General features: G+C 38.4%; 1 non-coding gene across 1 annotated transcript; it reads right to left on the reverse strand.

The window, feature by feature from the left end:
- Nucleotides 1–58,851: 58,851 nt before the first annotated feature.
- On the reverse strand, nt 58,852–58,984 carry LOC142449589 (small nucleolar RNA SNORA72). The gene has a single exon (XR_012784728.1). It is a non-coding gene; the product is annotated as a small nucleolar RNA SNORA72 (small nucleolar RNA).
- Between the last annotated feature and the right edge of the window lie 229,374 nt (nt 58,985–288,358).

The following is a 288,358-nucleotide window of genomic DNA, read 5'->3' on the forward strand; positions in this document are numbered from 1 at the left end:
AGGAAATTGTTCATCTTCCAATTGTTTAGCCATGTTTTATTCACTGTCCTTCTGCTAGTTTCCAGCTTTATGGCGCAATGATAAGAGAGAGATATCTGTATAACCTCTATTTGCTTGAATTTACTCAAGTTCAATTTGTGCCCCAGCATGTGGTCTATTTTCAAATATGTGCCATGTGGGCTTGAAAAGAATGTGAATTTATTGCATGTGGTGGGAAAGCTCTGAAAATATCTATCAAGTCTTCCAATTGTGCTATTTAGACCTGTAGCCTCCTTGTTGAGTTTCTTTTCCAATTATCTGTCTTTTTCATAGAGTCGTGTATTAAAGTCACCAACTATAATTGTTGAGCCTGTGATTTCTTTTCTTATCTTTTGGAGTGTTTGATTTATGAATTTCGCAGGTCTCTCCTTAGGTGCCTGTATGTTCATTATGCTCATTGGTTCTTGGTCTATTGTTCCCTTGAGCATTATTTAGTGCCACTCCTTGTCTCTTGCTATAACCTGTATCTTGAGGTCAATTTGGTTAGATATTAAGGCCACTACCCCTGCTTTTTTGGCATTACCATTTGCTTGGTATATATTTCTCCAGCCTTTAATTCTCAACCTGATTTTGTCTGTGAACTTGATATGAGACTTCTGGAGGGAGTAGATCAATGGGTTATGTTTCCAGAGCTAATCTGTGAGTCTCTGCCTTTTAATGCCTGAGTTCAGGCCATTGATATTCAGTGTTAGTATATCCATCTGTGGAATCTGTGATGTCATCTTGTACATCTTCTGTTAGATATTTTCCTATCTACCTATCTATCTGCTTGTTTTGTGTGTGTGGTTTATGTTTGCCTTCTTTCAACTATTGAGCTGATACTATCCTGGGGGCTGTTTCCACTTTGTCGCCCTATGGGTGGAGTTGTTCTATGTGATGGTCTCTTATTTGCCCTCGGTAGATGTTGATCTTCTGCCCATACTAGATCGGCAAGGATCATTTTTGGGCTGGGTTTTTCTTATGTATTCATTGAGGTTGTCCCTGTCTGGGAAGACCCTTACTTCTCCATCTAAATAGATAATTTGGCTGGGTAAAGTATTCTTGGGTTTTTGTTGTTTTCTTTAATTTTTGGAAATATTACTCTATTCCCTCCTCTTCTTCACCGTTTCTGCTGATAGACCTGAAAATACTCTTATTGGGTTGTCTTTATACGTGACTGCTTTTCCCTAGGTGCTTTCATGATCTTCTCCTTTTCCTCATAGTTGGATAATTTGACAATTATGTGTCTTGGTGACTTCTTCTAGGGATTTAGTCTGGCTGGTGTTCTTTCAGCCTCTTGAATGTTTGCCAGATTTTCATTTATTAAGCTGGGGAAGTTTTTTTTCCCTAAGAATTCCCTTGCTACTTTTGATGTTGACTTCTTTGTTGTACCTTTTCTGGAAGTCCAATTATTCTAATATTGTTCTTTTTCATATTGTCAGGCATGGCTCTCAGGTTTTCTTCCGCTTCTTTGATTGTCTTATTTACTGGTTTTCCCGTTTGCTAAGGTCTGTTGGTTGTCCTCCAGGTCACTGGTATGATTCTCTGCCTGCTCAAGCCTATTGGCAAGGTTTGTCAATTTGTCACTGGAGTTTGTTATTTCATACTTAACTCTTGTATTTCCCTTTGGTGCGTTGTCTTTATCTCCTCTATCATTTCTTCTTTTTTCTTCATTGCTTCCCTCATATCCTTTTTGACTTCAAGCATCATTTTGAAAATTTCTTTTTGTGGCAGGTCAATATCTGCTTGTTCTATGCCCATCATTATTTTCATGACTTCTTCCAATATTGAGTTCTGTTTCTCCTGATTTTTTGTTGAAGCTGTTAGAACTGGTTGCTGTTTATGTGTTGTTTTAGAGGAGCCTGGAGCCATCTTCCTGAGTCAAAGGGCCCTGGGATCTCTGTTGGGGGTTCGTATGAGTACTACTATGAACTATGTTCCACTAGCTGTACTGAGGGATCAGGATATCACTATGCTTTCCCTTTGGTTTCACTTTTATCCTAGCCGCCCAGTATTCCGTTACTTGGAATGTGTGCTAGATATTCCTCTCATGTGACACTGGTAGGGGTTTTGTGGGCCTGCGAGGGCATTGGTTCACTGGCCAATCTCTAAGTATGTTTCACAGTTCTTGGAACACCTCGACTGACCTGTGGTGTTTTTCTCTGCAACTGTCATGCTGAGGAGGGCATGCGGGTATTCCCTGCTTGGTGTAGAGCTCTGTAGCTGGCAGAGGAATTACCGTAGACAGAGAGATCACCTTGAAAGTTGGGTCGATGTTCCCACAGTAGCGTGGAGCTCCATAAGTGGTGTTCAGGTGTTTTCCCCAGTCACTTGTAGGGCCTTAGGGTTTAGACTGGCCATACCCCCACTCTTTGTAGGGGAGAACCCCTGCTGCTTGGTAAGTCGAAGAGAGCTGGTGTGAATTCTCTAGCTGCTGGCCAAGCCAATAAGTGTGGGTGATAGCTCCCGTATTGGGACTTTAGAGCTTCCCTAGGCAGAGATAAGTTCCTGGGGTCCCTAGTGGCTTGTGACAGGAAAGAGAGTGAAAGGATAAAACAGAGAGAAAGAGGAAGACACAGACTGGAGCAGTAATGCCAAGCAAACTGACATCTACTTGTACACACACAACTAAAATGTACAGGGTAAACAAAAGTGAAAACAATAAAAAAGGATAGAAAACAACTAAAAAGGAGAGCTAAGTCTGCTGAGGCTGTGGTAGGAAATATAGAAGAGCTAGAAGAGGAGAAAAGAAGAAAACGTGAAAAAGAACACAAAGAAAGAAAAAAGAGAAGAGAAAAGGAAGGAGACGGAGAGAGAATTTAAAAAATATTTAAAGAAATAGCTGACCCCGTGCTGTGCTGTGTGTAGCACTGACTCACCCTGTATGCAGCACTATCTTTAAGGGTCAGTCTGCCCACCGGGAGGACACGGTTGCCCTAGGTAGAGTGTAGGGGTCTGGGAACCAACAGCCTGTGAAATGAATGAGAGGCAGCAGAGAGAATCATACAAAGAGAGAAGCTAAGCGAACAAAGACAGAAAGAGGAAATAAAGAAAGAAAGAAAGAAAGAAAGAATACAGAGAAAGAAGGGGGGAAAGTTCTATTGTGTTCACTACTATTTGCTGTGATGGAAAAGGGAGGAATGAGTGAAGGAGGAAATAAAGAATAGAGATGGGTGATCCCTGTTTTCTTGTATGTGGGGCCAGGTGGGTTTAGATCCTGACTCACAATGGCAGGTTGGTGTGTCCTTTTAATGCTGGGACACAGTGGTGTTGTGCAGAATTGCCCCAGTTGATAAAATCGACTTAGAGGTCTGATGGACAGTTTCATTAGCGTGCACTGCAGTGTAGATGTTTGTCCCAGCTGCCTTATGTGGTGTACAGCACTCCCACTGAGGGCAGGCTAGAGTTCCTCCTGCTATTTGGGTTGATTTTCCCTAAGAGGAGGATAGTGACCAGTAGTGGCATATCATAGGAGAGAGTGGAGAGAAGAGGAGAAAGAGGGAAAAAGCAAAAAAAAGAGGGAAAAAGAAGAAAGAGAGAAAAAACTTCAATGCAAACAAGAGCTTGTTGAGACTGTGGTGGGAAAGATAGAACGACTAGTGAATAGAGTGAGCAGAAGTACAGTAGTAGGTAAGGAGATAAATGAGACTTGATCACCTGTCCATGAGGCTGGAGGAGTTCCAACTCTTCCTCAAGGTAGTGGGGTAGTGTACCCATTTGATGTAGAGTTCCACAGATGCTGTGTGGGATTATTTCAAAGGCAAGATTGAACCTGTGTCCAGGAGTCAGTTGAGTGCTGGAGTTCGCTGGTGTACCTGCCTTGTGCTGTATGTAGCACTTCAGCAGTGGAGGCTGGGGTGTTCCCACAGCCCCATCTAGGGCCCCAGGACAGGCAGGGCCTCCCCAGCTATGTGTAGAATCAATGAGAGGGAAGCTGGGCTTATTGTCCCATCTACTCTGCTGGTGTTTACTAGGACAGGGGGTTTACATATATATTTTTAGGGGTGCTGTTTCTTTCTTGGCCAATTGGAACTAAATTTGATCCCTGGGCTCCACTATCCACCTTTTTTCTCCCACACATTGCAATCTACCTGGGGTAAATATCTACTTTTTCTTCTACTTCAAATTATGGCTAACCTGACACCGCCACTCCCCTGGCCGTGAACTCAAGGCAGCGGAGAGCTCTGGCGTGCGGTTCCCCTTGTGTCTGGGATTTTGCCCCCTCTCAGGAGTCAGCCTGGAGAAATTGCTGCTCCTGGCAAGGGCGCAGCAAATGCCTATGAGCTCGCCAAAGCTAGAGTGCTTTACCGCGTTCTTGGTTTGCTTTGTGAGTGGAAATCCCACACAAAAAGAGGTTCAGGAGATACTCTGGTATCCTAGTTCTAATTTCAGGACTTCACCTACCCATTTCCTTCACCTTATCTCCCAATTATCTGGTCTGGCATCAGGAGCTACGGAAGTGTGAGTTCTATCGGGTAGCCATTTCCCCCAAACTCTAGTTTGATCTCTTGACTGCTACTTCTATAATCAGGAATTGTAGATCCAAGCAAGATCAAATGCTTAACAGTGTGGATTTTTTCTTCTTTTATCATTATGTTACCTCTTGGTCCAGTTGGGAAGATTTTGATTTTCTATACATTGAGTTGTAATTCATAATGAAGGCTGCAATCCTTGATCTTCATTAGCAAGTGTTTCAAGTTCTCAGCTTCTGCTAGCAAGGTTGTATCATATCCCTATATCAGTTTTAAGATAAACATTTCTGAAATTCTGATGTCTTATTATTTTTTAGATGTCTCTCTTCTTGGATTATTTGCTCAATATATGATTTGAGTATGTATGGTGAGAGGATCCACCCTGACACACACCTTTCCTGACTTTAAACCAGACAGTATTCTCTTATTATGTTATCACAACTCTGTCTTGATCAGGTTCTGTATGTGCACAATTCTGTGTCCATAATTCACACTTTTTAATGTTATTGATAGGTAATTATCCACACAATTGAATGCCATTGAAAAAATCAATGAAACACAAGTAAACATTTTTCCGGTATTCCTTGCTCTAAACCAAGATCGATTTGATATCAGCAATGATATCCCTTGCTTCACTTTTGCTTCTGAATTTGGCTTGGATTTCTGGAAGCTCCCTGTCAATATACCGTCTGCAAATTGTTGTTGAATGATCTTCAGAAAAATTTTGCTTGCATGTGATATTAATGATATTGTTTTATGATTTGTGCATTTTTCAGATTACCTATTTTAGGAGGGGAACAAAAGTAGCATTCTTCTAAATTTCTTAGCATTGTAAGTGCTTCCACTGCTTCATCAGTTTCTTATTACACCAAGATTCATTAAAATTTCCCACCTACTGTCTGTACACAAAATTTTTATTAGGAACATAACTCAAGTTATGTGATATGCGAGTGCAAGACAGTTGTGTTTCGGAGTAACCAAAATCGAAGTAGTAGAAGTATAGTTTGACATTTAGAAACAGTTATAACAAAAATACTGAAATATGGTTATGGCTCAGCTGGTAACTACTATACCACATAATAAATATATACCAATTATTAATTTAAATTTTGCTGTTATTTTCATCTCTATTTTACAGATGAGAAAATCAAATCTGTAGAGAATGAATAATTTAACTAAGGCTTTATATTAATAAATAATGTGGTGGATTTTAAAGGCATTTCTTAATTGAAATACTACTCTAAAATCAAAATTACTTAATTTATTTGAGACTTGGGTTTTGTTTTGTTTTATTTTTTATCTACTAAATGAGTAATATGAATTGTCCTGTCCTAAGATTCAAGTTTTTAAGGTAACCGATCCTTGAAAATGTTCTTTCCTCTCTTTTACTTCATCATTTCTCTGACTAAGTTTGGTTGTTTTCCATTCAAGGGCACATTTCAGAGTCATTTCTGATATTCACTTTTTTCTTTCTTCCTTTCTTCCTTTCTTTCCTTCCTGTCTTTAATAATCACTTGCTTTCTTCATGTATGGTGTTCTTAATATTATTCTGTAGCTCATCAGGTCTTCTGTCACTAGTGTTCCACACATTAAATCTATTCTTGAAATGTTCTTGAAATTCAGGTGGAATATATTCAAGATTGTATTTTGGCTCTCTTGACTTGTGTTAATTTCCTTCATCTTCAACTTGAACCTATATATGAATAATTGATGATCTGTAACACAGTCACCATGACCTAATTTTGGATGATTATATTCAATTTTTCCATGCTCTTTTCCCATATATGTAGTCAATTTGATTTCTGTGTATTCCATCTGGAGAAATCTTCATCATTTATGTTGTTGAAGAAAGGCATTTTTGATGAAGCTCATCATCTTGCAAAATTCCATTAAGCAATCTCCAGCTTCATTTCTATCACCAACACCATGATTTTTAACTATTGCTTCTTCCTATTTTTCCCTCAACTTTTGAATCGCAATCGTCAATAATTATCAATGCACCTAGATTATATGTTTGATCAATTTCAGACTGAAGACTGGTAGAAATCTCCAATTTGTGTTTGGTGTGTAAATTTGAATAATAGTTGACTATCTGACTATCACAAACAACCTTGTATTTCAAGATCGAGCTTGAACTGTCCTTTTTTGATCATTAATGCAACACCATTCTTCTTGAATTTGTCATTCCTGGCTTATTCAACTATATGTTTGTTGTGGTGGAGTGAAATTTCTTAATACTGCTCTTCCACCCACCCAAATCACTTTAACTCCCATCAAATAATTGGGTGGGATTCTGCATAGAGTGTGTGTGTAGTACTAATAGAAGAGATTGATCAGATTTCATTATCACTCACCTGTCTGTAAGGATGGACCATCTTTGAAGCAGTAGAGGAGAGAAATCCAGAGGGCCTAGGAAGAATGGGTTCAAGATCACTGTCAGAAGTGGTTGCTACCTCTAAGATCAGATGCCATATTGACTATTACACGGACACTTAGTGCCTAGACACAAAGGATAAGTGACCAGTCAACGGGATGCCTTCTCAGTATCTGGCTTAGAGACTACAAAACAGAGCTGTGTGGAACAGAAAAGAGCTGTGTGAAACAGAAAAGAGTGGTCCTGTCTTCCTGGCCCATGGAGGCAAAGGCCAAGGGACTCTGTGGCAGAGAGGCTGAGATCTAGAGAGGACCTTTGGTGTTGACTGAAGAGATCAATGACTGTATCATTATTGTTTGCTGATTCAGACTTGTAAACAATTAACTTCCTGAATCACCCCCATTATTCTGAGTATGAGGATTAGTTTCTATGTTCTGAATGAGAGGATTAGCTCCTGTAGTCTGTGAGCTCTGTGTAACCATTGTACTAATTATTCTAATCCAGCATAGATTTAGCATGACATGGGAGGAACAGTTGGTAATGAAGGATGGAGTAGGGATGCCTGTCTGAGCCGTGCCTGCCTGGTGGCAATAAGGAAACCACAGGAGGTCAAATGTGGCCCTCATTGCTATTTGCTTCAATTATCTAATTAAAAATAGCTAACACCAGCCCATTTCAGCCACTCACTAATGTCAAGAATATTGATCTTTATGAAATGAATTTTTGACAACCTCAAAATTTTCTAGTTTTCTAGTTCAAACATCCTAAGTTTCAATTATTAATGGATGCTTGGAGTGCTATTTCTTCATATTTTGAGTTATTCCACATCAGCAAGTGAAGGTCTTGAAATCTTCAATCAACTCATGTCATATGGCTGACTCTACTTTGAGAAAGTTGTTTTTCCTCAGCAATATCTTGAGTATCTTCTAACCTGAGGGCTCATCTTCTGGCACTAAATCAACAGTGATCTGCTGCACTTCATGTACCTGACATGAATTCCCAAGACATGGACAACCATTACGTCATTGTAGTCTGCTCTTAATCTGGAAGCTCTGCTAAAACGTCTTCACCTTGGGTAACCCTACTGGTGTTTGAAATACCAGTGATGTGGTTTAGAGCATATCAACAATGTGCAAACCATCAGTGTAATACAAACAGACACATGGGGGAATCCAGATCATACTGACTCCAAATGTCATTTTCTAGTTCACAGACAAGGTACTTTGTAATTATCTCTATTTCAGATGATTATGGTTATAATTTTCTCCAATATCAATTTGGTCAAAATAAAATACTTAAATTTGAACTTACGTGCCCGTCATGGGACTGTGTTGGTTACATTAAAAATTGAATCTTAGTACAGGAAAATTCATATATCTAATTTTCATATATCTGATTTGGTAGATGAAAAAAATAAAACAAAAACCAAAGTCTCAAATATATTAGGTAATTTGGATTATAGAATAGTATTTGGATTAAATGTCTTCAAAATCTCCCACAGAGTTTATCATTTTAAGGTCTTAGCTAAATTGTTCATACTCTATACATTTGATTTTCTCATCTGTAAGATAGAGATTAAAGATAACACCAAAATTTAAATTAATAATTCGTATATATTTATTATCTGGCATAGCAGTTGGCACCTGAACCCATGCCGTATATCAGCATTTTCTTATTACTATTACTCTGAAACACAACTGTCTTGCACTCATATATCACCTAATCCGAGTTATGTTCCTAATAAAAACTTCATTTACAGACAGTGCGTGGGATATTTTAATGGATCTTGGTAATAAGAAATTGGCCAACCCATCAGTTGTTACTTCTCTCTTCATTTTTCCCCTTCTCTTTGCTTTCTAAAGCTAACATTAACTTAATTTCAGAAACAACATATTTAAGGTACCCTGTTTATTGCTTTATATCCTGTTAATACATGTATTCAGGAAGTGATCCTCCATAAATATTGAGACATTCTCTTAGGGTAGGAAATCTCTTCCTGCTACATATTAAAGACAGGGATAATGCATGAACACAAGCCTCTACGCTGAAGATTTAGAGGTTTGAATTGTGGCTTCATCATTACTGATTTCTGAGCAAAGAGCTCAGAATATTTATTATACAGAAAGGGGAAAAACACAGGGAGGGAAGGAGTAAAGAAGAAGTTTAATTCTAAAGATTTTTAATATCATATTGGGTAAAAATAATCACTAACTCTATTTCTCTAGTATATACTCCTTTTACACTATTTCATTTATTTATTTAATCAGAGCTTATGGATCAGCTATTTGTTCACACCTATCTCTGTGCTCGCGAGGATTATGTGTAACCTAGATATAGATTCAGGAGGGTGTGTGTGTGTGTGTGTTGAGTATTCAGAAGCAAGTATACCCATATGTTTGATCACATATAATATTTATTGTTCTTTATAAACAATTATAATCTTCTGGATCAGTGGATGTGAGTTGATATTCTAATTCTATATCAAAACACTATTATTGGTTAATAATCATATGATGAGCTATAACTGTATTAATTAAATATTTATTGAAAATTGTTATTTTCAAACATATTATGTGGTTTTTTTTCCCCCAGAAATAAGAAGAATCCTTATTTCTTCACATCTGGTCTTGGGGACTTCCAATAAGTTCTCTGATCCACACACTATTTGCCTTTGGCATATCTCTGTTCTTTAGATCATGCACTTAGTACTAACACAACTGTATATGTTCTAAATTCATAGTGATTTAGTAATGATATTATGTAGTCTATATAATATAAAGGTATGCGCTAGCTACATAGTTTCATGTCAACTTGATAAAAATAGTGAAAGGGTGGCGTTTAGCCTGTCAATCAGGTCACAGACTGATGATGACTCCTGGTGGGTCATCATCATGATGATTCTGGGAACTTCTTCCCTTTCTCCCTGGAGGAGCACCATATTCTCTGCTTCACCTCCCTGTTGAGGAGACACGAGGAGAAACTTGTCACCCCTGAGATGCGTCTATTGCCACTGGATCCACAAGAGTAATCACCAACAAGCGTGTGATCTTCCTGCATTCAGAAGCACACATGGCAGGTGCTGCATGGGACTGAAGAAAAATACATAGACTAGTATCTGAAATATGGGCTAATATCAGATTGATGGACCGGGCTGGGGTGTTTTCTCAATATGCAATTGTTCTATGATAGAAATCTCTCTCTTACACATACATGAGTATCTCTGAATTTGTTTCTCTAGTCAACACGGGCTAACACAAGGTGCGTCAAGAAATTTATGAAAAGATAGAATAAAAAGATAATGAATAATCATCCATTTAAGGTCAAAATAGCAATTCAGATGGTTATAAAAATGATTAGAAACAGAAAATATGGGGAGGAAGTAGGATAAGTGATGCTCCACTGAGGGGATTGCAACGGTTCAGTTGAAACCAATGTGTGTTAATTGTTGAACATAAAACTAATGATGTGTCCTGTAAAATTCAACCTAAATAAGAATAAAGGCTAAAATATTGACTTTCTTCACAGACTTTTTTGAAACTCCCTTGCATTTGTTGTTTTTGGGTAATGTCAAGTTGATTTTCAATTCATGGCAAGCACATGGGACAGAGTGTCACTGCCCCATACCATTTTTTGGCAGCAGATCTTATAGTTTTAGATTGACAGAGCTTTCTTCCAGGGAGTTATTTCAGGCACCAGCTTTTGGGTTAGCAATAAAACAGTGATCCGTTGCTTCAATATGTCTCCCCAAATAATATATATTCCACTGAAATGAATTCATAGATTGGATCTTTCTCTATCAGTGATTGACAAAGCATTCACTCTCATGTGTCAGTTTGGGTACTGGGTATTTGTGCTATTTAGCTCTCAAGAGCATTCATACTGATTATCATTATTAATAATGATTGTTAGTCTGAGAGTCCATATATATTATTTAAAAGCCGAGTTTTCCCTTTTGAACACCTAGTGAATTTTCTTTAGAACCAAGGTTTTGAGTTGTTTTCAGGCTGGATTTTGGGGAACTCCTTATGTTCCCAGATTTGCTGCTAGTGGTGACTCAGGCTCTTTGAATACGATGGTACTTAGTTTATTAATTTTATTATATCCTAGGTAAAAAATCATTAGTTGAGCTATACAATAATTCTTAACATTTACTTTTGATTATTTTAGGTGCTAAAGAAAATTGGTGTGTTCGATAACATCAATTGTGTCCAATGAAAAAATTATTCTGCCAATCTTCACAGCCTCCCTCATTTCAGAAAGCAGACACTTTTGATGATAGTTTCAGTTTTTACCATCATGATTATATCTATATACACACACACACACAAGTTTAAACTTCTATCTATAAAACTGACACAGACATTTTTATTTTCCTCTGTTACCTACAACCCTGTAACTTCAAATCTGATGAATGAAATGATCACACTATAAAGTCTGAGAGATCATGTTTTCTAAATCAATTATATATGTAACCACCCATAATCATATCCAATTTGCAATAGATTGTTCAAACTGCATCATGGAACCAAGAGCATTTTAAGATTGCAATTGAATACCTACTCATTTATTTAAAAACAAAACAAAACAACAAAATACTTGTAGTCAGAATTATCCCTATAACTAAAACTCATTTTCTAGAAATAGCCATTTTTATTTTCCTGAATGAACTGTCTGGAAACACACACATCTCAATAATTGTTAAAAGGAAAAAGGAGAGAGAGAAAGAAGAGGAAAGGATAGGATAGACTTCTACCAGAAAGCTGGTTTCCAAAATACACACACACACACACACACACATTTGTATTGTTGAAGCATATGTACCATTACTGAACTTCACAGAATTAAAAAAACGACTTTAAATGTATATTAAACCTAATGCAACGATGTTTTGTCATTTCTAATTTTTATACTTGTGTGTCTGGATCTTAGCGAGTCTCAGTTCACCAGCACACTGAGCTGGGCAGTGGGTGTCATGGGAATCAAAGCACCAAGACAAACAAGTCAAACGCGATGACAAAGGAAATCACTACAAAGGTGGACTCACTACGGTGTCTTGGCAGTTCTCCACGCAGAGGCCCAGCAGCTTCATCAAAGATCCCAGAGATGGAAAAGTCCCATTAGGTCATCAAAACCGGCCCCTCCCCAAAGAAAGAAAATGAATTCAGGCAACCCTCTCTGCTGGCTTCAAACCAAATTCCCGATAGAAAGACCCTGCTGCTGCTCTTAATACGTTATTTCATGACACTGGATGCCATTTACACAAAAAAACTGAAATGAATTGTCTGCCACCAGCAGCCGAGGATCATAGCATCGCCTGTGTGGGCTGGAGGGGACCTGAGCCCAGCCCCCTCATTTTGCAGAGAGGACCGGAGGCCACAGAGGTTAACTGACTCGCTCAAATCCACAAAGCCACTCACAGCTGGACTCACCCTAAAACCAAAATATCCTGCAATAACTAAACCAGTACTTCTAGTGAATAATTCTTTAAAAAAAATAGCCTCAGCCACATTTTACACTCTGCATTAGTTCGAACACATTTAGAATCTAATACCTTTCAGTGACTCAGTTTTTAAACTTCTGGGTTTCATGTGGTCCTTATCTAGGTTTCTATTCCCAAAATACCAATGGCCACAGTTGATCAAAAACAAAACAAAACAAAACAAACCCAGACTCACTGCCATCTAGTCCATGATGATGCATGTTGAGCCTGCTGTGGGTTTCTGAGACTGTAACTGTCAGAGTAGAAAGCCCAATTCCTGACAGAGCTGTTACTGGTTTCAAACTACCAGCCATGCTGTTAGCAGTCCAATGTGTAACCACAGCCACCAAGGCTCCTTTTTGTCACACTTGAAATTAATTCCAATATCAGACTTATAGATGCACACTGATTCTCTGCTCTATGGTAAGTCCAAAATAATAAGCAATATACATCTTGTTGCCTGGCTGAGTATACATATGATGGGAATGAGATAAAATAAATTGAACTATGAATCCATACATTATTGCCCCCAGCCCACCCCCATAAAGTCCAGGATATTAAAAAATAATAATAATTAGTTAATAAAGGGATGTTATTGGCGGCCTGATAGGAGAATTGACATTTACTGAGGATTGCAGGGCCAGGCTTGCTTTCAGATGAAAAACAACATTGATGGAGTGTCCAGCCAGGTATCATGATTGAGGTCAGCTGAGCTAGGGCCAATCAAACACAGATCCCACCACAGAGGAGCTGCTGTTCAGCCCTAAAGCAGGAATGGTTCGTGATAATACAGGCCAATGTGCCAGGCTTTCATTTCTTTTGTAAAGCTGAAATTTCTAATTTTTATGAAAATGTCCTGGTTTTAGAACACCATTCAGGTTAAATAAAGTAGTTTATTTATATGCATTTTATGTATTACATTGCATAATTCTAAAGTCGAATGGACCCATTGGGAGCAACAATGGGCTGAAATATAAGAACAATTGTGAGGATGGAATGGGCTCGGGCAGTGATTCATTCTGTTGTATGCAGATTCAGAATTGAGCCAATGACACTCAACAAAAACAACAATTACTGAAATACTTCATAAAAGAAAACAAAGAAACCCATCCTCTAAGAGTCTAGGTACTATGACCATGAAATTGATTAAAGCAAAGTAAAAATAATCTCAGGTTTACTTAAAGCAATTTGGGTACCACGCTGCCTGCGTCTCATGCAAAATCTAAGACAAATATCAGCAATTGATCCACATTTTAACATCTTATTTCTTCATAATGTAATTAGTCTTCCATCTTTATCTCAAAAATATATTGTCAGCATAAATATGTTAATGTTTTGAAGATTAGAGCTAGGTGTTTTAGCTACTACCTTTAAAATTTCTTGAATTAAAAAAATCTCATAAAAGGATTCAGAGTTAGATTGATGTTATCTTAATATTATTATTATTGATTAATTCCAGTACTCTGTTCATTCAAAGTCTGTGTTTTCAGTATTTTAGAACTTACAAATTTCTTCATGAGGGACTGTCTTATGTTTGGGATATTAGACTCATAATAAAAATGATTGATGTGGTGGTGAGTGTACAATTTCCTGTTATATAATTGAATGAACTGCTATCTAATTGTTTGATATGTAAATCACGTGCCAATAAAACTGTTGAAAACAAATGGCTGGTGGCACAATGAGAAAGCACTTGACTGCTAACCCCAAAGGCAGTCATTTGGGCCCAATCTACCAACTGCCGTGCAAGAAAAAGGAAATGGCCTTCTAGTTCTATGCAGAGTTACAGTCTAGGAAGTCTTCTGGTCCAGTTATAATTCGGCATAAAGGATGGTTATGATGAATGAAAATATAAGGAGCTCTATGGGGCAGTGATTATGTGCTCACCCGATAGTGCAGGCGTTGGGGATCTGAACCTCCCAACTCGCCTGTGTGTAAGAAGTTACTATTGGGGGGAGAAAAAGTGAACTCCACCTTCGCTACAATTATAGACACATATTTGTTAAGTCTTACATAGGATCAAGATAAGATGGGGTGAAGACACATCTCCCAGATGAGGGAGACCCTCAGCAAGAGATCACCTTGGTGCCCAAGGGTTTATAAAAACCTGGCCACTTACAAAGGACATGGAGTATAGGGGAAACTCCCCAAAGCATGATGGTCGGTGAATCAAAATACTACAGTTGTTGAGGGCACTCTAGAAGCAGGAAAAGGACCATTGTGGGAGTGTTTACACTATTTTAGGTAGAAAAATATCCAAGGTTGGTTCAAGACTCCCAGGTCTTGGGCTGGCTAAGAAGTTCTAGAAATCCACATTCTAACATATTCTGCCTGAGGACAAAGCTATTCACCTCACTAGTTGATGGTTTTAGCCCTAATCTGATACTAGAGTTTCTTTGAGGTGTGATCCATACCTCACCTTCTATTTTATAGGACATAAAAGGCGGAAGACATAGGCAGAAATAGAGAAACTTCAGATCTACCAAGAAAGCAGAGTGGAAGTGGAGCATGTTCTGTGGACCAGGGTTCCTGAGTTGAGAGAATACTAGAGTAGGGAAAAATTGATGCTACGGGACATGGTAATCTCCCAGGGACACTGGACCCACATATTGAAAGGAGACCAAGATCTTCCAGAGCTGACTGAAAAACTTCCCTTAGAAAGGCACTCTGAATTGGGCCTTCAAACCTCTTAAACTGAGATGGCTTTCGGTTTGCTGAAACTCTGTACTTGTGGAATTTCTGCTGCAGCAGCTCTAGAGAACTGGGGCAAGTACCAGTAAACACACCCGGTTTCTACTTCTTCTCTGAGTTCCGTTGCGTGACTGGCAGATATCTCAGTTTACTTTCCAGTCAGTGCAGCCACAGAATAATCTTATTTTTCAGAAAGCATTCTTTGAAAAGAGTCCTTTATCACACCATTGTGCACTATCATAAAAGCCCTTACCCACCAGTTTATAAAATTGCTGATTTGATCTCTTAATTGCTAATAGGTTTCCACTTCATACATGGACCATTCTTTCTAAACCAAACGTGTCTTCACATGTTTCCATGGTGGATGCTGGCTGTAGAAAAGAGATACTTTTGTTGTGATCTCATTAAGGTATGTATAAGAAAATGGGTTTAATCAAAACAGTGGCTTCTGAGAGGGACTTCTAAGCCAGTTTAATTTAAGTTAATAGGCAATATTTAAGTTAATATTTAAATAAACTTTAACCTTCTGTGCCAGATGATATGGCCACTGATTGGGTGCATCTCAAAGGGGTGATCTTGATATAGATTTTAAGAGGACACAAGGCAATGATAAGGCTTTTTAACAAGAAATTTTAAGGAAATATCCAACTGCTTTGATGAGAAAAAGACCAGGAAAATTGTACGGAGGATTTTTTTTTCTCCATCAAGACAATGCATTTGCTTTTTCTTCAGAGACAGCAAGGACTGTCCTCCTACACTTTCTTGGGGTGACTTTAGGCTGTCCCCTGTGCAGTGCTGATCTTGCCCCTTCAGAGTTCTTTTGAGCCCCAAACTCAAAGAGCCTTCAAAGGAGGATGGTTGGCATCCCTCGAGGATGCCGGAGCTGGGGTTGTGACATAGTGTCAATGGCAGAGTGCGGAGCACTTTGATGCCACGTGAGACACGGAAACACTACCATGAGCAGTGTAGACCTGGAGGGGAGCAGATCAGTTGAGAAACAATTGCTCTCATTTCGATATCTTTATTTCATAAAGTTTGCTCTACATACTTTTATAGCAGTGCATTTTTACTTACATGTGTGTACATACATATATGAGTTCTCAGAAAAATGGAATGCAAAGTTAATGCAATTTATTCTTTCGCTTCTTGAAGTCACTTCATATCTATCTATGTGCATGTATGTATGTATCACATATATGGTGCAAATTTGTGGGTGAATTCATAATCTTTGCATTCCATTTTTCCTAGACCTTTCTGAAGCCCCCTGTGTATGTCTTGAGGGTCTGTGCTTTTTTTCTGCCTCCTTTCATTATTTATTTCTTCAGCATTTTTTTCTTCTTATAAATATTACTGGAACTCTATGTTTACACAAGAATTAGAGAAAAAATATTGCCTTTTGGTCGATGAGTGTATTTATTCTGTCACATGATTGTTTTAGTGTTGTTTGAAGCACTATTTTGGAGCCAGACATAATCACATTATACAGTTCCTCACCTTATTAACTGACAGAGGACTGTTTCTATTAGACAATTGATCCTGGGCAGATGAAGCCATTAAAAACAGTACTAATTAGCTGAAGAGAGGAGACAGTAATGCAGACTGCCGTACTTCCTTTTATGCTTCGGGAAGTTGATGTTCCCGACAAATCATAATTGATATGCAGTCTGCCTTAATTGTGGTGGGGAACAGCCAGTATTATAACGACAGGCTGACAATTCCTGTCTAGCCTATTGTATGTTTATTTCAGATGCCAAGCACCACTGGGCCATTTTTTTGGTTAACCTGAACTTCACAGAACACATTTTGTAATGTCCCTGAAATCAAAACTTTACAGCTAAAGTAAGCTTATGACTTATTTGGTGTATGGATCCAGGTGTCAGATGTTTATCCTGGGAGAGCGTGATGCCCAAACTATGCGGATTTATGGCTGGGTGGGAGGAATCAATTTCACTCTTTTACTCACTCACTCACTCACTCACTTGCTCACTCACTCCTTCATTCCCTCCCTCACTCCCTCCCTCACTCGCTCACTTGCTCACGCACACACATCCACGCTTTGATTTTCCAAGCAGATGTTCAACTCTAAACTCTCATTTGATTCTCTCCATTGTACTGCAATGTTGTCTGAAGCCACGTATCAGTAAAAAGTACTTACATTTTTCATTCATGATTCTAACAAGTTTTGGATACATTTCATAAATATATGTAGGAAAACTGATTTTTTCCTGTTTGGTTTAAGACATTTCTTCTCTTCGGAAATATAGCATTAGGTTAATTGTCTTAGGAGTATTTACTGGACAGGTGTGTCTCAGCGTGAAATTGCTAACATAAGAATAACAGGGTAATTCCGCACCACCTCCTCTGAAGTTCCCGTGTCCTCTTTAAAGTGCATTCTTTACCTTTCCAGAAGGGGGGCTCAGAAAAAGGATACACTGTGTATGCCACGATGAAGTCCATGAAGACGACGGCCAGCATAAGTGACTTGCCCAGACAATTTGCCTTGTGTGTGTTCACAAGTGCCGAGGGAATCAGCCTTGGCTGCCACTGCCGCTTTCCTTGCAGTGGCATACTGGCTGACAATCGCTGAGTTGGAATGTGTTCTGGAAATCAGTGGTGCTGACTTGATCACCAGATTATTCCACCACCAACCAACACCAACCAACAAGGCACACACAAACGCATTTCTCTTACAAGCCATTGTAGGCTTTTTATGGTCTCATTTTTGTCCAGAGAAAATAGCAACTTAGTTCTCTGTTCTGCAATAAAATTTACTCACTACTACAAAGATATTTCTGTCCCCTAAGTCTACTTTCCTTGCCTTTTATGTCTTATGAAACCCATTTTCCTTATTAGCAAATTGGAGATTGCTAATTGCAAATTGGAGATTTCCTCTTTAAATAAAATAAAAAGGTTTTACTGTGTTTTCTGACTAAAGCAGGCTGTGTGTGTATCTGAAGCGGACAGGTAGGTGGTGATAATATTAAAGTCAACATGATGTTATATTCATTTTACCAACACTGGCAGGAATATATCATTTTCTTGCTTTTTTATTATCGTAAGTGTGTGTCCATGTTAATAACTTTATTATTTTTAGATTTAGATTTATAGAAAAGATGACAAGACAGTACAATAAATTCCCAGGTACCCAACACCACATTTCCTCTATTATTATTATATCTTACACTAATATGGTAAATAAGTTACTAATAATAAATAAAAATTTATCATTATAACTAAGTATAGTACTAGATTCATTGAGATTACCTCAGTTTTCTTTAGTCTTCTACTATTTCAGGAGTCAATGAATGATACCATATATATATGTATTTTAATCATTTTATTGGGGCTTCTATAGCTCTTCTCATAATACATACATAAATCCATTGTGTCAAGCACATTTGTACATTTGTTCTCATCATCATTTTCAAAACATTTTCTTTCTACTGGAGCCCTTGGAATCAGCTCCTCCTTTTCCCCTCCCCCCTCTCACCCTGCCATAATCATGAACCCTTGAAAATGTATAAATTATTTTTATTATTTCATATCTTGCACTAACCAATATCTCTCTTCGTCTATTTTTCTGTTGTCCACCCCCCAGGGAGAGGGTTCTATGTAGATTATTGTGATCAGCCCCCCTTTATCCCCACACCTTCCTTTTCTGGTATCGCTCTTCTCATCGTTGGTCCTGAGGGATTTATCTGTCCTGGATTTCCTGTGTTCCCAGCTCCTATCTGTACCTGTGTACATGCTCTGGTCTTACTGAATCTGTAAGGTAGAATTCGGATCATGATAGTGGGGGGAAGGAAGCATTAAAGAACAAAAGACAAGCTGTATGTTTCATCAGTGCTATACTGCACCCTGACTGGCTCATCTCTTCCCGGTGACCCTTCTGTAAGGGGATGTCCAACTGTCTACAGATGGGCATTAGGTCTCCACTCTGCTCTTCCCCTGATTTACATTGATTCTATTTTTTTTGTTCTGGGTCTTTGATGCCTGGCACCTAAGCTCATCAATACCACACAATCACACAGGCTGGTTTGCTCCTTTCATGTAGACTTTGTTGCTTCTCAGCTAGAGGGCTGCTTGTTTATCTTCAAGCCTTTAAGACCCCAGACACTATATCTTTGGCGGGCACTATCAGCTTTCTTCACCACATTTGCTATGCATCCATTTTGTCTTCAGCGATTGTGTTGGGAAGGTGATCATCATGAAATGCCAGATTATTAGAACAAAGTGTACTTGTGTTGAGGGAGTTCTTGAGTAGATGCCCAATGTCTGTCTGCTACCTTGATACTTAACATATACATATATGTATATAAATCTACATCACTATCATTTGTGTGTGTATATATATATATATTTACATATATACATGCTTGTATTTAGACCTCTATAAATGCTCTCTGCCTCCTAGTTCTTTCCTCTATTTCCTTTTACTTTCCTCTTGTCCCACTATGTTGTTTGGTCTTCATTCGAGTTTCAATAATTCCTCTCTGTAACATTGCCCTTGATCAAGTCATGCCAGACATCCTACACCCTCCTCACCATCGGTTTTAGAGAATGATTCCATATTGCATTTAGTTGTCCTTAGTCTTTTGAGTCCTCTTAATCTAACTTTTTCTCAGACTTGTTTTTGAGGACCTTGGCAGTTTTGAAGAGTACTGGACAGACACTTTGTAGAATATTCTTTAAGACCTGTCTGATATTTTCCCCATAATTAGTCTGGAGTTATTGGTATGCCAAAGAGTTAAAGTTTCATCTTTAGCCTATCAAAGCTATATTCTGTCCATGTGATTTATCATGGTTTATGCTGACCTTACCACCAGTCTTGAGGTGTTTTGGTCGGATCTCTTCACTGTGAAGTTACCTTTGTCCATCATTCCATACTATAGTCTTTGGAAAGAAGTTACTGTGTAGTTCACCTACAACGAGTGGCTAGCTCTGCTCCCCCTCTCTATCTGTCACTGCCATAGAGTCAATGCTGACTCAGTGCCCCCCTATCGACACCCTGTAGGTTTCTGAGATTGACACTATTTATGGGTGTATGAAACCCAGTCTTTCTCCATGGAGCTGCTGGTTGTTTTGAACTGCTGACCACGAGGCTCACAGTCCAAGGTGTTCCAACCAGGGCTCCAAGGTAACATAATATACAAAAACCACCTGGAACCCTTCCACAGGAGCTGTTTGTCTAATCACCTCTGTTTATTTAGTTAGCCATCATTTGTTTATATCACTCACATTTATATCTACACATGTGGATGCTTATTTTATACTTTGAGGTATATTTCAATACTATTTAATTTTGTTGCTCAAATTGTCCCAGCTCTGCCCATAGGCTCCTTTGTCTCTTTGACATCCCTCTATCTTTTGATTTTTGTCTTTTTTGAGTCTACTGTCTTACATTTGGGACTGTAACATGATGCTGGGTCCTTTTTGCTTATTTGCTGCACCAGATTTAGATCTACTATTTCTCTGAGGATCACCGATTCCTTTTCTCGGAGAATGGTGTTAACAAACAATGTCGGGGCACCACGTGTGCTTGAGCTTGCCAGACTCTTGTTCCTTTAGGCTCTTTTAACTGACAGAAGAACAAACAAATATTGTTCGTATGCATCCTAACTTCAGCTTCTAACTGAAAAGTTGCCAGGCAATTCTAAAGTGCTACCTGTCAATCTGCTGCCATAGGGGGTATAGCCTTGAATACCCTACAGGACAGTTCTACATTGTCCTATAGTGCCACTATGAGTCATTACAGACCTCATATCAACCGACTTAAAAAAATAAATATATTTGAAAATAAATACCAACGTAAAATATATGTATTAAAATAAATTTACAACTCTGCATTAAATTTACATGAGTTCATAATAATGTTTCTACTGTCCACTAAAGAGTAAAATAGCACAAGTTTTGACCCTAGATCAAACCTTTCCCCAAAGAGTTAATGAATCGAAGTATAGAGCAAAGTCTAGTTCTCATCTCACTCGCCCGCTGGCTTTTAAATCATTGTTTCCCCTCTGTAGAGAGTTATCTCACTTTTTCTAACATAAATTTCTGTTCATTTAACTTGGTTTTCCAGAATCCCTCAGTGGACCTGTGACATTTCCTCTATGCACCTGTGTTGTTGTTGTTTTTGTTGTTGTTGCAAATGAACTCAAATGTCCAGTGAGTTTAAGGGAATTGGGGGATGATTAAGAAAAAAAGAGATGCCACTGAGATGCCCCCATTGGACAGCAAGTTCTTTCTCGGGGTTGATACTTTGCCACTGTAACACAGAAGAGAAAAACAGGATAAGGAGAGTCTTCAGGAACCTGAGTGTCCCAGTTGTTAGGCATTGGGCTGCTAACTGGAAGATTAGAAGTTCAAATCCAACAGCCCTCCTCCAGATAAAGATGGGGTTTTCGACTCTCTTAAGTAGTTACCATCTTAGAAACTCACAGGGGGCAGATCTACCTTGTGCTATAGGGTTGCTATGAGTTGATGTAGACTCAATAGCAGTGAGTTAGTTTAATTGAAATACATGCAAGGATTCATGGGAGGAATTTTAGCAGCATGTAGGAAACTGATATGGGGATTTGCCTAAACTCAGGACAACTGCCCACCCTTTGGGTTTGCAGGGGATTGTTAGGTTTCTATGATTGGTATATTCAATAGAATCACATGGTATCGATGATAAACACTTTTCTAAAAGAAAAATGATGAGTCACCTCAAACTGAATGAAGAAATCAAACTCACCGTTGGTTTAGCATCATTTCTTGACACTCCCATACAGAATTACTTCTTTTTAGACATGATTATTTTGGATATTTCATTCCTTCAGTTAAAAAGGTCAGTGCCACCATGTGTCAGATGACAAAAGCAATGGTGGCCTAGCACTCAGTGGGAGGAAGATGGGGCTTTCTACTCCCATAATAAGTCACAGTCTCAGAAACGGACAGGAGCAGTTCTTCCCTGTCCTATAGAGTCACCATATGAGTCAGAACTGACTCGGTGGCAGGGAGTTCCGTGTGGTTTGGTTTGATGTGTCAGGTAGGCACTAGGTACATAGTAGGGAAGCAAATGCATATGGTCTTTGTTGTACTCCAGCCGATAGTCTTTGGTGTTCCGTGTTCACTCTTCTTTTAAAGTAGATACAGAGGCTTAAACTCTTTTTGTCCCAGTGGCTAATAGTGAGTGATGCATAGACATGAAAATTATTTATGCTTTTATTTAATAAATAAAGAGATATTATCTCATGAAAGTAAAAGCAAATCTACAAATCATTTTAAATACACAAACACACAAACAAACTCAATGTCATCAAGTGGAATATCACTCATAGTTTACACTGTAGGACAGAGCAGAACTGCCACTGCGGGTTTCCAAGACTGTAAATTTTTCTGGGAGTAGAAAGCCTGGCCTTTCTCCTGTTGAGCAGCTTGTGGTTTGAAATTGTTGACTGGCATACTGACGTGTAAAGATTTCATTGGCAGTAAAATAAATGAGATATCATTAGGTATAGGTATTATCATTATCTATTCACTTTTTCTGAGTTCTAGGAGCCCTGGTGACACAGTGGGTTATACGTGGGGCTGCTACACTCAATGTCAGCAGCTGGAAAACACAAGCGGTTCTTTACTCCGGTGAGGAGTTAAAGTGTCAGAAACTCACAGGGCCAGGTCACTCTGAGCCAGGGTGAATTTGATGGCAGTGAGCCTGTTTTTTGGTTTCTGAGTCCAGTTATATAAGACCCAAAAGAATATTACTATTTTGTTTTTAATTTCCCCCTATAGATCTATTAAAAATACTCAGATCTAGTTTTGCATCTTTGAAAGCAGTAACAATGAATGATTGTTATTTGCTTGATCAATATACACCAAAAATAATCAATGTCCAGTAATAGGTTGTTAAATAAATAATGAAGTGGACATGTCTAATGATATTGATTACTTGAGTAGATAATTGCCCCTGAGATTCAATATATCTAAACATATTATCAAAGAAAGTAAATGATCACACGTATACACATATACATATACACCAAAGAAAACAAAGTAAAAGCTATATTACAGGCTTTATGTAAGGAATTTCTATATTTTGGAAACAGAAAAGTCATTGCAATAACCACATTGAAATATAAGAAAATCATTGCAGAATTTATTTTAAATAGTTTAATTAACATATAATACACTTTAATCATTATATCATCTTGATTTGTGCAATCATCACAGCAATTTCAGAACATTTATTTCTTGTACTCCTTTTTTGTTAGCTCCACATCCGCCCCCCTCCATACTCCCATCACCCCTGCCAGGCCTCTAAGTAATTATCAATCCAGTTACTGTCCCTATGAATCTGATTGTGGGTTTCATATGCAGAAAGCCGTACAAAATACAACCAGGAAGCAAGCAAGCAAACATCGCCAATAACAATGATAAAACATAGAAAGACCTCCATCCAAAATATTAAAACTGAAGGAAATTTAATTTGGGTCAAAAGGGAGAGCTAATGATCTCATATTTTCACCTAACTCTATCTGCCATCAAGTACTTTGCAATGCTCTCTGTGAACATGCCTGGACTGTGTTTAGAGAGGATTCACCAGGGACGGACTCTGTGGGGCTCTGCAGATGTATTTTGAAGTTTCACTGTTATCCACAGCCTTCTGCAAACTGGGTGCTCACAGCTTAAACGCTGAGACCATTCTCTCCTTTGGATTTGGAGTTTATTACTTACAGTCCTTGAATCACACTGGCTGTTGTGCTTTTTCTGTGTGGACTTAGTTGACACCTCACTTAGATGCTTGTTTGAAGACAATCCTTTAAGAGCCCAGATGCTATTTTTTTCTGATAGCTGGACACCATGTGGTTTCTTTACTATAGCAGCCGTATATTCAGTGATCTTTTCTTGAAGGCAAGCATCAAGCAGGGCCATGTTTAAGAATTAGTTGTTTTTAGATTTAGGGCTAGAATCAAATGTGAGTTCCAGATGTATTAATATATTGATGTTTTATATATGTGTCTGGTTCACTTTAGAAATATCACTATCAAAGGGTCAAAATATTTAATATAAATATTGATGTGAAAGAGGGGGGTTGAAATGGAGACCCAGGGTCCATCTGTAGACAAGTGGACATCCCCCAACAGTAGAGTTACAAGGAAGGGACGATTCAACCAGGGTGCAGTATAACACCGATGAAACACCCATCATTTGTCTAGATCCTGAATGCTTCCTCATCCCCACTACATGGCTTAGTTCTACCTCACAAATCTGGTCAGACCAGAATACATGCATTGGTACAGATAAGAGCTTTCAACACATGGAATTCAGGACAGATAAAACCTACAGGAACATTAGTGGGAGTAGTGACATCATGAGGGTGTGGGGCTGTGCCAGGTGGGGGCAGGAGGAGTTGGAGGAGGAGAAAGGGGGGGGCCCATTACAAGTTTGGATATATCGACCCTCCCCCAGATGGATGAATAACAGAAATATGGGTAAAGGCAGACATCAGACAGTGTAAGACATGAAATAACAAAAATAATATATAATTGATCAAAGATTCATGAGAGTTGGAAGGTGGGGGATGGAGGAAATAAAAAGAGGAGTTGATACCTGGGGCACAAGTAGAAAGAAACTTTTTTGAAAATGTTGATGGCAACATATGTACAAGTGTGCTTAATAAAATGACTAATTTAAAATATAGACACTAACAAAAACTACATATATATATTTTTTTCAAAGCAAGGCAAAATAAAACACAACACATTTAACCACAAAAAGATAGTCTGTCTAACACACAGTATTGGTAACTGGATATCTACTTGAAGAAAAATTTAATAAGAATCACATTTCACACCATACACAAAAACAAACTGAGGATGAATAAAATCTTCAATGTGAAATCTATAACTCTAAACTGAAGATCTTTCATGATAAAACAGGAACAAACAGTGGCTGATACATGGAATATATATAATCTCAAACACAGCTGAAACCACGAAAGTTGAAGACTAAGACCTCCTAAAATTAGAAATTTGTGCACATCAAAAGAGTTCACATCAAGATAGCAAAGAGAAACCACACAAAGGGAACAATTGGAAATAGCCTATTGAACAAGGGATTGTTCTATAAACTTACAGAAAATTTCAGTAACTCCATATGAAAATGACCAATCATTCCGATTTTAAATATTGGCAGAGGATATGAAAAGGCATTTCACCAACAGAGGCATTCAACAGGCGAGCAAACATAAGAAGAAGCGCTCACAGTCATTCGCTACTGGTGTGGTTAGGTGACGTCGACTTATTTGAGACCCATTACAATCTACACACAACAGCTGAAAACACTGCCTGGCCCTGCACCATGCTCATCAGTTTTCCGATGCTTGAGCCCATTTTTTGCTGTCACTGTTTCAATCCATCTTATTGAGAGCCTTCTTTTACTGCTCCTCCACTTACTGTACTTATTCCCATTAGCTCCTCATCACTAGCCACCACCCCCTGTAACATAGTCTTTCCTCTTTCTTTTTAAAAGTAGTTCCATTGGTATGTCACAGTCCAAAAGTTTAATCATTCGATCATATCGAAAAGAATTTTACAATCATCACCACAATCAGTTTGTATCAGCACATTTTCTTCCCATACATGTTTGCTCCTCATTTCCTCCCAACCTACCTTATCATGCTCCTAGATAATGTTGAATTCAGTTAGTGTATCTGTAGATTTGCCTTAGATTTCATACGCAGAAAAGCATATAAAACACAAACAGGAAGCAAGAAAACAAAACTGTCAATGACTAGACAAAACAAAAAAAACCCTCACTTGAAAAGCAAGCAAATGGTTTGCTCATGGGGATGTTTACTGGAGAATTGGGCATTTGCGTTTACCTAGTTCATGGTGGCCAGGAGTTGGAGTTGATGAGATGGCAGTGAGTGTGTGTTTCCTTTTCTCGTGGTGGAATAGAGACTTATTTGTTGGGCCGCTCACCATAAGGCTTACAGTTCAAAACCACCACTAGTCCCATGTGCACTTCTCAACCTTCCTCACGCCTAGACCCTTTAACACAGTTCCTCATGTGTGATGACCTCCCAACCATAACATTATTTTTGTTGAAACTTCATCATTGAAATTTTGCTACTGTTATCAATCAGGTGACCCTTGTGAAAGAGTCCTTTGACCCTCAAAGGGGTCGCGACGCACAGGTTGAGAACCACTGTACTAAGAAAAAAAGATAAGGCGTCCTATTACTATAAAACGTTCCACTGTCAAAGTCCCACAGGGGCAGCTCCACCCCATCCTACAGGAATCCTGAGCAAGAATTGATTAGAGGGCTTTGAGTTTGCTTGCTTCTTTGAGAGGAGCCTCAGAAGAGCCTGGTGGTTCATGTCTAAATTCCAGCCATGGAAAACTCTGTGGAGCACAGGTCTCCTCTGATACCATGGCGTTGTCATGAATAGCAGTTGGTGAACCAACAACTGTTACTGTGTGGGGACATCAATCCCAGGGGTATGATTGGCCATCTTGTTGTATAGTTTATTAAAAAATATATATGCATATATATACTATATATATACCTTTTGTGTATAAAGGAATATTTTAAGGAGATTTTTTTCATGAGAAAACAAGAGATCTGTTTAATCTAATTTAAATCTTTTACCTTGACTTATTTCTGAAGTAATTAATAACATTTGAATTGCCTTTTCCCTACAAGGCTTTGCTTTATTTAAATGAGATCCTCAACTGTTAAAGCAGAGAATACAAATTATACTGTAGTCATTTGTTTCCAGTAATCTGTGTAGGAAATAAAGGGACTTATTAGATATATTAACAGTATTCTGTTTGCTATGCCTTGATTTATTCAAATACATTTAATTATAAATATAAATTATATACACAGTTTAGAAATAAAGCATTTAATAATTTAAGAATTAACTGTAAGTTAAAATAATTTGTTTAGTCTAGCATAATAATTTAATTGCAAGTTGTTCAGAGGAGTATACACAACACACAATAAATATTTATTATGTGATGAAAGAGACAAAGAATTTAAGAGTTAGGCAAACATTTGGGCATGCAAAGCTTTTACTATTTACTTAGATGTGGCGTCACTTTAAGGAGAAACAATTAAAGCCTAACCCCATCTCCAGGGGCCCTGATGGTGTAGTGGTTATGTGTTGGGCTCTGATCTGCAAGGTCAGCAGTCTCAAACCACTAGCGGCTCTGAGGGAGAAAAGATGAGGCTTTCTCCGCCTGCAAACAGGTAGAGTCTCAGAAATCTGCAGTGGGTCACTATGATTCAGCAATGTTTGAATGCAAGTTTGAGTTTGAACACAATCTCTATTTCTGAGCTTGTGTTTTAAATGTTAGTGTTACTTTTATCCTGAACTGTAGTATGGTATAAAAAAATTCAAATATATATACATATTTCCTCCACACATACAATGGACTACTCATTTTTAGAAGACACATTCCTGTGTTTCTAATCAGTTTTAGAAAGTCTTTCTAAAGTTAAACCTATTAGCACTAACTGTCTGGGCATTATTTGACCTTTTAAATGGTGGTCTCCTGACTCACTGACCTTCCATTCGGATTCTAAGTAAATGTCTAAAATATTAGGCCAAGGGTGTTACTGTGTAAACCTTGAGAAGTTTTCTCTTAGAATCCATCATGGCATACTCACTATTTGTGTTATTTGTGCTCTTGCAGGTAATTTTAATTATCTATCTATCTATTTATTTATTTATTAAGATAGTGTTATTGGGGACTCTTAACAGCTCTTATAACAATCCATACATCAATTGTATCAAGCATATTTGTACATATGTTGCCAGTATTATTTTCTAAATATTTACATTTTATTTGAGTCCTTCGTATCAGCTCCTCTTGTTATTCTCTCCTCCCCTCCCACCCTCATGAATGCTTGATAAATTATAAATTATTATTAATTTTTATAATTAACACCAAACCCTGTCTCCCTTCCCTCATGGTTTCTCACCCCAACCCCAAACTTCCCCCTACCCTCTTGATAATGCTACTCCCATTTCTGTTCCTGAGAGGTTTATCTGACCTGGATTCAATGTGTCCTGGGTCTTCTGATACCTGTAACCTGATCCCATCAACACCTCATGATCGCATAGGTTAGTTTACTTCATCTCTGTGGGCTTTTTGCTTCTCTGCTAGATGGCCGCTTGGTTACCTTCAAGACTTTAAAACCCCAGATGCTATATCTTTTGATAGCTGGGCACCATCAGCTTTCTTCACCATATTTGTTTGTGCTCCAATTTTGTCCTCATTGATCCTGCCAGGATGGTGAGCATCACAGAACACCAGGTTTTTAGTGCAAAGTATTCTTGTATTGAGGGAGGGGTTGAGCAGGGGCCCAAAAGTCCATTCACGTCCTCAATGTATCGCCATAAAATATATGTATATATGCCAATACCTCTGGTTTTATGAATTAATATATTTAGATGAGTGCACACCTATGCTTATACCTCTATCCATAGCTTTGCTTCCTCCATCTTTTCCCTGTTTCCTTTTACCTTTCACCTGCCCATCCTCATGCTCGTCCTTCTGCCTCTTAGTAATTACTCTCAGCTAGGTTGCTGTTGCTCCAACACCCCCAGGATCTCTACATTCTCCTCGTTGTTGATTTTCATTTCTGGTTGTAATCCTGTCTGTGGCGTTCTTTGCTCACTGCTCCCTTCCTCAACTCCTCCTCCCCCCCCAAGTCCCTCCAGAACCTTCCATTCTATTGTTTTCTCCTCAGGCTTTCTTCCAATGTCTATTTCTTAATTTTCAGGTCTAGTAACAGGTGCTCCAGGCAGGGATTCTACTTGAATACACCTTGACTCTGAATACTTGCAGTTAAGTACATTTCTGAGTCCCACTATCTGCATAATTAACCTCACAGAAATAGTAACAGAGTTGCAGGTAATTTTAAATAGAATATTTCTGAATCCAACTCTGTTTCTATTTCTGTGAGGTTAATTATCTATATATGAAAGACCTTTGTGCTTTACTGATGTCTGTGGTACTGTGTTAATTACATATTCTGGTGTTAATTTGAGACTATTAAGAGTGAAGGGGTGAGACTAACGGGTCAATCAGGATGCAGCCTGATGACTTCATTTTGAGGCTATCCAGAGATAAATAGATCTCTAGAGGTGGTTTACAGGTATACTCCTTGAGAGATATTCCTGTTGACAAGCCACATAGAGACACACTGATGGAGCCAGAGCCCTGGAACTGGAAGAGCTACATGGAGACCCAGGCCAGTGCCGAGCTTCTTCCATTGCCACTGGATCTACAAGACTTTCCGCTCACAGTCCTGTGGTCTTCCTACCTTTTGGATTATTACGTGGCTCAGTGAGTCTAAAGAGGAAATTATGGACTAGTATTGGACATATGGACTAATATTGGACTTATGGACTTTATCTGGACTGGGATGTTTCTCAATATATAAATACTCTTACATGAAACTCTTGTACACATATGAGTGTCAATGAATTTGTTTCTCTTGTCAAACCCAGACTAGCTTAAGCCAAAATGCTTACTAGGAAACTTCTCTTCAAATCACTCATGCAAAATGTATATATTCCATGTTTTCCAGGCAATCTTTAGTTTCATCCTTGTTTGGTATATTTTACAATACGGCTTATATTATGTTTGGAGATAAATTACTAGAAAAGCAATTATCCTATGATAGGGTTGAGACTTTTGATTAAGATGATTATAAAACTTGACATTTAGGAAATTTTACTTAATACTTTGTCATCAGTAAAGAATTAAAGGACTTATTAAATGAGTATGTCAACACTTGCTATTATCATATTTAGTGGTTTTATGTTTAATAAAGGATAAAAATAACTGTTAACTGAGTAATTTTAATGTCCTTATGATCAGCATAGATGGCTCTTACATTTATATATTTATTATGTTTGCTGGAGATTTATATTTCATTTTTTTCATCAATTATTTGATTCTACATTCTCCTTATATAAAAATGTTTGATTTATTTTTGTATATTCAGAAGAATGCTCCATATTCATTACTTCATTAATAAACACATAACTTATATTATTTTCTCAGGATAATACTTCACTTATCATTTAATTGTGGTAATTTCTATATTACAGTAAAGGTGTTTTCAAGCTGTGTACATAATAGTCATTCATTATTTTCCTATAGTACTTTTTGGTTTTATAATTTTTGATATTAAAGTACTAATTTATAGAATGTCAAGAAAATTAGTTACTTTAGTAAAATCATCTATGCTATAATCTATCCTTTTCTTTTTTCCTGCCCTCTGGTTATCATTTCATATCTAATCTCTTGCCTTTCTCTGACTTTGAAGAGCATATTTTATGGAAGAATACCACAATAATCAGTTTTTGATTCTTGCATTGCCTGTACTCTACAAATCCAACCCAACAACCTATCTCTGAATTTCCCTAATTCGTGGTATCATCTGTTCCCACCATCATCAAAATCAGCAACATTATTTACCCAGATGTTCCAATAGCCTCTTAAATCTTTCCGGTATGGTTTCCCTTAAGCCCTTTTACATTCAGAACTCAACTTCTTTTTATTCTAAATCATTTTCTGCCTTGCTGTTCAATGATGTATGTACTTATTGTCTTTATAAATCTTAGTTTCCACAACTCAGATTAAATAATACCTCCCTCAGAAGAGCTGTTTGGCCACATCCTACTGAGGAATACATTATCCACACTCCACTCTTTAATCAGCTGTTGCTTTATTTATTTTATATCACTTATTATGGTAGCTGCAACAGTGTATCCATTTCATTGCTTTATTGTTTTACAGTTATACATTTCATAAAACCAAAGGTTTGGTGATCTCAGGTCACTGGATTGTCTTTAAAGATAGGATAATCAATGAAAATTTCAGAGGAAATCGGCATAGAATCTTGCCCTAAGCATAAATGATCTTTTAATGAAAAATATATTTTTTACCTTTTGTTCCTAATATTCAAGTAGTCAGCAATTCCTGTCAACTGTTCCCTAAAAACAGATTCAGATGCCAATCTCTCCCTGACATCAACTACATCTCTATTTTAGACCACCAAGCTATCTTAGCAATATCATTAAAATAATTTTAAAAGCTCTTTTTGATTGCATATTGCCCTCTTAAAATAAGTCTTCAACACACCAACCAAGGGATAATTTTAAAATGTCAATCGTATCTGCTACACTGAATTCATGTTAAAAAGATTCCTCTTGTATGGTTCCTTTTCTTTCAGTTTGCTACCGTAGAGTGCCCGATATGACGACATTGTGCAATTCATCCTGCTTAGGGCAGCACCGTCATATTATTGGACTTGGCAAATGGAATGCAAGTGCAAGTGGCTTCAGAAAACTAAGGAATGATTGCATGATTTCATCACCTCTCGCTGTCATTCACAACACAATGAAACTGTCCAGGAGAAGTACTGGCTTTTCATTTGGATACTGAAGAAAACATGAGGAGAATGACCGCTAACAGGCAACTGGCACAGACTGGCCAAAGACCAACTTTATTGTAAAAGATGTCCTGAGATGTTAGGTTTGTATGTTAAAGAAATATTATGTATAAAAATGTATAGACATAGATATTAACAGTAGAAGTGGATTAGTGCTGTAACAGCAAAATTATTTGGATTTGTTCTTGAGGGAATGCTACGAAAAATCTGTTCACTCACTCGCTGCCATCAAGTCAATTCTGATCCATGGTGACCCTATAAGACAGAGTAGAACTGCCTCCCTGGGTTTCAGAAACTCTGCCTCCCTACAGAAGCAGAAGGCTCCTCTTTCTCCCTCAGAGCAGCTGGGGATTTCTAGCGGTTGACCATGTGTGCAGCAGCCCGCTAGGCTGTTGGGGCGCTCCTTAAGAGGTTGGAAAATTTGCAAGGCATGATCTGTAGTAGAGAAATAGTGTCAACTGTCAGAACTAGTAACCCAAATAACGAACCAAGCGAGTTTATTGTCCTAGATGAAGAGGTTCGGAAACAGAATGCTTGGTATTCTTTAGTTGAAATTGACTGCATTTGTCCACACTATAAAAGATAGTGGTGAACCAAGGTACAAAGTAGGAGTGGACTGGTGTTGCAGCAGGGATTTAAATAGAACACAGGTAGCACTCGAATTGAAGCCATTCAGAACTGGAGGATGCAAAAATGTCCAACTAGTAAAAATAATAAAAATAAATCAATCAAATTAAAAGAAAAATTTTAAATGACTTTGGGGCAATTACTTTAGAGAACACAATTAGCCATTTTTGATTTGTCTCCAAGAAGAGACTAAGGAATACATTGTCAAAAAGAATCACAAATTTTGAAAGCTAAACATTAAAGCTAGAGATTGAGGCTGTTTCTTCATAAGTAGCATAATTCTGCTTTTAAGACAATCATATGGATAAAAAGCCAACTAGAGTTTTAAGACAATTTTACTTTTAAATTTGACATAAATGTAAGTTCTATTTTTCTCTATGGAGATAAATGATATTGAAGAGGATATAATGTTGTAAACAATAATTTAACGCTAAAAATGACAAGTCAGTCTCTTCCCACCCTCCCCTCCCACACACCCTACATTAGAAAATAGGACATTCAAGAGTTTGGTTCATGAGAGAAGAGATGGAAAGCACAGAAAGCCTCACCTTTGAGCTTCCTACCTCGGGCCATTTCCTGAGTCTAGTGCCATGATGGCTGAACTGAGATGAAGAGCCCCAAGGTAGTGTTTGGGGCTACTACAGTGTCAGAACACGCATAGCAGAGTACCCAGGAGGAAGAGAAGACAGAAGAGTCCATTCCTATGGATATAAAATTTGCATTCTAGAGGTCTTTGGATAAGGGCTGAACTTTATGTTTGCAGAGTGTGACAGTGTTTTTGTCAACTAGACACTCGTGGGTGGAGCCTAACCTGTCATGTCACAACCTGTTGACAGCTCTTTAGGGTGCGGCCTTTTTTATGAGAGAGATCCTAAGAGGATCCCAGTTCACTCTGGCCCCTTCAGGTTTCCTGGAGCTAGAGTCCTGTCTCTCATTTGTAGATCTCTGTGTCACCTGCTGATCCCAGGGGTCCTCAGCAGATTCATTTACCTCTGAATTTACCATCCTGCCCCTCCTGCTCATAGCTTTCAAAGCTACAGTGGTGATATATAAACTTTCAGGTTATATCTGACTAATGGACTTGAATCTGACTGAAATTATTTTCTTCCACACTGTGTAAGCCATATATATATATGGCTTATTTTCTTCCACACTCTGTATGTATATGTGTGTGTACACACACACACACACACACATCATAGGGTTTGCTTCGCTAGAGAAACCTAAGACACTGAGTAAAACTGAATCCTGATGTAGAACAACTACTACCAAAGTCCCAAGTGAGAACTGAAGAGAGACGAGATAAGCTTCCTTAGAGAGTAGAGGGCTTTTGTTGACTATTTTGGGAATGTAGTTGAGCCTATACCATGCTTTAGGAATTAAAAAAAAACCATGTCCTAGGATTATGTGTAAAATCAACATAGACCCACAAATTCAAAGAGCAAAATTAAACACGACAAGAACTCAATATTCATTAACAATTTAATTTTATATCAACATAAAATCAATATACTTTAAGGGAAGACAACATAATTCACATTCCCTTCAATATGCCATACAAAATTTATAACATGCAATCAAATATTAGTAGATATTTAGAGTGCAAGAAAATGGGATCTATAGTAAAGAAGAAAACTTTTAAAAATTCAACTAGAACATGTTTTAAAATTATCAAGGTGTTAATAGCAGACAATGATTTTAAAATAACTTGTATAAACCTGTTGAGGTTCTTAAAGAAAAGGGTGGACATTTAAATAAGATGGGGATCCTCAGTATAAAAATTAAAATTATTAGAAGGATCCAAAGAAATGTTGGGGTTGAAAACTATAACATGTGAATTGAGAAATTCCTGGGATGACTTTACCACCAGGCTGCTTTCTGAGGGAGGAAGGGTTTCCAGACTTAAGAGAGACCATTAGATGTATCTAACCTGAGGAACATGGAGAATATCTTGGTAAAATAAATCTTAAAGAGCCTGAGTGGACTGTAGTACGGTCTCCATGGGTTTAATATTTGTATAATTGGAGTTTCAGAAAGATATGCAAGAGAATGATGGGAAAATATACTTGCAGAAATAATGATAGAAATCCTGCGACTTAAAAATTTTTAAAATCTCTCCAAACATCAGCCTATAGAGAAAAGAATCTCAAAATTGTGCAGGCGGGATAACTTCAAAGAGAATAAAAATTAAGCATATCAAAATTATCAGATGAAATTTAAACAAAGTTAAAGAGTAAATATGTCAAATAGCCATGGGGGCCAACCACATATCGCACAATAGAATGATAACATCAGTGACAACTACTGTCCTGATGGAGTGACAGTTTCTAAATTGTGGGAAGGAAAAGAGTGATCCTAGAATTCTATCTTAGGAGCTAATACCTTTCCAAAATGTGAGTAAAATAAGAACATCTTTAGATAAATGAATACTGAGATAATTTAGTGTCAACAAATCTGCCTCACAGAAAATACACAGAGAAATTCTTTGGGCTGAAGAATTGAGGCTTTGAAGATTGTGACAATATCTGTCATTTAATTCCACCTGTGGTTATCTCTTATCTCTCATCACCAGCGCGTTCTTCAGATTCATCATACCTTCCCCAGAGAGCACATTCTAGAGCTCCTTCCGATGTTCCTTTTCTTTTTTGGTTTTCCCAAAAGCAGTGCCTTAGTCAAAGATTTGGAGAAAGCTCAGGTGGGAGTTAATTTTCAGCAACCAGGAAAGAGATAGGTGAGAATATACCATAGCAAATGCGTAAAAGCCAGTAGAATATATGCTATTTTTGACCAGTGGCTAATGGGTCAAACAGAGGCTCATTTCAACAGTGACCCTGTAAAGAACCACGAATCATCTTTGTGAAGAACAAGGGGTTGGCGCTTCATTCATTGCTCTTTCTCATCCATTATTTGGGGCTTGTGCTGTTAAGTGTCACTGAGTCAGTTCCAACTCAGAGTGGTCCTCCTCCATCCTCCCAACTGCTCTTATGTTTGAGCCCAGGGTGGCAGCCACTGTGTCAATCCACCTCATCCAGGATCTTCTATTTCTTTTGGCCCCACTTTACCAAGCATCATATCCTTTTCCAGGGACTGACCTTTCCTGATAACATGCTCAAGGTATAGGATAGGTAGTCATGCCATCCTTGCCTCTAGGGAGCATTCTTAATGTACTTCCAAGATAAATTTATTTGTAGTTTTGGTAGTCCATGGTACTTTCAATATTCTTCACCAACACCATAGTTCAAGTACATCATTGCCTCGTTGTTCTTCTTTATTCAATGTCCAGCTTCCACATCTGTATGAAAATACTACCATTCGTGTCAGGCACACCTTGGTACTCAAAGCAGCATCCTTGATTTTCAACCCTCAAAAGAGGTCTTGTGCAGCAGATTTACTCTACGTGTAGTGTTTTTTGATCTTCTTTTTCTGTGGGGTGGAAGTCTTGTGGATCCAGTGAAGTTGTAGGCATCTCAGTGCTGGTAGGGGTCTTCATGTGGTTCCTTCAGCTCTGAAACTCTGACTGCCTCAGGGTAGTTTCATGTGACTTCTCCTCAAAGATGTCTTTCAGAGATTGAGGCTTGTCAGTAGGAAGTCATCAATGGACTGAGCAAAGAGGAAGACTGTCTCCTACCTCCAAGGAGGAAATACAGGAATTCCCAGAATCCTCAGGGGATGGCCATGCCCACACAGAGACCTGATTGACTATAACCCAATTGACAGACTAGACTCTACCCCTTCACTCTTAATCCTCTCAAATCCCAAATTGACACCGGATGATGGAACTACCACAGGATGGGGGCAGTGGCTGCAAGAATGGGCTCAAGCAGAACAGTTGTGAAGCTGGCATAGGACTTGGCAGCATTTCACTCTGTTGTGCACAGGGTTGCCTTGTATCAGAACTATCTCCAGGGCACCCAGCAGCAGCATGATGGATCCTGATACAGAGGGACTCACTGAGAGCTTATCTATCACTAGGCAAAGTTGCCTTCCCACCTCCTTTATCTGTATCACACACACCTGAACATCCACTTCTTCCTCTGTCCTCAGGTGCCTTATAGATGCTCATAACTTAAAAAAATAATTTTATTGGGGGCTTGTACAACTCTTATCACAATCCATTCATCCATGCATTGTGCCAAGCACATTTATACATTTGTTGCCATCATCATTCTCAAAACATTGGCTTTCTACTTGAGCCAGCTAGACCAGAGGATGTACGGTGGTGTAGACAGGAACTGGAAAGACAGGGAATCCAGGGCGAATGATCCCTTCAGGACCAGTGGGGAGAGTGCCGATACCGGAAGGGTGGAGAGAAGGTCGGGTAGAAGTGGGAACCGATTATAAGGATCTACATATAACCTCCTCCCTGGGGGACAGACAACAGAAAAGTGGGTGAAGGGAGACATTGGAAAGTATAAGATATGACAAGATAATAATAAATTATAATTTATCAAGGGTTGGAAGGGAGGGGGGGAAATGAGGAGCTGATATCCTTTGATATTCTGGCTAGTGCTTCCATGAGCATTTACTGTGCAACCAAGGAAGAGGAAATCCTTGTCAACCTCAATCTTTTCTCCGCTTTTCGTGATGTTACCTACTTGTCTAGCTGTGAGAATTTTTGTTTTCTTTACCATGAGTTGGAATCCATACTGAAGACTGCAATCTTGGACCTTCATCAAAAAGTGCTTCAGTATACCTCACCTCCAGCTAGCAAAATTGTGTTAGCCGCATATCCCGGGTTGTTAATAAACTTTCTTCTAATTCTGATGCTGCATTCTTTTTGTGAATTGAGTTCTATGAATAAATGTGAAGGAGAGGATATAATCCTGATGAACAAGTTTACTGATTTAAAACTTCACAGTATTCCCTCGTTCTGTTCACACAATGCTTCTTGATCCATGTATAGGTACCACATAAGCACAATGAAGTATTCTGAAATTCCCATTCTTATCAAGAGTTTTCATAGTTTGTTATGATCTATACAGTTGAATGCCTTTTCAAGGTCAATGAAACACAAGTAATAAACTTTGTGGGATTCATTGTTTTCCATCAACATCCACCTGACACCAGCAATTATATCCTTTTTTCTATGTCCTTTTGTGAATCCAACTTCTGGCACCTCCTGACAATGTACTGCTATAACCATTGTTGGATGATCTTCAGCAAAATTTTACTTGGATGTGATATCAATGATATTCTTCTATCATCTGGGCATGTCGTCACCTTTCTTTGGAATGGGTACAAATACGGATCTCTTCCAGTCAGATGGCAAAGGAGCTGTCTTCTGAATTTTGGGGGATAGACAAGTGTGTGCTTACCGTCTCCATCCGCTTATTGAATGATTTCAAGGGTATCCCATCAATTCCTGGAGCCTTGTTTTTAGCTATTGCCTTCAGTGAAGTTTAGACTTTTCCTTCAGAATCATTGGTTCTTCTTTATATGCTACTTCTTGAAATGGTTGACTGTTGACTGTTTCTTTTGTACAGTGACTCTGTGTGTGCTTTTCATCTTCTTCTGATGAAGCATTCAATATTTTGCCCATAGAATTGTTCAATGTTGCAACTTGAGGCTTGAATATTTTCTTAGGTTTTTTCAGTTATACTGAGCATGTTCTTCCCCACCCCTTTCTATTTTTTTCTATTCTAGGTCTTTGCACACTTCATTATAATATTTGACTTTGTCTTCTTGAGCTGCTCTTTGAATAATCTGTTCAGCTCTTTGATTTCATCATCTCTTTCATTTGCCTTAGCCACTCTATGATCAAGAGAAGCTTTCAGAGTCTCTTCTGGCATCCACTTTGACCTTGTCTTTCTTTCCTGTCTTTTTAATGACCCTTTGCTTTTTTCATTGTGCTAAGTTGTGTTCCCTAGAGAAGTAAAACCAGCAACAGTTCTATGTGTTATATACAGAGAAAGATTTATATCAAGAAACAGCTTACACAGTTGTAGAAATACGTAATCAGAAGGTTCAAGCCTAGCTTCTTATAGTTTCTCCCGACTCATGGAAACTGATGAACAGAGAGCAGGTTGATGAAGCAAAGACAGCAAGGGGCACAGGCTGGTGGATGCTGAAGCCTGAAGTCAGGTGAATGAATTCACTGTTGGTAGTCTGCTAAAAGCTCTTGGGATTGGCAGGTGGTGCAATAGAAGATTGAGGAATCAGACACATGATCGACTCTAAGCAGAGACAAAAGCCAAAGTAAATTCCATTCTGCTGGGGCTCTCTCTTTTATTCAATGACTTATGACTCAAAGGAGGTGTCATCAGGCTGTGACATATTTGATATGTTGAGCCCTGCCTTACATTACCCAGGAGTGTCTAGTTGACATAATCCCCAATCACCACATTCATATATGATGTTCTTAATGTCATCCACAGCTCATTAGATCTTCTGTCATTAGTACTTAATACTTCAAATCTATCCTTGACATGTTTTTAAAATTTGGGTAGGATAGACTCAAGGATATGTTTTTCCTCCCATGGTTTGTTTAAATATTCTTTAGTTTTCAACATGATCTTATACATGAACAATTGATGGTCTATTCCCCAGAAGGACCCATAACCTAATATTAGCTGCTGATGCTGAGGTTCTTTGTCCTCTCTTCCCACAGATGTAGTCAATTTTATTTCTGTGTAATCCATCTGGAGAAGTACATGTGTTGTTTGTATTGAAGATAGGTGTTTGAGATGAGTCATTGGTTTTGCAATATTCTTTCATGTGACCTCCAACTTCGTTTCTATTCCCATGATCATGTTTTCCAGCTACTGTTCTATCCTCCTCGTTTCCAACTTTTGCATTTCAATCACCAATGATTTTCAATGCATCATGGTTGCATGTTTGATCACTTTCCGACTGCAGATATTGGTAGAATTCTTCAATTTCTTCATCTCTAGCTTTCATGATTGGTAAATAATTTGAGAAATACTTGTACTGAGTGGATTTACTTGTATGCAGATCCAAAATTCATTGCACAGAGTTGATGCTGACACATAGCAACTATATTATACAGGGTAGAACTGCCCCTGTGAGTTTCTAAGACTGTAGCTATTTACGGGAGTAGAAAACCCCATCTTTCTCCTGGAGAGAGGGTGGTGTTTGTAACTGTGGACCTTGGGGATTGCAACCTAACACATAACCACCAGGGCTTATCACAGATAGCATTGTACTTCAAGATGTATCTTGAAATGTCCTTTTTGTAGCTTGTGATAGACCAAAAATGTTTATAGCCTAGTCCCTAAAACTTGTGAATCCATGAGGCTATGTGACCAAAGAGAAAAATGATCACAGATTGAATTAAAGTTGCTAGTAAACGTGTGTTAAAATAAGGTGATATATTGGCTTACCCATGTGGACACGATAGAGCAACAAATTCAATGTGGAAAGGACAAAGGTTGTCTGAGTCACGCACTGTGAGAACGGCTTGACAATCCTGGCTGGCTAGAATTCAGACAGTCTCTCGAATTTTATAAGAGCAGGCAACGTATTTTCTTGCGGGTCCAGAAGAACCATAGCCCTACCCACTCTTTGATATTAATCCAGTGTTCTGGAAAACAGAAACAAAGCAAAGGAATGATTTTTTGCAAATACTGAAGTTTTTCCAGTCACATTTTCGACAGCTAGAAGTCTGAATTCAGGGTGACAGCCACACAGGAAGTCAGTCTTTCTCTGCCAGCTCTGGGGAAAGGTCTTTGCCACTAATCTTCCACTGGTCCAGGATTTGGTGCTACAGTGCTCTTGGCTCCCAAGGATTTGCTTTCATTCTGGCTTTTCTTTATTTGTGGAGGTGTGCCCCTCCTCTGCTTACTTGATTCAGAGATTCACTCAGAACATGACCTAATCCTGTGTATTCCATCCTGCCCAGAATTTAACATCACTGCCGCTCATTCTGCCTCATTAACATATAGAGGTAAGGCTGTGTAACACATAATATAATTATATCAGATCACAAAAGGGAGGATGATTGCATAATACTGAGACGCAGGCTCAAGTCCAGCTGACACATATTTTTGAGAAGTACTATTGGATTAATGACACCCAGTGACAAGCATTTCATACTTTGGACCTTCAGAACTCTAATAAAATAAATATCTCAAACATGATGCTTGAGATAAGTTGATTCAGCAGCAATACTGAACAAATATAAGGGTTGATTTCTGATATGCCTTGTTTTCCAACTAAGTAGCTATTCATGATTTTAGAGGAAGCCCAGAGGTAGAAAGGTAGAGAAGAGTATACTCACTTGTATTAAGATACCCTGAGAGTACATGGGAATTTCTCACCACCTCCTTTGGTGTGACACACGGCACCAAAATAGGCTGACACAACTTTATATTTTCTTTACTGTGGATGAGGAGACGCTGCCTCATTTATCACTCATAAATATTTTTTAGTGACAGAGAAGCAGAAATAACTTAATGAATTAATGTAGTTTTAAAACCAGTAGAAGGAAATTCTGCATAGCATTATTTTTTCCCACTAGTACTCCATTTATAAACTAAATGCATATGTAAAATTTCCAGAAATTCTAACAAGAAACAATTGAATGTCCTTTTGCCTATATAAGAATTAGAATTTCATAAGAGATGATATAATGATCGACTTAAAGCAATTCTAACTACTACGCTAGAGACAACAGATATTTGAGAATATGAGTAGGATATTTACTTGACTTGTTTTCTCAGAGTTCATTAACATGCCTTTTAAAACAAGATACCATGACCAAAAAATTTGATGGAATTTGCTATTAAAAATTATTTCTAGTTTGTCCATGAGTCATAAGGAATACTAAGGAATAAATTATTATATGAAAAATAGGGGAACTGTTAAACAAAATTGATTACTATATTTGATAATATAAAATATTTTCAACACATCAGTGGAAATGAGAAAAATGCAGAAGGGAACACATATAAAAATGATTAATGTTTGATGCTATTGACTCAACTCTTACTTAAGGCAGCCACGTGTGTGAGGAGTAAAACTATTTCAGATAGTTTTATAAAACTATTATTGCTTGAAAGCAGACATCCAGGTCTGTCTCTGAAAACTTCTCTGGGAGGATTCAAACTGCCAATCAGTTGGCTAGTAGTCAAAATGTCACCAAGAGACACCAGAAGAACTATATAAGGGGAAAAAAGAGGAAAACACTCAGCTTCATTACTAGTCAGTCAAAGAAAGGAAAATTAATATAAAAATAAAAAATGTAATAATCTGTAACTTTATGTATCAAAACAATTGATAATAGCTAGTATTAAAGAGGTTCAAGGAAATGGACATTCTTATAATTCTATACTAGGACTATAGATTAGGAGCCCTGGTGGCACAGTGGTTGTGTGTTGGGCTGTGACCTGTAAGGTCATCAGGTCAGGACCACCAGGTGCTGCATGGTAAAGACATAGCTTTTTTTCCCCAGTAGGAGAGCATCCTGTAACTCACTCTGACTTAGTGCACCCAGTGACATCGCCCGGGAAGGTTCTCTCTGGCCACTGGATTTTTTTGTAGAAGCAGTTTCACTTGAACATCACGACAATGCACTTGCTTACGCAGACATTTTGGGTCACTAGCTTCTGGCAAAAAGCATATTCTTCTCTTGCCCACACATCTTAATCACCTGACCTTACTCCATGTGACTTCTTTTTGTTTCTGTGAATGCAGAGGGACAGGAAAGGACACCTTTTTGAAGACCTAGAGGAGGTGAAGAAAAAAAACGAGGGAAGTCTGTCAGCCATCCAAACAGATGACTTTGCAAAACGCTTCCAAGAATGAAATCGCAGATTTAACAAGTGTATTCAGTGTAATGGAGAGTACTTTGAGGGTGATAGGTTGTTATGTAAAAGAGATTTAAATACATAGCTTTGAAAAACATTTCCTTTTTTTTTGAAGGGGTACCCCCATGTACATCCTGGCTATCAAATTTTGGGAGGAAAAGTAATTAAAATATCTAATACAGTGAGGTGTGTGAAATGGTTAACCATGAAACAAAGAACCAAGACAATCTAAGAGGTTGAAAGTTACTGTTAATTCAGATAAAATCAGGACTAGTTTGATGGGAGTAGCGTACCTGAGACAGAGATGCTCAAGAAAGCTAAAAGTCTCCATTGCGATGTAATGAAAACTGTTGAGGTAGTGAGTGCTGAGCATCCTGAGGAGCTCCAAGCCAACCAAGGTTGGTTTGAAAAACTAAAAAAGAGATCAGGCATACACATGTAGAGAGGCACGGGGGAAGGGGTGAGTGAACATAAAGAGGAAGCCAATAAATTTATAGCTGAATTTACTGAATATGTAGAGGCTGAGGGGTTCATTCCCAGCAAGTGTTCAATTTTGATGAAATGAGACTTTTGGTGGGGCAAAAGCCTAATTGGGCCTTCATGACTAAAGAGTAAAGGGCATTGGCCAGGCAACAAGTCTATGAAAGACAGGCTCACTCTGATGTTGTGTAGAAATGCAAGTGGGGGTTTTAAAGTGACGTGCAAGTTAGCATAACATTCTGAAAACCCAAGGGTTTTAAACAACAATAAATATTGAAAATAAGTTATTTTTATTTTGATATTTTAATTATTATGTTTATTGTGTTTAGATGTTTTGGGGGTATTTACACAATGTAGGGCTGTTAGCTTTGTGATAAAGCCCTGGGAAAATGAATTTTTATGTGTAATTTTTTGGCTTCAGAACCTATTATTCAGTTTCCATTATTTCTTCGGGAAATATGCTCAGTTCTTGAAGATTTTGATGTTCAAACATGAATTTTGAATGCATTGACTTTGACAGCTGATGTATCACTGCATATGTACAACTATATTCATTACTGTATTATTTATAGCAGAGATATTTGGAGTCAATCTAAATATGTATTAATAAATAATTTCATAAATGCCAAATGAGTACTTTCACACATAGCATAATAAGTACTACATATGTTGTACAAATGTATTTATATATATGCTTACATATGTAATTAAGTTATTATATTCTATACAATAAATTATCATATTGTGTATTATTAATATAATTATATATAATATATTATACAATTTAATTACATAATGCATTTATAATATTGTTATATTACATATAGCATAATCATTTTTATATGTATAAGTCTGGGTAGACTAGAGAAACAAATTTACAAACATGGATATGTGTATAAGAAAGAGCTTAATATACAAGAGCAATTGAATATTGAGAAAACATCCCAGCCCAGTCCAGATCAAGTCCATAAGTCCAATATTAGCCCATATGTACAATACCAATCTATAAATTCCTCTTCAGCCTCATGCAACGCATGCAATGACTCTGAATGAAGGAAGACCACAGGCCAGTGGGTGGAAAGTCTTATGGATCAAGTGGCAGTGGAAGCACCTCAGTGATGTCAGGGTCTCTAGGTGGCCCCTGCCACTTCAGGGCTCTAGCACAGCTCTATATGTCTTCTCAACAAGAATGTCTCACAGGGATTTAATGTCTCACCTTCAGCAAGCTATTTATCTTCTTAGCACCTCCAAATGAGGTCATCAAGTTGCAATTTGATTGACAGGTTAACCTCCACCCCTTAACTCTTAAGTCTCAAATCGACAACAGATTATGTTATAATTACACATTACATTATAAATAATATATAATATAGTATATATTATAGATATAAACATATAGATAAATAAATAGAGATTTCCCTGACCTGACTATGACCTTTCAGAGAAAATTAACAGTGATTTGGGCAGTGTAATTATATATCGTATGATGAGGTGAAGCCTTCTCAGGTAAATATATATATATATATGTCATTATTAAAATAGTTACTACCTTTTGAGAATAAACAAACTGTTTTCTGTGGGTGTATTTCAAGAGGGCAAGCTTGCAATTCTCTCAAACAAGAGAGAATAAGTCTTTAAATTTGGAAATGATTCTTTCATTATATGGTGTTTTTGAGCTGCACAGTGACCTGTGAACCCCTGACAGATGATGAGCGTGGAAAGAGGCCTAACTTCGCCAATGTCAGAAAACTCTCATTGAACCATTGCGGTGGAAAGAAGGCACACAAAGGCAGAGGCCTGAGTTGGGGGAAATGAGAATAAATACTGACTTTGACAAATTAGGAAATGATTAATTTACTTCTAAAATGCAAAGTCACTTACAAATTCAGCAATAAAAACTCAGAATAAATTCTTCAGATCCAAACTGTTGAAAACAACTGGAAACTGGCAACATAAAGTAATGTATGAGTATACCTATGATTAATAATTATTTAAGTCTTCACTTCAGTTTTTCCTTAACTTTTTAACTCAGATGTTTATATAGATCACTGGCATGCTGACTCACAATGACCCAATCAGACAAGGTAGAACTGCCCCTGTGAGTTTCTGAGACTGTAATTCTTTGTTTGTTTGTTTTTCACTTAGAACACCTGGTGGTTTCGAAAGGTTGACCTTTCAGATCAAAGTCCAGTTGGTCACCACTGTGCCATCAAGGCTCCTAGATATTTATACATTTATCAATTAATTAGAAATGAAGACAATTATACTTACTCTGTTTTCAAGTGAACATGGTCTCAAACTTGCTCGAGAGAGGGGTTAGAGCTGATGGGCTGAAGGTTCAAGGTTATGAATTTGACCCACTAATTGTGAGCAATTTGAGCCTTAAGTTTCTTCTAGGGTTCAAAATGAAATGTTAATAGGGTTATTCTGGCCTATAGTGTTATTTTCATGATTAAATTAGATATTATATGTATAGGATTCTTAGGGAAGAAGCTCCTGTGGTGCTATTGAGCTGCTAGGGGAAGGGTGCCGGTTCAAACTCACCAGCTGCTCCATGGAAGAAAGTTGATGCTGTCTGCTCCCCTCTAGAGTTACCTGTCTATACATCGCTGTAAGTCAGAACCCATTTTATAACATGAATTTTTTAAAGAGAGCCTTGACATTGATTTTCAGCAACTGGGAGGTGATCTCTTAGACCCTAGTGTGTCCTAGCTGATAGGAATGTCTTTGTTTGTGTCAAGCTGAATAGTCTAACAATGGACATTAAAGTCATCCTCAGCTTTGGCGTAGATTCGGACTCATGGTGACCCTATAGGACAGATTAGAACTTCCCTGTGAGCTTCCAAGGCTGTAACTGCCGGAGTCGAGCACCTTGGCTTTCTCCCGAGGAGCAAATGCTGACTTTGTGGTTTGCTGCCCAACTATGCCAACAATGGACATGGGACAGTCTAACCATGTTACCTATGGTGCATGTAAAAATATGTTGATTTGATAAATAAATAAGTGATTTATGATGGGGCACATTGTATCATTTCAAATTTTGATGGAACAGGGGACTAAAGGTCTTTAGCTCCACTTCAGGGCGGTATTGGAAACTAAAGGTCAGCGACAGGTGTAGCAGATGGTCCAAGCCCCATAAATATGCTGGACAGCAAAGGTGGGATTGAACTTCTTGGGTGGACACCTCTCTGTGCCTGTTGTCACATGTCATAGGTGGTAGACGATAATGCCACCAGGACTCCACAGGGAGGATGACCTCCATCAGATGCTGTCTTCGTCATCTATCCTTTTGATCAATTTTAAACGTTCACTTTTTAAAAAAAATAGCCCACAAGGATATATGCCCTTTGGGAATCCCTTATATTTGCAATTGGTTTCAGAAACAAAGGTGGTGTTTACTGACTCTTCTCTTCAATGGGTGTTCACCTTGGAAAGTTATTGTGCAAGTACCTTGTATAGAATGACTGGGGTAAATGAGAACTTCTGAGATCATCTCTTTTTGGTTCTTATAATGACTTGCAACCGTCTCTACAAACCTGTTGCCCTAGTAACCCAGGGCTGCCATTACCCAAGTGTAGAGATTTAAAGGAAACCATTTTATTTTCTCACATTTGGGATACTCCTTCACCAATATAGCTTCCATCTCTGCTAGCAATGCTTAGCAGTCTTGGGCTGTTACACGCAGAGGTTGAAGACATCTCCTCTGCCTGCTGTGTGTGTGTGTGTGTGTCCTTTTTTTCGTTGTTGTTATAGCTCAGAGGTTAGGTTTAGGACCCACCTTATTTGGGTTCACCTAATGATAGAACCAAAGATATCTTGTTTCCCAGTACACATCCACGAAAGCCAAAAGTGTGCTATGGTGGCAATCATCCCATGACACACAGCTCTTGCAATCCAGGTCTACTCCGATTTCACAGCATTGGCCACGACTGGACCAGTGCCAAGTGATCAGAAGCTTTTACAAGAATGCATGTGTAATTCTGACCCATTTGGTCTGTAGCTGTGTTCAGAAATCAATGGTTTATGAAACTGGAGAGCTGATTGACATGTTAGGTGTGAGAACTATTCTTCTAAATTAAAATATTTATTTGTATACAACTTTTAAAAATATTGAAATCCCTTTGTAAAATTACTTTTTATCTTCATTGTCCTTGAATGTCTTCCACTATTTGTAGCATTAAGTATGTTTCTATAATCGCTTTAAATCTTTGAAGCTACCACCTGAGTTTAAAGCGCTTACTTCTCCTAACTTGGGCACCCATTTTATCCCTTCAACAAGTGCACTAAGATCACAACAACCACAACAACTGATGGCAAACATGCTGATTCTACTTTAGGATCACGGTGTGTATTACCGAGTAGAACTGCTGCCTGAAGCTTTTTGACTGGATCCTTCATCAAGGCAGATGGCCAGAACTTTCTGCCACTGTCCCGCTAGACGGGTTGGGCTGCGAGTGCAAACCTTTTGTGCTGGCCGTGCACTTAGTCCCACCAGCATCCTTCAAATCCCAAACCCACCCCTTTCGATGTGATTCTGATTCATAATGACCATATAGAACAGAGTAAAACTGCCATAGAGGTTTCTAGTTTGTGATATTTAAAGAAGCAGATTGCTAGGGATTTCCCTACGAGTCTCTGATGGATTTCAACCACCGAGCTTTCAGTGAGCAGTGGGTTGCTTAAGCACTGTGCCACTGGAATGTCTACACCTCACTACTGAATTGAACATTTCCATTTATTCCATGGGCTGTTCTCATGCTTGTGTTTTGTCTCTAGAATCAGCAATTTCTCTCTGTTGTCATGCTTTCTATTTTGCTTTTTGACTTTAGTTTCGATGGAGAAGACTGGACCTCACTGATTATGGCAAATACAAATTTATATGACTTACTAGAAGTTGAGCCCTTGGTTTTTCTTGTCCATTCTGATGCATTGTTATTGCTCCTTATTGAATTCTCCACTGGCCCTGTTTGAAAATTTCTTGATTATCTCAAAATCCTAGGAGGCACTTGACCTTAGTTGATGAACTCAGCACTTCCTTTACGAAGACAAAAAGTAATCTACTGAGAGATTTTTTAATGTGTCTTCTCTCTACCTCAATATTTCTCCTTATTGTTAGTCTGTATTTCCTTTTCAGTCCTGATTTTATGGGAAAACCTACTCCTTTTCTTTACTAGGCGGACCCTAGGTAGGTGTTCTTCATCTCGCTTGCCTGTCTTGGCCCACATTGCACGAATGATTTTCCTGGGAAGCATCTTTAATCTTGTGCCCTCTATTATATTCCTTCCCTCTGCCTTCACATGTTGTTTGGGCTTCCTATCCTTGCATAAAGAGCTTGCTCCATAAATATTTAACAAAGCCATATGGAATTGAATTGAACTTAATTTCTGAAGCTTTCTGAGTTCTTAGTGGCAGATCCAAAAATTAAGACTCAAGATGCTGGAATTCAGTTCAATATATTTCTCAAAATATTTTTAATGCTGTGCTTTCGATATAACATCTTCCATATTCAAATTTAGTAACTATACAAAAATTCATATTTGTTGAGGTGTAAATATTTAATACACTAAATACAATACTGTTTGTCTACTCATCAGTAAATGCCATTGATCCTAATACAATGTGATATTTGTTCATTAAAATCTCATGTTATACATTATACATATAGATAATTAGGTACAGAATTGGAAACATATTAGTCATGTATGATAGATAAACTAATTTGGTGGACTTATTTTATTATATCATTTAAATGCTGTTACAGGTTAATTTAATACAAAAGACTTTTTATTTATTACTAAATTGATTATTACTTAATAGCTTACCATGTTTATCTCTTGAGATGCTTGAGAAACAGTCACTATTAATTCAAAATCAATTATAGCAGTTGAATAAAGAACCATTATCCTTTTTCCTTGTCTAGAAAATAAAGTCCAAGGACCCAAACAATGCATCACTTTTTAGAATTAAAATCTATTCTGAGAAAAATGATGCCAGTCACACACATGCAGAACAAACTTCTGATCAGACATAATTCTATTATATTAATTTATTGGCTAACTTCCCTTGGCTGCTGTAAATATAACAAGAATCAGACTATGAATTACAAAATATATGCACATTATATAACAGAAAGGCTAATATTTCAATGCTATATAAAGGGACATCCTTTTGAACATGGATGTCAAATTCTAGTCTGTTTACATAGGGTTATTATGTAGTCTACTTTTAGGAACAATATAATGTCATCATAGAAAACTTTATGTGAAATCTCTTAATTATATTATACTCATCATCATGTTCACGCAGGCTGAAGAGAATTTCTGTATGAATTTTGAATTTTGATAGCTCTGTAGGGAATCTAAAGGAGCCCTGGGTGTGTAGTGGTTTCTGTACAGGGTTGCGATGCACATGGTGGGCAGTTTGAACCCACCAGCAGCTCCGTGGGAGAGAGACTGGGATTTCTACTCTTGTGAACAGCTACTGTCTCAGAAACACACAGGGGTCCCCATGTGTGTCAGCATGGACTGGATAGCAGCAAGGTTTCTGAAGTCTACATTGATTATAAAATCCTAGTTTTCAAATTTATTTCCTGTTTTATTCTATGATTTTATCATGTAGAATTTATATCAACTTTATAAGAATTTTTAAAATTTAAAAATGGAGGGGAACTAAACTTGACCCCTGTAGATGACTTCAACACCTACTTTACAGAGATAAAAATTAATTGGACAAATTAAACATTATACATGCTATCTGCTCATCTATACCCATTGTTAATGCTAATAATATATCAAGACTATTTACTAGTATACCAGAAAAAAGATAGTGTAGCTCTATATACATCATAGAGATGTGATATTGGAAAGGAGTTATGAGGTGCTCTTGCACAAGACCACAGTAGATTCTAAATAGCTAGTCATCCGGTCATCTGTAATATTGCCATTAAAAGTACTTCTCTGTGAAATCCACGGAGACATATTCAATATTTGAAAATGATTAATTTTATTCTACTTAATTTGAGTCTATTTCTGTCATACCAAATGCGGTATGGAATCTCTTCTGAAATCAGCATGTATGCTTTCATCCACTAGACAGCGTCTTTACACGTAGTAGTGACTCCACGAGTCAATGCATATGCGGGTTGTGAGCAATTTAGCAACAGTTAGTGGTCTCTGGAGGCTCAACGACCAAAAACTCCTTGGAAGTCAAACCTGTAATGACTAAGGGTGGTTTCTGGCGGTGCTGTCTGCGGTACATCCGGGACTTCACTGCAGCCTTGGTCCGGAACACACAACACTCACACTTCGACGCTGTGCGCGTGCGCTCACTCCAAGACTTGCCCACAAATGCTGCCGGAAACACCTTAGCGCAGGTTTGAATCTGTTGTATTTTATGGACTGCAGTCTTGCTTCCCTTTTTTTTTTTAAACCATACCTGCAAAGCTTTCTCCTCTCAGAAGTAACATAGTTTCATTTTGGGAAATAAAGATTTTTTTATTTTTCCTACCGTCATCCATCGGTGGGTAAGCATTAAATTAGTTTATCTTTTTTTTAAAATTTATTTTAACAATTTATTGGGGCTCATACAATTCTTTTCACAGTTCATACATATACATACATCAATTGTATAAAGCACATCTGTACAGTCTTTGCCCTAATCATTTTTTTCTTTTTTCTTTTTTTACATTTTATTAGGGACTCATACAACTCTTACCACAATCCATACATATACATACATCAATTGTATAAAGCACATCCATACATTCCCTGCCCCAATCATTCTCAACGCATTTGCTCTCCACTTAAACCCCTTGCATCAGGTCCTCTTTTTTTTCCCCCCTCCCTCCACATTCCCCCCTCCCTCATATGCCCTTGGTAATTTATACATCGTTATTTTGTCATATCTTGCCCTATCCGGAGTCTCCCTTCCCTCCTTCTCTGCTGTCCCTCTCCCAGGGAAGAGGTCACATGTGGATCCTTGTAATCAGTTCCCCCTTTATCTTTAAATCATGTTAGAATGTTTGATTTAAAAACTACTGTTATGCCCCTTTACAAAAACTAAATGTTTGAATGCAAGTAAAAACAAAAGCTTCTAAATAATATTTCTCCACCTCACCTCTCTATGTGTGAATATTAATATTTAAAAATTAAGTACAACAAAAGTTGATTTCATAAACTAAAGCTGGTATTTATTTGAGAAATTATTAGCAATACTCATTTATAGTTCCGGACAAAGATATCCTTTAGTTACGGATAAGTGGCTACATTTAGACAGAAGTACAAATACTGATGACAGTGTAGCTGTAGCAACCACCAGATAGCTAACCACCAGGTTGTAATCCACGTAAATTGACAAGAAAAAGAACATATGCCAAATCTATTTTTCAATATGAGTTTACTTCTGATAATGATGGTGGTGTGGAGAAACACCTTTGCTTAATTTGTAATGAAGTTTCATCTGCAAAGATCATGAAATGAGCCAAACTGAAATGCCAGCTACCAGGAGGGCAGCATCACTCCTCAATAAACCAAAGTAAAATGCTTAAATGGCTTTAAAAAATCTCAAATGAAGTAAACCAATATTTCGAGAAGTTGGTTACTGTTAATGAAACTTATGAAACTTCTTATTAATTGCAAGACCGAAAAAGGCCTACATGATAGAAAATTTTGTGTTACCTGCTGTTATTAAAAGTGTCAGAAAGTTCTTGGCAAAAAAAGTATGGGGATGGAATTCATAAAATTACATCAAATGATATTGTTTCCAAGATAATTTTTAAAATTAGTAATGGCCAATTCCAGCTACTTTTTGCCAGGCTTAAGTGCAACCCGGGGTTTGCAATTCACTTAGACGAAATAACTGATATTTTTAACATGGTATGATTATTACTTTATGTAAGATATGTTTATGAAGACAGTGTACATGAGAAATTACTGTTTTGTCATCCTTTGATAGGGAACACCAGAGGGGAAGATATTTATCTTGAAGTTGATGAGTATTTTACCGATGAAAATTTACAGTGGAAAAAAATGCATTTGAGTCTGTACAGCAGGTGGCTGGAGCAAGGCTGGGCGAGAAGGTCGTATATGCAGCAAAAGTTAAAGCTGGCGGCAATGAGCTTGTCATTCTTACGCCCGGTGTGGCCTGTCAGGAGCCACTTTAGCCAAAAATATATCACCAGAGTGAGATGGTGTGTTTCACAAGACTACCAAAATCATTCACTCCATTTAAAGCCATGGCCTTAACAGTTGTTTATTTTCAAACCTTTGCAAAGACATAGACTCAGATTACAAAAGCTTATCACTGTTTGCAGAGGTAAGGTCACTTTCAAGAGGGTGACGTTTAAACAGATTATTAAACTTGAAAGATGAAGTTGTTATGTTTTTGAGGGAGTAGAACTCCACTTTTTTCCTTTCTGTTATGACTTACATTTGTGGGATTTTTTTTCAAAAAATTCAATGATTTAAAAATATCAATTCATGGGAAAAATTGTAAGATATTTTTTGTTAAAATATTAAATGGAAAGTTTTATTTAAACGAATTAACATTTAGAAGATTAGAGTGGAAAATTCTTCTTTAGAAATGCTTACAGCTATAGTTGATTTTAATTGGAAGTAACCTTCCTAAAAATTTAATTGTGAATTGTCATTTATCACATGATATGCCTGAAGTACAATTTTAGAAATACTTCCCTTCACATTTTGATGATAAAAGCTACACTGGGTTCATAAACCATACTTAATTGAAATGAGAAATTTCATTTATCTGCCAGTAAAAATTCAAGAATAATTGGCCAAGTTATCAAGTGACACAAGTTTGTAATTTGTTGCCTAAAAATTGTTAAATGAATTTTGGCTTGGTTTTAGGACATTTCCAACAATTTGAAAATGGCCCTAAACATACTTCCACTATTTTGTTATAAGTATTTATGAGAAGAAAACTATTAGAATAAATGAATATAAAATAAAAATATTGATCAATGTTGAAAGACTTTGAAGATTCTCTACATTCCGTAGTATCAACTATTCCACCAAGATTTAAATCTTAATGTAAAAATAAGCGTGCATATCCATTGCATTAGTAGGCAATTTTGCCTTCATCTTTAATAAATGGAAAAATTATGCTATCTTATGCATGTGAACTGGACATTGAATAAGGAAGACTGAAGAAGAACCAATGCACTTACATCATGGTGCTGGAGAAGAATATTGAAAGTACAATGAGTTCGCAAATGGACTCACCTGACTTGGAAGAAGTATAGCCATTCAGAATGCTCCTTAGAAGCAAAGATGGTGAGACTATATCTCATGTACTCTGGACATGCTTTCAGGAGAGACCAGTCTCTGGGGAAAGGCACCATGCTTGGTAAAGAAGAGGGGCAACAGAAAAGAGGGAGTCCCTGGACAAGCTGTATTGACACAGTGGCTGCACTGATGGCTCACACATTACACTTGTGAGGATGGTGCCGGAGTGGGCCGTGTTTGGCTCTGCTGCACGCAGGGTGCCAATGAGACCTAACAGACTCGAGGGCCCTGAACAGCAACCTTATTTCAAAATCACAAAATTATTGGTGAGGTAATGTTTTACATTTTAAAGGAAATCTTAACTATTTTGTTATGTTATCTCAACATTTTATCAATGCTCTTTATCAAAATATTTCAATTCCTTGAACTGTACTTTATTAGGTAGCACAAATAAAAATGACCGAAAGATATGTTTCCCTTCTCTACCCTTCGCTCCCCGTACTTCAGCAATAGTCTTGTCATTCGGTGTGTCCTTTGCTCTGCCACGGTGTTTTCTCTTGACCTCTTTTCATCATCCAGTTTCTGCTAGAATTTCTCTTCCTCGGTGAGAGTAGTTGCTCTTGCTAATGTTGCCTTCTCCAGCCACCCAAACTAAATGATACATTTACCAGTATCTGATGTCATTTTACTTAGTTGTTTTATTGTATTTAGTTCTCTATTCATAATGCTTAGAATATTTTTATGTGGCATATTTTAAATATGCATTATATATTTTAATTTGGTACATAAAAGGATGTATGAATCAATCAATTAATAATTAGTACATGCAGTTTATCTCAGATAATTGACCATATTGCAAGCCTAGTTAGATGAATTAGTAGTCTATTATTACTATCACATTGCTTAATTACAATTATATTCTCGATCTTTGAGGTGGATCATGAGTTCTATTTATTGCCCTTTGAATTGAGATAAGGCCAGAACTTTACCTCTCTAAAAGGAACATCAGAGTTTTCCATTCCTATAAACATTAATAAAAATATAAGAGGGAAAATATTAAAAGACAAGGAAGAATCTACTGGCTGTCATTTTTTCTTTTGGTTCTTTTATTGGTAATCAACATTGACCTCTGAATATGCCTAAATTCACCTGAAGAATTTGGGCAATAAATAAAAGAAGTAGCCATTTCATGGTTGAAAAAATAAAAATAAGAAAACTAAAACCAAAGTTTTCTAATAGCATTGAGACTGAATAACAAAGCAGATGAAGAAAAATAGCATTGCCATTGAGTGCACGATTATATCGTTTCTTTCATATAGCAGGTACTTAGACTTAGAAGCATAATTGTGTCATAACTCTTAGGGCTCTAATTATGGAACTTTAAGGAAATTGATATTGGCATCACTGCTGCCTACAGAGACATTTCTATGAAAACAGATGTGGGGAACTGAAGTCTACTCTCCTCCAGTGTCACAAGGGGAATGAGAATCTTCAGTAGCAGCAGCAGTGGCCCAAGACCAATTTCTGCGGGGCTGAGGTCAGCCGCACCTTTCTTACCAAAGCTAATACCAACACCTCTTGCTGTGAACCTGCATTTGCTTTATTGCCCATTGAACTCACAGACCACACTCATGATTATGAAATTGGTAGATCAGTTAACAGGTTAACAGGACCAGAAATCTCCAGGACATGGGTCTTCTGATCAGGACAAATCTTTTTCAGCCATGCCCACAGACACACATCTCTGGTCTTTTTCTTCTCGGTCACCTGGCCTCTGGCCTCTGCCTGGTGTGGGAAATATTACAGAACTCTTTTAGTTCTGCTGACACCTTCTATAGAGCATGCCACCCAGGCATAAGGCTCGGGAAGATGGCGTCCTGTGCTAGTTCAATGGATCAGCTTTCTTAGATTCCGATCCTTTTAAGTACCTGGAGGTACCTTTCAAGCAAGCCTCCAGACTGAAGGCCCTCAGCTTTGCTCGCTCTGTGGATCAGACAGCCCGCCCCTCTGTTGTGTTCTCGCACTTGTGGCTCCTTTGCTCCTCTCCTATACCATCCCGCTGCACTTGAACCACACGGCTTCCTGTCCCAGGATCACCAAGGTTCAATGCGCCGGGATCTCAAGAGTCCAAAGGATTCACTACGTTCCTGCTCTTCTTTCCTTCCTTCCTTCCTTCCTTCCTTCCTTCCTTCCTTCCTTCCTTCCTTCCTTCCTTCCTTCCTTCCTTTGTTCCTTCCTTCCTTCCTTCCTTCCTTCCTTTTTGAAGTTTCTTTCTTGATAGTAGAAAGACTCCCTCTTCCTATTTCTGAAATGGTTCATATTATATCCAGCAAGATGGCAAAAAGAATCAATCCCCACATTAGAGTTCCAGGTTTTCACAGTCACAATCAATCCTGTTAAAAATCACTCACCACTGAACCATACAATTTAGCAGCATTTCCCCTGACCTTCTTTTACCTAGAGAGAAAAATGGAGCTTTCTGATGGTGCCCGGCTATCAAAAGAGATAGTGACTGGGGTCTTAAAGGCTTGAAGATAAACAAGCGGCCATCTAGCTCAGAAGCAACAAAGTCCACATGGAAGAACACACCAGCCTGTGTGATCGAGTGGTCCCAAAGGGATCAGTTACCAGACATCAAAGAACAAAAAATCATATCATTGACAGCACACCTCCATGATAGGATCGCTGAAGACAAATGGGTGCATAAGCAAATGTGGTGAAGAAAGCTGATGGTGCCCGGCTATCAAAAGAGATAGTGTCTGGGGTCTTAAAGGCTTGAAGGTGAACAAGTGGCCATCTAGCTCAGAAGCAAAAAAGCCCACATGGAAGAAGCACACCGGCCAGTGCGATCACGAGGTGCCAAGGGACCCGGTATAAGGCATCATGCAAAAAAAACAAAAATGATATAAGTGTGTGTATGTATGTGTATATATGTGTATATGTATATATATATACCATATTAAATGAAGGGGGAAGTGCAGAGTGGAGACCCAAGGCCCAAGTGTCGGCTAATGGAGATCCCCTCATAGAGGCGTTTAGGAGAGGAGATGGGTTAATTAGGGTGCGAGGTAGTACCGATGAAGAACACAGCTTTCCCCCAGATCCTGGATGCTTCCTCCCCCCAACTATCATGATCCGAATTCTACCTTGCAGGGCTGGATAGGACAGAGGCTGTACACTGGTACATATGAGGGCTGGAGACACAGGGAATCCAGGGTGGATGATACCTTCAGGACCAAGGGTGTGAGGGACGATGCTGGGAGAGTGGAGGGTGAGTGGTTTGGAAAGGGGGAACTGATTACAAGGATCCACATGTGACCTCTTCCCTGGGAGAGGGACAGCAGAGAAGGGGGGAAGGGAGACTCCGGATAGGGCAAGATATGACAAAATAACGATGTATAAATTACCAAGGGCACATGAGGGAGGGGGGAAAGGGGAGGGAGGGGAAAAATGGAGCTTTCTATGTCCATAAAAAGTTACAGCCGCAGGGAAGCAGCGGGAGCAGTGCTACCCTCTCCTCCAAGGCTTCTGGGAGCCAGCATGGAGCCAAAGGCAGGGGTTTGCCCCAAGCAGGCTCAGCAGGAAAACGTTGTTTGGAGTGAATTCCAAAGACTATGACTAGAAGCGCCATATCAAGTAACCACTTCACCAAGAAGCCCAGTAGAACTTCCTGGTAAGTCACCAGCTACATATGACTCTCGAGTACTTGAAGTGTGGCCAGTGTGACTGAGGAACGGAATTGACAATATGGTTTATTTTAACTTAAATAGTGATACATGGCTGGTGGTTATACTCGGGACATTATCCTCAGACAATGTAAAGTATAATGATTTCAATAGATGACGTAGTATCTGTTTATACATTTACAGGTCTTTTCAATTAGCAGAATGGGAATAAGAAGAAACCACTGAATTTAATCTAGCTTTTTACACCGCCTGGGTCCACCTCTTCCATTGCTACACATTTCTCATAAATATTGAACACAATGGCCAATACGTTTTTTTCCCCATCTGATATTCTGGGAAATTAAAAACAACAACAGCAACAATGAGAATCTGCAGACTTTAAAATGAGAGTACCCACCCCCACCCCCACCCCAAAGGAAAAAAAATTCCACGAGTCAATTCCAATTTATAACCAACTATATAGGCTTTCTGAGGCTGCAATTGTGACTTCATTTGTGTCCCGTGGAGCTGCTGGGGGTTTCCACAACCACCCTTTTTGCTGTTACAGGTCAAGTGCCAGCCTGGCAGTGCCACCAGGGCTCCTTTAAAAATAAAGTCGTACTTGTTTTGAGTTGATTTGAGAGAAGATTATAGTATATATGAAAGAAATGACTACATAACTCGACAAAGTCTATCAAAGGAGGCCTAACTACACTTTTCTAATTTTTTCAATGGGTCTTATATTAGACTTACTGTCACTGGAAAAATGAAAATGGACAAGGGAAATTATAATATAAAAAATAATAGATGGAAACTATTTTAAGAGAAAAAAATACTTCTCTGTAGTCTATCAGTGTTGTCAATATAGATAGGGACATATTGGCCCATCTACAAATTGCAGAAACATATTAACACAATTTTATTTTAAGTACACATTTTATTCTTAGTCTGTTGTCTTTGAAAAAGTGCATTGCCACCGTATACACTTTTTATAAGATATTTCTCTGAGTTATTAACATTTAGTAACTAATAACCATACATTCAAAATTGTTTTGAAAATAAAATGAGAAATTCTATTAAAATGTCTACCATAGTTGCTGGCACATAGTAAGCATATAATAAATCACTTTTCACTTCCCCTATTTTTTTCACAAGCCATATATGTATATCTACCACTAAGGATCAAAGAAAAACTGAGGACTATACATTTACATATATACAACTGAATATATGCAGTTAACTGGTTTGTGAAGTCAGTATACATAGAAATGCACATGTTATAGACGAGAGAAATTAGAGCAATCAATTTGGTGATATAAGAGTACAGCCTTTGCCAAAAATTGAGATTTTTGAGAGAGAAAAAGTCACTTTATTAAGGCAAAATTGAATTCATGTTGCAAAAATATGCAAACTAAAATATTTTCGTTTTCTAATGCTCACATGTGGAAGGTTACGGAAGGCAATGCGATCTCTATAAGTCGTTTTTTTAATATATAACAGGGAGGAAAATGGTGAAGCCATTGTACAGCAAGACACTAAACGAAAAGATGCCTGAATTTTCTGGCCCGTGTCACTGTTACCTTCACATCTTTTCCTGCGTGTTCATTTCCTTTGTGTGCTTTTCTTCCCCAAAGAATAAAAGAAAAATGTGCCTCATGAAAATGCAGGAGAGTCATCGACATAAAGACCATCTTTAAAATGCGCATTATTTATTTGACAGACTGTAATGGCTGTTTCAAGGATATTATGGGCTGTCATGTGAATATGTATTTTAGCATGAATACTACAGTACAAATACTGTGCTTGCACAATGCACATCAAAAATGTGACCTAATGAAATGTCTTTTGAAGATTAGGCAATCTATAAGGTTATATTGGATAGGGACAACCCAGTTGGGTTATTATTATTATTATTATATTTTAAGTAGAATGCTCCTACAACTCTACATGAGGTGCAGGTGAACTTCATTAGGTAGGTCAGGGGGTGGAGAAGGAAAGCAAAACAAAATGACAACGGCAAAAATAAATCATGATTTAAATGAGTAATTACATTTTCAGCTCTTGATTCTCAGGCATCAAGTAAAATAGAGGGGGCATTTTGGATTTCTTAATCTGGTTGATATTGACAAATCATGAATACTTCAGAATTACATGGAATTGGTAAGATTTCCATTTTAGTTAGCAGACTCAGGATTATTAATAAATTAGATTATTTAATGATGGAAAGTTTATTTTACATTGGCATTAAATAATTCATGCACTTATCTAATTTTTGTGTGTGTGAATGTGTCTAATTCCTATGACCTTGTATTAAATTTAGTGTTGGATGCAAGATGAACTGCATACCAATTCTTAACTGAAAAGGGTTAGCTTACTATAACTCGAAGCTAAAAACAGTAAAACGTGAGAGGCATATCGAAACGATGCTTCCGCAGTCTTGCAGGAGATGATAAAATGAACAGTGAGGTAAGGTCTAAGTAGACAGATGAAACATATTTAGATTGCTTTGTATCAATAATTGTACTTGGGTTTAAAGTCACTTTTATCAATGTTCATACTAAATAATATTTCTTTTTTTTTTCACTCATCACCAGCATTTATGAAACCAGGCTCAGGGAAAAAAACTCAGCTTGGGGACACATGCAGGGCCTTAATGTAGCGGATGTTTAGCCTGACGTGGATACCACAAAACCAGGACAGCGAGAATATTCACACAGTATTCCTTTTTCACAGTGCTCAAAGGGTGTTTTCTTGGAAAACATGCAAGTATATACCAAACAAGTGTTGATATGCTTCAAGTTATTTCCGTGTCTATCAAAGTGTTAAATATAATTGTCTTTTCTAAAAAAATCTGTAAAGTAAATCTGAGAGATAAGCTTCACATAGATGATTCATTTGAAATTTAAGTGAAGTCCTTATGTCTTGATCTTTTCTTCCTCCTCCTTCCTCCACATTAGTCCCTGGACAGCGTCAAACAGAGTTCCTTTGCAGAGATGCAGATGATTCTGCCAATCAAAGCTCCTTTGTTTCTAAACTTTTTCAAGAGAATCAAGTCTCTCTGTGATACATCTTCACTGAGCTTCTGAAGAACTCCCAGAACTCGGAGGACGGATCTGAAATTAAAGATAGAAATATATGGCACTACTGCCAAATAATTAATGTTCCACTTAAGCACCTAGTATATATATCAGGTCTTTTGTAAAATAAATGCTATATATTGAAATATATTGTAATCTACGGAGCTATCTAAATTTTATGTTATGTAATCTTCATGGTTTGAAAAATGGCAAATTAATAATTCAAATGAATTGTAATGACATGTTCCCAACATAGGTTAACTTCAGCATGTTTTTGATATAAAATGCTTATAATGAAATACAGTACATTCTTTTTTCCATATTATTTGAGATCTAACATGCTGTACACTTACAATGCATCTTTGTAGCCTCTAGTGGCTAGTTGTTACCCTGTGTAACAATGGTCATAGCTAGATGACTGTGCTAATCTGGATATTTTAAAATTATGTTATGCTATTTAACTTGCACAACAGTTCTGTAAAGACAACATCATAAACCAGTTTTCTAGCTGAGGAACAAAATGAAAAAGTAAGTGACCTCAACTATTTAAATAGCCAGTGTTTGATGGGAGTGGGACTTGAATCACATCATATTACAATCCTTGTCATATACTTTTATTATGGTCGGGGTTTTTAAAATGAATTTAAGGAATTTGGAATTAGAACTTCCAGGTAATTAACTCTCAAAATAAAATGCACTCTTTCTTGAAATTTTCTAAAAGGCAAAAATAATTCCTCCTTGAAATTGCATTCACCAAATAATTTTCAAAGGTAGACAAAGCTGAATATATCACTTCTGTTTCATAGCCTTTATTGACTTTTGATTTGTTCCACTTCAAAGCATAAATGGCATATAATTGAAGTCACTCCTTTGACAATGTAACCTTTCCCAGAGCTCTATTAAAGACATAAGCTCATTTACCATTATAGTCTTTGGTTCAAAGATTTGCAATTTTTAAAAAATGCAATGCAAAACTTCTTTGTTCACTAAAGTTATGCGTGATTTAGTTGTTTCATATACTTCAATGCTTGCTTGGAATTTCTTCTTTATGTGGGCCTCTTGTCTTATGTGTAAGTGAAGAGATTCACAAAATGATTATTAAACGTGATAAGACACCCTTTCTTTCCATATTGAACATGTCGTATATGAAAATGGGCTCTTGAACAGGTTAGTTAAAAAGACTCATTGTCAACAATAATTGTCCAACTCCAGACAGCATTTGTGACAATTTGTTCTCCTGTTATATTTAATACATTTAAATATTTGAATATTTAATGTATTTAATACATTTAAATATTTCTTAATGGCCTATTCTGTACTAAATTTGAACTAAACACAAGACTGTGCCCAGGTCGGATTTTTAAGAGTTTACTCCACAATGTGGATGACTGCCATTCAAGTTATTCAGGGGGAAATTTCCTGATAGAAGACAACGTTTCCCATTTTAAAGACTATTTGAAGAAGACCACATGGAAGATATAAATTGATTCCGATGGGATGAATTAAGAAAACAGCAATTTTAAGGTGGTAGGGTGTGAACTTGGAGGGGGTAAATGGAAGATATTGTCATAGAGAAGGAATTGCACCCATATCGAAACCTATAACTCTTAGAAACCAAACTCACTGTCAGAAAGTCAATTCAAACTCCCCGCAACTGTAGGACAGAGAACAACCTCCCCGTCTCCTCCTTCTCCAGCAGAGAAACCAGTTGGTGCGTTCACCCTGCTGACCGTGAACTTAGCAGCCTGATTCAAAATATAATATATCGCTCTAAAAAGCTCACTGACTGCAGTCGAGTAGACGCCGACGCACAGTGAGACCCCAGGGCAGCCACGAACTGCCCCAGTGAGGTTTGGAGACTGCGGCTGTAAAAAGCATGGGAAGGTCCTGGTTTGCTTCGCTGGAGCCACGTGGGGGGTTTCCACAGCTGACCTTGAGCTCAGCAGAACTACTGTGTAGTAAACTCAGTCTCCCTAATGTAGCTGTCTTCTGATACAAGAAAGAAACTTGTTAAAGTTGCAGATTTGTACTTTATTATTCTTAATTATAACACTTGCCTTCCCAAATTTCATCTATGCATTATCTTTTTTACCTCACAGCCTTATTTTAGTTATCGTTGTTGCCCATAGTTATTTATTTGTTGAAAAAAATGAAAAACAAAGACCTCAACAGTCCACAGCATTTAGACAATCTGGAAATTTCCCCGAGTCTGTCTATTGTTAGTGGACTTCTCTGTGCAGCTCTGATGGCATTTGCAGCCATTGCTCGGAAGAGCTGGGTTGTCCGATGTAGACACACCTTCCTGAGAACAAGTGTAAAATGATAAACTGTCGATATTTATTTCTCTGCGTTTTTGTTTCACTTGTTAGTCTTCATTTATTGATTCATTTTGGGGGCGCTGCTCTGCTCTCATTTCCACTTCTTTTGTCCATTTGGTTTTCTGTTGGAATAATTTCTTCCCTTTTATTTCTTTGTTTCTTCCTTTCCTGTGGATGGTTGGTCTACAATGAGGGAGATCTCCCAGAAAAGGCGGTCTAAGGTGGTCAATTGAATTTGAAACATGATCACAGGGAGCAAGAATGGAAAATATTTTGTTTTATTCTTTCCATGTTGTGGCACATGATCTCTCTACTGTTCTATTTCAAGATTGCGGGCAGTTCCTCCCTCTTTTTCCCCTTATGTTCTAAGTGTAGTCAATTTTGTGAACATTTGGTATCATTTTGAAAATAATCCACTTCTTAATTTAATCAGATAATATGTGTTAATTTAAATAATTCAGGGCCCTTAATTCTCATGTTCATCAAACTAACAAAGGTCCAAATTTGGGCTGTGAAACCCTGGAAAAAGTATTAGATGCTGGATTTCAGTTTCATCTGTTACAAGCAGATGCCATATTTACTTGCGATGTTTTGTGGCCACCAAATGACATAATAAGATATGAAATATTTAGCTCAGAGCATTAAACATATATTTAAATATATTACTTAAATTTGTCTGTGTCATCCTCTACACCATTCAAGAACATATGCATTCAAGCACTTATGCTGTCATGCCTCTAATTATATAACATGCTTTCCACTTTCTCTTTTGTGAAGGAAAAGTGTACCAAACAGAGAAAATACTATATGTGAAAGCGCATGGTACCCCACCAGTTCTCTATCAAATGATAGAGCCATACACTTGGATTTAGAAGTTGTCTAGTGGCAAAAGTGTATGCAAACAAAAACAATCATTTTGCAAGAACAGTATCTTAGGATGCGCTGTGGCAGAGGGAGACACACGGGTGGCACAGTTGGGTTAGTATTAGCCTACTAACCACAAGATCAGCAGTTCAAACCTACCTCCCAACCGTTCTGCTAGCAGAAGTTTCTATGGGTGAAATTGACCCTGTGACAGTATTTTTGTTCTAACTTTTTTTGTTGCAGTAGAGCATAAAGGGAACTTCTAGGTGGCCTTGAATCACCAACTCTTTGTCTAGTAGTCAAGCACTTAACCATGAGAGCTATCCATTGACTTAATCATAGACACATTCTATCGTTCTATCAATCTATGTAGTATAAAATTGCCTCTGTCAATTTTAGAATTCTCTGTGACTGAATAGTTCAACAATGGCACACATTAAAGTAGGCATTTATAAACTTGTGATCTCACCCTGTCTGATTAGAGATATGTATAGAAGATAAAGGGTGAATATGAGCTACCAGATCTTTAATTATGCTTCAAACATGACTGTGTAAAAGTTGGCTGGCTAAAACGAGGCTCACTATTTTCTTTATTGTTTGTTTGTTAACAAGAAAGGCGTGATCCTCAACTAGACTTAATTTTTTACAAAAGTCGCAAGTCACAGATTGGTTTGTTAAATTTTACACATTTATGGGAATATTTATTTCTAGGTTGATAAATTCATGGGGAGTAGCTAGTGTACAATTCATTTCAATTCCTTGTGGAAGGGAGGAATGCTTTCTGGGATTATGTTGGTTATCATTATACAAGTAATGGGAAAAATTATCTCTTCTCAACTGGTATCTAAAAATAAGCTTATGCAGCTCCATTATGAGATCCAAATGATTCTAGTAGTAGAAAACTATTGGTACTTTAATATCAAAATAAAATGACTTGGTTTTTATTAATGAAATAGTAAAATGAAGAGAAATAATTAATCAATCTTTGCCATTGGATAGATTGCTCTTGAAATATGTGTTTGCAAAGTTCAAGTTATATTTCAGGATAAGCTTGAGTTGAGATTGACCTGATAGAAAGTAATAGTAATAACAATGCTTATACCAACAAAAAGTGAGGTTATAAAGTGCTTACACTTGAAAGTTTAGTAGCCATAGTTCAGTAATTTTTGGTTTTCATGCTACATAATCTCATTTGCAAGATTCTACAAAACCCTAAGTTCATGGATGTTGCATTCCCGTCATCAATCTGACCAGTGTGTGGTATAATAGAGTGTAGCAGCACTTAGCACAAGTTCTGTCGTAGCCTGAAATTTTCATACTTTTCCTGGTATTTAATAGGAAATATTACAAAGATTCAAAAAGCAACATTTAAATAATGAAAAATAAATGAACAAAACTCTGAAAAGAGAGCATTATGTAAATTTTCCATTAAGCACTATTATTTGGGGGAAAAAACCCAAGAAATGCTGTCTCAAGATGGTTACTTATTGCCAGTTATGGGGAGATATTAAAAATGTCATAACTGCCTAAGCATATCAGAAAAGAAAACACAACAAAAGTGATTTTGGTTTATTGTATTTAATGATTTACTTTAGAAATAACCCAAACACATATATTGAAATTTTAATATTTACTTGTTTGATATATGTCATTAAAAAATTAGTACAAACTGTTTTGCTCAAAAATTGTGTGATTAGTGCATTGATTTAACTTCCCAATGTAGACTGCTGCTAGGCAGATTCTGATATTATTTATTTTTATTAGTTTATAATATGTCCATTTTTCTTGCTTATCTGTCAACTCCCAGAAAAATACATAAATCAAAAATGTAGCAATGTGGACACTAACAAGACGTAATTATTGTAGGGTCTGTCCTCCTTTAAAGGAAAAATACAATTACCTACCAGAATGCTGCTGGGATTAGGTCAGAATTTGCATAATACTGACTCATATTTCTTAACAATTTTAACATCAGACAATGGCTTTTGCAAATCTATAATCCCTTATTATTTTCTGGCTTTATTTTTTGAACTCAAATAAGTAGTTCAGGCAAAACAAGATAATTATTAGAATTTAACCCAGGGAAAGCTTTAATTACTCAGTGGCATGTTGTTAAGATCAGGTCAGCGTGTTATGCGTTTTTAAAATTTTTATTTAATGCAACACAAAGCAATTAAGCTAAACTAAATGAACTTTTTTACATTTAAATTGATTCAATTTCTACAGATAAATATTTGATAGAAAATACTTCAATCATTGTATGAGTGTAAGGAAAGGAAAAAAAACAACAAAAACTTCTTCAGCACAATCCCCAAACAACAGTTCTAAGACTGGTGTGATTGAGCAGGTAGAGGGTCGCAGTCAAGAGAGATGATGAGAATTTGGAAAATGTTAGCTGCTATAAAATCATAGCTGCTAATGTGTAGGATTATGCAATACCCAGTAGCAGAATAAGTAACAAATAGATCCTCTCTGAAGTCCTGAAGGCTGGGGGTGGGATCTGGGGTTAAGTAACCGTGATATATTTATAGAGGGCAAGGGATCACCATAAAATAAAGCAGCAAATAGTAAAGAAGTCAATGTAAAAGAGAGGCCAGGGATTTAGGGTATAGAGATCATAAATTTTCATCGATATAAACAGCCTGTGTACCTCAGGAGTTGAGGTTTAGCTATAATTTCAGGTCTGACCTATAGGCCTTTTGTGTTCACAGTGCATACACGATCAAGATGCCATCTAAGGAGGTGGAAAAAAAAGGGAGGGGAGGCAAGAAGGAAAGGAGAAAAAAATGTTTCAGATCTGTGTGATTTACTCATTTAATCATCCCAAATCCATCCCAAACACAACAGCACAATAGTGGAGAAGATTTTATTGTCTCACTAAATTACGTTTAATTCTTAGCATAGCATATCCTATAAACAAGAGGAGTGAATGATGTCTCTTCCACCACATTCCGTCAAAGGAAAACTGTTCAAGTTTTATGCATGGCTTCATAGAAGGTAATTTTCGTTTCCTCTGTGTAGTTCAGATTTCCACATTTACATGTTTTATTTTAAAGCATGTATTTTTAAGTCCACTTAAAACTTAGTGGGTGCAAGACAACAGTGATAAAATGAGCTGGCTTAATGACTTAACAGAAGAAATAAAGCCACGCAAAGCAACGTGAAGGAACAATTATTAAGAGTTTTGCTTCTAGGAGCTGCCTTCAAATGTCAGCCTGAGTGATTTCTGTTTTTTTCTTCTTATAATAATAAGTAAATGACACGAATACTGTGTTTTTATTCAGCCATATTGACATTAATGTGCATAGGAACCAAAACCACATTTTCTTTTCTAAATTACCATTTAATGAGCATATTTTGCTGTTTGTTTTGTGCGTATGTGTAATATATATGTCTCTACATATAATTTATCTCTTTTCATACATATGTTGGGTTTCAAAAGTTCATGGGAAAATGAAAGCAAAAGCTAAGGGATTTTTCTAATAACTTTTTAGTATATATATTATGTAAATATATAGTCACCTGGCCAAACTGTGCTTGGGGGAAGAGATGCCCACAGACACAGCTCCTGGACTAGAGAAAGTAGTGTCTCTCATAAGGAACTCCAAATAAACGAGGTATAACTTGTCCGCGTGTTTTACTGGGGACAGCTGTTTCAGTCTTTCGAATATTAACATCGTGGAAAGTGGAAAGTCTACCCCAAAGGTATTCCTTCGAGTTGTTAGTTCTAACTTCCCCCCTAGTTTATGATAGCACCTGTTTTCACACGTAGAAGACGTTGTATAGTGTGCTTTTTCGCTTTATCTTATTTTTCCACTGGCAGACGTGAAATAACGCACCAGATGAGTTTGGCATGAATTTTCAAAGAACACAATCTGGCCCAGCGCCTTCTCGGAGGCGCTGGGTGGTTTCACTGGCGGGCTCCTCTCCCTCCACCAGGTCGCACTGCTGCACAGCAAACGAGCGAGCAAGAAGAGCTGCCTGTGGGTCTTAGTACCGTTTTCACTTACAGCACAAGGCTGGCAGACCATGACCGCAAGCCTGGCATGGAGCATGATAACTTTTTCCTGAAAGCCAGGGCCACCTCCTTGAAAGAAAGAAAGAAAGAAAGAAAGAAAGAAAGAAAGAAAGAAAGAAAGAAAGAAAGAAAGAAAGAAAGAAAGAAAGAAAGAAAGAGAGAGAGAAAGAAAGAGTGTTCAAGGGTGCAAATGGAGATTAGGGTGACTGAGAAGGGATCCTGGTTACCATTCTTCTAACTGGGATGGGAAGACCTCGCTAAATACTTCTGTAGAGGATCATCCTTTCAGGAATAAGCAAAAGAGATTAAAAAAAATCTGTCTCCATGTGTAATTCCACAAACACCAATTATAGACTTTCTTACTGGTGTTACCTTGTGATGGCTAATATTTATATTTGAGGAGATAATCATGATTATAAATTGTTCATTTATTTTCCTACTGGCATCATGCAATATATTGATCTTATATGTATATAATAGAGGAAGAAGAAATTCTCTACTGTATTTGGATTATCTAAACCATATAAGAAAAAAAAAATCCATAGGCTTGCCTTTGGATCTGCCAGCATGTGTCCCTGCCCACCTATGGGCTGTGCTTTATCAAGGAGAGTACTTGCAGAGGAGCTAGGAGAGGGAAAAAATCTCTCCCTTTCGTTCTGGAGTAAATCACTGGGAATTTTTGCTTCATGGATTAGCACCTCTATATCCCTCCTCTCTTTAGGGCAGTAAGCTGAGGCAGACATAATGAGGAACAGAGCCACAAACGAACACCACCACAGAACTTTTGAGGGGAATAGGTCATCAAAAAGACGCAAGTCTGGGACTGGTTAATTCGGTTGGCTTGATCGAGCTTCCACATTTGGTGACTGCTCTACTTGCAGGTTTGGGATATGTCACCCTCAACTTTCCCTCCGCCTTTCTGACTGTGCTATGGAGGTGACAAGGGGAGCTGACCCGAGTTTAGGTCCAAGCGCAGGAAGAAACACCAAACCTTATAGATGATGCAAATAGGAAGCAGACTTCAGAGAAGGATCTACCTTTATTGAAAAAACAAGCAAACAAACAAACAGATAGAAATCTGTGGAGATAAAGATCTTAGACAATTTGGGGATTTGAGATTTGACCGCGACTACTCTCTCTATACTTCTACCTGCAGATACGCTGCATGGTCCCAGGACCAAGCAACCTTGTCGTCTCCGTCATGCAATGTTGTCATGAGCTGGAACTGACCCAAAGACAGCCAACAACAACAACCAAATATCTGTGTGGACAGACTGCACTAAGCTTATAACAGATTCCAGGAAATGAAACTCAGTTTTACGTCACTAACACCATTTACTCTCATAGTTAAGCTCTGGTTTACATGACAATTTGCTTCTTTTCAAGACAGACACTGAAGATTTACTAACATTCTCTGTGTGCCTATAAATTGACTATGTTTCTTTTATCAGTAGATGCTATTAATACAATGTGATATTCCTTAGAGTCTCAGAGTTGGTTTTTTTTGGTCCGTTTCAAAGTGCCAGTACCTTCTAGCTCTTTCTGAAGGTGTTCTTGTCCAACGTTAAGTACATGACAGAGTACCTGAAGCCTGATTTGCATCTAGTACATGTTGACTGGAAATGCATGCATCGACTAAATTAAAAGAAAGAGATCATTACCATTTACTCACTGCAAACTCTCTGGAAGGAGACTTCCCATCTTTTCTTCTGAGGTTTCTCTTTTTGAATTCATATTCTAAACTCTTAGATAATGGCCAAGTATGTTGTCCATCAGGCATTCGGTTATTTCATAGCAATTATTCATTGAGCCTTTACTATCCATCAGTCACCCCAGCAATATTTTCCATCTATTATATGATTCATGTCATTATTACAATAAAGCCTTTTCCCACTTAGAAAAATGGGGTTACAATAGTTAAGAAAATTTCAGTGAATGAAATAAAGAGAAAGATTTAGGATGTGAACTCCAATGTGTCAAAACTCTTAAGCTTACCAGCAAATGAATATGTTTTTGTTTAAACTATTCCATGTTCCAAATTTTATTAACAAATATATATATATTTATTGCTTGCTTACACATTATTTAGATGAATGTTATTAAAAATTGGAAAATAAATTTTCTAACTTCTTAGGAAGTAGAATCAACTGGTCCTGTAAATTTTTGAAAGCTAAAATATTTTCCAAGTAGAGACGTGTATATCTTTTTGTAAGCAGAAAGATATTAATTAAGATTATACCATACTTCATGATCACTAAATTTTTATGTAACCTAAATTAAATTGGAATTCCTATAAATCAAGCTTACCCTAAAATCACCAAGTATTTTTTCCAGTGAATCCAAATATTAATATAAAATCAATATTCACTGATTATTATATTGTTTTCTTTTGTAGTTCAAATATTGCAGACTCCATTTTACTTCATCTGATCAATGATTTTTCAGTGAACCAAAATTCTCATTCTGGTATATATTTTCAGAAATAGATGTATGGTACACAGAACTGATACTTTAAACACAGTACTCGTACAGTTTCCGGAATCTAACATATGCTCTAATTGAAACTTCCACTGAATACATAAACTAAAACTAAGCCCATTGCTGTGCAGTCAATTTTGGTTCAAGCACCCCTCGAAGAGAGTGACACGTTGTGCTATTCAGTAGAAGGTTGTAAATCTTTAAAGAAATGTATGCTGTCACGTCTTTCTCTCACAGAGCAGGTGGTAAATTTGAACCACTGACCCTGTGGCTGGCAGCTAAGTGCCTTAACCACTGCGTCTCTAAGGATCCTTCCTGAAGGCATAGTAGATATAAATAGCAAGTGTAAAATGATGATAGAAGTATTATGTTTCAGTATTTAGCTAGAGTAGGGCAATATCTAAAAATATGAATATGAATTCTGCCACGTTTGTTTCAAAAGCTGGTTCATAATGCAAATATCAATCACCTTTCAAATCTATATGTTGATCTGTGGGGCAAATGTGGCCTTTAGCTCTAGGAGTGTCACCACACATTTCTAATTATTTTCCATGAATTAGTATACCCTTGGAATTGGTTTTGTTGTCTCTTATTTTCCCAAAATAAGGTGGGAAAATAACCCATATTAAAGACCATACTGTGCAGCAGGGGTAAATCAATTGGTCCAAGTGATTCAATAAAGAGACATCCATGAACCAAAATAAAAATCTATATACCCCGTTTCCCTGAAAATAAGACAGTGTCTTATATTAATTTTTGCTCCCAAAGATGCACTAAGTCTTATTTTCAGGGGATGTCTTATTTTTCCATGAAGAAGAAAAGGGTACACATTTATTGTTGAACAACAAAAAAAGGAAATTTATTACCTGTATATTGTAACAGTAGTAGTTGTCATCACAAACCAGCATAACCAGACAAACTGTGAATCCAACAGTATCAAGAATTTCTTGTTACTACCATTATTTCCATGTACAACAATTTATGGCACATTTACTCATTTATTCAATGACCATCATGTCATCATCTTCTGGAACATCATCATAACAATCCAAACCCTTATTTTCGGGGAGGTCTTATTTTTGGGGGGATGCCTTATATTTCAGCAAGAGGCAAAACTGTAAATAGGTCTTATTTTCGGAAGATGTCTTATTTTGGGGGAGACAGTACTAAGCATCCTGCTTTTGTTGCTGTCTGCTTTCAGTAATGCTGAATGATTCCAACGATTGATCCGTTGTTGTCAGTTGTTGTCAACTTGATCCAGACCCATGGCATCCTCAAGGGAAGCAGATCTTCATACCTGACTCCCAAGGCACCTCTGAGGGAGTTCTCACTGGCAGACTTTTGGTTAGTATGCCAGCACTTAATCATTTGCCCTACACAGGCATTGCTTATTGTAACTGATTTCTTTGGTTAGTTTTGCAAGTGCATAGTATAATATTCAAGGAAGGAAAGAATATTGTTCAGTATGGAATCCATGGATGCCAACAGCCATCAAGCTGACTTAGTCTCCTAGTAGCCCTATGTAGAGTTTCCCAGGATGGGAATCTTTATGGAAGCATATCTCCTCATCCTTCTCCTACAGCAGCTGGTGGATCAGAACCCCTGACTTTGCGGTTAGCATTCCAATGCTTACCAGACAGCACTAGCAGCACTAGGAATTTTGAAAGATGCTGATGGAGAATGGTGTGGGAGGAACTGCCCTGGGAAAGGTTCTCTGACACTCTCGACTTATGGCTGCAAATCAGCAGCTCGAGCTCCGAACTGAACCAAGCCTGGAAGCACACCTTCCTGTGGCCTTCATAGCACTGGCTGATTGTGCTAATGGCCTAGTGATTGGGGAAGTGAAGCCATTCATTAGCAAGCCGTCATTTGTTCAAGCTCTTTCTTTATGTAGTGACATTTTATTTTTCTGAGGGAACGGCTGCTTTTTCTGAATCTGCACATATTTTGCTTTCCCCGGGCAACTTCAACAGGCTCCCAACTACTAAGAAAATATTCCATTTGATTTTTCATTTGCTAACTGAGTGTTGGATTTGGCTAGGGTATTCTTGGTGCTAAGAGACCTAGTCTTAAACATTTGATGAACAAGATAAGTACACTAACAGAAGGGCCCTCTTGCTCCTTTTCAAAGACTTTGCGTGCTCTGTGGGCAATCAATATGGAGTATAAAAACAACGACTTTAGCAAACACAATTCCCTTGTATGTACTTGCCCTATAGACACAGTCAGGAAATAGTGGCAGGTAAAATTACACGGTGAATTAATCCAGTAACTACGACTCTTTGATCCATGGTATTGATTTGTTACACAATGATCTCAAAGGTGTATACACACACATTCACACACGCGCACACGCACACACACATTCACACACACGCACACACACATTCACACACGCACACACGCACACACACATTCACACACATTCATATGCACGCACACACATTCACACGCGCGCACACACACACACATTCACACACAAGAAGGCCTCAAAGATTTCATTGAAATGAAAAAATAGCAGAAGTTTTCTGTGACTTTAATTATGTGTGTGTGTGTTAGTTTGTGTGTCTGTGTGCAGGTAGATGCTCTTTAGGAGAAAATGAAGCAAGTTCCTGTAACTATTTATAACCTCAGAAACCCTGTACAGGGTTGCTAGGAAGCAGAATAGACTTGATGGCAGTGAGTCTAATGTGTGTGTGTGTTGTGTGTACCAAAATGAACAAATGAGCAAACCATCAAACCATTGCCTTTTAGTCCATTCCACTGCATAGGGACCCTGTACTGAACACATTGCTCCAGTATAAATGTAACACAAGGTTCCTAAATCTTCCCATCTTACAGAATTAGACTATTGTATCGCTTCCCTGCAGAGCATCTGGTGGGCTTGAACTCACTTTTCTGGTCGCAGCCTAGACCTTCATTCCTGACGCCTCACCTGTTATTCTACTGATGTTGCATAGTGCATTTCAAGCACACACACATATTTGGAATGTGGAACCAAAGTTATGAAATAAAACCCAAGCTATCCTTTAAAATGCATGTCCAATGCACTATGTAACAATTGTGCTGGACATAGTTGATGTTCCATCTTTCTTCCAGTTCCTGTCCACCAGCTTCCCCTTTTAACTATCCCCCATGACCCTCCAAGTATAATTTCCCTTGGCTAAAGCTGTTTTATATTTATTATAATAACTCTTCCTCTCTCTTTCAATCTCTCTTAGTAGGAACAATAAGCTGACTGATGGCTAGAAAATTAGCTCGGGGAACTCTCTCTTTGAAAACACAATTTTTCTCTCATTTCCCTTGTTAGACCAGTGAGCGAATCTCACCTGTGCCTATCACACACGCCTCAGTAGGCCAGCATATTTCAGACCCATTTCTACTCACACCTGATTATAAAATGAGACTGAAGCTTCTCATTATAATTCTAGAAGGTGAGAGTCTGTATATAAAGTTTTGTGCATATTATGCATACAAAGTTATTGTTGAAAATATTTCAATTATTGCTTCCCCTCTTAAAGTTCCATGGTAAAAACATAAAAACCTTGAAGGGTACTTTTCCTGGGCTTCTGAGAAAATTAAATCATTTTAACCTCTTTTTGTGTGTGTGTTTCCTATAGGGGAACTAGCTGTGGCATTAACAAAATACGGTTCTTTTTACTAAGGAAATCGCAACCATAAAAATGATAAATATTAACAATAGGTGGGAGGCAATGCAACAGAGAATGGAAATGGAATTGTTAAGCTTGAATGCTGTCTTGGTCATACACGAAGACCACAGGGAGGTAAACCATGGTTAAAATGTTAAATGGCATTTCCTATCTAGATGCTCAACATATTAAACGGCATGTTCATGGTTCCAAGCGTGACACTATTCTAGAGGATGTGCAATTGGGAGAATACCATGAGATACTTCTGTGAAATTTTGAAATTGGAAACATAATTTTGCCTTCACATGTTTAATCAAAGTTTTAAAATTAAAGTCCTCCACCTTTCCTTAAAATAATTTTTAAATGCCAAGTGAATTCAGTGCCATAGAGGTAGTTCCTGGGGTTATGACGATCTGATTCACTTATCTCCAAATGAATCTCCTACAGCCTCTGATATAAGGAAACTCAAGGTACATACAAAGGCTCATCCTAACGGGTGGGTGAAGCTTTGTTACTTTCATCACAACATTATTATTATTACCGTGCTATTATGTTAAAGTTGTTTTAGTGTATCTGGAACTGTTTCTTGATTTTTATTTTTATTCATAGAAAGGTACAGCATGTACTATGCACTAAGATAAACATTTGACTAACTAATGTTGTATGGGAACTATATTCTTCTGATTTATTTACAGATTTGACTGAAAGATAGATTTAGGAATGGAATTATTCATAATCTGGGTGCTGCCTGTACTTATTAAAAGTCTTAAATTAAAAAGCTAGCTGTCTGCACAAATGAATCAATTGAATCTTACACTCCATGCATGTCATGTAAGCAGCTGAAGGAGCTGTCTTAGCATCAGTGTGCGGCATGACCCTGGTGACAGGCTGGGAACCCAACCCTGAAAGCTCAGAAAGGGCCCCTGTGGTTGCTTTCCGCTCTGCATGGAGAAGCGCTGCCCTCCTAGGCACTCCTTCAGATGCTCTGCCAGTGCTTCATAGTCTTGCTTTTTGCTTTTTCTAATGAACTCTCAGAGAGGTTTGGGACGTACCCTTTTCTCTAAGAAAACTTTTTTTTCCCCCAGAACTGGAAATTTTGTAGGCTTTATGAGACTCAATATATCATTTGCTTTTACAATTATTGTTACGTTCTGTTTATAGCAAAGATTAGCCATGCCCCTGAGGATTAGGCTCTGGAAACAAATCCTCCGATCCTCTAGACTTGGGGCTGTCACCTCAAAGCTGGAGCTCTGTCGAGCCTGGAAGCATCTTTCATGTTGCCTTCAAAGTTTTGTTGTAGCCACTGTATTTGAAATACCTCTGCCGGCATATTAATCCCAAAACATATTCTCAGTGTCTCAAAATAGAAAAAATTAAAAAGAAAAGCTCTCATAATAGCCCCCACTTCCACAGAAAGTCATAATCAACTACAGTCAAGGACGGCTGTTTTCACAAAAGAATATGCCTCTTCCAGATTTCCATAATCCCAAACGATGCCTAACACCCATAGCATTGTAGGAGTGTCATGTGCTGCTTATTGTATGGTATCTGCACTTCGGTTAAGGAGCCCTTGCGGTTCTATCAGGCGTGTGTTGGATTTGGGTTTGTCTTGTTGTTCATTTGTCATGTTACTAGTGTTGGTATGAGTTTATGGCAGCCCAAATCTGGTAGGATAGATTTAAAAGGAGTATGATCTGGGTGTGTTGAAGCCATCAGTGGCTCCACAGGAGGAAGAAGATGGGTTCTCCTCCCATAGAGAGGCACAGTCCCAGGAATGCCCCGGGTCAGTTTACCCTTGTCTTGTACGGTCGCTATGAGTCAGAATTCACTAGATGGCCGTGTATTGGGCTTGGTGTGAGAACAATGAATAATAAAAATTTATTAAGCAACTGAATACAAGCCACATGTAGAAAAGATGAACGTGGAGCAGAATGAATTCAGATTGCGGTTGCTTTTTGTCAATGTTCTTTCTCATCACTGCCCTGTGTCATTGATTCAAGTCAGTTCCAACTTATGGTGTCCTTAGCTGTGTAGAATGGAACTGCTCCGTAGGTTTTCCAAGGCTCTGACCTTTCCCAAACAAATTGCAAGGTCTATGTTCTGAGGCACCGCTGGGTGTACTCAGATTGCCACTTGGATGTAAAGTGACAGAGTTGAGTATGAAAATGCATGCGGGAAAGAGACGCTCCTAATTCACACAGCAAAGCTACATCAAAACGGATCAGTCAACTCCTCCGAAACAGCACATTGGGATTTGGTGTGGCACAGTGCGAGAGGAGAATTGGAGAAAACATTGATTCCGCGGGATTGGTCGGAGGCTAGATGAACTCGTGTACGCGCTCCTTGGTGTTCACTACGGCCAAGTTGGGAACGCAAGTCCTTTCAGTAAGTTATGCTGTTTTTAACCCCTGCCAAGACAGCCTGGAAGGCAGACCTGGTGCTCTGCTTCTGAAAGGTTCCACTCTTGAAAATCCCGTGGAACAAGTCACTGCCCACACAGAGGGAAACGATGCGTTAGAGCGGACTTTATGGCAGCCAACGACCATAGTGTGAGTATCAAAAAAGAGATTTTTCTTCTACACCCTCACTATCATCAACTACCCATTATTCTTATGCAATCTTTTAGATTTAGGAATAAAATAAATAGCCCTACATGGAATTACTCTGGAGTGCACGATATTTAAATACGAAGGGACCTTTCTTTTTGGGTGCTTAGGTTGTTACGTTGGAAAAGCAAGACTCCACTTGCTGTAAATCCTTTCAAACCTTAAGAGTGAATTATTCCAACGACCCAGTCGTGGTGTTTTCGCTGTTGGCTGAATCAAGTAGCTTCAAACCCATAGCGACTCGATTCACCACAGAACGAAACAGCTGTGACTCCGCCCTCACCACTGTTTCTCTGCTGGGTCCCACTGTGGGAGCCAGGTGCCAACCCATCTCCCGGAGGGCTTTCCATTGCCCAATATTCCAGTTCATTTTCCTTCAAGATATAACTCACACTTCCTCAAATGGAAGATGTTTTCAGGATATTTTAAGAGGCAGAAGGTTTAATCATTCAGTCCATGTAAGTCCTCATTTCTCACCCATGAATATGAAAATCACAGTGAACATGTGGTAACCCTTGGGTTCCAGTAGAGTAGAGGTCAGGGTTGACCCATGTGACTTCTCACAGATTTTGGAGACCTCAATAAAAGTTCTTTATAATTAGTCTCAGAAATGGTTCTTTATTTTTCACTTATATTAATATCGGGCTTCATTTTTCAGAGCCCTTTGATGAGTGTCGTATAGTTTTTATCTTCTACAAATCTCTGAAAGTTTCTGATTTTATGACCTTATGTAATACAAGGTAACTTCAAAAGTTCAGGGAAAGATTGAACTAAAAGATAATGACATTTTTCTAAAACCTTTTTGAAGGCTGCTCCAATGAGTTCTTTCTTGCAGCAGACAGATGTTGGGTTGGACAATTTTTTAAATTAGGGTATTTAAAAATAAATGTCCCTTTATAATAAATGATCACACTGTGGTTCAAGTGCGTATCTCCTAAATGAAAGACTGACAGCTGAAATCTACCAGCAACAAGAACAAGATGTGGCACTCTGCTTCCAAGATTTACAGCCCTGGGAACTCCGCAGGGCGGTTCCACCCTGCCCTGTAGAGTTGCTATGAGTTAGAATAGACTGGACTGCAACGTTTTTGGTTACTGTTGGGCTAATGGAGTTCATTTCCAACTTCCCTATTTCTCATAATAATATACTGAGATTGAATCAGACAGGAAAGCTAGAAAAAGAGAAGCTTGCTATACATTATATGTATTTCAGATATAGCCTGGAAGAGCTGACTACTTTAAAAGACACATTAACGTTCAATATTTATCTGTGAGGTGCCATTATTAATTATTTTCCATTTCCTTTCAAGCTTCCCTGCTATGTTTCTGTTCAAACTAAGACAAAATAGCTTCATGTGGAATAATTATAATCTTTTTACCAACAGGGGACTCTCTAGATCTCTAACATTAAGGGGCTTTCTAGATCTCTAACATTAAGGGACTCTTGAGATCTCTAGCATTAATATTAATAGGAACCTGTTTTACTATGATTGCTGAAAGAGTTTACATAAACTCGATAGAAAGTTAGATGTGCTTTATACAATTGATGTATGTATATGTATGGATTGTGCTAAGAGTTGTATGAGGCCCTAATAAAATGGTTTTTAAAAAATTGAATAATAATATTAAAAAGGTGGGAAATTTTCCTCCAAGAATAAGGTCAAAGTTTTACATTCTTTTCTTCAAGTTTTGTCTTGTTATTGCTTAAATGTAACGTATAGTGGAAGTTGCAATAGAAAGTGACTATCATTACAGAAATCAAAGCATTTCTCTACTCAATTATACTGCTCAACTAGCTATTTCTCTCCAATGGACCATATGCATTCTTTTATAAGAACCCGGTGATGATTCTAATGTTCAGTGTGCTTAGCTTCTTCTAACCTGACAGTAGAAATTATACAAGCTGTGACTCAAATTGTGGCAAATCCATTTAGTTCCAAAATTAACTTTACATTATCTTTGCACAATGGTATCCTTGTACAATGTTTCTTTGTCTTGATTTATACCAGACACATGTCATGCATACATCATTAACAAGAGTCCTTCCACAAATGAACATATTTTAAAAGTTAATTTACATCCACGTATTCTGCAGATATAAGACAGAAAATGTTCATACATAGGACAAAGAATGAGAAGCTCATGACTAATAATGACTTTATTCACTACAAACTTTTTAACCTCTATTTGAATTTTAACATATGAGCCTCTAATTGTTCATACACAAGAGCAGTCCTTTGTGTTCTGCATAGTTGAAACCTTGCATTTTTCTTGTTATTCTAATGACCTGAAGTGTTTCTATAAACTATTGATGAAGACCAGGAGTCATTCTGACATATTCACACCTCCTTTGTCTTTCAACTCTGTATCCTGAAATTGGGGTTTGCTTGTCAATGCTCTCCTAAATTAAGTTAATTAAACTTTGGTTATGATCATATTTAAAATGAGCATTTTTAAAAATAACATTTAATTTTTCATATTACATTTTAATAGACATACATGATCATAATTCTATGATTGTGGTTATTATCACGCTGTCTTTGTAACATGGGGCTTTCTACTCCTGTGAAGGGTTTGGAGCCTCACAGTGGTGGTCTCCTTGGTCCTAATGGTTTCTCAGAGTCGCCAGTGATAAAATGGGGTTTCTTTTGATGTTGTTTCTTTCAATCTTTGTAAAGTTACTTTGTTGGAAAAGTATTAGTTTAGAAGACATAATTTGTTCCCTCCTTCTCTTCTAACTCTTATGGTCTTTGTTCTCGGATAAAAAATACTTCCTGTTTTATCTCAACTGGTTGATTATTCTAAGGCGTATAGACTTCACTAGAGTTCTTGTTTTCCATATCTACCTGAGTATTTCTTGGATGAAAATTGAGCTATGGAGTTGCGGGGTTTCAAACATTTTGTAGAAAAATTCTATTGTCTTATAATTCAATTTTCACAACTTTTGAAACTCCTTTTTATATTCAGTTAAGCCATTTTGTTTCATTTAAAAAAAGCATCAATGCTTTCATTTTCATTTGTTGTTGGTTTTGCCAATATCCACAACAAAGCCACACCAATTCATCAATATTTGTATGTACGACTCATTGGTATTTATGACACTCTTAAGCCATTCACACCCTTCTTTTCTGACTCTTTCTACCTTCATTAATATAACCTCACTGTCCTCTAAATTTCTTTTTAAATACTTTTAATGGGGGCGCTTATATCTCTTATCACAATCCATACATTCATCCATTGTGTCAGGCACATTTGCACTTATGCTGCCATCATCCCTTTCAAAGCATTCTCTTTCCATTTGAGCCCCAGATATCAGCTCCCCATTTCTTCCCCCTTCCTGCCCCACTATCCCTACTATCCCTCCCTCATGAACCCTTGATAAGTTATAGATTATTATTTTCATTTTATATCGTTCTCCATCACCCCTCAACCACTTTTCCATTGTTCATCTCCAGAAGGGTTCTAGATTGATCCTTGTGATCCATTTCCCCTTTCGCACTGCCCCCCCCCCTCACCTAATTCTCCTGGTATCTCTACTCTCCTTGTTGGCCCTGAGGAGTTTATCTATCCTGGATTCCCTGTGTTTAGGGCTCTTATTTGTAGCAGTGTGCATGTTCTGGTCTAATCCGGTTTGTAAGATAGAATTGAAGTCATAATAGTGGAGGGAGGGCATTAAAGAACTAGAGGAAAGTTGTGTGCTTCATTGGTGTTATAATGCACCCTGTCTATGGACTTTGGATCTCCACTCCATGCCACTCCCCCCATTTACATTGGGTATAATTTTTGTTCTGGGTCTTTGATGCCTGATACCTGATCCCATCAACACCTCATGATCACACAGGCTGGTGTGCTTCTCCCATGTGGGCTTTGTTGCTTCTCAGGTAGATGTCCCCTTGCTTATCTTCAAGCCTTTAAGACCCCAGACACTATATCTGTTGATAGCTGGGCACAGTCAGCTTTCTTTACCACATTTGCTTATGCACCCAATTTTGTCTTCAGCGATCATGTCGAGAAGGTGAGCATCACAGAATGTCGGATTATTAGAACAAAGTGTTCTTGTGTTGAGGAAGTAGTTGAGTAGAGGCCTAATGTCAATTGGCAACCTTAATTCTTAACATATAGATATGATAACATAGGTCTAGTCCCCCTTCTTAATATATATAGTTACATATGTATATGCCCGTATATGACCTCTATAAATGTCCTTTGTATCCTTGTTCTTTACTCTATTTACTTTTACTTTCCTCTTGTCTCACCATCATGTTTGGCCTTCATTCGAGTTTAGTCAATCCTTGCTGCAACATTGCCCTTGATTAAGCCTCACTAGGCATCCTACATCCTTCTCTCCTTTGATTTCAGTTCACTTCTTGTTGCCTTGTCCCTGGGTTGGTTCTCCCCACTCCCTTCCTTTCTCCTACCTCCCCTTCTCCTGTATGCCCACCGGAAACATTGGTCCCATTCTTTTCATATCCAAATTGTTTATCTCACCTATGTTATCTACATAGACATACAGAAACATTAATAAGCACAAAAACAAGCAAAGCCAAACAAAACAACAAAGGGTGTCAAGACCAACAAAACAGTAACAGCAACAACAAAAACACAAAACAACAGCAATAAAAAGAAAGCCAGTGACAAAAATGGAAAGGCCTAGAAATAGTTCACAGTTTGTTTGCTGGCCTTTATGAGTGTTTTCCAGTCGAGTCTGATGCAGTGCCACACTCAGTCTCCAAAGTTTATTTTTGGTATTCCCCAAGGATTTCATCTCTTGATGCTTTACCCCAGCATGATGGGGTCAGATTGTGTTCAATTCCCACAAAGTGTCTCCAGTGTATTGTCCCACAGCACTATGGTTTAGTGTGGGATGTGCGGCCAGCCCTATTGTCCTCTCTGTGCATTTCTGCTCTGAGCAGGAATATTGCCCTTGTGGCCAGGATGTCCTTCTCTCCCTCTCCATCCCTTTTTGTTTTTCCTGTGTGGTCTAATCAGAAGCACCCCTCTCCCCAAGCTGTAGCTCCAGTGCTGTCCTATGAAGTGCATTCTTCTTGAGGAGGGGGGTGTCCAGATAATTGAGATCGGTGCCGTCTCACAGACCTCTCTATTGGTTACCTGGTACATGTCAATATGTGTTCTCTAAATTTATTATCTAATTCTTTGAATTGTAATTGTCAATGTAATCCAATGCAGATTTTTCTTAAAACAGTGTACTGCCTAGCTTCTCACTCAATAACTCTTTTTGGTTTACCGAAGACTTCAGGGTATATTTTCAGTCTAAAATTGTTTTAGGGAGGTAATTTTTGAATTCTATGAGCATTTGAAATTCAGTTCTATATTTCTCCCCATTTGAATTGAGTTCCTTGATATTTAAAAAATTTTATATTTACTATTTTGATGTTCGAAGGGTGATAACATTATTCAAGAACTTTAATTAATGAACTTTAATTAATCTCAAAAGAGCTTATCTGTTTTTTTGTTTTAATTTCATCTTAGGCTTTCAAAAATCTGAAAATAAAATAAAAACTATATTCATATAAAATTAACAGCTCAGAAACCAAATATTCCTACTTACTACCTGTTGGTCTTTGTTCTCCCCTGTAGTTGTCAAGGAACCGGGGGGGCCCTGCTGTGCTGAATTGGTCTAATAGTCACAGGTTAGCTCTTCAAGCCCACTAACGACTTTGTGGGCTAAAGATGAGGGTGTTGTTCCAATGAATATTTATTGCCTTGGAACCCCTATGTAGGGTCCCTATAAATCACACTGTTAGACTCAATGACAGTGGCTTTGGAGATTGGGATAAATTGTCTGCTTCTGTAAAGAATAGAGGGATTTGGAAATATTTTCAGCTTTTTTTCAACTTTATTCTTGGTAGATTTCTTTAATAATCAGTTTGAAAAACATATATTCCCTTAGTTTTTCAACTATTTGCTTTGCAGATTTAATATATTTAATAATTCTGATTTCCAAACAAAATTACTGATAATCTAAATACTCATAAGATGTTAAGTAATGTTTTCAACTTCTCCAATGCACAAAACAAAGCTTGATTTTCCTATAATTCCTCAACGAGTAATTATCCCACTTCTTTTATAACATCCACTCAACAAATACATATTGCATATCTAAAATGTACAATAATTCCTCTAGTGGTTATACAGCTCTGAATAAGTAAGCTCCCTACTTTCACACACTTTATCTGTATTTATTTCTAACTCTACAAATGAAAATTTGTCTTTTAATATTAAGGATTTAAATAAATGCATTTAAATGTAGAGCTTTTTTTTAAAAAAGAAACTGAAGTGGAGAGCAAATGCTTTGAGAATGATTGGGGCAGGGAATGTGCGGATGTGATTTATACAATTGATGTAAGTATATGTATGGATTGTGATAAGAGTTGTATGAGCCCCTAATAAAACGTAAAAAAAGAAAATGAAAAAAAAGAAGAAAATGATTAGGGTAAAGAATGTACAGATGTGCTTTATACAATTGATGTATGTATATGTATGGATTGTGATAAGAGTTGTATGAGCCCTTAATAAAATGTTTAAAAAAAAGGAAAAAAACTGAAGTACAGTAGTTTTATTTTTCAATTTTAATACATTTTATATTTGTGCTGTTTATTATATTATTTCTTAAAATTTACATACTACATAATTATAGTAGTTGAACAATCCCTTGTACATTATAATAAATAATAGGAGCAATAATTTTCCTCTTCTATTTGCCATAAAGCAACTTTTCATTTTCCTTTGATGAATCCCCATGGCTTTCAGTTTGAAAATTCTTACAACAGGGAACACCAGCAAATGGATACTCCATTTTAACATTATTTCATTAAGCCTTATTTCCTTCAGAAGAAAATAATAATAATATATTCTCAGGGCACCTTAAAGATAAAACAAGATCAAGTACATAAAGTTTTCTGGCAGAATACTAAATGTAAATGATGTTTCCATCTTTAGTTTGCTTATTTGGCTTTTACCTGTAGATGGGAGTTATGTAGGGAAAAAGAGATAGTTCTTTATCTTCATACAAATGCTCTACATATTGCAAAAGTTTCCTTCTGAATAAACTGTACTAACTCCTTCAAACAGCTCTTAAAAGGTATAGTAAAAAAGTTCTTTCCTAAACACAGTGAGTTGCATCTGATGGAATTTTTTTTGGACCACTTAATATGGTGTCAGTTGCTGAGCGTAGTTGTCCAGAAGCGACAGGAGCTGTGGCAAGTGAAACGGGGTTATCACCCATCTTGTTCTTATCAATGGATTTCTGTGAGGACCACCTTGGAAGAGAGTCATGTTTTCGATTGGAAAAACACTCTCCCAGCATACTTAGAATTTATAGTCATGTAATTATCTTACTAATCTTTTTATAGCAGTTTCTCCAGAGACTGTTCATTCTCGTTCTTTGTTTGTATAATTGGTTTTGAAGCAAAGAATGTTGCTACATGTATTTTATTCCAGTCTTTATTTATTCACGCAAAATATGTTAACTGAGAACCAACCATGTATTTCCTAGAAAGCCTTGGCAGTGTAATGGGCACACACTTTACGGTCAACCACAAGGCCAGCAGTTCAAGCTGACCAGCTGCTCTACAGGAGAGGGATGAGGCTTTCTGCCCCATAAAAATGGATTGACTCAGAAACCTCTAGGGACCCCATCCAACAGGGTCACTCCATGTTGGAATGAACTTGATGGCAGCGAATATAGTTTGGGTTTTGGATGGTCTATCTATAAGTCTCATTATTTTTTAGGTGCGGAAATGGCAATGAAAATTAACACATCATCACGGGCATATAGAGTTCACATTCAAAGAAGGAAGTGGGCATGTAAAAAGAAAAGTAATAATGTAATAGATGTTTAAGTTCCAAAGACTTCAAATGCTTATCTTGCCTGTGTGAGCCTGAGAAGGGCTGGTATGACCCCTGAGCAAGATGTTCATGATCACACAGAAACATGGTAGGGTCATAGCAGTTAGTGATTGGGGAATTCCAGACAGAAAATGGGCCAAGGCAGAGAGAAGATTGAGTACGAGGTTTTTGTCTAAGAGGAAATGAGATCAGAAAATAAGTAATAATGGAAAACTTTATTAGGATCATTGGAACATTTGACAATCTAGAGTGAATCAAATCTTGTTCCTCTTAAGTATTCTTTTGAGTTTTGAGAATAAATATGTCTGATTGAGCAAGATCAGAACTATCGAGTGGATGGAATAAGGTTTATCAATGAAATCATCATAGGCTAGTTCTTGCTATCCTTAAAAAAGAACAGGTGATTCCCGACACAATCGCTAAAACAAAATGGGTGCATGAGCAAATGTGGTGAAGAAAGTTGATGGTGCCCAGATATTAAAATACATAGCACCTGGGGTCTTAAAGTTCTGAAGTTACACATGTGGGCATCTAGCGGGGAAGCAGCAAAGCCCATGTGGAAGAAGTACACCAGCCTGTGTGATCATGAGGTGTTGACGGGAATAGGTATCGGAAATTCAAAATGAGCAATCAAATTGACCTGAAGGAGCATGGACAACATGGAAACCCAAAACGCACCTTTAAGATAATTGGACAGTCCCTCACAGAATGGCCACATGGAGGTGTGGGGGAAGGGGGGGAAAATATATGCAGTATACAGTATAGCACTGATGAAACGCAAAAATATCCCGTTTCTTTAATATTTCCTCCCTTTAGTATTATGGTCATAGTTTCACCTCATTGTGAGGTGTATTTTCTTGTAAGACCTGTGAATGTTCATTTGTATAAATAAGGTTGTTCGAGGCATGAAATCCAACATGGTAAACCCTTCGGAAATAGTAATGGGAGTAATGAGGATAGAGGATGAGAGATGGGGAGAGGGGAAGGGAAACCAATAGCACTGATGACTGCATAACCCCACTCGAACAGAACAAACAACAGAGCTGTAGGTGAGTGGAGACCTTGGATGGTATAAGATATGGCAAAAAGTAATAGATAATCATATATAATATAATAATAAGGGTTTCTGGGGGAGGTTGGGGAGAGAGGGGAGAAAGGGGAACTGATTTCAAATAGTTCAAGAGGAAGGAAAATGTTTTGAAAATGATGGCGGCAGCAATTGTAAATTATGCTTGATCTAGTTGAATTATGGATTGTTATAATATTAGTAAGAATTATGAATAACATGATTAAAGACTTTGAACAGTTACATTGCTCTAATTGGGGGGAAATCCCTTGGCACGCATTTGCTGTCCTTTTTCTTTGCGCAGTTTTTGCTTTATTTCAAAAATTCACCCTAATAAGCCTCCATCAGTTCCCTGTGTCTTCAAGAAAATGTGTGAAGATGACCTCTATGGAATTCCCCGCCCCCCCCCACAGTTGCCATTACCATCTACATTGACTTCCCTACTTTGAATTTATGTAGTCTAGCAGATCTCTTTGGAAACCACTGTTCTGACTGAACTTATTTGTTTGTTTATTTATTTATGCATCCCGAGGAGATTTACACAAGTGTACGGCTGAGGGAACTGGTCTTCAGTCAACCGCCATGTTCAGAGATGCACTTAAATGCATCTTGTTTGGAATAGACCTGTGCATATTGGAGCCTTCTATATTTTACCTGTGGGTGATTATGAAACTACAAAGGATTTCAGTTCTAAAAACTATTCAGGCATTTAAATATCTTATGTTATATAGTGTACAGAATGAAGTGGGTGAAATTGGTGTGGGAAGCAATTTTTAAAAAAATCTATGCTTGGTTCTTTGAGAGGGCTGCATTTATTCAAGGACCAAGGTCAGGGGGGGCTAAGGAAAGGGGGAGGCTTGGAAACAGAAAACACAGGGACCAGGAAGTCCCTGTTTGTAGGAGTGTTAACCCAGGGCTTGACCGAGTCATTCATTCATTTAAAGGATTTATGCTCAGCATAGTATGCATTCAAGATGATTGATCAAAAGTCTTCAGTGATCTGCTATGTTATGTCATGTGTGACACTCTGGGGACTTCCTTGTGCCTCAAATGCTGGAAATGTTACCTCTGTATGTTGCATACCTTCGGTGTCATCATGCTGAACAGGTTTCTGTGGCACTTCCCACTTCCTAACTAAGTCATGGAATGTCCTTCTGAATATCAGCCACTGAGCAAATGCACCAGGCACAATGGGATTCAAAGGCCCTCAAAGCACTACCTGGCTGCACTAGCTAATGGCCTCAGGCTGACCAGAGATGGCGCATGCCCCCAGCACAGGCCTGGGCATTCTGTGAGTGGGGTGAGCCTGAGGGGGAGTCGACTCACCATGGACGCACAACAACAAACAACACCCATCTCTACATGAGAATCTGAAGTCGCCTTCTATGCTGACCACTAGGTATATCTATTAGGACATTTTGCGACAGCTACAAATTCACTGACTGACTTAGTTGGTTCATATTTCTGCATTTTATCCACTAAGATTAAGATGTACAGGAATCATCCAATTGTTAATAACAGGTACTCATATGTTTCCAGTTCCATAAAGGAAAAGAAATAACCCTAATTTTGCATTGCAAAGAGCAGGCTAAAGGCTTTCCAAACCCAAACCCCAAACTCTCAGGCCTCAAGTCCATTACGACTGCTAGAAACCCTGGAGGACTGGGAAGAACTGGCCCGTGAGATCCCAGAGGAACTCCTGACCTGAGTGGAAAGCCTCATCGTTATCTCTCTGCTGACCTGGAGGTTAGCAGCCCGAAGTAAAACCCACTACACCACCAGAATAGAAAATACATTTTAAATGTTTTAATGAAAATGATAATATTTGTGTACATACACACTTTTACATATATGTGCACACATGTACTCTAGGCCCACACAGGCATCTTGCATACACGTAGCAATGAGGTGAATTTCACTTACTTGTAAAGGTAAATCATTTCTAAAGAATACTTTTGGTTTGATTAATAGTTTGGAGAGGTTTGGCAAAGACAAACTGTATGACTTGCTCACTTATTGATGTTTCATTAAAATTCATAGTTCTGAATAATCTCATTTTAGCATGTGAAAGGATAAATTCCTTATAGACAATAGAATCAAACAATGTCACAAACAAAACATCCCCTTCATTTACTTCTAAATTACGCTTCATAAATTGTTTAATGGCATTTGACCATTTACAAGAGTTTTACAAAGCCTGCTGTTTCAATAAGAACAAAGCTTTAAAATTGAGCTATATAAAACCAATGTCGTAAAACTTTAGACGGCTTACACTTTTATATTTCCAAAACTGAACTCTGAGCAGACATCCAAACAATTTTTACAGAAACCAGAACTTTCTCTGCTATTGCACTAAAACCACACAAACATACAAATGAGTTCTTTTCCGTAATAAGACTAAATAAATACAGTTGGGGGATTTTTTTTTCCTTTTTAACCTTTGCTTTGTATCCATCCTCATTTATTCTTAACCACCTCCCTGCCTTCTCTGCTCGGTGTTTGCTGTGTGTCTCTCTCCAGGTTGTTTTTCTCCATTATTCTACTTTCTTGTTGCTTTTTTTCCCCTGGGCATCCCTCAGGCCCATGCCGCTCTGGACCCTTCGCTGTCTCTTTATTCCCTTGGCTGTTTATTTAATATGCCTACTCTGTTTATTTTAAAATATCTCATTCACAGTTCTTGTCTTTCTTCACTTAGGATTTTTAAATTTTTTTACTTGAATTACATTGTTATTTCTCTGCTGTGTTAATTATTTCCTTTGCTCTGATTCTCTTAGGTGCATTTTCTCTTTGTGTGTGTGTGTGTGTGTTTGTGTGTGTGTGTGTGTTTGTGTGTGTGTGTGTGTGTGCATCTTTACCACTTCATGTTTGGTCTCTACTCAGTCCTCCCCTGTTTAACTTTTTAATTCCCTCCCTGACTCCGCTGATGTGTTCCACATTTTCCTTCCCGATTCTTTAATCCTTTCCCTCATATCTCCTCCAATGTGGCTTACTATTCAGTTTAACAGTCATAACAACAATGACATTGTTAAGTGATTTCAGATAGCATTTCACTGAATAGAACATGGTGCAAGCCATTTTTTAGTGTAAGCCATATATATACATACATATATATGTATTTTTTAATCTAGAGAACTTCAAAGGATGCCTTATAAGTATTTTTTATTTTACAAATGTTAAATCTATTCAATTGTTTTAAAATGATAATATATGCTGAATATCCTGTTCACCTTCCCACAACTACCTGAAAATCTCAACGCTTTACTTAGAAGATAGAAATGATGTTAGCACAACACTGCAAAACTGGGTTTAGACTGTTCTTTGATGGGATTGATTTACAGGCTTTTTTCTCTTTTGTCTCTGTGATTTGGGGGAATCTTAACCCAAACCATATGTTTTGTGCGTGCATACCAGAAACCTCGCACCCTTTACTGGTGGATGCTAGGATTTTCTCAGGATGGAGGAGAGGACATGATGATGCTAATTTCTGCCTTAAAGACAGACATTATTCATTCAACAAAGTTCAGTATTTAGTGCTGCTTTAGGCTTGAGTGAGAAATATTACTCAAAAACTGTTTCATTTACTCCTTCAAATTAGAGTCGTGCTAAATGTTTGCCTTCCTTTATAAGTCAGACACTGGGTTCTGTGTGATATGTTCAGTAGGTGGCAGTATGTTTACTGCGACTCCACTGATGAACTGTCCTACATTCAAGGCTACTTGGTAAAAATGCTCACTGTTGGGATGATGCGCCCCAGTTCTAAAAGTGTTGGTACCCATTTTGTAATCCTGTGATGCAAATACTGACTTCTAGGGCTTTTTTTTTAATTGCTACAAGCGCTGAGTGAAAGTGATTTTTAAATATGCATCCCTGTGTTCCTAAGTGCTTATCACTACCCTGTGCTGTGTGATCCCTGGTTTTGCTTTATCTATTTTGCTCCTGTGCTAAACAAAGGTAAATAAAATGGGAAACAAGTACATAAATAAATACTGGCATACAAGCATGCTATAAAAATACAGTAGAAAGTTCCACCTTTTCCTATATAAAGGAGAAACCTTGTGAGGGAACTAAAAGGAAATTATCTATATTTCTTATATATAATTTATATTTAAAGTTAGTCATACTTGTAGATTTTGTTTTAATCTAATGGTATATAAAATTGAAATAAATCATTAGAAAAAAATTTACCCAATTTCAAGTACGTTTCTGGATAGCATAAAATGTTATCTACCTTTCCAAAATATTATCTACCTGTCTATCTCTTGAGGGAATGGAAGCAGAAGTCTTCTGACAGGAAGGAGCATGTACACATGCGCATGAACACGAATGCACACACACACACTTCCACACAATTTTTAAAGGAGTCAGATATCATGAACAACCTCGAATTTTTAAAATAAAAAATGTTTATTCTTTTTTTAAAGAGGACACAGTAGCAAATAAGTATTGCTCTTAAACATTATGTGTTGACTTTAAAGCTTTATTACCTCTGGGAAGATATTGAGAATTTCTTATTTCTAGATAAAATCTCCAAGCTATATACAATGTTAATGTTTGATGTCCATATATATACATATAATGAAATTCTCTTCCTAGATTATATATGGAAAATAAGCAATATATAATAGTTTTTTGTAGGAAAACAAAAAATAGGGTACCTAACTTAAAAATTGTATCAATCTTGGCATATGTGAAATCTAGTCTAACACTGAATTTACACTTGACTGGGTAAATATCATTAGATGCTTATTGGGTAGTTTGAAAGATTATTATAGATCAATTATTTAATGACTATAGTTTTGGTGGAAAAAGGAATGAAAAGTCGTCAAAGTGCAGCATTGAAAACTGGCATCGTCTGTTTGGTATGCCATGACAATTTACCCCTTGATATGTGTGTACTATAGGGACCAATTAAGTACTTCTTTCTCCCAGATTCCCTTAAAAAGTCACGTTAACTTCAACTGACTTGAAGAAGAAGATATACAACTTTTCAAGCAGTGATTGTTGAAAGGATCAAAGTCCACACAGTGTATTAACACTAGCCTTTAAGTCCTACCCACTGCCAAGGATGCCAGTAATATATGTTTTGTTCTATTTTTAGCGGCAAGTTGAAGTTACATGCTTTATGCTAATACATTGTCACCATACTTAGCACGAGTACCTACAATGCTTCTTTCGGCCTTAGCATCCTTCTCAAGGTCTGACCAGACCGTCCTAAGGCAACACGTGACGTGTTACAGCTGTTAGTCTCGCACCCTGTTCTTCAGATTGTGGAAGCTGGATACCACTGCTGGCTACTAAGAGCCCTACTCTCTCGCCTCCAAAAAAGTAGACTTTCCTTTTCCTGAACCGTTGTACAATATACCTTTGCTTCCAAAATCTAATTTTAGATCTTTAGCTTCTTCTGTGTAAAGTTACTTTTCATTTATATTACTGTTAATTCATCTTATGCATCTTGGTGTTCAAAAGAAAAGTTAAAAAAGCATTTATAGAAATGAAACATATTAATGACATTTTAAACCATAGCCACAGTATAAAAATGCATTGCATATAGAAATATACTCCTCAAATAGAAAACATCTATGCAATTCAAAATATAATATTTAATTTTAAAAGGAAAAGATTGCTTATGGGTTTGATAAACATTCAGCACGATGTAATTTATCACTTAGGTTTAACTTTTATCTTACATTCTTTCTTCTAAAACATGTTTTATCTAAAGGGAAAAACCCACAAACTCTATGCTTTCAGTCTTTGTTATTTCTGCCTCTCCTCATCCCCAACTTACTAGAACTACAAAATCAACGTGAGAGAGAAAAACTATGATGTATAACCATATATACATATGTGTGAATATATACATAGACATGTGTATATATACATTTGTTTACCCACACATATATTTGAACATCTGGAATTTCCAATGGTTTGCAATATTATGTACTGAGGACATTGAGGCTATAGATATGAAATAGGTCAGAGGTGGTTAGAAAAGGATTCTTTCCCTGGTTTTCATGTTGTGTTTGATATCGCATATGCTACGTTCTGTAATCCATTCGGCAGTGCTGTGTCACGTACTCCCTGCATCATACCATAACTTTAACAAAGCATTGCTTCTGCTATAGATTTGTGTGTGGAAATGGCTTTCACTCACTTTCTTGGCTTTGATATCTCTAGTAGCAATATATCCTGGTGTGTTAAATGTGAGAGTAAAACCATTAAAAGAGGTGAACACCGGAGGTTTGGTTTCATAAACTTGCTAATTTTTTTTTCATTTTCTTTCCCATCCTTCCTTCATTTGGTGTTCTTTTTTTCCTTTGTCTTTTTAACAAGAAAAAGCACTGTTTCAATACCGGCATAAGAGAAGCACAAATGAAAATTTAGAATGATAAGGCCTGAATAAAATTGTATCATTTCCTTTTCTTGCTATAGCCTTTGTCACGGAAATACAAATGTCATAGAACAAGAATAAAATATCTCAGGCATTAGGATTGAATGATAGCTCATTCATATGACAATGACTTTACTGAGGACAGAACATTTCTTAGAATGAAGCCATTCTTGTGGCAACGATTATAATGGCAAGGAAAAATGGTGCAAAATTAACCAATTTTAGGTACTTTCTAAAGAAATCTTATGAGGTTTTTCTAATGTGGTACCATGTAATATATTAGCTTAGAAAGAAAAGAAGAAAAGAAAGAAAAGAATAAATTGTTCCGTTCCTTACAAGAAGACCGTGTTGGGAAGGTCTATGTTTCCACCAGTAGATGTCAGCGCAAGCAACAGCAATACCCCTGGGGTTTTTGGAGCCTGCTACTAAAGCACACAATGAAAGTAAAATGAGAGTCCAGCAGTGGCAAATGCCGTATAAAACAACCAAATCTCTAGACGGTTTGGATATTAATTTTCTCTAAACAAAATCTGATACATTCTTATTATTATAACACTGCTGTCTAATGAACTCCCTGAATGCATGGCTTCAGAACATGACAAGACCGTGGAGCTACTGTTGCTAGACCTCCCTCGAGGATTTATTGGCTTTACTCGCCCTTGGCAAGTAGCTGGGATTGCTTTTTAACCCTTCCTTGGGTTTTAAAGTGAATGCAAACAGATTTCCTGGGAAGAGTTGTGTATTACTCCTTTTGCTTCCATTGAGAAAGTGTATTGGCCCAGTGAGTGTTGGACCGCTAACCACAAGGTTGGCTGTTCAAACCCACCAGCCACACCATGGGAGTAAAATGAGGCTGTCTGTCTGGGTAAAGATTTTAAACCTTGGAAACTCTATATAGGGTAGCTGTGACTCAGAATCTTTTTCATGGCGGCGATATCGGTTGCTTTGTGTTATGTACACCATCTGATATGTTGCTCAAAGTGGCTACTTTTTGCAAAGACTAGACAATCAGCACCTATGAACAGTTTGGCTTGAAATTAAATTTACAAAAGTGTACAATTCTTCTGACTCAAGAACCGCATGAGGTTGATTTGAGAACCAATAATTGTACTTCAATTTCCCTGGACTAAGCTGTGACTTTTGATCCCAGAAAAGATCCCCTATTAGCAAATTTTCAAAGTCATATTTCTGCTCTATTGCCATCATAATCAAAGTCCCATCCATACCTTATGCAGGCCGGCATTATGCCCCTTTTTGTGGAAATCAAGTAGACTAGGGCAGGCATAGCCCCTAATCATTTGTACTTTTTAATGGCCATCTCTATATCTTTTCTGTAAGCACAAGAAGATGAATGTGTCTATCCTGATCAGTGTGGGCTGGTTAACAAGAGCAAAGCATACAGTACGTGAGGACGCCTTGATGTCGTTAGTTATGTGCTGGGATGCCGACTCACTGAAAGCTCAGTCATTTGAATCCACCTCAGTGGGAGAAAGATGAGACTCTGCTCCCATCGATGCATGGTCTTGGAAACCCAAAGGGGCCATTGTAGTTTGCTCGATCGAGTCCCTGGGAGTTGGACTTCATGGCCGGGGCTTTGGATTGGTGGCAGAGAATGAATGTGGAGCTCTGTTAGGGTTCTCGGAATTCTTGCGGAGGGAAGCTCCACCGCATTCCACTGTGACACACAGGGGACTTCCAGCCTCGACTGAAATTCAGATAACCTAGGGGACGTGTGAGCTTGTCCTAATGCTTGTCCGGAGCACTCTGCCTTTTCCCACATCCGTTGAAGAGCCCATGAAGGTGACAGCCTCACAGATCTCTTTTGTTCGGCCTTAAAAAAGTCAGATTTTTATTTGTCCTTATGGCTCTTTTGAACACCAGGTTTTTATTTCACACTTAAAAGAAAATCTGTCAAGTATTTTGGTCACCAAATATATTCTACCTCCAAATGTCAGATGGTGATGATTAGACCCTCTATACTAGACATCCCTTTAAAAAAATCCAGTCTTCTGTCACTAATAATTCTGTGCTTTTAAAATAATAACTATTATTTGAAACCCCTATTATATTTTATAACCTGCTTGGATTAAGCTATGAGAAAAGTTTCAATCGTAGTGAGATACAATGCCAACAATTTGGGGAAACACTAATAAAAAGAAGTAAAAAATAAAACGATTACGTTTTTCTTAAAATACATAGATGAACACATATTTAATGGCAGATGAATCTATTTTATACTAGGTGCAGAAGGAGGGAATAAATTGACGGAATGTCAGCTTGACTGTGAAGTATGTGCAGGAAAGGACATATGAGGCTGAATTGGAGGTTGTCCCTTTAAATGTCCACCCCTGGGCAGCTTTGCTTGTCTCGCTGGCTCCTGCGGTTGCCTGATCCTCTTTTCTGGAATTCTTTCCGTTAGTTTTGGATCTGTCACTCTAAAGTCTCTGAAATTGCTTATTCTTCTAGATTTTAATATTTACTCTGATGACATTTTTTGATTCTCAACACATAGGAATTCTTAGCCGTTTCAAATTTACCTTGTCTCCTTTGCTCCATATAAATCTGGCAATCAAGATTCCTCTCCGTTTCACTTGCTTTCTGTTGAGGATTTAAATGATATCATCCCCAAGCTTCAGCCAACCACTTCCAGTCCCTAATCCTTGGCCTTCCTCACTGGGGGAAGCCTGTTCTCAGTTTTCCTGGTTCCATTTAACTCTCCTAGTTAATCTCTGTCTTCTGATCAATAGCCACCAGGTTTTAAATCAGCAATTGCAACTCTCTTCCTAAAACAAACAAACAAACAAACAGAATCTACTCACAAAGGACAATATGACTAACGTATATCCCTTTTTTTCCCCGTTTAATTTAAGGAAGAAAACGAGAGAAAGTCACTGGTGATCAGCTGTGTAAATATCTTCACCGTCATCAGATCTAGACTGCATTTCAGTCGGAGTTGTGTCCTTCAATAGCACTGACATTGGACTTCTGAAAGTGAGAGATGGTTAGGATGTCTGGATGACACTCTCGGGCTCCTTGTAAGCATGGCATGAAATTTATGAAAATAAGTTTCAGTCCCACAAAGGTCTATTTGGCATTGTTATTGATTTCATTTCTTATTTTATTCCATTTTCTCTCAGCCAGGACTCATCAACAGATTATGTCCCTTGTATAATGGGGTCCCTGAAGGGTTAGGTCCAACTGCTTTGGAGATTTGTGCATTAACACGAACGGCTCTGGAAGGCCCGCTCTGCTCAGCTGCATGCATTTAGATGCCACACAGACTATTCGCTACACTTCAAGCAATATTACACAAGTTCTTTTCAGTGGATCTGTTTATTTGGCTGGCTGACTTTCTTTGGGGAAATCGCCAAAAGTTTTCTAAAATTGAATCCAGATAAGTCAGAATTCCTTTTGATTGGATCTTATCCCTAGGTCGATCAACACTCTTCCATCACATTCAAAGTTGGCAATTCACTCGTAGCACTGGTCCCAAAGGGGAAAACCTTGGTTTTATGCTTGACTCTACTCTGTCAGTTATGAATTGTATAAATATAAATATTAAACTGTCATACTTTCCTTTGAGAAATACAACTGGGATAAAGTAAATGGTATCTATTCAAGATCTGGAAGCGATGCTTTATGGCTTCCTCTTTCCATTAAGGTACTAAAATTCCTTATTAATTGGCTGGCTTGAATAAGAAGCCTCTAAACATATGCATTTTAGTACTAATTTCAGTCAAGTGAAGCAACTAACCTTCTGCAAAATATTGCCTTACGTGTATTCGCTTCCTGAACCTCCTTGGGACAAAGGTAAATTTAGAATTTTCAGGGTGATGAATATCTTGCTATAGATACCAAAATAAGTAGAAAATATAATTCAGAGTGGTATCAAAGAGTCTAAATGAAAACTCTGAGTTTAGCTTAATTGTGGTCAGAAATATTTTTAAAGAATTTTCGGTCAATGGATAAGAAAATTGTTCATTTCTTATGGGTTAGTCAAGTTTCCTTAAATATCTATGAAACTGGAATGGCCCTAAATTTCCAATGCACACACTGACAGTCACCAATGAGAGCTATAACTAACAATTATTGGGTCTAAATTCCAGGGGACTTCTACTTTGTGTTTAAAAACAAGAACCATAAAAAAAGGCAGCACTGAATTTAGTTTGTGTTAAGATTGTATTTGTTTGAGACCTGGATCACACAGATTTTACCCTGAATCTGAGTTTCCACCCTGAAGACCACATGAACAGAGATCAAAACAAAATTAAGAGGCACTACGTTAGCATCCGTGACATTGCACATCAGATCTGAAAGCATTTATTGGGTGAATTAAAGTAGCCATTATAGGCGATTCATTTTTCAGGGCTGTGAAAGAAGAGATGTAACCAAAGAGAGACTGAAAAGGAGCCGGAAAATCTCTGGTAGGCCTTACTCCTATTCATCTTTGTCAACAGATATTGACCTCAGCGGTTTATATGTTAAGCTGACCAGCTATAAAATTTTAACATAGCATTCTTTTATACAAGTGACATGCTGCACACACAAACATGAGTTGTAATAGCATCCAATGGGGACTGGCTTCTAAATTATGTATAAACCATTTGGTAAAATATTATATAGCTGGCAAAAATCTGAAACTTTCCTGTGCACTGATATGCAAAACTCTCCATCAAATATAGCTAAATCACAGAGAACATGGCATAATAGAGTATGATCGTATGTCAGTGTTGGGGTCAAGACAGGAGAGGATGTTTCTATATGTTTGTATTTTATAGCAAACTAGGGGGAAATTGAACTAACAAACTAATAGGATGATTATTTTGGGGACACATGAGAACAGGAAATAAAACTGTTGATATAAGAATGCCATTGTTGCTTTAAACATTTTTATTGTCCATTATCTTTAAATTCCATGATTTCAAACATTAAGTGAAACATTTTTTTGTACCTAGCACTTATGTTTTGTTCCACTATGACTACCATTTACTAGGTGAATTTCTTTTATACCCTTCACATACTCTTCTGGCTTTCAGTATAAATAAGGGAAATGATGTCTAAGACAGTATGGTTCCTGCAAACTTCAGTGCTTAGAATTAAACCCAGAGTGTGCACCAGGTAACTATAGGAATGTCATGCTCTGAAATTGCTGATGTTTTTCCTATGGATAAAATGGAATTAAAATGGTGCTACATAGGTAGTTTTGAAGTTCAAAATATATCTCCTATGTTAACATTAAGACAATTTACTCTTTAACTTCAACTTGTCACTTACCCAAAGACAATGTGCATACCCACTCAATCACATTGGAATAAAATGAATATGAATATACTTCAGAAATTAAACAAAACACACACACACACACAAAACAAAGTCACTGCCATCAAGTCAATGAGTCCATTCTGACTCCTGGTAACCCTATAGGACAGAGTAGAATGCCTTGGGGGTTTCCTACACTAGATCTGTGTATGGGAGTAGAAAGCCTTTCAGTTAGCAACCCAACATATGACCAAGACAAGTGGTTCGATGGCAGAATCCTTGCCTTCCAAGAACATGATTTGGGTTTAATCCTCAGCCAATAAATCTCATAGTCAATCACTACATATCTTCAAGGGGAACTCTGTGTATTACTGAGCAGATGTCAGTGGAGCTTCTACAATAAGAAGAACTAGAGAGAATGACCTGGAAATCTGCTTCTAAGATTCAGCCAGTGGAAGCTCTATCAATCACAATGGTTTGATCCGTGGGTCAGGGGCTGATTTGAAAGTAACTAACAATCATGGTTATGTGTCGGACTGCCAGCTGCATGATTGGCAGTTCAAAACCACCAGCAGCTCCATGGGAGAAAGATTGGCCTTTCTACTCTGGCAAACAATTACAGTCTCAGAAACCCATAAGGGGTGCTGTGAGTCAGCATTGACTGACAGCAGTGATTTTGGTTTGGAGCTTAACGACAACAGGCACAGAAATGCAGTGGGTACAGCTCTTCTTTATTTCCTTATCTCTGCCGGCTTCATCTTTGATGTAGCACAATATGTGGCAGCAACAAGCCAGACTTATATTTTAAAACTCTTATCAACTGTGGTACTTAGAGCCTTGGCTACAGTTTTACCTGAGTTGACAGTGATCTGACCTAGGGAAAGCAAGGGTCAGAAGGTTTTCAGTAAAAGTAGACCCTAAGGTGGTATCGATGCACAAGGAAAACAAGCTTACTTTGTGTTTCCTAAAGTCAGTTTGGAAAACTGAAAGTGCATTTCTTAGAGTAGGCGAAGGAAAAAAGGAGAAAAGAGGATAGGTCTGATTTTTTTTTATTACTGTTGGTGGTGGTAGGAGCAAGGTAAGAAATAATAGAAGCATTTGTATAGTTCTGGGTAATGCTGCACAGGAAGCAGTAAACCAAGCAACTGAGATGTTCAAATAGACCTTTCTTTCACCTTCACTTTCCTCTTTCCTCCATTCTACTTCATCCTCCTTTCTTTCTGATTTTTTTTTCCACAAGGACTTTTCCATAAGAACTAGGAGCAGGTGTAGAGTATGCTGTGGGGCTCTATCTAGGATTCTCTCCAGGGTGAATTAGCTTTCTGATTGCTGGGCACTGGGGTGGTAGGGAACTAGGTGCACTCCCTAGAGTTATGCCCTTGGACTGACCGAAGGTGGGATATAGAAACACCAATCTTTTAATTTTAGATCATTCTGACATTCTACATGGCCAGCAGATCTCCCCATGATGGAGTCTTGCATAGCACCACACTGAGGGTCAAGGTTTAGCTTCCTCTCTCCTTTCTTTCTCATTTCCATGCCACTGAATCTATAAGTGGCCATCTAGCAGGGAAGCATCAAAGCCCACATGAAATGAGTACACCAGATTGTGTGATCATGAGGTATTGACAGGAATAGATTCATAAGTTCAAAAACAAGCAAGCAGATTGATGTGAAGGAGCACGGACAAAGTGGAGACCCCAAACCCACCTTTAAAATAATTAGACAATCCCTTTCAGAAGGGCCACATGGAAGTGATGACATATCCAGGGTGCAGTATAGCACTGATGAAACACATAAATATCCTCTACTTCTTTAATATTTTCTCCCCTTGGTATTATGGTCTTAGTTTTGCCTCATTACTCATGTTAGACATGTGTATCTTTATTTGTATAAACAAGATAATTTGAGACATGAAATCCAAGACAGATTAACCCTTCAGAAACAGTAATGGGAGTAATGATTCCCTGAGGGTACTGGAAGAGGGTGGGGAGAAGGGGGAAGAGATTGCAATAATGACTGTATAATCCCAGTTGAAGGGAATGAATAACAGAATTGTAGGTGAATGGATATTGGATGGTGTATGATATGGCAAAATAATCATATAATAAAACATATAATAATAAGGCTTTCAGGGGGTAGGGTGGGGGAGGGAGGGTATAAAGGGGAGCTGATACCAAGGAATTCAAGAATAAAGAAAATGTTTTGAAAAATGATGGTGGCAGGAATTGTACAACTGTGCATGATTTAATTGAATTATGGATTGTTATAATATGTGTAAGAGCTCCTAATAAAGATGATTTTAAAAAAGGACTCTATAAGAACCATCTAGTTTTGGAAACAGCTCCATTGCAGAGTCTTTCCCCCGGGAACATAATTTAAGAAAGGCATTTCAGCAGCGTTCACCATATTAGAGGTGCTGGCTAGCTTATTCTCCCGCCGCTTATCCGTCAGCTTGTCAGATTGTGGTGGCTTCTGTGTTGCTGTGATCCTGGAAGCTATGTCACGGGCATTTTACAGACCAGCAAGGTCACCCAAAGTGAACCTATTTCAGCAGATCTTCCTCAGTAAGAACAGGCTGTAAAGAAGGAATAAGTTGTGCACAGCAAAGGAATTAACCAAAGAAAATTCTGGCTAGCAGTGGAACATTGTCTGATCCTGCAAGCCTCATACGTAACGACCGACAACTGTCAGAGATACCAGAAGACCAACTGCTCAGGTCGGAAGGCACGAGAGGGATGAGTGGGGGAGTGCTGCCTTCTCACAGTGGAGTCAATGGTAATGAGCTGGAGGGAGGAAAGCCTGAGGGACCGTAAGTTGGGGTAGGCCATGACTCAAAATGAGAAGGAATACTTGCAAACACCTATAGACAAATGGAACTTAGAATGTACAAAGTGTAAATCTAGAGAAATCATAAGCTATCAAAAATGAAGTGAAACACATAAAGAGCAATATACTAGGTGTTCGTGATGTATTCATTAACAAAAAGGACATTTTAGGTCTGTCTTGCAGTACAATGCTGTAGGTTATAGGATAAAGCCTATCTGCATGTAAGGAACTCCCATCAACACAATTATTATTCAAGTTTATGCATCAACCACTAAAACACGTGATGAAGAAATTAAAGAAATCTATGAAGCCCCCAGCTTGAAATTGATCAACCATGTAATCAAGATGCATTGATAACCATTGGTGATCGGAATGTGAAAAAGACATCATGCTTGCTAAAGTGGAGGTGTAGTGAAAACAAGGAGGCCCCTTAACAAGACTGACTGACAATCACAGTGGTTACAACCAGGGACTCAAACACCCAAACAATTGTGAGGATAGCGCAGGACAGGGCAGCATTTCTTTCTGTTGCATATTGGGTCACCAGGTGTTGGAATGGACTTGATGGGACCTAGCAACAGTTGATTCTTAAAGGACACACACACCTATACATATGTTCCTCCAAACTTAAGGGCTTTGACATGTCTTCATTTGGTTTATTCATTCCCTGCCCACGTAATCCGTTGCTTTAAGGGGAGATTTTCTTGGACATGGCACCAGACTTCCTTATTGTAGACTAACAAAACCTCTGTATTCATCTTGGACTTTTTGTCTTTTCCTAGATCTGAGGTAAAAATCTGATATCATTTAATAAAGAAAATTTGCCTTTAATGCTTGATTTACATCTTTATGGAGAAGTTGAACAGTTACACTACGGATTTAAAGATATTAAGTGACACTTATTTTTGTGAATCTTAATAGATTCGTAGCCATTATTATGTGCTAGGTCAAATTCCACAATATTTCAAATTCTTTTCTAACTAAACCATTTTCTTTCTGATTGCACACAATTTTGAAATTCTGGTGGTTAATTAAGTCATTATGTCTTGATAATGGCCAATATGTGGACTTAATCTACCTTACTGTTTCTGTGTCTTCTGATGTATAATGGAGATTTATTTAAACCATTTCGTGAGCCTTTGAATCCACTAGAGCATCTCACATAGTAATCACTAAACTTGCAACACACATTCTATTAATTGTAACACTGATAATCTATTTGATCTGTCCAAGAGTAAGTTTGGAGTCTAGGTGACACTAATTGTAAGTTCCTATACTGTAGAAAGAAACTACAGGGTCATGACTAGGGAACTTACTTTTGCAAGCAGCTTGAGCTCAGCTGGTGATTTTAGCAAATTATTTAATGTCCATGAAGTTTGACTCTCCTATTTACATTGAGGATAATAAAAGTAATTATCCCAGAGTTATTGGAAGGATTGTTGCCTCCGTTAATAAAAAGGACAAAGTAAAGTGATTAATAAAGTTATCATTATTGTCATCATTTAAACATATCATTGGATCATATTTCTGGAGTCCCCATCAGAAATATAGGAATTGTAGTATTGTGTTAGGATAGCATTTATGAAATATAATGTCTTGTGATTTCTTTCAAATTTTAAATAATTGTGGCCATATATAAAATAAATTATCTTCAGGGTCAGAGAAAATATCATAATATAGTCATATACATCTTCTCTCATGCATTGAATTTTATAAACTTGGGTGGGCAATGATTCTCAGTGACTTGAGTTATGCAATGGTGTATTTTAGCAGATATGTAATGATCTCCCAGGATGTTATCTGATGTGATAAGTCAATCACTATACTAAGACGATTAAGAGTGAGGTACAACACCCTAAAAACACCCTAAATGTCTTCTCATCCCTGTTAAGGTTTTTTGTTTTTTTTAAGGCCACACCCTTTATCTTAAAATAGATAAGAGAGAACCCAAGAGCGATAGAATTACCTACCACCAAGAAAGAAGGACTAGGTAGCGAGCGCATCGTTTGGTTCTAGACCTCTGTTCTGGAGTTTTCCTAGATTCAGAGAAGATTGATTCCAAGACAGGTGGGGGTCTCCATGGAATTTCAGAGCTACAGATGCTTCAAAGAGACATTCCCTTCCTCCTAAACTGTGAGACAGCACAGAAAGAAAGGTTTTCTCTTTATCAAGGTCCATGGATTTGAACTTTTATCTATCTACACTAGCAGAAAATAAATTTCTGTTTTGGAAACACATTCCTGGGTAGCATTTCTGTTAGAGAAACACTAGGAAAGCATTTCCTTCAATGGATCCGCATCCGAAATATGCTTTCTAACGGGCACTGTAGTTTGACTTTGTCACATGGGTTCTCTATGAGCCAAAGATTGATCTGATGACATCTAACAAATATAACAACTTGAACTCCATATGTTTTTATTCTCAGATGTATATGTCTCGCAGTACACCAACCAAGATAGCTCATCTTTAAGTGCTGTAACTTTTCATCAGCCTTTTACTTTCCTTACGAAATGAGGCTGGTGAAAGAGCTGAACGGGAATAATTCTGTTAGTTACATGTTGGTATGGTAAAATCACTCCAGAATGTGTTATTGCTGTTGTTCGGCGCCACTGAGTTGGTTTTGATCCATAGCAACCGCATGTAAGACTGAACGAAGCACTGATCGTCCGGCACCATCCTTACAATTGTTCTTTGCCTGAGTGCATATTGCGCCACTACATCCATCCATCTCGCTCAGGGCCTTCCTCTTTTTTGCTAACTCCTCCATCTTACCAAGCCCAAAGTCCTTCGCAAGCGACTTGTCTCTTCTAAGAATATGTTCAAAGTAGGTAATCTGAAGAATTCAGCAACTTAAAACAAGTTATTTTTCTCTAGCTATTGCTGTAAATTATCGGCCCTTCTTAACTGGGTGCCTCTGATTCAGGGCACCTTGAAAGACTGCAGTCAGGCTGATGGCCAGCCTGGGTCTCATCTGAGTCTTTAACGGGAAGGAACCATTGTTAAACCCACTTCCTGATTGTTGGCAGGAGTCTGTTCTTCACGGGTTTTGAATCCAAGTCACACTCAAGGCTGTGAATATCAGAAGGCAGAGTTCATTCAAGGCCAGGTAGAGGTGATCAGCCACACCGTTCACGATAGAGACAACCTGTACTTTGTGTGTTGAATTTGTTTAAAAGGCGGGGGCGGGGGGGGTTGCTGTCATCGAAAGTTTATTCTGACTCATGGCAACTTTACATGTTTACAGTACAACTCGACTGCATAGGGTTTTCACTGACTGCAACCTTACCAAAGTAAATCGCCACATCTCTTTACTCTAGTGTCGCTTGGGTAGATTTGAATCATCAACCTTTAGGTTATTAGCTGGTTGAGAATAATGTACACCATCCAGGATCCTTGGAGACTACCAGGATGCCTTTAAAGAAAGTTCAATTTCATTAATGCTTTTTAAATTACCGTAAGTCTACTATAATTATTTTCTGATGTGAATACAGTTGTTTGAATTTTGTCAACATTTTGGTTGTATGGAAGGAAGCAAGGTGACTCAGAGATTAGAATGGAAAATGAGAAGTCTTATTTATTTAGATCCTGGATGTATCCCATACTTTCTGTTGATTCTTGAAAAGCTGTTCCTCTTCATTAAAAAGAGAAGTAACTAACTCTGCTGACAAATGTAGGAATAAGATTTCTTTAACGAAGCACTTTATATTAGTACCTTTAAACCCTCTTGGTGGTTGTTATGTTGCTAGCTGCCCTTGCGTAGGTTCTGGGTAGCTCTTACTGTCAGCAATTTCATAAGTACAATGAAAACAACAGGAAACTATTGCACTTGGGGTCATTTTAAGTTGCTTGACAGTTTACTGGCAATAAACTCCAGATTCAGTCTTCATTTTCATGTGATGATGAGTTAGGTGACTCCTAGTAGCAGAGACACTTTATTTATAAATGGAAAGAGAGTAGTAGGACAAGTGATCAACTCAATAAAATTAAACCAAACAAGGGAGTTTGTTGTGGAGCCAGTAGCTTTACACTCCGCCACCCGTATGTCTTTGGTTTTAAACATGAGGCCTGCGGGTATTTGATGACAGCTATCTCCACTTGAAAATGCAAAGGCCAGCATTTCTTGAAATGAAAACAGGCTCTCCAAGTCATATTTTGGCATTGCAAAGCTAAAATTAGATTCCACTTCAAACAGGCATTTTTAATTAGGAAGCATCCCAAACAAAAGACTTCACTTCCCAACGTCCATTGAGCTATTATCTTCTTGCAGTGGACGATGGATGGCCTTGGGTGGATCGGGGGAAGCACTTACTATTCTAGTTTGAGTTTCCAACCACACTTGCTTTGCGAACTTGCATTTCTTTTGGAGAGGAGCTTGATAGGCTACGAGTGTTACTAATTCTACTAAATGCTGTTTGTGAATATTACTGTTTTTCATACTTAGCGAATAAAACTATAACCACTGTATATTTTAAAGTGATATGGTTCCATAACCAGATTGAAGAACTTGAACAATTAACTTATTGATAATTAGATTTTCTGGAATGACCATGCTCTTTCTTTTAATTTTCCCAAACTGCTATTCTAAATTATGCAAATCATAAAAGTTTGTTGGTTTAAACATCTAATTTTATAGTTAGCTTGGATAACTTAATATGAAAGTTGACAGGAATGATATCTGTTCTTATAAAATCACATGTTCAAATATACACTGCCCTCTACATGGGTAAGCAGTATGTATTTACCCTCCTGCTCCTTCTAATTCCTCCTTTGCTTTCCATCAGTCTAAGATCAACAAATACTACTGGGTATTCTCATGGATGATTTCAAGAAAAATGAATCAATGTCAAATAAATAGAAAATTTTTCATAAAAGCTAGTTGTTGGTGCCATTTTTGTTTGCTTGCTGTTTTTTGAGAAATATCTCTTCATACTGTTCATTTCACATGTTGTCCTTGGTAGGCACCATTGAGAAGGAGCTATTACCCGGAGATAATACCGACCTCCCCATTCTTCTCATCTTTGAGCTCATGTTGGCAGCCATTGTGTCCATCTCTTTTGTTGAAGGCCTTCCTCTTTTTCCTTATCTCGCTACTTCACCAAGCATGATGTCCTTCTCCAGAGATTTACCTCTGCTGACAACATATCCAAAGTGCGTCAGACAAAGTCTCATCTTCTTTCCCTTTAGGAGGATTCAGGTTGCATTCTTCCAAGACAATTTTGTTCTTTTTCTTTCTTCTGGAATCCCATGGTACTTTCACACAACCACTTGAAATCAGGAAGTTCATATATTCCCTCTATCATAATTATGCTTCTTCATTTCTACATTTCCTTCTCAATTCCATCCCCTTTTCATACTCGACTTAATCCATGATTGACACTGTTGTGCTTCTTTCTATTATTCCTTTATCACATTATTAGGACACTTTTAAAATAAGAGTATACATATGCAGTAGGGCAGGATAACTGTGTTGTTTTGGAATGGAGTGCTCTATATATTTGTAGAAGGTAGAGCTGGTTAATTGTGCTATTTAGGTCTTCTGTTTCTTTATTGAGTTTCTTTCCTGATATATTTTTCTTTGAGTGTGGTGTGTTGAAATCTCCTACTATATTGCCAAGCTTTTTCAGTTTTTAAATATATGAGAATATGATTGATGAATCTTGGGGTTCTTGCATGGCACTTTTCATATATGTTCTTTCATATATGTTTACTGAGCATATGAAGAGGTACATAATAAAAGTGAAATAGCTCCGCTTGGTGGAGGTTTCATAGCCCACATTTTCCCCACTAGGCAAGCATCCAGCAACATGCTCTGTGTTAGTGTACCTAGTGACGTCACCTGGGAAGGTTCTCTCTGGTCACAGTGGTTTATTTTTGTAAGTAAAAGCAATTTTGCTCAAACCTCGAGTTTTGTGATGACCATTTTCAGAGAACAGTGTGCAGCTGTGAAATTTTGCTTCATGCTTGGGGAAAAAGCCACATAAACTGTTGTGATATTGAACACAGCTTCAAGAACAGTGATATAGGAAAAACTCAAATGTATGAGTTTTTCTTTTTTCACGGTGTGTTCTCGTTCTGTATACAATCGCTGAAGACAAATGGGTGCATAAGCAAATGTGGTGAAGAAAGCTGATGGTGCCTGGTTATCAAAATTTATAGCATCTGGGGTGTTAAAGGCTTGAAGTAAACAAGTGGCCATCTAACTGAGAAGCAACAAAGCCCACATGGGAAAAGCATACCAGCCTGTGTCATCACGAGGTATCCAAGGGATCAGGTATCAGGTATCAAAGAACAAAAATCATATCATTGTGAATGAGGAGGAGTGCAGATTGGGGACCCAAAACCCATCTGTAGGCAACTGGACATCCCCTTACAAAAGGGTTGCAGGGAGGAGAGAGCCAGTCAGGGTGCAGTGTAGCAACGATGAAACATAGAACTTTCCTCTAGTTCTTAAATGCTTCCTCCGCCCATTATCATGATCCCAATTCTACCTAACAGATCCAGATAAACCAGAGGATGTACACTGGTACAGGGAGGAACTGGAAACACAGAGAATCCAGGACAGATGATCCCTTCAGGACCAGTGCTGAGAGTGGTGATACCAGGAGGGTGGAGGGAAGGTGGGGTTGGAAGGGGGCACTGATTACAAGGATCTACATATAACCTTCTCCCAGGGGGAACGGATAACAGAAAACTGGGGGAAGTGAGTCATCATACAGTGTAAGATGACAAAATAATAATAATTTATAAATTATCAAGGGTTCATGAGGGATGGGGGAGTGGGAAGGGAAGGCAATAAATGAGGAGCTGATACCAAGGGCTCAAGTAGCAAGCAAATGTTTTGAGAATGATAAGACCAACAAATACACGGATGTGCTTGACACATAATGGATATATGTGGGATTGTGATAGAGTTGTATGAGCCCCAATAAATTGATAAAAAAGAAAGAAAAGCCACACACATGGATCATAAACCACACTCAAAAAAATTAAAATCGTGAAATGTTGATTGATACCAAATCTTATATGTCCTCATATGTTCCTGGTGTTTCTGATTGTTACTTTAATCATTATGTAGTGTCCGTTCTTGGCTCCCAAGAATTACGTTATTCCCTTTGACATCTATGTTACCAAGGATTAATATTACCACTCCGGCCTTTTTGTGGTTGCCTTTGGATTGGTAGATTTTTGACCCTCCTTTTAGTTTTTCTCTATTTTAATCTTTGAATTTAAGATGTGTCTCTTGTAGGCAGCATATATAAGGATCTTTTTTTAATCAAGCCAATTATACTCTGATATTTGATTGGTGATTTTAACCCATTGATTCTACATGTAATTATTGATATGTGTGGGTTTTGTTACTGGTTATTTGCTGTGTTTGTGGTTGATTTCTTCCCCCCACTTTTTTATGGTATCACTGATAGATTTCTCTCTCCTCTGTTTCTTTGTTATTTTGAATGCTACTTTCATGGAATTATTTCTGGGTGGTGGTATGTTGGTGATGATTTCACATCATACACTGTTGTTAGTTCTCTGTTGACAGTTAATGGTTTTTATAATACTGCTATTATTTTTTTCAAATTCCTTTCATTTTTTCCCATACCTGTGAATAGATTTATCTCATTCGAAGGATAATAATTCTGGATATAGGATTCTCGGTTTGCAGGGATTTTTTCTTTAAGAGTATTATGTGGCTCTCCGTTGTCTTCTTGCCTGCATCGTTTCTGCTGAGAATTGGAGCTTATTCTATTCAGTTTTCCTTCGTAGGTCACTGTTCTTTTTTTCTCTACTTGCCTCGGGGTTCTTGTCTCTTCTTTGAAATGTGATGCCTTTTGCTGTTGCGGAAGCTAGCCTATTTGAATTTCTTGAACAGTGATTTTCTCTATGTAAGGTTGAGGAACTTTTCTTCCATGATTTATCATCATATTTTCCCTGAACATTTTTTGTTTCTTTTCGTTCTGGGATCCTGATGAGAAGTAGGTTGTTTCTAGTGGTGGCATTCAAATAATGAAACAACTGGGTCTGGATGTGAGGGCGATCTGGCTGAGACATCTGTCACCCCATTGATCACCAGGGTTGATTCAGCTGATCTGGCTGGCTAGGCGGGCATCCCCTTCCTCCCTCACCGTTCCTTATGTCTTCTTCCAGAAGCTGCATGCTCAGTTGAAGAGGACGACCTTCCCAGATAGAAGGAAGACAGTCCTTCGGTCAAGGGTATATGAGTAGCTGCGCTCCCCTGCTAGAACCTCCAAACAAGTCTCAAGGTCCATTTGTAGGAGAATGTAGGGTATTCAAGCTTCCACGACTCCAGACACATCCAAATAAGCTGCTGCATGTGGCAGTCTGCCTTTCTTAAAAAAAAAAGAAAAGAAACAACGCGTTCACAGCCCAATGCCTGTTTTCAATATTTAAAAATGATATAATCATTTTTATTATTTCATACAGTTAATACTTAAATAAGCACTATAAAAAGTTGCCTAAAACTAGATTCTAAGAATGTTCTAAAACATTCATGAAAATGTTTTAAATAACATCTAACAAGAAAGACTAACGCTGTTAAGATCATTCCATATTGTTTTTTTTCATTGGCATTCCTACTTGCAAATTTCTTTGCTTGTATCTGAGTGTCATCAGCTGTGATTTACCAGTACCCATCATCTCACTGTGTATTCAATATACCAAAAGAATTACTCAATCTTCCCTCATTCCAGGAAGTAACTCATGGCAACGACCAGTAGTACAGAGGGAAGATCAAGCTGTACTGAAAGTATGAGCCAAAGACAAGTCTACAAGAATTTGTGGAATACTAATTGAAATGTTTCAGCAACTGATGAAACAAGGGATGTACACAAATGTCCATACCATGAAATTTGCAAGACAACTTCTTGACCACTTGACTGGAAGAGATCCATATCTGTGTCCATTCCAAAGAAAAGTAACCTAACTGAATGCTCAAAATATAGAATAATATCACTGATATAACATGCAAGTAAAATATTGCTGAAGATAATTCAACAATGGTTGTAGCAGTACATCAACAGTACATCAAAAGTTCAAGATTCAGAAGAGAATATGGAACAAGGAATATCATTGCTGAGGTCTACTGAATTGTGGGTCAAAACATAGACTACCAAAAATGATGTTTTCTTGTGTTTTATTGACTATGCAAATGTATTTAATTGTGTGAACCATAATAAACTATGAACAACTTTGAGGAGAATGAGAATTCCAGAATACTTGATTGTGCTTATACCATGTGTATATAGATCAAGATACAGGTGTGCAAACAGAACATGCGAACACTGCATGATTTGCAATCAGGAAAGTTGTGCATGAGGTTATATACTCTGACTATGCTTGTTCAATCTCTATGCTGAGAAATTAGAGAAGCTAGATTATATGAAGAAGAAAGTGGCATCAAGTTTGGAGAAAGGGTTATTAACAAATTTTGATATGCAGGTGAGTCCATCTTGCTTGCTGAAAGTGAGGAGGAATTGAAGCACCAAGTATTCATGAAGATCAAGTATTTCAGCCTTCAGTATAGATTACGACTCAAATGGTACATCTTCTACGATGTGGCAAAAAGGCTTATGTGCAAACATACCCAGAGACTCTCAGGAAGGTATATAAGTCTGGCAGTCTTCTCTCAAAAGGCCATAGCCTTGAATTTTCTATGGGCCAGGTTTCCTCTGGGCACATAGGCTTGCCATGCATCAAATCAGCTTGATGACAAGCAACAGCAGTAGCAACATTTCCAGGCTTAGCTAAAGTAAATGTTATGCATATCAGAAGGTGTAAGATGTCATTGCTTTGATGGATAAGGCTGATGAGATAGTGTATTTGGCTTGATCCAGAGAAAAGAAATCTGAGTCTTTTATTTTAGGCTAATGTAACTTCTTACAGTCTCATCATAATAATAAAGTCTTAATTTCAGTTCACATTTTATAACCAGGAAGTGTTCTCTCTGAAGAATACCTCATCCCCCCCTCTAAAAGAAGGTTCAGAGTATAAGGCAAGATTGACTAAAGATCTGATAAGGAATGACATTCTTAATAATTAGAGTAACCAAATTTGAAAATGAGAGATTAAATTATTTTCTTCATAGTCTTTGAATTATCAAGAATGACCAAGGTGAAAATGACAGTAAAAGGGCTAAAAATTCGTGACTGACACTAGAAATCATCTATGACCAATGAATTATCCTGATGGATCACATTTATATACAAATAAAAAATATTTACCTGTGGAAATTTCATTGAAAGTAAAGTAGTTAACAATCACCGTTTCCATACAGTGAGTGTTTCCTAATGACAGTTTCCAAACTTGGAGCTTTAATTAAAATGTTCCACCCAACCCAAGTGGGAAACCTTCTGTAGACAAAAATTATCTCTGTTTCAAAAGGAGGTTTCTTTGATTTGGGCTCATGGTTCTCCAGTTTTTCCAATATGTCGTGGAATACAGTACTTAACTTCTGGTCTATCCTTGTCAGTCTACCTTTGTTGTTTTTGTTTGGTACTGTCAAGTGGATCATGACTTACAATATCCCAATTTGATAGAGTAGAACCAACTCACAGGATTTTCTGGGCTGTAGTTTTCCAGGTCTTTATTCCTCTTCCGTCTTTTGGTTACCAGTCCAAGAGTTAACCATTAGGAACCAGAATGCTTGCACACTGACGATTCTTTCTTGTTAACACCATTCGACATTCTGACATCTATAACTTGATGTTTTGTTTTTAAACCAATCAGTTGCAAATAGTTATGCATGAGGTATTTGAAGATATAGATATTGTAAAATATAAGCATAATAACAGTTCCTGTCATACCATTAAAATCTCTTTAAAGTATGAAAGAACAAGGATATCACTTTGAAGACAAACGTACACCTGACCCAAGCCATTGTATTGTCGATTGTTTCATATGTATGTGAGAGCTGGATATGGATAAGAAAGACTGAAGAGAAATCAAGTTGGAGCCAACTGGACTGCACTTAATGTCATTTTATGTCATGTTGGGAATATCAAGAAAGGTTTGTGTATGGCGATAATGCATTCTTAGATATGATAAGATATCTGCTAATACATGTTTGTGGGCATGGTAATGCTTATCTAAATATCACAAATGTTTTAAAAATGGCTATAGAACTTTGGCTTAACTAATAAATCTTTCTTTTCTACATGATCTTTTTGTTGACTTTCCAAAACTCTTCCATAATAAGAAACTTAAGGCTTATTTGCATTGTAATTGTCTTCTCTAACATTCAGAGCATACAATGATAAGATGTGTTTGTGCATGCTAAGACACATCTCATCTCTAGAAAGCCAGTTCTGCGATTGATAGAAAGTGGGGTAACATTAGAAGATTGAGATGCAGATCCACAAGCATCTAGGCTGAAATTCTCCTAGCTTTCCCGTTAACACTGGGCACGACTCATTCATGTTTTCCAGCTCATTGCCATTCCAGTGTAAGTGCACCAGCACTACTATCCCGTGTCTCTGAGTTTACAAATGCTACATACTATCAACATGTACCCTGGTTGTCTTCATGTAAAAAGAAATATTGTTACCAGGCCTAACATGGTATTTCCAGGTGAGCTTGATTCTGAAAAACGAAACACTTTGAGACTTTCTGAAGATTCCACTGTTATGACCTTGTGGGAAATTCCGACAATATGGAGCTTCCACTCAAACTCAATTCACTGCCTTGGAATCGATGTCGACTCCTAATGACCCTTTAGGACAGTATAGAACTGACCCTGTGAGTTTCCCAAACGGAAACTCTACAGGAGTAGAAAGCCCCATCTTCCTCCCACAGGAGGGGCTAGTGCTTTGAAACTGCTGCCCTTCCAGTTAATAGCCTCATTCCTAAGCACTACACCATCAGGACTCATTCATTAAACAACAAGAAGTATTCATCACTTAGAATGCAGAGGCAACTCTCTAGAATTGTAATCTCTAAGCTAAAATAAAAAACAAAACCCACAGCTAACTCACTGCTCCTGAGTGGATGCCAATTCTTTGTGACCCTGTTGGGCAGGGTAGAGCTGCCCTTGTGGCTTGCTGAGACTGCCACTCTACATGGCAGTAGGCAAGGTCATCTTTCTCTTACAGAGGGACTGGCGGTTTCTAACTACCAACTTCGTGGTTAGTAGCCCAAGATATAACCACTATGCCACCAGAGAGCCTAAACTATAATCTAACTGGGGTATATACCATGACATTTTAAGGGACACATATAAACAAATATATAGCAGATTTTATCATGTTGACCTTGTGGCGTGCAAAAAAAATGGACATGTGTGTGTGCTGTGTGTGTGCATACATGCTGTGTGTGTGCTCTGTCTCTTGTCTTAAATTACACTACTTGCCCATTTAACGTCTGTTTCCAATAAGAAAGAGAAATATAATGAATTGGGGATTTAATCCTCCCTGCCAATATGCTTATCAGTAGTTATACCATGCTTTTCCAGAATCCTTTACTTGGCTGTCTATAAATTTTAGATTCTTCTTAGTATTCTCTCAGTCTGTCTCTTTCTCCTTTGTTTCTATGAAATGGAAGAAAAGATTCTTGGTGTGATATGCTTAGCATTCTGGGGAAGCTGAGGAGAGCGCGCCAAAGAAACGAGATGAATGAACATAAAAGGGATTCTGTGTAGAGAATGGGTACCGAAGAAAATCAGACCATGTGTTTTTTGTTAAAATAAAGCTCCATATATAGGAAAGGTCGAAAAACCAAGGGAAGGGTTTGTAATTTAACATCATGTTATTTCTCAAAACGTTAACACTGTATGAATCTGGTATATTTACTAAATTGCACTCATTTGGAAATTCCTGTTGATTTGTATTTTATAATATTTTGTTGTTGCTAAAGCACAATAGCATGACTTTAGACCCAAATATCATTTTTCTCATAGCTTCTTTATTCATACTTCTTCGAAGGTTTTGCATGGGTGTCACAAATTCTTACATGGTACTCAACAAATCGGAGTTTGACCCCGTTAGCACTCACCATTGAGGCAAGAGGGACAGTGAAATTGTTTGTAGTCCCTTATTTCATTGCCACCTCACATTCTTTTAGTCTGCTTCTTGCCGGAATCTTTTACAATTAGTTTATAACATACTGTCTCTTATTTTATCAAAATTCACTAATTGTCAATGATTGCATTACTTAATTAAATAAAAATGCTATCAGTGTCCAAGCCACGTAGAGCTCACTAGGATGCTAACCAAACGAGGACAAGGATAGTGGAGCTCGTGCGTAGGAGTGCTCTCGGGACCCTTTAGAATATCCTGGAACAGTCACCTTGTACCACCAACAAATGGCTTCTTCCTGTTCTGTAATATGTGGCAAATTTCATATGAGGCTTTTGTGGACTGTTTGTGGCTCCTTCATCTGCGGCTAAAATGTTTGTTGCTCTTGCAATTTGCACTGATTGCCTAAGAAAAGAATGGTTTGTTTTGCAAGGGCTGCTTTTAGTTTTGCGGTTCTGTGCATAGTTAGCTACAATGCTTTTATTTTGCGGTGATGGTCTAGATTGTGTTTTTTGGAGGCATATATTGCATTCTTACAAATTTACACAGGCTGCAGAATGGCTGCTTTTTACCCATACAAGGAGAAGGGGCACACACTGCTCGATTCAGTGAGATGCCTGATGAGAAAGAGAGCTCTCCCTCTCACAAAACAAACACACCAAGATGGAATCAAGAAGGAGGAGAGAAATCGTTTTCTGGAGGGCGTCTCTGAACATTAGACTCTTTCGTGTTTTAAATTTGCTTTCAATAACTGACCCTGCTTCACTGTGATTCATAAGGTTTTTACTGTTGACTTTTTCTAAAATAGCCTCTTCTTTCTTTGCCGTCTGCTCTTTGCCTGGAAGTTCTGCTGAAACTTATTTACGTGGAGGGATGCTGACGGTGCCTGAGATACTAGTGACCCCCTTCTGTCCTCACAGGGACACGTGACAAACTGAAATACGAGTAGTGGTGAAGTGATGAACAGCAAGGATGTTACTTTGAGGATGAAGGTTTGAGTAAACCAAACCGTGGTGTTTTCAATTGCCTCATGAGCATAGGAAGTTGGGAATTGAATAAGAAGATAGACAAAGAACAGATGGATCTGAATTATGGTGTTGGTGGAGGATAATGAAAGTACCATGGATTGCCAAAAGAACAGACAAATATGTCTTGGAAGAAGTACAGCAAGAATCTCCTTCTGAATCAAGGGTTCCTAGACTTTTCCACTTACACTTTGGGCATGTTATCAGGAGAGACTGTCCTAAAAGAGGATATTTTGGTTGGCAAAACGGACCAAAAACTCACTGCCATGCCACTGATTCCGACTCCTAGGGGTCCTGAAGGGCAGGCTGAAGCACTTCCCTGGATTTCTAAGACTGTAGTGCTACATGGGGGTAGAAAGCCCGTCTTTTGCCTGTGGAGTGGCTCTTGGTTGAAAACTGGTGATCTTTTGGTTAGCAGCTCAATGCTAACCACTAGGCCCCTCAAGTCTCCTGGCAAAGTGCAAGGCCAGCAAGATAAAAGAAGACCCTCACCAAGATGGATTGACACAGCGACTCCCACGATGGATAGCAACCTGGGAACAATGAAGATGTTGGCTCCGCACCCGCAGTCTTTCTTTCTGGTGCACAGAGGGCGCTGAGAGTATGGACGGCTTCGATGGCAACTAACAACAACAAGTCAGTTTTAGTGCACGTAATCTTCTTTTGACATCCTTAAGCCATCAGGGAATACATCAGCTTGGTTTATCGATTCCTTGATACATACTATATGAGTGTTATGTTATATGAAATATCATGTGGATTGTTTGCAAGTTGGTACTTAGAAAAAATTTCTTCTTTGGACTCTGTATACTGTATTAAGAAAATAAGTGTTTCTCTTCAAGAGAAAAGAAAACTTATCCTCTAAAAGAAAATCAACTTATCAATATTCACCTAAGAAGATGAGCAAAATTTTAAATTCAGTTCTGACTGATTCTAAAGTTTCTGATCACTTCATTATGCTATAAACAAGCAAAAACAAATGATGGCCCCATTTAGTGTTTCTTGGAACATCCTTGTTTGAATAGCAAAGACAATATTTTGAGGACTAGGGTGTGACTGGCCCAAGCTGTAGTGTTTTCCATGACCGTCTATGCATGTGAAAGTTGGTCATTGAATAAGGAAGACAGAAGAAGAATTGATCAATTTGAATTATGGTGCTGGTGAAAGTACCGTGGACAGCCCAAAGAACAAACAAATCTGTCTTGGGAGAAGTACAGCCAGAATGCCTCTTTAAAGTAAGGATGGCCAGGCCTCTTTCTCACATACTTTGGACTTATCCTCAGGAGAGAACATCCCTGGGGAAGAACATCATGCTTGATGAAGTAGTGGGCAGTGAAAAAGAGGAAGACCTTCAATGAGATGGGTTGACACAGTGGCTGTAAACATGAGCTCAAACAAGGGTAATGGTGAGGACGGCGCAGGACTGAGCAGTGTTTTGTTCGGTTGTACACAGGATTGCTATGTGTCTGAACCCACTTGGGGGCACCTACCTATAACAAAAGCGACAACAGTTTCTAGGGTTTCTGACATTTTTAATCTTAACAGAATCAGTTACATTTATATGCAAAATAGATCTACACTCCATTGCCTTTTCAAGAATATGCCTTTTCTATCAAAGTTCCTTTGGATTAATTTGAGCTGCAAACATTCAGGGAACACTCTGCGAATCACTGACAGACTTCACTTCAGCATACAGTATGTGTACAATATTAATAAGATATTTTAAGCCCCTTCTTATATGAGGACTTTGAAATCTGGTGTGTATTTATCTGTACCTCTCAGCTCAGACATTTCTAGTAATCAATAACTATATGTGACTAGTGACCACCATATTTTCACATAAAGTGCCAAGATGTTATATGATTTTGCTAATCATGAGTTCTCCACATGGTATTTCCTTAAGCACAATATAATTGGTTTTTGATGATTTATTTTGCTTTTTCACACGTTGCTATAAAAATTAAGATAGTGTGTTTGCAAAATGGCTGGTAAAATAAGTATGATGTACATATTTTTATGAAATACATGACACTGTACTGGCAATATAGTTTTAAGCACAAGTTTTGCATGTCTTGCTTGCTTCATGAAACTAGATCAAGCTGAAAGAAGTCAAGTGAAAATTCAAGTCTCTAGTTGCAATATTAAAAGATTCTATGTGCAAAATATTAAACAATGCAGGTAGCATCAAAAGAAGATGGATTTAATAAAGTGAATCACTGTAGCAAACTTATTTGTTCAACCTTCAACCATTTCAAGATGTAGCATATGATTACATGCCAATGGTATTGAAGTAATAAATTCAATGTGCACTAAAGTCAGCAAGAAATTTTAAAAAAGGACCTAGGAATTGATGGAATATCTATTGAAATATTTCAGTAAACTGAGGAAACAATTACATGCAAATGGCAAGAAATTTGGAAATTACCCGACCAACTGAATGAAAGAATTCCATATTTGGGACCATTCCAATGATAGATGACTCAACAGAATACAAAAAGTGTCAAACAATATCATTATTACACATGTAAGTAACATTTTGCTGATGATAATTTAAAAATGCTTGTGACAGTCCATAAACAGAAAACGGCCAGAATTCCTGCTGGATTCAGAAGAGAACATGGAGTGAGGGATGTCATGTGGACCTTAACCAAAGCAGAGAATACCAGAAAGACACTTCTTCTTGTTCTCTTGGCTGTGTAAAGACATTAGTGTGGATCATAACACAATATGGATTACATTGAGAAGAATGGGAATTCCAGATCACTTGTGTACCCATGAGTAACCAGTACATGAAACTCGAGGCAGTCATTCAAATAGAACGAGGGAATAGTTCATTATTTAAAATGATGAAAAGTGTATGCGAGGGTCGGTCGTACCCTTTCTCAAAAGTGATACAATATTTATGCTGAGCTAGACTGTATGAAACGTATGTGGCATCAGGAGAAGAGAAAGGTTTGCTATTCCTAGTCTTCTATAAGCAGATGACAGAACCTTGCTTGCTGAGATTGAGGAGGACTTGAAACCCTTGTTGGTGAAGATCAAGGACCACGCTTTTCCGTATGGATTGCAACTCAGTATACAGGAAACCTAAATTCTCACCATTCAGGGCACCATGATAAGAATAAAGTTCTCAAGGATTTCTTCTTCCTTGGGGCTACAATCAATGCTCTTGGAATCAGCAGTTAAAAAAATTAAACAATATATTGCCTTGGGCAAATCTGATCAAGATTTTTTTTGATACAAAAATTTGGTAACCTTTATTGAAAAAAATCAAGAAAAATAGGAAACTATAGTTTCTCAACACAGCTAGCCTCCATCTAAGTCTATACACTTCTGAAGGCCAGTATTTATACTCTTTAATCCTTCCCCGACAGAATTATAGGCACTTTGATTTACACCATGCCAAAATAGTAGTCTTGGCATCTTTGAGGGACTCAAATTGTATGAAGGAGTGACCCCCACCCCCGCAAAAAATATCTGGAATTTTTTTCACAGCTATGTATTTAAATTTCTTTTTTTAAATGAGGTAGTGCAAGGGTGTCACTTTGAAGACTAAGGTGTGCCTGACCCTAGCTATGGTGTTTTCAGTCACCTCGGATGTGCGTGAAAGTTGGACAATGAATAACAAGACTTAAGAAAACTTGATGCATTTGGGTTGTGGTGTTTGGGAAGAAGATTGCCAGGGCTGTGAACTGCCAGGAGAACAAACAAATCTGTCTTATCAGAAATACAGCCAGAATGCTCCATAGAATCCAGGAGGGCAGGACTTCCTCCTACCTACTATGCCTTATTGTCCAGAGAGACCAACCCCTGGAAAAGGCCATCATGCTTGGTAAAGCAGAACTTCATCATGAAGATGCTGAAGTGATGACTTCACACAATCCTGCAACAGTGGGTTCAGACACGTGAACCTTTGTGAAGACAGTGCAGGATGGGGCAGGACGAACTTGACGGCAATCCTACCAGGGCAGTGATTTTAAATTCTGTACCGCAGACTAAAGAAAAGGAAAGCTTAATTAAGTCACACACAACGAAACATCCATTTTAAGTAAGGGATTGAATTTAGTTGGTCGTCTCTTCAGAATTGAAAAATTGTAGCCTTGAGTCTGCTTCCGTGTTTTACTCGACTGTTGCTATTATTTGCCTAAGCCTTTGCCTGATAAAACTCAGAGTAAGGTACCCTTCTTTTTCTTTTTCACTGTGTATGTGAATTTGGTAAAGAATGCTGAATTGACATAACTGTGGACTAAAATATTTCTGTGGTGGGAATGTTATTATAAGAATGGATTTAGGTTGCATAAGTACATGCTGTTCTTTTGAAACGATGTACCTTAACACATCCCCCAAAGGGATTTTATCTCTGCAATTCTTGGCCTGTCTACTGAATCCATCAAACAGGGAACTGATTTGTGGGTGGGAAGTGGGGGTAGAGGGGTGGAGAACTTACCACATTTTAGTAATTACTGGTCTCATGTTAATTTGAGGGATCGACGTTGTATCTGGTGTCATGATTCTTTCCAAGTTCCTCATGTTCCTATACTTAAAAAAAAAGTAATGTTTATGAAGTAGTTAACTTTGATTCCACAATATTATTTTAACCACTTTTCTTAATTCTGGTTGTTGTGTAAAATTCTGTTTTCCAAGGAATATTGCTTATATTTTATTAAAAATTCTACCAGATCATATTGTTTGATGAATGCTAGCACATTTTTATACAAAAAGGGCCCAAATTTTTAAAATAATAACTGATCTTTCCAGGCATTCTCATACAGTAACTGTAATAGGAAACAAACTCCAGAGGCTACATAGGGGGCTCTGGGGGCTGAGTTGGCGTACCCAGTTACAGAAGCTGCCGATGGGACGCACGAAGACCTTCAAGTGAGCTCAATCAACTCACTGCAGACACAGTCAGCTTCTAGTAGACGTTTCCTTTGAAGTTTCCTGTAGCTCTCCTTACCGCATTCTGTCCACTGACATGTTTGGCAGTCTTGGTGAAAATCCAGGAGGTATGCTGCAAGGCAGGATGACATCTACACATCTCTCCTAGCTTGATGCATGGGAGAAGTAGCAGAAAGAAAGCCATGTGCAGTTTAGAGAGGATTGAATGAATTCCATGTGTTCACCATGTAGCCTGTCCTTGTGTACACATCAGGGCTTTCCAGTGCTTATATTTAATTTCCACACAAACTGTGGGCTTTTCTAAAACCATCACCACATTTTACTGTGTCTACATAATTCAAACTGTTTTCCTTTATGAGTTACATGTTGAGGGAAATAGGGCTCCACCCACATGAGCTATTAATTTATTTACATAGAACAGGGCGTTTCAGTTTTCACCAAATTCATGTTCAAGTTTCAGGAGAAACTAACACACAGGAACAGAGCGATTCTGCCCTTGCCTTCCACTGTCACTAGCCTCCCCACTTTGGCATTCTTCTGTGTCTGGAATTACAACTCAGTGGGTTGTGAGGGTCCTCTGTTATGGATACTGAACAAGTAATCTCTTAGTGTCCTGTGGCCCATTTTCAAAACCCAAGAAAGTAAGATTGTCCAGATTATCTTCATTATCCAGGTTTATCTATCTAGGTTTAGGTGGCATATAAATTGACGGTCCATTATATTTCCTAGGCCCATTATTGTGGCTACTTGGGATGCTTCCAGAGAAAAGCGAAGTTAAAATCAAAACAAATAAACTCACTTCCATCCAGTCAATGTCAAGGTTCAGTGGCCAGAGGACAGGGTAGAAGTGTCCCTGTGAATTTCTGAGACTATACCTCCTTAAGGAGGAGAAAGCCCTGCCGTTCTCCTTAGTAAAGACACAATTAAGTGGACAGAGAAAGAACAGGATCACTTGATACCTTTCACTCTCTCTCTCTAATAACTTGGAGTTCATCCATAGCTTACTTTAGACCTTTTAACTATTTGTATTACTACTCCACTAAATTCACCTGCTTAATGTATGTAATAATAAACCAAAAACAAAGTCATTGCTATCAAATCAATTCCAACTCATTGGACCCTATAGGACAGGGTAGAGCTGCCCTTGTGAGTTTCATATACTATAACTTTTTTTAATTAAATCATTTTATTGGGGGCTTGTGCAGCTCTTATCACAATCCATTTATCCATCCACATGACAAGTACATTTTTACATGTTGCCAACATAATTTTCAGAGCATTTTCTTTCTACTTGAACCCTTTATATCAGCTCATCTTCTTTTTCCCTCCCTCCTTCATGAACCATTGATAATTTATCATTTTTTCCCATGTCTTACTCTGACTGATGTCTCCCTTCACTCACTTTTCTGTTGTCCATCCTTTTGGGAGGGATTATATGTCGATCATTGTGATCAGTTCCCCCTTTCTCCCTTCCCATTTCCCTTCCCCTACTAGTATAGCTACTCTCATTATTGGTCCTGAGGGATGTATCTGCCCTGGATTCCCTGTGTTTCTAGCTCTTACTTGTACCAGTGTACATGCTCTGGTCTAGCTGGATTGTTATGGTAGATTTGGGGTCATGATATTGGGGTGGGAAGAAGCATTAAAAAACTAGAGGAAGGTTGTACACTTCATTGGTGCTCCACTGCACCCTGGCTGGCTCATCTTTTCCTTGTGACCAAAATTAACAAGTAATCTAAAATAGATGGCAAGGAATGTATAAGATGCCTGGTGGGACTTAATCAAGGGCAATGTCGGTGAGAGGAATTACTGAAACCTGAATGAATGCAGAACATGATAGTAAACAAGAGGAAAGTAAAAGAACATGATGAAAGGAACTAGGAGTCAAAGGACATTTATAGAGGTCTAAATACAGGCATGTACATGTAAATGTTTTCATATATAATGATAGGTATATAGATCTATGTACATCTCAAGGTCATATTGTGGCCACAGTCAGTCCCTGGTCTGGCTTTAGCTGGTGATATTGAGCCTCTTCACCATCTCTTGCCACAAATATACTGTTTTACTTCTGTGTATTTCACCCTGAGATGTCCATGTGTATAGTCATCTTTTGCATTGTTGGAAAAAGGTATTTTCACTTGGCGACTCACTGCAGAACCCACTAAATAGATCTATGAGCATATATTTATTTGTTAAGGATTAAGGCAGTAAATGGACATTGGACTTCCACTCAAATACTCCCTCAACACAAGAACACTTTGTTCTACTAACCTGACACTGTGCGATGCTCATCTTCCTTGAAATAATCGCTGAAGACAAATGGGTGCATAAGCAAATGTGGTGAAGAAAGCTGATGGTGCCCAGCTATCAAAAGATATAGTATCTTGGGTCTTGAAATCTTGGAAATAAACAAGTGTCCATCTAGCTGAGAAGCAATAAAGCCCACTTGGAAGAAGCACACCAACCTGTGTGATCATGAGCTGTCGATGGGATTAAGTATCAGGCATCAAAGTAGCAGGACAAAAATCATATTAATGTGAATGAGGGGAAATGCAGAGTGGAGACCCAAACCTATTTGGATACAAGTAGACTGCAACTCTTAATGGAAATAGAAAGCCCTGTCTTTCTCCCTGTGAGCTGCTTGTGATTTTTAATTGGGCATCTCATGGTTAGCAGCCCAACATATAACCACTATACCAGCAGGGCTCTCCTATTAAGTAATAGTAAACTCACTACCATTTAGTCAGTGCTGACTCATAGTGATCCCCTGAGGGTTTCTGAGACTTAACTGTTGACTGGCATAGAAATCTCAGTCTTTCTTCCTCAAAGTTGCTGATGGTTTCGAACTTCCAACCATGCATATTGCTAAGCTAATACATAACCACAAGGGTTGTCACCAGGACTCCTAGGAGAGATAAGTAAGGGTTGTCAGCTTCAGAGGAGATTCTGTTATTGTTCTAGTGCTCTGCACATTCTTCAAGTGTTCAAAGTTAATACGATAATAACAAATAATATCCTATGTGGTAGCACAGGGTATTAAGCATTGGGCTGCTAACCCAAGGCATGTAGTTCAAACCCAGAATATGCTACACAGGATAAAATTTATGGTAGTTGGCTTCCATTAAAGATTTCTAGAAACAACAGCCAGTTCAGTTCTGTTTTATAGGGGCCCTATAGGAGGGTAGGAATCAACTTGATGATACAAGGTTTTCTAGAGAAAAGATCATTTGCTGAAAATTTAATATATTCCAGGTATTTGCATGTATCATTCCTTAACTCTAACCTGCAGCTTGCTAAGGGGGGCATTCAACTCAACTTTGCATTTGATCAAACAGATTCAGACATGTTAGCTGCCATGCATAAGAGCAAGCATCCAGTAATGGGCAGCAGTGGGATTTGAGGTGAGTCCTCTTAGAGATGACAAGCCTTATGTTTCCTGATACCTTCTTCTTCGTTGCAAACAGAAACTCAAATTCACTTGAGAAACCAAATTTTTATTCCTTTTTGTTAATGTTAATTTGTTTCTTTTTCCACTGATAAGGCATCATAATCAGTACCTTAATAGAATGTATGGAATTGGATCACTCCTTCTGAGTCAATTCCCCCAAAGGAAGTCTGAAAAGAGTTTGATTAGTGGACAAAAATTGTCAGATTTGATCCCTGTAAAATCTCACAACATTTCCTATTAACCCTTTCTGAAAGAGTTCAGCAGTATGCTAAGATGACAATCCTTTAAAATTATCGTTGATAATAATAGTGAAAACACTGCTTATGGAAATTTGCCTGACAACAGAAGGATTTGTTTTCTTTTGATTTTATTTTCCATACCTATAGTGCATAGAGGGAGCCCTGGTTGTATAACAGTTTTGCATTGGACTACTAACTGCAAGGTCACCAGTTCAAGACCTCTAGCCACTCCACATGAGAAAGACAAGACTTTCTACTCTCATAAAGAGATATAGACTCATAAAATCAGAAGGGAAGGTCTACCCTGTCGTAGAGGGTTGCTATGATCTGGAAATGACTTACTGTCAGTGATTTAGTGATGCAAAAAATTATGACCCAGTTATCATTATTAACATCTTTAGAAAACCAAAATCACTTAAAGTGTTCTTGAACTGTATATCCCACTGTGTGTGTAATGGGTGTGTTTTCTATGTTCTTAATTATCAATATTGAAGCACAAAAAAGAGCCTGATTATTTTCTCAATCTCATTGACATTAATATTTGTGATAATTCTGTTTTAATTATTTACAAATATTTTGGTAACTTTTTTTACATTTGACATTTTAGTTTTTCCAAGCTTCCCTGTTTTGCTTTTCAATCAGCCCCTAAATCCTTCTTGCCCATTTTTGTAACCATCTGTAGGAAATTTTGGCAAGAACAAGTGGAAAAGGAATAGGAAACGTATGAATCACTTCCTGCGCTACAATTAATACATGAAGAGAGCACTTAGTGAGAACCATAATTACTCAGACATATGTGCTTTTTGTTTTCAAGCCAACATATTTTCCTTTGAAGTTCATTAGCTGCCTTTTGCTTTCAAGAATCAACTTTAAGTATTTTAGCAAATTAGGATTCACACTTCTCTTATCACTTAATTTAGGGTTAGGTTTTATACTTGATCTATAACATTTAAAAAAATCATTCCCACTGGCAAAACCCTCAGGAAATCTCAACGATATGATTCCTCTGGGATGTTCTTTTTCATGATTGTCCTATGGATACAATGTATATTTTATTAATTTATTTTTGTTGACAACATTTCATGACTATACTAGAAATGAGTTCTAAATAACACTCTATCAGGGATTTTAAAGCTGCAGGTAGACCAGTATCGAGTGGCTATGTCACTTGGTATTGGTGAGCACCGTGAGGGCAACACCAGAGTATGCTGCAGTTTGCTCTCTCCCCTACGCTCCCCACACCTATAGCATAGAGACTAAGACATTAATGAATCGTCTAATTTCTTAGTGGTCAAACATAGTCAACAGGTTACAGAGTGCTAATAGTTTTATCATCCTTGCTCAGAACTTGTGGTGTTGGCAAGCAATGCTCAGTATACCACAGCTTGCATACGAATGAGCCAATCAGCCTTAGAATAGAAAACAAACAAAAACAGAATAATCATCAGATGCAGGAATGGCAAGACTTACCACCCTTACTTTGGATATGTCTTTAGAAATGATCATATATACTGTCCCAATTGATATATCTAGTGAACATTCAGATCCTAAGAATCGGCAACAGTAAGAAGAGTTAAAAAAAAGTTCCCTAATTGTCTGATTGTGCAATCCAATACACAACTATTCAAATATGTATAAAATACTTTCTTCTGAAAATTGCTATTATTATTGATTCCTAAATTTATTGATGATATATTTTGTAACTCTTTAGTCATACCAAACTTTCCAAATCCCGAGTACAGAAGAACAAGTTTAAAAACAATAAAGTGAGACTTATGTATTTTTTGGATAAAATCAGGGTGTATAGGCATCCTGGTGTTCGAGTGGTTTGGTGTTGGATGCCAACTAGAAGGCTTGTAGTCTGAAATCACCAGGCACCCAGGGGACAAACATGGGCTGTGTGCTTCCATAAACATGTCAGTCTTTGGAATCCAAGAGAATAATTCACTCTGTCGTACATGGTTGCTATGAGTCAGGTTTTTTTTGTTTGTTTGTTTACTGTGCACATAAATGGAGTTTTGAAGAGAAATAAAAGAGCAAAGGGCAAAATAAAAGTGTTCTAAGAGAAATTTTTGTTAGGTGTTGTTGAGTCTGTTCCAATTGCGAGTGACCCCATGTATAGCCAACCGAAGTACTGTTCAGGCCCCAGGGCCATATATCCAACCACTGGTCCTTCCTCTTATTTTCAAGTTTGTACTCCAATGATCCATAATTATCAAGGTCTCTTGACTGTGTGAAATTGTTTGATCAATTTCAGACTGAAGGTATTGGTAGAATTGCTCCATTTCTTAATCAGTAGCTGTGATGCTGGCTGAGTAAATTTGAAGCATAGCTGTATAGACTGCATTGCCTTGCTTGTAAATAGATATTACAGAAAGCACTGTACTTTGAAATAGATGCCGAGATGTTCTTTTTGACAAGGAACGGAAAGCTTACAGCATTTGGCCATGTTCTGCTCCTATTAATGTGGTGTCTTGTGGCTAGTTCCTCAGAAGTGGACAGCCTATGTCTTCTTCCTAGTCTTTTCTGAGTTGAAACCTTGATGAAGCCTATTTGCTTTGGATGCTGCTGCTGGAAATATTAAGGACATAGTTTCCTGACTCACAGAAACACACAAGTCACCACAGTAGCACAAACTTACAGACGACTAGTGAATTTTAAGAGATAATAGTTGAACTTTTTTCAAATATAAGGTGCACTATTGACAATTTTATCAATAGGTAGAAAACCCCAATGAGTTTAAAACACAAACTTGTAAACATACATATATACACAGACAAACTGAACCACCACAGTGTCCATAACTATTCCATCTGTAGTGCAGTGAATTACTTGATATGGCTCTTGTAGCCATACTCTTTGTATTTTGACGGGCATGGTTAAGAGAAGGCAGAAGAAGATGATAGTAGGATTATGTGACTCCCGTGAGTGATTAACAGGGTTCATTGGGATTGTAAAAATGTGGGACTCTAGTGAGGGTATTGATCAATTTTGCCATTCTAGTGGATATAAAATGAGTGATATCTCACTCCCCTCAAGAATAAAGAGCCAGGAGTGGAACATGTGCTGAGAGGCCTACATATATGGATATCCTGGATGGAGTGGGAGAAAGATATGGAACACAATTTAAAATCACGAAGAAGACCAGGCTTGCTGGTCAAGGAAGAATTGGTGGAACTCTAAGGTCCACAGCCGTTTGCCATCATTAGAGTATGGAACTGAACTCGCCCTGTGGCTTCAATTTCAGCAAAACAATATACAGAACTAGAAGATAACTATTAATGGTATTGATATGTACATACCTTTAAATAATTGAGCTTTTGAGATCAAGGGAGCTGAATTTAATCAATGACAAAATTCAGAGGTGCTAGAAAAAAGGAAGAGGGAAATTAGGAAACACAGAATGGAGGTGGGCTGGGCAATTTTAATGAATGAGAGGAAATAGATGGAGTGTTAATCTTTGAATGTAAAACTGATGACCTATTACCAAAATCTACAATACTTTGCAAGCTTACAATAAGAAAGAAACTCACTGCCCACTGACGAGGAGGTTAAAGGACCTGAAGAGAAGTTTCAGAGTCTGAAATATGAATGGCCAACAAACATGAGAAAATGTTGTTGATCTTTAGCCATAAGAGAAATGCAAATTAAAACAACGATGAGAAACCACCTAACACCCTCAAAGAAAGCCCAGTTCAAAAAAATTTTTGGAAGCAACAAGTGTTGGAGCGGCTGTGGGGAGATAGGAACTCTCAACCACCACTGGTAGACATGCAGGTATGTACAGCCACCCTGCAAATCGACTTGGCTATATCTAAAATAGATGGAAATTGAGCCACCCTATGATCCAGCAATCCCCGTATGGAGCAAATACCCAGAAGAGGCAAGAAACAAACCATGGTCAGACATCTGTGTTCCAATGTTCATTGTGGCACAGGTTACAATTGCACGAAGTTGGAAACAACCCAAATTTCCATCAACAGATGAATGTCTTAAAAACTGTGATACATACATATCATGGAGTATTATGCCTCACTAAAAAGCAGTGATGAACGCATGGAGCATATTGCTGCATGGGAAGAACTGGAGGAAATTATGCTAAGTGAAGTAAGCCAAGCATAAAAGGACAAATATAATATGAGTCCACTGAGATAAGTTTATAAATATATAAAAAAGAAAGAACAGAAGGGTAAGTGCAAATGGGTCACAGGGAAAAAGCTACTGTATACAAACACTCCAGGGCTGAGGTCCAGATAGTATGGCAAGGACCAGACAAAATCCAGGGGTACATATGGTAGCCAACTAAAAAAGGGGAAGTGGGAGAAAGGGGAAAAAGAAGAGATATGTGGTGGGGGAATAGGGCACTGACCCACCCAAGGGGAGGGTATTGTTTGTGTCTCCACAGGGAAAGAGGGACCAGACTTAAATCCAGTGTTCCAGGAAGGAAATGCAGTGTGCTGGTATGGAGAGGTGAGCCAGTGGAGGGGCCTCCTCCCCCTGGAAGAATTTACTTTAGAGGATGGCACTGAAGCTGCAGCTCAGAGAGAGGAACATGTCTGCTCAGTGCACACAGGAGCAAATGAATGGGGAAGAAGATAGAGTGGAACAAATCCTGGTCCACCAGTCCTGGAGGACGATATCCCTGCTCTGAACAAATAGCCAATGCACAGAATGTATCCTGTGACTGATGCCACTATGAAATGTGACATCCCTTGATGACCCATGGCCCTAAGGGGGACAACACTGGAGACTCAGTGTCGGGATAGGCCTGGTTTGACCCCACGACACCGAGTCAAAATACTAAAGGAGTGTGGCAGAGCAACAGGGGGGAGCAGAGCAGGGAGCTCCCCGGGGAGTGAAAAGGATAGTCTTTGGGGCCAGAGCATGGCACCCCATCGGACTTGACTGGAGAACATGCCCAGAGTTCAAAAATCAGACCTTAATCTATTTATAGGTGTTTCTTCTTTTTTAAAATTTTCAATTTTTTCTTTTTTTTGTAATTAATTTATTCTTTTCTGGGTCATTGGTTTTCTTTTTTGTTGTCATCATTGTGTTCTCTCTTTTTGCTGTGTCTTGCTATGCCTTGTTTTTTGGTTCATATTCTTATCCCTGCAGGTTTATCTAGATAAAATAGGCTGGATGAATAATCTGGAGGAGGAAACAACTGGAACGATGGTTCTGAGGGGACATGGGAGAGGGGGAAGTGCGAGAAAGGAGGTGATGTTGACCAACCCAAGGACAAGGGAGCATTAAGTGATCCAAAATTAGTGGTAAAGAGAGTGTGAGAGACCTGCTAGGATTCAGCAAGGGCAATATACCCGAGAGAAATTACTGAAACCCAAATGAAGGCTGAACATAATATTGGGACAAAAGGAAAGTAAAAAGAAATAGAGGAAAGAACTAGGAACTAGGAAGCAAAGGGCATTTATAGAGGTCTAAATACAGGCATGTACATATGTAAATATATTTATATAAGATGGTGGGGTAATAGATCTACATTCATATATTTATAGGTTTAATATTAAGGCAGTAGATGGACATTGGATATCCACTCAAGTACTTACTCAATGAAAGAACACTTTATTCTATTAAATTGGCATTCTGTTACCCACACTTTCCAACACAATCGCAGAAGACAAATGTGTGCATAAACAAATGTGGTGAAGAAAGCTGATGGTGCCCAGCTATCAAAAGATATAGCATCTGGGATCATAAAAGCTTGCAGGTAAACAAGCAGCAAAGTAGCTCAGAAGCAACAAAATCTACATGGAAGATGCACACCAACATGTGTGACCACAAGATGTAAATGGGATCAGGTATCAGGCATCAAAGAAAAAAAAATCCTATCAGTGGGTGCCCACCTTCCTGCTATGATCACTGAAGACAAATGTGTGCATACGCAAATGTGGTGAAGAAAGCTGATGGTGCCCGGCTATCAAAAGACATAGCATCTGGAATCTCAAAGGCTTGAAGATAAACAAATGGCAATCTAGCTCAGAAGCAACAATACCCACCTGGAAGAAGCACTCCAGCCTGTGTGACCATGGGGTGTTGAAGGGATCAGGTATCAGGCCTCAAGCATCAAAGAACAAAAAAATCATATCATTGTAAATGAGGGAGAGTGCAGAATGGAGATTCAAATCCTATCTGTAGGCAACTGGACAGCCCTTTACAGAAGAGTCATGGGGAGGAGATGAGCCAGTCAGGTGCAGGGAAGCAATGATGAAACCCACAATTTTTCTCTAGTTCTTAAATGCTTCCTCCTCCCCAACTGTGATGATCCCAATTCTACCTTTCAAAACTGGCTAGACCAGAGGATGTACACCAATACAGATAGCAACTGGAAACACAGGGATACAGGACAGATGATCTCTTCAGGAACAGTGGTGAGAGCGGTGATACCGGGATGGTGGTGGGAAGGTGGGGTAGAAAGGGGAACTGATTACAAGGATCTACATATAACCTACTCCCTTGGGGATGGACAACAGAAAAGTGGGTGAGGGGAGAAATCAGACAGTGCAAGATATGACAAAATAATAATAATCTATAAATTATTAAGGGTTCATGAGGGAAGGGGAAGTGGGGAGGGAGGGGGAAAATGAGGAGTACCTTTCAAGGGCTCAAATAGAAAACAAATGTTTTGAGAATGATGATAGCAACAAATGTGCAATTGTGCCTGACACAATGGATGTATGTGTGGATTGTGATACAAATTGTAGGAGCCTCCAATAAAATTATTTAAAAACAAACAAACAAACAAGTATACAAAAAAATGTGCCATCTGTGAAACAGCAGCAGAGAGGGAAACCCTGGAGGCGCTTGGAAGAGGACATTCAAGATCTCTCTGTGAAATCGTGAGACCACCCAAACCAAATGTTACCTGGACTGTGACACAGAGACTCGGAGGAGGAGTGTGGAGACAGTGGAGTACCTTCTCATTTGGCCTGAGATGATGGAACCTTGGGACAGAATGACAGGCAGGGTGGCATGTGACCCAGGGAGGCAAAGGCCAAAAGACCATGTGACAGAGAGACTCTACAGAGGACTGTAGAGACTGCTGGCTGAAGCCTGGAGACAGAGATTTGACTGGAGACCAATGACTGCATCCTTACTGTTTGCTGCCCCTGACTTGTGGTAGCCTATGGACTTCCCTAATAAACTCCCTGCATTTTGAAGATGGTCTGTGAGTTCTGCGTGGCCATTGCAATGAATTATGGAACCCAGCATAGAGGTTGAGTGGCCTGAGGAACGGTTTGCATCAGAATAGGCAACGAGGGACGGATTGTGAAGGCATATCTGACTCTTGCCTTGTGGTAATAGGGAAGCCAGAGAAGGTCCATTGTGTCCCCCTCCACTGCTGTATACCACATTTGAAGCCCACCAGCTGTTCCCTAGGAGAAAGAGGTGACAATCTGCCAGCTTAGAAACCCTGTTTGGGAAGGTTTTATCCAGTCTTACAGGATCACTGTTACTCGAAGTTATCTCCCTGGCAGTGGGTTTACAGAGTGGGCTATCAGTCAGAGTCCCGTTGACAGCACCCAACACTCGCTTTACCCATTGGTATTATCAACATGCAATACAGGGCTTGGGACATAGCAAATGCTGTACACACGTTTAAAGAATGCATGAAGAAAGAAAGAATGTGCCCATTTATAACAAGAAAAACAGACAGCATTTGTAATTTTTAATAAATGTACGTATTTTTGCAGTGCCATTTCATATGGATTCACTTATCTACACATGTTTATACCCTTCTTCTAATCTATAACTTTCAGAATTTTAAGAAATAATTTGAGTAGATTAAAACAATGTGTATAAAAATGTTTCAAAATGGGTAAGGATTATGACAAGGCAGGAGAGGAAGAGTTAAGTTATTACTATATTTTTGACATGTCATACTCAATAACCTATACTAAACCCTATAGTATACAACCAGTCATGTGTACACACACACATAGTTTATCACAGATATGATGCACCTACATTTATATAATTTAATTTCCCTTCCCAATTTTCTTAAAGTCTGTATCTGACATGAGGTGCTATTGAATAGCAATGATTTAAACCACTTCTCCAATTTGTCAAGGTCTTACTAAGGTCATGTTGAATTTTGATCTTGACATTTAAGGTGTTAATCAGTCTTCCTAACTAAAAGGAACTGTAAATTACTAAGATCACAGACGTTTCCATCATTGAAGTCATTGATGAAAATATTAAATAGCCTCTAGCCCAGAACTGACCCCTAGTTAATAAAACTTCTGTCCACCTTGGTTGACAAAGAACAATGAATGACTTTAATTGTTCTACCTATTTTTTCCACTAAACAGGACTATCATTTTGATCAATTGTTATTAATTTGTAAATATTCCCAATTATTAATATTTTAGTAATAATAACATTAAATTCCTGATTTTAAGTTTTTGATGATATTGTGTCAATCTTAATGAAGTATACTTACAATTTAGATTAATGATAATGAACCTTAAGATCTTCATGTAACTCATATTTAGGGGGAATGTATTACTTTCTTTGTAAATATTGCAAATTCATTTTAAACTTCACTTACATGCTTGTGAAGTCTTTCTAAATCGTAATAGGTGATAATTTTGATAGATAATAAATATGATGCCTCTTCTCTCAACTAGAAATCTGTCCCTTGTGGAATGATATCATTTTCTTACTTGCTGCTTGGTTTGTGACAACATCTTCATAGGGATAAACAAACTATTTCTTTGTTCTTTTATACATGCCTTCATCTGTTTACATGTCCACCACTTCCTACTAGACTATATTTGGGCTCAGAATTTCACAATATAGCCATTGATCAATAAATATTTGTATAACAAACTGAATACATATACTACTGTGTAACAAAATCTGAAAATGTGTGTGGTCAACAGAGAAAGAACAATATATGTAGGATAGAATGGATGAGGGAGAAAAGGGCATACTGATAACTAATAATTCCATTTCAAAATGCCCTATTCCTGGATGCATTTTTAATGCAAAGATGGAAACACTGTGTTCAGTGTTTCCTTTTCATAGCCTCTACTGCTCTGTCAGACAGATATATATGTATTTGAATTTAAACATTTTCGAATTGCTAAGGAATGTTAAAAAGAAAAAACACTAATTGTTTTTCATTTTTTAGTAATTGGTAGGATACATATATGCTATATAGATCACCTATATACAGTCAGAATTAACTCAATAGCCATGAAATTTAGTATGGATATGTGTATGTATGAATGTATAAATATGTATGTTCATGTGTATGTATATGTACACACATATCTGTATTGTATTGAACTCTGATGTCAGAGTATAAACGCTGGGAAGGCCAGCACTTTAAATAATAACTGTCTCTCTGAGGGAGAAAGCTGTGGCCGTATATTTTCATAAAGATCACACCCTTGGAAAGCCTAGGGATATTCTACTTTGTCCTGTCTACATAGGGTTGCTATGAGTTGGAATTGCAATGTATCAGAAAGCAATGTTTGCTTTTGATTTTGGTAAAGATGTAAAATAATCACTGCATAATACATATGATAAAATATCAACTATAAGAATTTCATTTAGGTCACTTTCCTCAGAGTTGTGAGCCATGGAGGCCCCCCCAACCCTGTGTTCCATGCCCGTGGTGACGATCGGATGCACTGGCCATTCCCTTCTGCAATCCAAAATCATGGCATTTCCCACAGCCAACAAGGAGAACGAGAAACAAAAAGTACCTTCAATCACCACAATTAAAAAAACTTAGACATCAAAACCAACGAATGGAAGAGCGCATCACAGAAACAGAGAAGTATAATCAAACTGTAAGGAAAACAGAGAGATTTCCACAGCTGTAGACCTAAGAAAAATCTAATGAAGAATACTTTAAAGTAAATAAAGTAAAACAAAACAACATTGGGAGCACAAAACGAAAGTAAACAAAGTCTAACACTGAGGTTTTTACCACCTACCAGGTGCTGTTGACTCATTTGACTCCTTCAAAGTCACTGCCAATGGCACCACCTAAGGTGTGGAACCAAGAATCCCTTGTTGGAAACAATGGGAGCTAGCTGTGTGGGCTGGAGGCAAGTCATAATTTGTCATGAAGTCTCCAAAAACTATGAAGATATGATTGAGAAATGAATCAGAGATATACCTAATTTTGAAAGCAATTTGTTGGTCGGAAGAAAGTAGAGAGATGGAATTGCAAGTCTTGTTGCAGTTATATTTGTTGGCTGGTGAAAATAAAAGAATTATTTACACCATCCTAGAACATAGCACCAATTCCCATCCCTCAGGAGTCCTGGTGGCGAGGTGGTTAAGCACTTGACTTAGAACCACCCAAGAGAGTTGTTCAAACTTCCCAATGCCAGGAACGGGAGAATAGCAAGGGTACTAAAATTGATGGTGAGGTGGGTGTAGTGATCCCTGTGGTGAAGACAAAACGGGGGCATAAGCAAAGGTGGTGAAGAAAGCTGATGGTGCCCTGCTATTGAAAGTTATAGTGGCGGGGATCTTAAAGAATTAAAATTAAATGTGCAGCCATCTAGCAGGGAAGCAACAAAGGCTGCATGGAAGTATCACAACAGCCTGTGTGGTCATGAGGTGTCAACAGGAATAGGTATCAACAAGCAATAAAATTTACATGAAGGAGCATGGACAAAGTGGAGACCGAAGAACCACATGTAAGAGGATTGGACAGTGCATCCCAGAATGGCCACATGAAATGGATGCTATACATAACTAACATCTAGAACCTTAATATTTTCTTCCCTTACGACCTGGACTTTGTTTCATATCATTAATCTTGTTAGACCTGCATAGATGCAATGCATGAATTTCAAGAGAGATAACCCTTCAGAAACAGTAACGGGAATAATGATTCCCTGAAGATATGGTAGAGGGGGCACAGATAGCAATAATAACTGTATAAACCCACGCGAGGGGAATGAACAAAAATATTGCAGGTGAAAGGGTACACTGGGTAATGTAATATATGTCAAATAATAATATATAATAATAAGGGTTTCAGGGGAGTAGGGTGGGGAGGGAGGGGAAGATGGGGAGCTGACATCAAGGAATTCAAGAAGAAAGATAATGTTTGAAACTGATGGTGACAGCAATTGTACAATTATGCTTGATCTAATTGAACTATGAATTGTTAGAATACCTGTAAGAGCTTCCAGCAAAGTGATTAATAATAATAATAATAATAATAAAATTTATCTACAAGAAAATAATAAAACATTCTACAAGAAAAAAATAATTTAATTTAAAATATTTTATTTAAAGTTTTGGTAAACTAGATATTTGTATGGCTGATTTTTCAAATTTTTCATAATAGATACCCCAAAGCAAAACTAAATCCACTGTCTTCCAGTGATTCTGATACATAGAAGCTCTTTACAGGATCTCAGATGCTGTATGTCTCAAGGGAACAGACTATCCTCTGTCACCAGGGGAAGAGCTGATGGGTTTGAACCACAGCGTGTTAGCTGCATCAGGCTTGGCCTAGAGCACCACCTGGATTCCTCAGTAAGAGATACTAAGTCTATATTTTTCTGTCTTTTGTATTCCCATTTTAATAAGTTTTTGCAAAAATATTTCATTTCAACCACTGACGATTTTCAGTGAGCAACTGACCATTTCTTTGTAGCAAAGTCTCGTTAAATTGAGATAGGTGGGTCGTAGTAGTGCATTATGCAACTTTCTATATATTACTGGTTGCAAAGAAAAATGTTTTAATGATGTGCAAGTTTTATCATCCAAAATAATTGACCTCCTTTCTCTGATTACAGAATTTGAGTCTTGGTTTCTTCTCTTCAAACTTTCCTTTACTTAAATAAGCCTCTGTCTTTATTTTTCACTTGGCAACTTAATTTTCATGAGGACATTTCTTTCCATAAATATTGAGTGTTTCACTAGATAATAAATATAAGATGCCTGAATGTAAGTATTAGCTGTAATACAATACTTTTTGTTTATATATTTGCTTTTTGAAGCTATGTCTTACTTTCCAGGAAGACTAAATGAGACACTGTTTTTATTAGAATGCTACAAAGTATATTCTACTTCAGGGTGAGGTCAGAAAATTTTGTTCAAGTTATTCAAACCAATGCACTGAAGGTATTTTCATAAGAATCTTCAAGTTAATTGTGGGAGCGATGACTATCAATTAACAACTTAAAACAAACGCCTGTTATTTTTAAACATAATTAAGCAAAGGAAAAACTGTGAATAACTAGCATGTTCTGTAAAAATAATTGGCTCATTAACTAAACTGCAATGGCTCAATCTCATTCCCAGATTTTATTTGAATAATGGATAGGAATAGAAAGGTGGGTACATTACACACATAGATATGAAATAATTACCATTACTGCACAAATGACCATATTACTAGTGTGTCAGGTCCAGTGAATCACACTGAGAGAAACTATGAAAGGAAACTCTCGGAACTGGGTAAAAGGATGAAGGATTAACAGTTTGAAAAGCCATTTAAGTCTGTTTAACTCCAGTTTATAGAGCAGAATTCAATAACGGAAACAAGAGTTTTATTCTCTATGTTGGAAGGAAAATATATTTCATATCATAATTATGGAATAATGCTATATTGGTAATAATCTCATCATTGAAACCACAATACTCAGAAACCTTTCAGGTCTGTTAGCCCTGCCGCACCCAGCACTGAGTTTGCATTCAGTTTTGCATGTTTAACCCTTCAGCATATTGCTTAACCATACTTTTCATTCTCTTTTTATTACCTCCTCATTTTACAGGAGCCCTGCAGGTGTAGTGGTTAAGTGATGAGCTGCAATCTGCATGGTTGGCGGTTCGAAACCACTGGCAGCTTTATGGGTGAAAGACGGCGCTTTCTGCTCTGTAAGCCGCATCGGAAACTCACATGGGGTCACAATCAGATGGCAGGTTTTGTTTGCTTGTTTATCTATTTTTACAAACCACATATACAATACCTACTTATACTTCTTTCTCAAATTTTATCATGTATTCCTAAATTAATAAATATCAAAAACTGATTACGATCTCATCTTCCAAAAGCAGTACATCTACTTCAGGAAAGTTTAAATTAGTTATATTTCCAGTCTATTTTATCTAGTACATTATTTCTGCTTTGCTTTGTCTACCCCCATATTTATTTTTATTTTATTTTAAATTGCTATTTAAATTCACACCCCAAATTCCAATTTCTGCACATATCACGGTGTAGTATCCCATTGCTTCCTTCTGTGTTTACCTTCATTCTTGCTAAATAACAGCCTTAGAACATGGTCTTTACCCTTAGTTAAACATTTGAAAAGAATGCAGAATGTTTGAAAAGCTCTCAGCATTCCAACACTGTCCACATCAAGTAAGTCAAATACCTCTGGGCTTGAGTGTGAGCATCAGACAAATTGCATCCCCTAGATGATTCCCATTGTGGACATCGTTGCTTTCATCAGTCCTCGAGGTAAGCGTTTGTGAGAAACTCTGTCTCTTCATGAACACAAATACCTTAACTTCTTACTTTTGAATGACTATTAAATTAGGGTTAGAATTTAAGTTTCGATAGCTTTGTGACCTTAGTACTCTGGAGGTATAATTCTATTTTTTCACAGCATCTATTTTCTTTTGGGGAAGATAACAAATATTTAAAAGTGGGTTCAAACATACAAGGACTTATTACCCCTTGTTTTCATGTGAAGTTCGTGCCTTCAGTTCCTACTCATTATTTCAATGTTGGATCTTTCTCCTCTCCTCGATGCGTGTTTATTTATTATTTGTCTGCTTTCTGGTATGGTTTTACTTTTTAGTCAATGTGACTCATGTTTTATTGGGTGAATGAAATTCCAGCATCAGTTCAGCCGGTCATGTTCATTGAACAACTCCTCCTTCGGTTTGTAACAATGATCTTGCATGTTGTGGGAACTTGAATGTTATGGATTTGCTATCTCTTTTAGATTTTTTGACATATCTGTGCTGTGTTAGAATATTTTTCCTACATGCAACTTCATTCAGATGCCTGGTCTGTCCTATATTGATAGAATAATTATGTATTTCATATCTAGCCACATTATTTCTCCCTCTTTTTAATTTTACTGCCAGAAAGGAGACTGTCCTGAATACTTTTACATCTTAGTTGACTGAAATGCTTGGCTTAAAATAATAAATTTTAGCAAAAAACAACCATTTGTCTTACAGAGATAAATTTCTATTCTCTGTACATGTATTCATATCATATATCCAGTATAACCTTAAGGGAATTTTTACTGAATGTTACATGCAATAAGGAATACAGCGAAATTTTGACATTTAAAGGTTCATTTCATAATTTCTGTAATTAATAGCAATATTAGTAATATAAAAGATAATTTTTATATAAAGCAGTCATTTTTTTCCCTCTTAAATGCAGTAGAAGACCCTTCACACTCTGTTTGTCAGTTTGGCTTTAAGGTTTTCATTTTGTTGGCTAGAAGACAGATAAAGGGGATTATGGACAGACCTGAGCCTGGTTTCTGCTAATCTCCAACTTGAATTCTTTCAAGGGTTGCAAAATATGATTCAAGTATTTCACAAGCCTTTATACCCTGAGCCTGACTTTGTCATCTGTCTGGTATATGTGCCATCATGGGTGGATTTGGGACTGACATTTTCTCTCTCTGATCTCAACCACATAAACATTTGTTTAGAGTGACTATCAGCACAGCACACAGGCACTGTCTCCTCCGATGTATGGATAACAGAATCATTCTCTACTGAGGCCCTATGGATCGGCCATGTGCAAACTATCAGGAAACAGTGAGGCAAATTTTCAGGGACCTCAGATTGTATGTTTTTCTATACCTAGCAGGAGGAGCAGTTACTTTTGTTCTGGAGCACATTTTATTATGGACTGACTTAGGCTACAGCTATTTCATGTATTCAATCATTCATCTGAATTCATAATACGTTTGTTAGCTTTTCAGATAATCGCCTTTAGAAGAGTGTTTTAAATAGAAAAAAAAATGAGGCTATGGTTTGTAAATATCTTAATCCTTATTAAACCCTCACTACTTGACTCACTCCAAGCCCCAATCAACAACAAACAGTTACTGTTGATTTGATTCTTAGCAATGGCAAACCCATGTGTTGGGGTGTAGGATGGTACCCTACAGAGCTTTCCAAAGGAGCCCTGGTGGTGCAGTCATTGTTTAGCTGCTAACACCCTATTTCTATCCTCCTTCTCTCATATGAGGAGATCAGAGGATGGTAATTTACCATAATTTGTGAAGCCCTCTAAAATTATCTGATATTCTTGAAGATTCAATAAGTAATTTATTTTACAGTTTACAATTTTTCTGATCATAGGCATTCTTTCACCAATTCAATAACATTTTGAAAATCTACCTTTTGTCAAGTGTCTAATTCCTCTAGGTAAGGAATTAGATAGATAGATAAAGAGAGAGAGAGAGAGATTTTGATCAGGAAAATGGGTCACACATTTGTAGGAGATTGCAAGTCTAAGCAGGTTCCTAGTCCATGGGCCAGATGTCAAACTGGAGACTTCTCCTGGCTCCCATGGCTTCTGTGGGCTGCTGAGCCCAAGGACTGATAAACCCAAAATCGAAAGGATCACTGGCTAGTGCCTGTGGAAGAAGATGAATCAAAGGTCAGTAGGTCAGGCTTGTGACTGGACAGCCAAGAAAATCCAAAGTCAGCAAAACAATGGTAACTCAAATGGAAGTGCACTTATGGCTCTCCGGATTGGCAAGCAGCCTGGCAGGCTGCTGGCGCATGTCCAAAGACCCAGAGGGGCATGAGGCAGATGCAGGAAGGATCCAGACCCAGCCAAAAGCAAATAAGCTTTTGTACATCAGCCACTTACATTGGAAGTAAATCACATGCCTGAGGAAATTTCCTTTCATTTTTGCTGCGGCTTTGAGCTGACAAAGGGGGTGCATGCCACTCTAACCTTTTCAACACCTGGTGGCTGCTCAGAGCAGGTCACATTTTGAGATTAATTAAATCGTTGTAGTTTACAAGATGGGTGATTACAGGCTTTTCACTAGGCTGGCCCACTGAGAATTCTGACCCAGGCAAGTTGACTCCAAACCTATCCCCTCCAGAAGTATGTAAATACTGAGCTGTGGAGATCAAGAAAATAATCCCAAATCCCAATAAACCAAAGAAATAATTCTCAAAAAAATAATTTCCTAACCCTAGTCTATATTGAGGATGATGCCAGATGTTTTAATAAAGTTCAATCTATGCATCTAAACTATTTCAATTTTGAGATTTTTAACTTTTTTTGATGTTGGAATGCCTTGTTCTCATTTAAATGATACTGATAATAGAAAGCGGCTGTATTTTTTAAGAGTTCTTATGGTACAAATAAAATTGATAATGTGATATAATTTTGGTCTCTTCAGATGGTTTTATTGTTATTTCTGTTGTTAATGATAAAATTTCTGGGAGCAATTAAAATTATGTAAAATCAATATTTAATCATAGAAACAGAAAAACATAACAAAACTAGAGAAATATTTATAAGCAGGAAATTAGAAGTATATTTACCTGCTTAGGAAGTACAGTTGTTGAGCTCTTATATGTAGTAAAGTTTTAATAATGAACATCAGGTACCTAGGTGACTGGGTATGTATGGGGAGATCTACTAGCAACCAGTGATAGAGTTATTAGCCTATTTTGAAACTATCTCTTATTTTTATTGGTATTAAAATTCACTGAAGACTATTGCTTCAGCTCAAGATGGAGTAACAAAAAAATTGATCTACCTTCCTGCTTTAAACAACTTTTAAAAAGGACAAAATATATTAAACAATAGTTCTAGACATTGACAACTAAGCAGTAGTAGGTCATAGATTTTATAAAGATGGTAGTAATAACTATCCTGTATTAAAATCAGTGGAGATATGCTTGTGTGTAAAATAATAAATTATGGGTCCATGGATAAGTCCTTGATTATATATAAAATAAGAGTTGTGTTCCTTTTACATACTGATTAATAATATTCATTAATAATAATGAGTTTTAAATGCTAAAAATACTGCAATTCCTCTGAAAAACAACTTTTCTAAATGTTCCACTTGTTGCTTACCGAAGAACCAAGTGAAAGTCGGTGCCTTCATGTGACACCGAGTGAAGGCCTCCTACACGTACGTGTCAGCAGAGAGGCTGTGTTGTTACCCTCAGACTGACTGCTTCGTTGGCGGTGTCCAATCAAGCTTACAAGCAAGCCTCAAGAGAGATCAAATTCTTGCTCAACTTCATTTCAGATCATAGTTCAAGCATATTTAAAATTATTGAAAATATTTAGCAATCAACAAGGTAATAGTCGCAATATCTGATATAGAATTAAAAATGACCAGGAATGCAAAGAAGAAAGAAAATATAACCCCAAATTAGATGAACTATGCCACAAGTGCTTAAATGGATTATCAACCTCATTAATCATGGAAATGGAAATTATAATTATAGGGAAATAGCACAGCAAATTAACTAGAATCACTACACTGAATAAATAGAACCTACTTCATTCACATACACATTCCTGAATAAGAAAAAACAATTGGTACAACTATTTTGGAAAACTCTGAACATTTATCAAAATTAAACATGTATGTGACTCATGACTCAGCACATCCCTTCCAAAATGTAGTCTCAACAGAAATCATTCAAAATGTTCACTGAAAGAAAGGCACTAAAATGTGTGTAGAAGTCTGATTTACTCAATGACATGCTTTATGTATTTATGTTATTCTCTTATAAATTCATACAATTCTCTGTTGACACCTAATTTTCTGCCTTGTCAATTAAACTTGTATGGACCTTTCTGCTCTGGCCTTATCTTGACTCAACCCATGACCCCTGTCTCTTTTCCACTCAACTACCTAATATTTCCTTCAACGCACGATGCTGTAGTATATGCTGAACTATATATGAAAGTCAGCAGTTCAAAACCACAAGGTTTTCCCTGGCAGAAATGAGGTTTTCCACTTGCATAACGAGTGGAAAAATTTGGAAAAGTTTATCAATAATGGTTGTAAAACATGGAGTATAAATAATGGCACTGAATTATGCCTGTAGATGTTTTGAATTGGAGGATGTTTTGTCATGTGTATTTTTGCCACAATTGAAAATTTTTAATTATATGAATAACGAGTACAAGAAAGACAGAAATATTCTAAAATTGACTGTAGCAATAATTGTACAACTCTTCTTGATTTGAATGAACGATTGAATTGTATAATATGTTAATAAAGAAGTTCTACTCTTGGAAACCCATAGAGGCAGTTCTGCCCTGCCTGGTAGGGCTGCTGTGAGTCTTCATGGCCTGGGAGAGAGTAAGCTTGTTGTTTGTTTGTTTTCTCCTTGACATAACTAAGAATAATTATTTGTTCATCATTTTTTTAATTTTCCATAAATCTTGTTAATACTTTACTACCTCCTCTCATTAACACCTACTTAATTCTTATTTTTAATCAATTTTTGAAATAATCGCTGTCTGTTCCAACAGTAACCAATCAGGCTTTTGTTAACCAAGTAGGCTTTTGTTCTCTTATTACTCAAAATGAATAAGAAATCCATGTAGTTAAATATATCATATATATTTAATACCACATAACTTTTTTAATGCTCAAAGTATCACAAATTTGGCTTTTGGCCAATTGCTCATATTTATTTCTGGACTATTTTTGACAGGATCCTAGAAATCTCTGATGGGCTATTTGCTTTGTTGTCCTAAGAAGTTGTACCTTAAAAATAAGTATATAAAATAATTTCTATCGTTTTGCTTGCTGTGGGAGTAAAGAAAGGGGAACATGTTTAGACAATTGTATTTGATATTTAAAACATAGTCTGCATTTTCAATGTCTCAGTTTACTTCAGGTGCTGGCAGTTGACTTTGAATACTTGCTTGTAATTTATTTACCCAAGAATATTGTTATATTTTGCTTGTGAACTATATGCCAAATCCCATATATATAGGTCAGGTTTCTTGAAACATACGATTCAATGATTCTATCTGTGTTTTTGTGCCACTCAGCTAATTTTGAAGAGACTGATGGCAGCGAATAATTTTGAGTTTGTTGACATCCATCTGGAATAGTCTATGGAGGGATTGTGTTTCCAAATAATTTTCCATGTCTCCCAAATTGTTGAATTTGTTAGAATATAGATCTTCATAGTACTTTCGATTTCATTGGGGTCGGTTATAATGTCCCCTGCTTCATCCCTCATCCTTGAAAATGTCATTTGTTCCTCCCTTTCTTTGGTTAGCTTTTCCAGAGGCCTATCAATTCTGTTAATTTTTCAAAGAACCAACTTTTAGTGGCATTAATTTTTTTCATCATTTTCTTGTTTTCCCTCGCCTGTATCTTGGCTCTGATTTTTATTGTATCTATCCTCTTGCTATTAGTAGGGTTGTTCTGTTGGCTCTGCTCTAATTTGTGTAAGTTTTGTGTCAGCATATCATCCACAATTACTCTTCTTTTTTAATGTATACTTTCATTGCTATCAGCCTTCCTCTGATGAATGCCTTTGCTGTATCCTGCAGGTTTTCGTATGTCTTATTTTCATTTTCATTGGCTTCTCGAAACTTCCTGATTTCATCTCTGATCTGGGTCATTATGCACTCCTTTTGCAATAGGAAATTGTTCATCCTCCAATTTCCAGCTTTATGGTGCAATGATCAGAGAGAGTTGTCTATATAACATCTATGTGCTTGAAATTACTCAAGTTCGACTTGTGTCCCAGCATGTTGTCTATTTTCGAATATGTGCAAGGTCGGCTTGAAAAGAATGTGAATTTATTGCATGTGGGTGTAAAGTTCTGAAGATATCCATCTAGTCAAGTCATCCAATTGTGCTAGTTAGATCTGTATCCTTCTTGTTGAGTTTCTTTCCCAATCATCTGTCTTTTTCAGAGAGTGGTGCATTAAAGTCACCAACTATAATTGTTGAGCCTGTGATCTCTTTTTTCATCTTTTGGGTGTTTGTTTTACAAATTTCGCAGGTCTCTCATTAGGTGCTTATATGTTTATTATACTCACTGGTTCTTGGTCTATTGTTCCCTTGAACATTGTATAGTGCCCCTTCTTGTCTATTGTTATGGCCTGTATCTTGAGGTCAGTTTGGTTAGATATTAAGATCGCTGCCCCTGCTTTTATTGCATTACCATTTGTTTGGTATCTTTTTCTCCAGCCTTTAATTCTCAACCTGTTTTTGTCTGTAAGCTTGAGATGAGTCTCCTGGAGGCAGCAGATCGATGGGTTATGTTTCCTGATCCAGTCTGTTAGCCTCTGCCTTTTAATGCCTGAGTTCAGGTCATTGATATTCAGTGTTATTAGATCCATCTGTGGACTCTGTGATGTCATCTTCTCCCTTTTGTGATGGATATTTTCCCATCTACCTATCTTATCCACTGGGTTTGTGTGTGTGGTTTATGTTTGCCTTCTTTGCACTATTGAGATGATGCTATCCTGTGGGCTGTTTCCTCTTTGTCGCCCTATGGGTGAAGTTGTCCTATGTGATGGTCTCTTATTTGCAGTCGGTGAGTGTTAATCTTCTGCCCATACTGGATTGGAAAGGATCTTTTGTAAGGCTGGGTTTCCTTTTATGTATTCTTTGAGGTTGTCTCTGTCTGGGAAGACTCTTACTTCTCCATCTATCTTAATAGATAATTTGTCTGGGTTAAGTATTCTTGGGTTTTCATTGTTTTCCTTCGATTTTTGGAATATGTTACTCCATTTCCTCCTCTTCTTCATCGTTTCCACTGATAGATCTGAACATACACTTATTGTGGTACTTTTATACGTGACTGTTTGCTTTCCCCTAGCTGCTTTTATGATCTTCTCCTTTTCCTCATAGTTGGATGATTTGGTAATTGTATGTCTTGGTAACTTCTTGTGATTCAGTCTTTCAGCCTCTTGAATGGTTGCCTGGTTTTCATTTATTATGCTGAGGAAGTTTTCCTCTAGGAATTCCCTTGCTATTTTCGCTGTTGACTTCTTGTGTCTTGTTCTGATAGTCCAGTTATTCTAATATTGTTTCTATTCATAGCATCAGATATGGCTCTCAAGTTTCCTTCATCTTCTTTGATTGTCTTCTTTGACTGCTTTTCCTGTTTGCTGAGGTCTGCTTGGCTTTCCTCTAGGTCACTGGTGCAATTCTCTGTCTCCTCAAGGCTATTCGCAAGGTCTGTTAATTTGTCACTGGATTTTGTTATTTCATCCCTTAACCCTTGTATTTCCCTTCAGTGCGTTGCCTTTACCTCATCTATCATTTCATCTTTTTTCTGCATTGCTTCTGGTCATATCCTTTATGACTTCAAGCAGCATTTTGAAAATTTCTTTTTGTGGCAGGTCAATATCTGCTTGTTCTTTGCACATCATTAGGACTTCTTCCGACATTATCTTCTGTTTCTCCTGATTTTAGTTCAAGCTGTTAGAACTGGTTGCTGTTTACGAGTTGTTTTAGAGAAGCCTGGAGCCATCTTCCTGAGTCAAATAGCCTTGGGCTCTCTCTTGTGGATTTGTATGAGTGCTTCTATGAACTACCTGCTGGTAGCAGTTCTGAGGGATCAGACTATCGCTATGTCTTCCTGTGGTTTCACTCTTATCCTAGCTTCCAGAATACATTACTTGAAATGTGTGTTGGGTATTCTTCTCATGTGACACTGGTCAGGTTGTTTTGGCACACGAAGGCATCGCTTCCCTGGCCTATCACTAAGTAAGTTTCACAGATACCGAAAGACTGAGGAATGGAAGCAAACCATTTTGGAAGGTAGTGACATAGGATGGGACCCTTGTTTCTGAAGGCATCCAAAATGTATCTGAGGAGGAGATGCTTTCTTAATGTAGAATTGGCCTCAGTGATGTGAATGGAGTAAAACCATTGGGAGTGGAGCCTCATGTACTTTGGCTATGTTATGTGGAGAGTAAAGTTCTTGCCTCTATTTCACTGCCCCTCTACTTTTTCATGCATGGTGTCATCCTCCAAATGCAGCCCTTGAAAAAGTGGCAAACCCTTGATGAGATAGATGAACACACTGACTGCGATAGTGGGGTAAAGCATAGGAATAATTGTGAGGATGTCGCAGCACCAAGCAGTACTTTGTTCTGTTGTGCTCAGGCTCACTATGGGTCAGAACCAACTCAATGGCACTTAGCAACAACAACAACAGTAGCATAGTAAGGACAAGTTCTTGTCTTGAGAATTGGCTACTCTTAATAATTTTCAAATGGGAGTTAAAATTCAGGAGATTTTCCATGGAGGACAGTCGTAGTCTTATAGGATGCTAATGCATTGCAGGTATCATTGATTTGGTGAGTCATAAAAATCATGGAAAATATTGGATAGCAATCAATTCGAATTAAGTTATTTTCATATATTTATACAGGGAACTCTTCATTTTCATACACTTTGTGAAAGTTTAAAAATTGTGTTGGTCAGATATTTATACAATTTAAGTTTTAGGATTGGTAAAATAATAGATATTAGCACAATAGCAAATATTTATTAAGACAAGCCATTTAGCATTCTCTATACTTCGCTTGTCACTGCTATGTTCACTTCATAAACTAAATTAATATTGAACTCTTTACCTTTGCACATTTTTACCATACGCTACTGTTTTTTGTTTGTTTGTTTCTCTCTCTCTCTCAAGCTGTATTTTCAGTGCAATTTAATCATATGGTTCTATTTATGATTGAGTGAGTGGTTTCAGTTCCTTCTGAAGGGAGAAAATGTACTTAAGAATAGGTGCAGCCACCTCCATGATAGGATCGCTGAAGACAAATGGGTGTATAAGCAAATGTGGTGAAGAAAGCTGATGGTGCCCGGCTATCAAAAGAGATAGTGTCTGGGGTCTTAAAGGCTTGAAGATGAACAAGCGGCCATCTAGCTCAGAAGCAAAAAAGCCCACATGGAAGAAGCACACCAGCCAGTGCGATCACGAGGTGCCAAAGGGACCAGGTATAAAGGCATCATGCAAAAAAAAAAGATATATGTGTGTATATGTATATATATGTATATGTATATATGCATATATATACATATATGCATACCATATTGAATGAAGGGGGAAGTACAGAGTGGAGACCCAAGGCCCAAGTGTCGGACAATGGAGATCCCCTCACAGAGGAGTTCAGGAGAAGAGATGGGTCAATGAGGGTGCGAGGTAGTACCGATGAAGAACACAACTTTCCCCAAGATCCTGGATGCTTCCTTCCCCCAACTACCATGATCCGAATTCTACCTTGCAGGGCTGGATAGGGCAGAGGTTGTACACTGGTGCATATGGGGGCTGGAGGCACAGGGAATCCAGGGTGGATGATACCTTCAGGACCAAGGGTGTGAGGGGCGATGCTGGGAGAGTGGAGGGCGAGTGTGTTGGAAAGGGGGAACTGATTACAGGGGTCCACGTGTGACCTCCTCACTGGGAGAGGGACGGCAGAGAAGGGGGGGGGGAAGGGAGACTCCGGATAGGGCAAGATATGACAAAATAACGATGTATAAATTACCAAGGGCACATTGGGAGGGGGGAGCGGGGAGGGAGGGGTAATAAAAAGAGGACCTGATACAAAGGGCTTAAGTGGAGAGCAAATGCTTTGAGAATGATTGGGGCGGGGAATGTATGGATGTGCTTTATACAATTGATGTATGTATATGTATGGATTGTGATAAGAATTGTATGAGTCCCTAATAAAATGTAAAAAAAGAAGAAAAAAAGAATAGGTGCAGCAGTAGTAACTACAAAACCAGGAATCTGAATCCATTTGAGATTTCTTTACTCTCTATTTGTTTTACAGAAAAGATTTTGGGAAAGGAAATATGCTTGATCATTGTAGAACTGCCATTGAAATTGTTAACAATTAGCCTCAGATTATCTTCAGCATAGTTCACATCTACACATCACAGAATAGAAAATGGGAGCCTTGGACAAATAGAATCCTTGCAGAAGATCATTAAGATTCCCACTGTGACATGCCATGTGAAACTGCATTGATTCAAATTAGTCATCTGCATTGTTCTACATTTCATTCTGTGGGAGGTACCAATTCACTTTACAAAGCCACAACTGTTATACATTGGAGACTAGAGTAGCACCCTGCATGTTTCCATTTATACATTGTTCTTCAAATATTCTATTCGGTTTTATTATTTGTTGTTTGCAATGACATTTAGGTTATTTCACTTGATTGAGCACCCTTTTCACAATTAAATTTTAAATGTGTAGTTCCTAAATAAAACTTTAAAATTCTGCCAGCAGTGAAGTTTGGAAAGGATGATATTCAGATCAGCCATTTTTAGTTAATGTACTTTTAAATGGCAGGAAAAAATAACAGGGAATATTAAATGGCTACCAGTATATCACAACCAATAGGAACTATTGTACCAAAAATATAATAATATATTATTTGTATATGCTGTATCTTTTCTTCCTTGTGCACTATAGTCTATGGCTCTTGGTCTATAATCTGAATATTTGCAGACATTGTTACATACATTATTTGAAGAGTGTGGCATTAAATTCAGTTAACTCAGTATTTGGTTAGTTAAATACCTGCAATCAATTTGGCTAACTATTATTCAAGAATATAATTAACTGTATAGCTTTCAAAGAGAGTTTAAAATAGAATTCAAAAATGAAATAAAACATTTTCCCAAATGTAGGCCAGATGTTGTAGACCCAATGAACAATATGATTGAAAGCAAACCCAAATAAACACACACACACACACACACACACACACACACACACACACACGGGCAGGGGGCTTGAAAGAGTTCATGAATGCAAAGGTCATGGTAATTTTCACAAATGTTTTGAAGACACTCCTATTGTTGTTGACAGCTATTCTGTCCCCCCACTCTCACCGGGGCCCTGTGTACATCAGTACAAAGCACTGTCTAGTCTTCTGCCCTCCTCACCATCATTTCCGTGTGAGCTCACTGTCGCAACCCATATTTCAATCCATCTCCTTCAGGTTCTTTCGCACCGACTCTCTGCTTTACCAGACTAGGGCTTTTTCTCCAGAGGCTGGTGGATTCCTCCTTATACCATGCCCAAAGTAAATGAGACAAAATCTCACCACCCTTCTTTCCAAGGAAATATGTGCTTGTACCTCTTCTTAGACAGACAGTATTCATCTGGCTGTCTCATTTATATCCCACATTCTTTTCCAACACCATAATTCAAAGGGCGGAATGATTTGGTCTTCCATATTCACAGGGCAGTATATGAGGCCACACCTGTGAGGCAATTGAAAACACCATGGCTTGGGTCAGGCACATCTCAATCTCTAATGTGACATCTTTGTTTTGTGACATTTCAGAGGTCTGTTACAGTAAAATCGTCCCATACAATTGTTTGACTGCTGTTTTTCAGGGCATTGATTCTGGATAAAAGCAAATTTCATTTCTCGGTAGCCTTACTCCTTTCTACAATTATTATGATGTGTTAATTGGTCCATTTACAAGAATTATTGCTTTCTGTATGCTGTAATAGATATTGAAGGTTGTCATCTTTTACCTTAATTAGTGCTTCAAGTCCTCTTTTAGCCTTCCAACAAGCAAGGTTTTCATCTGCATCTTGCAGGTTGTTAACAAGACATCCACCGGTCCTAATGTCATGTTCTTTGACATACGCTCCAGTTTCTTGGGTGATTTGTCATACTGCATACAGATTGAAGAAATACGATGAAATTATACAACTCTGATTCCACCTTTCTTGATTTTAAATCACACAAAATCCCTTTGTTCTGCTTGAACGTTTGCCTCTTAGTCTAAGTATAGGAGAACAATTAAGCATTCTGGAAATTCTATTGTTTGCAATGTATCCATACTTCTGTATCACCACCATCATCCATGTTTTTTTTCATAATTAATGAACACACACCTTCTAGTATTCCCTGTAGACAGTCTACATCATCTGATAACATTAATGACATTAATGACATTGGTTGTTCCATGTCCACTTCTGAACTCAGCTGAAATGCCTGGCTCTTCACATTGATGTACTTCAACAATCTTAAAAAAATAACTATTTTATGAAAATGTTTTTGAGTATGGTATTGTTGATAATTTCTAAATTATGTTGAATCTCCCTAACTTGAAATGGGCACTTGGTTGACTAGATAGCTGCCTTCTAAATTTCTTGGCATTACTTATTCAGTACTTCCATGGTCACATTCTTTGTTGACACAATAAAAATATTCCAGAGGTGCTAATCTTTAGATAACACTTATGGATGAAATAAGACTGACAGTGTTATTGAGAAAAAGCATCACAGAGAAGAGATGTAAAATAAACAACTGTTGTTATGAGGTGCTATTGACTCAGTTCTAACCCACTGAGGTGCTGTGCTAAACCTAGGGCAGGGCCTTACTGTGGAAGAGACACATGTTTCTCCATCATCTCTTCCCATAGATAGAGTAAGTTTGATTTCTGAGTATACCATTTTGAGAAGTTCACGAGTATAGGCACCTTTTGTGATGCTAAAGTATTTGCTATGAGTGAGTTATTGGTTTTGCAAAATCCTGTCATGTGACCTTGTTTCTATCACTGAGACTATACTTTCCAACCACTGTGCCTTCCTCTTTGCTTGCAGCTTTTGCATTCCAGTCGATAACAATTACTGACACACTTTGCTTTCATTTTATGACAATTCCAGATTGAGGTTGTTTGTAGAATTCTTTTGTTGGTACATAAATTTGAATAATAGCTGTATTGTTGGATTTCTTTGAAGGCAGGTATACGAGGGGGTACCCAAACACAATAGACAAAAGCTCTGCAGAGGTTTTGAGTTTGCATTTTTCCTGCTAGGCAAGCATTGAGAACCTTACTCTGCTTTAACACACCCAATCGCGTCACTTGGGTCGTTTCTCTCTGGTCACAGTGAATTTTTTCGTAAAAGCAGTTTCTCTCAAACCTCATTTTTTTGTGATGGTCGATTTAGAGAACACCATGCGACTGTGAAATTTTGTTTACTGCCCCAGAAAAATGCTGCAGAACCTGTTATGATGTTGAACACAGCTTACATGGATAGCGCTATGGGAAAAACTAAAGTGTACAAGCAGTTTCCTCATTTAAAACAAGATTGGTGACAACCTTGTTCTGGATGTCCATCAACTTTCTGGATGGATGAAAATGTGAACAAAATTTGTGCATTTTTGCTTGAAGAACTTATGGCAGACCATTGAAGGGATGGGAATGTCCTCTGGACTATCTTGGAACTTGGCACAGCAAATTTTAACTGAAGATTTGGGAATGAGAGAGTTCGCCGCAAAATTTGTGCCGCAGTTTCTGACTGACCAGATAAGAGCATTGAACAATGCTTTGAAAGAACAGCTTCTAAAAGAGACCCAGACTTTCCCCAAGGTCACTTTTGGGGATGAGACATCGTGCTATTCTTACATTCCTGAAAGCAATCATCAAGCAAGCCAGTGGATGATGCCATGGTCACCCAGCCCACGAAAAGCTTGTGAAGTGAATCAAAGATCAAGATGATGCTCTTTTTTTTTTTATGTCAGTGGAGTTTTTTCTACCAGGTCAGACTGTTAACCAAGCTTTCAATGTAGAGGTTCTGAAAAGATTGTATAACAATGTGCAGCAAAAAAAAAAGAAAGAAAAGAAAAAGAGGCCTGATTCTGGGACTGTTTTTGCCACCAGGACAATGCACATGCTCACATAGTCATCTCAGTGCACCAGTTTAAGGTAAAACACAGCATGTCTCTCATGCCCCACGCACCTTGCTCACTTGACCTCGCTCAGTGCAACATCTTTTTTTTTCTTCAGCGAATGAACAGAGACTTGGAATGAGAGCAATTTGACAATGTAGAAATGGTGGGGAAAACTGACCAAGGTGTTGTCACCATCCCAACAGCTGAGTTTGAAAATTGCTTCTAAGAATGGAATAACAGATTTGACAAATGTATTAAGTGTAATGGAGAGTACTTTGAAGCTGTTTGGGTTGTTTTGTTAAAAACATTGAATGCATAGGTTTGAAAAAAAATCTGTTATTTTTTCTTTTTTGGGGGGATATCCCCACATACATAATCCTATCGCAGACAGCATTGTATTTCAAGAATAGTGTCCTAAGTTTCTTTTTTTGACAATGAATGCACTACTGTTCCTGCTGTTGTTCCCCACATAGTAAATCATAAAATTCTGTGATTCAATCACACAGAACAGGCCAATACCAGTTCATTTCTGTTCACAAAGGACTAGGATATCAATCTTTAGGAGTTCCTTTTAGTTTTTGACAATTTTCGATTTTCCTAAATTCATATTTTGCTCATTCCAGGTTCTGATCATTTAGGAGACTTCTGTAGTGGTTTCTCCTTGAGTGGTGCTTCATCAGCATATGAAATCCCCAGGCTCCATCCCCAACAGACTTACTCCACTCACATCACCATGCTAGGCTCCACACCAAGATAGCAGCCCCTAAGCCACCGAGTGAGTGCACTCTCATCCAGGAGGCCTATCCTCTAGCATGCTCTCTGTCAGTGTTCTGCTTCCATTTATTAGCCCCTCAGTCTCTGACAATACATCGAAGCTATGCATAAAATTTCCAGTGACTGCTTCTTCCTAAGTGCACAGTAGAGTCTGCCTTTGTTGTTGGTTCTTAGTCTGGAATCTCTGCTGAAACCTGTTCACTCTTGGTGAGCCTGCTGGCATTGGACATACCAAAAATATAGTATTCAGCAGCATACCAACCCACAAGTTCCCACAGTACAATGCACTTACAGATAAATGGTGGAAATAAATAATTGGTTGAGGTCAAAATGTAAAATTTAAAATTTCAGTAAAAGCATTATAAATCCAAAATGTAAACCTACTATCACAGAGTCAATTCCAACTCATAGAAATACTATCTGGGATTTCTGAAACTCTTCTGAAGACACATGGATTAATGTCCTCTGTCCTATGGTGTAGCTATGAGTAAGGGTTGCTTAGAAGGCATTGAATTTGATACTTTAGTATGTAATATTTACTCAATTTTTTATTTCTTACACAAATTGGATGATATTATATGTTATCTTCTTTTGTACTTGACTTTGTTTCTTAACCATATCTCCTGGACATATGACCCAGAAGGATTATATATATGTGAATTTTAATAAATGCAACCCTAATCCAGGTAGCAACCAATTCTTAATCAAAATGCTACCAGGGATCTGTGGATCTACTTAATTCTGCAAAAATAGATATAAAAGCAATAAATCATAAAATAATTAGATTAATTAGCTACAAGGTGTGGCAGTCACATAATCTGTCAACTTGTGAAGCGATGGCGTGTAGCCTGTCAATTAGGTCATAGCCAATGAGGCCTCTGTGTGGGCATGACCTTTTCTTAGGATTCTGGGAGCTCCTTTCTACCTCCCTGGATGTGGGACAGACCCTACTCTCTGCTTTGTCTTCCGCTCACAAGAACATGGAGTTCAGAAATGGAGCCCAAGCCCTCAAGCTGGAGGGGCCACATGGAGCCCCACACCAGTGCTTAGATGCTTCCACCTAACTGGATCCACAAGACCTTCCACCCACTGACCTGTGATCTTCCTGCATTCGGCATCATTGCATGGCTATGTGAGTCTGAAAAGGAATTTATAGACTTGTACCAGATATATGTACTAATATCAGACTTATGGACTTGATCTGGACTAAGCTTGGATGTTTTCTTAATATATAATTGCTCTTTTATATAAAGCTCGTTCTTCTAAAACTATGTGTCTATGACTTTGTTTCACTAGGTCGATTCGGACTAAGACACAAGGGACGGGAGGGGAAAAGTTGTAAATGATATGGGAGGGAGAATAACTAGAAGGCAACTGAAATCCAAAATGAAATAAAACTGAAACAATATTATGCATTGCATAGCTGTAGTGATTAAAAATGGTAAAAAAGAATTAATCCAATTATTCTATGAACACAGTATTTGATGACATGCCCTCATTCTTCCAGAAAGTCTTTTTTTTTTAAACCAATATATTTTGGTACTTAAAAGTTTTCATATACACAGAATAGAGATGATGATACTAGAAAAAAATCCCAAATTATCTTTCACCCAGCTTTAATAATGATCAAACATGTACCCAATACACTTCACCCCTCCACACCCTCTTCTTAAAAGTTGTTCAGAAATATCATCAAAGAAATTCTGATGTAATTTTTAAAAAATTTGGTTCAAGCATTAGTGTTTTTCAGGTTTCCCCAAATGAGCTACAAAGAAGTTTAAAAAGTTCTGTTCAAAATTCCTCTTTATGTGTGTATTTTTGCCCTTTGATATGAATATATTTTTACTATGCTGAAATAATATTTTATATTAATTTCTGATTTTTTTAGTTTATGTATTTCAACATGTTGCTCTTTGTTGGTTAAAGTTTAGCAGAGCTTTATATCTTCTGATGAACTTTAACTTTTACTAACTATCCCTCTGACATACAAAAAGTAGTCAACTCAATTTTTTCAAGCTAGTTTATCAATTAGGTAGGAAATCAGACACGTGTACAGCACAGGTTGAATTTTTCATTCAATCTCCACTTTAGAGAAAACAGACACTTTCTGATCTTGACTTGATGTGACCTGCTCCCCCATGATCTTGAGTGTGTGCAGGGGTTCTGTGTGGCCACTGCAATGGAATCTTAAGCCCTAAGGACAAGCAGAGGGTGCTGGGAGGGAAGGTTGGAGTCAGAGTCAGGTAAAGGAACTGGGAGTCTAGAGGCATCTTATATAACCCTGCCTCACAAGAATCAAATTTGGACAACTGTGGAGCTGAATTCTCCTTCTCCCTTATGTGTCTGAATGAGGTCAGACATGGCCCCTATACCATTTTCTCAAGGTGCAATTTAGGTCACATGGTCATTTCAAGATCAACCAACAGTAATTTTAATGTGAAAGGGAAGAATTGTTATGTTGTCCACAGATTTGTTTAGGTGCCCAACCTGAATTATTCACTCAGAGGAAGAAAGAAAAGCTCTGTAGGAAAATGCCAATTCCTGTAGCTGAAATATAGGAAAAAATATTTTTTTTCATAAAAATAAAATTATGTTACAGACTTTCAACAACAAATATACACCACATATCTTGCATCTACTTAGACATTTCTTTGGATGGTCATAACCGAAACTCAAAATAGCAATAACTTCCATAGTATACAATTATCGTTTTCTGTCTCTCATAATAAAAGTACAATGATATTAGTTTAATAATATATTGTAGTTTCATAATTGACTTTCCTTATGCCTTTTTCTCTGCCATACTTATTCTGACCTTTCCAACTGAAAGCTTTGTCCTCACTAGAGGATTTCAAGGGTTCCACTATTGATGCAGATAATCCATTCATGATGAAGGAGCAAATCAACAATTTTTTAAAGAAAAATCTCAGAAGAAATACAGAGGTCTTATCACTGCTGGATTTGTTTTCAACTGCCCTTATTGAGCGCTGCTAGTAATTTGATAAAATTACAATTAAAGGAAAAACATGAGAATGTACATTAGGCAAGCAACTAGCCCTTGCTGCCACACATCTCAGTTTCTCAGATAAGATTCAGGATTTAAGCATGAAAATAGGTGAATTAGTAAGAAATAAAATACAGGTAAATTTAAAATTTGATAGAAATTATGCCACATGCCTTCCTAAATAAATAAAAATATTCATCATTTATTATTCCAAAGTACATTTATTCCAAATTCTAATTAAGGTTTTACATTCCCTTCATTTTGTATTAAATAAATAAAATTAATATTTCCCATAACTGGAAAACTATAAGTAACCTATGATTACTAACTTCTGTATGCCTCCATGAAAGGATTAACACTCAGTGAAGTGTAAATAAATTTTATTGTACATGATTATTTATTCCATCCCTTTTATGACCAAAAAACACAGGCCGTGAGTCAATTCTGAGTCACAGAGACCTTATATCTATCCAAGATTAACTTTTTAAAAGAGTAGAAAGCTTTGCCTCCCTCATTTTATCAAGATAGATTAAATGGACTTGCAGTTTCTGTTTTTTTGTTGTTTGTTTTAAGAAAAGAGAAGTTAGTATACAAGGAATTCAAATGAACTTATGATAATGTTTGAAAATGAAAATCATTGATCAAAAACCTCATTAAAACAGGGGAGATGCATATGGTAGACAACTAAATAGGAGATGGGGAAAGGAAAATAAAATAATAATAAAAATGAAATGGGTAGCGGGGACATAGGGCACTAACCCGCCCAAGGGGGTTGGGCGGTATTGTTTATATCTCCACAGGGAAAGATGATCTAGACTTCAACACAATGCTTCAAGATGTGAATGTAACATGCCGGCATGGAGTAGGGAACCAGTGGAGATGTCTGTAGTGGCTGGCCCCAATCCCAACTACTATGTGGATAACTGTCCCTCCCACCAGAAGAATTTATTTCAAAGGATGGCATTGGATCTGCAGTTCTGGGAGAGGGATATATTTGATAGGAACACAAGGAGCAGATGAAGGGGGAGGAAGAGAGAGTGGAGCACATCCTTGCCCACCAGACCTTGAGGATGATGTTCCTGATTACAGCAGCCAGTCTACAGTGAGGACCACATGGCTGCCCAACTATGAGACATGATGTCCCTCACTGACCCATAGGCCTACAGGGGACAACATAGGAGACACAGTGTGGGAGGTGCACCCAATCTGATCTCGCCACACCGAGGGAAAACACAGGGGGTGCAACAGAGCAGCAAGGGAACAGAGTGGTAAGGTCCCCAGGGAATGCTGAATATGAACTTTGGGGCCAGGGCATCATGCCCCAACAGACTCAACTGGAAAACATTCCTAAAGGCCAACAAACAGTCCTTAAACTAACTACAAGCTTCTCTTTCTTGTGTTTTGTTTTGTTTTTGGCCATTGGTTTGTTGTTGTTTTGTTGTATATTGCTGCTTGGTTTTGCTCCATTTTGTTTTTGTGCATGTTATTATCCCCGCAGGTCTGTATAAATAAGATAAGCTGGATGAACAATCTGAGGGAGAAAACAATGGGTCCAACAGTTCTGGGGGACATGGGAGAGGGAGAGGTGGGGGGAAAGTTAGTGGTCTTAACAAACCCAGGCACAAGGGAACAACAAGTGATCCAAATAGATTATGAGGAGTGTGTAGGAGGACTGGTAGGGCAAGATCCAGGGTAATGTAACCAAGAGGTATTACTGAAACCCAAATGAAGACTGAACATGATAGTGGGACAAGAGGAAAGTCAAAGGAAATAGAGAAAAGAGCTCGGAGGTAAAGGGCATTTATAGAGGTCTAAATAAAGGCATGTACATATGCAAATATACTTATATATGAGAATGGGGAAATATATTTATGTGCATATATTTATAGTTTTAGTATTAAAGTAGCAGAAGGACTTTGGACCTCCACTCAATTACTCCCTCAATGCAAGAATACTTTCTTCTGTTAAATTGGCATTCTATGATGCTCACCTTCCTGACACAACTGCTGAGGACACAGTGGGTGAATAAACAAATGTGGTGAAGAAAGCTGATGGTGCCTGGCTATCAAAAGATATAGTCTCTGGGGTCTTAAAGGCTTGAAGGCAAACTAGTGGCCATTTAGCTCAGAAGCAACAAAGCCCACATGGAAGAAGCATATAGCCTGTGTAATCCTGAGGTGTCAAAGGGATCTGGTATCAGGCACCATCAGAACAAAAAAATCATAGTGAATGAGGGGGGCAAGACCAGATGATGCACACTGGTACAGATAGGAACTGGAAACACAGGGAATCCAGGGTGGATGATCTCTTCAAGACCAGTGGTGTGGGTGGCGATACTGGGAATGTAGAGGGAGGGTGGGTTGGAAATGGGGAAAAATATTACAGGAATCTACATGTGACCTCTTCCCTGGGGGGATGGACAAGAGAAATGTGGGTGAAGGGACACGTCGGACAGGGAAAGATATGACAAAATAATAAATTTATAAATTATCAAGGGTTCATGGAGGAGGGAGCAGAAAGAGAGGGGGAAAATAGAGGAGTTGATGCCAGGGTCTTAGGTGGAGGGCAAATGTTTTGAGAATGATGAGGGCAATGAATGTACAAATGTGCTTTAAGCAATTGATGTATGTATGGATTGTGATAAGAGTTGTATGAGCCCCTAATAAAATGATTTTTAAAAAAACTAAGACCTCATTAAAATAACACCAATAAATGTCTTGCCTAGATGACTTCATTGTGTGATTCTACTAAACATTTAAAGAATACCAGCACTGTTTAAACTCTTCTAAATTTCATGTGTTAGGCTGGGTTCACTGGAGAAACAAAATCAGTCACACATATATGTAGATCTATAAAGAGATAAATTATAGAAAGACAATGTCTCACATGGTTTAGGTGTGGGTAAGTCTAGTCTGGTTAAAGTCCATGGGTCAGACGTTAAGCTAGAGACTTCTCCTTACTCAAGTGTCTGTGGGGCTGATTAATCAAAATGCAGGAAGATGAAGGAGGATGACCACAGGCTGGTGGATACAGAGGTGGATGAATCTGAGGTCATCAGGCCTGCTTGTGGGAGCAGAGTCCAATAAATCCAGGGTTGATAGGTCAGATGGAAGGCGGCTGATGACTCCCAGGGTTGATAGGCAATATGGCAGGCTGTTGGCTCAAGTCCATAAAACAAAACTTTGTTGAGCTAGATGCCTGACCCAGACCACTGAGAAATGATCTAGTTTTTCTTATATGTTATGTTAGACAGGGTTCTCAACAGAAACCAAACCAATACACTAATGATTTTATATATATTTATATAGATAGGAATATAGCATAAGAAATAAACAGTTAATTTATACAGCAGTGCAAATACCTCATGGCAACACACTTCCGTAAGAAATCTAATAAACTAGCAGTCCTTCAAGTCTTGAGGGCCACCAGGTTGTCCTCTGTAGAGCAATTCAGGCTATCCAGCCACAGGCAGACAACGGCAAACCAATTGACAGGGTCCGACAGATCACCAACAGTCAACCAAATGACAGGGTCCGACAGTCCCCAGCTAAAGTGATGTATACTCCAGTAGCATGGCAAAACAGGTCTTGTTAGGTGTATCTTGCAAATTGAGGCAGAGAATGAGCTAAGGCAGCCACACACTGGCACGATCATCAAAAAGCAAGAGACACGGCAGGCAAGATTTGCTGAGCCATTTATCTCTCTGCCTTCAATTAATCCCACGTGTTTTCATTGGCCATGCTGGCACAATGAACCCACATATCACTATCCACCCCTTGACACCTTGGCACCTGAACACAATTCTTCATCAGTATATGATTTCCAGTCATTAATGAAATCACACTTATACTTAACATCAACACATACATATAAAAGAAAACACAGAATCCAAATGTATCTAACACATCATACATGAACAAAGGAAAGATTTTCAATAAGCACATATAAAGAAAATGAACTCACAATCCCAAGTTGCGCTTTTGCAATTGATCACATGGTCATAACTGATGGGTAGAACTACCTTCTTCCACTACTCATTCTGTATTACTTTTGACCTCAGCAAGCACCTCACCTGGCTGTGGTTATTTGACTAGTGTGGTAAACCAGACCTTCATTTCTGAGGGGTCTGGGTCATTAGATGTTCTGTCAGGATTGGGTTTCTGTAACTTACCATTTACTTTAATCACAGAGCATAGTAGTGTTAAGAGTCAGTCTATGGGATCTCCTGGATTCCAGACATATTCTTCTTTACTGCCATTGTGTAACACCAGTCCAATTTCTCCGGGATAATCAGGATCAATCACACCACCCAGTACAGTGACATCCTTCCTGACCTGTTGATCCAAAGGCATGAGAAGACCAAAGTGGCCAGGAGGAATTCTCAGCTGCCAGTTCAGTGGAATCCATGCTGGGTTTCCAGGTGGGAGAGTTCCTTATTTCAGGACCAGGACCTCCAGGCCTGAGGAACACAGGGTTGCTGGGACAGGAAGCAAAAATGCTGCAAGTGGATCACTAGGAGTAATAGTAACTGGTGCCATGCCATCTTCAACCCATTGGTTTCTGGACCCATGAATTCTGGCTATTGGAGACAGCACCATATATTGGCTGCTGGTTAGAGCATATACAGCTTCCTGGAAAACATTGCTCCAGCCCCGCAAGTTTTTGCCACCTAGCTGGCACTGTAATTGTGTCTTTAGGAGCCCATTCCATCATTCTATCAGGGCAGCAGCTTCAGGATGATGAGGAACATGATATGACCAGTGGATTCCATGGGCATGGGCCCATTGCCGCACTGCATTTGCTGTGAAGTGAGTTCCTTGATCTGAAGCCATGCTATGTGGGATGCTGTGCCGGTGGATGAGGCATTCTGTCAGTTCATGAATGGTACTTTTGGCAGAAGTATTGTGTGCAAGGAAGGCAAATCCATATCCAGAGTAGATGTCTATTCCAGTAGGAACAAAACGCTGCCCCCTCCATGATGTATGTGGTCCTATGTAATCAACCTGCCACCAAGTTGCTGGTTGATCTCCCCGAGAAGTGGTCTCCTATCTTAGCCTTAATTTTGGTTTATGCTTCTGGCAAATGGGGCACTCAGCACTGGCAGTGGCCAAGTCAGCCTTGGTGAGTGGAAATCCATGTTGCTGTGCCCATGCATAAGCTCCATCCCTGCCATCATGTCCACTTTGGTCATGTGCCCATTGGGTGATGACAGGAGTGGCGAGGAAAGAGGAGGACCAGTCTCCACAGCGCGTGTCATCTTATCCACATTATTATTAAAGTCCTCCTCTTCAGAGGTAATCCTTTGGTGAGCGTTCACGTGAGACACGATTTTCTTTACTTTCTTGGCCCATTCAGAGAGGTCTATCCACATACCTCTTCCCCACACCTCCTTGTCACCAATTTTCCAATCATATTCCTTCCAATTATCTGACCATACAACCAAGCCATTAGCCACAGCCCGTAGATCTGTATATATTTTCACATCTGGCCTTCTGTCCTGACAGGCAAACTGAGTGGCCAGGTGCACGTCTCGAATTTCTACCCATTGGGAAGATTTCCCTTGACCACTGTCCTTTAGGGAAATCCCAGAAAGAGGCTGTATTGCTGCTGCTGTCCACTTATGAGTGGCACCTGCACGTCATGCAGAGCCATCAATAAATCAAGCATGACTATTTTTTCTACAGTTAAAGTATGGTAAGGAACTCCCCAGGAGGCCATAAGTGAAGACTGGGAGAAAGAAGGTACTGTGACAGGAGTGGAAACTGTGGGCATTTGGGCCACTTCTTCATGCAGCTTACTTGTTCCTTCAGGTCCTCCTTTGGCCCGATCTCGTAAATACCACTTACATTGAACAATAGAATGTTGCCGTGCATGTTCAACTTTATGATTCCGTGGGTCAGACAATACCCAGTTCATGATAGGTAGTTCAGGCCTCATGGTGACTTGGTGGCCCATGGTGAGGCATTCAGACTCCACCAAGGCCCAGTAACAGGTCAAGAGCTATTTTTCAAAGGGGCAGTAGTTGTCTGCAGAGGATGGCAGAACTTTACTCCAAAATCCCAATGGTCTACACTGTGATTCACCAAACTCCACACTGCATCTCTAGCTACAACTGACACCTCAAGCACCACTGGGTCAGCTGGATCATATGGCCCAAGAGGCAAAGCAGCTTTCACAGCAGCCTGAACCTGTTGCAGAGCCTTTTCTTGTTCTGGGTCCCACACAAATTTGGAGACCTTTCATGTACCTTGATAAATAGGTTGATGTAGAACACCCAAGTGAGGGATAGGTTTCCTAGAAAATGTGAAAAATCCCAGTAGGCATTGTGTTTAGATACTGGGGGGCCAGATCCAGTAGTTCATTCTTCACTTTAGTAGGAATGTCTCAACATGTCCCCACCACAGAAGCCCTAAGAATTTTATTGAGGTGCCTGAATCTTTGTTGGGTTGATTTCCCAACCTCGTGTATGCAGATGTTGCTCCAATGAATCTAGAGTCTTTGATACATCCTCCTTAGTGGGTCCAATTAGCATAATGTCATCAATATAATGGACCAGTGTGACAATTTTGCGGAATAGACAGGCAATGAAGTTCCCTTCAGACTAAATTATGGCACAGGGCAAAAGAGTTGATGTATCTTAGGGGAGAGTTGTGAAAGTGTATTGTTGCTCCTGTGAGCTGAAGGCAAACTGCTTCTGGTGGTCTTTTGAGACTGGTATTGAGAAGAAGGGATTGGTCAGATCAATAGTTGCATACCAAGTTCCAGGAGAAGTATGAATTTGTCCAAACAATGAAATCATCTCTTTGGTGTCTATGGGAATATCCTGATAGATCCATTTCAACATACCATTTCCCTACATTTTTGGATACCTTTTTCTAAGGTGTACCAAGGTAGGTCAGGCATCTCCAGCTGGTCTAATCAAAGCCATCTGGCAGTCCTTGCTTCAGCGAACCAACCAAAGAAGGAATTAGATCCTCTCTTAGCCTTTCTCAATGAGACATTGAAAGATGGATCTTTTGCTTAGGGGTCATATTTCCAGAAACTCAGAACGGTATAATATTGCATTTCGTGCACCAGTATCCCACACCCTTTGTAACCACTCCCATGGATATTACCCAGGATTCTGCTTGTACGTATTAGAAAACTTGAGTAGATATTTGTGAGCATAGCGTGCTTCTTCTTGGGGAATCATCTCAACCTCACCTTTAGGAGCTTTCTGAGCCTTAATTTTAGTGACAGGGCTAGAGGAAATAATGGGTGGTGAGGGTGTTTCCCAGGTGCTCTCAGAAATATCTTGTAAGGAAATGCGACAGAGGCAGCCCCACCTGACATTTCAGCTTGAACAGTTTGGTTAATCTGCTAAAGTGTGGATTGTTTTATTGATTGTTGGTTAATACCCTCAGCGGGAAGGGGTGGATTTATTGACTGGGGTGACTCAATCATTTCTAGGGCCTCAATATCCTCCTCTTCTGGATCATCAGCCCATATGTTCCCATCCCATGTTCCGGGGCCCCAACTTTTTTCCAATCAATGCCCTCACCTGGGTATCAGTCACTGATCTAGATCCGCAATTCAGCTGCCGTTGTAATTGAGCAACTCACACAATGAGGCTCTGGACCTGGTTCTCAGCGATGTCAGCTCTACTATTAGAGAGAAGGCGCTCCTTTGTAGCACAGGTGGAAGCGTTTAAGTCTGTTATTCAGCACTTGATGCATGCTTCTGAGGTTCTGAGACCATCCCTCTCCTTAATCACACTTTCCATTGTACAGAGGACTAGCCAACTAGCTTTCCTATACTTGTCATCCTGACAAAACTGCCTCTCCTCTCCCCAGCACTTCATCTATTGGTGGCGATACTGTGGCTGTTAGCTTTGTGACTTCACACCATGCACTAGTAAGAGTGGCAGACTTACCCATGCCTTTAGAGGTAGACATAGCATTATCAGTCCTATGCCTAATAAGAAACCTAATAAGCTAGAGAGCCAATTTAAGAAGCCCATATTTATGATTTATGTCTAGAACCATTCTTGGTATCAATTATGTTTGACAGGGTTCTCCAGAGAAACAAAACCAGGACACTATTGATTATATATATCTATATCTATATCTATATTGATATAGATAGTTATATAGGTATATAGATATATAACATAAGAAATAAACAGTTAGTTTATAGAGGAGCACAAATGGCTCAGTGCAACTCACTTCCATGAGACAGCTGATACACTGGCAGTCCTTGAAATCTTGAGGGCCACCAGGTAGTCCTCTGTAGAACAATTCAGGCTATCCAGCCACAGGCAGCAAACAGTAAGGCAGGTTACCAAGTCAGCCAGATGACAGGGTCCGACAATCCCCAGCTCAAGCAATGTATGCTCCAGGAGCGTGGCAAAGCAGGTCTTGAAGGAATCTCAAACTACTGTGACACAGTCTATAGGTTAGGTGTCCCATAGGTAGTATAGTTTGCAAATTGAGGCAGAGAATGAGCTAAGGCAGCCACACACTGGCCCAAACATGAAAGAGCAAGAGACAAGAAAGGCGAGTCTCACCAAGCCATTTATCTCTCTGTCCTTCAATTAATCCCACATGTGTTCCTTGGCTAGGTTGGCACAATAAACCTACCTATCACATATGTCAATGTATATAGCAAGTGGGCCACATCCCTTGACCAGAGTAATCTTCCCGTAACTGTTTGGCTGCTTATAGCATCGAGTTGACTGTGCTCTAATAGGTCACACATAATGCGTCCCTGTGAGAATTCCGGCCCTACTCAAATGAGAAAAAATTCAACTACAACATAATGAGAAGGGAGAAATGCTCCCTAATTCTTTTAAGAAGCAAATTTAACCCTTAGAAACAATTAATACAAGGAAATTACAAGAAAAAGAAAGCTATAGACCAAGTGGGATTTATTTTAGGACATCAGGGATGCCTTAACATTAGAAAATCAATCAATGTGATACAGCAAACAAAACAAAACAAATGACAAGAACCCCATGCTCATCACAGTAGATGGAGAAGAAGCATTTGATAAAAAATGACATGATCTCTTCTTGAAAACCCTAAAAATATGGAAAGGCAAAGGAAAGTCCCTCGATACAATTCAAGGCACATAGGAAAGTCCAACAGCCAACATCATCCCTAATGGGGAAAGAGTCTGAAATTTCCTCTTTCAATTTGGAACAAGACAAATGTGCCCACTCTCACTGCTTCTATTCATAATTGTACTAGAAGTCTCAACCAGACAAAAATAAATAAATAGAAAATATTGGAGTGCAAAAAAGTTTTAAAAAATCTCTATTTGTGGGTGATATAATCCTGTTAAAAGAAAATATCGCACACATAAAAATCTAGACTACTGAGGAATTTAACATAGTTACAAGGTTGAAGGTTAATAAACAAAAATAAGGAGAGCTTCTATAAACCAGAAATGAGAAATCTGAAAACTCTGAAAACAATTTAATTTACAATAACGCCTAGGATAATAAAATACCTACAAATAAATCTAACCAGGGTTTCAATGGATTTATATTATTAAGAGCATACAATACTGCTGTAAGAGAATAAAGAAAACAAATGAATGGAAAGACGTTCTATGTCCTTAGATTAGAAGACTTACTAATTTAAATGTCAGCATTACTCAAAGTGCCCTGTAGGTAGATTCAGTGCAATCCTGATAGAAAGTCCAAGGACCTTCTTTACATAAACACTGAAACACTCATGGCCATCTGGTTGATGCCTACATAGGACCTTCTTTACATAAACACTGAAACACTCATAGCCATCTGGTTGATGCCTACTCATAGGTCCTCTTACGACAGGCAAGAACTAGCCCAGTGAGTTTCTTACACTGTAACCATTTATGGAGGGAGAAGGCCCCATCTTTCTCCCTTTACAGAAATAGTTGGGATTTTTTGTGCCAATAAGTATATTTTTGCTTTAGCCATTACTCTTATGTTTTTTGGAAACACACAAAACATATCCAAGTCTCCTATATGTACTATAACTTAGAAATGAAATTGGAAAATTTCAAAGATCTCAGTAAGAGATATATATCTATTCCACAATTTCTCTCTCTCCTGTGTGTGCCCCTGAAACTGTCGATCCCATTGTTCTTGCCTCCGATTTTTCATCCTTCCTATCTTGTTCCAACAACCCCCAGGGACAAGAAAGAATAAGCAATCTAAAATTGATGGCAAGGGGGTTATAGGATGCTTTGCGGTGGGAGGGTTTCTCAATCAAAGGCAATGTAGCTGAGAGGAATTGTAAAACCCCAAATGAAGGCTGAACATGATAGTAGATGGGAGGAAAGTAAAAGGAAATAGAGGAAAGAACTGGGAGCCATAAGACAGTTATAGAGTTTTAATATAGGCATGTATATATGTAAATATATTTATATACAATGAAAGGGGAATAGAGCTATGTACATATATTTATTTATAAAATATTATGGTAGCAGATGGATACTGGGCCTCCACTCAAGTACTCCCTCAATACAGAACAATTTATTCTACTAACACGGCACTCTGTGATGTTCACCTCCCCTGACATGATCGCTGAAGACAAAATGGGTGCAGAAGAAATCTGATGGTGCCTGGTCATCAAAAGATATAGCATCTGGGGTCTTAAAGGATTGAAGATGAACCAGCAGCTATCTAGCTGAGAAGAAACACAGCCCACATGGAACAAGCACACCAGCCTGTGTGATCATGAGGTGTTGATGGGATTAGGTATCAGGCACCAAAGACTCAAAACAAAACAAACAAAAAGTATATCAATTGGAATGAGGGGGAGAGCAGAGTGGAGATCCAAAGCCCATCAGTAGTCAATTGGACACCCCCTATCAGAACAGTCACAAGAAAGAGAAGAGTCAGCCAGGGTGTAGTATAGCACCGATGAAACACACAACCTTTCTCTTGTCCTTTAATGCTTCCTCTCCACACTCCCCCCATTACCATAACCCCAATTCTACTTTATCAAACTGGCTAGACCAGAAAATGTACAGGTACAGATCAGAGCTCACAACACAGGGAATCCAGAACAGATGAACCCCTCAGGACCAATAAGGGAGCAGCAATACAAGGAGGGTAAGGGTAGGGATGGGGAATAGTAAGGGGCGGGGGGGGGGCAGATTACAATGATTGATGTATGGTCCTCATCCTAGGGGGATAGACAGCAGAAAAGCAGGTTAAATGAGACTGCAGTTGGTGTAAAACATGAAAAAAAAAGAGGATAATTTATAAATTATCTAGAGGGCATGGGGGAGGAAGGGAACATGGGGGAGGAAGTGGGAAAATGAGGCGCTGATGTCAGGGGCTCAAGTAGAAAAATGTTTTGAAAAAGATGATGACCACATATGTGAAGATGTGTTTACAAAATGGATGTATGTTTGGATTGTGATAAGAGCTGTAAGAGTCCCTGATAAATTAAAATAAATTTTATAAAGAGAGACATATCTATAGAGCTATAGATATATTTTTAAAGAATATATGTATATTTAATACTTTAAAGAAAAAATGGTTAAAAGCAAATATTCTGGATCCTAGAAAGTTAAGTATTTGCTTGCTGATCAATAGTGTCAATGACTTGTAAAATCTTTAAAATAATGGGATCAACTGTTTCAAACTTCATCCCTTAAATAAATCCTAAGACCTTCTGAGTAACCCAAATTCTGGAAAAATAATTGTTTTGAGTGTTCATTCAGTTAATTTATCAACAGTGTTTAATTTAACCCAAAGCTAGGGAACGTCCAGCCCACTGGCTGTATTAGACTGAAAATATCATGAATACCATCTAACATTACATGCCCCATCAAAGAAAAGTAACACATTTAAAAAAAACACATCCAGCCATCATATGAGGAGTTAATTCCATGCCTGATTAGTTTGATCTGAAAATGATGTTAGACATATGCAATGCACTTGAGGGAGAAACGTTTTCCCACCCAGATTAGAAGGAAGTGACATGAAGGTCTTCATATTGTCGGCCATCATCATTTATTACACAATTATTTACAGCTCTGAAAAGTATGGATTTTTTTGGTAAAAGTTTCCATTATAGGGTACAGGATTCCTTTGGTTAGCTATATATTCTTAAAATATTAGCATTGATTCCAGGTAAAAATGATCAGATAACAAAAATGAGTGTAAAATGTGTTATCTGTGAAGCCCTCCAATTATCTGCTAGTTTCTGTGGAGCTGCCGTTAGATTAAATTCTTATAGAAAAGAATAGAAGAGAAACTTTGCTTGAAATCTTGTTGAGAAAATCCATAGGCTTCTAGCTAGGAGTCTATGTGTATGTATTTGTGTGGGCATGTGGGTGCTGTACCGGGCTGAGTGACTGGTGGTAGAAAGCCAATGGTAACAACTGCCTGGGATGGAAGAAGCAATGGATATAACAATCTCACTTTCGAGATACATGGGTAGGGATGTGAGAGGAACGGCAAAAGAATATGATGGATTAAAAGTACTCTGGCTCTTTCTTTCAATGCAATGATAATACCTAGTCAAAATGATCAGATGAAATACTTGAAAACTCTTAAAATCAAGTACAAATATCAGCATACTGGAGGACACAATAATTCAATGTAATATTAACCTGGCAATGAATTTATTGTTTTTCCTCCAATATCTTGAGAATTAATTCAATATGGTTAGAAACCCAGACAGAAGTAGAGATTGGCATAGAGAGAAATATATATATATATATATTTCATTGTTGCTATGTATAAATCATTTTATGGGGGGTTTCAGATGTTATACCAATCCATAATTCAATTGTATTAAGCACACTTGTACATATACTGGCATCATCACTACCAAAACATTTTCTTTCTACTTGAGCCCTTGATATCATCTCTTATTTTTCCCCTTCCCCTTCCTTACACTCTCACTAATCCTTGATTAGTTGTATATTACCATTGTTTTTTAACATTATATACCATCTGTTTTCTCCCTTCACCCACATTTCTATTATATTGATGAGAAACCCTTTTGTTTTGTTGTAAGGAGTTATAGGAGGTTCCTAACAGTTAAGAAAGCATGTAAATTCTCTCTTGTTGATCTACTTTATTCTTTTCTTTTTCTCCCCCCCAATCTTAACCTCTTCTTACTTGCCTTGAAGTTGGGAGAAGTGCACGGCAGAATAGGATAAGCGAAGCTCAGCCTTCAGACCAAACGACCGAAAAGGGCAGTCCAGTTACCTGAGCATCAGAGTGACCGTGGAGTGGAGTAGGAGGAGTCCTGCTGATGGACCGAGTTGCCTATTTGACTATTAACTGAGAAGTCAGCATTTGGAAACCACTAGAGGCTTCTACACCTGTAAAGATTTGCTGTCTCAGAAACACACAGCCAATTCTACACTGTTATATCCACAAGTCGATCCATGACAGTGAGTTTTGAGGTTTGGGGGTTTTGTTTGTGGGTATGTGGGTATGTGTATAGGGGGTGTTGTTAGTAGAATGGGAAATTAATCACAATTAAGTTGTTTATAAACTCCAGCATTTACTCTGGGTTTATTTGTTAACATGATTGGCTCCAGGACCTTGAAAAATGCACTGAGAATAACCACTCCCTAAGTCACAAACTTTCCAGTGGGTAGCACATATGTTAGACTATGCAGTAGACAGGGAATCTTCAACCCTCAGAAGACATGCCAAAGGCATGGTATGGACCCAAGTGGGTCAATGACTTGCTAAGACAAAAATATCAACATTCTTTATATAGTTTAATGTGGTCCTGAATTTAATAGTGCAAGAGTCAACATCTCTAGGATGAGTTCCAAAATTACTCAGCGAAATAAAAACCAGGAAAATCTCTATACAGCTTGGAAAATACATTCAACAGATGGCAAAGCTGAGATGACACAGATGGTGAAATTATCTGGCACAGATTGTATTTTATTTTGAGCATTTTATTGCGGTTTACAATTTATACACACTATTTCGTCACATTGGTTGCAATCCACTCAATGTGTCAGCACTCTCACAAGCGGCATCCTGGCTTTTCTATTTTCATTTGCCCAACTTTCTCACCCCTTCTGCCTTCTGGTAGGCAAAGTCTCCCCTTTCGGGTTTTTTAAAATTGTTTTACTGGGGGCTCATACAACTCTTATCACAATCCATATATACATCAATTGTGTAAAGCACATTTGTACATTAATTGCCCTCATCATTCTCAAAACACTTGCTTTCCAGTTAAGCCCCTGGCATCAGCTCCTCATTTTCCCTCTCCCTCCCTGCTTCCCCCCATCCCCTCTCCCTCATGAACCCTTGATAATTGATATATTATAATTTTGCCATATATTACACTGTCCGACATCTCCCTTCACCCACTTCTCTGTTGCCCATCCCCTAGGGAGGAGGTTATATGTAGATCTTTTACTCGGTTTCCCCTTTCAACCGTACCCTCCCACCACACTCATGGTTTCACCACTCTCACCACTGGTCCTGAAGGGATCATCGGCCCTGGTTTCCCTGTGTTTCCAGCTCCTATCTGTACCAGTGTACATCCTCTGGTCTAGCCAGATTTGTAAGGTAGAATTGGAGTCATGATGGGGGGAGGGGGAGGAAGCATTTAGGAATTAGAGGAAAGTTGTATGTTTCATTGTTGCTACATTGCACCCTGACTGGCTTGTCTCCTCCCTGAGACCCTTCTGTAAGGGGATGTCCAGTGGCCTAAAAATGGGCTCTGGGTCTCCACTCCACACTCCTCCCTCATTCACAATGATATGATATGATTTTTTTGTTCTGATGATGCCTGAAACCTGATCCCTTCAATACCTTGTGATCGCACAGGCTGGTGTGCTTCTTCCATGTGGGCTTTGTTGCTTCTGTGCTGGATGGCTGCTTGTTCACCTTCAAGCCTCTAAGACCCCAAATGCTATATCTTTTGATAGCCAAGCACCATCAGCTTTCTTCACCACATTTGCTTATACACCTGCTTTGTCTTCAGCGAACGCTTGGGAAAGTGTGCATAATAGAATGCCAGTTTAATAGAACAAATATTCTTGCATTGAGAGAGTACTTGAGTGGAGGCCCAATGTCCATCTGCTACCTTAATACTAAACCTATAAATATATGCACATAGGTCTATTTCCTCATCCTCATATATAAATATATTTACATATGTACATGCCTTTATTTAGACCTCTATAAATGCCCTTTGTCTCCTATCTCTTTACTCTATTTCCTTTGACTTTCCTCTTGTCCCACTATCATGCTCAGTCTTCATTTGAGTTTTAGTAATTCCTCTTGGTTACATTACCCTTGATCATGCTCCACCAGGCTTCCTACAGTAGTGGTGTTAACAAACCCAGGGACAAGGGAACAACAAATGATACCCTTTTGGTTTTGTGTAGTTCAATGTTCCTCATGGGCTTTATGTGTTCCTTTTATGGTATTGCTTTGGTTCTGTGCCGTTGAATTGGGTCCAACTCATATCAACTCTTGGAACAGACGGACAAAACACTGCTGTGTCCTGCACCATCTCATGACATATGGAAATATAACCACCTACAAATCTAAGTTATTGTTGTGCCTGAGAAACTTGCTACAGCCAGAGTATCAATCCCCCATTGCCAAAGGTCTTCCTGTTTTTCACTGACCCTTTACTTTGCCAGGAATGATGTTGGTTTCTAGAGGCTGGAATCTCCTGATAATGTACCTAAAGTACATGGGAGGAAGTCTTACCATCCTTGCCTTTGAAGAGCTTTTTCCAACATAGACATGTGTGTGTTTCCCAGCAGTTCATTTTATAAACCTTATTGTTTGATGGAAAGTTGATCATCACAAACAAGAACACTTTCAGTTGCAGACGAGAGATTCCAGAACTCTCTATCAGACCATTAAGTCTGGCGGGTTTATGGTTTTTAATTTTGTTTTACGTTTTCCTCTAAATCAGTTTGGGGCTCTCTATTGTGATCCTGAGAAGACCTGTCAATAATGGAGGTCTGGCACCGTTGATTTTGTCTGGTCTCAGGTTATAGATATTGTGGTTCTTGTAATACATTAGTCCTTTGGAATAATTGGGTCTCTGATTTCTTCACTCTTATTTTCTCAGGTTGGGGAAAGAGCAATAGTTTTTTTAATCATTTTATTAGGGGCTCATACAACTCCTATCACCATCCATATATACATCAATTGTGTAAAGCGTATTTGTACATTCGTTGCCCTCATCATTCTCAAAACATTTGCTCTCCACCCAAGCCCCTGGCATCAGCTCCTCATTTCCCCCCTCCCTCCCCCTCCCTCATGAACTTGATCATTTATAAATTATTATTTTATCACATTTGCTCTGTTCTGTGTCTCCCTTCACCCACTTTTCTGTTGTCTGTCCTCCAGGGAGGAGGTCACATACAGATTCTTGAAACTGTTCCCCCCTTTCCAACCCACCCTCCCTATGCCCTCCCATTATCGCCACTCACACCAGTGGTCCTGAGGGGATCATCTGCCCTGGATTCCCTGTGGTTCCAGTTCCCATCTGTACCAGTGTACATCCTCTGGTGTAGTCAGTCTTGCAAGGTAGGATTCAGATTATGACAGTTGGGTGGGTAGCGAGTAAGCATCTAGGAACTAGAGGAAAGTTGTATTTTTCATCATTGCTGCATCACACCTGACTGGCTCTTCTCCTCCTCAAGACCCTTCTGTATGGGGATGTCCAGTGCCTACAAATGGGCTTTGGGTCTCTACTCCGCACTCCCCTGCCCATTCACTAAGGTAAGATTTTTTGTTCTTTGATGCCTGATAACTGATCCCTTCATCACCTTGCGGTCATATAGGCTGGCGTGCTTCTTCCATGTGGGCTTTATTGCTTCTGAGCCAGATGGGCTGCTTGTTTACCTTCAAGTCTTTAAGACCCCAGACACTATATCTTTTGATAGCCGGGCACCATCAGCTTTCTTCACCACATTTGCCTATTCACCCACTTTGTCTTCAGTGGTTGTATCAGGAAGGTGAGCATCATTGAATGTCAGTTTAATAGAAGAAAGTATTCTTGCATTGAGGGAGTACTTGAGCAGAGGCCCACTGTCCTTCTGCTACCTTAATACTAATCCTATACATATATGCACATATATCTATTTCCCTATCCTCATGTATGTATATATATATATATTTGCATAGGTACATGTCCTTATCTAGACCTCTATAAATGTCCTTTGCCTCCTAGCTCTTTCCTCTATTTCCTTTGACTTCCCTCCTGTCCCACTATCATATATCAGATATAACTAAATCAAACCAAACTAAACTAAATTAAGGAATACATCTAGGTATATGAATGGATTTGGGGCATGAATTTAATTCTAGTCCCATTCTATGCAAAATTAGTTCTTATTACATGGCCATGCTTGAGGCTCACATTCATGAAGAGATATGTGTGCTAAAGGAGAATGTGGTAAAGAAACTAGATGGTGCCTGGCTATCAAAAATATAAGGTTTACACTCAAACCTTAACTTCAAATCTTAAAGCCTTCAAAGATTTGTCTTCAAACAAGATGTCTTCTAAGTAAGCCATCATCTAAGTCCACATGGAAGAAGCACAATGGACTGAATGATCTAAGAATGATAAATAACAAGATCCAAATATGAAGGAGGCAATAGTATCCGTGCTTAACTTGTGAACACCTTGTTTCCAGAAGGCTATGGATGATACTGGAAGCCTATAATAAATCCATTCTCAGGGTCTATGCATGGATTAATGCCCCAGTGAAGCCTCTCTTACCATAGCTGGGGAATGTGAATAGGCTTGTTATAAACCAAAGAGCATCGTAAAGTCCATGATGGCAGATGTAAATTAAAATGTAATATCTTATCATTTGATCTCCCCATTAACCAATTTTAGCATGGTTTCAGTTTTGTTGTGTTTCGTTTTATTTTAGGGAACAGAAAGTAAACGTGGATTAAGCCTCAGGTGAATCTCCTCTGACTTCAGACCAGGGGTATGAATAGCCTTGCTCTTATGCAGAACGCTTTGGAAAGTGGATTATTGCAGATAAAATTAGGGTAAAATTTGACACCATATCATTTGATCCCCTATATGACTCATTTAAATATGTTCTAATTAAAAAAATTTTTGGCTTTCTTTTCAATTGCATTTATTCTCTATTGTATGATATGTTAATTATATGTCAATAAAAACATTTTCCTTTTAGGTTTTCTAGTATATCTAGAAATCAATCTGAGAAAATGACAAGGGGCAATGATAGGAATGACAGTGAATTTCTCAACAAAGTGAAGTCAATTCAGACTCAATGACTTGATGTACAATAAAGCAAAACACTTCCTAGCCATGTACCATCCTCACAATTGTTGCTATGTTAGAGCCCATTGTTGGAGAACAGTCTTAGTATGTCCCATGGAAGGTCTGTCTCTTTTCTGATGCCCTACTACTTTACCAAGTATGATGTCCTTTTCCCTGGGCATGAGCCTTCCTGATAATACATCTAAATTATAGAAGATGAGCCTTGTCGTCCTCACTTCTAAGGAGAAATCTGGTTGTGCTTCTTCCAAGACAGATTTGTTGGTTCTTCTGAACCATGATTCAAATGCATCACTTCTTTTTCAGCCTTCCCCTTTTCATGTCCTCCTTTCCTACGCATATCAGGCGATTGAACATATCACAGCTTGGGCCAGGTGCACTTTGATGCTGAAGGTGACATCCTTGCCTTTCAACATTTTAAAGAGGTCTTGTGCAGCAGACATACTTAAGGCAATCAATTATTTTATTGCTGACTACTATTTTCATAAGAATTGATTTTAGATCCCAGCAAGATGAGCTTCTCAAAATTCTCAGTCTCTTCTCCATTTATTTTAATATTTTCTATTATTACAGATCTGAGTTTTTCTTATTTGCATAGTAATAAACATTCAGCGATAAGACACATTGAAGGCTGCAATCCTTGATCTTCACCAGCAAGTGCTTCAAGTCCTCCTCACTTTCGACAAGTAAGGTTGCATCGTCTGCACAGCAAAGGTTGTCAACCAGCCTTCCTCCACCTGATGCTTGGGTTCTTCATACAGTCCAGCATGTCAGATTGTTTGCTCAGTATGCAGATTTAATGAGTATGGGGATAGGAAGCACCCCTACACACACGTTTCCTCAATTAAACTACTCAATCGCCCCTTGTTTTGTTTTAAAAGTTGCTGCTTAGTCTTTGGTAATAATTTCTTTTAGAAGAATTAATAGCAGATTAGATCCCAAGGAGTTAAAGATTTCCCAAATGTCCAACACTTCTTAGTTGATATTCTGCTCAACTTTGCACAATTTCTCTCGTGAGTATTTTTCCTCACATCCTTGGGTTTTGAGATGTGCGCCAATATCATACAGAAACTCAAAAAAATGAAGGAAATGTTTCATACATTTGTGGGTGCTGATCAGAGGGAGGCCAAGTACAGAATCCAGAGCTAGAAGCCCAAAACATTCAAAAGTCACAAAATATCTACTTGTTTCTTCTAAAACTCAGTCACGAAATAGAGAAATGGGCTTTCAAGTAATCTGGTGAAGAATTAGATCAAAAGCAACATCATTTATACCCCATACCAGGAAAACAAAGTTCTGAAGTATTGAATGAATGATTTAAACCCATAGCTCAAAAAACTGAGCATTCACTCATTGAATTTTTAGTGAGCTATTTGACACAAATATAATCTGGAAAAGTCATGTATTTCCAAACTGAACTTTGAAATTTAATTTTTTTAAAAGGACTATATTCATATCTGCATCACAAACACTTGTGTTTTTTTTACAGGGTAATTAAAATTTTGCAACAATTTTGTTGACATATAATTAACATATCATACCATCCAATTGTGTAAACATATTTTAAAAGACGTGTGAAATCATCACTACAATCAATTTTAGAGCATTTTCATCTTCCTTGTACTCATTATTATTAGCTCTGCATTTTCGCCCACTTCCCCAGCCATAACCCCAAGACACCATCAATCTAATTACAATCTCTACGGATTTAACTATCCTGGATTTTATAGAGAGAAATAACATTAAAACAGAAACAAAAATCTTCCCCAAAGCCAATAACAATAATGAACAAAAGCATAGGGAAAATTCAGTTAAAAATAATGAAAATTAGAACAAATTTAAAGGAGTCAAAAGGGATTACAATTGATAAGGTGTTGAATTTTAATCTAATTGTATCTACTTTCATCCATTTTTCCATTCCTCTCTGTCTGATGACAAAGCTATTCACATCCCTAGTCAGGGGTCAGAGGGGATCCACGGGAGGCTTTGTCTTTGTATGGACCTGGCAAATGGATCTGGGTTTCCACTGTTATCCATAGCCTTCTGTATATTGAGTATTCCGAAGTTAAGCTCCAATGCCATTTTCTTCTTTGGATTTGAATTTTATTATTTATAATCATTGGATCGCACAAGCTGGTGCCCTTCCATGTCAACTTAACTCATGCCACACTTAGATGACTGCTTGTTTTAAGATGAGCCTTTATGATAGGAATGACAGCTAGGCACCTCCTGACTTCTTCATCACACTTTGCTAGATCAGCCATATCTTCAGTGATCTCTCATGACGGCAGGTATCATGTAGGACTATATCATCACAACTAATAGCTCTTATTTGAGGGCTACCATTGAGTGTGAGCTCAAAATCCATTCATGGATCTGTGGTTTGTATTTGTTCCTGGTCCTCTTTAGAAACATTACTATCATTTTATTGAGGAACATTTACAAATCATCTTCATAGGGCATAGAGTAATTCTATTGATAGTATCATTTATTTAGCCAATGTTAAATCATTTCAATTACTGTTTTTAAAAGGAAAGTTTGCATCCACAGGAAAGTTTTTTAGATCAAAAGACATGGATTGTTGACCTGTATAGATAAAATACTCAAGCAACAAACACAATTTACATAAGCAATGAAGGTTGGAGATCAGACAAAATTTTCAATAAATCATTCACAAATCCCAAACCATGCTTTCTAGACTAACACATGTCTGTCATACAAAGCAAAGAGAGTGTGAAAAGAGAAAATATATGAAATTCCAGAGCCACCATTCATTGGGGGACTCCCCTCCCCTCCCCTCGATAAAAGATCTGAAGCAAGGTTCCACAACTTCTAAATCTATAACCTTGAGCCAGTAGGTCACACTAGTTCATTTCGGTCTTATGTCCTTGGTAGTATTTCAATTCCTTTAATCTGCCAGAAGTGTGTTTATGGTAAATTCCAGTTCATTTTGTTTTCAAAGTCACAATCTCTAGTATGTCCTGTGAATAATGTTGTGCACCTTGAAAGGACATAATTTAAAGTCCTGGTTGTCTGTGACGTACAGCATAGCTTACCTCACATATTCTCTTTTTGGGTGGGTATATATATGTAATGTTAATTCATTTTCCCCCAAATGGCAGCTTGCCCCAGGATGTGGTTTAACCACCAAGAGAGGTATAACTGCCATCTCAAAGACAGTCCTCTCTCTGCTTTTTATGACATATACTAGTCTGGTAAGCATATGGCATAAAGTGAGTGAGCATTATTGATAGTGTTGCCCTGTCCCCAATTCTCACACTCAAGTATTTCATTTGTACAAGTCAACAATTTATGTGCTGTGGTATGAAAATCTAGCATATATTGTATAATTATTTTTTCTCAAGAGTGTTTTAGGTTCTATAATATAAGCAAAATTAGTAAAAATTAATAGTACTTGTACCTCATGAGATTATTTCTAATATTCTTTATCTTAAAATGATGATGGCATATCTAAAGTGAAATATATATATATAATATATATATATTATGCCAAGCCCCTATTAATTATTGCCCTCATAAAGAGATCATTGAAGATATGAGTGCTAAAGCAAAGTGTGGTGAAGGAATCAGGTGGTGTCTGACTATCAGAAAGAATTGTGAAAAAAAAAAAAGAATTGTGTTTGGAGTCTTGAAAATTCATCTTAAAACAAGCAGACATCTAAGGGATGCTTCAGCTAACTCCACATGGAAGAAGCACACCAGCCTGTGTGATCCAAGGATCGTAAATAATAAAATCCAAATCTGAAGGAGGAATGGTACTGGAGCTTCAATTCTGAAAATGTCACTTCTAGCAGGCTATGGATGACAATGGGCGCTCCAAACGCATTTGTAGCGTCTGTCCTCACCTGGATTAAGCCTCTGGTTAAGTCCCTCCAATGGTAGCCGAGGGATGTGAATAGTCTTGCTTTAAGCCCGAGTGTTATAAAGTCCATTATGGCAGATATATTTAGCATAAAATATAACATCTTATCATTTTTTCTCTCCTTTGACCCATTAAAACAACGCAAAACACATATTTCTGATGGTCTTAGGAACCAAGATGCTGCTCCTCTATCTGTGACCAGGAGGGTCTGCCCACATGCAGATAAGCCCACATATGAGTACCCGGTTTGGTGAAATCATCTGGCCAACACCATGACATACACCCATACAAATACAGGTGTATGTGACAGGGTTGTTGCCATAATGTACTTATGCGGGCCAGTCACACATGTGTAAAAAGGAGCTACTGTGCAGAGAGCAGCTCTTGTATTGAAAGCAGCTGCTGTGTTGAAAGCAACTACTCTTCTAAAAACATCATGTACTGTAAAATCAGCAACTACTGCAAAAGAGAAAATATATATCTGTACCATAAGAACGTAATCTGAATGCTGATCAGTCATTTTATATTCAGCTGTGGTTGATGTGAACACTGCCCTGTGGTGATATTAACAGGTGTGCAAAACAAAATAAAACAAAACCAACACAATGGTAAATCATGAGAAACTAATGAACTACATTGATTGAGCTATCCCATGACCATGGGTCGTGTAGAGAGGAACCTTAAGAAAAGAAAGTAAGTGAGGATATTTTGCAGTATGGTTTTACCTCAATAATTACAGCAGGAATTGAGAAACCGCAATGTGGTATTTTTTGTGAAGTTCTATCAGCCAAACAAACTAAAATGCCATTTTGATAGCAAGCATCTGAGTTTGCTGGCAAAAATACCAACTATTTTAGAAGCAAAGCTGATAAATTCAATAAAGCCAAACTAGACACTGGTGCCAAGTACCACAAATGTGACATAGCAACCATGGAAACTTCATATTTGGTGACACTCAGACTTGCCAGAACTTTGAAACCTCACACCATTGCTGTGGATTTACTGTTGCCAGCAGCCAAAGACATTGCTCGAGTTATGATCGGAGATGAACTTGATACAAAAGTGAGTGCAACTTCCTTATCTAATAACACTGTCCACAGAAGAATAGATGAAATGTCTGCTGATATTCTTTATGAGGTAATTCAGGAAATTAAATCTGCTCCACTTCCAATATTTAGCATCCAGCTTGATGAATCTATAGACATTGCAAGCTATTCACAGTTATTAGTGAGGTTTATTAATGGTGGCGACTTTAAAGATGAGTTTCTTTTTTTGAAAACTCCTTGAAACAACAACTGATGCATGAGATATATTTGACACAGTTGGTTCATTTCTGAAAGAGCATAAGATCTCTTGGGAAAAGATTTGTTGTTGTTACCCAGGTGGTGCTCCAGCTATGCTAAGATGTCAATCTGGATTTTACTATTTGGTACTGAATGAGTCACCAAAAGTCATTGGAATTCACTATATGATTCATTGGCAAATATTGGCAAGGAAGACACTGCCACAAGAGTTACAAGAAGTAAAGAAAAGCGTCATAAATTCTGTCAATTTTGTAAAGATGAGCACTTTAAACAGTCAACTTTTTTTACCAACTGTGCAATGAGTTGGATGCACTGAATAATGCTCTGCTATTTCACACTGAAGTGAGATGGTTGTTGAAAGGAAACGTTTTAAAATGTGTTTTTGAGCTCTGCAATGAGCTCAAAACATTTTTGAATCAGAAAGCAAGACTGCAGTTCTAAGCACTTTGCAGCGATAAAAGTGAACTACAGAAAAGAGCCTACTTGGGTGGCATCTTTGCCATCTGGAATGAGGTATATTTATCACTTCAAGGACCAAATGCAACATGCCTTGATTTGTCTGAAAAGAACTAATCATTCCAAATGAAACTTCAGCTTTGGGGGAAAAAATTGGATGAAAATAAAATTTACATGTTTCCCACCATATCTGCTTTCTTTGAGGAACATGACATTGAACCAGACAAAATGATTGTGATGATCATTTCTGTGAAAGAACACTTGAACATGCTTGCAGATGAAATTCTATCATACTTTCCAAATCTACCTGCCATCCCATTTGCACTTGCCAGGAGCTCATTCACAGTCAAAGTTGCAGATGTTCCTGAGACAGTGTGAGAGGAGTTCATTGAACTAATTAACAGTGATGCAGCAAGAACTGATTTCTCGCCAATGCCAGCTACAACGTTCTGGATCAAGTGTTTGCAGTCATATCCTGTTTCATCTGAGACTGTGTTGCATCTTCTTCCGTTTCCAACAACATGTCTTTGTGCAATGGGGTTTTCCAGCTTATTGTTTAACAAGTCTAAACACAGAAGTAGACTTGTGGAAGTCTTTTGCAGACTGCCCTGAGAATTTCTGATCTGTTGAGAAAGGAGCTCTCTCAATCTTCACGCTGAAGTTGGCTTTTTACGCATAATGTCGAAAATTGTGCAATGTAGTTTACTGCTGTTATATTAAGACTCTTACCCATTCTACAGTATGCTTCAAGACAAAATCTCTTTCTTTTGTAATTAGGAATAAATACTTCACTATGTATAATGACATAGTGTTTTTGAGATTGATCACTATGCTTTAATTTTGTTGAGTTTGTAACAATGAAAATATATCCTACATATCAGGCATTTATATTATGAGTCATAACAGTAGCAAAATTACAGTTATGAAGTAGCAACAAAAATAATTTTATGGTTGTGGGTCACCAGAACATGAGAAACTATATTAAAGGGTCGCGGCATTAGGAAGGTTGAACTGCATTAAAACTTATTTCAGATTTTAATATTTTCTGATTTCTTTTTGATTGGGATTTTTCTGTTTGTTTAAATCATTGTTTTTTGTTGCTGTTGCTGTAAGTCTCTTTCTTGTTTTTGTTTTGCAGGGTTTTCTTCATATGAAATCCAGGATGGGTAAATCTACAGAGAGCGACTGGATTAACCATTCCCTGGGGACATGGCAGGGGATGTTGTTGGGAAACAGGGAGTTAACCACAATGAGTATGAGAACTAAGAATATCTTCTGAAATTGATTACGGTAATGATTGTACAAATCTTATTACTATGACTGCACTATTATTTTGTATGATGTGTGAATTATATGGCAATAAAACTATTAAAATGTTTCCCCCAGAAAGCTCAATAAAGATCTTAAGTCACTCCCTCTAGTGAATTAGTTTTGAAAGTGGTCATCAAGGAAACAGAGGGTCGGCTTGGTTCACACCTCTACTAAAATCAGGTCTCAAGACCGTCCTAATCCTGTCCATTCATATAATTTAGAACATGCTCCAACATGAGCTTATAGTCACAGGCTTCAAGTCCAGAGTTGAAATAAAGCACTTAAAATTATTGCTAGATGATCCATATGAATGAACTACAACTCATAACCTATGTACAGCTTCCACATGAGCATAAGAAATTGTTCTGAAATTCCCATTCTTGTTCATACTATTCATAGTTTGTTATGATCCAAAGAATACATATATTTTTAAATAAATGAATTTGCATTTGTAAAGTACTGAAAGAAAATAATCGCCAGGCAAGAACTAAATTATATATGTAGAGAAAATATTCATGTGAAATGGAAACAAAATAATATCCTCAAACAAACTGAAACACACAATTAGATAACTTGTTGCTCGCAAACATATTACAGAGTTGCCAACTGTTCAGAAAGAAAATATATGTTTATGAGAAGAAATTTAAAATATCAGGCATAATAAAAGAACAGGGATTGTCAGTATTCAGGTAAATATAATAGAGTATAGTTCTCTTTTATAACTTTTTAAGATATGTCTTATGATTGAAAGCAAAAATTACAACTATCAACCAAGTTGATAGTTAAAATGTTTGTGGAAAATGGAATGAAAATATAATAGGATTTCTCCACAAACTTTTAGAAGTCCCCTCTACTACACTACAGAAATCAAATATGAAATGAATGGAAAGGGGGACCTATATGGTGAGAAGTTTTATATATTCCATTTGAGATACTAAAATTTATTTTAAACAGACTGTGGAAAGGTAACATGCATATCGTCATTACAAGGAAAACCACTGAAAAAGTACAAAATTCTGCATTTGAAACACTCTAGAAAAGCTTCTACGCTACTAAGCTACTAAGACAAGCTTCAGAAAATACAAAAGCTGGCAAACCCAAAGCAAGAAACCAAACTCACTGCCATCTAGGAAGTTTTGACTCATGGCAACCCTGTAGGATTGAGCAGAACTCTCCCTGTGGATTTCTAAGAATGTAGCTGTTTTGTTTGTTTGTTTTTTCAAGTGTCAGCAACTAATTTAGTCTATAGGTAATGGGGACCCCATGCAAAATTATAAAGTAACTCCCCCTTCCCTCTTCAAGCTGTTTTATGCAATATAGAAAACTGTAAAGAAAACAGCAAAGAACACAAGAGGCGTCCAAAGGCAGGAAAGACCATGTAGTGAAGACCAACTCTTTATGGGAGTAGAAAGACTCACCTTTCTCCAGCAGAGCTGCTAGTGGTTTCAGTGTTGACTTTTCAGTTAGCAGCCAGTGCATACCCACAATGCTACTGGGCTCCTAAAGAGGGTAAGAAGGGGAGGCAGAAGGAATGAGAAGGAAGCAGAGGGCAAGACTTCCAGAAATTGATGAGTGAGGACCTTAGTGAATCCCCTCACCAAAATGCACCGGTAAAATGGGCATAATTGTTTAAAACATCTATTCAGAACACCCGAAACTAATCAACATATAAAACAGAATAAGATGTGCTATTTCAGAAAACCTACTTAAACTCAGTAGCAACAGCAAGAATATGTGTCCTAAAGCACTGGGCTGCTAACCAAAATGTCAGAAGTTCAAACCCACCCAATGGCTATGGGTCAGAATTAACTCTAAAGCAACAGGCTTGCTGTTTTGGCTTTTAAGATGGGAAAAATAGTAAGTGGTTTAGGAAAAAATAAAAAAGAACAATATTTCCTTTCAGTTATTCATCATTTTCAGTCTTGTTGTTCTTCAATGTATTCATTTTTAATGCAGAAATAACTTCATTAAATGTAATCTTCATCATCTTTTGCCTAGACGATTGCAATATTCATCAGTGTTCCCAGTATGTTTTCTTTCTAGTACATTTTTACTCTGTGTTTTGAGAGATCTTCTTTTAAGTATATAACCATTATTGGTGCTGTGGCTATGACTTGGGATGTGATCCTCATGGCTGTCAGCTAAAAACAATGGCATCTTCATGGGAGAAAGACTGGCTCTCTCCATAAGCAGTTGCAGTCTTAGACACACACATGGGTTCACGATGAGTCAGCATTGACTAGATGGCAATGAGTAGAAAAAATAAGTGCTACTTTAAAAGCCTAGGCTGGGAAAGCAGGGCAGTATTTCAAGTGAGTATACAAGATCTAACACAAGCTAGCTACCTACCCGAAAAATAACTCTTCTCTAATAGAAGTGAAAGAACCCAAAGCTGTGAAGACGTCTCAGCACTACTTCCCTGCTTAGTCTCTGCAGTAGAAGCCCGAGGACTTTGTTTTCTGGAATGCCTGCCAAGGTCAGGATATGAATCTAAGTTGAGAAATACTAAGGTAAAGATTCAAAGGAGTTAGAGGGACAGGAGCCGTGTTATAATTCCTACAGTAGCAGTGTGCAGACACATAGGCATATCCAACATGCTGCAATTTCCAGAAGTTTTCCTGCAAAGCTTCTGTCTCATATCTGGAGCCAGATAGCTTCAATGCCAATTTTGTTCCTGGAATTTTCTGCCTTCTCAAAGTTAGTGGCAAAAATGAGTGCTATCAGCAGTTTTCTTTGATCTTGACATTTCCAACAACAACAACAACAAATTCTAGTTCACTGTATAAATTACATACTACTTGAAACTCCTGGAGTGCTTGCCAGTGTCATGCCCAAACACACATTTAGAACTCTAGTACCACAAGTAATTTCATGAAACCAACTCTAAAGATAGAATTCTGGGATTTCATAGCTGATGTGGCTATGTTTAAAAAGGATGAGCTCATTGTCAGTAGAAAATAGGACACTGGAAATTCATGCAAAGCAGTGGCAATACAATACTGTTACTTAAATTAGCTGCCACAGTCCCCTCTCAGAGAGTGACTAGAGAATGCAACGTTTGATAAATTAAGTAGTGGTAACAAAGACTTTCACTTGTCTGGTAGCAAAGATTATTGATCCTTTGGGTGCTTGTGAACCATCTTGTCCATGCAGCTCAATGTTGCTACATTATTCATGAGGAAAGGTGACTTGGCATCAGAGATAGAAGGTATTCATGGCCTCAGCAACATGGACGTGTCCTCACAAAGACGGACTTAGTTAACACTAGCTCTCATAATTGAGTGTAAAACCAGGAAATGCAGAGGCCAAACTACAGCTCCTGATGGGCTAGTTCTCAGTGGCCGCATCTGGTTACCTATTAGAAGATTGTCTCGACTAATTCCTGCAGTCTCAGAGGAGACAAGGATATACCCTCACCGGAAGGACATGTGCTTTGTACTTGTACTAGATCTGACCTGAAGTCCCTAAGCGGTTCAAATGAGCAACAAGCTTGGTTGGTAACTAAAATAGTGAGGTTTGTGTCCTTCAAAGGGTGTCTTGTAATAAAGGCCAGGCAGTAGGTTGCAAAAAACAAAGACAAATGAACAAACATACAGAAAAACTCACATTCAAAACCTTATGGAATATAGTTCTACACACTTAGATTTGCTATGAGTCAACTTGACAGAAACTCTTTATTTGTTTTATATAGATACTATTTCCTTATTTGTAGGTTTCTACCAGTATCATCACATATGAATTTATTGAATATTACATTTATCCTCATGGTAGTACAGACTAAATTAAGTATGAGCCAGAAACTTATTGTGAAACCAAAGAACAAAGACAATAAACTCATATCTGAAGAGTCAATAAATTTGTTCTACAAAGAGTTGAGCTTATTGATGAAACATACAACTTTCTTCTACTTTCTAAATACTTCCTCGTCCCCCCCCCTCCCCCTTACTATCATGATCCCAATTCTACCTTACAAACCCAGCTAGACCAGAGGATGTACACTGGTACATATAGGAACTGGAAACACAGGGAATCCAGGATGAATGTATGGATTGTGCCAAGAGTTGTGCAAGTCCCCCAAAAAATGATTTAAAAAAAAAAGTTGAGCCTATACAAAAAAAAGAATTTAAGTTTGATCAGAGACCTAAGTATAAGACATAGAACTATAGAACCATCAATAAGAAATTTGGAACAAACAGGATTTCTAATGGCTTGCACAACTATATTATCAAAGATGAAAGCACAAAAACAGCAGAAGAATCGCGAGCGGGCTGAGATGTCTCCTAAAAATGAAAACACTTATGTCTGGCAAAACCTTTCAATAAAGAGTTTTAAAATGGACATGCAAAGAAAAATATTTTGGCAATGATATAACAGACAGAGGATTGATCTAAAAATGTATAGAAAATTTCAACACCTCAACAAGAAAAAGACAAATAGTCCTTTTAAAAATGGTCAAAGGGTATGAACAGACACCACCACAGAAAATGTTCAGGCAGTCAATGATTTTATGAGAAAATTCTTGTGATCATTATTTATTTGAGAGATGCAATCAGAACAGTAATGAGATAGCACCTCACCTGGGCATTAGTCGCAAAGTTCAAAAACCAAACAATGCTGACATGGGTTCAGCGGGACTGGCGTCCTCAGACACTGCTCGTAGACAGTAAAACGGTGCAGCCACTGTGGAATAGAACAGAACCTTGTAAATGGAAATCTCGCAGGACTCAGCCAGCCCTCAACATCCTAGAGAAATAATAAAAGCTGAATGAATGGGCCTAACAGAAAATTAAAGAGAAAGAAAAGCTACTTGGTGAACTTAAAATAAGCGACATTGCCCAAACTGAAGATTAAAGAGAAACCAGTCTGAAAAATACATATCCACAGAGATCCAAGGACCTGCAGGACTTTAAGAAAGAGTTTACTTTTTTGTCATTGAATCTTGGAAGAGACAAGAAAGAGAAGGGGAACAAAAGGTATTTGATTAAATAATGAATATAAATTTCCCAAACTTGGCAAAACACACACACACACACACACACACATAGATTTATAGTTTTGAACAAACCACAACAAGAACAAACTCAAAGAAATCCAAACCAAGACAAATCATATTTAATCTTTGATAAAGAAAAAGAATCTTGAAAGCAGCCAGAGAAGGAAGAAGTCGTACTGGCATGAGAAACAGAATTTGAATGCCAGCAGAATATTCATTGACACCACAGAGTCCAGAAGAATGTGCTATTGCCTTTTTCAAATGCTAAAAGAACAGAGCTGTGAACTCAGAATTGTGTATTAGATGAAATGATTTTCAGGATTGAAGAAGCAATCAGAACTTTCAAAGATGACAATCTTGTCACCAGCAGACCTACCCTGAAAGGATGGCTAAAGGAAGTTGTCTAAACAGAAAGCCAAAGGTAGATGAATCTTCCAACATCAGCAAGGAAAAAGTAACATTGAAATGAGTAAAACTTTGGAAAATAATCACAATCGTGGATTTTGCCACAACCTGAGATGTTTGTGCCACTAGATGAGATCTGCCTGCCAATTGGCAACATGGATTCAGTTCTAGAGAAGTGTAGGTAAATTTTCTTACTTCAGTGACTCTTACTTAATTTAAAAGGAGATAGTAATGCTACCATGATTAAAAACATAGATTTGTGACAAATTCTGAGAACCCTAGAACTTGATCCATTCCTTCACATTGACAATGTATTAAAACATAAATGTAAATTTAAATCAATTGTTGTTAAAGAGAAGCAGTGTGAATGAAATGTGATTGAAGGTGGGTATATTTCTTGTAGTTCATCGTATTCCAAAACTAACAATGTTTGTGACTCATCGTGACTCTATGGTTCTACAGAGTAGAACTGCCCTTTGGGTTTCTGAGGCTTGAAAATATTGACTGGAACAGAAAGCCTTCTCTTTCTTCCGCAGAACTCCTGGAATTTCTGGTAGAACCCAATAGGCACAGCCCACTGTGCTACAAGGTTCTCTTGTCTTTCTGAACTATGATGATCCTCAATGTTGTATTGTGGTGATAGATGCACAACTCTGTACATGCAGCAAGGAAAAATAAATCCATACACTTAGTCTGAATACATTTTGTGGAATATGAATTACACTTCAATAAAGCTGTTGAAAAGTTGGTGGGGGCACCTTTCCCCTCTGTTACACAGCGGGCTGGGAGCCAGACAAGAACATGTCCTGGGTCTTTGCCCGGCAGGGTTCTGAATTAGAATCTGCTGATGAGAAGCACTCATGCTCGAGGAGAAGATGGAAGAAAAGTCGACGCTGCTCTTAACCCTCTGATAGCAGAAGGCAGACATTTGGCTCCAGCAGATGTGAGCGTCTGCATGGCTTCTGGGCATTTCTTGAGAAAATCCTGTCTTCCTGGTGCTGGAGGCACCTGTGATTAATTACCGCCCGGTGTCTGAGTTCCTGTGACCACAGGATGGCTGGAGCATTGGATGGGGAGGTGGGGGGCGTGGTGGTGGTAAAAAGCTGGGCTACATATTTCAAACCGAAAAAAAATGTGATACAGCAAATTAAGTGCCATCCCATTCTTTCTGATTCATAGCGACCCTGTAGGATGGAGCAGAAGAGTCCTTTGGGTTTCCGAGGGAGTTCATCTTTACCAACCCCCTGGACGGGTTAACGCATGCAAGTCAGGAAGAGCTGTGGTCACTTCTTTGTTTCTCCTGAACTCTCATCCAGGGAAGGGCTGGCATCGTGGGTTCACAACGCTGGACTGCTAACCTCAAGGTCAGCAGTTCCTCTGGAGCAAAATGAGACCCCCATAAAGATTTCCAGCTCAGACGCCCCGAGAGGCAGTGCTCCCCCTCCTCCAGGGTTGGGTTGGGTTTGGAGTGTGACACGGTCCAGCGCAGGAGGCCTTCCTCTCAAGAGCTCACTGAGCACTTGAAACGAGGCTAGTGAGATTGGGAAGTTTTGACTTTATTTATTTTTAATGTACTTACATTTGACATTGAACCTCATTGGAGAATATTGATATATGTTGGAAATAAATCAGTTGGGTCCACTTATTAACAACAAATTTTAAAATTGAAATGTAAGGGGAGGTGTTCTGATAGAAAAATTTTCTGTTCAGATTGTGATGGCTTTTAATAAAAAACACTGATTTCAGAGAGAATATTTAAAAAGTGGAATAAATATTTTTACATTGATAATTTTCTTAAAATTGTAAGAATTTGAATATGCTGGGTTCAGTAGCATACAATATTAAGTCTATTTATTTCTTTATATACCTTAATGTGATTACAAGAAAACACATATATACTTTGCATTATATTTCTAATGACAAAGCTGACCTAGTATATTTCTCTTTCCCTATATAATTCTTGACTAATAAATATCCATATCCATATACTTGCTGATTTGATTCTTTTCCTTTGGAAAGGCCTGTGTTGATACTGTTGTCAACAACAAACATCTAGAGGCTTAGGAAAGAGTCTAGAGGACAGGAGGCAACTGTTTACAGAACCATGGTCTGATGCATTTGGAGACCAGAAGCAGTCGGCAGTATCTGGCTATCCCTGACTATTGTATTGTAGTAGTGGCAGGTATTACTACTGAAAATTTCACCAAAAACCTGAAAATATTTTTAAAAGATGAAATGGATACCAGAATAACTCTGTTTGTAGGACAAAAAGGAATAGCCATAGCTTTTTAATTACAACCCCCCCCCCCCGACATACTATGACTACACCTTATTGATCTCCTTTGCTTAAGTGTACCATCTTCTACTAACCCTTAGCATTTTGATGTTATTCATGGATATTTGAATCTCCATCGCCTTACGTAGCTCTTCATATAGAAACAATATCATTCATGTGGCAATATTTGCTGAGCATGTGGTTTGAAGGTATGTGGGTATGCCTATGTGAGACTATAAATCATGTGCTTGTCATCTGCTTTGCAATTTCTTATATTTGAATTAGTTTCTAGATCCCATATTTACTTTCACCAAATCTTTAGTGAGCAAAATTGTATTTTCTTCATACATAAATTTGTGATTCTGTTGAATTATTTTAAGCATATAACCAAAAGCTACTTTAGGTAGGGCTTGGCTAAAAACAAAAAAGCCCACAAACCCAGAGAAAGACATGCAAAGGAAAAAAGTAAGGCAGAAAATAATTATGTTTTAAACTTCTCTGTCATGTGTATTGCTATGTGTTTAAGAGAGTAAGTATTCTGGGTGATTTAGATTCATTTAATATTTAATATTCAAATGAGCCTTTCATTGGAAATTGAGCGCTGATTATCTTACTCTATGTCATTGGTTCTTGCAAATTCTTACACCAGTATTTTCCAAGAACCATCTGTGTCGGTGATGCTTCTTCAACAGCTAGATTCACCGACAGGCAGACAAAGTGAATAAGGAAAGGTCCGCAGGCAGACAAAGCGAGGCGAGAAGGATGAAAGGTTTCGGAAACCAGGGAGGAAGTGGGCATGTCAGGGCTGTGAATGGTGTCACAAAACAGAACGTGGACAACCTGGTGAGTGGAAAGCTAACTTATTCCATAAACTTTCACCCAAATCACCATACGGAGTTACAAAGTGTTCAGATTCATGGACCCCAAATATGCATCGTTACAAATTCTTATTCACGTTAATATTGGGGAACTATGGTTTTATATTTTAAAAGAAAAAGTGCTTTCAGTAGTTAAAAAGCATATTTGGGTATACTATTGAGAAAATACATTCATTTAACTCAGAGGTCTTTATGAATATCTGCACATGCAAATTTCAACAATTAGTGTAAAGATTTTAATAATACCAAGGATATTGGTGATGTTTTCTTTCATCACCCAGTCTTCCTCTTATTGTACTTTGGGCATGTTGTCAAGGTGAGATGAGTCCCTGAGAAAGGACATCATGCTTGTTACCAACAACAACTGTCACTGGATTTGCTGCACTGGAGAACGCAGACCGGCACAGATCTTCCGTCATTGCTAATGGAAGCAGCAGTCAGGAAAGAAAAGACAATGCATTTTGCAAATCTGTTGCAAAAGATCTCTTTAATGTGTTAAAAAGCACAAATGACACTTCGCAGACTAAGGTGTTCCTGTACATGCCATGGAATTTTTAATAGCCGCATAGGAAACTGGATAATGAGTAAAGATGATGGGAGAAACACCGGTGCTCTGATTCATGACGTTGGTGGAAAACATCGGCGTGTCCCCACGGACTGCCAGATCCACGCGTCTGCTGGAATAAGTACAACCAGAATGATTTTTAGAAGTGTGGTTTGTGAGACTTCATCTCAGGTACTTTGGAAATAGTATGAGGAAGAATGAGCCCATAGTTAAGGACATCGTGCTTGGTAAAGTAGCAGGTCTGTGAAATGGAGAAAGATTCTCAGGGAACTGGTGCAACAATGGGCATATACATAAGAGGGGGTACCTCGCCCCAAATAGAATTTTTTTCCTTCAAAGATAAGTATTAAGTTTTTCCCCCCACAAAATAACCTTATCAACTTCAAAGTACTCTCCATTACACTTAATATATTTGTGAAATCTCTGATTCCTTTCTTGAAAACAGTTTTCAAACTCATCCATTTAGATGGCTGACTGCACCTCCCCCATTTTTTCTTCACCTCTTCTACCTGTCAAATCGCTGTCCTTTCACGTCTCTGCATTTGCAGAAGCAAAACGAAGTCACATGGAGCGAGGTTAGGTGGGTAAGGTGCATGGGGCAAGGGAGGCATTGCTGTTTCTTGCCAAAATCTGGCAGAGTGAGACGGCTGCGTGAGCAGTTACATTGTCATGTTGGCAAAACCAGTCCCCTGCCCGCCATAAATCAGGCCTTTTTTGTTGTACACTGTGATGCAATCTTTATAAACATGTCTCAACAGAAAGCTTGATTACAGTCTGTCCTGGTGGAGTGAACTTCAAATGCACTACGAGGAGTCAACGAGTTGACATTTTCGTCCATTCTGGACGTTAACTGACATTCAAACTGAGGGTTGTCATCAATGGACATTTCAGCTTCTTTGAAAGGAGAAAGCCATTCAACTAGCACACTTGAGTTGTTCCCATAGCACTGTCCTTTTGCACTGTGTTCAACATCACAACAGTTTCTGCCACATTTTTCTGGAGCAAGAAACAAAATTTCACAGCCGCATTCTTTCTCTTAAATCAGCCATCACAAAAACGAGGTTCCAGCAAAACTGCTTTAAAGAAAAAATTCAATATGACCAGAGAGACCCTTCCCAGGTGATGCCACTACTACTGGGTACACTAACTCGGAGCGAGTTGCTCCCTGCTCCCTTGGTGGGGAAAATCTATACTACAAAATCTCCGCCCAGCTGACTCTGCCTGTTTGGAAGGGATGTATTGTGAGCTGGATTGTGAGGCTGATGAGGACCAGCCAGTGGAGGTCTTTGGTTTTGTTTGGGTTCTGATGTACAGAGGGTCACTGTGAGTCTCAAGTGACTTGATGGCATCTAACGAGAACGTTCACAACCCATGAAATAGAGAGACGTGCACATATTATCTCAATGGCATTTCATAGCCATCCTACAAAATGGATAATGTTTGTATTCTCAACTTTATGGTGTGAAAATTGTGATTTATCTTTATGAAGTCGCATAGAGAACAAATAGTAGATCAGACACATAAATTGTTGCTGGTATAGGCTTTGTTTCAGTCTCTATTTCTAATCAAGAAGGACAAAAAAGTTGGGATGTCACAAAGGAAAATGATTAAAATAATGATTTGATTATTTTTGAAATCACATATTACCATAGAATGTTAATACCACAGGATATACAATTTCAAATCAGCAACTTTGAAATATTGTCATCTGGTAGCTGGTGACAGTATTTTGAACTTTGACATCCTGAGAATCTGCAGGATAGTAATGAGTTTAATTTCCCATAGAATAAACACATTTTTTTCTTTTTTAGTCAAGTGACATAAAGAATGAAATTTGCAAGTAGGTTCAAGCTAACATCGATATTCTTCTCATTATAAAAATGCAGAAAGGAAGTGAGTGAAATTTCTGCTTTTACAAATCTTGCCAATGGTATGCAGAAATTCTATGTGTTACTGGTACAGTTTCCGTTGTGAACTCCCAATGCTTTGAAATTTTAGACTAGAGTATGTCTTTTGGTGCCTAGGTTAGAAATCTGAAACCCTCATTATTTCTGCATTTGTTAAACTATATCTTTTGTTCCACTTGCAGCCCAAGCAGGCAGCTTTGATAAAACTTGATCTACATTCAGAGATTTGCTCTGATCTCCACTTTCTAAATGGTTCATCCCAGGGCACCTAGAATGTTGAGAAGACACTTTTAACTGGCTTTCTTTTTATTCCTTTTAGCTTAACTGTTTTCATTTACACACCTGAAACTCAAACTTTGCATTTACCTGGTTTAGTTCCAGGACTGGAATGGCTTTGTGGCTTTTCTATCAAGAAATCTTTGCATTGAAAATATTATGTGACATTTTAGCATTTTCACAAAATAAATGCCCCCTATTTCAAATGAAAATACTTTAAAATAGTTATACACATATATAGGTTATAATTCTAATACCTGTACATATAATTTGGCCCAGAGAATTGTTTCTAGTGCTAAAAAGACTTTTTCCAGAAGCCACAGGTGATGCAAGTGAATCCATTTGCATCATAGGGTAGTGATGTAGATTTTTCTTGATGTCCCAAGTAATGAAAGGCTTTTGTAATTTACATATATTCTGTCCCCAAACACAAATACTAGGTATGTCTACCTATGATCATCACAAATATTCCTATCATGATCAAAATTTAAGTTGTTGTTTCTATATCTGTTTTCTTTGAAAATTTCATTAGAGAGATAGCTTGATGCCTATCAATCCAGGAAAAAATTAAAGCATGATTTATTTAGGGTGCCCTATATAAACAATTAAGGTAATTAATATAAACTGTCAAAGACTAAAATATCTCTGTGCTTTTTAGCAACTCCTCGCACTCCAAATGATAATTTATTAGCATGAATGGTATTAAGCTGGTGATGATAGCTATATCCTGAGTACATATGCATCTAGCCTACATTCAGGTCAGTCTTCTACTGACCACTCCACCATAGTTTGTGCTTGAGAGTATAGAGAACAGATTCTCTTGCATTCTATTTTTCCAAACTATCATTTGAACCTTTTCTATAGCCTTCATATACCCTGCTAGCATTTCTCACTCAGTATGTTTTAAGTGACACATCATCTTCCCTCCCTCTGACCTGCTCCCCACCCCTTGTGGCTCCTTGATTGATTGTAGACTGTTAACTATTTTCAAATCTCACACCGACTGATGTCTCCCTTCCCCTCTGGTTTCTGAATGTTTTAACGGCAGCCATATTCCAGTGAAAATGGGGGCTTCTCCAAGGAAAGAATTTGGCTTGAGTACATATTTGTCCTCAGCTTCCTTGTAACTGTGTTTTGAGATTCTTGCTATTCCAATCCTCCTACCTTCTCTCTCTACCTAGATCTCATATCTATAACTTGAGTTGAAAACATTAGCTACATGTTCTTTTTGCCCTTGCATTGATACTTCTTGGAGAACTCAAATTATCTGAAGGAGCCCCAAGACAGGGCTAAAATATGAACCTAAATCTGGAAATGGGACATCTGGAAACGGGGGTTCTGCAGGCCAGTAGACTCCCTAAATATTCATAGATTTTCCTGGAACAATGATAGCATGTATCTTATTTTGGAAGATACTTAATCAAGACAATTTATGATCTCTCAATAGCTTATCATGCCTCATCTGTTGACTTCAAAGTTTTTTTTCCCCCTAAACTTGTTGCCATAAAATCTATTGCAACCCATGACAAGCTCATCTGAAAGCCCTATGTGACAGAGGACAGAAGTGCTCAACGTAATAGTCAATGGCTTGCTTTGTAAAGTTGATTGCCTCTGGTTACTGATTATTAAATCCCAGCAAACCTCCATTCATGATTGCATGTTCTAAATCTAAGAAGAGACATGTTACAAACTGGGAAAATGTCAAAAGGAGCATGTAGCAGGATGAAGGCAGGGTTAAGGCTGACCTTGGATTTAAGGGTGCTAATCCCAGGTTCTGGGGGAACAGTGTGTTACGTGTCGGGTTGCTAACCATGAGAGCAATTATTCAAACCTCCTAGCTTCTCCATGGAAGAGAGGGGAAGCTGTTTGTTCCTATAAAGGTTTACATTCTCCAGAACCCTACACAGACTCATATGTTGGAATCACCTTGATAACAGTGGGTTTGGTTTGAGTTTGATCAAGGATTAGGAATGCAGTGGTGGGAAAATATATTAAGCTGCATCATTTTGCACACAGAATACAATACTGTTGCAAGAATCCCAGGGAATGTAACACAGTCACCTCTAGATTGATTAGCTATGAGAAGCATGAAAAACATGATGATGATTTCTGAGCCATAACATGGCATCATTCCTACAGAAGATCAATCACAGCACTATCTCTTTTGATGCTGGAAGGTGAGCTGTTCTGAGGGTGGGTTGGTCCTGCTGACTCGCAGAGCCTCAGCGGTACAACTAGCCATGAATTGAGGTCTGAGGAGATGGCACCGGGAAGAACCCAAGCTGGACTTCTGGATGCACATGCTAGACCATGAGGAAACATTTCTTAACTCTTTCTGGAATGACTGTCTGAATGCACAAGGTCGTACACCAACAGTCATCAATTGTCCTGCCACCACCATATTTCCATCCTCTGAAGTCCCTTCTCAGCCAATACGGACAGAAAGGAAGAACCTCTGTCTTCAGGTAGCAAGTGAAAAGAACAGTTGCTCTTGTATGGGTGTTGATAGCTAGATCCTACAAAGGGACAAAAGGCGGTTGTCCCATGCTGACACTCATTTGTCACCCAGTAGCATAAGCCCCAAACATTTCCCTGTACAAGAAATTTACTAATAAATGTCATATGGCCAAGCAAGCAGACATTTTAAAAAAGAATGTTGTGCCCTTCTCTCCACTGATAGGAAGGAGAAGAAAGGGGAGAGATGGGAAGCAGGTAGACCAGTCAGTTCAGCAGGGCAGTTTCACTATGCGGCAGGCAGTGTCTGTTTCACGTTACTACACAACAAATTATCCTTCGGAGATTATAATCTACTCCGGGGCAGTTCCTACACATACACACAGTCAGACGCATAGATCCTGCTGCGACGTCTTCTGCATACGCCATTGATTAACCCATCCAAAATGTTCTCACTGCTGAATGCCCATTGGTATCCCACGGGAAGTGGTTTTAAAATGACCATGCTTGGACCTCACCTCTGGAGAGTCTGTTTTAATTGGCCTGAGTGGGGCACAAGCATCAATAATTTTTAAAGCCCCTCAGATGTTTCTAATGTGCAACCAGGATTGGGAACAATTGGTAAAATGTAAACGAAAAGAGAAGCTCTGGTGATTGATTTCTTTTTCAAAATCAATGGAAAGGCATTTGCCGGTTTGAGTCATTTGCAGAGGGGACAGTGGCAGTGATCCTACACGGGGGAGGCATATGAGCCATCTCCATGTCATGTGGCTTCTTGATGTACTAGATCAAGTTGTGCTCTTATTTCCATTAAAAACTCACTCAATTTTCCAACTGATAACCTCTAAACGCCTTTATGTTGATCCCAGAATCTGTGCAGTAACTTCCAGCATAACTCTATGGGTGTTGCCTATCCTACAAATCACATTTTTAATTTAGTTTCCTTTTACATTATCTATACTTATGATTACTAATGTTTATTCTTTATTTTGCTTTCATTTTTAAATGAAAGAAGATATTGCCCTGGGTCCCCCCCCCCAAAAAAAAAAGAAAGAAAGAAAAGAGAAGAAGTTTACAGAAGGAAACCTGGCCAAATAATAAGTTGATGTTCAGGGACTAGACTGCAGAGCCCATTCCTTTGCTTTCCTCACTGAGGCATGTGGCCAGTATATGGCTTTGAAGCCAGGTACAGACTCCGGATTAATCCTTAGCCTTAGTGACTTAAGACTCCGCAAAGTGCAACGTACCAGTTCCCACGCATCCTGTTCCCCTGGTGATGGGTTACTTTTCACTTCATCATTTCTGCTAGTATCATCGGTGTCAAATGGGTCGATAAAAGCATCAGCATTAGGACTGTTCATGTCCCAGTGGTCAGTCAGTGCCTACATGCTGAGAATCGAGTGGTGTCACATTCCATGAGTGTCCCCAAGACATCAGGACTAGGCTGAACTGACACGTTTCTCAGACGAAACAAAACAATCATTTCTAATCTGTTGCATTCCATTGTGGGGTTGCTCAGTCATTTCATAGAGATTTCTGGCAACAATTAATACAGTCATAAAAATGGGGGACCCTAACAGGGGGAAACATGCACACTAATTGAAAGCAGATATGTGAATATCGCTGTGCCACAATTGTAGATCAACCACATGTCTGCCTGGAAACTTGTAACTAGCATTCATAAGTGATGTTATCATCTAAAGTGTGATGGAGAAATCACAATGGAGCCCATTTGTACTTTCTGGAATTAATATCGATGTGCAGATAATTAAGAGAACAATAAAAATACACAAAGTGAACATGCACAGGGGAAGGTTGGAACTGAACATGATCCAAATCTGTCATATTGTGAAAACCTAGGGGAAATAAAGCTTTATGGGAGATTGGCAAACATTTCTGCTGGAACCAGGATTTTAAAGTCTTGCAGCTTGGAAATAATGCTTTCAGTTAATAAGGATGTGTGGGTGGAATTAAACTCACCACTCCCATTATTGTAGCTAGAATTATGCTCCTAATTCTCAAACAGTGTCCTGGAAATAATTCCTGCAATCTCGTTAATGAGAACACATTCAAACAAACCATGGTAGCAACCTATTATGTCAAGATATGTCCATTTCTTCTTGCTTATGCACATCCTATTAACATTATAAAGGTTTAGATGGGCACGTGGATATTAGGAATGCCTTATCATGTTGAAAAAGAGTAAAACGTAGGCAGGTGACCCAGTTTTAATTACTGGCCCAGTGGAATCCTTCTGAAAGCTAGAGTGCTTACAAGGAAGGGATCATGGCTGTCCCAGAAGCAGTGCCCTCCCTATCTGATGCTTCCTGTTCTGAAGAATGTATGTTACAGAAACGATTTGCTGTAGAACAGATGTAAGTCCAGATAGGATCTAAGTAATTTAAAGGCTTTATTTAAATACTTTATGGTCTAATGCAGCAGACATTTGAGGGGGGGGATAAGAATCATATTTCAGGCACAATTCAATGCATGTGCAACGTTTGGTTTTTTACTTTATGAAAAACTGGAATTGAGGAAACAATAGACTTAAATTATCAACCCGATGTGTGCTCGTGTGAGTACCCTTGCACATGTCATAGGAGTTGGAGGAGAGAAAGTCTATATTTGTTTTCAGAACCTTTGCTATTTCTCGATGGAGCGATCCCAATAAAATTCTAATGTATGATGATTTTGCCAATGAGCTTATTAAAGAAAATGACATCAAGTTAAGCACAATGAAATTTATCAACACAATTGCCACCTGTCTCCCCACAGCATGAGTTTTCTTTTGAGAAAAATGGACAAAATGAATGCTGTCCATGGAATAGAGCAATCAGAAATGTTTGTCACAAATTGCTTTAAAATGTTTTAATCCCATGTCCACTTGTCTTTGAGAAACTAAGTGAGAAAAGTGAACTGTTTGACAGTAGGGTACAGACATGAAAAGATTTCAATATATTTATTTTAAGATGTCCTTCACTAAGATGTCTCACTAAGAAAACAACAACAAAGGATAACAAAACAACAAACAAATTCAAAACAAAACCAATTATACATCACATAAAAAATCATTGTTCTTACTCTCATGGACTTTATCCTGTACCCTCTATGGATTTGTTGTTTATGAATAGATATTTATTTATATGGAATTATATTTGTATGAAATATAATTCAAAACATACTTACATGGAATCATAAAAAACACACCTGTTCTTACACCCCAGCAAGATTTGCTTGACTTAAACTGAAATTCTATTGAGCGTTGGGGCATGATATGGGCTTGTAAACAAACAATATTAGGAATATTTTTACTTATTAAGAAATTCTCAGGATGGTAATAGTAGAAGGGCTTTGGATGCTCTCCACAGGTGAAATAACACTACACTGTCAAGAAATTTCCACCCTGAGACAACTGTAAGACATGTATTTATATTCCCATCCTTCAGACTCCTGCTGGGAAGAGGGGAGGGACAACTTTCAGATTGTGATGTTTATTGGCCATTTGTCATTAAAAATAAAAACCATTGTCATCAAGTTGATCCTGATTCAGAGTGTCTTTATATAGGGTTCTGAGACCTTAAACTTTATGAGAGCAGCCAGGCCCATTTCTTTCTCCTCAGAAGTGGTTGGTAAGTTTGAACTGCTCAATTGGCAGTTAGCACAAATTATTATCCCATAGGGCCACCAGAAATCCTTTCTATTAAATATCTGGACTGATAATTATACATAGAGAAAAATACTTTTTCGGTCAGTAAACACGTGAAATATCTTTGTTTGAAAGAGCAGTCTCCCCTTTCCTAATTCCCTTACCCCGCCTACCTCTGTTATGCACGCTCCAACAGCCAACATCACTAGGAAGATACTGTCTAGAAAGCATATTAATTCATAATGTTAGGGAATGAAGGTCACTTCTCCTATGAGTCTGTGGATTTTTAAGTAGAGATTTCATATATTTGTCCTAGCATCTGTGTGTGTGTGTGTGTGTGTGTGTGTGTGTGTGCTTTGTTGGCACGGTGGAGAGTTCCTTTGAAGTATAACACATTTAGAAATGGAATTTCATCCTGCTTATTTGGGAAGATAATAGGATCTTTGTGAGTTCCTCAGAAATCAAAATTCTCCCACAATTATGATGTTCTGCATTATGGAAAACTGAAAAAAGGAGAAATTTCATGACCTGTACATGTTCTTCAGTGTTATTTTTCAATGATTAAGACCTATTCAGTAAGATACTCTTTACCAATTCACTTGCACATTGAATATTGAAGACACTCAATACTTAGTTTTGAGTAATTACGTGACATTTCAGCAAATTGTGCTTTGGCTAGATGACATGAGGGCAAAATAGTTTCATGTCGCCCATCTCATGATTACCACAAAAGAACCAATACTCAGAGATAAGTAGATATTGATTATGTTGTGAGCAAAATAAAAGATTAATAAGCACTGATTGTTTGTAATATTCAGAACTTATCTTTAAATGAAAACAAAGTAATAAAAAACCCCACCTGCACTAGAAAGATCTCTCCCTTTCTTCAAACACGATTTTTTCTAAAACTAGTTTTCTAAAAAGAGTTGAGTTGAGTTGAGTTCAGGTCTGCTTTGGCTGAAGCTCGGCTGTGATATAGCTGGAGATGGGGCTTGTTGCTGTTATTGTATCCTTTTGGTGCTCAAAGAATTCCTTGAATCTGTATACTTACTTTTTGTTAAAAATCGTTTTATTAGGGGATCATACAACTCTTATCACAATCCATACATACATCAATTGTGTAAAGCAAATCTGTACATTCATTGCCCTCATCATTCTCAAAACATTTCCTTTCCACCTAAGTCCCTGGCATCAGCTCCTTGTTTTTCCCCTCCCTCACCGCTCCATGCTCCCTCATGAACCCTTGATAATTTATAAATTATTATTTTGTCATATCTTACACCGTCCGACGTCTCCCTTCATCCACTTTTCTGTTATCCATTCCCCAGGGAGGAGGTTATATGTAGATCCTTGTACTCGGTTCCCCCTTTCTACCCCACCTTCCCTCCACCCTCCCGGTTTTGCCACTCTCACCATTGGTCCTAAAGGGATCATCTGTCCTGGATTCCCTGTGTCTCCAGTTCCTATCTGTATCAGTGTACATCCTCTGGTCTAGCTGGATTTGTAAGGTAGAACTGGGGTCATGATAGTGGGGGGGAGGGGGAGCGTTTAGGAACTAGAGGAAAGTTGTATGTTTCATCATTGCTACCACTGCACCCTATCTTGTTTGCTCCCCATGACTCTTCCATAAGGGGATGTTCAGTTGCCTACAGATGAGCTTGGGGTCTCCACTCCGCACTCCCCCTCATTCACAATGATATGATTTTTTTGTTCTTTGATGCCTCATACCTGATCTCTTCGACACCTCATGATCACACAGGCTGGTGTACTTTCTTCCATGTGGGCTTTGTTCCTTCTGAACTTGATGGCCACTTGTTTACCATCAAGCCTTTAAGACCCCAGACACTACATCTTCTGATATCCTGGAACCATTAGCTTTCTTCACCACATTTGCATATGCACCCACTTTGTCTTCAGCAATTGTGTTGAGAAGGTGAGCTTCATGGAATGCCAGTTTAACAGAGCAAAGTATTCTTGTGTTGAGGGAGTACTTGAGTGGAGGCCCAATATCCATCTGCTAACAAAACAATAAAAGTTGCCCTCTTTCTATTTTATTTCTAGTACTGTGATGACATAAATATTTGAAATATTTAGAATGACAGCATTTAATTCTCATCCAAAGCATATTTTGAGATTGGTGCATTATCTCATCTTATTGATTCAAAATTAGCTGCTCTGTCTTTCTATTTCTTCTTCCATTATGTCACCTCTTAATGTATGCGATTTTAATCACTGGACAGATAAAGGGGTTTTGAAATATGAACATGGGATACAATTCCTTACACTGATGAATTTTTCAATCTAGTGAAAGAGACCCATAAGGAAATAATTTTATGACAATATTTTGATTTTTCCATAGAAGTTATACAAAATACACTCAAGGTATGGAAAGATATTTACAAAGTAGATGACATTTTTGTTAATTTAATTTACTTTTCCACTTTTTTGCAGTGTTATTGAATGTTTATAGAGAAAATTAGTTTTATGTTCAGTCATTTACACATATTTTGTTCCCTGACATTAATGGAAATTCTCTCAAAATGACAGCCCTCTTTGAACATCATCTCTAGTTCCCCATGGTCATGGATTCTTCCTTCCTGCCCTTGCTTGGAGCCAAATGCTGCCCATTTGGTCTAATGTGGCTTATTGTACAAAGGAACAATTCCTAACTTCATAGACCTGTTTATTGGTTTGCAGGAAACGGATCCCCGGGATATGTTCACTTCCAAACGTGAAGGATATGGAAGGGCCACAGTAGAGGCTGGCTTCATTAATCTCGTTCAAACCAGTAAGTCTAGACTTTCATAAGTTTTGAGTTTTGTTCTTTATTTTATTTCTTCTCTCTTTCCAGGATTTACCTTTTATTATGATCCTGATCAGAGTAGTTGGTAGTAGTAACTTCCGATCAGGCTTGTGCATTTCTATAGATTTTGTGGTCCATTAGTGCTTTGGACGATTTGCTTCCTGGAGTGTTTTGTTTTCTTCATTGGTCTTAGTTCTGTACGAAATGAGACAAGTCGTTGCATTTCAGGTGGCGCCTCACAAGCCCTCAAGACTGTAAGAGCATCAGAATAAAGCGCAGAATGTTATTCTTAGGTCTTATGGACTTAGATGTCCAAGAAAGTGTGGTTCTAGGCCCCAAGCTCATTGACTCATTACGTCATTCTGAGATATATTGGCAGCACGCAAAAATGCAGATATGGAAATATACTAAACTCATAAGTATAGCTCCTTTCACCTTCCCACAGCGGTTCAGCATCTACACATCTATCTACCTACTCATAGACAGTGTGCTTTCCTAGTATTATACAATTGTGCACGTGATACAGCTTACCTTTTCTTGTTTTACTTCTGTACTCCTTTTGATTTATTTTGCTTATTGTTCATGTTACCGTGCCTTCCTCTTTGTTATATATTGCCTTTCCCTTCACTTAAGTTATTATGTATTAATTCTCTAATAATTTACTGTCCTTTCTCCGCACATCTCTAGCAATCATCAAAGGAATGTTTCTGTGTGCAAACGTTTTCTTGACATTTTATAAATAGTAGTTTCATACAATATTTGAAATATCTGTAAGGATTATAACAGGCAGCAGTAGAATAGAGCAAGGCAGGTCAATCAAGTAGAAATCATATTTCAAAAGTTATGTGAGATCCATGTGTCTGAAGCAGAAAGATGAATACAGAGAACAGAAAAAAAGTAATCAAAGATAACTGTGATAAAATAGATTGGCTCTGGATTACACAAGCCATGCCTCCTGTACAAAAGGATGCTGGACCTCACTCACGTTAGGCAATCAGAGGCTTTAAAACATATTAATCAGATTTGTAATTTTATAGACATGTATTCATTAAAATGGGGAAAGATTTAGGTGAGATAAAAGAGACAGAATAACCAGTTGAAACCCATTGAGTTGAAACTGTGTTCCTGTTTAAGTGTTTAAAACCTGACCTAGGAAGAAACGAAGTAGCAGACGGTCACATTGGCGTTGATTGACGTGAAAGCATTCCAGGTCAGCAAACCCTTTGAAAGGTTGGCTCCTGCTCACAGTCTGCCTTCCACATGTGAGGAACTCTATTGCCAAAATATGGAGCGATTCTGAATCCTCTGGAACCACTGACATGAGATTAAAAAGGGCCAAAGCTCACATTTTCAGCTCCACATCTCGCATACAGAAATGTCAATGGGTAGAGGCAAATTGGAATGACAAAAGATTACTCTTGGTGTGCTTCCCACAAGGTACCGCTAAACGTGTGTACCTACTCCAGTGACCAAAGCTAACGCAACAACGAAAGGCCCAGTGCAGTGATGTTGTCTGACATGATCTGTGTTAGCTCGTCACATCCTAGAGTGGGTGGAAGGCGAGGTCTCATGACCGTGGGGTTAGGGGCCATTGAGGTTATCCGAGTCATAGCAACTCTCCGCATAACAGAACTGAAACTCCAGCAGGGTGTGCGCAATCCTCACAATCGTTCTTAGCTTTCAGCCTGTAATTGCCCTCACTGTGTCCCCCCGCCCCCTCCATCTTACCTTTTAGGCTGTCCCTTTCCTTTACCACCCTTGGCGTCCTTCTCAGTGGCCCGGTCTCTCCTGGCAACAAGTTCAAACTGCGTAAGAGCCAGTCCTGACGACCGTGCGTCTATGGAGCGTACCGGTTCTACTTCTTCCCTGGCAGATTCATCTGTTCTTTGGGGCGTTTGCGGTGCTGTCAATAGTCTTGGAAAGTGTCATAGTTCTAATACATCTTCTCTTCTTCAGTCTTCCTCATTCCATTTCCAACTCTCACATGTATGAGGCAATTGAAAATACCATGGCCCTGGCTGGGCAAACCTTAGCTCTTGAAGTGACGTCCTTTTCAGCTCGCTGACGAGGTCGTGTGTGGCCGATTCACACAGTCGAGGCTTTTCTCTCGACCGCTGCTTCCATGAGCACTGATGAAATGCTTGACAACTTCAATCATATCTCAGTTTATTATCTTACCTACTGGTTCAGTTGTGAGGTTTTGGGTTTCTGTACATGGAGTTTAATCCATACTAAAGCTGGTCATTCTTGATTTCCTTCATTAACTGCTTCAGGATGATGCTGTATTGTTTATAGCATAAACTGCTTTCCATAAAATCTAGGACTTTACTTCTCGGTGCTTCTGGGTGGAAATAAACCTGCAGCCTACCAATTGCCAGGTGAGCACGTTACCTGTGTGCCTCGCCATCGAGCCAGTTTTCCCTCACTGCGGGCCTGTGGAACAGAAGAGAACGCTTGCAGGGTATCCTGGCGACGAGCTTTACATGGGAACATAGCTCGATGTTTTCTCCTGTGGAGTTGCTGCTAAGTGTGAAGAACTGACCTCTTGGATAACAGCTGAAAGTTTAGTCACTGCAGGAAATCAGCGATCACAAAGTGATTACACAGGAAATCAGTGATTACAGGAGGTAAACAAATTCTCTAGCACTTTATGTAAATGGAAGTTTTTAAAGTAGATAACTTGAGAGGAATGAATGAAAATCTAGTGATGATTATTTAAACCTATGTGTGTGTACCAACAAAACAATGAATGAAAAGCCATTGACTTGACTATTTTAAAAATATGTTTATATGTGCATATCTGTGTATATTTATATAGTTTATATGTGCATATATAATATCTACTATATAGTTTATTTGCATCTATAAAATAGTATATAATATCACATGTATTAGTATACATTATATATATTATTATGTATGTATAAATATGAAATATTAGAATGTATATTTTGTGCATATACACATATATATGTGCATATACATGTGTTTAAAAAATAATCAATTCATTGAATTTTCATTCATCTATATTTATTCATATGTAGCCATCATATATATACATATATAATCCATATTATATATGTATATATAAATCTGTGCTATTTCATAAGGAGCTCTGGTGTAGGGGATATGAGAGGGAGCTCTGGTGGTGTAGTGGGTTATGAGTTGGAATGCTAAACTCAAGGTTTTCCGTTCAAAACTGCCAACATCTCTGAGGGATAAAAAATGAGTTCAGTCGTTTGAAACTACCAGTCAATTTGTGGGAGAAAGAAGAGGCTTTATGCTCCTATAAAGATTTAGAGTCTTGGAAACCTACAGGAACCTCCCTATCCTGATGTACAGTGTCACTATGAATTGGAATAGATTCAGTAGAAGTGCATATATTTTATTTACACACACACACACACACACAAACATGAATATTTCTTTGTAGGGTGTGATTTAGTGCTGTGGCCAGCACCAAGTAGTACCAGAATTGAACATATGACTTCTAAATCAACTAATACCAGGAAGGACAAATAATAATATGTAATTCATCCATTCATTTATTTTCAATTTTCTCATAATTTGACATTTTAAGTAATTTTACAAAGCATTATATATTCAAAGTTAATCAAAAACAATAACTTTTCCCCAGAGTAATTTGCAGAATAGTGGAGACAAAATATAGATATGTAATTTCATAAATCATAATCTAATGTGGCAAGTGCACTAGAAGAACGAAAACCCTGTCTCCGGGAGTTCAGGAAGGAGTCCGTGTAGGAAGGGGCTGTTTGGAAATGGATGCTGGTAGCAAGTGTGCAGTTCTGCTTGTTGTGTTTTAACAATGAAATGGTATCATATAATATGATGTATGTATTAAATCCCAATTACTAAAGAAGTGAAATTTGAATTTTGTGTTGAACTATGAATGACAATGGGCCAGGTTAAAAGGGAGAAAGACCTACCATCAAGAAGTTACAGTTTCAAAACATACCTCTCTGAGAATAATTCTGAGTATTCAAATATAGGACCATGATACTTTGAAAAGCAACTAAAACGATATCTTGTTTAGCAGATACCTTTTAATTACAGTGAGCAGATCGGAGCATCTCTCTTTTCTGGAAGTAGGGAAGTAGTAGGCTGTCTCTAAGAACAAATGAAACAAAGTAGTTCACTTACTGCATTTCAGGAAAGAAATCATAACAAAGGAAAACCTTCCCCTTTGCTCAGTGTAACATCTCTTTCTAATGCCTCACTTCTTCCATCAGACCACATTCCTTATAGCAGTTTCACCACAGATATGAGTTTGAATGAACAACAGAAAAACACACCCACTGTCACTGAGGTGCTTCTGACTCAAAGTGACCCCACGTCACGAAGTCAAAGTGCTCGGTAGGATTGCCCAGGCTGGAACTCTTCCTAGAGACTGATCAGCTTCATCTTTCTCCCATAATCGTTCCCTTCAGTGAGCGTCCCCTTCCTCAGCCCACTGCGACCCGAGAGCTCCTTCTTATCTGCGGTACAGGGTTCAAGTTCATAATAATGATCACTTTTCAATCTTGGCTTTCAATATTTTTCCTTACAGGAAAACAATTTGGGGATTTCCATTTTATCTTCTGATTTAGGGTCTTAGCTTCATTTTGAATGAGTGAATTTGAGCAAGCCATCATGTTCTAGTGTTCTAAGAGTCTATTTTACCATATCAAGCTATTAAATATACTATCTTAAGCTTTGTTAATATACTATCTTAAGCTATATTAAAAGTGGCAATGCTTCCTGATTAACTGCTATACAAGACAGAACAGAGAAGTGCTCACTGGTTCTTACTTTACATTGGAAAATGGAAACTGCTGTATGTGTGCATGTGATATTATTATATTATCTTGATATCAGTTGTATTATCTTGATATCAATACACATCTGTAGAACTAAGATTAAAATGAATACTCAGTTCACCTTTGCTCATTGGAAGAAAATGGTGAGTCTCAAGTCAATATATCTGTGGTTAGTCCTCCTTTACTAATTCTTGACAACTGACCATTGGCTTACCTTTCTGAATTTGCATTTCTTGTGTAGAACATTTGCTATCCAATAACTAGCAGATGCATCTATTGGTGGTCATGATGTGATTCTGCGTACAGTGGCTTGTGAGATTTACAATAATATTTGTAAGTAAGTACTTTCTGCATGATGCAAAATTTGAAACTCAAGAAACTTGAAGCTATAGGACTTGCTGAAGTAACAAATCTAATAGCCAAGAGAGTCCAACATTGTCTTCTCTCATTTACTGTTATATCTTAATTTCTTTCAGCTAGACCAGGCAGTTCCTTCCATGTGCTCCATTTAAAATAAAATAATCTATTTAGGTTATAAATAAATGCTCTGTTGAAAATGCTGTTATTTTATTATTGAGTTTTAGAACATATGGCGTGAAAGCTGTTGCCTGCTTGTGGCTATTTCTCTGTCAGTGTATTTTTGTAATACTTTTCAATTGTTTAAATATTTCATCAAAACTCGAAAACGGAGAAAACATTCTGCTTGAGGTTTGTGTGCACCTGGCAAAGTTTAATTTTCTTCCAGAGACACACAACGGAATACCAGCATCTTGCTGGAATGAGCGTTTGGAGAAAGGAAATGCCCATTGAAGCTGCAGTTGCTCCTTCTTCACACGCTGAGCCTATGTTTGCTTAGGTTTCATTGCAAGCTATGGCGTCCTCAAAGAATTTGCTGGGGGCAAGGAAGAAATCTTTATTCCCTTAGAATAATCAACGGAATCACCCTGGGATAGGAAAACAGGAGTGAAACAAGGATTGGGTACTTTCAAGCATAGCATTAGATTTGGGGACTCTTGTCTGCTTGCACTAAGGGATTTTAAACAAAAAGGTATCCACTTACTTTAAGAAGTACAAAGTTTATTTAAGAGTCCCTGATTTCTTTAGAATGTGATCTGAGTCCTGGCAATGAACAGAAACACATGATTTTGCAACATGTGTCCACATGTGGTTCACGTATTCCACATGTGCTCTCTCGATGGGTCCTGTGACCTTGCTGTGGATCACATGTGTTTTACATATGCTTTGTATGGGCCACATCTGTTTTAAACATTTTTTTCCCTGACAGTAGACACCCTTGTTATATTACCATTTGCTATAATAATTAAGTTCAAGAAACTCAACTGGAGAGGACTTGTGGGGGAGGGTGATGGCTACTTTTGATTTATATTTGGTGCTGTGCTGAGTGATACCCATTAGAACTGCTTTTCGTATCTCTTTGTAGGTGGACTGTTGTGGCACTGAAGCCACACTAATCCAGAGGTGACCTTAAACGCCGGTGACTCATATGAAGGTTATCGTCTTAGGAGAGACCTTGGAAACTGACTTTGGATTTTGAGTTTAAAAAAAAAAAAATCAACAAACAAACCTGACATTTATAGGAGGAAAGGCTTCTTTTAATTTATACTGCTGATGCAGAGCTAAGCTATCGTAATAATACAATAAATAACATAATATAAATCATATAACAAAAATTAAATTTAAGTGGCAATCACAGATAGTAGGTCACAATCACAAAAGAGAATTTAAAATTAATGTGGACACCTGCCTGTTTTAATAATATCAGGAGAAAATAAAATTCATTGCAATTTAATGAATTACCTTTTGTTATAGTACACTTAATTATCTTCTTTTATCCTCAGGAAGTATCTTTTTAAACTCACAGCTGTAGCTGAATAGATGCTACCTATTAAACATGGAAACAGTACATTTTATTAATTACAGTGCATTTCTTTTCATCTATCTTTAAAGCACATTCTAATATTAGAGTCTTGTCTCTGAACAAAACAATACTGAGCTTAATGAAGTCTGAGAAACAGTGACTCAATTTGTATCTTTTCCTGAGGTGTGAATTCTGAGCTCATTAGCATTGATAATCTTTGGGAGTAAATGAGGCATGTTGGATTGCGGCTACCTTATGCATACACGGAGTGGGAAGTTGGTATCCCTCAGCCACCAAGTTACCTAATGTTCAATTGGCCAAATGGTAAAAGAGATTTGGTGCTGTAGGTGATTAAATCCAGAGTCTGCCCCTGAGGACCGTACAAGCAGTAAATAAGCATTTTAAAAGAATCCCAGCCTTTAATGAAGAACAGGAGAAATTTCAATCAGTAATCAGAAACAGCTTTGGAAATTCAGGAAGAGTGGTATGCATATTTTGATTTGGTGCATAGAACAGGGATTGTTTTAGAAGCATTCCCCAGAGTGGATCTCACCGTTGTAAATGGTTAGTGGGGTTTGAGCCTGTGAAGTGCTCAGAGGCAATATTCTGGAGTGAGAAGTGGCACCCTGGTGTGGAGTGATTAGACTTAATTAGAAATCGAGTAAATGGCATAGAATAAAGTGATAGAACAGTCCAACAAGAAAGGGAAACGGATGGAATACAAATTGTGGCAACTACAATAACTTCAAACACTTCATAGAAATACATATAGGGGGTTTCAGAAAGTTCAGGGAAAAATAGGGTTGAAAGATGACAGAATTTTTCCACACCCTTTTGAAGCCCATATGAGTGTTGGTGCAGACACAGGCAAACCTCTCGTTTTTCTGGGGCTTTGCTTTCGCGTGCTCCCTGGTGGCTGTTGGGCTTTGGAAAAGTGACACAGTAGCGAGGTTGTTGGGCCACGTTCCTCACAGCCTGTGCTCATTTTGTATCTCTATCCCATGTTGGTTACTTTCAAAGCATGTCTAAAGTTGTCATAATGCTTCTGAGTTACCAGAAAACAGAATAGTGCAAACATAACTTCTCCATGCACTGGAAAGCCAAAATATATATTTACCCCCTTTATTTGTGGTCGCTTTATTGCACTGTCTGGAACTAAACCAACAACATAGCTGAAGTATGGTGTGTGTGTGTGTGTGTGTGTGTGTGTGTGTCAACTTTTTAATAAAAAATAAGAATACTTTTATTCACAACTTCAAGCTCACGGTCACTCCATAGGACATGGTAGAAAGGCCCCTGTGGGTCTCAGAGACGGATTCTCTACAGGAGGAGGAGGACACAGTGATTCTTTAGGGGAGTAGAAAACCTCATCTTCCTCAATGGGAAGCCGCTAGAGGTTTGAAACTGCTGACGGTGTGGTGAGCAGCCTAACATATAAGCAAGGCTACCCAGGTCCCCGTCATACATAATAATGCCTTAAGCATGCAACCACAAGCACATGAATGCAATGCCAAGAAATTATTCCAGTTAATGAATTATCAGATTTCTCACGAGTCAATGCAATTCTATCCCATAGAGTACAATATGCTTAGAACTGACATGGAAGACACTAAAATTAAGAGTAGGTCAGAGAGAGAAAAAAAAGAGATCAGATGTAAGAGGGCCACTTGCTTTTAGATAGATGATTTAGAATGTCTATCATCATTTGCTGGCAACACTCATCTGACTAAATGGAATAATGCAACTCATCTGATATTTTGTTTCTTTTTCCTTTTTTCACTTGGAGTCAATGATCTTCCCATCCACGTTGCTGTGTCTCACATTGAAGTTCAAAAGCTATGACTTCAGAGCCACAGAATTAGGCAAATCGTGTCTAGATGTGGGGAGGTAGGAGAATGGAAGCAAGAATTGGCAGGGCTCTCTCTGCCTTCCATCATGTGGCTGGCATCATGCTCACAGGGACGAGCTCTTCAGTTCTTGGTGCAGGAAGACATTTGATGACGTGCAAAGGAGGATATGCATAGTACTCATTGGCTTGAAGTTCTTTAGAAAGGATGAATAAGCTATCAATAGATCTCTCTTTACATTGAATCAACTATTAATATATCTTTCTTTACACCTACCTCTCTTTATAGCAATAGATCAGTAAATCTATCTCTGTGTATCTATCTCTGTGACTTGACTGCATCAATGAGTAGCTCACTGGGGACTTGGCAAGTAAAAGTCTATATTTCGGATTATGGGAAGAGTCAGAGAATGGTAGTTATGCAAAAATATATATCTATAATCTAGAGGCTAGACACCCTAAAATGTTAATTTTATTCTTAAAGCCATCAGCTAATTGACTTCCATTATGGAAGGTCATCTGCTTTAGTTAAGGCTAACTTTTTAAATCACATGTAACTACATATAAACATTATATAATATTTAGTCAATTTGGTACCGTAGCCTATCCAAGATATTTTTAAAAGCCATTATATTTACTGATATAATAAAAGAAGAGAATATTAAATTCTGGCCTATGTGTAGCTTGCATATGCTGAACATTATCAGAATGATAAATCCATTCCCTTTTCTATCTTTTAGGGAAAGCTTGACACGATAGTACCATCCAATGCCTCCTTGATATTGCCAAATCAATATCTAGTCGTCATCTCCGATTTTAACAAATTCAGACTCGATTTCCTGATTCCCCCTGATTTCCCCCCAATCCTTACACATCCCAAACTTGTATCTGTGTTAGGTGCCACCGAGATGGTTCTAACCCAGAGAGGCCTTAGGTGCAGCTAAAGGAAACCTTGCATGGTCCTGTGCCATCCTTGTCATTGTTCCTATGGCCTAGCCCACCGTTTCAGCCGAGGGCCGTTTCTTATTGAGTGCCTTCCTCTTTGACATTGTCCCTTCAATTACCAAGCACGAGGTCCTTCTCCAGGGCTGGTCTCTCCTGACAATATGCTCAAAGTATGTAAGATGCAGTCTTGCCACTCTTGCCTCTAAGGAGCACGCACTCTGGCTTGACTTCTTCCAAGACAGATCGGTTTGTCCTGTAAGCAGTCCATGGTACTTTCAGTAGTCTTCTGCAGCACCATGAGTCAAAAGCATCAATTCTTCTTTGATCTTCTTTATTGAACATCCAACTTTCACATGCACATGAGGCAGCGGAAAATCCCATGGCGTGGGTCAGCCAAACTTTAGTTCCCATAGTAACAGCCTTGCTTTACAGCTCTCTAAAGAGGTCTTCTGTAGCAGGTTTACCTAACACAATGCATCATTTCATTTCATCTCATTAAAAGTCAACTCCATCTTTCTAGGCAAGAAGGCTAAAAATATGGAGTTGTCCTGTTTCTTCTCTTCTTACAAACCCACATCAAATCTGTGAAGCAAGTTCTGTTCTCAAATGCTATAAGTCTAGACCCCCAAATTTTTAAATATTCATCGAGCTTATTGCAACAGTGATCTAATTGCATTGGCTTTTGTCCTTGGGTAGAGTTTGGGGAGTCCCTGAACAGTTCAAAACGTTAAACATTTGCCTACTCGTCATATTGTTTACAGTTTGAACCCACCCCGAAGTCACTGCTGCTTAAAGGGTTGAAAACCCTATGAAGCAACTCTACTCTGCACACATGGGATTTTTAATAAATCACCATGAACTTGATGACAACTAATAACAAGACTCGCCTATCTGCAACAGCAGTCAAATAGGCTTTTGAAATTGCATATGTTCACCCCCTCCCTGCTCCCATCCTTCTGTAGTTTCATACTGCACTAAGATAAGAGCCACATTTCTTACGAAGGCCTGCATGGTTTTCTCTCCTGGAGCACATACTCACTCTTCCTCCATTGTTCTTTGGATCTGCTCGTTCCTGAGATGCCCCAACACCAATCACAGTCCTGGGGAAGGGTATTGGTATTTACTGTAAATTCTCTCTAAAATACGCATGCCTCAGCAGTCCCCACGGAGTCCTTCTCTTCCGATCCTATGCCTCTATTCAAATGTCCCCTTAGTATAGAACTGGGCCTCCCAGGTTTACATTACCTTTCTCGTTACCATAGGTTTCACCGGATACACTACACACTCATGTACCACGATGTCTTAGAATAATGCAAAGACATGCATTCATACCACTGAGCATAGAATTGGGTAAAATTTTTTTAAAAATGACCTGAGGTTATTGAGCAGACATCAAAACAGAGATAGAAATAGAAATAGACATTCATCATGTTCACATTCTATACTCACCTCCCCCCCTTCCTAGGCATTTGATGTATTCTAACCTCGTGAGGAAATGATAATTGTCAATCACTTTCCAAATATGAGGCTATACAGCATAGTAAATTGGAATGACTTATTTAAATAACTAGGGCAAGCTGGAGTCCACACTAAGGCAGGCTCAGGATGCTCCCTCATATCTAAAATAATAAATTTCCTTGATTACTCTTATGGTCAAGAGAATTCAAATATCTCTCTCACACTGTATATATTTATAACACATTATATATAACACATATTTAACATTATATATCATTTATATATAAAATATAATTTATACATAACCATATGTTGCTTCTGAGTTAAGTACTTAATATTGAAATTATTGTGAATCTGACAGTCTCGATTAGGTTTCACTCCAGTGTTTTGCAATCTAGGAAACTTCTAATACATGATGAGCTAGCCCCTTCTAGGTCTAACCCCTCTTTACATACTACCTACACCAAGTCAAGTTTAAGAATATTCTTCCAAATGAGAGGAAATATACATTTTTGATTAAGCCAAAATTTCATTACTAAATCTATCTACTGTAGAGCTTTAATGGGCTACTTTTTTTGTAAGTATGAACTTAACCAGCTTCCAATTTAAACTGTTGTTTATAGATAACTTTGTTTATATATTTTATAAGCCCAATGGAATATTCCGTAAAATTAAAATTCTTAAAAGTATATAAAATGTTAATTCTCATGTAACATTGAATTTGGCATTCCTCTTATGTGCACGAGGGTGAGTCAAAAAGTACTGCTGCTAGATTTCTGGATTAGATATGTCTGAGTTTATTCCAAACATAAGGTGTCTACGCAGGTTTCTGCGACCAGTGGGTGGTAGCAGAAAATTCTCTCAGTGACACGCATGGCTTTATCTCATTAGGGTGCCTACAAAAATAAAGGTCCAATTAAGACTGAAGCTTCCCAAGGGTATCTGCTAAGCTAATTAAATCAAGGCAGCGAGGTCAGAAGGTTGTAGGGCCCATTTTTAAGATTCCAAAGAGAGAATATTTATAAATGTCATCGAAGGACATGGTACAATCTCAGGGGGGTTGTTGGAACGGAGTTTTAAGAAAAAAGAAAACCATACTGATGGGTCACAGCCAGTAAAATGGTGCCACAGCCATGTCCTGGTCATTCTTCCAGGGTAGCAAGAGCTTCCCTCTGACAATGTCCCTGGGAATCTTATTCCACCCATCCTGAAGGACTGATGTTGCCCCTTCAGATCGCTTCCTGTTCCCCAAACTCAAAACCCATTTGAAAGAACATGATTTGCGTCCCTCAACGATTCCCAACCTGCTATTTTGACATGGTGTCAATCAAAGGGTCCGTGATTCCTCAGGGAAGGCCGAGAGAGACAGAAACACTGCTTTTAGAGGGGTATCAACTTAGATGGCATGTATTGAGCAGCAATAGCTTCTATTTGATATTTTTGTTTAATAGTGGTCTCCATGATTTTGTCCTTACCTTCATATCCATAAGTTCATGTAGGCATAGAAGATATCATTCACACACACGACACATAAGCAAACTTGTTGTTTATCTTGGATGTACTTGATAAACTATCAAATTATATATTACATTTGATATTATAACTTGATGTTTTCATGATTATACATTACATAGGCTTCAATTATACCATGAACTTTTTGAAAAATCTCTCATATGTGTGTATGTTCAGTGAGTAGGCAAAAGCCACACTATTACTAAATAACATAGAAATAACTGAATATCTTACTTACTATGTGTTACTTACTACCTTACTATGTGTTACTTCCTTGTTTACCACTTTGTGAATGTGAGCAAAAAAATGTGAGACAGGGCTCTGTCTTAAATAATTAAGCTCCAAACTTCCTACAGATAGAAACAAAGGTTCCATATGACTGTGTGGAGTCCTTTCTTGACACTGTTATTGTGTAACATTATTTCTGGCCCCTGCTGAGCCAGTCTCAATTTGAAAGCTGTCCTGCAGGTAAGGCTTCTTTCTATCCTTCGTGTTCATGAATTTGGAATGCACAGTTAAGTCAGGTTTTCTTTCTTTGAACTAATAACTACACACTGGAACATTGAGCAACCAAATGAATCTCTACTATGGTGTGGTTAGACTTGACCATCTGGTTACTTACAAAAGGATTTTGATCTATGTCCCAGAAGCATTGTTGTGGAAATTAAATAAGAAATAACTGGAAGTGATTTTGAAGGGCAAGTCTGGATGACATGTGGATGTTCGTCTGCTCTGATTGTTCTGAGAGGCCTGACTCCAAAGATGTTGTCCTAGCAGTCTGTCACCAGACAGACTAGTTTTTCAGAAACTCACTGCCATGGAGAGTAGATTCTGACTCATCATTACCCTATAGGACAGAGCAGGACTGCCCCTGTGGGTGTCCATGCTGATAAATCTTAATCGGAATAGAAAACCCCACCTTTATCTTTCAGAGTGGCTGGTGGTTTCAAACTGTTGACCTTGAAGTTAGCAAACCAATGTGTGACCCTTTGTGCCACCAGGGATTCTTTGAACAGTTTCTAGTAAGCAAACTCTCTTATTTGGAAAATAATTGAAGCCCACAACTAAACTTCAAAGAATAAATTGTATTCAATCATAATAACAGACCACCTTTTAGTTCTGATCTTTTTTGTTTCTTTTCAATATAAAAAATTTTGGAGAGAGCCAATCTATCAAAATTTTTTAACTTTTGTTTTTATCAAATGCTGGAGAGATTATCCACTCGGCCTAATGTTTTGTTAAGATGTCTTTCCCTTCCAAATGGGAAAAGCAAGTGCTCTGCTACGTTAATTGAGAAGGCTGAAACTTATTTATTTAGTTTGAAGTCAATAAGATTGGGTCAGCAGCTCATGTTTCTCACAGTGTAGCTACAAGTGATATAGACTGTTTTTCAATGCAATGGTAAATAGCTAAACGCAAAAATTCTTTAAATTTGTCTCTGAAAATCTCAATGAATTTATTTTGGTTCTGGTATTTGTTTCTATATTTTCAATTTTAAGAAAAAATTATAATAGTGATATATTCATTGTGTCTAAATATATCTTATATATGTTTCTTTGGATATCTTTTCTTTGGATATCTTTACATTTTCCATTTTGATCCCCAGGACTGGTCCTCACTAGCTCACACTTGGAATATTCTCTCTCTCTCTCTCTCTCTCTCTTGGATCTTTCTCCCTCCAATATCTCTTTCCGAATGCCTCCAGCAAAATAATTTTGTTCTTTGTCTTTTTCATCCATTTTACATACTACCGCCTCCAATTCTAAAAGACAGGTGAAATAACCCTACACTCTCCCTCTTACATGTCTTTTCAATTTTGCTTTTCCCTCTTTTCTACACAATATTTTTACTGCAGCCTATTTATTGAATAGTCGTGATGTCCATTAATTCAACATCTGTCTTGACTCATGTGTCTATGATCACTCAAAGGAAAGCCAGGCAAAGGTGTGCCATCCTCTCAGTTTGAACAGAGACCTCCTCAGCCAGTCCTCAGTGTGCGCCATCCCAATCTTCCCTTGGAAAATCCCTGGAAAGTTCTTCCCATAATGATGAATTCCTCTTCCACCTACAGCAGACACCATTACTGGATCGGTATATGTGCTATGTTGGTTGTTAATTGAAAGAAGAGGGCTGTGGTTTTGTCTAGACACATGGTTTCTCCCCAGGAGTCTACACACAGCATAACCTTAGGGATTGTTTATTTGGAGGCAACCTATTGAGATAAAAATGAATGTACTTTAAATACAATATAAGTTTAAACCCTGTTGTGTCACTGCCTAGCTGTGTGTCCTTAGGCAATTTATTTAATCCTTTTTAGTGGTTTTTCCCCTCATTTTATAATGGGAATGATAGTAACTACTGCACGGAGAGCTCTGAGTGCTAAATAAGTCATCGCCTTTTCTCTTAATGATGAAAAGGAAGAGACATTAGAATTTATTAATTTATTCTTTGGTTAATAATTTTTTCCAAAGAAAAGATTACCTCAAAAATGGTAATCCATTCTCACTAATAGCAAACAGGAATCATTTGTCTATCTCATATATATGTTTAACTATACAAAGATGTGATTGTCTCAGAGCAGCTTTGCTTGGGACCGACAATACGATCTCATTGAAGCAGATCTGGGTTTGACATCTGGTGATAGATTAAAAGTATAAATTCCTACTTGCAAGCTTCATTAAACCTAGTTTTCATGCAGCCATAAATTTGGTGATTTTAATCATAACCGCTTAGTAACAAATTTCCTATCGGAATTCTAATGAGTGTAAAACTACATTTCTTGATGGTCTCGTATGCGTAATACACTGGTGACGTCACTAGTGATTCTACCTGTTACAATGGTAGGCACACTAGTCCTCTAGTATATCATAAACCAATCCTTCAGCTTTGGGAAATTCTGGGCTCTAAAACTTTGGAATTCTCATCATAGGAAGCGCTCGCAAATGGAGGTTAGGATGCCAACTCTGCAACCAGCACGAACTGTCCAGGTGGTTCTTTCTCGAAGCCACGTTGCTGCTTTGTGAGTTCTAATACAGAATGGTTTCTCAAGGCTGGCCTACTGTGGTAGGTGCTAAGCATGCTTCCCTAGGACCTGAGGTACAGCACTCTCTGATGGCCATATAGCCCCCGTGCTGTTGTTAGTTGATGTTCAATGGATTCGGACTCATGGAAACTCCATGTGTCACACATTAGACTTGCTCACTACGCTTTCTTCTCTGTAGTCTGGATGGAAGCGGATCGCCAGGTCTTTCTCTCGTGGCATTGCTTGGTGGCTTAACGATCAACCTTTAGGTCAGCAATCAGCGTAAACGGTTTGTGCGATCTATGCCTTAAGTGACTGTAAATGGTTTTGAGAAAGGCAGAAAATATAAGGACCCAGGAGGCGGAAAGCATCAGCCTATGAGTTGCTTTCTCATCTCAATCACGAAATCAATTTCAATGATTCAGAAAAACGCAAGAACATTTTTCATTTGGAAGAAGGGAAAATTTGGCAGTTGATTGATTGAGTTGTTACCAATAGAAAATTTAGCTCTGCTATGGTCTTGTAGACATAATTTTAAAAATTAGCTAAGAAATTCCTGGGCCTAATGAAAATTCATACTCTAGAACATGAATCTTATTCTAACCTGGGCATGACATGGCTGCTAGTCACTCTGCTGAAGTTGAGTTTGGCAAACGTAGAGTTGTCCCTCGGTTTCACTTGACCGTGAAGTTAGCCAGCTGGGGTAAGCTTTGAGTCAGATACCCAAGCAAACACACTCACCATCACGATTTAATGGAAAGCACATTTTAAGATTCAGGGAATGTGTTTCAAAAAATATTAAAGATCTTTATGTGAAAAGACGTCTTTTTAACTGCGTCTCTACAGGAAACAAATATCCCCTTGGGTGTTATGTAACATAAGCATGATTCAAGTTTTGAGATACAGTTCAGGCAATTTATTGGAAGACAAAGAATCAAACTCAAGATATCCAAATTTGAACTTGAAAGGAGTACAGATGGAAAAAATATAAAATGATCAAAATTTATACAGCATTGCTCTGGTCAGGAAATAAGTTCATCAAAGAAATGGTCTTAAAAGTATTTATATCCCAATCGTTGAAAATACTCTTTTCCCTCAGCATTGCCTTTCAATGCTCCATTGAGTGATAGATGCAAAGTAAAATGCTTTCTTTATAAATTCCTGTAATTGGCTCCTTCGTTTGTGATTACTTGTGTACATAGAAGATAATGCAGTGCCTTGCAGAGAATCCCAGGTTTAATTCACTTAAATGACTTTAACCAAATGTAAATTGGATATAAATATTCTCATATGTCTTTGGATCATCTCTTACTGGTATTAGTAGTAATAACAATAATCATAGTATTGCACAGTGCTTATAATTAAACAATATGTTCTTTTTATTTTTGAAATTTTGAACACTCATTTCTAAACTAACATCTGCCAATGCTAATGTATGGCAAATGTATTAAAACCAAACTTTTATGCATTGATCTAGTAGTCAGAAATGTCCCCTGAAATCCGTGAAGGGAAACTGCTGGTTTATTCTCTATGACCCTAAGCAGAGAAATAAACTGAAAAGTTTGTTGCAACCGGCTAAACTGCTTTCCATTCACACACCAGCTTTAGGAATGATATGAATTCTCTAGTGAGCACCTTGATACCATGGTACAAAAAATCCAGGAAAATAAAATCCGATGGGAATACATGTCCTCAAGAGGGATCACGCCCTCGGATTTGGTGAAAATATAAGCAAGACATCTCTTCCTACCCTTGGTCAGTGGTGTTGATACTCGCTTTCTGAGTGAGAAATAATCCAGACTTCAGAACAGGCAGCGATCCTTTTTTATAACCCCTTGCTTTTGATATAAAACAATAGAGTGTCAGTTTTGGAGGCTGTTACAGATTGACTCTTGCCCTCTGAAAACATAGGTTGAGACCCTAAAACCTACATTTGTGGATAGGAGCCCTGGTGACATAGTGGGTTACACGTTGGACTTCTAACCCTGAGGTCAGCAGTTCGAAACCAGCATGTGTTCTAGGGGAGAAAAACTAGACTTTCTACTCTCACAGATAGTGGCATTTCTACATACGTTGGAACTGACTTGATGGCAGTGAGTTAAGGTTAAAGACATAGTGCTATTTGAGAAGAGAGTTTTCTTTGCTATGTCAATGAGGCCCTACCAGGTATCAGCATGTCCCAATTCTAATCATTTCTGAGTGGCAGGAGCAGCATTGACATAGGGAGAGCAAGTATCAACATTAGGAGTGGGGACTGAGACAGATGCAATATGAACATAGGTGAAGAATCAATAAACATTGGGCCAACAGAGACAAGAATTGAGTAGCTTCTTCCACAGCTGACACAGCACCCTCCCCGAGAGCTGATGCTCTGAAGGCGGATTCCTGGCCACTGAAACTGCGGGGGAACCATAGTTCTGATATTTAAAGCTGCCCATTTGTGGCATTTCTATTACAACACCCTTAGGAAGCCATCCCAGAGGCAAAGAGAATTTGAAGAAATATATGTTTTTCAACATGTATCTAATGCTCAGAATCCCGCATACATCTTGAACAATTTACAAATAGCAACTAACTTCTTTCATCCCTGTTTAGCTTGTCAAATCTGTTCCAAAATAAAATGGTTCAATACTTTTTAATCTTGTAATTCTCTCTCTCTTTCCAATTCCCCTCCATTTCATATTGGAAAAATGCTTTTGAATTTATTTAACATTTAATTTTGGCTATAATAATCATTCCATGAAATTTTATACAAATTTTTTGGATAAGGCATTGAATAAGCCTCTGGGTTTTCACACAGAGAAGCTAAATGTAGATCCTGTTAGCAATAACAACATGCGAAAGTTTGTAACTACCTAGTTTTTGAGCTAGGCTGAGAGTTCCCACTCCCTCAGAGACAACGATTTATTTTCCCCTTGAAATTTTATATTTTTTGTTTTACTTAGTGAAACAGATTTTCTTTTCGTATCTTCAATAGCGATATTATTTATATTTTATACCTTGAAGTTTTCTTTGACCATGTCAGTGAAGTAAAAACCATGTAATAGACTGTGCATAAACAGAATAGACCCATGTGTAAACCATGTCTCCTCCCAAACACAAGAACAATGACAAGTGTACAGGAAAAACACAATAACAACATAATAACCATTGTCTCCCAGTGGATTCTGATTCATTTGACCTCATGGGTTACAGATAGAACCCCAAACAAATATGCCGACTACCCAAGGACACAATTCCTTCCCAGAAGAGCCTCAAGGCAATGGTAGATTGAGGAAGAAGTTGTAGAGGAAGGCAGAGGCAAGATTGTCTAGAAGGCCATATCTGACCTCCTCTGGCTTCCCTATTGCCCTGGGACGGGGGTCAGACCTGAGTCCATGGCCCATGGTCCATGGTCCATCCTATTCTAACATAAGCATTCCCCCCATGGCACTCTACTTCTCTGCTGGGCTCAATGATCCATTGCAAAGGCTTCACAGAACTCATGGGCTGACTCACACTTAAGGGGATTTTCAAGGGGCATGACAGGTTACTAGAAACCAAGATTCATAAACAGTAAGGATCTAGTCCTTGGTCCACAGCAATATCGCTCCTCAGTAGTAGCCGAGTCTCCCTCCAGTCCTCAGCCTCACAGCTACAGGGTCCCTTGGAACCTTCTTTGTGGCTAGGGAGCCATCCCCTGCCGCTCTGCCTCACAGTCCCATAGTCTCGGTGCTGTTCCTGTGTTCTGGCTCAGGGTGTCTTTGCCAACGCTTCTGGTCTTGGCCTGGCTCTTTTAGTCTATCTGCAGTCCTCATGCCATAGTCTTTGGTGTCTTGACTTCTGCCACATCAGTCAGAAATCTTCAAAATGCTGCTCAACGAATGGTCCTAGGATTACTAAAGCATCTCAGCGCTGGCAGGGGTCTCCACACGGCTGCTCCAACATCCAGGACTGCATCGGGGTAGGTCCATGCGGCTTAGCCTCGTGATGTCTTGCAGGAAGTCAGCCTTGCAAGCTAAAGCAGAAGCTGGCTAAGGCAGCTGCACTCTGGTCTGACCATCACAAAGCAAGATACCTGAGAACTCTAACTGAGCCATTTATCCTTCTGCCCTTCAATTAACTCCACATGTGTTTATTGGCCAGGTTGGCACAATTAACTATCTCACTTTCTTTCTTTCTTGCCTTTTTAATCACCTTTTGCTTTCTTCATGAATGGTGTTCTTTATGTCCATAGCCCATCAGGTCTTCTGTCACTATTGTTCAATGTGTCAAATCTGTTCTTGAGATATTCTTGAAATTCGGGTGGGATAGACTCAAAGTCATATTTTATCTCCTGTTGACTTGTTTCAATTTTCTTCAGTTTTATTGTGAACTTTCATCTGAGTAATAATGGTCTGTTCCCCAGTCTGTCCCAGTCTGGAATTAACTGCTGATATTGAGCTTCTCTATGGTGTCTTTCCACAAATGTACTCAATCTGATTTCTGATATTCCATCTGAGAAAGTCCAAATGTACCGTCATCTTTTGTGTTGTTGAAAAAAGGTGTTGTCTAGGAACAAGTCATTGGCTTGAAAAAATCCTATCATGTGATCTACAGCTTCATTTATATCACCAAGTCCATGCTTTTAGATGACTTTCCTTTCAATTACCTTTCTCTTTTTTCTCCCAACTTTTGCATCCCAATCACCAATAACTATCAATGCACCTTGCTTGGATGTTTGATCAATTTCTAACTGATGTTGATAGAATTCTTCAGTTTCTTCACTAGTTTTTTGGTTGGAGCATAAAGTTGAATATTAGTTGTATTGATGGGATTCCCTTGAATGTGGACAGACATAATCTGATCACAGATAGCATTGTATTTCATAATGGATTTACAAGGTTCTTTCTGACAATGAATGCCATTCCATTTTTCTTGATTGTGTTATTCTTGGGAAAGTAAATTATATGATTTTCTGATTCAAAATGGCCCTGGTTCATTTTAGCTCACTAATGCCTAGGATACGATCATCATGTGATCCATTTAATTATTGACTACTTCCAATTTTCCTAAATTCATTCCTCACATATTCTAAGTTCCAATAATTAGAATATTTTGCAGCTGTTTCTCTTTACTTTGAGTCATGCCTCACCAGCAAATAATAATCCAGAAGGCTCTACTTCCACAAGCTTTCCCAGATCCATATCGGCATGGCCAACTCCCCTCTAAGAATCATCTCCTCTTCAGGCACATTTTGAGTGCCTTTGGACCTGAAGGGCTCATTTGCCATCTACCTCTGATCATGGTCTGCTTCCTGTGTTTAAGCTCTCAGGATCTGACAATTCTTCAAAGTGATGTATAAGGTGTTCAGTGGCTTCTTCCTCTCAAGTGGGAGCCAAGTTCTTCTTCTTTGTTCTTTGTCTGGGCCACCTGTTCATTTGGGGTGACCCTGCTGACATTTGATATACTAATGACATAGCTCCTAGTATCAAAGCAACAGACCCACCACAGTCCAACAAACCGACAGACAAGGGGTTGTGTTTGCCTCAGGGCCCTACTATTTGTTGCAAAGCCTACATAGAACTCCTAGACAGCATTCATGAGTTAAAGTTTATTAGGAAGTTAACAGGTTGCAAAGCAAGTGAGAAATGCTCAAGATACAGTTGTTCATCAGGGTATGACATGAAGTTCTGCTCATACATGCTTAAAGAGCATGGCAATCTGCTATAAACCTCAACCAAAGGTCTTCACCCCAATCTCTGTAGGTGAGTGGACTCAGCTTCCTGAATCAATTGTCTAGAGGGACCCCTTTCCAATAAGCCCCAAACCAAAGGTACATAGCTCCATTTCCATGGGTGAGCAAGCCAAGCTCCTTCAGTTAAGTCCTAGCAGCATCCCATTCCATAAATGAGCACTCAACTATTTGCTCTATTGACTGAGAAATTCACTGCTCTGTTTCATTCTCTGGCTTCTGGTTCTGCTGCAGCTCCTCCAATGTCACAGTCATTTTCTGGATCCCTAAAGGTTCACTGCACAGTGATCACAACAGGATCTAGAGGACGCTTTCCATTTGTGGTTCTTGCTAGTGATATTCCATCTCCTACATCTCAAAAAGCTCATTTAATACTCAGCAGGATGGCAATCCAATGAATCCTGTTCCCCCTTACTCACAGGTGAATACTGTCAGTCTCCGCCACCCCCACTTTCTTACCCAGAGTCATAAAAAAAAGGTCATTTGGTGGGAGTTAGAGACTTTGGGTAGAAGAGCCCGATTAAATAGCTCACTGCCCCTGCAAGTGGTTATGGGTCAGAATAGATGCAGCAACAATGAATTTCTTCTGATTTTTGGTTTCATAATTATAATTGAATTTCCATTGCTTTCAATGATTCAATTAAAATGTTTTGGAGGTTTTATAAGTGAATTTTACTCTGAAAACAGTTCAAAATTTGGAAGTAATCCTCATTTTAACCAGTCTGAAAGTCAGTAGGCTTTCAGGTTCCCGTTCAGGAGAAAGTTGGTGTGCAAAGACCGAGTAGTCAGTGAGGGTCAAGTAAACTACTTCCCCTTTCTTTGAATAAGGGTACCTCAGGAAGGCTGGTGAGGCTGTACTTCCATTTCTGAATCTTTTTTCATATGAAAACAATAATGATAGCACTAAATTAAGCATCCGAAATCCCCAGTGCTGTAGTAATGAATGGCAATGAACCCGGCTGCAGTGCCTGTGGGGTGATGGTATTCCCCAAACTCATTCCTGGAGACTCGGCCTTGTCATTTACTGTTTAGTGGAGCATGCAGTGTTGCAAGCGGAGTTTTCTTTCAGTTTAAATACATGAGTGACACGGCAAGTTGGAGCGTTCTTTATCTGCAGGAAGGTGGGGCATTCCTTCATATTTGCATGCGGTGACAAATCTGTCTTAGTATCTGTTCTGTGTCAACACAGTGGCATTTTTTTAAGACGGATAAGAATGGTATCCCTCATGATCCCCCAGTGAAGATGTTTGTACTGAAACCATCATTTAAATCTCAAACTTCCCTTAACCCCAATATTTAGTGAGCAATACATGATAAACAGCAACAACAAAATGAAAATCACTGCCATCCAGTTGATTCCAACTCGCAGTTACCCTCTATGTGGTTTCAGAGACTAAATCTTTATGGGACAGATCACCTTATCTTCCTGACAAGGACAGGCTGGTAGCTTTCAACCACTGACTTTGTAGCCCCTTTCTGAGTTCCAAGTCATGCTAACCATAAACATTTACCAGCAGCCGATTCCATCTCAGGGCAACTCCAGCTGCTGCCGAGGAACTCTGGGTGCCCCATTGGGTTTCCTGACTGCAATCTTTACGGAAGCAGATTTCCAGGCCTTTTGTCCAAGGCACCATGAGTTCAAATCACCAACTTGTGATTAGTAGTCAACCCAAACAGAATGCTTTCTTTCCTAAATTTTTCTTAAGTGTGTTGCAACCTCTCTGCTCCTACTATTGATACGAAAACTGCTTGATTTACTTCACTGCATTAAGTTTTGCTCCATTCAGTCAATCCCCTAAATTGTCACTTTACAATCTAGCTAATATACACTTGTGAACTGTCATTCTTATATAGAAAAATCATCAATGGGCCTCCATCATCTGTTCTAACCTCCCGTGTACACGACGGAATTTAGCTCCCATGCCTCATATTCTGCCCACATCTAATTCACACGTGTATATCTAGTATATAAACACATATAACTCTCTGTGCATTATGTTTCACATATCCCGTCCTTTAAGTGTGCTTTTTTCCCCTACTCAAGTGTGAAAAGTCCTTTGTAATTTTTAGAGCACCTAGCACATATCTCTGTCGTAACATTTATTTAATATATCCATTTTGTGGTGCTCTCTCCTACCCAGAAAACTGGAGTACTTCAGAAAAAGGGATGTATCTTTTTCATATTTAAATCAACAGTGCCTATTAAGGGGATCAATAAGTATTTATTAAACTGTATTAGAATAAATTGGGGTCTCCTGAGTTTCTTAGTAGAACACAGTCAGAGTTAAAAAAAAAAAAAAAAAGACGGTAAAGAATCCAAAGACCTAAGTGCTTCTGACAGGTTTGACACATCTTTTCATTTGTTCATTATGTTATCTCAGACCAATGACTCAATAATATGGGGGAGAGCTCCATTTCCTAATTAGATACATGACTATATTGGATGAAGTGTGCAAGTCATTCCAGGAAGTCTACCTAACTCTACCCTGTATCCTCGAATTGACATTTCAAGATATATGGCTATTCTAGAGCTGAAGGATAAGAATTTACATGTAAGAAAAAATTAACAAAAAAATTGTTTTTTGAGGCAAATTTTCAACAATGACACACCATCAGTCAGAGGGACTAAGTTTAAAAAACTTAAAAAGTGGATGAAAATTACAAAGCAACACCTCAAAGAGAACATAAAATCATTGAAACTATGTAATGATCATCTATATGTTTAATGTTTTACTTTATTCTATATGAAAAATTTTCGGAGTAGTCCTGCATCCCACTTTTATACCTGTCAGGTCTTTATAGGATTCAGGAGTATCTTCAGCTTTGAGAATTCCTGCCTCTTCGGTGAAACAAAGCATTAGTGTGAGAAACAATAGCAATGATACCACAAGCCCTCACTTGAAATGACCCCTACTTAGTGTAGCTGGACTCTTGGTTTCTCCAGCACCACCAGAAACTAATTTCTTAGTGATAAACTCTTAAATGACTGAGTGTGAAAAACTGTCCAAGCAGCTTACAGAATTAGCAGCACGCAGACTATAAGAGTAAATTCCACCTAGATAGCTAAAGGTTAGCTCTCTGAGTCAGGAGTTTTACAATGGGCTGCTTTAACAAAGGGAGACTAAAGGGTCAGTTTAAGTATTCTTGTTAGGTGACATCAATAATGTCTTACTCATAGTTACCCTATGTATAACAAAGAAAACGTTTCACATAGAATAAGGTAAGACATTGCCTTGTCCTGTGCTAGCCTCACTGTCTTTGCTGCATTTGAGCAGCCGGTGTGCTAACCATCTTAAGGGTCTTGCTCTGTTTAGCTGACTGTTTACCAAGCATGATGACCTTCCTCAGGGGCTGGTGTCCTAAGTATCAGACAAAGCCTCATCATTTGTGCTTCTATAGAGAATTGTGGATAGTCTTCTTCCAAGATAGATTTGATCTTTCTCCTGGGAATCCATGGTATATTCAATATGAACACCACAATTCAAAGCCAGTAACTCAATTTCCTTACCCATTGTCAAGCTTTTGCATGCTTGGGGGTGATTGCAAATGCCATCACTTGGGTTCGGTTCAACTTAGTCCTCAAAGGGACATCTTTGCTTTTGAATGTTACAATGGGGTCTTTTGTAGTCAATGCACCCAATGCAATACATTACTCAGTACCTTGACTGCTGTATCCATGTGCATTTGTCCCGCAGTCAGGTAAAATGAAAATATGAGGATTTCTTTACAGTCTTCATTTACCATGATTGTGCTTATTGGTCCAGTTTTGAGACTCTCTGTGTCCTTTATGTTCAGGAACCACCCAGAATGAGGGATTTAGTCTCTGAACTCCATCAATAAGGGCTTCAAATCCTTTTTGCTTTCAGAAACCAAAGTTGTGTCACTTATGTTGTTGATGACTAGACTTCCAATCCTGTTCTTCTTCATATAATTTAACTGCTTGTAATATTTTCTTGGCATACAGAGTGTATAAATGTAGTGAAAGAACACAGTCCTGGGACACACTCTTGTTCCTGTGCACAGGTTATGCACGAGTATAAATAAATGTTCTAAAATTCCCATTTCAAAGTTATTGATCATTTGTTATAATTCACACAAACAAATAACTTTTTATAATAAATAAAATATGAGAGAACTTCAAAAAGTTTGTAGAAAAATGCCATTGTCCTTTGATTTCACTGTTTGCATGAATTTTGTAAAGTCTCTTTTGTTAGTCTGACTAGTCTAGAGAACAATTTATAGACACTCATGTGTAAGGAAAGAGCATAATGTAGAGTAATTGAACATTGAGAAAACATCCCAGCCCAGTCCAGATCAAGTCCATAAGTCCAATATTAGTCCATATGTCCAATACTAGTACTTAAATTCTTTAGACTCATGCAGCCATGCAATAATGCTGAATGCAGGAAGATCACAGGCCAGGGGGTGGACAGTCTTGTGTATCCAGTGGTGGTGGAAGCATCTCAGCATGGCAGGAGTCTCCATGTGGCTCCTTCAGATCCCAGTGTCATCTCAATGGGAATGTCTCCCAGGGAGTGAGCCTGTGTCCTTCCTCCAGTGAGCTATTTATCTCATTAGCCCTTCCAAATGACGTCATCAAGCCGTGACCTGATTGATGGGCTAAAGTCCACCCCTTCACTCTTAAGCCTCAAATTGACAACAGATTATGTAACTACCACATCCCTCAAACTGGTAAACTTATTTTTTGTTTTCTCTCCTTTCAGCTAATATCTGTATGACATCAGCACTTTTATTTGTAGTTGATGTTGATGGTGTTTTTTTTAAATATTTTCCAGACTGTGCTGGATCACTTTTCTTTGGAATGGGCACACCTATGCATTTCTTCTAGTTGGTTGTCCAGGGAGCTCTCTTGCAAACTTCTTGGCATATGTCAGTCAGGGTTGCTCACAATGCATCCATTTTTTGAAACATCTCAATTGATGTCCTGTTCATTCCTATAACCTTGATTTTTGAAAATGCCGTCAGTTCACCTCAAGTTTCTCTCTTCGGCGTCATTGGCTTTTGAATATGTGCTACCTCCTGAAATAGTTGAACATCAACCAATTATTTCTGTTCATTTATGTGGTTTATTCTTTCTGTGGAAGATTCTTGAATTGTTGAATAGTTTGTCCATTTCATTCACAGCCATCTAGTCAATCACACCTTAAAGTTATTCTAACTATAAGACAGAGTAAAACTACCACTGTGTGTTTATGACACTATACATTTTTATGGGAGTGGAAATCTGTATCTTTCTCTTGAGGAGCCACTGGTTAAACACTACACCTGGAATCCACCAAGGACTGGACAAGGGAAAGATGAATAGCAGCGGTTTCCAGAAGGACTGACGGTCTTGGAAGCTCTACTGGCCACTTTCATGCTACCCTATCAAGTTTCTATGAGTTGGAATTGACTCCATAACCATGGTTTGAATTCTATTCAGTAATTAATGATTATAAAAAATTATAAAAGTATAACTAGAAGTTCACCCATTATAGTAGAATCGAGACTAAAATTTGTAATAAAGCATCAAATTTGTCTTCAAAAATGGTGACAGTTGGTTTTACTATAAGAAATTATAGAAAAAATAATTTTCAAAAATTTGTTGTTGAGGGATTTGTTAAAAGATTACGGGTCCCAGATTTTAGTGAATTTATTTTGAACCTCCTGAAGCAGACACTGCAAATTTTTACATTCTAATGAGTGAACTAAAAATATATATTTCAAAGCAAATAGCACTCATAAATTACATTTCTGACACACGAGGTTGCTGACTGCTGTGCTGGGCGCGCAGAGTAATGGTGCTAATATGCACTCTAGCTTGATTTTCTCTGTTCCCAACATGCTCTAATTCCACACTACAAATCTTTAAATGGCAGTTATATTTTAATTAATGTGATTATGTACTACCATTAGCAAACCCTCCCCCAGCAAATTTCTCCTGCCAGGCCCATGAATGCCAGTAAACCATTAACATAAAAGGGCTGTTTGCTTATTAAATTCATCTACACAAATAGGCAAGGGTTGCAATTGTTGATTTGCCACTGAAAGACCAGAATGAGAAGGAGTTGCTCAGTGCCTGGCAGTTGCAATTATCTGGTGTAATTAAGTCTAATTTATAAACCTCCCCCCCCAAACGAGAAAGTAACAATTTTTGTTAATTAACAAGAGCATTTGTAAAGCTCGTTAACTCCATCATTCACCGTCTGCATGGAAAAATGGGAGCATATGGCTATATGATGGGACACGTTGCACATGGGTATTTGTGCATTAATCTGTTAGGAAGGTCTAATGATTGGAATGGGAGGTAGAAATGGATGTTATATTACAGAGAAAGAGATCTACTGTTTCCATTTATCTTTGCATCAACGTGAGTGCTTTGTCATTATCTTCTGCATACGGTCCCATTACTCTGATGCAGCTCTCTACAGTGCCGCGTGCCGCCATGCCTGTGAGCCTGCAGGGTACAAGAGCACTTACCTTTCCTGATGACTGTTGAATCATTTAAAACAAGTTATTAGGGAAACAATTAAAATGATATTGGTTCACAATTGTATTTATAGCTGGCAGGCATAATGAAACATTCTGAATAGCAGTCGGGGGCGCTCAGAGTGGATGGAAAATGCTGTTAATCAGAGACGAGAGAAACCGCTAAAGGAAACCTAAATTGCAAGAGCCCGTTAATTGTATTGGAGCGTTTCATTTAATTGAGAACAAAGGGAAGGTAAAAATCATATTATCAATGTTTTATGAACATGAAGAAATAGGAAAATTACTCTGTCATTTGTCACATATCTTCTGTGGAAAATGAAAATGGCAGTATTTAACTTTAACCAGGGCGGGCCAAATGCATCTTATTGTTACATAGTTTCTGTTTCAAGGGCAGTCTCACAAGAAAGAGAATAAAATAAAATAAGATAATTAATGAATTAATATGGGGAGTACATGGAATAGAGCATTTTTTGTGCAGGGGAAAATTCTAATCAAGTGTATAAATTGTTAAATGGCTATAAAAGTTAATAAGGATTAGTCCTTCCAAGGTCCACTTATGAGTCTTCAAAATTATTGTGACCAGATTATCTATGAGAAATAGATACATGTATTATTTTTTTCTCAACTTTGGTTGTCATGGCCACTGGAATTTAGGAAAGATGGGTAGATGACTAGTAGCCATTTCCTTTCTTATGAACTGATTCATCGGGGATGCGTTTTCACTGGAATTGAGACTGGAAACCATCGCATCACATTGTGGGGGGTGGGGGGCGTATCTAAAGACAGAAGAGTGAAGTTGAGTATGGCAGCATGGAGAAGGGATTGATTGGGAGGATTTCCCTAATACGCAATCTATCCGGGAACTCGAGATTTCTTCAGTGAGAGGCTAGTCCATTAAAACAATGGCAGAGTCCCTAGTTGCAGTCAAAATGTTGGTAGTTTTTTTGCTACTTATAGTCCACACGTTCAAATGGGATAAACATAAAGGAAGTATGAACACTGTAAGTAGGGCCCTCACTGTTGATCTAATCAGGGAGCCCTGTGGCACAGTGGTTACACGTTGGGCCTCGATCTGCATGGCCACAGGTTCAAAACCCTCAGCTATTCTGCTGACTTTCTATTCCTGTGAACACTCCCAGAAATTCACAAGGACAGTTCTTCCTAATAGGATCACTATGAGTCACCAGCCATAGTGGCAGTGAGCTGTTTTTAAAAATATATAATCCAACCACTTTGATCACCATTTTTCTGTCCGTTTTCCATACTCTGGTGGTTTGTGTGTTGCTGTGATGCTGGAAGCAATGTTATAACAGGCTCGTCAAGAGCCTGCAGGGTCACCCAAAGTAAACAGGTTTCAGTGGAGCTTCCAGACTAAGAACAGACAAAGAAGGAGGACTTGAATCCAAAGGGCTATTGTGAATAAGTATGCCACAGAAAGAGAAGAGCACACATTTTTCCCTAATAGAAAAAAATAAATGTGCAGTGAAAATTTAAATAGAAAAGTATGCTACAAATTTAGAAAATCTAAACCTGTTCAAATGATTGTGTCACAAAAGTCATTGTCAATTTAAAGTTATTAGGGAGATCATAATGAACTAGATTATAATATTGACAGCTAATGATTGTTGAGTTCTTAATGCTTGCCAAGCACTGCTCTAAATTCATGAATCAGCTCATTTAAAACTCCTAACATTCTTCAATACAACTCTAGATACATTAACATCATTATTTTTGTAGATAAGCAAAAGCAGACACAAAAGTTTATGTAAACTCCAATTCATGAGAATGGAAGTGGAATTCTCTCAAAACAGATTCCCAAAAAACAAATAAACAAAAAGCACTGCCCTCAAGTCATTTTCAACTCATGACAATTTGAGAGTACAGAGTCAAATTTCCCTCTAGGGTTTCTGAGTCTGTAAATCTATACAGAGGGAGAAAACCTCCTCTTTCTCTGCAGGAATATCCAGTGGATTTGAACTTCTGACCTTGTGGTTAGCAAGTCAACATGTAACCCACTACATCACCAGGGTTTATTGTCAGTTAGTTAGACAACTTATACACCATTCAACTAAAAAGTTGAAATTCGATATTGCCTGTATTCATAGATCCTCTTTCATTGTGAAATACATTTTTTTCTCCTGTTAAGTACTCAAGACAATTACAAGTCCTACAGTTGTTTTTCTAGATGTGAAAGCATAAGCCCATTCTAAAATTTCATTTTTTAATATAAAGTTAAGTTTTCAATTTTATTTTAATTGGTCAAGCAAGCAGCTAAAATAACATTTGACTGATTGCAAATTTCTAGCTGCTGACTTTATGGTTGGAGTGAACTGGTACATAGGGTAGAGAATATTATAAAAGATGCAGTGGGAAAAAAGTTAACTCAGAATTTTTCTCCTTCTGGCTTTATTTTTCTCTTCTCCTCCACCTGAGTATGTAGAGCACCCTTAAGTCCAAAAAGAATGATGGTGTGTATAGTTTCTAACTAAAGAGAGAAATTTTAGTCCATCCAGAGGCATCTCTGAACACAGGTCAGGCTACCTGGTTCTGAAACCAGCCATTGAAAACTTTACAGAGCAGAGTTCACTTTGACATACAAAGGGTCCCCTTGGGTCTATTCAACTTGAGGGGGATTAGCTAGTCTCCTGCCGCTATTCCAGTTCATGGGGATGATGAAAAATATGCAGCATTACTGTAACTGATGCCTGTTCATTCTGTCAGATTTGAATTGCTTCGTTCCTTTTGAAAGTCTGCCTAAAATACGACAAGTTGCTCTTGACTGCCTATAATAATTTACCTAATGTTGAGTTTTTGATTTTGTAAATAGTAACTCATTGTACTAAATAGTAACGATGGGATCAAAACATTTTTTATAATCTCATACAGGTTATTTTTCACTTCATCCTAAAGCACAGAAATATATGATTATTATTCCTTAGTTGGGGTTTCCATAAACAATTTGAATGTACTTATTACTTTGTACACGAGAAAGCCGTAACCTTATTTCACACTTTATTTACTCACACAACCAGCATGCAAGTATTGATGACTGTTTTACTGGGTGAATACAAGAAAATAAAACTAAATATGATTATTCTGCCTAACTATATTGCAGGTCTACTTTAATTAGAAGTAGGATCTACCATGTGAAGAGAGAAATATTGAGTTACATCTGAGTCTTTTATGCATGTGTATCATTCAATTAAAAATTGGTGAATGTAAAAATTACACACACACACACACACACCAAAAAACAGGGAAAAGCTCCGCTGGGCCGAGTTTTCATAATAAGCATTTTCCCCACTAAGTGAGCATCGAGCAACTCAACCTGCGCTGATATAGTGGAACCAATAGAAGGAAAGGTTCTCTTTGGTCACAGTGAATTTTTTTATGAAACAATTTCACTTGAACCTCATTTTTTGTGATGACCGATTTAGGAGAATAGCATGCAGCTAGCTGTAAATTTCTTATTTCCTGCTTGGGAAAAATGTCGCAGAATTGTTATGATGTTGAACACAGCTCAGAAGGACATCACTGTGGGAAAAGTTCAAGTGTACAAGTGGTTTTCGCATTTCAAAAAAGGTGAAATGCCAATTGATGACACACCTCCTTCTGGAAGTCTGTCAGTTTCCCAAATGGATGAAAATGTTGACTGGTGCATTTGGAGTTCATTCCATCAGGTCAGACTCTTCATCAAACTTTCTATTTATAGGTCCTGAAAAGATTGCATAATAGTATGGGACAAAAAAACTCCTAATGGCTGACAGGGACTGGTTTTGCCATGAAGAAAATGCACCTACTCACGCAGCCATTCAGTGTGCCAGTTTTTGGCAAAAAAAAAAAAAACAACAAACAAAAACAAAGCAGCATGCCTCTCTTGCCCACACCCCTTACCTACTTGGCGTCTGTCCTTGAGACTTCTTTTTATTCCCATGAATAAAGAGGGACATGAAAGGACAGTGATTTGATGACATAGAAGAGGTGAAGGAGAAAACGAGGGAGGTGCTGTCAGCCATCCAAACGGATGAGCTTGAAAAATGTTTCCAAGAAGGGGATCGCAGATTTGACAAATGTATTCAGTATGATGGAGAGGATTTCAAAGGTGATAAGGTTGTTTTATTAAAAAAATAATAAAATATATAGCTTTAGAAAAACTTCTTGCCTTTTGGGGTCCCCTCTCATATGTTTGCATGTTTGTTTGTGTCTCTGTGTGTAGCTCTCTTCAAAAGAGTACAGTCCTCAAGGAATCATTACAGATAATTTAATGAGACCAATGAGACTTACTTGGAGCATCTGAAAGGAAGGAGATGTTTTTTTTAAATATGTGTTTTTGAGAAACAACAAAGCCCACATGGAAAATGCACACCAGCCTGTGAGATGACAAGGTGTCGAAGGGATCAGGTCTCAGGCATCAAAAACCAACCCTCCCCCAAAAAAATCATAGCATTGTGAATGAGGGAGAGTGCAGAGTGGGGGACATTGAACATCCCCTTGCAGAGGGCTATGGGGAGGTGATGAGCCAGTCAGAGTGCAGTGTGGCAATGATGAGACATACAATTTTCCTGTGGTTCTTAAATGGTTCCTCCTCCCCCCCCATCCCCCGCCGGCACTATCATGATCCCAATTCCACCTTACATATCCAGCTGGACTCAGAGGCTGTACACTGGCACAGATGGGAACTGGCAATAGAGGGAAACCAGGACAGATGAGCCCCTCAAGGTCAGTGGTGAGAGTGGCGATATTAGGAGGATGGAGGGAGTGTGAGGGAGAAAGGAGGAACAGATAACAAGGTCTACATATAATCTCTTCCCTGGAGGATGGGCAGCAGAGAACTGAGTGAGGGAGACATCGGATAGTGTAAGATATGATAAAATAACTATTTATAAATTATCAAGGGGGAGGGGGGAAAAGAAGGAGCTGATACCAAGAACTCAAGCAGAAAGCAGGTGTTTTGAGAATGATGATAGCAACATACGTACAAATGTGCAGGACACAAATGCTGTATATATGGATTGTGAAAGGAGTTGTATGAGCCCCTAATAAAATGAGTATTAAAAATAATAATAAACAAACAGACAGACAAGTAGATAAATAAATAAATAGATGTGTGTTTTTGTTAATCATAATATAGATGATTAAACGTGGGATATGGTATTCTAATAATTTTTAAATCTACTATTAGGAATATTTGGGGAAATAGTTGAAATTACTTGCATGGCCAATTTATGGGCCCAACAGCTGCTTTTTTTCTCCTAAGCTGCAGCTAGTGGTTTGAAACCACTGACTTGGTGGTTAGGAGCCCAACACGTAGCCCACTATGCCACCAAGGCTCCTTGCTAATGTTGCTGTTAGGTGCCATTGAGTTGGCTCGGACCCAGATTGACCCTGCACCCAACAGACCAAGAAGAAGCACTCTACGGTCCTGTGCCTCCTCACCGGAGTTCCTGTACCGGAGAGCTCATTGATGCAGCCACTCTGTCGATCCATCTCCTTGAGGGACCTCACCTCTTTCACTGCCCTTCCATTTAAACAAGCATGATGTCCTCCTCCATGGACTTGCCTCAGGCGTATATGCAGGGTATGTAAGATGAAATTCGCCGTGCTTGCCTCTAATGAACCTCTGGCCTGACTTCTAACAGCGGTCAGGTTGTCCTACTAGCAGTCGATGCTACTTTCAATATTCTTCTTCAGGACCACACGGCCACAATTCAAATGCTACGAGCTCTGAGCCATATGAATCTTTGCTTTTGGTTTCTCATGGCTTCAAGACCATAAATAAATAAATAAATAAATAAATAAATAAATAAATAAATAAACAAACACACAAACCAAAACTACATCAACCACCCTTTCTAATGGGTACAGTTCATTTAATTTGTGTCTTTGTTGTTCTGTTTTGTTTTCAGTCAGGTATCAGATGGTGATCCCCGTCTTGAGAAAAGTCTGTGTGCTTGTGTTTGGAGTTTTCACACGCTACCCAAACAGTTATTTTCTGAGTGGAACATTTTCTTTGGTAAAATGTCCTTAATAACATTGACAAAATTCAAAAGTGGTTTTCTTATTGCAGTTAATTCCATTATGTCCCATGTCACTGTCATCCTTGGTCTCCTCCAAAATTGCTGGACTTTCCAATTATTTCCTGTCCCATATCCTCTTCTCATGCCCATCAGTCCTGAGCTCTGATTCTGTCTTCTGATTTCCTCCCTTGCCAAGGAAACCTACACTTTTTAATATACTGATAACAATACATGCATGGTCCTTCTCAAAGTGTATACCACAGCATCTAATGATAGTAAAGACAGTCTCCAACCTGTGGTTGCCAACCTTCTCCCAAACTATACTTTTTCCTCATTGCTACCACGCTCTGGGATAAACTCCATATCAGTTGTCCACCCAAGAGGACAGCTTCACGATTCTTCAATGTTGACCTCCCCTGATGACTCCACTTCCTGCCTGTGCTTTGCGCTCACAGAAGCACAGTTGACACATATTTACAGTCATGCATTCCCGACTTCATATCTCGTATTGCGCATCCGATAAAACTATGGGAGATGAAATTTCCCATTTTTTATCCAAAGTTATTTATCATTCTATCTCTCTCATGCCTCCGGGATTTTATCTCTCCAATCTCCATCTCCCCTTGGACATGACTCTCTCTGATCTCCAGAGTGAGACGATGGGGTGTGCTGTACCTTTGATGGAGTAGGCCTTTTATTTTTCCGCCCTCCTGCCTTCAGCAAGAGCACACTCACTCAGTTTCCCTTCTACCCAGATTGCCTTTCTCTCGCACTCAATGCCTGCTCATGTTCACACACCCAGACACAGGGACATACACCAATACCACTGCCAAAGTGATTCTCCCCAAGCGCACATTTTATCATGCTTCTATTCTCTAAAATCCCTGCCAACACCTCATTGCTCCTAACGGAACTCTGCACTGTTCAACTTGATTTTTGAAACCCTGAGTTTGTCCGACGTGTTTGCAGACTCAAGTCTTAAGCAGGAACCGAACCCTTGCTCTTGGTTTCCCCGGTCTTTAAAACCAAAACAAAATGAATAAACCTGCAAAAAAACTACTACAACAACAAAGACAAAAACTCCCTCAAACCAATTTGCACACTCTGAAATAGACTCCAAATGGTCTCAAGCCCACGGGCTGCGTGACCCGCACTCTCTTGCGTTGTCCGGCTGTCCTCCCGCAGGAGTTGGCTTCTGAGGCCCTCTGGGTGAATCCAAATCGCCAACCTCTGTGTTCCTTGTCCAGCTCTTGCGGGCTTGTGCTGCTCAGGGGCTCCCCTCGGGGCTCCCCTCTTGCCTGACTCTAGGATTGCTGCAGAGGCTGCATCCTGTGCCCCGAGCAGTTGCCTTCCTGCCATCGGATAGCAGTGATCTGGTAATACAGCTTTCTCACTCTGGAATGCGCGTCGACATTCTCAGCTACCTCAGGCTTCATTTGCTCAGATTTCAACGGAAACTTCGGTCTCCTCACAGAAGTGAGCCCTGTGCCTCCCAATTTGAATCAGGGGACATACTCCCACACAATTCTATATTAACCCAAAATAACCCATATCATAGCGTTTTTTAATTACATATCTACTTGTTTATTTCCCACTAGACACCAACCATTAGAAGATCAGTTCCAATATTTACCCTTTTCACCAATTCTTCTCAGAGGCCAAGGCTGGCACGCTACCACAAACATTTATGAACTATCTTGCCCAATCTGGTCTTCACAGATTCCATAGCATGTTTGGCATAGCCTATGAAGTCTGAAAGGCCTCCTAAGATGGCATGACCAGTTTTTCAAAAACACAAAGCAGGATAAAGATAAGGTCAATTAAACAATTCTTTTGAAACAAACAATACCCCTCCTCTCTCTCTCTCTCTCTCTCTCTCTCTCTCTCTCTCTCTCTCTCTCTCTCTCTCACACACACACACACACACACACACACACACACACACACACACACTGCATCAGAACATGAAAAACATCCCCATCAATTACATCAAAATCCATCCTTCTTTAGAGAAGCATTTCTCAACCTGTGGGCCGAGACCCCTTTGGGGGCTCAAACGACCCTTTCACAGGGTCACCCAATTTATAGCAGTAACAACATTACAGTTCTGAAGTAGCAATGGAAATGTTTTTATGGTTGTGGGTCACCCCCAACATGAGGAACGGTATTCAAGGGTCGTGGCATTAGGAAGGTTGAGACGCACTGCTGCAAAGATTATTTAGGGCTCTCACATCAACAAGGAGAGCATTTTCTTTGACTACTAAACCTGAGTCACACAACATTTCAGACTCGGTTGAGAGCATTCTAAAGAGAACACTGTTCATCGTTTTCCATTACTTGACATATAAGAAGAGAAAGATCCAAGGCAGCTGTGCGGTATGTGAGATTTCAGAAATAAGAAAAATACATAAATAAAAGAAATCTGTGGCTATTACCCTGTATTTTATTCATTTATTTACCTAGTTGACTATTTATCTATTTATTTTCACTAGTTGTCAATGATATGGTAGCCATAGGACCAGACATTGAAAAAGCAAAGACAGAATTTTGCTTTGGGGCTGGTTCTGTTAAAATGAGCCAGGAATTTCTCAGATGGGATGATGCTGAAATAAAATTATTAGTAATAAATGTAATGCTACCTAACACTGTTCTGCCATGGGATTTGAGAAATACTTGTGGAGTTGTATAGGTTGGATAATGGTCATCTAAAGCTTTTTTCATGTGGTGGTGAAGTGAAATTTCTTAATAGGGCTCTTCTATCCATCATCTTTGTGATGCATTATAAATGTAACCTCTATGCCTGAGGTTATTATTGGTTTTGGAAGGAGTTCGCTATTAGGCTAAAGACAAAGACTAAGGTGGGATGTATTATGAGTCTCCATTGTACTAGAGAGTCTGAATCAAGTCATCACCCTTTGTCTCCTTGAGGGTATAGTCTGCTGAAAGACCAAAAGCACACCATCAAAGTCATTCCTCTGGATATTAGAGACCTAGCTCCGTAGAAGGAAAAGAAAGAAACCCAGGCACATTAAAGAACCACTGAGGAGACCACTTTCAAGGTCCCTCCCTAAAGTGGCAGAGGCCAAGATCAGAGGTACCAGAAGCCATAGCACACGGATCACAGGACAAAGCAAAGGATTGAAGCTGACATTCCTGTGACGGTAAAATGGTGAGAAAGAGCTGCAGGCAGGCTTCCGGACCCATGGAGACAGAAGCAAAGGGATCACATGGTTAAGAGGCTGAGGATCTGACAGAGAAATCTGGCTGCTGACTGAGGAGAGCCCTGCGATGGACCGATACTCCTTGCTGAGTCTGACTGGTGTAATACGAACATCCCAAATAAACCAGCGCAGCCCTGTAAGACAGAGTAGAACTGCCTCTTTGGGGTTTCTGAAACTGTAAGGCTTTACAGGAGTAAAAAGCCTTATCTTTGCCCTGTGAAATGACTGGTGGTTTTGAACTACTGACCTTGAGGTTTGCAGTCCAATTTGTAACCAGGGCTCCTGATCACCTCTCTAATAAATCCCCGTAAATGGGCGTGTTGTCGGTGACTTCTGTGGGGCCATAGCCATGAAATATAGAACCCAGCAGAAGAGACTGTTGAATGAGGAACAGTTGAAGAGGAAGGCCTGTCTGACATCTGCCTTATGGCAATAGGCCTCCGGCTAGTGAGGAGTTAGAGTCTCCTCTCCTTTGGAAGAGGCCAGATATGCTTTGTGTTTCATTCACATGTGCCAAGTACACACACACACACACACACACACACACACACACACACATACACACACACACATGGACTTGGTGTTTCTCAAACTTAAAGATCCAAGAGTCAAGATCTCACCACTCCAAGTTATAAATTAAAAATATATATTTGTTATGCATATTATCTTCTGGAAAACAAAAAGGAACACCTTGTTTGCAAAAGCCTATGGATGACAGTGGAAGCCCAAATCCATTTGCGGGGTCCCCACACAGGTTAAACCTCTGGTGTGTCCCTCTGATTCCAGTTGAGGGATAAGTGAATAGCCCTGCTATCAGAGAGAGAGCCCTGTAAAGTTGATTCTGGCAGACAGATTTAGGTACAAATGTAATGCCTTATGATTTGGTTTCCCTTTGACACATTTTTAAAGTTGTTTCAGTTTTTCAAAAAGGGAAGAGGAAATGCATATGAATGCCTATCGACCAGGGTTGTGAATGACTTTGCTCTCTCACAGAATGCATTGGAAAGGGGATTCCCAGAGATGCAGTGAGGTTAAAATTTAGCACGCTATCACATGATCTCCCTTATGAAAATGGTTTTAGCTTTTAATCTTTTTTGCTTTCTTTTCCATTGAGGTTTCAGTCAGTATTACCTTGTCATTGTTGGTAGATGTTTGCTGTTCTAGTTTTTAATGTTTTTCTGTATATGAAATTCAGGATAGGTCAATCTACAGAGGCAGTCCTGGAGGAAAGGCTCCTTGGGAAATGAGGAGAGGTGGGAAGACAGGAATGAAAAAAATGTTCTAAAATCGATAGTAGTGATGATTGTACGAATCTTCTGGATATGATAGAACTATTGAATTATATATGAATTATACATTAATAAGTCTATTAAATATGTAATGCAAATCATTTTAATGAAATAAATCAATAAGCTGTATAAAAGAACGAGTCTGAAATTTTTCTATGGCTAAAAATGAAAACAATCTATTTCTAAAAATATTTATAGCTATTCTCTTCATTTTTATCATTAGTTCCTGATTTCTTTTAGTGACAATACAACAATGGGCATGTGGTCTTCTAGGAATTATTCCTGATATGTTTCCTCTAGTTCTGTTTTTTAATAAAGTAAAAAGTAGATTGATTTTTAAAATATTTTTATATGTCTTTTAGTAATATTGCCCTCAAAAGTGGAGAGGTAACTCTTTAAAGTTTTAAAAATATTTAATGTTCTTTTCCTTAAGGTCAGAATTTAAAATAGGGGGAAAACTCATATTTAAATATTTTTAATTGACTGTGTGATTTGAAAAATTATTAAATAAAAATGTCATCTTAGCTGCTGTGGGTAAAGGAATCATCAGTATCAATTTAGCAGTAAAGCCCTTGATGAGGATGGTAATTTTACACATGAAATAATGTCATTGTGGTTTGCAGGCACAAGGAAACCATAATTCAGCCTTACATAATCCAGAATAAAATATCCTTGGTGTTTGCATTTAAAGTGAGTTGAGGGGTAAATGCTGGTCTTGAAGCGCCATCAAATTCAGTTTCACTCCAGATGACCAACAAAACAAAAGGAAGTCAGATAGCCGCCCACACAGCACAGTATTAGTGAAAAGGAAAGCTCATTCCCTGTCCCCTCTAAAGAGATTCTTAAACGCACGGGTCTCCAAAACGTTACTGGGGGTGGGGGGCGTACCAGGAATCTGCATTACAGATTGAGTCATCAGGTCACAGAGACCTCAAATAGAAAATTCTGTTTTCTATTTAGGAAATGAAAGAGATTTTTTAGCCACATGGAAATTACAGTCTTCCATTTTCAGGAAAGTCTTTTTATTTTAGGTATTCTGAAAAAAATATGCAAGTGCTGTAGAAAATCTCACACTAAAATATTTTTCAATTCCACAATTCAGAGCAATAACACAATGCCATTGAGAGCCATGGATTCCGTGAAGGAGATGTTGTCTGCTGAGGGTTTCTCACATCCCAATGGTCTATTACTGAAATAATGTATTTTTATTTCTGGGGCTGATATTGTAATCTGCACATGTCTCGTATTTGTGCTCAAGTACAAAGATATTTGGTGCTCAAGTACAAACCAGAGAAGGAAGCTTCTGGAATCCACAAAGCCTCTGGCTGTATCATGCTTCCCTCATTGGAGGAGGGAGGGCGCTGCACTCCTCGGAGGCTCTATTCAGCAGTGGTGAGGACACACAGCCAAACTGAGTGACCCCCCAGACCCGAGAGGCATGCTGCACTTCCCGGGCTGATGGACGCGGACACACAAAGCTCCTTAAATCACCTCTGCTTTCATATCCTGGCCCCTGGAAGAGCCTGAGCTGCCGTGCGCCTAAATCCAAGCCTGCTTCTGCTGGATTCCATTCAGCTGGCATGACTAACATGTAACAACCGCTGGGAACGGACTCTGCTTATATGGGAAGAACTCCCAGCCACTGCGTTAACTCCAGTGACCTTGTCTCCAGCACCGAAGACTGCAAGGGACTTGGCGAGGCAGGGAAAAGAAAGAAGGAAAGGTTTTCAAATTGTGCTTGGCAAGGTTGCACACTACTACCAAGACGTCTGAACTGGCGGCGAGAGGCCAGCAGCGAACACAGAAGCGTCTTCCTGCTTTTCAGCATAGAGGGCTCCCTTAGTGACACGCACTCCTTCTTCTAAAACTTGTCCCATCAGCTGCATACACACGCGCGGACTCCACTTCCCCAAATCAGTCAGGCAGTTGAAAACTGCCCTGCGCCACTGACGAGGTCTTCCTCTCCCCAGACCGCTTCAGATTGATGAAGAAAGATGTGTTCAGCCTGCTGGAAAGTGGATGCGTACTTCTGCTTAGCTAATTGTTAGTCGGTAGTTCTCATTCTACCCACAGTGAAAATTAAAACCTAGAAAGTGAGTGCAAACGTACGGGGATGGCTTGCTTGCTCCCTTGAGCTCGAGCTCAGAAGGAGGCCAGGAGCAAGCGCTGGATAGATGTTGTGTGACTCCTTCCCATCATGCAGCCAGGGAAACAGAGGCAAGTTTGTTGCAGATCCCAGACAAAAAACCAGGACTAGGCAAAATCTGAGATGGGTGCTGAGGTTTTCTTCTCCTGTGAGGGGAGACCGTTTCAGAAACTCACGAGAGCATTTCTACTGAGTCACCACAGTAGAGCGAACCCCAGGTCACTGTGCGTCACAACTGACGCCGTGGCAGTGAGTTTGGCTTTTTGTTTGTTTGTTTCATCCGAGCGCTGAGTTGGAATCAACTGGATGGCAGCGGGCTTGTTTGCTTGCTTGTTTTTGACGAGAAGTCTCCAATACTCTTTTCAAAAGGAAATCTGATGGCATAGATCATGTGCTACCCCACTAAACTGCAAGGTCTGCAGTTAAAGACCATTATCATCTAGAGAATGCTCTTTTTTATTGGTGACTATTTAAGCCGCTGGATAACAGTTTAACAACACTTTTAAGAGGTAGATACCCATTTTTAATATTGCTTGTATCATAGTCATAAAGATAATCCACTTGATGTAAACACAAACACTGCAGGTGTTGTTTCTTGAAAGAAAATAATTCTTTCTCAACATTTTTACAAAAAGTGAGTGGACTGTTAAAGAGAATCAGGAGTTATTTCAGCCTCAAGAAAAACAACAACAACGACATCTGGCTTTGAAGAAGTGTGATCTTTTGTGGGTCGGTTTCACAATGGCCTTTCGAAGTGAGATCTAAAACATCTTTCTTTTGAGTAGAACATAGAAAGGAATGGTGGCTGCGCTCCCTTTAGTCTATCAGATGACTCTAGTGATGTGCGTTTAATTTGCGTTTGTTAGGTGAAAAGTAGAGTACAGCGAGTCTAACTTTTTTATGGTGTAAATCATTTATCATGTGTATGATAGCAGTTTTGATATCAGTCGAGGAATCTCCAATTAGGAGACTACACAGTGTCTGTGGGAAAGTTTTATATAAGCCAAACATTTGATACTTAATGCTGATTGAATACAACATCCTTTATACATTGTAGGCAATCCACTTGAATGTGAATTGAATTTCCAAATGTTGCAGGAGTGTTTTGCTTCACAAATCATCCTAATCTGTAACAAATAGTAGACTTTGTATTTCTGAAACATGGTCACTTTATTAATCATCAACAACCATGGTGGGTTTTACATGCAAAGGGAAAAAAAACAGAATTCGTTCAACCCAGCATACCAATAAACACTGCACACATATGAAAAGGAAAAAGAACAGACTGAGTTGCCCTTGAAAGTTCTCGTGCTGGGTGTGGACACCCTATGTAGATGTGGGTGATTTGATTTACTTTCCATATCAAACACAATGCCTTTCCTAAGGCAAAATTAGAATAGTGTTTAATGAAAGCAGACTGAGTTGTGAGGATTACTTTTTTTGAAATAAATTTAATGATTTCTTTTACCTTAGGTCTTGTTATTTGAAAACCTACGTGAAATCAGATGACTGTTAGTGAAGTACGCTGTGTTAGAGGGGAGCTGAACTTTAAAGCAATAATGTCTTAATTGCCAGATGGCAGTACTGAATACAGCCACGACAAGTTTAAGAGAGAATAACATTTCAGGATTAATGCCTTAAATGAACAACTCCAAACTCTGTCGACTCAAATGCAATCTATCATGTTGAAGATGGGGAGAGTGTGTAGTCAGAGATCCCTCTCCCATTTTCTAGGATTTCTTGGCCTTATTAATTCAAATCTTACTCTCCATGCATGCATGTAGCCAAGATAATTACTAGAAGGAGAGATCAAAGCCAGCATATTATCGTCCTATTCCATTTTCTGCTGATGCGAGTGATCTGCTGCTCCTTTGATGTTGTATGCTTCCACAGCTAAAGTACAGAGGATAAAAATACTACACCATGTAATCTGGCATTTATCCCATGAGAGCAGAATTCCAAATTGTGACACATGTCAAGAAGTTAAAAAAAAAAGTAGGGGGGGGGGACTTAAAAGAGACCTATGGTTTATAAAGTGACACACTCTGCATTTAAACACCATCAAGCATCATTTTCCATTACAAATTTAGTCCCTGATATAAAATTCAAAGAATTTTTGTAACTCTAATAGGAGAAAATAGTTACCATATTTACTAGCAATTACATTAAACATGCGCCTGAGCCTTCATTCCACCTAATGAGGGCAGTTGAGAGGAAGCAGAAGTACAGACACACAAACACGTCTATTTGCCCGTGTACACCCATTCAAAGATACCATCCAATAGCTCGTGTACTTTGCACATGTCGCCAGCTGGTTTTGGTTTACGCTGAACCTTCTATCACCTTAGGCCATGAGGCAGAACTCTGGCTGCTTGTTGATTAGGGAAACAAAGAATCTGTGGTATATAACAGTATATCTACCTTAACATTTCCCTTATGTTGTACCTCTGGTGATATTCTATTAGAGCCTAGAGGTTGTTAGTTTGGTCTTACCTTAGCGGACAGTGTCCTGGGCGGAGGGCATTATTTTTCAGAAATATGTTAAATGTGTACCCCTGTGTTATGCATGTGTGTGCGTGCATGTACATGGACACAGAGATTGCAGTATTAGTTCTAAATTATTTTTCCTGGGAAATTAAATTGAATTCTTGACTTTCTGAAGGAAAATACTTGTTTCCAATCATACCTAAGTTACTAGTTCATTCTGGTTCATTCTATTTTAGATTTAGAGTCCGCCAAGGTACCAGGATCAGAACTGCACTACATGTTTTGACGGGATAATGGAAAATTGTTTGGACTTCATGCCTGTCACCAGTAAAGCACAGCACTCGATAGACAGAAAATTGTTTTTGATAGAATATGACTTAACCTACACACTTCATGTCAAATTGAAATAAAAAAACTATTTTTTTATTTTTTAAAAATTGTTTTCTACTTTCTCATAAACTATATTTTCAAGGACTTTCAAATGCCAACATGATTATAATGTTGAGGAACATAATAAGACCAAATATATATCTATAACATATTTCTTACTTTTTGCTTCTCCATTAACAGGAATCAATTTCTAATAATAAGATAATTATAATTATATACATAATAATACAGTACAAGATTTTAAACCTATTTGATTGATATAGAGGAATACCTCTTCTGACATTTGATAGGTCATAAAACAAAGTGGCGCTAGTATACTAAATATGAACAAACATGGTAAAAAGCTATGCTTAGAAATTCAAGCCATATATGTAAGATATAGATATTTGACAAAATCACATTTTCTGCATGTAAATAATATTAGATGATTTATTTATTTGATCATGATTTAGATGAAAGCTTCAGGAGGAAATTAACTTCCCATTCAACAATTCTTATACTATTTGTTGTTTGACATTGATTTTAATCCCACAATCTAACAACTTCTTTTCCACTTCTTCCCTCTCTTTATTGTTTCCATTCATCACTAGGTTCTATCACATCCTGCCTTCTAAAATTGATCCCTCACCAAATACTGTCCTCTGGCCTCATATCTGTGATTAGTCTATGGAGTGTCTACCTCCCTGATGTTGTTGTTCATTTTATTGTCCACTACTGGGCTGAATTTTGAGTCACAGGGGTGAGTTCAGTTTCAAGCATAAAAGACTCGAAGCCACGGTCTCAGGAAGACCAGGATTCTGCATGAGATCAGTAAGTCTTCTCTTTTTGTTTCACATTTTCTCTGCCACTTTCTCCAAGGCTTCATATGGTCCTGTGTCAGAGTGATCAGCTGTGGTTACTGACCACCGCCTACCTCTGGTTTCCTCGTGGTAAATTGTTCACTTTGGAATAATTATTTCCATACGTCTTTTATTTTCTTCACTCTTTTTTTGCTGTGAATTCAAAGAGATCAATAGGTGTACCTTAGATAACCACCCAAAGGCTTTTCAGCTCCCAATTACCAAAGTGGGATGTAAACTATTGTTTTGCAGATCCATTGCTATTCTTTAATCTTGTTCAATAGTCCATTGTGCTTCTGGCTTGTTTACTCACCCAGTGATGGACACTCAATGATGATAGTTACCATCTTTTTGACATTGTAAACAGCACTGAGATGAACATGCATGTATGGACATTTGTTACTGTCGTGGCTCCTATTTCTTTAGGGCATGTCCATAGAGTGAGCTTGCTGGATCACATGATATTTCTATTTACAACTTTCAAAGGAAGCATTTTGACTTTTTTACAGTGTCTGTACTATTGTAAATCCCATACAGCATTGTATGTGTGTTCTAATCTCTCCACACCTTAGCTGGCATTTGGTTTTGTTGTGTTGTTATTTGTTTATCTGTCACTGTACTGCTATGAATGGTGAATAGTGCTCTGGTGGGGGAGTGGGCTACACATCAGGCTGCTAAACACAAGGTCAGTAGTTCTAACTCACCAGCCACTCATGGGAGACAGATGAGGTTTTCAGATCCCACAAAGATTTGCCACCTCTAAAACACACAAGGACAGTTCCACTCTGCCCTGTTGAATCACTATGGGTTGGAATCAACTAGTTGGCTGTGTGTTTTACTTGGTTTTGGAATTTATTAATGCTGAAATGAGATAATATCTCACGGTTATTTTGACTTCCATCCTTCCAATGGCTAAAGACCATGGACATTACTTGTTTTTGTTGGTCACCTGAAGGTCTTCTTTGATTTTGTCTTCCCATTTTAAAAACGAATTGTTTTATTGTTCATGAGAAGTTGATATTTTCTATCCATTTTAAAGATTAGCCTTTTGACTAATATGTTGCTGCTAAATTGTCCCTCAGTATGTAAGTTCTCCTTCTGTAGTCTTTGAGTAAAGCTTTGGATGTGAAAAATGTTCAATTTTTAGGAGCTCCCAATAGACTAATTTTTCTTCTGCTCTTTGTTTACTTATATTTGCTAGTGTATTTATGCCATGTAATAGTTCCCTTAAGTTTACTACTTTTTCTTTGATAAAATTTTTAGATTGCCCACTTAAGTCTTTGATATATCTTGAGCTAGTTTTGTATAAGGGTAAAATCTATCTATTTATCATCTATCTATCTAGATCCTTGAGTTCCAGTTCATACAGAGACATATTTTTACTAAAACAAAAATGTGTTCAAGCTTGCCTTTGCAATCAGTAGATGATTGCAGATGAGTTCTCTCACTAATGAATTTGGCTACTATCATTATATCGAACACCATTAGAGTAACTATAAATAAAAAGGGATACCTTATACTCTATGGGAAAAATAATATTAATATCACGAGTACCTAAAAACTTTAATGAAACTCAATTATAAGTCTTCCCAAATCATTGAAGCATACCCAGTTTAAAACAACAGTTTTTATATGGATCAAACATTTTAAGGATGGTCAAAAAGACCTGAGAGGCAAACGTCCAGAAAAATGTAGAAAAAGACCGTGGTGCTGAAAGGCAGCATGATTAGGGATAGAGGTGGTTGTCTCGACCAAATGCCTATGCCAAACGTAAATTAGCTGCCCATGCTATAATACAGAGGTCCTTGCAAAGAAATCAGGCACACTATAGACACCTAAGGGGTCAATCCAAAGTTGAGCATGCTCGGACCCAGGTCACCTCAGTACAGGTAGAGATCAACCTGGGAACATCAACCCTAGACACTAGGGACATTACATCACACAAATATGCCTGAACTCAGCCACTAAGGTTGGCGAATACCCTCAATCGCGCCCACTAAGTCAGTGGGGAGAGAAGAGGATAAACAGAGGACAGACCACGCCCACACTTTCAGGTTTCTCTCTTGCAGGATCTCTCCTTTGTGCATGCGTAGTGTGTAGACTTTATCCCAAGTGTTTCTTTTTCAGTTCAGGCTCTTTTTTTAGCTCAGGGAGTACACTGTCTGGCTATTGTCCTCGTGGCTCTTCTGCGCTCCCCTGAAGCGGCCATTTTCAGTCTTGACCTTCCCCAGGGCGCCATGGGGCCTTGCACCCTTTCGAGGCAGTGTATAGTGTGCACTATCTGAAACTATATTACCTGGAACTACCCTTTCCCTCATAAATTACTTGGATTTACAAAAGTGCTTCTGCCATGTGAATTCTTTCCATGTTGAGAAGCAAGAACAGAGGTAAACCATCCCAGAACCTAACAGAATTATAATTGAAGTCATAGCTACAAAAATTAGGATCTCATAGAGTTTACCATTTTCAACTTTAAGCAAACAACTTGACTTCAGCGACCTTTCAGTGTGATGGATAGCAAAATATTGCACAAAGAAAGTTGGTTCATTCTACTATTATTATTTCTATCAGCTTTTATCTTTCTATCAATTTTAAAGCAAGATACAAACTAATATAAATGATTTTTATGGAATAAGGCACATTGTGGGAGGAGCCTTGAATCTTTCCACTGAGCAATTTCCAATCAAAGCAGGGCCTCTGAAGGGATTGGCAATTATTGTTAAATTTAAGACATAGAGATCAGAACAAAATGTTATTATAACTATTTTGAGGGACATCAATGGGATAATCTTGAAAGATTGTCTTGACAGTTACAGGATAATAATGGAAGCTGATTAGGAAGACATAAGAAAACAAAAGGTATTTTTGGGAAAATGCAAGAAAGTTGTGATAAGGAATTTTTTCCTGTCTCAACAACATTTTTGTTCTTTTTTGTTGTTGTTGTTGAAGTTAACAAGGGATTTAGGAATCTTATAGGAATACAAAGGGAAACTTGAAGCTATCTTCCCTACAGTTCTTATCTTGTCCCATTAGGCTTCTTTTGTTCCCCACATTAAAAGGACATTTAAAAGGAACACAATTTGAATTCATTGAGGAGCCAAAACTGCTCTTTTGATAAATCATTGGGCAGAGTTCTTTGGGAAAGTGTTAGAGAAATTGACCACAATTTTTAGCAGTGTATATACCAAGATGGACAAAAAAATAAGGTTACATTTGTTATTTTTTTGTTTTAAAAGTGTTTTGCACCAAAGAACAAAAACCATCATTGTGTGATCACCTTCCCCATATAAACACTGAAAAGGAATGTGTGCATAAGTAAGTGTGTTGAAGAAGGCTGATGGTGCCTGGCTATCAAGAGAGATAAGATAGTGTCTGGGGTCCTAAAGGCTTGAAAGGAAACAAGTGACCATTTAGCCCAGAAGCAACAAAACCCACATGGAAGCAGCATACCAACATGTGTGATCATGAAGGGTCCAGGGGACCAGGTATCAAGCACCAAAGGTGGGGGTAAAAAAATCATACCATCGTGAATGAGGGGAATGCGTGATAGGGATCCAATGCCCATCTGTAGACAACTGGACATCCCTTGCAGAGGGGTAGTGGGGAGGAGATGAGTCACTCAGGGTTCAGTGTAGAAATAATGAAACTCACAACCTTCTAGTTCTTAAATGCTTCCTCTCCCCCCCCCCCAATATCAAGATCCCAATTCTACCTTACAAACCTGGTTAGATCAGGGGATGCACAGAGGTGCAGATGGGAACTGGAAACACAGAGAATTCAGGACAGATGAACCCCTCGGGACCAGTGGTGAGAGTGGCCATACCAGGAGGGAAGGTGGGGTAGAAAGGGGAAACCGATCACAAGGATCTATATATAGCCTCCTCCCTGGGGGTTGGGCAACAGAAAAGTGGGTGAAGGGAGATGCCAGGAAGTGTAAGATATGCTAAAATAATAATTTATAAATTATCAAAGGTTCATGAGGGAGGGAGAACGCCAAAGGAGGGGGGGGGGAATGAGGAGCTGATTCCAGGAGCCCAAATGGAAAGTGAGTTCTGAGAAAGATGACGGCAACGAATGTATAAGTGTGCTTTATATAATTGATATGTGTGGATTGTGAAAAGAGTTGTATGAGCCCCAATAAAATGATTTTTAAAAAAGTGTTTCATGGTTTTGCAGCAATGCTTTCTGATTTGCACTCTTACACAGTGAGAAGAATCAGACTTATTTTCATAAGTGGATCTTGTATCCTGCTACTTTGCTAAGCCCCTCAATAATTTATTGTTCTTGAGTTTCTGGTATTTCTCTGTATGGGATCACAGCATCGTCTTTGCCAATTTGGCCTATTTTAGTTCTCTTTCTTGTTTCATGGCTCTGGGTAGGACTTCCAATAAGAATCAGAATGATGTTAAAGGAAATATTTTTTTAATTTCCTTTTTGCAAGGGGAATATTTTCAGTCTCTCAATTGAGAATGTTTTTGACCATTGTTTTGACATTTATCCCCCCAGTTATATTGCGGGATTTCCCTTCTATCCACTCCTGCTGGATTTTTTGTTTGTTTTGTTATTAGCATTCAACTGTGTCAAATGCCCTTTCTGAATCATTTGATACAATCCTGAATTTTTCCTTTCTTATAGTTATACGATAGATTATGTTTCTTTTATAATGATGAACCATTATTAATGGTGTACCTGGTAAAAATTCCCTGGGAGACCCTGATAGGAAGAAGAAAAAGGAAAAATGAAATAGAGTAGAAAAAAAAATAAATAAAACAATGAAAAGAAAAGCTATGTAAAGTAGGTGAGTGTTGACATGAAGGAGCATAGGCAAAGTGGAGACCCCAAACCCACCTATAAGTTAATTAGACAGTCCCTCACTGAAGGGCCAAATAGAAGGGATGATATATCCAGGGTACTGTATAGCACTGATGAGACTCATAATTATCCTTTAATTCTTTAATATTTCCTCCCCTTACTGTTATGATCCTAGTTTTACCACAGTATGCTTGTGACTTGTGTATGTCCTTTTGTATAATTAAGATCATTCGATGCATGAAATCTAAGATAGATAAACATTTGAGAAATAGTAATGGGAGTAATGATTTCCTGAGAGTCTGAAAGAGGAGGCTTGGAGGCCATAAAGGAGGAACTGACAGCAAAAATGCCTATATAACACCACTCAAGGGGAATGAAGAACAGATTGGTAGGTAAATAGATACATTGGATGGTATAAGATGTGGCAAAAATTATAGGCATATAATATCAAGGGTTCCTGGTAGGTAGGGTGCGGAGTATGGGGATCAAGGAGAGCTGATATCAAAGAGTTCAAGAAGAAATAGAGGTTTTGAAAATGATGGTGGCAGCGATTGTACGATTATGCTTAATCTAATTGAGCTATGCACTATTATAAAATCTGTAAGAGCTCCTAATAAAATGCAAATATACATATATAAAATATATATTTTATATTATACTGGTAAACAATAATATATTAATATGATATATTAACACATATGTTTTATACTTGGAAGTATCTTTCTTATAACTTTAAAACAAATCAAACATTTGTGTTGATCCGTAAAAGTTTCATGGGATCTATCTAGTTACTGGTCCTTTTGTACTTTATAAATCAGCAATAACTGGTTTAGTGAATAAATCAAGTAAATGATAATGAAAGCTTTTTAAAGTTTTATAAGTTTGAACATCAAATATTACAATTGTCCAAATAATAGCATAGAACAGAATGTAAATGTTATAAGAAGTATAAGTGCCTTGGGTGATATAGTATAGGGAAAGACATCTCTTTGATTGAAATGATAACATTAGAAAAATGTTTCAAATCTGCCCGCTGAAGGAATTTCATTAAAATTGTTCTGGTCAATGAATTCTGTGCTACCCAATTCGATTTAAATTTAAGTTATTACCTTAAATCCATCACATTGTCAGTATGCTATACTGTGGTGACATGTGTGTTGCTAGAAAGTAGGCCTTTGGTATTTCAAATATCAGTCAGAGATATCCATGAGGGACAGATTTCAGCAAAGCTTCTAGACTTGCATTATGAAGAAGGAACTGATGGTGAACTCCTGAAAATAACTGGTCAGGGAAAACATTAGGAGTAGCAGCAGAAGTTATCTGATAGGTGGGAGAGAAAATGAGTCCCTCAAATTTGGAAGGCACACAGAATATGATGGTGAAGGAGCTGTCTCCTCAAAGTAGAACAGACTTTGATGACATTGAGCAAAGTTTTATGGACATTCATTTGTTGATATGGAACAACTCAAAATGAGAAGAAACAGCTAAAATTTAATTTAATATTTTGAATATGCAAGTCCTGAATACAGGAAAATTGGGAGTTATAAAAAATGAAATGGAACTTTGGAAGATACCAGCCTAGGTATTCTGAGCTGAAATAGAGTGGTGTTGACCTTTTTGAATCAGACAATAATATAGTTAACTACACTTGGAATGACAGATTGAAGAGGACTGGCATCAGATTTGTTGTCAAAAAGAAAAGTTCAAGACTGACAAGGTGCCATAGAGCAACGAGCTGGTAAAGAGGGAATAGAGTTGATCTTACTCCCCAACTCCCTCTTCACTGGTCAAACCTGGACTTAATATAATCCAAGAGAACAGTTGCCCTCCTCCTCCGCACACATTCATGGGAGGGTGAGTCTATGTTGGGGGAGGGTAAGACCGATCCATCTGAGTGAGCCTCAAGCACTTTCATTCCCTACAACCACAGGGTTAGAAAGTATACGCCCCACACATGAGTTTCCTGTCAAGGAAGGATGCTCTAAACTGACCTTGGATCCTGTGTTGTAGGAGCAACTCACATAAAGAAGGAAGCTCCCTTCCCTCCGTTGGGACAGAATTGGGCTTGTTTTGGGCAAGTTGAACTTCTCAGACATGGATTTTCTGTTCTATTTATGGCCAATCAGTTATTGAAGGTTGTTGTTTGGTCATTGGCTTACATGTCCCAGAAATCACACAACCCAGCCACCCTTGAATCTTCAACTGCTACAACTAGTGTACAGTGAATTTCACCAACTCTACTACCAGCTGACCAACAAACAAAGATAAATACAACAGCACCACCATGTATCAAAAGGAAACATCAGCACGTAGGGAAATAAGAAATGATGGTCAAAAAAAGAAATGAAAAAAAGTGGCCAAAACACAGACATGGACACAGGGAAACTGTCAGATGAAGGAAAATAATTCAAACTACTTATGAGAGAGTTCAGAAAAATAAGGTTCAGACACTTTAAACAAATGAAGGAAAATTTTAAGAGAAAAAGGGGAAAAAACAGAAGAGAAGGTAGAGTAACTCAGGAAAACCCTACGAAAACATTTGATAAAACAAATGAAAATTTTGGAATAATTCAATAACTCTCAATACAAATCCCAAAGACAAAGACTGAACGATTACAACTTGATAGCACTCTGATCAAACAAAACAATAGATTTGAAGTAATAAAAGCATGCATCAATGAGAAGAAAGCTACATCTCATGAGTTCAAACTACAAGAAGAAGAATATAAAAAAAATAAACAAAACTGATGAATGCCAAATACTTTATTGGGACACTATCAAAAGGAAATAGGGGCCTTGAGTCAATACTGACTCCAAGTGAACTCATAGGAGAGGGTATAACGGTCTCTGTAAGGATCTAAGACTTGTCTTTCACATACAGAGCAACTGGTAGCTTTGATCTGCCGACCTTGTAGTTACTAGTGGTTATGAGCTGGGCCACGAACCACAGGTCAGAAATTCTAAGACACCAGCTGCTCCATGGGAGAGAGATGGCAATGTTTACTCTGATAGAGTTATAGTCTCAGAAATGTGCGGAAGGTCCACCCTCTTCCAAAGTGTCACCATGAGCTGGAATTGCCCTGATGGCATGGGAGTTGAGTTTATCAAAGGGAAGAACTTGTGCTTGATCCAAACACTAGAACACAAAGAAGAAAAAACATAAACACATAGAAAATAGTTTTAAAAAATCCTAGAAAAAATCTCCCTAACATCATGATAGAACAGAAAATATTCAACCACACCAAGTACAATTGACCTACAAAGAAAATCATCATAACACAGCATAGTTATGTTAGGCTGGATTGACTAGACAAAGTCAGGGACACTCATATGTGTAAGAAAGAGCCTTATATCAAGCAATAATTATATATCAAGAAAACAGCCCATCCCAGTCCAACGCAAGTGTGTAATTTCCTCTCCCAACTCATGCAACCACATGAAAGGATGCAGAATGCAGGAATATCACAGGCCCATGGGTGCAAAGGCATGTGTATCCAATAGCAGTGGCTCTGGCAACAATCAGGCTCAGCCAGCAGAAAGGTGAACATACAGAGAGGGGGGGGGGGGTCCCCAGGGCCCTCCTTATGAGAAGGCCACACCCATAAGGTGGCACCATCCGGCTGTGACCTGATTGGCAGGTTGAATACCACCTCTACATTTTTATATATCTTCAAGTTGAAATGAAATTATGTAACTACCACAACTACTCCGTGTCAACTTGAAATCCTTACACAACTCTTTAACTGTATATAATTTTTTAAAACAAAGATAACAGTAAAATCATATTTGTGCCTAACAGGATAAAATTAAAATATATGCAACTTAAAATGTGCCAGCCTCATTTAAAAATAATATACTATGCCTAACAGTTGCAGTTATGTAAACACCTACACCATTAATACTATAATTTTATTAATATATTCCTCCACTCATAAAAGTTTGTAAGCCAGCCACATCATGCATTTATCTCCCTGCCCACCCCCCAGCCCCCAATTTAAGGTATCCAATAGCTATACTGCCCTTTCTATCAACCCAGTGATCTGAGGAAATAAGCATGTTATTGATGTGAAGAATCTTCATTCTCGTTGGAACCTTTTTGGGTCTGCAACCACATCCAGTCCATAAAGTCAGCAGCAATATGTACCAATTCATAGGCTCAAAAATCTTATCTTTATCTGGTAGAGTTCTGGTCAACTCAGTGTGAGTTGCCTTGCTTAAACTCACAGGGTACCCATTGGCTGCCTCACCTTTTAACTATGGGGCTAGGCCATGCCATAAACTCAGGTTACTCACAACTCTTCAACTTCAGTCCAGCCAATCTGGTCTCATCTCTTTTCTAGTCCCTGAGAATCAGGTCCAAGGGTGTTAGCGGCCAGACTCAACACATCTTTCTATTGCTACATTTCTCACATGTCTCAGCAAATGGATATCCAGGTGGTCACCTAAAGAGCATTTCAGTCTTCCTGCAGGCTCCCTTTAACATTCAGTTCTAGAAAGGGGAATTCCTTAATGGCTCCACATATTTCTAGCTTTAGGAGTAAACCTCCAGTTCAAAATTCTAAATTACAAATGGCTTTTTCTCTTTGTAACTTCAGTCTGTCAACAGCTCTCAAGGCAAGTCTCTTCAAATGCAAATGTCCAGAGCACTCATGACACTGGGTGGGCTTATCTTTTCAAAGTCTTCTTTGCAGGCATTTCCTAATAACTCACTTACTAGATCCAGTTTAACATTGAAGGCTGTGGGCTTACAAATTCATACTTCCCAAAAGTCATTTCTATCATATATTTTATCAATAACAATGGGTAGGAAAAAATCAGTATAATCCTAGTATAGTAGGATCGATCCAACACATTCTTAAAGCAGTCTAATTCAATTCTTTCTTATTTGAACTATTTCATTCATTTTCAATATGACCTTAGGCCTCTGGCTGCATCAGCCAGGACCTGACCTTCTATCAGCCATTTTGACTAAGCAGCATGGCCCTAGAGAAATTCAAGGGGTAATTTCACTCCCTGAACTCAAAATTTACATTTACCACATTCACTTTTGCCATTCCTGACAGAAATAACCAAAAACAACTCTTTGGAATCAACAGCTTCACTTCCCATGTCCTTTCCAGAAAACTATTGAGTAAACAATATCACTCCATCAGAGTGTTTCTCAACCTTCCTAATGCTGTGACCCTTTAATATAGTTCCTCATGTTGTGGTGACCCCCCAGCCATAAAATTATTTTTGTTGCTACTTAATAACTGCAATTTTGCTACTTCTATGAGTTTTAATGAAAATATCTGATATGCAGGATATATTTTCATTGTTACAAAAATGAACATAATTAAAGCATAGTGCTTAATCACAAAATAGTATGCAATTATATATTGTGAAATATTTATTTCTAATTACAAATATATGAATTTTTGTCTTGAAGCAGGCATGGGTAGCAGTCTTCATGACGGGTACTAATATGTGAGTGTATCTGCATGTGGACAGACCTGCCTGGAGACGGATAGAGGAGCAGTGTCTCAGTTTCTAAGACCATCAGAGATATGTGTTTTCCCACAGTCTTAGGTAACCCCCATGAAAGAGTCATTTGATCCACACAGGGGTCATGACCCCCAGGTTGAGAACCACTGCTCTATCAGCCCTTTCACTAGCTAAAGAAGAAAACCTACCACAAGGCAGGGGTCAGACAAACATCCACTATCATTTTCATGATTTGTTTTTCTATTCATTAATTTTAAGAGTTATCATACAATCAAAAATTATTGATTTTCTGGTTCTTGTAACTCAACTTCCTCTACCTCATTTTCTTTGGATCTCATCTCTAATGTTTTCTTTATCCAACAATTATTTTGTGACTACTTCCTTCACCCCATGCTCTTTATCTTCTGAACTTTTTAGTAGCTCTAATTATCAAATAGTATATATTCTAAATTATTTACTTAAGGGATTTTCACTTACTGCAAAACAACGTCCATACAAATATGATTTTTACTTTTTTAAAATGCTGACTTTTGAATACCTCAACCATGTCTCTTCATTATCACGCTATCGTGGCTGTGGGGTGTCATGCAGTCAGCTCTGTCCCACAGCGACCCTGTGCACGTCAGAGGAAGCCCTGAGGAAGGCGTCTGCCACCCTCACAGTTCTTCCTATGCTGAGCCTGTTGAGCAGCCACCATGCCAATTCATTTCACTGAGGGCTGCCCTTTTTTATTCATTATCCCCCACTTTACCAAACATGACGTCCTTCTCCAGGGACTGGTCTCTCCAGACAACAGGTCCAAAATATGTAAGACAAAGTCTTCCCATCCTTGCCTCTAAGGATCACTCTGGCCTTACTTCATACAATATAGACTGGCTTGTCTTTTTAGCAGCCTATGGCACTTTCAATATTCTTCTCCAGCACCACAATTCAAATGGATTGATCCTTTTATGATCTTCCTTATTCCTTGTCTGGCATTCACATACCTATGATATCTTGGAAAAAATCATGGTGTGCATCAGGCATACCCTAGACCTCAATATAACATCCTTACTTTTCAATAATCAAAAGAGGTCATGTGCAGCAGATTTGTCTATGCAGCACATCTTTTGATTCTTTTGGCCACTTCCTCCATGAGCACTAATTGTAGATCCAAGCAAAACAAGATAAAATTCCTGACAACTTTCACCTTTTCTCCATTTGTCATGATGTTACTTATCTATTGGTCTATTGAGGATTTTGATCTTCTTTACATGGAATTGTAATTTAAAACTGAAGGCTATCATTCTTTATCTTTATCACCAAGTGCTTCAAGAATTCCTCCCTTTTAGCAAGCAACTGCATAACAAAGGTTGTTTAAAAGCCTCCCTCCAATCCTGATGCCACACCCTTCCTCTGATGTGTTGTTATGTGCTTTATTGTACCTAAATAGTGCACATTCCTTTTCATTGTGACATTGTTTCTACTTAGATGTGAATTTGAAATTTTAGATCTAAGAGGGCCATCCTGGGTCATGAGGGAGAAGTTAGGTGCTAGCAATATAAGGAAATCAGATTCCTGTTAAACTTGGAACACATTGTGACCTTGAACTATCTATTCCAGAGGAGGTCTCTGAGTAATGCAACTGTTTTTTTTTTATTTATTACTTTGCAAAAATATGTACATCCAATCCACTGAGGCACACCTTGGAAGATAGGCTTGGCAGTCTGCTTCTGAAAGGTCATAACTTTTAATAAAATGGATGGAGCAGTTTACTTTGAGCACATGAGATCAATGACAACTAACAGAAACAAGAACAAAACCCCCAGAGTTTGGTGAAGGAGTCAAGAAAAAATACCCTTAGGTCATGCACTCTTATTCTGGGTTTATATAATTTATTATACAATATTCACAAACAATGAGTTAGTTCCTTCTATGACTTAAGTCAAATCTTATTTCTACTAGTAAAGCATGTGATATTTTTCTTTAACTGAATTATTTGCAATATTTCAATGATTAGAGAGCTAGTTCAGAAACGATCCTGCGACAGCCAGGAAGGTACTTTCAGTCACCAGTACATTTTAAATTTATTACTCAAGAGAACACAGCTTTTCTTTGGCCAGTGAGCTGTTATGTCACATGTACAAATGAGCAGGTATTGTTATAAACCTGAGATACTGGAGTTTTCATTACCAAGTTTCCATTTATCTTGCGGAAGGGTTGCTTATTTATTTCTTGTGGTATCCCTAGAAGATAAATTTGTTGCAATAAGATAAAAGTAACTTTTACTGAAAGCCACCAGAAACAACTCAAGTTAGTTTTAAAGTGTATTTTTCATGCTCTATATTATGCATGAATGTCATACTAAATTTCTGTGTCCAGCAAACATTATTATTATTATTATTATTGAATAGAATCTATTGGAACATTAACTCTGAAATGATGTCTTGGAGTTCTATAAATTCAAAACCATCTAACCCGATGACTAGTGACATGTACCTCTGCAGGACCTAGAATTTGAATTTTTCCAAATTGAACATCTAATTCCTGATCAATATTTGGATTTTTATTCACTTTGGGCCTCTTCTCAAGGTCACCCTTATCACAAGAGCACTTTGTTCTAATTATCTGGGACTCGTTGAAACTCATCTTCCCAACAGGATCACTGAAGACAAAATGGGTACATAAGCAAATGTGGTGAAGAAAGCAGACGGTGCCAAACTATCAAAATATATAGTGACTGGGTCTTAAGGGCTTGTAATTAAACAAGCAGCCATAAAGCAGGGAAGCAAATAAGCCCACATGGAAGAAGCACATGAGCATGTGTGATCATGAGGTGTCAATGGGATCAGATATCAAGTAGCAAAAGATCCAAAACAAAGAATTATATCAATGTGAATGAGGGGGCTTGGAGTAGAAACTTAAAGCCCATCTGCCCCCACAGAAGGGTTATAAGGAAGGAATGATCAACCAAGGCTCAGTATAGCATGGATAAAACACACATCATTCCTCTGTCCCTGAATGTTTCCTCCCCCCACTACCATGACCCAGTTCTCCATTACAAATTGGCTAGACTGAAGAACACACATTGGTACAGATAAGAGCTCTTAACACATGGAATTTGGGACTGATAAACCCCTCAGGAACAGTAGTGGGAGAAGCAATATCATGAAGGTAGCAGGATGGCAGTGGAGGGGGAAAGAGGAGAAAGGGGTACCCATCACAAGGTTGGCTATATAGCACACACTCACCCAAAGGGGACCAATAACAGAAATGTGGGTGAAGGGAGACAATGAACAAGGTAAAATATGAAATAATAATAATAAGAATGTATGATTCACGAGATTGGGAGTCTAGGGGAGGGAGGAGAAAAAAGGTGAAGTTTATACCAAGGGCTCAAGTAGAAAGAAAACATTTTGAAAATGATGATGGCAATATATGTACAATATACTTGATACCACTGGGGTATGAAAGGCTATAGGAGCTGTAAGAGTCTCCAATAAAATTATTTTTAAATACAAAAAAAATTTCTTGCAGTCCATTCATTTCAGGATGGATTATTATTAAAATAAAAGAGGGAAGAAGAAATGCTGCAATTTGATAATGTTATTTCTATCAAGAATAGTCTTATTTCAGCTACTAAAATAAATATGCTGGTCTATAAACCTACAGATAATTCACACTTTTATATTTTGAAAATAATAATGGTGGGTAAAAAATTGTTTGATGGTTATAATAACTAAACTCTTGTGGTGGCTTAGAATTTCTGAAGTCCTTTAGCAGTCGTCATTCCACTTGGCTTTCACATGGTCCTATGAAGTAGGGTGGACAGGTATTATGATACCACACACGTTTTTCCTTAGATGTGTAGCCTAAGGCTCCTATACTTTATACAACTGGATAGCCAGCAGTAACAAAAATAATTTCCCAGGTTTCAGGGCCAGCCATCCCTCTATTTTGCTGTAGAATATAAATTAAAATTTAAAATCTCGTGTTAGGAAATTATGGAGCTGGTTGCAAATTCATAACATAAAAACTACACAGATTTATGCGAAAGTATAGTAAGTGAAGAACAAAGCAAAGCAAGATTTCTGCCTGCTTCTCTGGGACACTACCCAGTATGAGGATACACTTGAAGTTGGGGAGATGAAAGGTAAGAGATAAATATTTTAATGAAGTTAGTTTCCCCCCTCTTGATATGACTTCTTATGTAAAAAGTTATTTTACCTTCAAAGAAATTATCAAGTGCCAGAGGAGAGGAGAAATATATAATGGGAAAATATAACTCATAATTTTAATCACTTTAACCATTACTATCATTATCAAAAGCCTATGTATTGCCTAGTACATTTTAAGTGACAGAGGCTATTAATGACTGAAAAGAATCTTCCCAAAATATATGTTGAAATTGTAACTTCTTGTGCTAGACAGGGTTCTCTAGAGAGAAAAAACCAGATTTATACAGACAGATATATAACACAAGAAATAAACAGTTAAATTATAAAGCAGTAAAAATGGCTCAGAGCAACTCACTCCCGTGAGACAGTTGTGGTACGCTAGCAGTCCTTCAAGTCTTGAGGGCCACCAGATAGTCCTCTGTAGAGCAATTCAGGATATTCGGGCACAGGCAACAAACAGCAAGGCCCGTCACCAATGGTCAGCCAGATGACAGGGTCTGACAGTTCCCAACTCAAGAGATGTACTTTCCAATTGTGTGGCGAAACAGGTTTTTAAGGAACCTCAAGTTACAGTGACACAGTCCACAGGTTAGGTGTCCCATAGGTATGTAGCTTGCAAATTGAGGCACAGTACAAGAATGCAGCCACACACTGGTCCAATGATCAAAGAGCAAGAGACAAGAAAGGCAAGGCTCGCTGAACTATTTATCTCTCCGTCCTTCTCCCTTCTGCCAAGTTGGCACAATAAACTAACTACTTCAATCCACCCCCTACCAACTTGGCACCTGTACACAATTCTTTAGCCATATATAATTATATAATTTCCACACATTGATGAAATCACACTTATACATATCATTAATCATCTATCATACATATAAATGAAAATCCAATGAGTCCAATTATATCTGATATATCATACCTGAACAAAGGAAAGATATTCAATAAGAACATAGAAAGCACATATAAAGAAAATAAACTGACAATCGCAAACCTTGTTTTGCAATTGAACATGTGGTCATAAATGATAGGTAGAACTACCTTATTCTACTACCCATTCTGTATTACCTTTGCCCTCAGCAAGCACCTCAACTGGCTGTGGTTTTTTGCCTGGTGGGGTGACCCAGACCTTCATCCCTGAGGGGTCTGGGTCATTATAAGTCCTATCAGGATTGGGTTGCTGTAATTTACCATTTACTTTAATCACAGGGCATGGTAGCACTAATTCGGCCTATGGGATCTTCTGGATTCCAGACATATTCTTTATCGCCATTATGTGACACCAATCCAATTTCTCCTTGGTAATCGAGATCAATCACACCACTTAGTACAGTGACACCCTTCCTGACCCGTTGATCCAAAGACTTGTGAAGCCCAAAGTGGCCAGGGGATATTTTCAGGTGCCAGTGCAGTGGAATCCATGCTGTGTTTCCAGGTAGGAGAGTTCCTTCCTTCAGGACCAGGACTTCCAGGCCTGAGGAACACAGGGTTGCTGTGACAGGAAGCAAAAATGCTGCAAGTGGATCACTAGGAGTAATAGTGAGTGGTGCCACTCCAGCTTCCACCCTTAGGTTCCTGGACCCATGAATTCTGGCTATTGGAGACACAGCACCATATATTGGCTGCTGGTTTAGAGCATATACAGCTTCCTGGAGAATATCGCCCTAGCCCCTCAAGTTGTTGCCAACTAGTTGGCTTTGTAATTGTGTCATTAGGAGTCTATTCCATCAATCTATCAAGCCAGCAGCTTCAGGATGATGAGGAACATGATATGACCAGTGGATTCCATGAGAATGGGCCCATTGCCGTACTGCATTTGCTGTGGAGTGAGTTCCTTGATCTGAAGCAATGCTATGTGGGATGCCATGCCGGTGGATGAGGCATTCTGTGACAACACGAATAGTAGATTTGGCAGAAGCATCGCGTGCAGGGAAGGCAAATCCATATCCAGAGTAGGTGTATATTCCAGTAAGGACAAAATGCTGTCCCCTCCATGATGGAAGTGGTCCTATGTAATCAACTTGACACCAAGTTGCTGGTTGACCTCCCCGAGGAATGGTCCCATATCTTGGACTTAATGTTGGCTTCTGCTGCTGGCAAATGGGACACTCAGCGGTGGTAGTGGCCAAGTCAACCTTGGTGAGTGGAAGTCCATGTTGCTGTGCCCATGCATAACCTCAATTCCTGCCACCATGTCCACTTTGTTCATGTGCCCATTGGGTGATAACAGGAGTGGCAGAGGAGAGAGGAGGACCAGTCTCCACAGCGCGTGTCATCTTATCCACTTGATTATTAAAGTCCTCCTCTTCAGAGGCAGCCCTTTGGTGCCGTTCATGTGAGATACAATTACCTTTACTCTCTTGGCTCATTCAGAGAGGTCTATCCACATATCTCTTCCCCACACCTCCTTGTCACCAATTTTCTCATCATGGTCCTTCCAATTCCCTGACCATCCAGCCAAGTTATTATTCACAGCCCATGAATCAGTATACAGTCTGACATCTGGCCATTTTTCCTTATATGCAAACTGCACAGCCAGGTGCACTGCTTAAGTTCTCCCCATTGGGAAGATTTCCCTTCACCATTGTCCTTTAGGGAGATCCCAGAAAGGGGCTGTAGTGCTGCTGCTGTCCACTTACAAGTGGCACCTGCATATCGTGCAGAGCCATCTGTAAACCAAACATGACTTTTATGGTCTTCAGTTAAAGTATGTTAAGGCACTCCCCAGGAGGCCATAGGTGCAGACTGGGAGAAAGAAGGTAATGTAACAGGAGGGGAGACTGTGGCCATTTGGGCCACTTCTTCATGCAGCTTACTTGTCCCTTCAGGTCCTGCTTTGGCCAGATCTCATATATATCACTTCCATTTAACAATGGAGTATTGCTGCGCACGTTCAACTTTATTATTCTGTAGGTCAGACAATGCCCAGTTCATGATAGATAGTTCAGGCCTCGTGGTGACTTGGTGGCCCAACAAGGCCCAGTAACAGGCCAACAGCTGTTTTTCGAAGGGGGAGTAGTTGTCTGCAGAGGATGGCAGGACTTTACTCCAAAATCCCAACGGTCTATGCTGTGATACACCAAAAGGGGTCTGCCAAAGTCTCCACACTGCATCTTTATGTACAACTGAAACCTTTAGCACCATTGGGTCAGCTGGATCATATGGTCCCAGTGGCAAAGCAGCTTGCATGGCAGCCTGAACCTGTTGAAGAGACATATCTTATTCTGACCCCCACTAAAAATTGGAAGCTTTTCATGTCACTTGATGAATAGGTCGAAGTAGAACACCCAAGTGAGGGATATGTTGCCTCCAAATTCCAAAGAGGTCCACTAGGCGTTGTACCTCTGTTTTAGTCATTGGGGGTGCCAAATGCAAAAGCTTATCCTTCACTTTAGTAGGAATATCTTGAAATTCCACACACCACTGGACCCCTAGAAATTTTACTGACGTAGAGGGTGCCTGAATCTTTACTGGGTTAATTTCCCAACCTCTTATATGCAGATATTGTACCAATGAATCTAAAATCCTTCATACATCCTCCTTAGTGGGTCCAATCAGCATGATGTCATCAATATAATGGACCAGTGTGACATTTTGTGGAATAGACAGGTGGTCAAGGTCCCTTTGGACTAAATTATGGCACAGGACAGAAGAGCTGATGTACCCCTGGGGGAGAGACTTATGGAAGTATGCCTGCTAGCTGAGGGCAAACTGCTTCTGGTGTTCCTTTGAGACTGGTATTGAGAAGAAGGCATTAGCCAGATCAATAGCTAAATACGAAGTATTAATTTGCTCAAGCAATGAAATCTCATCTGGAATGGCAGCTGCAACTGGACTCACCACCTGGTTCAGTTTAGGATAATCCACTGTCATTCTCCAGGATCCATCTGTCTTCTTTACAGGCCAAATAGGTGAGTAAAGTGGGAATGTAGTAGGAATCACCACCCTGCATCTTTCAAGCCTTGGATGGTGCACTGATCTCTGCAATCCCTCCAGGAATGCGGCACTGTTTTTAGTTTACCATTTTCCTAGGCAATGGCAGTTCTAATGGTGTCCACTTGGCCTTTCCTGATAGCTCTTATTCCATATTTCAGGGATCCAATATGGGGGTTCTGCCAGTTACTAAGTATGTCTATTCCAATGACACATTCTGGAACTGGGGAACTAACCACAGGATGGGTTACTAACCACTAACTGGGGAACTAACCACTGGACCCACAGTGAGGCGTACCTGAGCTAAAACCCCATTGATAACTTGATCTCCATAAGCCCCACTCTCACTGGTGGGCCTTCGAAACATTTTGGGTCTCCTGGAACCAGTGTCAGTTGTGAGCCAGTTTCCAGTAATCCCCGAAAAGTGTGATTATTTCCTTTCCCCCAATGAACAGTCACTCTTGTGAGAGGCTACAGGTCCCTTCGGGGAAGGCTAGAAGAAAGACTAACAGTATAGACCTTTGGTTATGTAGCAGGGTCCTCCTTCAAAGGGACCCAGCCTTCCCCTCATTCAAGGGGTTGTGGGTCTGTGAACTGGCTCAAGTCTGGGAATTGATTGAGCGATCTTGACTGTCTATTCTGCTGTTCACCTGATCTACCATTCTTCCGCTTGTACAGATCACATAAATATTTCATAGGTTTCCCATCTATTTTATTCCGAGGGACACTGTGGCTAAGTAGCCAAAGCCATAATTATACACAAGACAGATTGCTTTGATTACTATGGAAACCTTGTTGTCTATTATAGCCACACTCACTGTGTCTCTGTTGATTCAGTGCTGACACCTGCAGTCTACCATCACGGGGACCAATCAGCCCCACTGTGGACAAATGTCAGAGTTTGCTTAGAGCAGTGCCCACTGTTAATCCTGGTGCACATAAAATAGCAATTACAGGAGTCTTAAGAGATGCTGGGGCCCACCTCACAAACTTGTTCCTTATGGTTGTGGTTGTGGTTCCTTTTGGTGTGGTGTCCTGAGGACACGCCCTTTTTGGGTCTTTGGGAATATCCTGACAGATCCATTCCAACATACCAATTTCTCTAAGCTTTTGGATGCCTTCCTCTACAGTGTACCAAGTTAGGTCAGGTACTTCAAGTTGGTCTAATCTAGGCCATCGGGCAGTACATGCTTCAGTGAAACAACCAAATAGAGAATTCGATCCTCCCTTAGCCTCTCTCGTAGAGACATTGAAAGAAGAGTCTGTGCTTAGGAGTCTCATATCCAGAAACTCACACCGGTCTAATATTACATTTCGTGCACCAGTATCCGACACCCTTAGTAACCATTCCCAGGGATATTCCCCAGGCTTCTGCTTGTACGTATTTGAAAACTCGAGCAGAACTTTATGAGCATAGCACGTTTCTTCTTGGGTAATCATCTCAACCTCACCTTTAGGAGCTTTCTGAGACTTAATTTTAGTGACAGGTATAGCAGAAATAATGGGTGGTGAGGGCATTTCCTACGTGCTCGCAGCAATATCTTGCAAGGCACCTTCTTCAGGCAATGCTACTGATGCAGCCCCATCTGGCATAGCAACTTGAATAGTTTGGCTAAGCTGCTCAGGTGTGAATTGTGAATTAAAACTTTCAGCTGGGAGGGGTGGATCTTTTGACTGAGGTGGGTCAATCGTTTCTAAAGGCTCAATATCCTCCTCTTCTGGATCATTGCCCCATATGTTCCCATCCCATGTTTCAGGGTCCCAACTTTTCCCAATCAATGCCCTCACTTTGGTATCAGACACTGGTCTAGATCTGTAATTCAGCTGCCATTGTAATTCAGTCACTCTTATAATGAGACTCTGGACCTATTCTCAGAAATGTGAGCTCTTTTACTAGAGGAGAGAAGGCTCTCCTTTATAGCACAGATGGAAGTTTTCAAATCTATTATTCTGCACCTGAGGTGCACTTTTGAGGCTCTGAGATCATCCTTCTCATTAATCACACTTTCCATTGTAAGAAGGGCCAGTTAACCAGCTTCCCTATACTTGTCATCCTTAGAAAACTCCTGGAAAATACCACACAAATGATCACTCAGAACCTCTCCTTTAAGCAGCACCTCATCTATCAGTGGTACTACTGTAGGTATTAGCTTTGCTACTGCACACCATGCATTAGTAAGTGTAGCAGACTTATCCATTCTTTGGGGTTTTGAAGTAGCATTCCTAGTGTTAAGACTAATCAGGCTGGAGAGCCAATTTAAGAAGCCCATGTTTATGATTTTACTTCTCTAGAAGCACTCCTGGTACCAAAATGTGTTAGACAGGGTTCTCTAGAGAGACAAAACTTGATTGCTAATAATTATATATATATATATATATATATATACACACAGATAGATATATAACACATGGAATGAACAGTTAAATTATAAAGCAGTACAAATGGCTCAGCGCAACTCACTCTGATGAGATAGTTGTGAGACGCTGGCAGTTCTTCAAGTCTTGAGGGCCACCAGGTAGTCCTCTGTAGAGCAATTCAGCCCATCCGGGCATAGGCAGCAAACAGCAAGGCAGGTCACCAACCATCAGCCATATGACAGGGTCTGACTGTCCCCAGTTCAGGAGATGTAGTTTCCAATTGTGTGGTGAAATAGGTCTTGAAGAAACCTCAAGTTACAGTGACACAGTCCCCAGGTTAGGTGTCCCACAAGTAGTGTAGCTTGCAAATTGAGGCACAGAACAAGAAGGCAGCCACACACTGGTCCGATGATCAGTGAGCAAGAGACAAGAAAGGCGAGGGTCGCTGAACCATTTATCTCTCTGCCCTTCAATTAATCCCACATGTGTTTATCAACCAGGTTGGCAAAATAAACTAACTACCTCACTTCTGTAGTTGGGATTGCAAAACTGTTTGGAAGTGGCATCTTTGGAAGTACATACTATAAGTTAGGTTCATGTGAGGTCATCCTAGAGGAGGGTTTGTCCTCATCCTATGTGACTGGTGTTTATAGAAGGGTTCTTCTCAACACACAGCTCCTTTGAGAGGAAGGATGGCATGGGGCAACAGATGTAGATGCCAGTTCAGAAACATTTTTGGAGGCATCAGAAAGTAGGAGAGAGTCATGAAAATGCTCTCTTCCAGAAAGGCTTAGAAGGAATTATACAAAAAATAACCTGATTTGAATAGCTTGTCTGTAGAACTCTGTAACTATGATGCAACAAATTAATGTTCTTACCAGTCACCAACTTTGTTAATATTTTGTTACAACAGGACTAGGTAACAATTGCAGAAGACATGTCTTTTTTATAGGTTCCTTTTAAAATTGATAGTTTGTATGATTAAAAAAAATGAATAGTAACCTCACAGTGATCTTCATGTATCAGACGAGAGAGCTAGGCTTTACACTGGTCTCAATGATCCATTTTTGGAAGTAGTCAGAACTTTCTTTCAAAGCATCTCTGTTTGATGTCCTCCACCTTCCACATTTTAGGCAAGCTGCTAAGTGCACCGATTCTTTGTACGATCCTGGGACTCTGGATGATTAGGGACTATTTTTGTTTAAGGCAAAAGTAAAGATACAGATAGATCTCAGGACTGTGTATCTGTGCTCTAACAGTGTACTTTAAAAGTGTGATGTGCTTCAGTTTGAAAAGTTTCAAGTAGTAATTCTGGGTACTTGAGGATCTCTTTGTGGCTGGCTAGCTGTCTGCCTCAATAGTTTAACAAAACTGTCTGTTCACTATGTTCAAGCAATGGATATTTATTTCAAAAAGTGTACTATTTCCCCCTGCAAGCTGTGTAATTGACTGATTTGGGCATTTTTTATAGGCAGAAAAATTATTTTAATAACTGCAATGCCTTAAATTTGATGCAAATACCTTAAATTTGATTGAGTAATTCAAAGGTCTAAGGAGCAACTGTGAAAAGCAGGCCATTGAAGCAACTCAGAAACAAGGGAAATGAGTGAGAAATACTGACTTCTACACTTTGCCTGAGTAGACTGCCAGAAACCTCCATAAATGGTGCATAAAGCTTTCATGACTTCAGCCTCAGGCTACATATTTCAGTCGTCCTCACTGCAGTCACATGTGAACAGTGGCACTGTGTATTAAGAAGTGGAATATCCACAAAGCAGCTGTACCATTATTAGCATGACTTTATTTGTATTTTTATGGCTTCTTGACGAGTTTGACAACTATCACCTGGTTTTTAGAAAATGCCTAAAATGGCAGTTAAGCATATCTCTGTGGTCAGAGAAGATAGACAGCTTTCATTTACCCATGGGGTCATCCTGGAGAAAGCTTTCAGATACAAACTTTGGTGGCTGGAGTTACAATGCACATTTTATGCGAAATGTATATGAAAAAAAGCTTCCTTGTTAACAATTAATTCAACTTACTTCTTCATCAATTTTTCCCCCTTCAGTCTTGATGGTTTTATGACCTAGACCCAGGCAATACCCTTAGGCAGTGCATGTGATAATTGACACATTTTCTAACACAGTGTAGTGATGCCCAAGTCACTGCTGCTCAGGCCGTGACTTGAGCTCATTGGAGACTGCAGCAGGGACTCCTTTTATCCTCATACATCACAATACGCTGACAGCTCTCCCAAGCAGGGACCACGTACATCTTTCCCCTAGGAAAATCTATGCAAGCACCCCCAGAACATTGCAGTGGATGCTCGGCATCACACTGGTGACATCTTCATGATAAACACAGTATGCAGAAGAAGGCCTAATAAAAGAATAACAAATTATTACATCCAGAGGGCAATTGTACAAGATTAACTGGTGTAATGAATTACTACTAGAGTCAAAATGCCATGTTACCTTTTAAGGTATTCCACAGTGGAGACAAAGTGAACTCCCCTATAAAAAACAGTGAGAATGTAGGAGAGAATAACAAACTGCTTTTTGCACATGTTTTGAAAGATAGTCATGGTATTTGCTTTATAATACAGTGAGAGCAGCAAGCAATTACAATAAAATAGGTTTATGCATACGAGGTATGCTGACTATATTTATTTTTTTCATACAACTCTTGGATGCTCAGTAGCATTGCATTCCACACAAGATCAATTTAATTAGCAGTCTAAAGCCGTTTTGATACTTACAACATTTCATGGAAAATGTCAAAACTCAAATATATTTTGCAATAATTAGCAAACATATTTTTCACAGGATAGGGGTGAGTTTCGGTCGTCCTATAAAAGGGAGCAAATGAGATCTCCTGGTGTTTTGTTTTTTGCTTTTTTTCATTTGGATTTCAGAGGATTAAAAAGGAAATAGTTTACAGATTTCCATATTTAATTTGTTACCTGTTTTCCAAATTCTTCATGCTGTGCATATGACATATTCCAAAAATTATTTTAAAAAAGAGCCCTGTAGCTATCATGGTGAAGAATTCACCTCTGTACTAGAGAGACCGAGTTGTATATCATTATAAGCCCCATTGATATTCATATGTGCATGTCTTATTTATTAATATTAAATCAAATTTTCCTGGTGGCTCTAGTTTTTTTCCCCCAAAAATTATAGAAAGTAAGAATGAGATGCAGGATGAAAGGACTAAGGAAGGCAGGAGGAAGTACTACAGGGAGGCAGGAAGGGAAGCGAGGAAAGAGGAAGTTAGACAATGGAAATCAACTGGAAGTCCATCTAAGTCTTATTCCCTTCCCAAATATTCTGATATCTGCAAAGGCTGAGTTTCTATTAAAATCTTTTACAAATAACTGGTTTAAGTTATGATTCATTGAAACATAAATGATGCAGTTAGGCTTTATCGGCGATGGTTTGGGGCGTGTTGTGACTGTTGAGTTTGGACCATTGGGCTCACACTTGGCCTAGGCTAAAATTGTAGCACAAAACATTAATCCTCACATTTCTTTTGTTCTTTTTATTCAAGGTCCATGAAGTGTTAAGGTCAGAAATTTGTTCATATTCATATTGTATTCCTCCAAACCCCCGCTCTCCCATTATGACTGGTACAAATGGCTAGATGTATGGATAGCACAGTTTTCTAATGGTCCCACATTCCAAGTGACTAACCAGGATGCTCCCACCAGGTGAGTAAATAAATATTCCCTTTTAATTGTCTTCATATCCTCTGAAGGATATATTGATAATATAGCCAGAACTTTTGAAAGTGGAGAGAGAATGATAAATAATGTTGACATTCACTGACTTTGGCTTAGAAAAGAGTTGGGAAGACAGAGAGATGAAGCAACCATGGAAGATTCTCAAAAATGATTTATGTATTATCTTCCCTATTGGGAGTATATAGAAAGGGAAAGCCTAATCAAAGAGAAAATTGAGGCTTACTTGAGTAGTAGTCCAATAACTATATTTGGGAAATATTATTCTTACTTTTACATTCTCTTCTTCTTTGTTTCCCATTATGAAAAATTTCTATTAGCCCTTATCAAGTTCTCTGATCTTCTCCTACAAAAACTCCAGTCTCCAGTCTACTGGTAATTTTACTCAAACCATGTAATGTTGGAAATGTATTCAGGAAAATGGCTTGCTGCAAATAACAACCCCTCCCTATGACTTAGATGAGATTCATGGATGCTCCTTTGATTTCCTATGGCATGGCCAGATATAAACACTATAATTTCCCATTTCTTTCCTGAGAAATGTGTACTGAATGGATTTTTGCTAATGGTCATTCAAAAACAAAGTGCCTATTACCCAAACTTTAGTTAAACTATTCTACATCCCTCAAACTCTTGAAACTTACCCAACTCCAAAATTGGGCCAATAGAGGATTGCCCCTTCAGTGTCTGTCCTCGAGCACAGGCTGACTCTGCATTCAGGGTTCTCATTACTCATCTCTAGCCTATTTACAGTAGCAAAAAGAAAATGAAAAAAACCAAAATGCCCATCAAGGGAAGAATGAATAAACAAACTATGCTACATACATATTCTGTGACACTCTGCAATATTGAAGTATAGAAATTAATCTGTGAAAACCTCACAGCACGAGTGAACCTTGAGCACATTATTTGAGTGAAATCCATCAGTCATGGAAGGACAAAGAGTATGTCGGTCTACTGTATACTATTTGTCTGTATAGTATATTATATATGACTGTGTGTATATATACATTGTATATACTACTGTATATAGCATAGGATACTGTATACTATATTTATATACTATGGTAATAGTATAATAAGGAACTTTTGAAGAAGAATTGATGCATTTATATTATAGTACTGGTGAACTAGACCAAAAGTACCATGAACTTCCCAAAGAACAAACAAATCTATCTTTGTAAAATATAGTCATAATATTCCTTAGAGGCAAAAATGGCAAGCCTTTCTGCATTGACACAGTGACTGCAACAATGGACTCAGACATGACAACACTCGTAAGAAGGGCGTAGGACAGGCAGCGTTTCATTCTGTTGTACATAGGGTCACTATAAGGCAAAACTGACTGCACAGCATCTAACAACAAGAACAACATTATAAAAAGTCCAGAAAAGTTTTATAAAATAGAAAAGCAGTAAAACAAAAAAACCCCAAAACTGTAGTACTTATTTTTACTGGAAATAGGTTCTTGTCTTGTAACAAGAGAAAGAATTACTCTATTCATACATAAAAGCAATGCTGGATAATTTTATTAAAACCTCTGGGGTATAGCTGTGTTTGTCTGGGTTGACTAGAGAAGCAAATTCATAGACACTCATATGTGTATAAGAGTTTTATATACAAGAGAAATGGAATATTGAGAAAACATCCCAGCCCAGTCCAGATCAAGTCCATAAGTCCGATACTAGCCCATATGCCTGATACCAATCTATGAAGTCCTCTTCAGACTCTTCAAACACATGCAATGACATGAAGTGCAGGAAGATCACATGCCAGGGAGTGGAAAGTCCTATGGATACAAAGGTGGTTGAAGGATCTCAGAACTGGCAGGGGTCTCCACGTGGCTCCTCAGGCTCCAGAGTTCTGGCTCCATCAGCATAGCTCTATCATGCTCGACACTGGTAATGTCTTGGAGTGAGCGAGTGTGTATCCTACCTCCAGTGAGATATTTATCTCCTTAATGCTTCCAAATGAGGTAATCAAGCTGCAACCTGATAGACAAGCTAAACCCTACCCCTTCACTTTTAAGTCTCAAATTGACAACAGATTATGTAACTACCACAGTAGCCATCCCACAACCTAAATGGGGTTGAGAGAACAAAAACAGCCTATTTACAGAAGTTTAGGGGAAACATAAAGGGTCTGAAGTGGCCATGATGCCACGAGCCAGGTGATGTAATTTGTGTTGGGCTGTGATCCTCATGGTCCACAGTTCGAAACTAACAGCACCTCTGTGGAAGAAAGAATGACTTTCGATTCCAATAAACAGTAAAAATCTCAAGATGTCACAGGGGTTCACTATGAGTGAGAATTGACTCAATGGCAGTGAGTTTGGACCTTTGGAAGGGGCATAGAGATTCTGAGAACTTCAGTCCAGCATGCTCTGTTCCCACTAGATGACATTGGGTTCCAGGGGGTACAAGGGATTCTGGGTAATTCAGTCCACAAGATGGCACCGTTTCTCTATCTCTGAAGTAATTATCTGTGTAAAAGAGCTTAAAGATTTCATTTAGAGAGAGAAGGCTTGACTCCAGGAACTTCTCTGAGACCTCTGAGATCTCAGCCACTTGTTTTTGGTCCTGGTCTACCTACTTCTACTTTTAGCTGCCTGCCATGTCTCAGTTACCAGAGTTGGGAGAGAGAGAGAGAGAGAGCAAATCATAAGCTGGACAGTAGACACATTTTCAGAGCCAATTGGAAGGACCAAATGAGAATGAGTTTGTTTTTTTTTTTACTTTGAGACATAAATTAATGTTGGTAAGAGGGAAGAAAAGAGAAATGCATCATTTTTTGTGAAGCTGATCTCCATCTTCCCCTTGCAAAGATACTGGGCTGGTTGAAACTGCTCACCCTCCAGAAGACCCTCAAGAAGAAGGACTGATACAGTGTGTACAGCAATGTACTCACACATATCAAGGGTTGTGTGACTGATGCCGGAGCAGGCTGTGTTTTTTTTTCTTTCTGTTTTACACAGCTTCTCTGTGAGTTAGAATCTCTTTGGAGGCACCTGACGGCAATCTTTATGGAAATGGATTATTAAGTCTTTTCTTCACAGCCACTGGTGGGTTGGAAACCTTGACTTGGAGTATAGCAAGCAGAGTGCTTACTCATTGTGATTCCATGTCTCCTACATATTAATCTTAACTATTTTAAATTCTCGATATGATTTTATCTATGTCAGTGTTTTATCAGAATCAGATATTAGTGCTTGCTTTATCTCCTCAGGCATTATTTTTCCTTCTCTTTTAGTGTGCCTTGCAATTTATTTTTGAAATTGCACATGGTATGCAGGAACTGAGTAACCGGAGTAGTATTGGTTGTTAACTGCAAGCTCAGTGGTTCAAAGAAACCACCTTTTTAGCAGGAAAAAGATGAGGCTTCCTGTTCTTGTAAAGATTTGCAGTCTCAGAAACCATATGGAGAAATCCCACTGTCCTATAAGATCTCTTTCAGTCAAAAATCATGAGTTGGCTATAATTTTGTTGTTGTTTGTTTTAAACCAGCAATAGAAATTCATCTTTTAGTGTAAAATTTTTTGTTGCTATTGTTAATCTGGTTATGATTTAAGACAAGGTAATCTGATAGTCATCTGATTGGGAACCAGATTGTTTAATGAATGGTATAACTGAAGTTACCAAACTCTTCCCGTTAATCTAGTGTCTTTGTTTCTGTCTTGGTGTGAGTTGGGCTGTGATCCACATGGTCAGCAGTTTCAAACCAACAGCAGCTCCTTGGGAGTAAGCCTGGGCTTTCAATTTCTGTAAACAGTTACAGTGTCAGAAACCCACTAGAGGGTCGCTATAAATCAGCATTGACTAGATGTCAATGAGCTTTTGTTGTTACTGTTTTTGGATAGTTCCAAGATTTTTCTCATCGGATGCAATCTACATTTTATAACCTTTTGGGGTCATGTGCTGGTAACATAGGATCAAATCCTAGTGTTTTACAGTTTAGAGGATCCAGTTGTATCAGAATAAAAATATGTTCTATAACGTTTTCAGTAGCCATAGGAGGAAATGACCAAGCCTTTCTTCTGACTCACCTAGAGTAATATCCTGCTTCGGTTAGGCTAATGTTATTCCAAAATATTTCCTCCTTGAGAGTAGACATTGGTTACAGAGAAAAAAAAAATTACAAATCACATTTCCTTCCCTAAGCTAAAACCATTAGGAGATCCCTTTTGACTCTTTATAATAAAAGTCTTTTGGAATATCTAGAGACACACCCGACAAAAGTGTGGAGAACTTCCTAAGGGTTTTTCAGTCTCAATAAATCCTAGTTGACATCCAGATTCCAGGAACTTCTCAAAGTTACCAGTAAATTGTTTCCACCAATTATCTGTCATTTTGTTGTGCTGTGGTGGCTTGTGTGTTGCTAGAAACGATGGCACTGGTATTTCAAACACCAATAGGGTCAATCAAAGTGATCAGGTTTTGTGAGAGCTTCCAGGTTAAGAACAGACCCTGAATAAAGAATAGGTTGCCCATTCCAGAGGAAACAGTCACTGTAAACCTTATGGGTAGCATTGAAACATTGTGAGACACTGAAGGCCTAATGAACAGAAGCAAAACAATGCCATGGATAATGCCAGAAGATGAGTCCCTTGGGTCAGAAGGCACTCCGGGTATGACGGAAGAAGGGCTGCCTTCTTAAAGTCACAGCAGCCACAATAAGGAGAATGAGTAAGTCCTGTGGGAGAGAAGCCTTCAGGACCCTCATTTGTTGATGGGGCACTACTGAACATGAGAAGAAAAAGCTGTAAAAATCTTCTAATAATTGTAACTGGGAATGTACAAAGAATGAATCTAGGAAAATTGAAAGTCTTCAAGAAAGAAATGGGATGCATCAAGATCAGTGTGTTATGCGTTAGTTGGCTGGAAGGGAATAGTATTGGCCATCTTGAATCAAACAATCATATTGTTTACTCTGCTGGGGATGGCAGAATCAAGAGGAATAGATTTCAATTCCTGGTTAAGAAGGATATTTCAAGATCTATCTTGAAGTATAATGCTGCCTTTGATAGGGTTATATCTATCCATATTCATGGGAATCCAATTAGGAAAATTATTCAAGTTTATGAAAACACCACAATGTAGTGAGAGAGAAGTTGAAAAATTTTACCAACATCTTCAGTCTAACATTGATCACATATGCAGTCAAGATGAATTGATAATTTCTGGGGATTGGGATGCAAAGTTGGAAATAAAAGGAAGGAAATGTACTTGGGTAATATGAACTTGGTGATAGAAATGGTGTTGGAGATCCTATGATAGAATTTTGTAAGACCAACAAGTTCTTCATAGTAAATACCTTTTCTCAACAACCCAAATGGTGACTATGCATAAGGACTTATTTAGATGCACTCACATGAATCAAATTAGCTACACATGTGGGAAGAGAGGATGGCAAAGTTCAGTTGCAGCAGCAAACATGAGGCCAGGGATAACTGTGAAACAACCCATCAATTGCTCATAAATAAATTCAGGTTGAGGCTGAAGATATTTAAAACGAATCCACGAGAGCCAGAATTTGATTTTGAGTATATCCCATTTGAATTGTGAGAACATGACCAAAACAAATTTGACATACTGAATACTAATGACCCATTGAGCTGTGAATGACATCAAGAACACAATATATGAGAGAAAAAAAGCAAAAGGTCTTTAAAAGGGGGAAAAATGAGGAGCTGATGCCAGGGGCTTAAGTAGAGAGCAAATGTTTTGAGAATGATGAGGGCAAAGAATGTACAAATGTGCTTAGCCCCTAATAAAATTATTTTTAAAAAAGAAACCATTATTAGTAGGGTATTAAAAAAAGAGTGGACAGACAGAAAAGACGAAGATGAGATGTCAGAAGAGTCTTTGAAACTTGCTGTCAATCATAAAGTAGCCAAGGCAAATGGCAAAACTGAAGTCAAAGAGCTGAACAGAAAGCTTCAAAGGACAGCTCAAAATGACAAAGTAAATTACTATAATGAAATGTGCAAAGAGCTAGAATTGGAAAGCAAAGAAGGAAGAACACACAGCAAATCTTAAACTGAAAAAGCTCAAGAAAGAATTCAAGAGATAGCATATGAGCAAGAACAAATGGTGCTGAAGTAGGAAGTTCAAGCTACACTGAAAGCATTAGCCAAAACCAAGGTTCCAGGGATTGATGGGATACCAAAGGAAACATTTCAACATGCTGATGAAGCACTGGAAGCACTAACTAGTCTATGCCAAGAAATTTGGAAGACAGCTATGCGATCAAGTGATTGGAAGAGATCCATATTTGTACCCATTCCCCAAAAAATGGGACTCAAGGAAATGCACAAATTCAAAACAATTTCTTGTTATCACAGGCAAGTGAATTTTGGCTGAAGGTCTTCTAATGATTGTTGCAGCAATACATTGCAAGAGTAGCCAGAGATAGAGCCCACGTTCAGAAGAAGATGTGGAACAGGGGATATTATTGCTGATGTCATTACTGGCTGAAAGCAGGGAATACTAGACTCTGCAAAGGCATTTGATTGCGTGGATCCTAACAAACTGTGAATAACCTTAAGAAGAATGGGAATTCCAGAATACTTTTTCATGCTCAATCAAAACTTGCACATGGATCACAAGGCATTTGTGGAAACAGAACAAGGGAATACTGCATTCTTTAAAAACTGAAAAAGTGTGTGTCGAGGTTATGTGTTCTCACCATGCTTATTAAATCTGTAGACTGAGCAAATAACCAGAGAAGCAGGATTATACAAAGAAGAATACATCACCAGGATCGAAGGGAGGCTTATTAACAACCTGTGCTATGCAGATGACAACCTTGGTTGCTGAAAGTGAAGAGGACATGAAACACTCACTTGCTTATGAAGATCAAGATTGGAGCCTTTGGTATGGATTACAGATCAATGTAAAGACCAAAATCCTCACAACTGGACCAGTAGTTAGCATCATCCTGTCTGTGGCACCGTTGTTTCTCTTCCTGCGTTTGAGCCTGCTGTTGAAGGCACTATGTACATCCACCTCGTTGAGGGTTTTCCTGTTTTACTTTATGAACCGTGATATCATTCTCCAGGGACTGATCCTCTCCATCTTTGCCTCTTTGATGCGTTCTGATTGTACTCCTCCAAGACAGAATTGTTTGTTCTTCTGTCAGTTCCTAGGAAATATTTGATCTTCTTTACCAACGCCAAAATTCAAAGGCATCAATTATCCAGGATGTCTTATTCACTCTTGCTCTTTAGCAGGTATATGAGGTGATTGAAAATACCCTGGCTTGGTTCTGGTACATCTGACGTCTCAACTTGACCTTTTGGTTCTTTCACACTTCAGTCTTTGGCAGATTTTCCAAGCACAATGTCATTTGATTTTTCGATCCCTGCTTCCATTGGAATTAAATATTGATTAAAAAATTCCTTGGGAACATCAGTATTTTGTTCTTTTGTTGTGATGTTGATTTTTGGTCTGGTTGTAAGAATATTTGGTTTCAGTACATTGAGGTATAATCCACCTGTGATAGTTAAGGTTTATGGTACCAACCTGGTTGATAAACACATGTGGGATTAATTGAAGGGCAGTTTAATTGAAGGGCGGAGAAATAAAGTGGCTCAGAGAGGCTTGCCCTTTTCGTTCTTGGGTCTCTGGCTCTCTGATGATCAGACCTGTGTGAGGCTGCCTTAGCTAGTTCTCTGCCTCAGCAGGCAAGATTCACTGCCTGTGAAGCATCCCTGAGGAGAAGCCACACGGACTTTCCCTGATGCAGCCCGGGGTGCTGGAGCAGCCATGTGGAGACCCCTGCCAGCACTGAGATGCTTACACCTCCATTAGATTCAAAGACTTTCTACCCACTGGCCTGTGATCATCCTGCATTTGGCGTCATTGCATGTGGTTTGTGAATTTGAAGAAGACTTTGTAGATTGGTGTCAGACGTATGAGTTAATGTCGGACTTATGGGCTTGGACTGGACTGGGTTGGGGTGCTTTCTTAATGTACACTTTCCCTTTATATAAAGTTCTCTCTTATATACATAAGAATTTCTGTGGATTTGATTCACTAGTCTACCCAGACTAACACACCACCCTAGAAACCAGTTTCTGATCCTTATCAGTAAGTACTCCAAGTTCCCTTTGATTATTATTGTTGCACTTATATTTTATAATGATATCTTCTCCCTGAGGAATTCAAAATATTTTATGATTAGTATACAGATCCATCCTTTATAGCAATTACTGCTATTTACAGTGTACTGATTAAGAGGCCATAATGATTCTGATGTACCAGGAAATATTATTTTACTATGTCCTAGAGAGTTAAAGATATGTCTCGTCCAAAAATTTGAACATGAGCCTTATCTGTAGATGAATCTTTAAATCTAGATTAAGGCTATGTTTAACATCAATTTTGAATGTTGATAGGAATACATACATGCCAAACCTATCTATCATGCTTGATAATATTTTTATTTAAAATTGGTAAATCTGCCTGAATCAATATTGTTCTCATTAGAGGATGATTTTTGTCTTTTTTGGTTGAGGGTAGGGCATGGCTAGATTCCCTCCAACTTTTATTTATCTGTTCAATATTAATTAATTTGGCACTATTAAGTAGAGAAAGAATGAATGAATGAACAAGAGAAAAAAGAGGGTAAGAAAGACAGGAAGAAAGAAACGAAAGAAAAAAAGTTGTTAAAATCGTTAAAAGTAGCATAGTGTCATGTTGCTTGCAGAAGATATTGCATTGGAACCTAATCCACTGTTACAGTTTTTAATCTGTGCTTGTTCAGGACTACGTATTTCTCTTTCTACAGCTATCTCTACTTGATGTTCTACAAGTACTTTCTGTACTTAGGTCGAAGGCAGATAGATTCAGTTTATTAACAATACACTCCTACTCACATAGCTTTTCTTGTTATGTCTTCATGATGCCATTTTGTACTAACGACTTACAGTACATTGGTATTGGTATAGAATAGGAGATGAGTAAGAACTCTAATAGGATATGAGTCAGGCTGCAAGTTCAGTAGTTCAAAACCACTAGCTGCCCTGTGGGAGCAAGATGGAGCTTTCTATTCTCATAAAGAATTACAGTCTGCGGAACACACAGGGGCAGGTCTACCCTGTCCTACTGGGTCACCTTGAGTCAGAATTTACTTACAGCAGCAAGGTTTTGAGGAAGCACTTATAATATATTAATAAAGAGAGCACCCTAATACTACTTGTTGCCTTTCAGTCATTGGAGATTCCTAGAGACCCTATAGGACAGGGTAGAACTGCCCCTGTGGGTTTCTCCTGTAACTGGTTACAGGAGTAGACAGTTCAGTCTTTCTCCCATGGAGTGGCTGTTGGTTTATTTTTCACTATCTCCTTTCTCTGAATAATATTATTCATACCCTCACTGATATTCCCTAAATCTCTATCAACAGTCTTTTGCATATCTTGAAACCTACATATTTATAATTGTATAATTGTTGATTGACCTAGCATACCTATCATTTCTTCAATTCACCAGTGAAGTCTACTTGTTTGTTACCTACATTATTTTTTATATAATCACAACAGTAGTTGATGTTCTATCATTGCCCAAATTTAATATGGAAATCAATCTTTTTTATATACACTGCTCATTAATATAGTTTTTCTAATCTAAAATACTCATTTTTATTTTATGTTTAAAAAAACTGAAAAGATATAATGCAGTGTTTTTCCTATTTACATGATTTCATAATCAAAAGAGCTTTACACTTAAGATTTTTATTTTTTTAGCAACAGCACACAAGTACTTAGATTGAAAGTAAAGCAAAAGGGAAACCAGTCATTTAAGGTCTTTCTAAAGGCTCTGCATGTTCAAAATCCATCCTTTCTAAACTTCTTTCAGAAGCCAGTAATTCTTAATGTCATTGTGTTTCTACTTCATGATGGTGTTATTTCTTAAGATTCCATGAAAAAAAACCCAACTTAAAAGCCCTGGTGCTCTACTGTTGTACCATGTTTTCAGTTACAATTTAAGTTTCAGAATGCTGCTAAATACACTTGATTCAAGCCTGCCTTAGTTCTGTTGTGCGCTGCAGCCGCTCTAAGCAAAGGTCTTGCTGTGCAGTGTGGAGGACAACGTTTTCTTCATTCTTGCTTCCTTGGTGATATCTCTGTGCAATCAGTCTCTCTCAGCTGTTTCCTTGCTATATGTCTCATCTATGTTTGCTTTTTGATCTCAAATGTGATTGTTTTAAGATGTGCCATATATTTTCCCAGACTCATTAACATAAAAAAGAAAAATTTATTCCCCAATAAGATTCATCATCTTCACAGCAAAAGTTTAATTCACACAATCAAATTCAGCAACTGATTGATTCTCGTCGATTACAAAAACGTTTTACTTTGGTCTCTGGAAGTTTGGGTCCAAGCTCTTGATACCTATTAACTCCCAAGTTACATGTTGTTGATTTTTAATATTGACCAATCTCAGTCAATGATAAAAATAGCCTGTCAAGAAAAACTGTCCCACACTGGAAATGGACAGAAGAGGTTACTGAGTATGTTTTGCAGTACAGAGCATAACATTGTCTTACAGGTTCTGGGGATTCCCCGGTTCAATGAATTTGTGCACATTTGTTTGACTATCAGACCTCTATGGAAGTGTAAGTTAAGTTTCAAAAGAAATGCTGTGAATGATCCTTATCCATAGTAATAAATGGACATGTGGTCTGGTGGTGATAAAATGTATCCCTGCCTTACAGAAAAGATGAGCTAGCACCTGTATCTTATTGCCTTAGAGGATACTCACCAGCTTGTGTGTACTACCAAGTTCACTCCGGCATTTTAGGTTACTTATATAAATATGCTTATTTTTTCAAATTCCTCTTTTGGGTTTCCTACCTGATCTATGAATTGTATAAATTCTAGCCATAGGTTTACTTTAAATGTGTAAGTCATGATTTTAACTTGTGGAAATTAGACTCTAAGATCATCAAGTCATAATTGCCATGAGCCATCCATTTTAAAATATAGCTTTCAGACCCTTCAAAATGTGAAAAAGGTGCTTCTTAAAATTGGTGCACTATGGTACTGGGGATTGGGGTTCAGTACGTAGGCATGCAGTGGAGTGATGCTCCTCTGAATTCTCTAGGGCTTACCTTTCAGTACATTGCCAAGTCCTTCTTCCAAGGAGCCCCTTTCTGGACTTAGTCAGCTTTTATACATTGTAGTATTTCAAAAATGTATAATTTGTATGTAAATGCATATAAAATGTAGGGCTTATACATTTATATATTTTAACATGTAGTCATAGCTATATATAATGGGTTTAAATAAAGTTAAGGTATAGATATGAAGACATGCACACAGATCTGTGTGTCTTCTAAATGTATGGTGTGTAGAGGGTTCTGGGTGGCATTAGTGATTTGGCTCAACTACCAGCCCAAACGTTAGCAATTTGAAACCATCCAGCAGCTCTGAGTAAGAAAGTGATCGCATGCAAATGGGATTCAGGGACATGCTGCTGCTGTCCGCATTGCCCCCAGAACAAGACTCTGGAGCAGTGCTACCCTGAAGCCCATGCTGTCACCATGAGTTGGAATTAGGGTTACGGAGTGTATAATGTGGAATTTCCCAATGAAAGTCTTACAGGGCAACTCTTGCTACCCTCAAATGAGGAGATACGTTGTCATGTTGGGGGTAAAAAATCTTAAAGCACATTTTTCATGGCCTTTTTCCTCACCAATCCAGTTTTCATATTCCTTAAAACCTCTTCATAATAAGTCCCTGTGGTCATTCTATGTCCCGCAAGAAAAATTATCAAGATGACTTTTTTGGATATTCCAAACACTACGACCATTAACTTCTGAGCTGTCTTCTCTGCCTTGAATTAATTTTGAGCTCTCTCTGACCTTCCTTAGTTTTCTGTATCCATTTTAAAAACTGCTGTTTCTCGTGCCAGAGCATTTCCATAGCCTGTGACAAAGCTTCAAAGCTTTATTAAAAATTGTATGTTGACTCAGTCCTAAAAAAATCCCCCTCTCCCTCATCTTCTCTATGAGACAAGAATACTTTTTAATATGCACCCTATTGCAGGAAATAGAACTGTATTATTGAGAAAACTTTGTCTGCAACCATTCACTGATAGTAGAGACGTAGTTAAACATTCTGTGGACATGTGAGTGTGTGTGGTTATAACAGGAAGTCATCTTGTAGACTTGTCTGATGACGTGTGGACGACAGTGCCTACTCCAGACTTATCAGTTGAAATCACCAAAGTGTGTTCTGGAATTGCTATTCTGTACACTTCCTCTTCTAGTAAACATCTTCATTTGTTAATTTCTACATGGAACACCTCTCTCACAATTTATTGTGTGTTTCTCAGAGTAGAACTCAAGCATTGCTCCTTCTACTAATATTCTTTCATGTTCCAGTTAGTTGATACGGTTTTCTTATCAGATATGATATCACCTCACATTGGACTTCATTTATATGTATATGGCTTATGTCACTCTACTAGAATTGTCCATTTTATTGCTAAATAAATTTTTGATATTATCAATAATATTGCCAAAATATTATTGAAGGAAGAATCCTATCTTATTCTGCTTTTTATCCTCAGTCACTTGTAACAAAAGGGTTAACAAGTCCATGATGATCAAGTGGATTTCAATATCATAGTAACCCTGTAGCCAACAGACATCCCTGGCAGCACTGTTGGGGAAGTTTATGGCTGCTAACTGCAAAGTGAACATTTCCGACCCATCAGCCCCTCCTCAGCTCCAAGGAGATGCTGTTTGTTCCCCTAAGGTTTGCAGCCTCAGAAACCCCAAATAGGCCATCATGAGTCAATTTGAATCAATTTTATGACAGCGAGTTAATGTAATAATATATTTCTGAATGTGAAAAAAATATATAGTGTTAAGAGGAATCTGGAAAAATTGAAAGTAGGCAGAAAGATTGTTGGATATCCTTTCAATGGAATAATGGCTATTGTCTAGAAGGCTCTTGGAGTTATCCTGCTCTGTAGAGGTCTATGCCTGTCCCTGATTCTGATTGTTCTATTCCATAACTTTTAGAGGAAATAAGTTTATATGTGTAGGACTGAGGAGGAAAATTCATGTTCATAGCGTTGTACATTTTTTTTCTGGGAGAAATATATAAAATAAATTTGATACTATATTACTTATCTCAAGAGATAATTCCAAGCATTCATTTAATTGTCCTCTGGATATTAAGCAGTTCCACATCCATTTGCAAATTAATTTCCACATTCCTAATTATTCCTGTGAATGTGTGTGCGTGCTCTTTGAATTACTCTTGAAATTTAACTTATGTATAATCTAATTTTCACATTTGTTTAATTATTTATGGCTCATGTTTTTAGCATTAAAATATTCTTTAACACTAGTATATTATTAGATATAATCTCTGAAATATTATATTTGATCACTCAATTGAGTCTTGCATCTTTCTAAGTGCCAGCTATTCTAGTTTTTAAAACCCATTAAAAAGAACACTGTGCTTTCTTACCAAAGAACAATCAATAGGAGATGGTTTGCTATAGTTCTTGAATCTTTCATTTCCTTTTCCCCTCTCCCTCTTGCTTTTTCCTGGTTTAAAATAACATCCTTTTTCTTTAAAAGAGTCGTGGGACTACTTTGTATTTCCTAGCCATCATGATGTCCCTATCACTTTCTTTGTCTACTTGAGTTCTTTATATGTAAATAGAGTCAGTTGAGTCAGTGATTTCCTTTCATTTATTATTTTGATTATGTTGTTACTGTACTGATATTTTGAAATCTCATTGCAGAATATTTTAGCATTCTTTCTTATACTTTGATTAGAATACATTGGCCTAATTAGAAATGTGAAATCAGAATGGATGATGGCAATGCTCAGCCTTCACTTCAAATGCTCTTGCAGTCATTTCAAGAAGAGGTCACAGAAATAAACTGTAACTCATTAGCCTGGGGCTATGAAGGATCTCCAGGCCATACTGGAATTGGCAGTCCTTCTGTCTTTTGTCCTTAAGGACTTAGGGTACTGAAATAATTATTAAACATAGAAAACAGATTGACAGTAAAAGAGCAGGCTCTGTTGGAATGTATAGAACAGAAAAAGCTATTAATTTAACAAAAGAGTTGGTTTTGGTTAATATTTACAAGCGAACTCGAATTCAATAACTTATAACATACCACAGAAAAATCTCTGACGTGTAGAAGGTATTACCCTTGCTTTAATGATATCTCAAAGATTATATCTAAAGATCCACTTTAGGGAAGAACAAACACCTTCAACATGTTTTATTTATGAGGAGTAATATGCTTGTTATTTGAAGAATCCTGCTAGCTGCATTCATGTCAACATATTAACATTATAATGAGCCAATCATCTTTTTTATAAAGCTAATTCTTGAATAAAAGGTGTCTTTTATGTTTGTCTTATTTGTAATGTGCGTTTTTCTTTTTCTTGTTTCAACATTGAAACTTGTTGATTTGAATTGATGGGTCAAATATCTCTGGCCATTTAAAAAACTCTGTTTGCAGAATTTATAGTGTACCTGCACTAGGAACTCCAGAAAACAAAAGATTTGTAAATCTTGCTCTGGGGTGCAAACATGTTTAGTGGATTATTCTGATTTAGATTGAATAATGGAAAAGAGAAAACCAATATGATACAAAATAAATCACTAAAATATCTCTGAGACACCATATGAAACAGAGTCATCACAAAATTTAAAATGCAAAGATATTGAAATAAAGGAAAGGGGGATCACTAGTTATGCATGTCAGATAATGAGAAAACTATATTTGATAATAAATAATTTCAAAAGCCTCTATATATAATTTCAAAGACATCTCCCAGACATTAAATAAAAATGGCCTTGCTGCAATACATATTTTGTAATTATTTCACATGTTGGATCCATCGCTCTGCATAGTAATTTCTGTTTCCACTTGTTTGTGTGCGTGTCTGCTATACTGTCCTCACCACGGTGACAATCTTCCACGTGTTTGTGTTAGCATTGTCTAGCTCATGGTCAGCTGCAGAATGAGAGCTCCATGATCTTTTCAATATTTAACAGTGAGTGCTTCTGTGTCTTTTAAGTCTCAGTCTGGTAGTTCATGTTCTTAGTTGGTTTAGCAACATTGGGATTTTAGTGTTAAGATGATGTAAGAGTTCATGGACATATTAAGAGTGTGAAACTTTCTAAAGTGATCTAGTAGTGTATTAGATTTCATTTGCTGCATAGCAGCTTGAAAGAATACTTAGTCATTATTTCACAAGGGAGCCCTGCTGGTCTAGTGGTTCTGCATTGGGCTGCAGTCAGCATGATCAGCAGTTCAAAACAAACAGCATCTCTGGGAGAAAGTTGGAATTTCCAATCCCTTAAAGAGTTACACTTGTGCAAACCTGTTTGTGAAAACCTGCAAGGGGTCACTAGGAGTCAGCATTGACTCAAAGGTAGAGCGTTTGCTTTAATTGGTCTATTTTTTCACAATATGTAAATGAGTAGTCTGATTTGTTATACTGAATCTCTGCTAAACTCAAGGCATCAATTTAACTGAGCTCTTACCTGGTCGGTGAGAGCATGCATCTACTTCAATGTTTATTCTGGCTGTTGGCAGAATCTTGTCCCTTGAACTGGCGGATCCCTCTTGCTTGGTAATTGCCAGGCAGGTGATGCTATCTTTTCCTAGAAGTCACTTAGTCCTTCTCACTTGGCTTTGCCGTCCTCAAATCAACAGCCCTGAAATGTTGTCTCAGACTTGACATTACTCTGACTGTCCCTCTACTTCCAGAGGAAGTAGAATATGAATAGTTTTCTTTTGTCACACAATCCTGGCAGCAAAATGTGGGAAAGAGATCAAAGAAACCACTTGAAGATTATGCCTGTCATAAACTTATGCATGGACTATTAGTTAATAAGCAATATAGGGAATTATTAGGATAATTCCCTACATGGTGCTGTTTTCTTTCTTAAATACATATTTCTCAGGATTTCCAGCAAACATGAATGGAATATTCTAAAAAAATACATGTTCAACTACACCTACACACATGTTACTAGAACAGAGTGACATTTCATTACAGGCTCATTTGGGAATACTTCAGATAGAGCTTAGTATTGCAGACATGTCCTTTGCCTTTTTTATCTTAGTGATGAATTTGTATTTTATTAGAAACTTTTATAAAATTTTAAAACGATTCTCAATTAACAAAGTGATTTTTATACAAAGTTAAATGAGGTTAAAAGTAAATGAAGCAGAATACTTAAATATGATGTACATTATATGAATCGTCTAATAGTAATGGAATAGATTTTGAAGAATAAAAATCTTAATTTAAATTCTGGATTTGTATTCCACCACTAGTCCTGTGATATTGGTAATATCCTTTACTTCTGATGACTTGACATTTGTTCTCTAACAAATTAACACGAGTAAACCAAGCTCACTGCCATTCGGTCATTTCTGATTCGTAGCAACCCTACAGGACAGAGCAGAACTGCCTCTTTGGGTTTGCAAGGCTGTGCATGTCTATGGAAGCAGAACATCTCATCTTATTCTTGTTGAGGAGCTGGCAAGTTCAATCTGCTGATGTGGTTAGCACCCCACCATGCGATGCATTATGCCAACTACTTTTCAGAGATATGTAGGGAATTTTAAAAAACAATAGCTATAAAATGTTCCACATAGTACAAAGATCCCTAGGTAACTTGCAAATGCCAGCTGCTATTCGGGGATGGTACAGCTCATATGCTGGGCTGCTAAATTCACCCAGATGTGCCTTACAAGAGAGCCCTGACAATGTACTTTTGAATAAAAGCGAGGCATTGCAAATAACCATTCTCCTCTGACAAACAGAGTCAACATGAGTTGAGGTAAACTTGACAACCACCGGCTTTGGTTTTTCCCATCTACAGTGCTCATGAGGCATATAAAAGATGGCCGATGTTGTCGCGTACTGTTTTGTGAATTGGTTCCAACTCACAGTAACCCTCTGCCCAATGGTGTGAAACAGGGCTAATCCTCGCCATCTGTCTTGAGTTTGAGCCAATTGTTGCAGCCATGGTGATAATCCATCTTGCAGCAAATCTTCTCTTTTGTGGACTTTCTACTTCACCAAGCATAATGCCCTTGGCCAGGGACTGATACCCCTTGATAACATGTCCCAATCCAGGTAAAATGAAATCGTGCCTCCTTGCAACATTCTGACTGTACTTATCCAAGATGTATTTGTTCATTCTTTTGAAAGTTTGTAGTAAATTTGATATTTTTTCCCAAACTATAATTAAAAGGATAAAATTTTTCATTTTTTTCTTTAAAAAATAATTTTTCATCGTCCAGTTTTGGTCCACATAGGTGGCCATTGAAAAGACCATGGTGTTGGTGAGACACACTTAGTCCTCAAAGTGACATCTTTGTTATTTAACATGCAAGGGGGTCTTTTGACACTGATTTGCCCACTGCAATGCGTTATTTAAATTTCAGGCTACTGTTTCTATGGGCATTGGCAAGGTTGGGCTTAGTAGATGAGGATAAGCTTCCAAAACCCAACTTGCATGCCTACAAGTCAATTCTGACTCACAGTGGCCCTATAAGACAGAGTAGAACCACCTGTGGGGACCACCAAGACAGGAAAGCCTTACAGGAGTAGAAAGTCTCATCTTTTCCCCTGAAGATTTAGAACTGCTGACCTTCCAATTCACTGGCACATGCTAATCCACTACACCAGCAGGACTCCCTTACAGTACATCTAGAGAGTTATAAAAATAAGACTCTACTTTTTAAATTATTTTCCTTGTCTTTTATTGGGGGCTCTTATAGCTCTTATCACAATCCATACATACATCCATTTTGTCAAACACATCTTAACATAGATTGTCGTCATCTTTTTCAAAACATTTGCTTCTACTTGAGCCTCTGGCATCAGCTCCTCCTTTCTACCCCCTCCCTCCACATCCTCCCTTCTTCCCCAATAACCCCCTAACAATCTATAAATTATTATGAAAATTTTTAGTTTTTTATGTTTTATACCAACTGTTGTCCCATTTCACCAGCCTTTCTGCTGTGCACTCTCCTGGGATTGGGACCACACGTTGATCATTGTGATGGGTTTACCCCAACTTCCCCACTTCTCCTACTAATATTGCTGCTCTCCTTATTGGTTTTGAGGGTACTATCTGTTCTGGATTCCCTGTGTTTCAAGCTCTTGTCTGTACCATTGATAAGATAGAGTTGGTGTCATGGTAGTGGTGGTGGTGGTGGGTGGGAGTAAGGGGAGGAGGCATTAAAGAACTAGAGGAAGGTTGTGTGTTTCATCAGTGCAATACTGCACCCTGAGTGGCCCTTCTCTTCCTGTGGCAGCTCTGACAGGGGGCTGTCCAATTGACTACTGATGGACTTTGTCTACTCTGAATTATAGGATCACTCTGAGTCAGAAATAATTAGGTGGCAGTGAGTTATTTCAGGTTTTCTACATTAATACATTGCATTAACATAACAAGGAGAACCATTTTTTTCAAATGGTATTAAAACTACACATAGTGGTTATGATTTATAACACATATTGGGGAACCACAATCCAATCCATGACACCCCACACTTTGGCTCTCCAAAATTCATGTCTTTGAAAATACAAAATCTATTCAATCCATAGAATCATGCAAAAGTTTTAATTCAAAGTCCACAACATCATCTTCTGAATTATCTAAAACATATATATTGTGGCTTCAGGCATATTACATTTTGTGGCAAAATTTATTTTCATCAGTGAGCCTGTGATATTAAGAATACAATTTATCAGCTTACAAAGTACAATTGAGTAAAGTTTTCTATGATCATGCAATAATATTTTTGATTTAAATATTAATAGGAAAAGTGTCAGGAATAAATCATTGTAGTTGAGATTCATTACTTTTTTAGGTCAAAGTTTTGGTTATGCAGTGTACTACTAACCGCAGGTCAATAGGTCAAATCCATCAGCCACTCAGCAGAATCAAAATAAGGCTTTCTGATTCTGTAAAAGCTTACAACCTTCAAAACCCTGGAGGGCAGTTCTACTCTGTCCTATAGGGGTGCTATGTGTCAGAACATACTTAATGACAGTGGATTTGAGTATTGACATTGTGCAATTATATAAGTCTGAAGGTGTAGATCAAGGTTGACGCTAAAGACATTTTAGAGACATCAGAATACTTAAGATATTCAATATCTTAAAAAGAATAATGTTCTCTAATCTTTGCATGCTCAATGAATTAACCAGCAAATTTAACCCCAACATTTAATTGCTGATAGAGATAAACCAACTTGAAAGATATATTGTTGTTTTAGGTGCCATCAAGTTGGTTCCGACCCATACTGACCATATGCCCAACAGAACAAAATACTATCTGGTCCTGCATCATCCTCACAATTGTTCCTATGCATGAGCCTGTTGTTTCAGCCACAATGTCCATCCCTATCTTGGAGGAACTTTCCTCTCCTTTGCCGCCCCTCTACTTTATCAAGGATGGTGCATTTCTCCAGCCACTGGTCTCTTTTGACAATATGTCCCAGGTATGTAAGATGAAGTCTAGCCATCCTTGCCTACAAGGAGCACTGTGCACATATTTCCAAGACAGATTTGTTTGGGTTTGGGGCAGTCCATGGTACATTCCATATTCTTCTCCAGTATCCAAATTCAAATGCCTCGATAAGAAAGAATTAAAGGTATATTAACCCTAGGACACGAGTTCCTATTCATCAATACGTGAACTGAAGCTGATGTTTCCACTTAATATATAATATATGTACAGGCTGGAAACTCTCTTGAACTGGAGAATATGAAAAATCAATTTATAGATCAGTGGTGTTCATTAAATATGGGATGGGTTAAAGAGAGCCAGATTTGAGGATTTTAGAAAACTGAAGTCTTCCTCCTTGGACTCACTCAAAGAAAAGCAGGAACCATCCTGTTATGGCAAAGTGGCCTGGGCCATGTTTGACCTCATCCAGCTTTTGTAGTGAAAGGGTGAACCGAATCCAGACCAACTGAAAGCTGATTGCTCATAGGGAGAGGTCAGATATCCCTCTACCCTCCATCCTTCTTTTAACTTATTCTGACATTATTCCTTCTCATACAGCACTATACTTCTCTGCCAAGTTCAATAATCTATTGCAATGACTCCCCAGAGCTCACAAATCATGCTCATACAGATCGAGGTTTAACAAAGAAGCTTATAGGTTCCTACAAAATAGATGAAACAACAATAAGGGTATAGTCTTTTGTTTATAGCAGCACCTCTTCTAGGAAACGGGTTTTCTTCTGGCTCTCCGCCTCTTGGTCTTGTGGTCCCTTGCATCTATATTGTTCTCTGGACCAGGCAGCCCACCTGCAACCCTTCCTCACTGCTTCACAGTCTCCAGGCCACAGCTTCTACTGCCCCTGTCCTTCCGACAAAGATTTTATACCCTCTCCCCAAATGGCTCTTATTCTTGCAGGCCCCAGAATTCTTTGTTCCCACTTCTGAGATTGCTATTTTCTACTCAAAGGAATTGCAAATTTGACCAGTTCTTGAGTTAGAATCCTCTATACCAGAGGTTCTCAACCCCCTTGGGGGTTCGCCATCCCCTTGGGGGTCGAATGACCCTTTCACAGAGGTTGCCTGATTCATACCAGTAGCAAAATGACAACGATGAAGTAGTAATGAAAATAATTTTATGGTTGGGGGGGTCACCACAACATGAGGAACTGTATGAAAGGTTGAGAACCGCTGCTCTATATCTTATTTGCACGGTCTCATCCCATCACGGATGGCAGAGCCATACGGAATTTACATCAGCAAATATATGCACAATGTCCTTTTTTTAATCAGTAAAAATGTCAGTAGGAAATAGAGCTTCCTTGGAGGCAACTGGGCTTCCTAGTTACAGACCACTGGATTGTTGAAGTTGCTGCTGAAATCATTACAGCACTGAGAGCCAGAAGGTTCTCTTAGTGACGGCCTGCTGTGAAACTAGGAAACCGAGCCGGCCGACACTCGGGGAGAACACTTCCACAAAGATGGTGCTGAATGTATCTATAAATTATCAATCAAGCTATTGCTCCTCCCTATGTGTAGAGTGAGAGTGATGGTTATTTCACTATTATTAATAATAAATATGTATACTCCCTCCAAAGAATCATGTTGGATTCTAGGTACCTATAGAATACGGAGGTGAAGCTGTCGGGATGGCAAATGGCATGGAGGTGAATAGATCTGACCTCCTCTAGTTTCCCTATTGCCAGGACACGAGTCAAACACACCTCCATGCTCCAGCTTATATTACCTTTGTTCACACCCACTGATCCTCATCGGCCACTCGACATCTCTGCTGGGCTCCATTCATTGGAATGGCCGCACAGAACTCATAGACAATATTGACATTGTAGTGTTTCCTAGAGAAGCCAAGAGGTTACTCCAAATCAGGTCAGGTCTAACAAACAGTAAGGAAACAATCATTGGTTTCCTCAGCCAAGCAGTCTCTCAGCCACATGGTAGACTCTCTCTGGTCCTCAGCCATATGGTCCCTTTGACTTTGCCTCCATGGGACAGGAAGGAAGCCTGCCTGTCATTGTGGCCCACAGGACCACAGTCGCAGTCCAGCTGAGAAGGCATCCCTAGTCTCAGCGCTGCTGCT

The sequence above is a fragment of the Tenrec ecaudatus genome, chromosome 5 (assembly GCF_050624435.1).
Source record: "Tenrec ecaudatus isolate mTenEca1 chromosome 5, mTenEca1.hap1, whole genome shotgun sequence".
Taxonomy (NCBI): Eukaryota; Metazoa; Chordata; class Mammalia; order Afrosoricida; family Tenrecidae; genus Tenrec; species Tenrec ecaudatus.